Source organism: Mytilus galloprovincialis, chromosome 9 (assembly GCF_965363235.1).
Source record: "Mytilus galloprovincialis chromosome 9, xbMytGall1.hap1.1, whole genome shotgun sequence".
NCBI lineage: Eukaryota > Metazoa > Mollusca > Bivalvia > Mytilida > Mytilidae > Mytilus > Mytilus galloprovincialis.
Genome location: NC_134846.1, coordinates 10,527,519 through 10,815,876, shown reverse-complemented (window position 1 = coordinate 10,815,876; position 288,358 = coordinate 10,527,519). Strand labels below are relative to the sequence as shown.

General features: G+C 31.7%; 7 protein-coding genes and 2 long non-coding RNA genes across 16 annotated transcripts; 4 read left to right on the top strand and 5 right to left on the bottom strand.

Annotated features, from left to right (window-relative positions):
* Positions 1 to 5,339: 5,339 nt before the first annotated feature.
* LOC143044387 (dynein beta chain, ciliary-like) lies at positions 5,340 to 67,633 on the bottom strand. The gene is made up of 47 exons (XM_076216371.1): positions 67,145 to 67,633; positions 64,478 to 64,662; positions 61,496 to 61,685; positions 58,850 to 58,949; positions 58,282 to 58,493; positions 57,253 to 57,486; positions 56,615 to 56,782; positions 50,847 to 50,963; positions 50,142 to 50,407; positions 48,543 to 48,611; positions 47,394 to 47,776; positions 45,394 to 45,638; positions 44,532 to 45,119; positions 43,948 to 44,117; positions 43,320 to 43,542; positions 42,540 to 42,743; positions 41,705 to 42,106; positions 40,851 to 41,096; positions 40,115 to 40,339; positions 38,873 to 39,091; positions 38,042 to 38,194; positions 37,169 to 37,402; positions 34,599 to 34,891; positions 33,993 to 34,149; positions 33,265 to 33,527; positions 32,583 to 32,814; positions 31,431 to 31,625; positions 30,737 to 30,947; positions 28,717 to 28,993; positions 26,875 to 27,157; positions 26,381 to 26,554; positions 25,248 to 25,721; positions 24,250 to 24,489; positions 23,027 to 23,812; positions 22,114 to 22,275; positions 21,277 to 21,771; positions 20,638 to 20,784; positions 18,451 to 19,911; positions 16,205 to 16,375; positions 14,259 to 14,381; positions 13,454 to 13,647; positions 11,360 to 11,636; positions 10,897 to 11,124; positions 9,825 to 10,136; positions 8,781 to 9,023; positions 7,516 to 7,704; positions 5,340 to 6,722 (listed from the first exon to the last, which is right to left on the bottom strand). Exons 1-47 carry the CDS (start codon positions 67,502 to 67,504, stop codon positions 6,105 to 6,107), a joined length of 13,398 nt encoding a protein of 4,465 aa, XP_076072486.1. The 5' UTR covers positions 67,505 to 67,633; the 3' UTR covers positions 5,340 to 6,104.
* An 80-nt stretch (positions 67,634 to 67,713) lies between these two features.
* LOC143044386 (CDP-diacylglycerol--glycerol-3-phosphate 3-phosphatidyltransferase, mitochondrial-like) lies at positions 67,714 to 84,826 on the top strand. Its single transcript, XM_076216370.1, has 9 exons — positions 67,714 to 67,846; positions 75,194 to 75,374; positions 76,423 to 76,500; positions 77,335 to 77,624; positions 78,673 to 78,854; positions 80,851 to 81,260; positions 81,732 to 81,957; positions 82,392 to 82,474; positions 83,372 to 84,826. Exons 1-9 carry the CDS (start codon positions 67,776 to 67,778, stop codon positions 83,489 to 83,491), a joined length of 1,641 nt encoding a protein of 546 aa, XP_076072485.1. The 5' UTR covers positions 67,714 to 67,775; the 3' UTR covers positions 83,492 to 84,826.
* Positions 84,827 to 89,362: 4,536 nt separating this feature from the next.
* LOC143046628 (uncharacterized) lies at positions 89,363 to 91,110 on the bottom strand. The gene has a single exon (XM_076219761.1). It carries the CDS (start codon positions 91,097 to 91,099, stop codon positions 89,438 to 89,440), a length of 1,662 nt encoding a protein of 553 aa, XP_076075876.1. The 5' UTR covers positions 91,100 to 91,110; the 3' UTR covers positions 89,363 to 89,437.
* Positions 91,111 to 101,601: 10,491 nt separating this feature from the next.
* On the bottom strand, positions 101,602 to 103,409 carry LOC143046627 (uncharacterized). Its single transcript, XM_076219760.1, has one exon. It carries the CDS (start codon positions 103,203 to 103,205, stop codon positions 101,619 to 101,621), a length of 1,587 nt encoding a protein of 528 aa, XP_076075875.1. The 5' UTR covers positions 103,206 to 103,409; the 3' UTR covers positions 101,602 to 101,618.
* Positions 103,410 to 134,944: 31,535 nt separating this feature from the next.
* Positions 134,945 to 156,595, top strand: LOC143044382 (ethanolamine-phosphate cytidylyltransferase-like). Of its 2 annotated transcripts, XM_076216362.1 has the most exons (16): positions 134,945 to 135,109; positions 136,152 to 136,194; positions 137,962 to 138,007; positions 139,055 to 139,140; positions 139,655 to 139,730; positions 140,861 to 140,927; positions 143,567 to 143,614; positions 144,097 to 144,178; positions 145,388 to 145,405; positions 148,068 to 148,206; positions 148,455 to 148,531; positions 149,504 to 149,581; positions 152,625 to 152,690; positions 153,070 to 153,135; positions 155,650 to 155,738; positions 156,366 to 156,595. In XM_076216362.1, the coding sequence occupies exons 1-16, from the start codon at positions 135,027 to 135,029 to the stop codon at positions 156,460 to 156,462; spliced, it is 1,161 nt and encodes a 386-aa protein (XP_076072477.1). In that variant the 5' UTR covers positions 134,945 to 135,026; the 3' UTR covers positions 156,463 to 156,595. The 2 variants fall into 2 exon arrangements, with proteins under 2 accessions (XP_076072477.1, XP_076072478.1); XM_076216363.1 differs by lacking the exon at positions 145,388 to 145,405 and having other exon boundaries at positions 134,946 to 135,109; positions 156,366 to 156,594.
* Positions 156,596 to 160,338: 3,743 nt separating this feature from the next.
* On the bottom strand, positions 160,339 to 187,043 carry LOC143044381 (NADPH-dependent 3-demethoxyubiquinone 3-hydroxylase, mitochondrial-like). Of its 3 annotated transcripts, none has more exons than XM_076216358.1 (7): positions 186,913 to 187,043; positions 183,843 to 184,040; positions 179,497 to 179,611; positions 177,240 to 177,324; positions 172,753 to 172,807; positions 165,760 to 165,828; positions 160,339 to 160,679 (listed from the first exon to the last, which is right to left on the bottom strand). In XM_076216358.1, the coding sequence occupies exons 2-7, from the start codon at positions 184,026 to 184,028 to the stop codon at positions 160,602 to 160,604; spliced, it is 588 nt and encodes a 195-aa protein (XP_076072473.1). In that variant the 5' UTR covers positions 184,029 to 184,040; positions 186,913 to 187,043; the 3' UTR covers positions 160,339 to 160,601. The 3 variants fall into 3 exon arrangements, with proteins under 3 accessions (XP_076072473.1, XP_076072474.1, XP_076072476.1); XM_076216359.1 differs by having other exon boundaries at positions 186,934 to 187,043; XM_076216361.1 differs by lacking the exon at positions 186,913 to 187,043 and adding an exon at positions 186,761 to 186,825.
* Positions 187,044 to 187,239: 196 nt separating this feature from the next.
* Positions 187,240 to 258,344, top strand: LOC143044379 (uncharacterized). Of its 4 annotated transcripts, none has more exons than XM_076216354.1 (3): positions 187,240 to 187,394; positions 232,499 to 232,665; positions 252,762 to 258,344. In XM_076216354.1, the coding sequence occupies exons 2-3, from the start codon at positions 232,518 to 232,520 to the stop codon at positions 253,868 to 253,870; spliced, it is 1,257 nt and encodes a 418-aa protein (XP_076072469.1). In that variant the 5' UTR covers positions 187,240 to 187,394; positions 232,499 to 232,517; the 3' UTR covers positions 253,871 to 258,344. The 4 variants fall into 4 exon arrangements, with proteins under 4 accessions (XP_076072469.1, XP_076072471.1, XP_076072472.1 ...); XM_076216356.1 differs by lacking the exon at positions 187,240 to 187,394 and adding an exon at positions 224,953 to 225,004; XM_076216357.1 differs by lacking the exon at positions 187,240 to 187,394 and adding an exon at positions 227,094 to 227,147.
* LOC143044377 (uncharacterized) lies at positions 187,447 to 202,427 on the top strand. Of its 2 annotated transcripts, none has more exons than XR_012968667.1 (5): positions 187,447 to 187,866; positions 188,807 to 188,962; positions 194,855 to 194,929; positions 197,426 to 197,572; positions 198,172 to 202,427. It is a non-coding gene; the product is annotated as an uncharacterized LOC143044377 (long non-coding RNA). The 2 variants fall into 2 exon arrangements; XR_012968666.1 differs by having other exon boundaries at positions 187,448 to 187,871.
* On the bottom strand, positions 194,470 to 204,258 carry LOC143044378 (uncharacterized). The gene is made up of 4 exons (XR_012968668.1): positions 203,975 to 204,258; positions 198,982 to 199,087; positions 198,104 to 198,377; positions 194,470 to 197,300 (listed from the first exon to the last, which is right to left on the bottom strand). It is a non-coding gene; the product is annotated as an uncharacterized LOC143044378 (long non-coding RNA).
* Positions 258,345 to 288,358: the final 30,014 nt, after the last annotated feature.

Here is a 288,358-nt window from a genome sequence, read left to right as displayed (position 1 = left end):
AGATTAAAACTTTTTGAGTTACGGCACTTTGTAACTAAAACAGGGGTGTGTTTTTTTCACATGTCGCACCGTATCTCAAAAACAATTCTTGATTATGGCTTAAAACTTTAAACACTTCTTAGTTATATTAATCTTAATATCTGTATACTTTTTGGTGATGATTCAAAATTTTATTTTTTAGTTATTGAGTATTTTGTAAAAAAAAAGGGGGAGGGTTTTTTTACATGTCGCACCATATCTCAAAAACGATTTATGATTATTGCTTAAAACTTTACACATGTCTTTGTTATATTAATCTTAAGATCTGTATACTTTTTGGTGATGATTCAAAATTTCATTTTTGAGTTATTGAGTATTTTGTAAAAAAGGGGGAGGTTTTTTTTACATGTTGTGCCGTATCTCAAAAACAATTTATGATTATTGCTTAAAACTTTACACACTTCTTTGTTATATTAATCTAAAGATCTGTATACTTTTTGGTGATGATTCAAAACTTTATTTTGGAGTTATTGAGTATTTTGTTAAACAGGGGAGGTTTTTTTTTACATCATGTCGCGCCGTATCTCAAAAATAATTTATGATTATTGCTTAAAACTTTACACACTTCTTTGTTATATTAATCTAAAGATCTGTATACTTTTTGGTTTTGATTCAAAATTTTATTTTAGTGATATTTAGTTTTTTGTTAAAAAAAAACAGGGTTGGGGGTTTAACATGTCCCGCCGTGTCTCAAAAACAATATACGGTTATTGCTTAAAATTTTCTCAGAAACTATTTATGATTATTGCATAAAACTTCCACACAAGACGTCGGGCGTATCATGCGCTCATGGCGCAGCTGTTTATTTTAATTGCCTTGAGTGCCAGAGGTTGTGGATTCAAAACCTAGCCAGTTCAAACCACAGACTAAGCACTATTCCTTAAGGATTAAGAACAAAGACTGGTTGGCTCAGAGTCGGAATAAATTGTCCAGGTAAGAAAACATGTTTTCTTGTGGATTGCTACCTTGTTAACTTGTGCCATTCAGCTCAGAGTTTCTGTCTAGTACAAAGCAGGGTTAATAATACATGTAACATTAATACCGGCATGATGTTGTCCTGAATATGAATAATAATTTGCTGTTAGACATTAAGCAGCCATCCATCACCATCTGTTCACTTGATCTTGACACATAATGCATTATTATTTCTGAATGCCACATACTTCATCAAACTGCATTTTAAATTCTTATATACCATATTACTCCTGAATAGCAACATTTAACTGTTCCTGGATAGAAAACTTATTTTTCATATTTAATGCAAAATGTTATATTTATAAGGTTCACCCTTGAAATAATGTGTATAATCAGTGCCAACAAGGGTAAATCTTTAATTAAAAAAGATGATTATTTATGTTAGAAGAGTAATATATGTTTCTGTAGCAGGAAAACTCCCCCTCTTCATCAAACGTTATTACTTCAATTTTATTCAATATTTTCATTTAATACAAAATGAAGGTCAAGTTCATTTGATGATATTCTTATAGGCAGTTACAGAGTTATTGCCCTTGATTACTTTAACAATGACAAAGATATGACAATTGCAAATTTATGATAATTAATTCATAGTGACCATTGGATGAATCTTCCATAACTGTCGTATTATGGCTCTCTATTATCAATACATTTCTGACTTCTTTGCACAGGCACTTGTCTCAGAAAAAAATTTCCTATATACCTTATTATAACACAAGGTACTTAACTTGCATTTTAGAAAAATGTCAGGTGGTGACGGAGTTCTGTTATATGCCGCTTTATAGGCTGTCAACCCTGCTATAACTTGTTATATCGTAAATATAAATTGATTTATCTTTACAATGGTGTATAACATACCTACATTTGTTGTCGGAATCATCCGCACTGGGGTAAAGCTGATGACCGTAACTGCATTCACGGTCATCCCAAGATGTCGGATGAAAAATTAGGTCAGTTTCTGTATTGTCTGTTAAAGTGTTTCTATATCATTTTCTTTACAGATCATACATTGAAACGATGTAAATTTATAAAAGAATCACTCGGAAATCCCTTATTACTTCTGAGAAATGTGCATGAAACGGGAAATTCGATTTGAAAAAATCGCCAAGATGACCGTAAATCACAATCGAGATGACCGTAACAGAATCAGCGATTCATAACAAGGCTGACCGTAACTGCTTTTAAGATGACCGTAATTTGTAAATGATGACCGTAACTTTTAAAGGATGACCCTCAATTCTAAGAAATATCCGTATTTATATAACTGTCTTTTTGTATCAAATGATTAATCGTGTTGGTATACACATAATGATATGAAAGTTTTATCCTATAGGTAGAAGAAAATAAGACGTGCTACAAATGCAAAGATTACCATATGTATCTTTTTTACAGTAGAGGGTTCAATTTTTAAAATGAATTTTCCAAAAGACATGCGGTGCACAGCCTTCAACTGCTCGACAAAAGATTTTTTTTTGTTTCTGGGATTCCTTTTAATGACATATAATAAACACACATTTTTAAAAATGCCAAAAAATTGCATGTACACCCATTGGTATTATGTCGTCTTTCATTTTGTCGTGCAAATAAAATAACAGAAATATTTTGAAAATATCATTCGAATAAACTAGTGAAGGTGAGCTCCAGCAAAGTAGATCCTTAAAATAGTATTGTACGAAAAGCGTATCACAAGGCGGAACGTTGCCAATTTGTATATATACAGAAATGTCATTCATACAGTCAGGATTCTACTTCTTCAAAATTATCTCCCCATTACGCCAGTTCATGCTCACAGTCGTAGAAATGGAAGCCATTGTAGGGATGACGCTCTGCCAATTTTGCTCTTGAAAACTGATAAATTTATCCACATAGCACCATTACGATCGATCGTTATATGTCAGTTATATTTTAAAATACAAATGTATCTACTAGCTAATGAGCATTAGTTAATGATCTTGTCTGCATTGATTCAACTTAAAAATATTGTCTGTTTGGATGTCAGATGGAATTTTTGAAAATTCTTAAGCATTTAAAAAAATTCTAATTAAATATTTCGTGGAAGGGCAGACTAAACATTTTCAGTGGTTGAAGATTATAAACCCTAGTTATCACACACACATTTTCATCATCCAAATTAAAAGACTGTCGTCAAGTACTTTTAGAAAAAATAGCTATTCGAACACACCTACTCTGTTTTTGTGATTCATTAGATAGGTATCTCAATTGACCCATATATTTCATCTTTTCGTACTGTCATTTTTTTACGTTATAAAGTCAACCTGTAGCTTTGATATATAATAATGATAGAATCTGAAGCGAGATGCTACATATATAAAATACTCTTGCTTTGTACGTTTTAAAGACAAAATATACACCCAAACATGCCCTTACATAAAAAGGTGCACTCGATTTTTCTCTTTTCGATACAATCGTTACCTGTTTTGGGGAATTTTTTCTTGATTCACATAATGGAAGGGCAGACACGAAAATTTCTGAACTAAAAGATTGATATGTTCTCCGTCCGTGATAAAAAAAAATCGGAGGTTATGCATTTTCTACATCCAACTTATAGATACTATATATAAAAAAGAAGATGTGGTATTATTGCCAATGAGACAGCTATCCAGAAAAGACCAAAATGACACAAACATTAACAACTTTAGGTAACCGTAAGGCCTTCAACAATGAGCAAAGCCCATACCGCATAGTCAGCTATAAAAGGCCCCGATAAGAACCATGTCGTCGACTTGATATCTTATTGTTTTGCATTACTATGTAATAGATACATTGAAAACTTGCAAATGGTGTTTTTAAAATAAGAAAATTGTCGTTTTATTTGTTTCTATTAACTTTTTAAAATTTTGTAACTATATCAAACATTACAGTTAACTTTTATCGCTTCTCGATAAACACAGAGCTTCGATTCTTTTGTTCTATTTCAAAAGTGTTTCCGCCTGCATATATCAAGACAAATTAAGATTTTAATCTGCTTCCTCTGGACCCATACACATGGGCTCGATTACCAAATATTCGTATGTATTATTAATGTTTTTAATGCTCCATTTATTGGCATTATGTTTTTCTGGTCTGTGCGTACGTTCGTCCGTTCGTCTGTTTGTTTGTCCGTTTGTCCAGCTTCAAGTTAAATAAAATTGAAACTTAGTACACATTTTCCCTATGGAATGATCTTTTTAATTCTAATGCCAAATTACAGTTTTATCCCATTTTCATAGTCCACTAAACATAGAAAATGATAGTGTAGATGAGGCATCCGTGTACTAGGGACACATTCATGTTTCTTCAAATTTTCGTCGTATCGCTGTAAATTTGTGTTAAAATTTAACGTCGATATCAATAAATATTTCATTGTTTACGAGAAATATGCAATTTACTATCATTGTTATAAATCCTAAATATGGCAAATTATATTATAGTTTAAAAAAAGAAATTTATGAAACATATTTATATCCGCTAACCGAGCCCCTATTGAGATCGACAAACTCAACAAAAAAGCTTTGAATACAATACTTCTTAGAATTGATGGTCATCCTATAAAAGTTACGGTCGTCCTATATAAATTACAGTCAGTCTTTACAAATTACGGTCATCCTTTACAAGTTACGGTCATCTTTTTACCAATCACGGTCATCCTTGTTTTATGTTACGGTCATCTTGAAAATATTTTGATTATGATTTACGGTCATCTTAACGATTTTTTCAAATCGAATTTCCCGTTTCATGCACATTTCTCGGAAGTAATTAGTTATTTTCGAGTGATTCTTTTATAAATTTACATCGTTTCCATGTATGATTTGTAAAGAAAATGATATAGAAACACTTTAACAGACAATACAGAAACTGTCCTAATTTTTCATCCGACATCTTGGGATGACCGTGAATGCAGTTACGGTCATCAGCTTTACCCCAGTGATCCGTAGCAATCCTACCAAAGTATGTCAATCGTAATAATTTTGCAAACCGTGGTTGACAGCCTATAAAGCGGCATATAACAGAACTTCGTCACCACCTGACATTTTTCTAAAATCCAAGTTAAGTACCTTGTGTTATAATAAGGTATATAGGAAAAAAATTTCTGAGACAAGTGCCTGTGCTTCCTTGATATAAATGTAGAATTCTTTGAAACTATTTCTATTTATGCACCCAATTGTCATTCTTTAAACATAGCTAGGTAATTTCCAATGTGTAAGTATGAAGTAAGAGATTAGAAGTTACAAAACTTTAGAAAGTTTCTTTAAGTTTATGTAAATGTCAACGTTGAATGTTGTCAATGTGTTTTCTGACAAACAGATATATTCTTACAGAGACAATAATAAATAAAATTTTATTGTATTAATTTTTAATAGACCTAGAACATAAATAAACATAACATATCTATGATAAGTTACAGAAAACATATACAAAATTGATAACTAAAAATATATATATATGTAAATTATAGATAACAAAATAAGTTGGACGGAATGTACAGGTATAAAACTTTACCAGATCTGTTTTTGTAAAATTATATATAAATATAAAGCTTTCTAAGCTTTTATACACATACAGACTAAACACAAAACTTAACATATGCATAAAAATAATTCACCAATTAGTATTTCTAGACATGTATAGTGTCAACAATAAAAGTTTTCACATTTTAATGTTTATTTAATCCTTTGGTGTTAATTGAAAAATAAATAGGTTTTAAATTAACAAAGTTCTCTATTTTAATTGACTACAAAAAGCCAGTACTTTTATCCTTTCTCAAATGATAAAAAATAAATGTTAGAAAAAATAGTCTTAAACAATTTAATGTTAACATTCTACCAACAAAAAAAATAACATCCTATTTATTTCATATTTGTAACGTAATATGCCAATATAACTATCGCCAAAAAAAACCAGCTTTAGGTAACTGGAATTGTCATTCAAAAAATTGGTAAAAATCTATTTCACCAATATATATACCAGTATGTCTGAATGGAGTTCAATGCTCTGACTGGAATGTACATAAGTACAGTTTGTAAATGTCAAATTTGTAAGTCATTTAGAACAAAAATAATCATTGAATAAATAAATGCAGTCCTGATTTCTTAAACTTGGAGCAAAAGGGCCACTCCACCAAGGATCCATTTACTGGCCTTCTCCTTGGACTTGAGGTTAAAGGTCCAGACAAATGTTGGTCCTCTTGTCTTGGTCTTATACACTGGACACTCATAAATATTCCTGGTGTCCATGCGGTCAACAGGAATAGCCTTGATGAAAATAACAGGCATAGCTGGAGCAAGGTCTTTAAGACGGGCCTCAGAAATCAAACTGGTCTGCATATCCCAGCGGGCACCTTCCATGAAGAGACCGTGGACATAAGCTCCTTCCCTAGGAGGTCCAGCCATATCTTCTCTCGTCTTTTTAGTAACGTCACATTGTAGCGCCATACGATCCAGTGGCCACTCGTTCTTTCTAGCCATCTGCTGCATAATAGCGGTTAAGAATGACTGTGGATTGAAGAAGCCACCAAGCCAGACAGCTGCAGGGAGTTGGAAGTCTGAAACCCATGTTTCAAGTTCTTTAATTCTAATCAGTAAGTCAGCATACCATGCTGCTAGACCATACAGAGACGGGTATGCTTTCTTGGACCAACCCTCTGGAACCACATCCAAGAACAAGGAATTTCCTAAGCTCTCCATATCAGCCGTGATGGTCAACTCTCCCTGGAAAATGATGAAATAAATCATTGAAGAGTTTATATAATCCAAATAAATTATTAAAGAGTTTTTATTAAGATTATATATATCAGGTTTTTAGTCTTGCTATCAAATATAAATTCTTTTGGCATAAATATACTATTTTTCACCATTCCATTCAAATTTTTAACTTATTTTAGTGTGCATTAGTAAGATTCTAAAGTATCTTAGATGTGCAAAAGGAAATGCCTTTAGTTTTATCAGATCTTCAAGGATGAAACCAACTTATTATGTGGTAAATATCTTTCTTTGTGTAACTTCTTTTTTTAGCTTGTAGATGTACAGTAATTCAGCTATTCTTATTCACCTCAATTTTCCCATCGTAAATGTTCTTGTTATGTGTAGCAACAATTCAGCCCCACCTGTATATGGACTATTCACCAATTGTTAAGACTCTGGACAATTTAGAGCTTGACACCTATTCATTATTTGACCTCTACAATTTCATTTGTTAATTTGTTAATTTGTGTCATTGGGTCTCTTTTATTTCTACTTCCTACATGACAACTGGCTGTTCTACAATTCTGCATTCTTTACTTTTTTCAGCCATTTCTCTCTATATTTTTTAATATTTTTGGCCCATGTTTCTCTATTCTTTACATCAATTTAACATCCCATTATTCCTTGTTTTTTTGGGTCTATTTTTTTCTATTCTTAAATTGTTTGGACCATTTTTCTGTAATATTAGCCCATTATTCTCTAATCTGTTAACCCCAACCAGGTCCTTGAACATATGAGATAATAAAATTAGGTAAGCTACCTTTAATCCAAGGTCCAGTTCTTTAAGTGTACGTCTAATTTCTGAGGTCAATCCATTCATTCTCTCTGTCTCCTGGAAAGCTACAACAACATATGGCGTCCTCTCTTCCAGAGGAACTTTAGCCATCACCTCTACCATGTTAAACTCATCAGGTAGTTTCTCAACGATCTCATCTAAAATACTCTTGATCTAAAAAGTAAATAGAAAATACATTATAAAATTGATATTTCAAGTTGTGTATTACAAAAAATGTATATGATTTTGATATTGTAATATGGTGTGGCCATGTTTCTATTTTCATTTATATAGTAGTTAACTTTTTTGGGTTGTTTGATGATTTACACAATGATCTCCCTTTATTCATACAAAGACAGCTTTTTATCAGAACATATTATTTAGAATTATATCTACCACAGTAATTTGAGGATTTCTCATGGATTTTTTTTAAATAGGTGTATCTTCCTTCTGAAAATTCAGTTTTACATGGTTCAAGGGCAAAAATTTCAATTTATTTTAAATAAATCCTCCCCTCACACCATTATAAGTTAGAGAAGGGATAATTTTAATAAATTGCAGACAACATGCAAAAGTTGACCAATTACATGCGATCCTAACTGTACCTGATTTGATTGTCACTGACAAGTAGTAGAAGTATACTGTTAACTATGGATTCATTTATATTCTTTGGTAGCAATGTTGTGAATGGAAAAAGATTTAATTTTTCATAGATACTTGTTTTTGTAGTCTTGACAAATAGTGCATACATGCTTATATGAAATTTGTACTATATCAAACACTTAAATTTGTTATTTAAGGAATGAATGTAATATTTTTTTTTGTCTATGAAGAAATAACTTTAAAAAATTTGGTGCACACTGAATAATGTGCATAGCAGGTTTTTAAACAGTGTGCACCTTTTTTTATGTTATTTCGAATAGACAGAAACAACATTACAGTCATTTCTTATAATTTAATTCTAAATTTCATTTTAAACCGTAGAAAACAATCAAAAAACTTTGTTGACGTCACGGTCACATGACTACATTATGTCTATGGGCAGATACCATTAATGTCAGCCAATCAGAAGACGTTTTACATTCAAAATTAAATTATTCAGGTCTATCCACAATATTTACAAATATAAGTACCCCACAAATTATAATAAATTCACAGGAAAGTCTAGATCAATGTCTATTATCTAAAAGGAGTGTCATGAAGGGTTTAATACTAGACCAGCTTTACATATAGCTTAGATATATACTAACCTTTTCTTCCCTACTAACTCCAGTACCAGCAGAAGCTCCAGCATCTCTAGGCTGCATCTCAAATACAGTTCTGAACAGGTTTTCAGATGTTGTGGTCAAGAACTCAATCTCAGCATTAGGATGGAGACCATATAAATATGGACTTTCTTGTGGTAGGCATTCATCAATGAAAGCGTGGTAACCCTTGTAGTCAGAGTTTGGTGGAATGGGGAATCCTGGAGCAAGGTATAATTCACCATCAAGCTAGAAGAGAGAATTTATAATTAGTTTGTATGTAAAACAGTTAAACCTGTAAAACTGAACCATGCATCAAACAGGAACCTGTCTAAAATGAACTAGTTTCAATATGTACAATAAAAATTGTGCAGTAAAAATTTTTACCTGTGTAATCTGAAAATATCTTCAGTCCCTCAGGGGGTTCATTTTAGACAGTTCAAACTTCATTAGTTAAAATTTTTTCAAAAATATCATGTAATGTTAAAAATATAGTTCTTTCCACACTCTTGGATTTAGCCAAGGAACAATCAATCAGTTTTTACTTTTTCTGATGCTTTTATGTTGTGTGTACTTTCTGACAAATCTGATAACTCTGTTTAACAAACCTACTTCTTCTCTACCAGATGCCATGCACACTTTTTTCTTCCATTTTCAGACATATGATGTTATAAGATGTGTAGTGATGTTTTTGGTGGTCTGATTTTAAAATTGTACAGTATAATTGTAATCTACTAGTATTGGGAAACATGAAAAAACTGCCTTTATTACTGTGACTTATTAAAATCCCTTTTTAACCCTTACATTCAGTGCCTTTACACATATTACACATATTTTCATGCATTTAGTCAATTTAACGTTCATCCTGAGCTTTAAAAAAAAGATTATAGTGTACAAGAACTGCAATAAATTTTAAGTAACCTGAAACAAGGTTTTCAAAAAGACAATATTTAGTTTAATATATGTAACTATTGTTTAAAAGCTTTCAATAGAATGACTTTTAAACAACCAGTATCAGGAACACATGAAAGTTTTATGCTATAATCTTACCATATCAGGATGCATGTAGACTTCTAGGTAAGTCTTACACAGACGTCTGTCCCAATCATCTGTAATATGTCCACCATACATAATCTCTCCAAACAGGTACCTCAAATCTTCCCATGGAACCTTGGTGTTAGCCTCTAAGTAATTGTATAAGACCATAGCACTGATGGTCAAGTCTCCAGTATTGTATGGGTAGACTCTGTTCCAGCCCTGGGGTCCAAACTTACGTCTCTCACAGACAACGGCATGGAAGTAACATAATGAGAACAAGATGCTCTTGAACTCACTCTCTCGGGCACACATTTCCAAAGTGTCCTAGAAAAAAAGGAAAAAATTTATTTTAACTTGGAAAAGTTTAATATTGTTAATTTTAAGGTATTTGTGCATTTTTTACAAATTGTCCATTTTAAAATTAAGTGTAGGATATTGGCTTGAACATTCATTAAGCTAAGGGCATGCATTTCAGCTTCTCATTAGAAAATGTTTGCCCATAATCTATTCAATAAATATTTCCCTGCAAAATCTACTTAATTTATGTTTATTTTTTTTAAAAGATTTGACAGTGAAATTTTTTCACAAAGTATAGAAAACTCTTGTTTCTGTCCAAATTTTTTAAAATGCTAATAGTTATATGTCAAAAAGAAGAGAATGGAAATGTATGTTTCATTTAATTCATCATTATAGGCTCAAGAACATAACAAATAAAATTGTGAACCAATTTGTTGAATAAATAGGGATTAAGATACATGTAACATGTTAGTAACAATGGGGTGGGGGAAAGAAAGGGGTCTCATCCCAAAATTCCTGAAAAAATAAATGCCAAATCCTTAATTCCAGTGAAAATAATTTGTCTCTTTTTTCAAGTTTGACCTAGCGTAGGTTCAAACAATAGATGATGTGCACTTGAGGATATCATTCTAATACTCTGGTGGTTCTCTTGCAGTTTAAATAGAAGAAATAATATGTATGAGATTTTTTAAAATTTGTATTTAAAACCTTCTTTAAAGAATAAGGCACTATTGGTCTTTAGTTTTGATTACGCAGACAATTGTTCTGTTCTGGAATGAAAAATTACCTGGTTAAAGTTGTCCAAAGCTTTATGAAGATTAGCAAACATGCCAGTTGGTGGTTCGTTGGTGATTTTAATGGCTGCCTCGAGGATACCTTGTGGTATGATATGATATTCAACAGAAGCTGCTGGCTCAGCACTTATAAACACACGATAATCTGCATGGCTTTCTTCGCTGTAGGTTTCAAGTTTCTTCTCTAGTGTAGATAGCCAATTTTGCACTAAATGGACATTCTGAAATATATGATAAAACACATTAAAAAATTCACAAGTTTCAGTGAGTGGAGAAATTATGAATGAACACTGTGAGATTGTTATTGCTTAATTATACTGTAGATTTTGTGAGAAAAGCAATAAACCCAAAACACAATATTATTTTATTCTAGACAATTTTAACAAAACCTTCTGTTTTTCTTTTATTCTAAGCAGGCAGGGTTTTCTCAATATTTCTCAATATGAGCATGCATACCTGTAAAATGACCCAGTGTCCATCTTTGGCTGCAATATCTAAGGCCTGTTCAGCAACAACTTCTTGACCTTGTCCTAATGAAATGTTATGGAAGTTCTTGTTGTCGTCTGTAAATCCGATCTTTTTACCATGCATTTCAACGTCCTTCAGTGGATTGACACCAGGAGACAAGATAAAGAATATTGGTGAGGATGGACCCGATTCTTCAAATGATTTGGCAAAGTCCACACTTCTGCCTTCAGTATATTTTACACCAAGCTTTTCTGTTACAAAGTCACTAAAAAATAATGATAATGTTTTTAAGAATAAAAACCCTGTTGGAGTGGTAAAGGGTGATTTACATGAACTTGTTAGCAATTTTTATTTCACATGTTTTTGGCTTGTAGCTCATTCACTGTGTTGCATGTAAATTTATAATATTTATTCATCTCCAAAATGCATATACCCCTTTTACAATCCTAACTGTTGTCCATAAGGTTTCAAACTATCATTTCTTGTTGGTTTTTTTTTGGAAATACAGACAAAATCTTAACTCATTTTAACTTTCGGCTGAACATATTTTTAAGGATTGGCTATTCATGAGCATAACATTAGCTTTTTTCAGATTTTTATTTTGTATTTTGATGCATAAGTATTTTTTAGTCCCCTACCGACAAAGTCAAAGGGGACTTTAGGTTTGCACTTTGTCCGTCTGTCCATCCGTCAGTCCGGCAACTCAGTTTTCAATACTTTTTTTCTTCGTTCTTGGAAGATATTGATTTGATATTTGGTGTATAGTTTTATCATGACAAGTTATGGATCAAGTATGAATTTCATTCCGGTCTGATGATTTTGTCCAGAGTTATGGTCCATAAAAAAACTCCATAACTAATGTTAGAGTACTATGTTAAACCATATATCTGTACAAAGGGAGATAACTCATTTTTTAAAAGAAATTCTTTGGTAAATTGTTTGAGGAATTTTGTGGCAGGTTTATATGTTATTTTGTATAAACTAATTTTCTGAATGCTACATGTATAAATAAATATATTTTTTTTATTAAGTGAAATCCTTTAATTAGATAATAATCTATTTTATTACGGTATATATTTCATTACATTACATTGTGTAGATAAAAGTTATTGACATTTTATAGATAAGTTACAAATCTTTATTAGTTTGTGACAAATGAAAGAAAAAATATTTGGAACTATTAATTATATTTGATCGTAATTTGAAAATAGATATACATTGTATTATATCATATCTAATTTTAGAGAACTATTAATCATATCTAATGTTATAGATTTTCCACATTTTTTCATCATGCTTGAAGATATTGATTGACAATTGGTATTATAGTTTTATCGTGAAAAGGTACAGATCAAGTTCAAATTTTTTATTAGAGTTCATGTTCACAAAGTAACAGTTCCTACAAAGACTAGGCTACTTAGGTTCATTATTCCAACTAAGAGTTTAAGGTTATCAGTCTCTTTCTCTTGTTTCAGTCTGATAATTTTGTGCAGAGTTATGGTCCTTGGACTTGATAAAATTCACTCATATATTCAGTTTTCCACACTGTTTTTAGTCATGCTTGAAGATATTGACTTGATATTTTCTTTTTGTTTACACCATGACAAGTTATAGAACAAGTTGGCATTTTGTTCCAGTATAATGATTTTTTACCCGGTAGGGAACTATGTATTGCTATGCAATACTCTCAGAATGCTTGTTATAAAATATTCTCAATATTTAATGACAAATACAAGTTAAAATTAGGTCCCGTGCTTTGTTGCAGTCTGAAACGGAAATATTCCACATAAATTTCTGGAATAATTTTCCATTAGTATCACTGTTTCATTTTGACATTGGAAATGTACAGGAAAATGCCTGAATGAGAAAGACGTCTTTAAACAGAAGGAATATGTCTTTGTCTGACAGCAGAAAACTATCATCTGGTCAGTATATTTAATATTTATCAAAAGCTTTCAATAAGGTAACTTTACTGAAAAATTGTTTATCATAGAATTAAAATAAATTTGATAATTTGTATTAATTAAGTTAACACAGGAATGGTTTCTAGTGTAAACTCAACAAGTTTCCTTGCATACTTACGTGACAGCATAAGTCATTCTGTCAGGTCTCAGAGCTCTCATCATACAAAGTTTCTGCAGGGAAGACTTATTTTTCCATTCTTGTGGGAATTTTTCCTTTTCTGGTGCCTCACTTTCTACAAACTTTTTCCATCTCTTTGCAGATCCTTCAATGTCACGATCCAAATTACGGAACTCCTCCATGTTAGCCATTGCCTGAAATAAAACCAAAATTTTAACCCTTTAAAGTACAGGTATTTGAAATTTTTGGACACGAATCGTACACATATTATATCAAATGACTACTTAAATTTTGTTACTTGAACAGAACCAATAAGTAGAGATTTAAAGATTGTTTTTTGTTTTGCATTACACACCAAGAATTCATTGTTCCAAAACATTAAATCAATTCCAAAATGCTGAGTCCAGTGGACTAAAATAGTGTGCTATGATAGCCTGTAAAATATTAGAGTTCATGTTCACAAAGTAACAGTTCCTACAATGACTAGGCTACTTAGGTTCATTATTACAACTAAGAGTTTAAGGTTATCAGTCTCTTTCTCACAATGTTGCAGGCTGAGTGAAAAAAAATAGTTTACAAATTTACAGTCAGAGAGGGATTTAGATGGGGGCCTGGGAACCTCTTATGGAGCTTCAAAAATGATAAATGCATTATAGCTTTTTACAAGTATCACTCCAAACATTGGGTTTCGAAAGTGCCCTCAACTTTTTGAAAATCCTTGGTCTGTACCTGTCCATAATTGGTTCAATCTTGTCGGGGATAAAAAAAACAAAAAAAACCACTAAAATATCAATGATTTACAAACCTTAATTCCTCCCCAGCTGCTATTATTCAAGAAATCTACAGGACTGGTAATATTCTGTACGATAGGGAATCGTAGAAGGAAATCCAGTTCTGCTGGGTTTATGTCTTTAGACATCAACAAAACCTGAAAGATAAAATCATCAATTTAAATTTACTATGGGTATACATATCAGTTATGCAAACAGCTTTCAACCCCTCAGGGGTCATGTCATTGCATTATTTTACCCATCAGTAATAGATTTCTTAATTATTTTTATTAACAAAATGCTACAATTGATTCTAACAGGCAACTAAAAATTCTTGTATTCCAGGATGGTAGTTCATGCAAATAACATGTGTTATGCATGGTTATATCAATCTAAATAAATACAAACATTTCTTTCACTTAATCTTCTCTATTTTTAAGCAAGTTTCTGAGCTTACTTTTTTTTTTTTTTTCTTTTAAATCCTGTGTTTAAAAGTAAATCGTAAGGCATAGAGCCAAGTCTGACCTTCACGGTCCATACATCTCTTATGTAACATGTTTTTATCAAATAACCCTCATTAGATATGCTCAAGACTAAAAATACTCAGAAACCAAATATGTAAAAAAATTCGTAAGGGTTCCACGGAACCCAGTGTCTCGCCTACTTTTGCTGGTAATCGCAGACTCAACAAAAATGAGGAAAAACATCAATAAAAATTTCCCTCTCGATACTGTCTTTTGATTGAAAGAAGCTTCCAAGTTTGGTAAAAAATCCAGGATAGTTTATGAATCTGATAAATGTTTTATAAACTTTAACTGCAGACTGTATGTAATGTTAACTGGAAGAAAAACTAAGTCCATTTATAAGTAAAATACGGAAAAAGAGATTTTTTTTTACAAAATTTACATCTGAATAATATCTTATGATCAGAAACAACCTTTTGTCTAAGTTTGGTAGCAATCCAGGATAGTTTAAGAACATTATAAAATTTTAAAAACTTAAACCACAGAGTGAATGTTTTGTTTCTGGCAAAAAAACTAAGCCCATTTATAAGTAAAATACGGAAAAGTGGAAATTTATTTTAACAAAATTTTCTTCTTGATACTATCTTATGATTATAAACAAGCTTCTGTCCAAGTTTGGTACAAATCAAGGATAGTTTATGAAAGTTATTAAAATTTTAAAAACTTTAACCACAGAGTGAATGTAATGTTTCCTCGCAGAAAAACTAAGTCCATTTATAAGTAAAATACAGAAAAGTGGAAATTTATTTTTACAAAATTTTCTTCTTGATACTATCTTATGATCATAAACAAGCTTCTGTCCAAGTTTGGTACAAATGAAGGATAGTTTATGAAAGTTATTAAAATTTTAAAAACTTTAACCACAGAGTGAATGTAATGTTTCCTCGCAGAAAAACTAAGTCCATTTATAAGTAAAATACGGAAAAAATGGAATTTTATTTTTTCAAAATTTACTTCTGGATACTTTCTTATGATCATAAACAAGCTTCTGTTCAAGTTTGGTAGAAATTCAGTATAGTTCAAGAAAGTTATTAAAATTTAAAAAACTTTAACCACAGAGTGAATATTTGTGGACGCCGCCGACGACGACGACGACGACGGAATGTAGGATCGCTTAGTCTCGCTTTTTCGACTAAAGTCGAAGGCTCGACAATAAGGACACTATATTAATGTGATATAATTACATAGAAGAACATAGAAGTTAACATCATATCTTATAAACAATTGCAGACTTTGAAGTCAGAATAATTTAACATGTTCTTATTATTATGAAAATTGCAACAGAATAGATTTCACAACAGTATGAACTCTTGATAGCATTATTTGAATGTATAATTTAATGTATTCCAAATAATTAATCTCACATTTTTGTCCATAGTTCAACAATCGCAATTATCAAAGCACACAATAATATCTGAATAAACTAAACATTAATGTAATTATTGAACTGTGTTTACCTGGAATGTCATCTGTGCTGTGAATATAATCTTGTCTCTTGTAAACAGACCTCTAGCGGTATACATGAACACAGAATATGTAATACAGTCAATCAAGTTGTCTACCCTTATTTTCAGTTCTTCTGAGGCTTCAGCTCTATCTATAGCTTTCTCAAATACAATACTGAAGGCCTGAAAAAGAAAAAGAGTTTTAAAAAAGTTCGGAATCGGTTTCAAAACCACATATAAATGTTCCAGACCATATGAGTATTTGGACCATATGCATACAGTCTGGACCGTATGATGCATACGGTCGGACTGTACACATACAGTCTGACTAATTTTAAGAAGTTGGTCAAGTTTATTACATACAAATGTATATTACTGATAATCATAACTGGAATCTCAAATTAATATAAAAAGTTCAATTTATTGAAATAAAAACTTAATATTTAAACTATTCAAAGAGTCACGTTATTTTAATGTTTTAATCTCCTGTATTATGTCAGTAATACATGAAATAGAATTATGCTCACTGAAAATGAAGGTATCGGAAGTAAACATAATGTGAGAAAAAAAGCCATGGGCCAGAGTGCCAAAATTGGATTCAGATAGACATTAAATAAATATTTCATTTCAATTGATTGAATGCTCTCTTATTCAATTCATTTAATTAATTGTATTAATATTAATTTGTAAAACTCTATAAAATATTTTGATCTAAAATTAATCGATATGGTAATATGTATGGACCAGCACGTACTAGACCATATGAATATACATATATAGTCCGGCCTGTACGCTTACGGTCCAAATACTCATATGGTCTGGAACATAAACATTGCTTATTCTCATTGCCAGTGTGAGTGGTCTTATCGATTCTGTTATAAATTGAACTGGAAGTATCAGTAAATGATCTTTAGTTTGTACAACTTTATGTTTGAAGGAGGACTTAAAGCAAACTCAGGTATCAAAATTCCTCTACAATAATGCAAAATAACAGTAACGTAGCATTATTGTTAGTTACTGTCAGTCACAATTTTTTCTAATTGTTTTTTGTGATTTTGACTTATTTTAACACTCATGAAATGTTCTAGAAGCATTTTCAACGTGTACTTTACATGAAAGTTCCGCAAACAAACACACACGATTTGAAATTACTGGAGTTTCATTTAATAGATGTTTTCAAAAAGTGACGTTTTTTTTTTCTGTATTCACGAAACGAAAAAGGAGGTGCAGACAATTGAATCTTTATTTGAAAAGCACTTTACGCCCATATGGACCAATGGCTTAAAACATTATACATAATATACAGTTTACATAAAACAATGAAAATAAACAATGGACACACTTTGAACTATAATTTGTCTTTTTTTTTTAAATCAATATATATATATATATAAGAGATTCAAATTATATCAAGGACTCCCTGCCCTCAGTCTTAGTGACTTTTTTAAAAAGGAGCCTAATTTGCAAGTGTCCTGTTTTGTTTCAGGATTGAGAATATGTTTTAATTTATCTATATCATTTAAGTTATTATATTTATTTTCATTTAAAAATTCTTTTCTTAATTGTTCATTTATTTTACATTTAAAAAAGAAATGAAACTCATCATCTAGTACATCACAATGTGTACATAGTCTTAAATCTCTGGGAATTTTCCTGTATCTTCCAGTTTCTATTAATAAGCAGTGGTCACTTATTCGAAATTTAGAAATTAGTTGTCTATATTCAAAGTTTTGAGAAAGTAGGTATGGTTCAAAGTTATAGCTTTTCTTTATTTTTTTAAAAAGTTGGAGTTTGCTATTCTCTTGTAGATTTAATATTTTATCATTATATAAATTTTCATAGGAGTTTTCTAGATTTTGTTTGTATATTAGCCTATTATTTTTATCCTTATTTTGGTTAGCAATTTCTAAATCATTTTGACTTCTGACATGATTTACATAGGAGTACCAAGAATAAATACCTGCATTATGTAAAGTTTTTGCCAAATTTAGTGTCTCTTTTAGTAAGGGACTAGTTTCTTCCCTTAATAGTCTATCATGAAAAAGAAGAGTTTGTCTTTTTATATGTACTAGTGGATATTTTACAAGGCTGATTACGATATCTCTTTCTATACTTTGTCCTGAATATGCATGAAATAATTGCAATTGGACTATAGCAAACAATACTCAATCAATCTGCACAAATGCACAAACTAACATTTACTTTTTAGCAATACCTTTAAAATATGTATGGAAACCAGCCTTTTGACAACAACTTACCTTGAGGGAGAACTGGTACATTGGATGTATTTTGTTCAAGTCGTTCAATATGAAGTACAACAATGACGCCCTAGCTGCAGCAGGTCGGTAATTCTCTCTTGCCAAGTTAATGTCTATTTCCGTTTTCTTAGCTTGTTCAGCTTTTACTTCAATTTCTGCTGCAGTTCTCTTGGTATGTTCAAGATTCTCGACGAGAGCATAGTCACCGAGGAAATTGCCTTCAGCGGCTGACAAACGAGCCAAGAGAGAATCTTCAAGCTCTTTCAGCGTGATCTTAAACTGATTCTGTTGTCTGGTCAAATCCCCTTTGAGTTTTTCTAAATCAGGTCTTTCCTTGCTCACGACAGCTGCTAACAACTGATCTTCCAAACCATCTCTAGTGACGGTAAAGTTGATGAGAGTTGTCTGAGCTTGCATTTCTGGTTGGTAATGTGGGTTTGCCAATTTAGTTTGCAAAATCAATCTAAATTCTGGATTGTAATCTACTTCCTTGTCCCCAATCCTAATAGCACGACCTTTCTTGATAGTGTTACGACCAATCAAAGGATCTAACACAGGATCAACTGTTTCTCCAATGTTTTCAATAAGAACCACATCACCATTGGACACAGCCTTTTCAATTGCATCAAGATAACCCTTCTGCCCAAGACGAATGATTTTAAGATCATTGCCATATCGGGTTTTGATCCATTTAATACCTTGTAGCTGAGGATCTATCATCAGAGGCCATCTTTCACAGTTAGTCAAAATGGTGGCATTTTCAGATGACATTCTGTCACTTGGGAGATTTTCGTTGTTCCAGGAAGCTATCTGGGCATCATCAGTTAGCAAAAAGAGTGGATCTAAACCTTCAGTAACTGGAATTGGGAACTTCAGTCCTTTCAGGTATGGAACCCAATGTCCTTCCATAAGATCTAAACGGTACTGTTTTGTAAAGCAACCAACATATGATACAAATGCTGTGGTAAGTAATACATCACCAGGAAGAGTTTTTTCTTGTTCTTTGAAGTTACTGATTGACTCAGCCCAACGAACATTCTCTGATGCTAGCCCTCCAACTAATCTATTGGCTAGCTCAATAGTTTTGGCAGTCATATCTGCTTCTTGTTGGCATTTGATTTTTTCGTTTGTAGCTTTTTCAAATTCTGCTGTCAGTTTGGCCAAATCTGCTTCCAGCTGAGCCAATTTTGCTCTAATTACACGTAATTTTTCTGTTGCAGCTTGTAACTCAGCATTAGCTTGTGCTAAGGCAATACGTTTTGGTTCAACGGTACAATAAACTTCAAAGTAGGACATGATATTTATGACCCATGAGCAAAGACCTGAAGCAGCAAAGGACTTGCCTCTGACAAAATCTGGATTGAACTCTGGATCAGCGAGATAAGGTTGGACTGCCTTCTGACAGTTTTCGTGGATGTTGTCTTTGTCATAATTCACTAGATTGTCCAGGAAAAGATCAATCTGTAATACAAAAAATATCCTGAATCATTAATCAAAGGCTCATAATCTACTTTAATGGAAGTAAGATTTCAGATTATCAAATATAAATTTCCTTAAAAACTGTTAAAAACAAATGTAAACACATTTTGAATTCAGTTTGATTAAAAAATGAAAACACCACTTTATAAATTGGATGAGAACGAAGCGCTTTTCTGGATTTTAACCTTTATCAGGATTGTTCAAAGCCAAGGATGTTTAAGAATCAGTTGAAGAGCTACATGACTAAAAATATATTACATTGGTTCTTTTATACTATTATAATGATTGGTTCATGAATTTAGTAAGGACCAAGCACAGTTAGGTGGGTGAGACAGTTTAAAAATAATGTTGACGGTACTTTTTAACTTTGTTCATGACTGTTCCCTAGCTTTAATTGTTAATGACTTTTCTCTAGTTTCCATTGTTCATGATTGTTCTCAAGTTTCCATTGTTCATGACTGTTCTCAAGTTTACCTTGTTCATGACTGTTCTCAAGTTTATCTTGTTCATGACTGTTCTCTAGTTTACCTTGTTCATGACTGTTCTCTAGTTTACATTGTTCATGACTACTTCTACAACATTCACCACTGTATTCTTATCTTCCTCATACTTCATATCTGTTCTATTACTTATTCTTATCATATGTATGAATGTTCTCCGACAATAGCTCTAATTTTCCCCCTACCTTGTTCAAGACAACACTCTTACCTTGTTCATTACTGAACTCTTGGCAGATTTCCAACTTTTATCTTTGGGTACTTTTCCTCCTGGTGCAAGTAAACACATAACAGCACCTAATACATTTACAACAGCTGGCGGAGGGGAACCAAAAGATTTCAATTCTGTTAAATTTGTCTAAAATAAAGAAAAATCTTGCTATAATTCACATCAACTTGACAATGCATTAGCTGTTTTCCCATGCTGAGTATTCCTTACAATTTTTAGGTCCTGTCTTTTTATTGAGTTATTCATTTTCAAAATTTATAGATTTGCCTATTTCTTAAAAAATACAAGAAAAATGTGTTCCTATCATTCATTTTTTTAAAAGAAAGAGGCACAATTGTCTCCCTTACAGTCCTGCCAACTTTTTTCCATGATAGATGTTGACCTGAATCTTGACATTTTTTATACATTAGTATAATTTCAAGGCAATAACTTTTTTCGATAGAGTGCACTTAGTGTTTATAAAAGTAGGTTTAAAAAAGGAGCTGAAATATAATCAAAACAGAAATGCCTTCAAGCATGTTTGTGTCTTTTTTGTGCCAGAGTCACATTTGGCTGTGTACCCTCTCCTCCATTCAAGTGGTTTCATATGGAAAAAAACTGTCCTATAAATACTGTAACTACCTTGTTCAGGGTATTCAAAGCTTCTTCAGCAGCTGCCAAAGCTGGTTCAGCCTTTTCCAAATCTTTTTCACATTCTTTCTGTTTCTTACTGACTTCTTCGTTAATTTTCGTAACTTTCTTTTCTTCTCCGTCAGCAATAGCCTTCTCCTTCGATACTTTCTCTGTCTCAGCACCAACAACAGTAATAAGTTTGTTTGCATCCTCGTTCTTCTGTGCTAATTCAACTTCCTGTGCAGCTAATTTAGCTTTTAGATCAGATACTTGTGTTGCTGTGCTTCTCAATTTTTCTAGACCATTTTCTAGACGGACTATTTTGCCTTGTAAGTCTACGTTTTGTTTTTCCAGTAAGTTCTGGTATAGCTTGATCTGTTCTAAGAAGCTCTTAGGTGTGGTGTAATTGTATCTTCTTTCGTTTGTAAGATAAGTATGGGACATCTCATTTACAGATGTATGTACATATCCCATAAATTTAGAAATGGATTCTCTCATCTCAGGCTGCAAAATAATTTACAATGGTAAATTACAATTGTTTAATTTTTTTAAGAAACATTTTTATTACAATTTTTTCAATTAATGAAGTCCTCTACTTCCTGATATTTAGGAAAAAACGGTCAGATCCATTAAAAGAGTTATTTACAAAATGGAAATTTTCTACCAATGGCATCATAACATCACGATTCCTTGATCCAGTAATTTTTGCAATATCATTGAGCTTTTATAAAATTCATGTAAACACATATTTATTGAGATGTGAAAATAAATTGATGAGAAAAGGGTGTTTAAAAGTTTGTTGTAAAAAAAACCAACCAAATAAGTAATATATATGTAAAAACTTACATTTAACATTTCTATATCTTCTAAGAACCTTGCTGACACAGAATTGAGAGCTTCTACAGGCCATTCATGGAACCAATCAATACATGTACAGTTGGTTACAGCTGGGAACTTACGACTTCTGACTCGAAGAGTGGAACCGACAGGAGAGAAACACAAAACGACCTACAAATAAACAGATAATGAATACATGTCTATCCTTCTTTCGCTCACAATTGCCCACTAGGTATCTCCTCTATCTTTTAAATTTGATTTAAGTTTGTTTATATGTAATTGCTATTAAAATTTTCTTTTTTTATATTTTCATAAAATATTTCTGAAAACAGAATTCTAGGTGGCAGCTAACAGAATTTAAAGACAGTTATGAATGCTTGAAAGTACATCATCAAACAAATTAATGGTAAATGTTGAGCAGTATTTTTAAGGAGCCTATTTTATTTCAGGTTTTTCCATTGTATTTTTGGCCTGTTTTTTGAGCAGCTATATGATAATCCATCTTTATTTACAAAATGAGTTGATTTTGAAGACTTTTCCTGAAAAAATAAGACAACAACTACACATTGCTGTAAACCAACTTATTTTTACGATAAAAAAAATAACATGAATATAAAGTGTTGTAAATAGGTCAAATCTCGGTCTTCTTTTATATAAATACACACCAAGAAAATCGGAAACTGTGAATATAAAATCACTGAAAAGTCAGCTGAAAAGGAGTTAATGCAAAATCAAGTATCCGTGAAAATAAGTTGGTTTAGGGTATATCCAACTTGAATACGAATACAAAAAAATTATTTTGATTCAGTTCGCATATAACAATACAAACATAAGCTCTTGAGAGTTTTTTCCCGAATATAAATAACATATACATAACATTAAAACACAGAACATGCAGATAAGATAAGACAATCAAGTTTACCTTCAACATCCTTCTAACTCTATCAATGAAAAAGTTCCAGCAGTTTTCCCGGGAGTCTTCCAAACCCATGCCTTTAACTTCATTTCTTACACCATTTATAATATTTTCAACTTCGTCATCTGGGAAAAGATCAGGAATTTCACCGGAAGCTAACAGATCGTTGATCAATACCAGAAACCTTTCATCAGCTACTTGGGCATCAGTCATTAAGAACACCATGCCCATGCCCTTCAATCCAGTCTTAATGTAGAGGGCAGAAATATCAAGTTTCAAATCAGCAATGCTATAACCTTTTCTCAAAGTTATCTGGAACACATCCAAACTGCTGATGAAGGCTGCTAGACGTGATAAACTCTGCTTACCGCTACCACCTACACCAATCAATAGAGCGTTACCACGAGGTGATTCTAAAATCCTGTTGATTCTACAAATATGGCTCATAGCGTCTGCAAAAAGTACAAGATTCATAGCTGCATTTAGTTCATTGTAATTATCCAAGGATTCAACCAAGATTTTATTTAAGCTTGCATAGTCATCCACCAAAAAGTATTTAGGATCTCCTATACCCTGAGCAAAGTGACAATATATAAGAGGATTTTTAACCAAAGCTGCTTCCTCAATGTCTTCAAATGATTTTTTAATGACATCTTTGACAAGTTTGTCATAAGCTTCCAAGTCCTTTTCATCGACTAGTTTGTCCCTATACACTCTTTCAGCCTCGTGTTGCCACAATCTGACCAGGTCTACTTGGGTTTTAGCAGCATCTGGCATGGCAAACAGAATTCCCTACAAAATAAATATGTAAAAATAATTTATCCAGTTCGATGTAAATATGTCAATTTTATGGTACCATATTTATGTGGATTTGTTAATCACAGTATTTTCAAGTTTGTTCATTTTCAATTGAGGTATATCAATGATGCAGAAAATATAAACAAGTATGCACATTGATTTTCTCCCATGTGAGATAATTCCCAATTCCTTAATATAGAGAAACTGTTGGTAAATTCCTTGTTATTATGTTAAAACAAATTGGTAATGTACCCATCGTTAAGGACATTATAGCCAATCAAAAAGTTGGTGTAAACCATTAAAAGTAGTACCCAGAATACATTAGACTCTGAAACCACCCATTTATCAAAAGAAATATTACGCTACTCATTTGTGGAAAACATCTAAAAATCTGTTATATTGTCACAAATATTTGTGCCGATTTCACTCACCTGGAAAATGTTTGATAAATCTCTCAAATTGAATATATAGTGGAACTTGATAGCTGTTGGTAGGAAAGTAGTTGTCACTCTGGTATGGAGAGTTACTGCCCCCTGTATAATTGTTCCTGCATATTTCTGTACTCCACCAGCAAAACCGTTGATGGCGAGATGTTGTTGTAAGATGTTGGTATAGATAGTTGTTAAAGCATCTAAACTTGGGAAGTTGACGGAAAATACACAGAAGTGACGCTGAAATTGAACAAATGTTATTTTATCTAAAAAATTTATTCATTCAAAATCTTTTTAAAAAGTCTACATTTAATAGTTATCAAAGGTACCAGGATTATAATTTAGTATGCAAGACGCGCATTTCGTCTACATAAGACTCATCAGTGACGCTCATATCAAAATATTTATTAAGCCAAATAAGTAAAAAAGTTGAAGAGCATTGAGGATCCAAAATTCCAAAAAGTTGTGCCAAATACAGCTAAGGTAATCTATGCCTGGGATAAGAAAATCCTTAGTTTTTCGAACAATTCAAAATTTTGTAAACAGGAAATTTGTAAAAATGACTACATTATGCCAACACCAAAGTGTTAACTACTGGGCTGGTGATACCGCCGGGGACGAAACGTCCACCAGCATTGGCATCGACCCAGTGGTGTAAATAGTTATCAAAGGTACCAGGATTATAGTTTAGTACGCCAGACGCGTGTTTCGTCTACATAAGACTCATCAGTGACGCTCATATCAAAATATTTATTAAGCCAAATAAGTAAAAAGTTGAAGAGCATTGAGGATCCAAAATTCCAAAAATTTGTGCCAAATACGGCTAAGTTGATGACTAGAATTTTTTTTTAAATTGCATGTTTTCATACCAGAAATGTGCATTGCCTGAATACTGACAAGTATTTCTACATAAACATAAGCCATTTTGATTCCTATCCAATTTCTTCTGAACAGTGGATTGTCACTTTCAAAACTTAGAAATGCATTGTAATTCTTACCTGAAGTCGGGAATCAATAGTGAAACTACCAGCTGTTGGATTCATGCAGGCTACATACTGAGTATTGTGGATTTCTTTCAGTGACAATTTCTGCCTATCATACCAATGACCATGATCAATATGCTGTCGGATCAAGGTATGTGGTTGTACTGTGAAGTACTTGTCAACCTCTGGCATGTTCATATCGTCAACAAAATAGATCAGTCGTCTTGTTCCCGGAGGACCAAAGTTTCTACCAGCTTTCTTTTCTAATGGTTTCTCAAGTACACCTTGCAACATATGTGATGTGGTGTAGAAATTGAATGGTACATTAGCTACCATGAAATCTTCCGTCAAACTCCTAAGTTTGTCCTGCATGAGTACAGTTTTACCTGTACCTGCATTGCCAACTAACATTACTGGACGTTTCTTCTCAATCAACATGTCCAAAAAGAATTTGACTCTTGTTGTTTCAGCTGTGTGTACCAATGCAGCCTATTTAAAAAATAAATATCATGGTAAAAATAAATTCATTAAAAACTTAAACACTTATTTAGCTTATATCTTAAAAAGTTCACATCATAATGAACATGACTTATTTTGTGTGTACTAAGTTTCAAGTTGATGTGACCACAACTTCATGATAATCTATCTTAAACCAAAATTTTATCCTGATATTGGACGGACAAACGGATGGACCTATAGACAGTCAGACAGGAAGACATAATGCTCTCCTACTATCATAGTAGTCATAAAAGTGTTGATTAAATCAGACAACTAGCATAATTATCAATTTCATCTACCGGTACATAAGGACATGTAAAAATAAATTTTATTGAGATAAAGAAATGTTGTGGCTTGGCAGGTTTTATTGTTTTATTTTACAAACTTAATAATCACCCACAATGACAAATATTCTCCATTTCACATTTTTGACTGATCAAGTTAAGTTTCTGGGTTATCCATCATAAAACTTTACTTTGAGTGAATACTCGGAGTACAAAATTTCTACTAAAAACACAAAATCCAGTATTTTGATTGGTTAAATTCTGAGTCTGATAAGATAATCGTACTCAAAATTTTATGACCGCAAGCCCTGTACAGGTTCTTTTGATTTTACTTTAAAAAGGAACTAATTATTTTTTAAACTTTACCTGAAGTGGTATATCTGGGTCCAATTCAAATTTCTCAATTTTCTTTGTCCATGGTTCAAATTTTTTGGATTCTGAGTCTATGTAATAATCAAACACTGTACCAGCTCCTGGGAATTTAACAGTCTTAAATTCAGTAATCCACCATTTAGTGAATTCTACTCTGTAGTCAATCAGCTGTAATGAAAATAAACAATTTTCAAAAAGTTACACAGGAAATAAACAAACTGTGGGGAAAAAAATAAAGAGGAAATTAAATAAATATTTGATGAATTACATTTTTCTTCATTTTTGGGGTTTTTTTTTGGGGGGGGGGGGGGTATTATTGGCCAGTATTTAGACACCTACCCTGATGAAAAGCTGTGGCCAGAAATTCTTCCTTAATTGACAAAATGCTAAATTTTAATTTGTTCTCCGTTGGTCGCAGAAAAGTCTTGTGCTACCTTTCACATTATGTATTTTTATGGGTGCTTTAGTGTTATCATACCAGCAATTACCTGATCTTGGAACATAACAGCACCAAAAGCCCAAACACAGGCAAATACAAAGTACAACTCATACAGTTCTTTATTACAATCAGGTGGAGTGTTTTCTACTGTCAGCAGACATTCCAGTAAGAAGGTCAACATTTGAATATGGCTGACTTCGGCAACAGGTGTGATCTTCTTGAATCTAGTCCGTAGTACATCTAACAGGATAGGAACATATTTGTCAAACAGGATGGTCAAGTTAGCTCTTTCTGACTGAACTTCTCTGGTATCAATCCAACTCTGTACATATCTGATCAACAACAAAAATTAGAAATGTTACAATCATAAACTTTTAACACATATATCTGTCAAGCCTATTTGTTGTTCTGATAATGCAAATGTTGAAATTAAAATAGCTTATAAAAATAGTTATACAATTATTCAAAGTCAATTAACCATGACTGAATGAACAGGGCTAAACAATCTCCAACAATGAGATGTGCCAATACTTAAATACAACTGTATACCAAATATCACTGAAATCTCATAAGTCGTTCCCTTTAAACAAACCTAAACACAAACATTATAATGTAAACTATATGTAAAGTAGACCATGACTGAGGGGGTGGGGCCAAATAATCTCCATGGTAATGAGATGTGCCAATGATAATACAACTGCATACCAAATACCATTGACCTACCACTAGTTGTTCACCATAAACTAGACCTAATCACAAATTAATACATTGTTGACGACGCCAACGCTGGAAACAGCATACCTATGTCTCGCTTTTTGACTCCGTCAAGGGAGACAAAAACCAAACATATGTTAACCAATATTCTGGCAAAAGGTTAATTCTATCTTAATTATATTAAGAACTGTTTTAAAAATGTCAGATGCTGAAAAAATATTGCTTAGGTGTAACTTTAATTTTTATTAAAAAAACTCTTCATAAAATGTTAATTGGAATGACCACTTGCAAAATAATTGGTCAGCATGCATTTGGTTTAAGCAGAAAGTTGGAAACAATTCATATTTCAATGTTTGTTTTAATATTCTTCTTTCATAAGGCTGAGTCTAATCAAGTATATTGGAAAAGATTTTAAAAACATTATTCAAAACAAAAGAGACATTGACTAAAGAAATTTAAAAAAAGAAAGTTTCATATTCAATAGGGCTCTTCACGGTTAGTTCGGCCATATTGGATAGGGGGCAGATTTTCATAATAGAGGTACAAATAGTGTGAAAAACACGGGAACCATCATTCAAATAGAGCAGTTGCTAAGAAGCATGCATAGGATTTCCCATACTTTCACACTGTTTCCACCTCTTTCAAAAAAATCTGCCCCCTATCCAATATGGCCAAACTAACCGTGAAGAGCCCTATTCTAATGCAGGTTTTATCCACCACTTTGTATGGTTATCCGTTTATAATTTTATTATGCTTTAAATGAATGCTTCTTGGTTTAAATTGATCAGGTACAATTTATAAGTTTCTTAAAAAGTATGTATAACAAGAATGGATGCCCCACTCGCACTATCATTTTCTATGTTCAGTGGACCGTGAAATTGGGGTCAAAACTCTTATTTGGCATTAAAATTAGAAAGATCATATCATAAGGAACATGTGTACTAAGTTTCAAAATGATTGGACTTCAACTTCATCAAAAACTACCTTGACCAAAAACTTTAACCTGAAGCGGGACGAACGGACGTACTGACGAACGAACCGACGTAAAGACCAAAAAACATAATGCCCCTCTACTATCATAGGTGGGGCATAATAAAACAAAGCTATCATAGAGTATAATCAAACTTGGTCAAATAAATCTAACCTAATAGTATGGAAAATATTTATGTGTACTTACGGATTCCAACCCACATCAGTAGGGTTAATGAACAGGATACCAGCTCTAGACACAGTAGCAGGGGTAGCTGTCCTCAAGTGGCTGATCTCAAAAAGCAGTCTCATGCTATTAGTCAGTGGAATTCTCTCGTTACTGGCGAGTGTCAATACCTTGTTGTCATCCATAACAGTGTTGAGGGATTCAATCCACATGGGATCAATGTCTCCATCAAGAACAATCCACTTTGGACTGTCGGTGGTCATGTTAGCAAGATCTCTCATGATCACAGAGAACAAACCTAAACAATAAATTGGGATAATTAGTCCAGGAAAAGTTTTAGGGAAATGCTAATGATAATCAGCTGATTGACGTGATGTTCCAATCAGTTCTCCATTCATTGCATTTTTAAGTCTTTATCAATTATTTGTTATACAGTGAATCCACTGTAAATAGATTCCTGTGTTAACCAGAAATTGAACTGAACTATCAGAACAAACTTGGAATAGGATGCTGGCTAGTAAGTTTGTTCATCCCATTCACAGATATTCATTAGCAGAAATTAGAATTATTTGTATTTTCTTAACTTTATTTGTCCATTTTGTATAAATTTATAGATTATAAAGTTTTTTGGACTGAACAGCTTTAGGTTATGGTAATTGTTTAAAACTGTATGATGACCTCTAGATGTTATTTTTTTTTTGTGTTGAATGCGTACTGTCTCTGATATCTCAGCTTACTCATTTATGTTGTCCAAAACTGTATTGCTGGTCAGAAATAAGTAACCTGGTAGAATAGTTAGGACAAACGCAAAACTAAGAGGGCAAATATTATGGTCTGTGCTAAATATACCAAACCTTATTTGCTAACAACAAATTGATATATAGGTGTGGTTATAAAAAATAATAAGGAAATTAAAATCAATCATTATGATATATTATAAGTGTACAATCAAGTCGACTGAAATTTAAAACAAAGTGACTGAACGCTATCATTAAACAGAGGAAAACTATAAATCTTTCAAAAAATCTTCCCCGTATATATTTTGAATCACTTTCATTAGTAAAGATGAACACAGCAAATTATGCAAGCAAAAAAAGAAAATTATATAGCCTACCTGACTGTATGAAAGAAAAAAGAAGAAATATATGATAAATACACCATGACCCATCAATAAATAAAAGGAATAGGACTTGTATTGCCGCTCTTAATCAAGATGTGAACTAGCCTTCTAAAAGATAATACTTTAAACAATGGGTTAAAAAAAACATCTGATTTATTATCTTTCATAAATTCTATCAGAACTACTGCAACATTAAAGAAATATGTGAGGTTTTCATTTCAAAGTTTTAGACTGTCCAAAAATCAAATTTTTAAAACAATTTTGTGTGTAAAACTGTAAAGAGTACTTGTTCAAGATGTAAAGAGTGTGTGTTTTTTCTATTACATTTCACTTTATGATATTTCAATTAATATTTATCAAAATATCTTCTAACGATCTTTACATCTGGCAAACACTTCAATTTTTTGTTTTATTATACAATCTGATTTAAATACAGATCATGTGTCCTTCTTCACTTAAAAGGATTTGAAAACTATGATTTTCTTCCTGTTATAAACACATTTTTAGGATCCTCTGTTTTTTCAATACCGGTAATGCTGAATTAACACCATAAAAAATTTGGATACAGAAATTTCGTTTGTTGAGGTAGTAAATAAAAGGACTAAAACAAGAACTTTGTCAAATTCTTGTAAGTGAGGCAAGGACCTTTATATCAATCAGATTGATTAATCTATGTCTCCAAACTGGAAAAAATTATAAACTCTTAGTTTAGTATGTTTATTCTTCCCTATTCTTATGCACAAAGTTATTCTTCCCTATTCTTATGCACAAAGTTATTCTTCCCTATTCTTATGCACAAAGTTATTCTTCCCTATTCTTATGCACAAAGTTATTCAGAATTTCGTTTCAAATGAAAGAAATACATAACACACAGGAAGATATATTCTTGTCAGTGTAATTTTACAAAGAAATACTACTTACCATCTTTCCACTCTCTGGTTGCTGGGTTAATGATACCAAAAAGTTCATTGTTTGTGACAGCCTTGGGATCCAGATCAATGGCCTGTGGTTTCCGGCCAGCGTTTCTGTACGTCCTGATAAGGGAACCCCAAACTTTACTTTTACCAACACCAGCATTACCTAGACAGAAGACAGAGTGACGGACATCGAATAATTCCTGCAGTTGTACAACCTGTAGGTAAAACAAGATAGAATTACATTAATTTGAAATCAATGATATTTTTGAAACCATTACTTCAAAAAATAAAATGCGTTATTTTTCAGTAGCTATATCAAAATACGAGACTTGTGATTACTACAGAAGTTTTTTTGTTTCAAGAGAGTACGCACTTTATAACTAATATTTAACTAAGGCTCATATGAAATATATGCAACATGAAAGTATTTCTTGATGGGTTTGTTGACATCAGAGTCCTTTCTAGATCCAAATACAGATTTTAGGGCATAGGGGCGCAGCTTTTAGATGAAAGGTATAGTTTCTTGAAAAAGACAACTTGATCCTGTTTATTGATAAGAAATAATTGATTAATGTTTAATGTATTTTATTAAAAAAATTCCTAGAAAAAAAAACTAATAGGGATTTTCAGATTCCTATTAAAATTCATATGCAAGCAGAAACAAATCTCATTTATATAGTTTTAAACAGATAACCTACCTTCAGAATAAAGTTATCCTCTGGCTGAAGTTTCTGGTCAAGGACAGCTTGTCTGATTTTCTGTTCAAAATCCATGTCCCTCTTTCTTGGTACATTGAGTGCTGGGAACAGATCACCAATCAGACCCATGATAATTGGCACATCATCAGTAACAATCTTTGGAATGTTGAAATCTCTCAAGGCTCTCATCAATACCTAAAGTAGAAGACATGAAATTAGTGTTAATGTTTCAAAATATTTCATGGAATGCATAAATTGTCATGCTAAGCATACCAGCAGTAGTAATTCATAGATTCAGAAAACAGGAAGAAGGTGTTTGACTGATCTAATAAAGCGCTAACATGTTAATACTCATTACTATCTGATCAGATATATGAAGTCATTCTGTTAGGTAGTATTGGAGAAATGTGTGATTTTTTTTATAGATCATTCAAAATATTGAAAAATTCAAAGTTTCAGCAAAGTATAACATTTAAAAGAATGAAAGAAAACTTTAAGAGGTCCTCTGACATTTCTAAGCAGCATGTAGAAATAACATAATGTATTCCTTATCCATATTTAGGTAACTGTCTCTCTGGTATCAAGGGAGGTCTGAGTGGCCAAGTGATCTAAGCAGTTCTACTACTGTAACCACTTGCCAGTCAACACTGAGGTGGTGAGTTCAAACCCCGCTCCTGCGGGTGCACTCGACTCCAATCTTAATTGACTAGGATTGTCAGTTTTCCTATCCGAGGTCGGTGGTTTTCTCTGGGCACTTCGGCTTCCTCCACCTATAAAAACTGACCACCATGAAATAGCTCAAATTTGGTGCTTAAAAGTGGTGTTAAAACACCAACAATCAACAATCAATCTGGTATCAAGGTTGCATGATTGCCTCAAGTGCTGGAGGTCAATGGTTTTAATCACTACCCAGACTGCTTGGATCAGTCAGAATAATGTGTCAGAGTAGGGTGAAATGTATTCCTGCAAACTGTTACCTTTTGAACAAGTTCATAAAAAATCTGGCTCAAAGTGTCAGTCTTGTATAAAGCAGGGTGCACATTTACATTGAATTAACATGGTCGTGTCCTGAATATGCCTTTGGATGTTTAACAGACACCTATATAATCATCCATATTTAAGCTAACAAATTACAAAGTAAACACAACTCACCTGATCTTCTGGTCTGTCAGGATCACTTCTTTTCAATGAACCAGCCACTACTAGTACAGATTTGATGGCTCTTAGACCCCAATCGTAATGGTCCTGTTTAGACAAAAGTTCTCTACACAAAGTGTACAAGGTAATAAACTTTCTGGCCAAGAGACGTGCATCAAGGAAACCTTCAGCTACCAACATGATTTCACAGATTAGTTCAAAATCGGGGACAACCATAGCACATGGTCTGTAAATAAAAGATATTGTATTTATAAAAACATAATTTACATTACTTAAATATATATATATGTATGTACAGGAACTAGAATAAAATGCTTAGGTAATATAATTTTGAAACTTGGGGCTGTGAACAAAAACATAGTTTCTATCTCAACCTAATCTTTTCTTCTTTTTCAAACATAAAATATCATTAATGTTTGTTAGTTTTTGCTTTTGTTTATAATCTTATTTGTAACACACTGACTAACAATGTAAAGTAAGGGTTGTAGAATTTTTAATGTGGATTTCAAGATGTTTTGTTTGGCAATAAAATGTAGCACACTTTTTGTTTTATTGACTTTTCTTTTTCAACTAATAATAAATGATGTATGATACAAACTGCACAAAACTCACAAAATGTCAAGTACGTAAAACCCTGTAACTTTTATGTAACTTTAAAATTAATACTCAAATGTACCTGAATAAGGCCTTAAGATTTTCTGGTAACTCTGTTCTTCCTGCATAACCAGGGTTCATGGTGATGAACAGACCTACTGTCCATTTAAGTTTGATAATTCCTCCCTGGAAGTTGAATTCAGTTTTTTTTTCTCTGATGGCGTCCTGAATACATTTGACCTGTACGGCCACTACTGACAGCACTTCAACAGCTATACGGTTAAACTCATCAAAACAACCCCATGCTCCTGACTGGGCCAGACCCTTGTAGATGTTACCAATGGACTAAAAGAGTATAAGTGTAGGTAGTTATGTCAAAATAGCACAGGTTATCATATAAGAATACCTATTTGTGACAACTCAAATCTATCAATGATCTCAAAATATATTTATCAATACAATTTGTGTAATTTCTAATTATGGAAATAATTATTGTAATTGTAAGACTGTTTTTTTGTTGTTTTATCAATATAGCATATGTAAAGACTATTAAACAATGCTCATTACAATACTACCAGTAACTAATTAAGAGGTATGAACATCTCCTAAATTAAATAAACCTTTAAATGACCTTCAAGGTAAAGGTCAGCACTAAAGGCAATGGTCATTATCTTATTTATATATCATCTGAAACTGTTATGTTCATTCTAATCTGAGATAACAATTTTCGGATTTTTAAGTCTGATCACAAATAAACTTCCCACTGAAGTGACCTTACGCAGTTATCAACCAAGTAACCATGAATTTTACCTTGTAGTCCATCTGTTCTGAACAGTTAAACACATATACCATCACACCAAGAGCACGTCCCAAATCTTTGGTGGTCTCAGTTTTACCAGTTCCAGCTGGTCCAGCGGGGGCGCCACTCATGATCAAATGGAGAGACTGGGTAAGAGTGATGTAACATCTGTCAAAAAATGAAATGTGTGACTTAGGCTTTTCATTTAAAAAAAAAAAAGAAGTAAACGGCACAAAGTGTAAAAAAGTATTCTTTTGTAAACTAAGTTTTTTGGTTATTGTCTAATGGACATTTACCAACATTTGAACTTATTTGAAGATCAAAAAAATATTTCAACTATAAGCTACCAATATGCAATATCCATACACCATGTTAAATAGTATTGAACTATATTTTTAAAACAAATTCTTTAAAATGTCTTTGATAGAAGTAAACAAATAGATGTAAATACACTATATTTTCTATATCAAAACAATTACAATTACAATAAGATATCATGAGTTGCAGTACTTTAAAAAAAAAAGACAATTTATTTTGAAATGAATTTTTTAATAATAACGTCAGGAAACAAAATAAAGGGAGATAACTCTCTTTCAATAGAAGAGAAAACAACTAACCTATCAGTGAGTGGTGTGATGACAAGACGTGGTGTGTTGCCAAGATATTCATGAGAATATCGGAACTGAGCATCACAAATATTAGCAAAACAATCTCTCTCATTGTCATCCCATCTGTGACGAAGCTGACTCAGCCAGCTGAAGGCCTGGGAGTTGTCTACCTTCGTTGTGATTAATTTTGTGATGACATCACGAGCGTGTACATCGATAGTACAGATGGTCATAATCTTTTGACGATCACCAGAACTCAACTTTCCAATCAACATCTGGATAAGTGAATTCAATTGCTGGACCTAAAGTACACATATTAGAAATTTATATGAACATTTTTTTAAAATATATAAAAATAAAACCAGGTGCTCCGCAGGGCGCAGCTTTATACGACCGCAGAGGTCGAACCCTGAACAGTTGGGGCAAGTATGGACAAAACATTCAAGCGTGATACAGCTCTGAATTTGGATTGTGATCAAATTTTTGACATTACATGTTTGTTTTTTTTACACAAAACAAATGTCAAGATTTTACAAATCAATTAAAGATTTCTTCTTCAAACTTTTTAAATCTAAAATTAAATAGTTGACACAGCATAGGTTTCTGACACAGAATGAATGTGGTCTAATGAACTTAAAAGTTTTTTTTTGCCTTTGAGCAATTCACTATGCTGATGAATATTAATCCTCTCAAAAAAAATGTTTGAAGAAATTTTCTTTTTTATTTATGAAATTTCAAATGAGAAAAATTGAACCCAATTTTTTTAATCACATCCCCCTTTCCCTTATTCCAAAACTAATCTCAATTAAAATTTCTAATGGAGTTTGCAACAATAACTACTCATTTAAATACATCATAAAATATTAAGATGTAAAAAAACTGCTTGTTATCACTGAATGGTAAAGATTATTTTAATTTATCAGTTGGTAGTAAAAAGTGAATATACATTGTATATTGTATATAACAAAGATTTAAGTTGATTCCGGACAAAGAAAGATAACTCCAATTAAAAAAAAATCTTGCTATTGCACAATATTTTGCAATTAGATATTTCTTGCTTACTATTCTGGACAAAGAAAGATAACTCTAATTAAAAAAAAAATTGCTATTTCACAATATTGTGCAATTAGATATTTCTTGCCATTGCGTAATACTGTGCAATTGAAAAGACTTGCTATTGCACAATACTTAATATAATAATTTTAGATCCTGATTTGGACCAACTTGAAAACTGGGCCCATAATAAACAATCTAAGTACATTTTTGGATTCAGCATATCAAAGAACCCCAAGATTTCAATTTTTGTTAAAATCAGACTAAGTTTAATTTGGGACCCTTTGGACTTTAGTGTAGACCAATTTGAAAACAGGACCAAAAATGAAGAATCTACATACACAGTTAGATTTGGTATATCAAAGAACCCCATTTATTCAATTTTTGATGAAATCAAACAAAGTTTAATTTTGGACCCCGATTTGGACCGACTTGAAAACTGGGCCAATAATCAAGAATCTAAGTACATTTTTAGATTCAGCATATCAAAGAACCTAACTGATTCATTTTTTGTCAAAATCAAACTAAGTTTAATTTTGGACCCTTTGGACCTTAATGTAGACCAATTTGAAAACGGGACCAAAAGTTAAGAATCTACATACACAGTCATGACAGTTAGATTCGGCATATCAAAGAACCCCAATTATTCAATTTTGATGAAATCAAACAAAGTTTAATTTTGGACCCTTTGGGCCCCTTATTCTGTTGGGACCAAAACTCCCAAAATCAATACCAACCTTCCTTTTATGGTCATAAACCTTGTGTTTAAATTTCATAGATTTCTATTTACTTAAACTAAAGTTATTGTGCGAAAACCAAGAATAATGCTTATTTGGGCCCTTTTTTGGCCCCTAATTCCTAAACTGTTGAAACCAAAACTCCCAAAATCAATCCCAACCGTTCTTTTGTGGTCATAAACCTTGTGTCAAAATTTCATAGATTTCTATTAACTTAAACTAAAGTTATAGTGCGAAAACCAAGAAAATGCTTATTTGGGCCCTTTTTGGCCCCTAATTCCTAAAATGTTGGGACCAAAACTCCCAAAATCAATACCAACCTTCCTTTTGTGGTCATAAACCTTGTGTTAAAATTTCATAGATTTCCATTCACTTTTACTAAAGTTAGAGTGCGAAAACTAAAAGTATTCAGATGACGACGACGACGACGCAGACGCCAACGTGATAGCAATATACGACGAAAAATTTTTCAAATTTTGCGGTCGTATAAAAAAATAATGAAATTTTGTATGATTGCCAATGAGACAACTTTCCATAAAGACAACAAAGGACAAAGATATGAACAATTCCAGGGTTCTGTACAGCTTTCAACAATGAACAAAACCCATATATTGTATGTATAAAGCTATAATTTTCACCATTGTAACAATGAAATGTAAAATAATTTTAAAAAGAAAACATGTCCTTTTTTTTGCCTTTCTAGTATTTTTAATGTTTCTTATGTTGTATCTTTGTTAAAATGCTACATTTTAACTTTAAAGAATGATTCAATATCATGCTATATTTTACCTGTTTTTTGTTGTAATCTTTTAAAGCATTTTCATAACCTTCCTCCAGTCTAGCAAATGCAATATTAACTTCAGTTGTCCACCAGATCTGTGTGCCACACAATGCCACTTGAGCAGGGAAGTCAAACAGCCACTGGTCTCTTGGTTTTTCTTCATATGAGGAAACAGCTTCAGTCATCTGATGTCTGACAGTGCTACACTGGGCTTCAAGAAGTCTCATCAACCATACCTCTACCTGCAGAAAAGTCAAACATTTTTGTTATAATGGTATTTCTCATCCAATTAATGAGGATCTGGATGGAGTTTACATAATAGTAGGCTAATACTACACAACAAAAATGTTAAAAACTATAAAGTGAGGATCTGGATGGAGTTTACATAATAATAGGCTAATACTACACAACAAAAATGTTAAAAACTATAAAGAGTATAATGGGGTTAAAATTCAAAGATGAGAGTAATGGGCAAAACATCTCAAGATAGGACATAGAAAAATTAAATTAAAATTTAAAGAATACAGACATAAAGAATTTATCGTTGCTATTTTTGAAGAAAGTGGAAAAATCTGAAAATGTGATTTCGGGAACAGCTGCATAAAGATATACATGTATTAGATATCAGAATGTAAGTTCTATTTATTGCTATACTCACCAATGTAAGTTCTATTTATTGCTATACTCACCAATGTAAGTTCTATTTATTGCTATACTCACCAATGTAAGTTCTATTTATTGCTATACTCACCCAGAGTCATTATTCGCATTGTAAGAAAAACCTCACAATCATTTCTGAATTCACAGTAACCAATAGCTGTTTAATATGCTCTTCTAGACACCATAAAGACTACAGAACTATATTATAATAATGTACATACCTGACCATTCAAATCACATGCTTTTTCCATATCAACATATTCACCATCTTTGCTGTGCATGCCGATGGCAGATTTCAGTTTATTCCCTTTGCTATCTTCCTCAAACTTCAAGTTAGCCATGCTGTCAAAGAGTTTGGTCAAGTGACGAGCAACCTGAAAACAAAGACAACTAACTTTGAACTATTTTCTTAAGGCTATTAAAATATAAATGATTAATTGTTGGTGTTAAAAATTACTTTCAGCAAATTTGAGCAGCTTCTATTGGTAGAGAAAGCCAGGGTATCAAGAGAAAACCACAGGGTAGGAAATCTGGAAGTCAAATTAATATAACATATATATAAGCTGTAGTTAAGTTAAAAGATGAACTTGTCAACACATTAGCATGGTTTGCGTTTCTGTTGCCATGACAAAATATAGCATGGAAATGACACCAAATTTTGACTCTTTGAATTTTTTGTTATAAAATGGTGATATATATGTGCTCAGATGATACAATATTTTACAATTTCTATGCATCTTAGGACTCACAAATTTTGAAAATGATGAGTCCTCCAGACAGATTTTGATGAGTTCAGGACTCATGGACTGCCAAAGTGATGAACCTGTGCTCAATTAGTTTTAAAAGCTGTATCATCCTGATTTAAGATCATATTTTGGGTTTAAATTTTTTTGTTGGGTGGCTGACAATGACAATTTCAAAATTAACATCAATTCACAATTTTTCATTTGTAAACAACTCAGTTTGAGTGTTTAAGGTCTGATTTAAAAGTTTGAAGTTTATTTCAGCGTTGTAATTTATCTTGTGAATAGGTAAACCACTTTTATACTTACAACTGGTGGATTATTTCCATTAGACAGAATATCTAACAAATCTGCTGAAGAGCAGAAGTAAAATCTTGGGAATGCCAATCTCTTGGTCTCTAAATATTCGGCCAATGCCTTCTCACAGAGTGTAAGTTGCCCCTGAATAGCCTCTAGTCTGTCAAACAAGTTAGGCTGGTTAGTAGCATCAACAACATTCTTTGTCTTCTCCACTTCAGACACTAATTCCTGAAAAACAATAAATACAGAAAAATGTAGCAATAATTTTGGAAAAAAAATGACTGTGGATACATTATTATTTGTGGAATATCAATATTAATTTTCATAAATTTCATGTGTACAAGTGAACAACAAATAAAATGGCCAAGAAAGTAAAAGAATTCTTAAGGCTTGTATGCAGACTGGCAAATCATGAAATCAAATATCCATGAAAATTCAGTTTTTCCTTAATCGACGAAAATTGGTACCCACCAAAATAATTGAATCCATAATACACCAAGTTTTGAATATAGATTGCTTCATACATTTAAAGTTGTGAAGATGACATTAAGAATAATACAGCCATTCAAATTGTTAGTAAGTGATCTCAAGAGCTGTCATATGTGACACAAAAGAATTCAGTTGTAAGAAATCTATTTGTTTCAATATGAGAATTCAATGTGTATTTCTAGGTCTTGAATTACTGTTTCCATGCAAAATCACATTGAAAAGACTCTTAAACATGGCAATATTTCAAAATTTAATATGTAGTAATTCTAAGATGACTAGTTATGTTTGTTAGACCATGATCTGGTTGAATTATCACGGTGCAACTTTTTATCAATTTGATTATCTCCCCCTTTTTTTTGAAATGGCTTTTATTGATTGATTTTTGGTATTTAACAGCACTTGGAGCACTTTATGCTATTTTGGGGAGGGCAAGTTGATTTGGTACAGGAAGCTGCAGGCCTGGAGAAACTGCGACCTTTGGCAGGAAAATTGTCGCTTGTTGGTGTGGTTCATTAGTGTTTCTCGTTTTTTATATATATATATATAGATTAGACCGTTGGTTTTCCTGTTTTAATTGTTATACACTAGTATTTTTGGGGCCCTTTATAGCTTGCTGTTCGGTGTGAGCCAAGGCTCTGTGTTGAAGGTCGTACTTTGACCTATAATTGTTAAACTGTTTACACATGATGGCTTGGACGGATAGTTGTCTCATTGTCACTCATACATCTTCTTATTTATACTCCTAGAAAACAATCAACTTACCTTGAAATCACTGTCAATTCCATCAAATCTTTTGGAATCTTCAGGTAACTGATTTCTGATATCTTCTGAGCCAATGAAAATACTTTCTAAATGTGACCAAGTTCTCTGAACTTCCATCCATATTTGGATAACCTGATCAGCTGTGGACAGTTTCTTTTGCCAAGCTGATACTTCTTGTAGGAAATGGGCAATGAATTTGGATGATAGCATATTTTGCAGTTGTACCTGAAAGATTATTACAGAAATTAATTGAAATTTATAGACAACAAGAAAGCATCAATTGTTATGACAGGCATACCCCCACTCATAATACAAAGTAACAATAAAATTAAAATGGTGTCTGACATGTTAGAAAAGTAAACACTGTCGACAAATTATCATTGTTGAGCTGCTCACAATATATTAAGTCATTCTGTGCAGCATTATTGAAGAAATGTGAGATGAAAAATTCAAAGTTCATCAATCATTTTGAAAAAAAAAGAGCAAAGTTTAGGAAAACAGCAAATAGAGTCCTGATAGATTCACATATGTGGTCATTATGTTTTGTAGTTTCTGAGAAAATTTGTTTGATATACACCAGACAATTTATTTGTAATATAGCCTCTATTACTAGCATATAATTCATAAAAACTTACCTCTGGAAACCCCTCCCCCCCAAAAAAAAAAACCCAAATCAAATTGAAGTTAACTTTATCAATACTATCTTCATTCCAACATTTCCCCATAACTAAAGTACCTGATTATCCTCAAGTGTGTCAATCAACTCTTCACTTGTTCTAAGAGTAGTAATCTTTGTTCGTGGATGTGGATCATGTTCAAACTCCATCTGTGACCAGGTTACATCCAGCTCCTTAAGTACCTTCTCCATACTCATTTCCTTCACAGCTTTGTCTACAATAGTTCTCACTTCCTCCTCAAAATTGTGAAGATTCAAGGAGAGCAAGTCAGCAAGAGTAGTGCTTTCATCCATAACAAACCGTACCTGTTAATAAATTGGTTAAAATTCTAAAGTTATTCAAAAGTTTCACAATATGTATTTCAATTTTTTTATTCAAATATCTTCATTTTGTAACAAATTTTATGAGTAATTTTATAAAACATAAATAATCATTAATAGACATAATATTTAAATAATTTAATACAAAATTGAAGTAGGATTAATTTGTCATAAATGTGCAAATGATGCATCATTCAGGATTGGAAAGGGACTAATAGGTAAAAAAAAATGCGCTTTTTAGAGTCAAAGGTTACTTGTATTCAACACACAGCTGTAAGTGGAAAATTTTCAGAGATTTATTTTCCCTTAGTTCACAATTATGATAAAATTGCAAAAATTTAACCTTCCTCAAATTTGATCATAAAGAGGTAGTGACATAAAAAATACCAAATTAAAATTTTGCAACAGGTGTGATACGAGAAATCAGGAAAATGAACAAACTTTGCTTTGCTTAAGCATGTCTTAACAGGTTTAACATAAAATCCTGCCTACACTTACAGATACTTTATAAGAAAGTCAAAGCACAAATTCAATTACAAGAACATAGTTTTTTAGAGGAAGTTGATAATAAGAATAATAAATTAAATGCCAACCTTAGTGGCAGCCATAAGTTGTTGCCAATGGCGTTCTCTAATGGCATCATTCTGTAATTCACTGACAGCTCTGAGAGATGTCAACATGTTCTTTACGCTGTCTTCTACTCCTGTGTAAGAGTCCCAAGCTCTCATTTCTTTGTCTAACTGACGGATATCTTTGGCGAACTTCTTACAATCCATGTCCATCTGTTCTACGTTGATTTCTTTCCACGGAGTTGTCTTCCAATCCTCAAAACTGCTCCTCACCATTACGATATAATCCCATAAAGTTTTAAGTAATTTGATTTCTTTTCGACACTGTTTCAGCTGTTTGAAGTCTGGTACATTCACCTCAAATAAACCGGCTGCATCTAAAAGTTTGGCCATTTCTTTCTCCATCTCAGCAATTTCTAAGTGGTACTACAAAAAAGATAAAAATTTATTGACTGTGGTATTGATAATAGGTACATTGATCTTTTGTTCAAATGTACTTTAAGCCTAGCTTTTTTTTAATGAATTTGATCATTTTTTCTATAGCTGAACTGTAACACTGCTGTTAGGGTAAGATAATAAACCATATCAGAGGCTTCATAAAACTACATTATACCATTGTTAGGGTAAGATCATAAACCATATCACAGGCTTCATAAAACTACATTATACCATTGTTAGGGTAAGATCATAAACCATATCAGAGGCTTCATAAAACTACATTAATGGACCATAAGTAATTTAGCACAAATATCTATGAGAAAATCAATACTTAGACAAAATCCAGACAAATACAGTTTCTTTACAAACATGAAAAATAATTTGTATTCTAGAGGAAATATTTAGAGCAAAAATGACTTACAGTATCAATGCTCTCATAAGGCTCTTCACAGTTGTATTTGAATGGTGGTATGGTACGGAATGTTTCCCTGAACTTGTGTTGGTTGACATCAAATGTGGCAGTTTTACGTCTGATATTTGCCACTTCTGTAGCTTGCAGTGGTGCCACTTGTTGTTTCACAGTTATTGCAATCTTCTTTGTGTTTTTCCATTGCTCAGGTAATTCCTAAAATATAAACATTACATTCTGACAGATTTCATACTCCATACTAACTATAGATGTGATATTTCTTATCAAATTCATAATTTTGTCAATTTCTACTATTTAAAGCAAACAAAACATATGGTTTGCTCTTTTGGTTTCTATGTTGTATTTTGTATCTGTTGTTCGTCTTTTGGTCATTTTTAGTTTTTTGCCATGGTATTGTCAGTTTGTTTTTGAATTGTGAGTTTGAATGTCCGTTTGATATCTTTCACCTCTCTTTAAAATAAAAGGTTTATTTCTGTTTGTTTTTTCCTGTGTATGTACTGATTTTGTGTCATGGATGTTTTTAATATTTCACTAATGCTTGTTTATTGATGGGGTTAGACATGAGTCAAGGGAGATAACTCCATAATAAATCAATAATGTGTTTTTATAGGCAGCTTCATCAAAGCTTTTCAATCTCTAGTGAAACAGTATTAAATAATCTGTGTAACTTAGAAGCTATGAATATATCTATGAAAATTGTTTACCAAAACTTCCAAGTGATTTGTAAGAGTTAAGACCCTTACCCTTGGTGTAACATTTCCCCTGTCCTACCTGTAACTGAAGATGAACTTCTTCAGGCATTTCTTGATCATAAGTTTTCAGCAATTCTATGGTTTGTTTCAGTGGTTCAAACATCTCATCAGTTGTAGCTTGTCGATCTTTAACAGCCAGTAGATAACCCATACACTGGACCAAACCATCGTAATCACCCTCTTCAACCGGTTTCTCTAATCCTCCATCAGTTGTCTTGATAAAGTCAGTTAACTCCTTCAAACTGTAATATAAAAAAACACAGATTTTACTCAAGAAATACAGAAAAGTATATATTGTATTTGAACTATTTTTAATATTTTAAAAGTACTCATGGTTCTATGATTATCATCTTTTTAAAAACCATAACATTTCAGTTCTTTATGATATTTTATAAAATATAAATAACCATAGAAGTTCACTTATGATAAATGACTATTTACTATTCATAAAAGAAATCATTAATTTTGAAAAACTTAAATATGTATCAAATACCTTCTTAAATAATTGAAAATTAATATTAGTTTGAATATCAGAAATCTATCATAAAATTGTGAAATCGCAAATTTCATCATATTCAAAAATTTCAAATGGCAAATGAAATAAAATTTTTACTTCATAATTGACCAAAATTATGAAAATGGCAAACCTGTTTGTGACATGATCTATGAGATGTTGTTTAAACATGTAACTCCAACGTTTGATGGTGTTGAGTAAAGCTTGTTTGAATGGTTTAGAATTGACTCTAAACCAGCTCTCAAACAATCGTGTAGGCTGTATTTGTTCTGCTTCCTCATATATCTTCTCATAGGTGTCAATCTGCAAAACAAAAACACATTCTGATGTTTACAAATATCAAATAATTTCTTAGGTTTTAAATGAAAAAATGCCTGTTGATTGATTGTTGGTTGCTTAATGTAAATAATGCTGTTGAAAAAATCTCCTATTTGTATATCATAAAAGTCAATAGAATTTTTTTTATTTGATTACCAAGTTTAACATCAAAACAACAGAAAAAAAAATCAGAAGAATCTAAACTAGAAACTAATATTCATTTTTTATATTGACAATTTGTATTGAGCAAAAAATTTTGAGATTTTAAACGTTTATTTTTTTAATGAATATACATGTACAGTACTGTATTCTTATTAAACATTTGATTATCCACAAACATCACTTTTTTATATAAATTTAACTTGTCAATAGCTGAAGTACGATAGTTTATAAAATTACCTGTTCTTTAAATTGTTTGAGTGTTGGTGGATTTTCTGGTACACTGTCATCAGCATGAGCTTCTATCTCTTCCTGTGTGAGAACATGGTTATACAGTAAGAACTGTCTCATGAACTCGTTCCTATCATCTACCCACAGGTACGCATAATTATCAAAAGAGTTCCTATACTCGATAGCCTTATTCATAATATTATTAATTCTGTCCATAAGTTCACTTCTCATGTCAGACAATTCCTCCATTTCCTCCAAATCAGGTTGATAATTTTCCTGTCCGCTATGAGCAGCAAGACGTGGAATCAATGACGCTTGCTTGTAAATGTCTCCAACGAGTCCATCAACCAAATCGTAAAATCCATCAGCAACTCCATAATCGAGAGAGGGAATGAAGACCATTTCTGGTACCTGCAGTTCTAGCTGTGCTTCAAACAATGGATCAACCTCAACCTTAGGATCTGTGTTGTCTAAGACAAATTTTATACTGCAATGTATGGTGTTAAAGAATCCATCAACTACCATCTCATCTATATAATCAACATAGGCTTTCCAAATGTCTGTGTTAGCATCAGCATTGAAAAATACACAGTTGTTCTGAAAACAGATTTAAAATGTAACACAAATAAAATTGATATAAAAAATGCTATAAAAATCTATTTAATTTTAGTATAAACTGAAGTCAACGTTTTTTGTGATTTCATGTCCTATTTTTCATTTTTCTTTAGTCCTTTTGTTCTGGCATGTTTTTTTCAAAATGTTAAAATATAAACAAATCTTAATCAATTCATGTCTATTTTTTACTAGAACTCTAAACGTATAAAATAAAAATACACATCCACTTTTTTTCTGCCACCACTATAAGTCATACCTGTAAAAGTTCATGTATCTTTTTGCCAATATCTTTAATATTAGAGTAACGTTTATCAAGTCTTTCTTTTCTGTCATCCAAGTTGAGGAGTGTTTCATGTTTATCTTCCTTTCTTTCAAACAATGGTGTCTTGCTCCAGGTTGACATAAGTTTCTTAATTTCTTCCACATTATCTTTAGCCTTCTGTACACGTGATTCTAGATCGATCACTTGATCTCTCGTCTTTTGAATATATTCCCATACACCTACAAATTTTATCAGAAAAATTTTAATAAATTGAGTGACTAGAAAATTGATCATGCAAACTCATTTTATACTTGAAAATAAACAAGACTTAAGGTGGTACCTACCACTACAGGGAGATAACTCCGTAAAATCAGCTAAATGTTTTAATTACGTTGTGTTGTTAAGGGAATATTAAGCTTCTCAATGATCAAAATTGGTGTTTGTCAAACTGCTATATAACCAGTGTAATTTTTCTGATAAATTGGTTGGTTCAAATTTTTTGAAATTTTTATATATTTGTCAAAGGGTCATAGTAAATATTTTGTCAAAATTTTATGAAAATTAAATCAGCCAAATCAATTATAGTCAAGGTGTTTAGTACCACCTTAAACTGAATTAAGAGAAAAATTGTATAATTTTACAAATTTTACTGAAAGAAAGAATTTGGACAAAAAGAATTCCAAGCACTGAACTTTAGGTTGACAAATGAGGAAACAGTCATAGTCCATTATACTTTAAATGCAGGAAAAATCATTATTTGACAAATGAATGAAAAATATTACCATTTGAAAAACTCTTAGCGTTTTCATATGTAATAAAGTAACAAGAGTGCACACACTGAAATGTCTCGCCTTCTATACTAATCATTGATATTATGTTGATAGTCCAAAGTATAAAGCTAAGCTTTATTACCACTGTCACATAAACTTAACATTAACCAAGATAACTAAACAAAGACCAATGAACCTTGAAAATTAGGTCAAGGTCAGATAAACCATGCCAGGCAGACATGTACAGCTAACAATGCTTCTTTACAACATATATAGTTGACACATTACTTATAGTTTAAGAAAAATAGACCAAAACACAAAAACTTAACACTGTGCAATGAACCGTGAAAATGAGGTCACGGTCAAATAAAACCTGCGCAACTGACATTAAGATCATAAAATATTTCCATACACCAAATATAGTTGACCTATGGCATATAGTATTAGATAAAAAGACCAAAACTCAAAAACTTAACTTTGACCACTGAACCATGAATATGAGGTCAAGGTCACATGACATCTGCCCGCTAGACATGTACACCTTACAATCATTCCAAACAACAAATATAGTAGACCTATTGCATATAGTATGAGAAAAACAGACCAAAACACAAAAATTTAACTAAAACCACTGAACCATGAAAATGAGGTCAAGGTCAGATGACACCTTCATACACTGAATATACTAGCCCTATTGCTTATAGTATCTGAGATATGGACTTGACCACCAAAACTTAACCTTGTTCACTGATCCATGAAATGAGGTCGAGGTCAAGTGAAAACTGTCTGACAGACATGAGGACCTTGCAAGGTACGCACATATCAAATATAGTTATCCTATTACTTATAATAAGAGAGAATTCAACATTACAAAAAATTTGAACTTTTTTTTCAAGTGGTCACTGAACCATGAAAATGAGGTCAAGGACATTGGACATGTGACTGACGGAAACATCGTAACATGAAACATCTATATACAAAGTATGAAGCATCCAGGTCTTCCACCTTCTAAAATATAAAGCTTTTAAGAAGTGAGCTAACACCGCCGCCGCCGCCGTAGCCGCCGCCGCCGGATCACTATCCCTATGTCGAGCTTTCTGCAACAAAAGTTGCAGGCTCGACAAAAATGAAAACATGCCAAATAAAAGTTTGACAAATATTACCATTCTACAAATTATAACACTTCATTATGTGAAATAAAGTCAAACTTTAGGATACACTTACCATGACTTTCCCAGTTCAGAGATTTCTCAGCCTGTTCAAGTTGGACATCAATGTCTTGTAGTTGTCCTTCAACCAGTGGAAATTCAACTTCCAGGATAGTATTTCTTACTTTATTATACAAATGGACTGTCAAATCTAAGTTGGTAACAAAACGCCACAATGTATCATTCTTAGCAAACATTTCTTTGGCAGATTCTGGAATTTCTTGCTCTCTGTTTTCATCTAAGTACTTGACCTCACGTAACACAGCAGTAAGTTGAGGGTCAAAGTTTACAGTGATGAGTTTGGTCTCCTCGTTCCTGACAACCAATGGCTGACTCATGTTAAACGAACATGCTTCAGTTACGCCAGCAGTCCATTCACTGTACACCTCACCATTCCAACTAAAATCATATTAAAAAGAAACAAAATTAATCAACTTTATCAATTTGAAAAAATTGTTTCATTAGTTGTATTAGGTTAAATAATATCCGGTCCTCACTAAAATGTAACTTCCATTCTTGTGACAATATCTAAAATACTAAACATGCCACCTAAATTTACATTTTCGTTGTTTCTTAAGCATATTTTTTTAATGTTCTGTGTTCAAATTTTGTGAGGCATTTAATTTTGCACAACTAAATTTTAGGCAAATTTGATTACAGTTTACAGAAAAATCAATCTGTCATTGCTATTCCAAGTTTTCAGTTTCAGATTCTAAAGACATGTCTTTTGGTTAAAACACTTTGGTTTCTTTTCCTCTTTTGGCTTTATTCCTCTTTATCGCTATTTTGTGCATTTTTCCTTTGATCTTTTTTCTGTGATAATTTTTCATATCATTCTACTGCTTGAGATGGAAAATTATCGCCAGAAACTAAGCGGGCACGTGGTGTTGCTAACGAAATTGACATGAAATTGACACGTCGTCATAGGTAAAATAGCAATGAATAGATTATCATTGGTCATCTCATCTCGATTGTCTTTCTTGCTTTCGCCGTCCCGGCTCAAGCGAGAAAATCAATCTCGTTGAGATGATCAACGATAATCTATAAATATATTCCAAAACTTCATATCTACATCAATATCAAATAACAGCTGTTTTTTTAGTTCTAAAAATACAATTTGAAATGAATTTAAATAAGCTGAAACTGACCAACAAAATGAACCTACCCATTCAGAAGTTCCAACATTTCTTCGTACTTTGTATAAACTAATTTAGCTTCTTCTCCTTGCATACATCTGAAAGTAAAAAATACAGTATTTTTAAACTTGTATTGTATGAATAAAAAGAAATGAAATTTATAGGATACGACACAGCCGAAATTCTGATTTTCATAAATGTTTATTAAATTGAACTGAAGGGACATTTTGTAATAACTCATTTTGGAAATGATTTTAAACCCATTAAAAGGTCTAAAACATTCATTTCATGTTGAATCTACAATTAAGGCAGAAATTTTCATTTGAGTTACTAATTTCTTTTATTTCATGAAAAGATATTATTCATAAAGTACAGTGTTCTCCCCAGAAATTTTGGATAGCATCACATTTGGCATAAAAAAATAAATTGTATTTTTTTCAATGTAATTTGTCACGTCGTGGTAACGCTCTATTTCCTTTATGTTATATACATTATTGTTTATTACAAAATGTATTATATTGTTTGTATGCTATAGGCCCTTATTTGGTGAATAAAATATCCTATTCCACCCTATTCTTTGTGTCTATATTGTTGAATTCATAACTGAGAATACAATTAAACTATAACCTTGATAACAGTATTTTCAGTTTATGTTTTCTATATTCATTTATAGTTCCAGAATTTTTTTTTTCTCTTGGGCCAAATAAAAATATATGTGTGGTTCAAGTCATCCTACCTACCCAGCTAAATGAATGCATGGTTTAGTGTAGTGCAACCTGTATAGATACATTTGCACTAAATATGTAGAAAAAAACACTGGTTCTTATAAAAAAAATAGGGAAGAGAAAGTATCACATAGCAATAAAATTTAAATTAAAAAACTTTCTTTATCATGTCTATGAAATATATTGGTTCATGGTCCCAGTTGTTTCTTTTTTATCAAAATGATATATATATTTTTAACAAAGTTATCTAATAAATAGTCTGTTAATGCTTAGTTTTCTCTTTAGGTATCATTGCTTTTTGTCTACTGTGCCATTTGTGCATATGTAGTTATTATCGTAACATGCGGATTTTTGTCATGTCTGGTCTGATTCCGATCAGTAGTTTACACAAGAACATTAAATGGACGCCGACTCAATCTCTTTTTAAAAGAGAAAAATTGTTTGTTTCTTTGAATTTTCATCTTGCAAACATATATTTAGATTTTTTTTTATAATTTTCTGATTGCATTTTCTCCTTGTCGAAATTTGCGATTGCAGACCACGTGGTATTAATCATGTCACAAGTGACATCACCCATAGGGCAATTAACACCTATTCAATCACTCTAAATTGCCACTATTGTCTGACTTGAAGGGATTACAATTAACGGTGATATATTTTTTTATGATCATAAGCGGTAATTAGATGAAAGTTCACAATTTAGGACATGGCTTTGCCATAAAGAAACGAGAAAAATAACATCCTGAAAATAATTATAGCATCGCGGAAATCATTATAGGGTCACAGGAAGAAAATATAGCGCCGCGGCACCGCAACGCTAAAACAACCTGGGGAGAACACTGATAAAGTAAAAAGCAAAATTAAACCTATAAACATTGAGCTACTTTATAATTATATTCTTACGAGTGTTCAATATGCTTGAAGTCTCTCATCGGAACAGAGATTCTTTCCCTCAGTTCGTGTGCCCATCTTAAGCCACCAGCAACTTTTGGCATGTTTTTATGCATTCTAGCTTTTCCTCTTTCTTTCTTTAAAGCCACTTGTTCATCATAAATAGCCTTAGCAATATCTAGTTCATTACTCATCATCTGAATAATAGTAGGGTATTTGCACTCGAAGTCGTTCTTGATCAGCTCTCTGTCCAATAAAGATCCCATAATATCTAACAACTGAAATAAATTCAGATTATTATACAATTAATTCCTGTAAAAGCAGTATTTTTTTGTTATTTTGTTTTTTTTTACAGAAAGGATTGATTTTGCAACAAAGAAAACTCACATTTAAAATTTTGATAGTTTTCTGGGGCAATACCAATAAATCAAAGCCTATTCTGATAAACATAAGTGTAATAAATGTATATAAACAATAACACAGAAATCTTTAAGTGGAGGTAATCATTTTTTTTCATTTTTTTTTTTTTAGCTAAAAACACTTTTTCCATTTTGCTATTATTGATAAGCATATGTCAATAATCTCCAATTAATACAACTTTTACAAGAATCCGGAGAAAAATATAATAATATCAAAAGTAAACTTAGTCTTGACATCTTATGAAATGACAAATAAATAATTTATAAATGTTATCAATTGCATTATAATTTAGCCTACCTTGAACACAGACTCGGTAGTAGCGCAGTCATCAAATCCTTGACAAATAATTGTAGCAAGACGTCTATCAAAGTCACCAATCTTCTCCTGAAATCTGGCATAGTCATCCAAAAATTCCTAGAATTATAGGTATAGTTACGTAATTCATGTATGAGAGCAAATTTAAACAATAAAGTTTAGAGAGAATAACAACAAAAAGTAAGGTTCCAAAAAAAGGTTTCAAATCTGCTGAATAAACTAAGACTCATTTATTACTAGTATGACCTATGAGTATTTTTTTAACAGCCGAGAATCTGAAAATTAAATTGTTTTCCTCTTAAACCGTTGGAGAACAATCCATTGCAGGAGGGTCTGAACCCATTTTTCTTATTATATATTAAATTTAATTGACAAAAAAATAAATTTTCATTAGAATTCTTGTGGGATTAAATTCCTTGCAAGTGAATTTCAGTATAAATGAAAAAGATGGGAAACTGATGGAAAAATACATACAAAATTTAAACAAGAAAAAACTCCAAATTTAAATATTATCTTAACCTGCCACATATCAGACTTGATAACATTGTATTTACAGTTTTCTTTAAATAACTCATGATAAGTTAAAAAAAAAAGTGTAGTTGCACAAAATAAGCTAACATATACAAGTCTGCTTATAACATTATATGCTTGAATTCTAGCTCAATTTAATTGATTGATTGATTGTTGGTTGCTTAACGCTGCATTATTTAATTTAAAGATAACTTGCTCTACTTATATTTCAATTGAGATCAAGTCCTTACTACTCTGAGTAAGATTTTTGAAAACCATTTAAATGAAAATGCAATAATTTTACCAATGTTGCAAAATTTTCATTTGTAAAAAGACTGGCAGCTGTGACTCTATAGTACAATTCTCACACCATTTATTTACAAAATAAAAAAGGAAGAACTATGAAAGTATTTCAATTTATTTCTTTACTATATGAATGATTATACAAGCAGCTGCTACAGTACGCCCAAGGAGTTTGTAATCCCAAACTCCATACTCCGATATTTTTCCTGGTGTAACACCAGGAAACTCCGACATCCCTCCCAAAATTCTCGGAGAAATTTGGGAGTATTCCCTCCGACTTCCGCGTAAATCCGCTACCTTTTGTTTATTGTATTAGCGACATCTCTCCCAGTCTGGTGTGACGCGGTGTGACACCAGGTAATTAATTGCCCTAATCCGTCTGATCTATGCCGGCACGCGACAGTCAAGGTATGTGAGATTTCTAATGTAATTAAACAATTGTATTTCCTGTCTATTGATTATCAGGTTATATCTGATTGCTTGAAACAAATGAAAGATTAAAATAAAAAGCAAAACGTTGTTGTTAATTCTTTCAATTACTCTGTACATTTTAATCAAGTTTTTAAACAACTATATTTGATTTTGACTTCCGTTTTTTTATCAGTAAATAAATATTTAATTTACTGAAAGAGATATAATTGTGCAACAATAAACGGAGACTAACGCTGAATAAATGAGGGCAGTTTAAAGAAAAATTACACGTCTCAAAGTTTTTTATACTACAAGTAAAAAAGAAAATATTATTCCTTATCTGTTATGCTAATAATTCTACGCCATTTCCATTTTACGATTACAAAATAAAAGTTTTAAAATCCAAAACGTTGTTGTTAATGCTTTCAATTGCATTAAAGTTTTATAAAAAAAATCTATACTTGATTATGACCTCGTTTTTTATTTATCGGTAATTGATATAACTTACGAAAAGAGACATACTTGCGTGAAAATAAACGGAAACTAACGCTGAAGGTATAAAATGTGAGTAGTGAGAAAATTACGTGTCTTAAAACTTGTATATGCAAGTAAAAAAGAAAATACTATTCACCATTCGTTATGCTCAATAAGTCTACGGCATTTTCTCTTCACGATTAGCATTACTTTAGGATATAATACATTTCGGCTACAACAGGAATACTTCTATAGCTGCATCAACTCGTCGTTGCATAATATTCATTTACGCACAATGAATGTAAACCTTTGTGTTTTATTTAGAACAGTTATCTTTAAATATTTTTAAAACAATTAATTGCCGTGGGAAGACGACACGCATCTCAGTGATCAACAGTGCGTGGTTGAACTTGAACTTGACTTACATCCCAGCTCCTTTGTTCTAACAGGGATGATCTGAGCCGGATCACCCCAACCAGATCACCCCAGTTTAAGTTTCTTTGTTATGCATGCTTTCCTTTGTTCTGTAACATTTTGGCGGGAATGTCAAATCCAGTATAAAACTTATAATTAATTATACAGAGAAGACTATCTATCAAAATTCACGTAGAAAAAATCCAGTGTATGTGCTGGGATTCGAACTCAAGACCTTTAGCATATCAAGCCACGACATATACCACTTCACCAGGACGACTGGATACGAACTATCAGACATTTAACATACTTAAAGGAAGCAAGATATTTTTATAACTGGGGCGAGTTGGCAGACCTTTACTCAGTGGGGTTTAAACCCTTTTCGTTAAATAAATGAGTTGTCAGACTGATTGTTCAATTTGATTTTACACTTTTTTAAAGTTGGGCGAGTCGGTTACAAGAGTGGGGCGATTTTTTTATAAAGTGGCGATATAGTGTGGGCCGATTGGCCAGTGGGGCGAGTTGACATTGTTTGATATCTACTCATCGTGTTAGGGGGTCATAAAGGGTATACATCATATAGTAATATATAAAATATATTATAATGGTTGTGTGGCGTTCTAAACTAGATTTTATGAATTGTAAATGGTTTTTCGTCTAATCTAAAACAGCTGGGATGTAAAATAGTTATCCCATTCGGACTTGGTGTGTCAGTGTAAGATCACCCTCTGGCCTCCGGCCATCGGGATGATCTTACACTGACACACCGCGTCCTTATGGGATAACTATTAATTCGCTCACAATATTGAATGCTAAAAATAGTGACATCAATTTTGTCCACGAGATTTTTATTTGGCGGGAAATAGTATCATGTAACAGTAAACTCAGGTGACCTTTCTAGATAACCGTGGGAAAATTCATGTAATGATTGACATTTGTGTGCGTTAAGATTGAGGCTCTAGAAGGTCCTTTTACAATTGATTAACCGGATTCTAAATTTTATTCCTTTTCTGAATAAACGAACATCAGCCTTTTATTTATACGTTTCTCAGTCAACAGAGGACATAAACCTGGACATTATTTATACTTCCATAGTCAACACTATACATTAATGGTAGATGAAAACAGGATGCATGTCGTTTAGTTCCTGATGGGCGTTGGTAGAGATCCTCTGTGAAAATGTGTCGATCGTAAAAATCCGATCCACATTTTTTTTTACATATTTCTTTCTTGTACGATATAATTTCATCATGTTCATTTTAATATTCTATAGTATAAATTGTTGAAATACTTCTTTTTATATTTCGCCGAGGACTTTTAACAGCAGTTAAATACGGATTGCGCCAATCCAATTTTATTTTAAATAATAAAAGATCAATAACAGATCATAACAGATAAAAAACACATGATTTTATTTCTTCATATAATTAAATAAGGTTGTGATTATTGTGTTGTGTCTGGGCGGGGAATTATCTCAGTATTTATGAATATAGGGCTGCCACATTGCATACAAAACTATTTGTCACTTTACAGTTTCTTTTCTAAATTCAAATATTTCAAGTCGGTAATCTACCGAGGTAGTGAAACATAATATTTTACATTTCAAAATAAATTGAAAGTAACAGAGTTCACTTGTTGGTCCGATAAATTAACTCTAGGGTTTGATTTAGATTGGACAAATTACCGTAAAAACAACATTTTGTTTTAAGCCAGTTGATATTAATTATATAATATTGAACTATTAATGAACCGGATATTCACTGAGTAGGTCATAAAAGGTTCTAATTGTGGTAAAATCATCTTTGTTGAAACTTTGTTGAAAAAACAAAAATTATGACCTGATCGGACTATAATGAAAATACTAAATAAGTGTTTTATTCGTATTTTTATACGTTTTTACGTTTTATTTAATATGACAATGACATGGGCATATACATACAAGAATAATTATCTTATTTTAAATAAAAATGTCACACTTTTATCTGACAATGAATGGACATTTAAATAACGTATTTTAAAGCACACAGGTGCAATCAAGATCGATTAAATGTACAAAGGTAATAAATCTGGCTAATCCGATTATGTTGTCACGCGTCATTAATTTTCAGTTCATCCGATGGGCAATAAACCAATTAACAGCCACGCGGTGTTGGGAGAGAATCTTTGGAGGAAATTGGGAGTAGAATCCGTGATTCGCGGTGTCACACCGCTACACTCGGAAATCGGTGATAAAAGTTCGCGATTACAAACTCTCTGGGCGTACTGTACTAAAGATACAACAAAAATTGCATTAATACCTTACATTGGATCATTAAAAATTGTACATTTATACAAAAATAGTGAAATACATGTGTCTAGTAATAGCCAAACCTGAAATAAAGAAATATTTACAGCAGAATAAATTCATCTGTTAAGGCCATTGAAATAAACAGAAAATTTTAAAACCAATCTCATGAGAAGGGGTTAACAGATGAATAGATTCAATTGTAATGAATGATATTTTTTTCATCGCTGCATTTATCTATTAGCTAGCAATGGCATTAAACTGGCATCAAAAATTTCTTGTTCATGGACAAACAGAACCTTTTTCAGTTTTTTCTGTTTAAGTTTTTATTTTCATTTACATTGATTTCAGTTTTTTTCAAATTATGAATTTCATTTGAAAAATTTCTAATTTTCGTTCAAAAAAGCAAATTAATTTAATAATATAAAAGATGAGTTTATCAGCCTGTGTAATCGGAAATAAACAAAAAATGTTTTCAAGTGTTACAAGTGGCTTTTCAATACAACAAGAAACAAAGAGTGGAATCATGTTTATTTATTGTTACATGAATGTACAAGTACTTTGTGTCCATAAACAATATATTTCACCTCATTAGTTTTTTTTACACAAAACATAAGGTCTCTTTAAAACATTATTATGAGCCAGCATAATCAGTGTCAAGCTTACCTTATCTACTTCCTAAAGAAATTCATTTAAATAAATAAGTGTAATAAAAATATATCTTCACAAAAACATAGCTACGAAGGCCAAATAGAATGACATTTATCAAATTCTTAAAAGGTCATTTTTCGGCTTCTACTGCCGGTACTGGTGCCAATTTGAATTTTATCATCATGCATGAAAAATTAACTTTAAAGTTATTTGGCAAGATTATCTATAATTTAATTGTATTCATCATGAAAGTACACCCTTTACAAACCTCCAGAAATGGTTTCTGTATAAATATAAATTTTAAATGCAACTATCTAATATGATTTGAATACATCCGCTGTTACTGGAGCTATGATTATCTTAGGAAAGCCATCTATAAGGATTTATTAAAAAAGATCTTATTGGGCCCTGTAGATTGTTAATAAAAGATAAGACTAAACATGCAAAATTACGAATATAAAATAAATTTAGTATTATTAGATCAATAAACAGGGCTCTTTAAACATAACCATAAATAATTATGACAGAGCCATTCTTTCAGGGGATAATATAATGTTTTCTTATATAGTTTTTAATTTCATCAATTATTTGCGAAAAATGATTATTTTACTATTCCATTTATAAAAAGATGAAATAAGTCAATATAAGATAGAGAAAAAATGTCTAAACGGATAAAAGCAAAGTATGATTAAAAAAAACCTACTGGATTACTTGGGTCCAGTGGATCATAAGTCCTTGTTGTAAATGTATTATACACTGCATTGAATTCTTCAAACAACTGTATAACTTGTGCACTGAGTTGCTTCCCCTTAATTCCACCAAGTTCTATCTTCTCAAGCTTGAGGAACTCCATGGCAGTTTCCATCAATTCCTATATAATATACATACATTTTGCATTATTATTTTAATCTGTAAAGCTACTTTGATTGTACAAAAGGTAGATTTAACTAAAATTAAATTTATATATGTGTGTACCATTTAGTGTTAGTTGTTTGTATGTAAGTGCTGCCCTAGAAGTGTTTCAATTCTTCAAACAACTGCATAACTTTTGCACTGAGTTATTTCCCCTTTATTCCAAATCTGATTGTATGGCCTTCAGTAGTCAGAAGGTACTTGGAATATATAAATGGTGGGTCATAGTTTTCCAAAACAATCATCACACAGAAGACAACATTTGATATTATGATTTGCAGGTATTAAAAAAGTGCATCCCTCATATATTAATGGAGATATCCTATATTTTTCGTAATCAATTTGTTTAAATGTAAGTTTGATATTAGAACAAATAAATACTTAGCAGTGAACATAAAACATTTATAAGATGTAAATGAAACTACTAACCAAAATAGTTTCAACCCTTTCTGTGAACTTGTCGTAACGAGCGAAGACAAGCTTAGGAGCAAACTCCCATTCTCTAGCATCTTCTCCATCTCCAAAGTAGGACTTCATTTTGTCTTTGTGGTCTTCATATGTCTCTCTGTAAACATGGAGTACATTAACAGACTTTCTGACCTTCTCTATGGTTTCTTCCAATTCACCTTTAAACAGCTCTGTGGGATCCAAGAAAGTTCTGGCCTGAAAGAAAAGATTGGATTTCTAAGATTGCTATAAGGATTATCTGTGATATATTTGTTTATCTTTTAAAGCTTAATTATGTTTATGATAGAACAGTTTTTAAGTTGTCAATTATAATATATCGGCACTAATTCTGGATATTATAAGACCATATTTCCAAAAAGATTAAAGATGTTTGGGCATATACACTGTAAACCAACTTATTTTCAAATACTTTATTTTGTGTTAACGAAGCCCTGTCCAGCCAACCTAACGGTGATTTTATTGAGCTATTTTTAAATTCACTCGATGTAGTTAGATATGGAAAGATTGAAGCTTTAAATTTTTGTGACAATTCTTGTTCACGTTATTTCTCTAAATACAAAAGTTGCGAAAATAAATCTCTTGCAAAAAGTAGTTTGTTAAAAGTGTTTAAATTCTTTCATTGATTTTTGGTCTTTAAATTTTCATAATGTGTGAGTTAAATAATACACTATAAGTACCTGATAATAAGGTCACATGCAACCAGGCCAATATTGTTTAGAAACTTTGAACAATTTTATTTTCCCTTGAAATACATTTGATGATTAACAATAAAAACAACTTGTTCATTCTTATGAAAGGGATAGAATTTTTTCATTCAGAACCAATTTACTAATGAGGAATTTCACTCCAACTGAGATTTTACAATTTTACAATTCAAAGTCATTTCTACAGTTGGACATAATTCTGAAATACTTATAATATCATAATCTATAGATTGGATTAATGTTGGGATGTTTTTAACAAAGGGCAGATAATCCAAAATCTATTTACGTGATTGATAATCATGTTGCACATTTCCTGAAGCAGTACAATAATTCTAGCTGGTGTATTGTAGTATTGAGAGTGGACCCATATCAAAGCAATAGTATGCATCATAGGGGCCATCAATGGACCACTTTCATCAAATTCAGACTGTTCATAATCCTCAAAGTGATGTCTGGCTGGTCTAAGGTACATATTTATGTCCTTGGCTTCCTCAAGTGCTGAAAAACAAAATAGTTAAATATCAAATCTATCACCTGCATAATAATGATATCTTGCTTACATGTCTCATTTCACAGAGTCATGGTAGGGTGAAATTTCAATATATTCATTTTAAAAGTGACACATTGGTATTTGATTTTGTCTCCATTTCAAATCATATTCTGTTTAAAAAGTTTGTTTTTTTGCTATTTCCATAAAAAGGCAGCTTTACTACAAGAATGGGTCTTGTTGCAATGTTGAATTAAGCTATATTTCTGGTGCCCGTGGAAAAATATTCTTAAATTTGACATGAAAAATTTGGTTATTGCCTGTCAGCAACATTTCTGTCTTAGTCGATATTTTAAATGAAACAAACCTGCTACTACATCCCTGAAAATATCTTTGAAAACTGGGAAATAGCTGCTTTGTGTTCTCTCTAACAGTTCAGCCATCTTTCTTACTTTTGGGTCTCTCAGCTATAACATTATATAGAAAAAGGTGAAAGGTATATTTTAGGCAACATTATATAGAAAAGGTGAAAGGTATATTTTAGGCTTGATTAACAATCCTAATAGAATAACAAAATCCTTACTTATTATGTGTGTTGAGTTTTTAGAGATTAATAAATGAACAAAAAATTTGTAAGGGTTCCGCGGAACCCAGTGTCTCGCCTATTTTTGCTGTAAATCGCAGGCTCAACAACAATGAGGAAAAAAATCAATACAAATATTCCTCTTGTTACTATTTTATGATTGTAAGAAAATCTAAGTCCATTTGAAAGTAAATTACAGAAAAAACGGAGTAATCTTTTTACAAACTTTACTTCTGGATACAATCTTATGATCATAAATAAGCTTCTGTTCAAGTTTGGTACAAACCCAGGATAGTTTAAGAAAGTTATTAAAATTTTAAAAACTTTAACCACAGAGTGAATGTTATGGTTCCCCGCAGAAAAACTAAGTCCATTTAAAAGTAAAATATGGAAAAAATGAATTTATTTATTTACAAAATTTACTTCTGGATACTATCTTATGATCATAAACAAGCTTCTGTCCAAGTTTGGTACAAACCCAGGATAGTTTAAGAAAGTTATTAAAATTCTAAAAACTTTAACCACAGAGTGAATGTAATGTTTCCCCGCAGAAAAAAATAAGTCCATTTATAAGTAAAATATGGAAAAAATGGAATTTTATTTTTACAACATTTACTTCTGGATATTATCTTATGATCATAAACAAGCTTCTGTCCAAGTTTGGTACAAACCCAGGATAGTTTGAGAAAGTTATTAAAATTCTAAAAACTTTAACCACAGAGTGAATGTTTTGTTTCCCCGCAGAAAAAACTAAGTCCATTTATAGTAAAATAGGGAAAAAATTTGTAAGGGTTCCACGGAACCCAGTGTCTCGCCTATTTTTGCTGTAAATCGGAGGCTCAACAACAATGAGGAAAAAAATCAATAAAAATATTCCTTTTGTTACTATTTTATGATTGTAAAAAAATCTAAGTCCATTTAAAAGTAAATTACAGAAAAAACGGAGTAATCTTTTTACAAAGTTTACTTCTGGATACAATCTTATGATAATAAATAAGCTTCTGTCCAAGTTTGGTACAAACCCAGGATAGTTTAAGAAAGTTATTAAAATTTTAAAAACTTTAAGCACAGAGTGAATGTAATGGTTCCACGCAGAAAAACTAAGTCTATTTAAAAGTAAAATATGGAAAAAATGGATTTATTTATTTACAAATATACTTCTGGATACTATCTTATGATCATAAACAAGCTTCTGTCCAAGTTTGGTACAAACCCAGGATAGTTTAAGAAAGTTATTAAAATTCTAAAAACTTTAACCACAGAGTGAATGTAATGTCTCCCCGAAGAAAAAACTAAGTCCATTTATAAGTAAAATATGGAAAAAATGGAATTTTATTTTTACAAAATTTACTTCTGGATATTATCTGATGATCATTAACAAGCTTATGTCCTTGTTTGGTACAAACCCAGGATAGTTTGAGAAAGTTATTAAAATTCTAAAAACTTTAACCACAGAGTGAATGTTTTGTTTCCCCGCAGAAAAAACTAAGTCCATTTATAGTAAAATACGGAAAAAATGGAATTTTATTTTTACAAAATTTACTTCTGGATACTATCTTATGATCATAAACAAGCTTCTGTCCAAGTTTGGTAAGAATCCAGTATAGTTTGAGAAAGTTATTAAAATTTCAAAAACTTTAACCACAGAGTGAATATTTGTTGACGCCGCCGACGACGCCGACGACGACGGAATGTAGGATCGCTTAGTCTCACTTTTTCGACTAAAGTCGAAGGCTCGACAAAAATGGAATTTTATTTTTACAAAATTTACTTCTGGATACTATCTTATGATCATAAACAAGCTTCTGTCCAAGTTTGGTACAAACCCAGGATAGTTGGAGAAAGTTATTAAAATTTCAAAAACTTTAACCACAGAGTGAATATTTGTTGACGCCGCCGACGACGCCGACGACGACGGAATGTAGGATCGCTTAGTCTCGCTTTTTCGACTAAAGTCGAAGGCTCGACAAAAATCAACCATTTAAACAAGGTGTGTTTGTACAACAATAAGCCCAGCTCACACAATTCTGTGTCCATGTTTAGTGAGCAGTAATATTTTGATAAAATCCATAATTTGGCAAAAGTATTTTTTTGTTTTCCTCACATTGTGTACAAATTATCAAATGATAAGCTTAATTTAAAACAGCCTTTAACCTACTAGAATTTTTATTATTCTATTTGTATACTCCAAGATTCTGTGTTGAGATTTAAGGATCACCTATATCAAAACGGAAAACCATTATATTTTATAGTCCTACTTAAACTGGAGGTTGCCTAATTCAAACTCCATATCAGAAAAAATTGTCGTTTAAATTTCTCTCATTTGATTTATGATCAATTCTATGTATAATTATTCTACTAAAATCTCGGCATCAACAAACTAATCGCCCAAAAAAATACTGACACATGTTATACAGGGTAGCCACTTACCTGCTCATAAATACATTCAAGATTAGTTGACTTGTTTTTCCAGAACTCAATTTCTACAAAAGGCGTAGGATTAAGACCCTCTAACAAAGGCTGAGCTGAATCTTTCTTCAGTACATCTCTGATCTGATGAGTCCACTCGATCACTACTGATTCAATAGCATGGATCAGTTGTCTATCCATGGTGTCAGTTCTGAAAAGACATATTATTATTAGAGTTATATAATAAACAATCATATTTCAATTGACTTATTCAAAAATCTGTGTATTGTTTACTAATTAAATATATAAACTTGGATAAGCAAAACATTTAAGGTCATTCTGATGCATGGCTTTTAGCAGAATCACTTTGTCACGAAGTTGTGTGTACTGCATAATAGGTTGGATAATTAACAAGTTTCAAACTTGAATCATGTTCACTTCACACTAGAGAGTGTGTTTTTTAATTGAATTGCTTTGTGTGTTCTGTATGATAGTGTTGTATATCAAAATCCCCAAATCAGAAAGTTTAAGATTTTTAAGAAACTTTTATCGAAACAACAAAAGAAACAATAGATATACGTAGTGATCCAGTGATTTTATTGTAAAGATGTATAATAATAAACTTTATCATATGTTTAGTACAAAATACAGCAATTTTGTATATTTAATAAAGGTTCTTTTTTCCAGTCTGTATCATCTACCCTGTATCGCATTACCCCGTATTGCATGGCTAAACCCGTATCGCATACTTGGCATGACGTCACGATTCGAATGACTTCAACGTTTGCAATATGACAGTTGCTGTATTTCCTGGCATAGGAAAAAATTAGTTCCGATTAAAAAAAAATGTCCTATCATTTCCAAAAATTATTACCCAGTAACTTTAAGAACGATTTTTACATATAAAAAAGACACAATAAGATAATAAGATATAGAAATATCTGAAGTTTTATTGTTTATTTGGTCATAATTTTGGTGGTTTGTTTTCATTACCTGATGGATTAAACACAAATCCAAATTTTTACGGTTTAAATTTTGGTTAGAATACATGTAGATAGCAATTTTTTCAAGAAATATTTGTCTTGCTGTTCAACTCTTCAGCAAATTAAAATGATCATGAATGATATCAATGCCAAATAAACAATAAAACTTTTAACATTTCTACATCTTATATTTATTTGATAAATGTAAATTTTAGTTGAAATAATAGGACAGTATCGTCAGTGGATGCATTTTAATACATGGTCTTCAACATATATTGAGAATGTAATAAGATTATAGGGGGCATTACGATGTGGATATTAAGCAAATAAGGATGTCTATAAAAAAAACCAAGTAAGCTGGAAAAATACAGGAAAATCATAATAGAATTGAGAATGGTAATGAGGAATGTGTCAAAGAGACAACAACTCGACCATAGATCAGACAACAGCTGAGGTCCACTACTGGGTCTTTGCTAACTTATAATTTCAGACGATTTAAAACAAAAAAATGGATATCCCATAAATCAGACTTGGGGTAGTGTAATTGTAATCGTTAATCAGCTGTAATTGATTACAATTTTTCAAGTAATCATTGTAATCATTAATCAGCCAAAAATCTGATTACATGTAATTTAATTTAATCAATTACTTTTCAAAATACCCTGTAATCCTGATTACTTTTTGATTACAATCTGATTACAATGAAAAAATATCTTAAACTGTGTTTATGGTCAATAAATGAACAATTTTGTTATTCTCATTTAATAAATATTTACATGTTAAGATAGTTTGGTTTACTTTATAAAACATGTTAATTGATTTGTATACTTCAGAAAAAAATATACTGATACAGTATTGAAAAGTCATCATTTATAGCCTAAGAAGAGACATATAATACAATTAGTAAAATATATTGTACTGGCCTTAGTTAAAGATATTGTACATATATTCACAATTTAAAGATGTACATATAGTATATATTTGATAATAACTGTTATATTCAAGTAATATTATACTTTTCTTTAATCCTGAATTGTGATCTTTTGTTAATATTGTGATTTTTGTCAACTTTGAATAGGAAACCAATTAAGGTTTGTTTTTATTGCAATTTCCAATTGAGTATAGCTGTAGGAAATTGTATATGATAAAAGATTAATCATACATGTGAAAATTTATCTAATTAGCACAAACTAAATTAAAAGTTGGACAAATATCTTGTTCAAGATTAGCAAATTTTTTGTATTTTCTTAAACTGGACATGTAAAATGCAATGATTTATAGGACCTGTATTTTGTTTACATTTCGATTAAACAATTCTATTAAAATTTTACATAGTTTTTAACTGGTAACTTTATTTCATCCATATTTTAACTTCCATAAACTGCACCTTGAAATACATATATAAAGTCTCAAAGAGGTCAGAAGACAAACAGCAAACTCTTTATAATGCCATTCAATTGAAGTCAAAATAATTCAGAGATCAATGCTGATAAAGTGTAATGGGTCATAACCAGTGACACAATGTTCATGTTTGTATGTTGTGAACTTTTGTGGGTTATTAAATAGATGAAATTTGAAGTTATCATTTTCTAATATATAAAACAAAATACTTTCTAAAACGTGCTTTAGTTGTATCAAATGTTAATTCATTCATATCATTCAAAATGTTTTTTTTTTAATTCATTGTAATCAGATGTAATCATGATTACTTTGCTAATGTAATCATTAATTTAATCAGACACTTTCAGAAATGATGTAATCATTAATTTAATTTAATCAATTACATTGAAAGTAATCGGACCCATCTCTGCCATAAATCTAATTCTATGAAAATATATGATAAACAGAATAATACATGGCAAAATCCGTATCGCATGCTGTATCACCACTCGACCAATATCAGCCCTCGGGACCTTCGGCCCTCGGGACTGATATTGGTTTCTCGTGGTGATACAGCATGCGATACGGATTTTGTCATGTATTATTCTATATGTAACACTATAAGTGTAAAGGATTATACCTGTCATCTTCATCATCCACTTGATCAGCGCCAACAGGAAGTGGCAGTAAGGTTTTCCCTTTGGCTTGTCCTGAGACAACATATACATCACTTTTAAGTCTGTGGGAGTGTGTTGTGACATCAGCAGAAACAACTTGTGGCCAGTGATCATGGTTTCTATCATTGGACAATAATGGAACCAAGACCTAGGGAAAAATATAATATAATAATTATGTTAGGTTCTATGAACAGAATATTTACAATGAAACTAAATAAAGAAAACCTTTTGCCTAAGATTAAAAAGGCAGAAAAACTATAGTTGAAACGTTGCTAAAATCACATGGCTGGAAAACAGCAACTTTAGAAAAAATATGTTTTCACCAAATCAATTTTAAAGTGATAAAACATATGGAATGTATATTTATTTATAGAGAGACTTTTTCTTGAACAGGGAAATTCAGAATTTATTGAAGTACAATTTACAAAATGAAATGAAAATGTATCTAAGTTTACATGTATATGTCATGTATGTATGTATCATGAAATATCATTCAATATGGCGACACAAATCTTTAAATGTAAACTGATTGGGAACTTTTTAAACTTCATACATGTACAGTTCATTTTAATAATAAAAAAACCAACTTTTAATATGATTGATTCAATGATTTATTAATGCAATAAAAATATGATGTTTTTGTGTGATTTGTTGTTTTCATTAGGTATGTTTTTGATTTTTACAGTCTGTCAGATACAAATTGTTTGATGCTCTGTCCGACATACATGCACATTTCAGATTTTTCTGCTTTATCAAAATGCTTTTATGAGAGTATGTAAAGGTTGGTTAACATTTATTTGGTCATTTAATAAAATCAATTTATAAATACAACCCAATGAAAAGTTCATAAACTAAATCAATTATTTACAAAAGCTCTTTTCTGTTTTAGCCAATGAGAAAAAAACATTTATAATTATACCATATTTCCACAAAGTTAAAACCACAGAAAAATTACAGCTTTTTTGCAAGAAAACCCTATTAAATTTCTATAACTGATTTCTGGAATTATTTTTTAATTCGGATAATATCAATGATAAGAAAAATATGATAAAAATTAACTAACCAAACTTAAAAAGGGTGAGTCATGCAAGCATTGCTAAGGTTAATCTTACTTTCACTTGTAAATCAGTATGAACTAACTAACCTTCTTAGCCATGCATGCCTAACCCTCCATAATTGGATTAAATTCCATAATACATTTCGTATTAATTTTCCAGATTTCAAAATTATTTAACAGTCAAATAATTCCTTGTTTTAGATTAAAAGTATTTTTAATAGTTTTAAAATGGTTAAGAAAGTGTCTTCATCATATCTTTTCCTAAAGCTGCTACCCAAATGGTTTTAGCTGAATGTAAATAAATATATTTGCTAATATTAGACTATAATTAGGTGCTGATAATTTTACTTCAGACACATGTACAAAAATGTATCATCCTGACTGTTGTAAAATAATTTTCCCACCAGTTTGATTATTTTTTAAATGCACAATTGCAATTTAACATGATATAGTACAGTATGTCTTGAATACATTTACATTCAATTTATTTTTGCTAAATTTTGTCTAGCAATCCACTACATGCAACCCTAGCTAGAAAATAATTCAAGGTATACAGTCTAAAACTAAAAAGTCCCAAAAAATGTGAAAGAACCTTGAAACAAAAACTACTTAATGTGGTTTGAGGAACGAACTTTTAATGATGTATACATGTTCTTTGAAATTTTTTACTGTTTTACATGCCTGAACTATTTTGCACTGGATGTTAAGCAACTTTTAGTATTAACAATCAACCTTTTTGTAGTCTGCAGTGCTAACTTAATCTCTCAATATCACATGCACCATTCCATTAATTTATTTCAGACTAAGAAGCCCAAAAAGTTTCCTTAAATTCATATGGCTTGTTAATTTTCTTATTTTTCGGTAAAATTTTACGCGGTACCTCGAACGACCGAATAACACTGTTAATATCCGAATAACACTTGTAATGATCAAATAACACTTGGAATTTCAATATTAGCACATATTGGTGACTTTTAAACATTGATTATTAATAAATAGTATATCATCGATGTATTTTATAACTTATAAATGATTTACAGAACATGCAGAAGGCAGATAAGTTCATAAAAAACTTTTAAAATTTAGTGTGTACATCGAATATGGCGACCACAGAAATCACAATGGCCGCCATGTTCGATGTACACACTAAATTCAAAAGTATCTTTATCAACTTATCTGCTTTTTGTAAATAATTTTTAAGTTTAAAAATACATCGATAACTAGATTATTATTTAATAATCAATATTCAAAAGTCACCAAGATGTGATAATATTAAAATTTCAAGTGTTATTCGGATAATAACAGTGTTATTCGGTCATTCGTGTTACCCAATTTTACGTCCTGTAAGGCTTCTGATAATAAAGTGATGTGAAGGCTCATTGAATATATTATATATAATATTTACTGAACTAAAACAAGCCACTAAAAGAAAGAAATAAAGATAGGGTTAAGAGTCTAAGTTCACTAATGAAAAGAACCCGCACTAAATTAAAGACAGAGGATCTACTAAAGGTATGATAGAACATCATGCAGTCACTAAACTATGAGGATTATAGCATGCTTGAATTACTACCTCGTCCACGAAAGCTGACAATTGGTCAAGTGGAGCATATGAAAGATCTCCATATATCAAAGCTGTTCTCAAATTTGCGTCTTTGCTGATGGCTTCACGAGCAGTCTTGACAAAATAGCAAGCCTTTGCTTTTGGTTTATTTGGCCATGTAAATGAGGTGATCAGAGTTCCTGCAGGTTGACCAACAACAAGAGACATGCATTCAGGTTTTTCAAAGAAATCCATGTACATTTGTCTAGTATCTTCAACTCCATACATCTTCCCGAATCTGTCAGGTTTGATCTTCAGAGTTTTGATGACATAATCTGCCATGAAATCCACACGGGAATCATTCAGCTCTAATTCTTCCACCCCCGACATTGTGGAAATTTAAGATGCCTTCAAAAGCGCTATAAATTTTCTGATATAACTTAGGAACTGTCCATGAAACGCTCAATTCATCGATATTTCAACAAGTGCTTGTGTTTGCTATTTGTTACCAGGAGCGTTGTCATGTAAATAGATGTCACTGCGATCGTCATTTCCGGTAGGTGCTCTCTTGACTTTACCTATATAATTTGAATCGGGAGTTTTCTTATCATTCTGTAAACAAAGTTTCATCATGTGCTACATTTGAGCAGACAGTTGAGGGATGGTTTTACAAAGAATCTATCGTTTTGGTCAGCGCTTTGTTGGATTTATGGGAGTTTTCACAGGTGTCAGGTAATATATAGATATATTAATGTCAATGAGAATAATGTCTTAGGCAAGTTAGAACTTTAATATAGGCCAACAGATCACTAGCTTGAAAAAAGACAACATTTTTTGTCTTCAAAATTTGATTGATATTTTGAATAATACTAATACATTGTAATACAGAGCGCTATAGCATATAGACTATTTTTCGCATTCATGCATTTCCTAATTTACAATGTCACAATTCTTATCATGATTATCGATTAATTTTAATAAAATTTAAGATGTCCACATTATAGACATATAAATTTACACTTTGGGTATACTGCTGATTTTGTCTCTTGATTAAACTTTTTAATCATGGCATCAAAACTTTGTTTATTGGATGAAAAATTTGCAGGAACACATGTGTGTAATTTTAACAAACGTTGGACAAATTTGCACACAAGTAGAAATATGTCTTAAGTTGTCTTGTATATGTAAGCTAGGCTATTTTAATATTTCACTGTCACAGTGATGCCTTTCCTATGGCGAAATGGCCTTACATGGTGTTGTATAATTATTTGTACTGAGTCAAAAGTTTATAAATATGGCAATGATGTGGGTAGTATGCTCATACATGTATGTTTGGAATGTACCTTCAAAATATACCTTCTCTTAATTTTTTTTTTTATACAGTATTTTCAGTTTATGTGATACATATTTCTTGAATATTAAATCCAAAATCAAAAACAAATGTCAAAAAGTATTTATTGATACGTAAATAACAATTTCACCATGTTCTTGCTGGCAATTCCATATTAAACATGGTTAAATTGAATTTACACACAACTTAGTTTAAAATATGCTAAAATCAAACAACATGAAAATATTGTCATTTTTCAAAACTGCGGTTCATCTTTTTTCACATAAAATTCTTTTTACTGTCACACAAAATATTGATTGATTGATTATTTCTTGCTTTACATCCATTGGCAAATATTACATGCATGTTGCGGAATAGAAAAAAATATGATTTGGACATTATGAATGATTGTCTTATTGTTATAAATTCACAAGCTATTGTTTATATGTAATGTATAAACAGTATGCTGATAATTACATGTAAATGTATGTAAACAAATGATTGGTCACTTATGAAATGATGTACAACATATCAGTCAGGGGACTTACTGAAATAAGTGATTTTTAAATCACTTATTTGAGTAGCAAATTCGAGGTTTTGTCACAAATTGGGATTTTGTAGTTTTTTCAAAATTTTAAACACATAGGTTTAAATAACATCTTTTAATTAATAAAATTAAAAAATATGAACTTTTTGCTTCTTTTAAGTAGCAAGGTTTATGCCTTTGATGCTATCATTTACCTGAAAATTCTATTTTAGTTGAAAAAATGCTATAATAATGGCTTTACATAATGAACTGATACTTTCTTAAAAGATTTTTCACAGCAGTGGGAGTATTTTTCCTGTGAAGTTCAAGGTTTCATCTTTCAGATTATGTAATAAAATTCTACTGTTCGCGATAAAAATTTCACTGTTCGGGGGTGTTGAAATTAGTGGGGGTTATTAAAAGAATGATACTTAAAGAAGTGATTTTTGGGAAGGAAATTGAGGTCTGATACTTGAACAAGTGATTTTTATATGATTATCCTAGATTCAGTACAAGGTCATCACCTGAAATGACCTGGTCATCCTAGACAACACAGATGTTGGTTCTGATAAGTTTAGAAACATAATTAGTCCCTGGATCATTAGTATTCTATATTTAAAGCTACACTAATATTAAATCACTTCTTCTAGTGATTAATTTGTACTACATATGTACTTAAATAGGTGATTATTAAATAAAGACAACTCTAACTTCCAACCTTTATGGAAATAATGTTACTTGAATCAGTGATTTAGAAAATCACTTGTTTAAGTAAGTCCCCTGACTATACAAATGCACAAGAAAATTTGCATAAATTTTGTTATTGATTTTCACAGAATGACGATAATTAAAGATTTTTTTTAAAGTTTGGACCATTTCTAAGATATCTCAACTTATCTAAAAGAAACATTTGGAATCTCTAATATGTTACAAGATTAATTATAATAATTATACATGATTACTAATTTTTGAAAATGTTAACTTGATTTTTTTAATCCTTTCGTACATAAATGTTCACATATCTGGAGGGGATTATATTCTTCTTCCTAAACGTGTGGTTTGACTGATTACATGAGGTAGTTATACGGAAGGAAGTTTTTTATAATCTATAATCAATCATATCTGTTATAGAATTTAATGTTCAAAAATATAGTCAGGTCAAATTTTATCCATAGGACATAAAATCCAATAAGGATTTAATAAGGGATTTAGGCTTAGGATCATGTACATGTATATATCATGTATATTGGCCTAATTTTTCATTTGAATTTGCACTGTATTTTTAAGTTTTTGATTTATCTTGTTTATATCTCATCTAAAGCTGAGATAGTAAATCTCTAGAAACAATAAATATAGAGACTTGTACACATATATTTTATATCTATAATCAGGGTTCTTGCTAAGATGAGATCATGAGTCCTGGACTCATGAAAATCTGTCATGACTCACCATTTTCAAAACTGGTGTCCAAAGATTGAAATATTTTGTAAAAACTAAACACAAATATCATTATTTTATAGCAAAAGTTTAAAGGTAATCTAAATTTAATGTCAGCTAGTTCATTACTCTATTCATATATGTCATTGAGACCAAAATAACAAATTATATTAAAATAAAATATCTTCTTCTTACTGTTGGACTCACCATGGCCAAAAATGACGAGTCCCAGGACTCGCCTTCAAAAATCCTTAGTGAGAACCCTGTATAATTTATACTTAACATGCTTAATGTTATGTTGTATGCTATATTATTGAAAAATGAGACTTAAATAAAATATTGAAATATAACAGCACATTATAGATTACAGACATTTAATAACATAAACATATTTAAGAGCCTTGGGCATTGTCATCAAAATCACCAAAGAAGGAAGTGGTAATAACTTAAACGGAGTCATTCTTCACACATAACCTACAGTATTGCAATATGGCTTGTAAAATTGCTTTCAGGCCTGTAAAATTCTTCTCTACAAGCCAACAGAATCCAACTATAAAATAAAAAAAAGCTTCTGGTTAAACGTTGACTCAAAAGTTAAGCGCGAAGACTGCAGGTTACCATAGTTTGGGCGTAGTAAAACAATTGTTAAATAAAATTTGTTTGCCATGAAAACTCAAATGTTATAAATAAAGAAAAATATGTGAATGTTTATTGTCTATTAAATTTTAAAAATTTATCCTTCAAATGAATACTTTATCCAAGTTGAAAATCTTTCTGAATTTGCATGAAATATTTAAAAGTCATTGTTTAGGGGCCATCTGAAGTCCACCTCTGTGTGCAAAATTTTCTTGCTGTTGAAGACCCATTGGTTTTCTGCTTTTTGGTTTGGTTGTTGTCTATTTGTAAAGTCAAAAGAGGGACATGTTATAACCAACGAGAAGGAACAGTTAGAGAGATGGAAAGAACACTTTGAAGAGATTTTAAATGCGAAAGATCCACCAGTACTAGCCGATATTCATCCTTCAGATGTTGTCGATATGAATATTGAACCACCAACCATAGAAGAGATAATAAAGAGCATAAAGGCACTCAGTAATGGTAAGGCTCCAGGTATTGACAACATACAAGCTGAACTATTGAAAACTGATGTAGGCACAATAGCAAAAGTCTTTTGCCATTTATTTACCAAAATTTGGAACAGGGAAGAAATACCAACAGACTGGCAAAAGGGAATTATAATCAAACTCTCAAAAAAAGGAAATTTAGAAGAGTGTGAAAACTGGAGAGGAATTACCTTACTATCTGTACCTGGGAAGGTCCTCTGCAGAATCATCATCAACAGAATTAAAGATGCTATTGACAACATACTACGTAAAGAACAAGCTGGGTTCCGAAGAGGTCGAGGCTGTATCAACCAAATATTCATCCTTAGAAATATTATAGAACAATGCATTGAATGGAACAGCCCCCTATTTATCAACTTCATCGACTTCAGAAGAGCATTTGACACTATCCATCGAGAAACCTTAAAAAAGATCATGGCAAACTATGGAATCCCAGGTAAAATAATCAGGATGGTACAAGCATTTTATGATAACTTCAGTTGTGTAGTAGAACATGAGGGTAAACATTCGGAATGGTTCCACATTAAATCAGGAGTCAGACAAGGTTGTGTAATGTCTGGATTCCTTTTCTTACTGGTTATAGATTGGACAATGAAGAAAACAACACAGAAAAAGCGTGGTATCAACTGGGGAAGACTACAGGTATTAGAAGATCTTGATTTTGCAGATGATATTGCTCTCCTATCAGCAACAAGAACGCAGCTGCAAGCTAAAACAGATGATATACAAAAGATAGCTAAAACAACTGGCTTAGAAATAAACAAGAAAAAGAGTAAAATAATGTGTGTAAAGGCAAACAACATCCAGCCTATTACATTGAACAACGAAGAAATAGAGATAGTAGACAGCTTCACATACCTTGGATCGGTCATAGATACCAACGACAATGCAACAGCCGACATAAGGAATAGAATTAAAAAAGCAAGAGCAGCATACTATAAGCTAAGAAAAATATGGACATCAAACCAATACAGTAGAAACACCAAAATGAAAATTTATAAAAGCAATGTTATATCAGTGTTGCTATATGGGGCAGAATGTTGGAAGATAAGCAAGAGAGATGGAGATAGACTTAACACCTTCAACACCAGGAACTTGCGTAGAATCTTTAAGATATTTTGGCCAACTACGATATCCAACGCTGAACTGCTACAAAAAGCCAATATGTGCAGCATAACCAACACCATTAAGATCAGGACATGGAGTTGGATAGGTCACATCCTGAGGATGGACCCATGGAATGATTGTAGAATCGCCTTGACATGGACACCACCAGGAAAGAGAAATGTAGGAAGACCAAAAGAAACTTGGAGACGAATGGTAGATAAGGAAAGAACAGAGTTTGGATGGAGAACATGGGGAGAAGCACAACAAGCAGCAGCAGACAGACTCAGATGGAAGGCTTCCATTCGCGCCCTATGCGACACATGGCGCTAACGGGAGTTGTAAGTTGTAAGTTGTAAGTTGTCTATTTGACTCATTCCCTGTTTCTTTTCTGTAATCTCTTACCTCATCTGCTGCAGTCTACAGATAGATATATTGGCCTGGAGATAAACTGTTTTTGAGAAAAATAAATATATAAAATTCATCAAATTTAGTGTTGCCATTAGAAATAACAGTTAGTATAAATTTTAAATGTTTAACAAAATGTATGTTAACGATACTGGTCCATTGAATACAGGCTACCTTATATTATTTTGAGTATATATATATAAAATTCACCAGTAGTGGTATTAATGCAGTCATTATAAACAATCATCAGGATTGCTGAAATACACTGTACATGGAAGGAAAGGTCGGGGAGTGTTGAAGCGAGTAAACCTATCCAAGGCAACAGCACAATGGTTGTTGGACCAATGAGTAGGAATGGGTAAAAGTAGGGGAGAAATATATACTGTTTTACCTGAAGGCTTTAAATAAAAAATATCCCTTACCAAAAAGTGCTAACATGTTGCACATAAGTTGCACATAAGATGCTCACGTTAGAAACTAACATGATTGCACACAAGTTTTTTAACATGCAAATTAGGTGAGCATTTTGTGAGCAAAAAAATTGCACATATGAAACTAACCTAATTTGCATGTTAAAAACCTCACGTGCAACTGCTCATATGAGCTTTTGTTTCACATGTGCATTTTATTAGATTGCTCATATGAGCAGTTGGTCACATGTTGCACATGTGAATATTATAGTTGACCAAAACAAAATGGCTGCTTTAAAAAAGGAATATTTTTCAAATTTAAATGAAAATCTTAAATAATTCAGTTGAAAATAAAATAACTGTGATACATCATGTTAAAAGAGCTATTCTTTAATTATTGTCAGTTAATTATGATTTTCATATGATTTTTTTTTTTTATTTAAACAATAATCATGATCATGACTAAAAACATAACATTACATTATAAAACTAATAGAGGGACTTGCAAGTTTAGTACACAATGTCTTTGATTAATAAGTACTGTATTTCAAAAAGTTTAAAAAGGAAAAATCTTTATACATGTAGTACTTATTTTGAAGCAAGTTACCTGTATATATATTCCCATAAAGGACTTAAATTTGTAATATATTTCAAAATCTGACACAAAAATGAAAATAATGAAATAGAAATGATAACTTACAAATAATTAACCACAGCCACACTGGTTTTATCAGATTTCAACAATGCCTTTCTTCAAATAGCACAATATAGGACTTAACATTTTCCATATCCATCTACCTCCATTTATTGCATGCTTTTCATGAATTTGAATTTACAGGAAGTACATGACTGGGCATGTCATTTTGAAAAAGCTCATATGAGCAATGATGTAGGTTAGTTTTGAATGGTTAGAAGAATGGAAAAACTTTTCAAAGTACAAAACTAACATAAAACTAACATGGATGATAAAAGCTCACCTGAGGTTTGAATTGCACATGTGAGCATTATGTTAGATTTTTGTGGGCACATATGAACTACCAAACTGCACATATGAGCAACCTGATTTGCATACAATTCTTACTTGCATCTCATGTGCTTCACATGTGAAACTTATGTGCTTTTGTTAGCAATTTCTGTACGGGCTCAGATTGAATTATGAATGACTGTTTATACTCACAGCATGCAAGTCTATTTAATTTGTAGATAAACTTGTAAGTTCAGCATGCTAATTTTTACATGTTCACACAGATTTTGATATCTGTTAATATGACTAATAGATAGTTTATATGTCTCAATGGAATCAATATTCACTATAATATTTGATCTGTGAAATTTGTTCAGAGTTATCTCCCATTTGGCTTGATTTTGAAAAAGTTATTAAAAATAGATTAAAGTTTATAATACTCAAGATGAAGATGTATTTTATTATTGCATTTTTTTAATACTATCTTCATGTAAACAACAACAACATATGTAAGTTTTTAACGACCTTGTCTGGCTTTACAGCCCTTGCACAGTCCGTTATTTCATATAAAGGACTAACATGATTTTATACTCTGTGACTACTTGTCAAAAAAAGATGCATATGGCTCCAAAATTAAATGGGAGACAACTCATGTTTGGTAAAGTTAATTACCATATCTATCTGTGACACATTACAAAAATTGGTGGGTCAGTTAATATTGATGAAAATATGAAACCTTTAAGAAACAATTGTTATGATATAATTTCTTTCTTCAGATTAGTATCAAGTCACAAGCCAAAGAATGAATTCCTCCGAAGTAAAGATTTATCATCTCATGGTTCTGTATCAGCACCTCATGCTTTCTCATGGTTGGGAGATATAGCACCATGTTTTGGTGTAAATGGTAACAATCTTCAGATCATTGATGAACCAAAACACTTTCATGAGATCTTAAAGGTATATATTATCATTATCTATTGAATAAAACTCTATGAATCATTGTAATTACTTTAGTCAAAATGATTGTAAACTCTGTTTTTGTGGCTACAGTGTTTCTCAGATATAAGAAGATGTGGTATGAGTGCCAATGTGAAAAAACTGTCCAATCCAACCAAGGCACAATTTGTAAAAGTAAACCATTATAGGTCAAATATAAAAAAGAAGATGTGGTATGATTGCCAATGAGACAAAATGAGACAACTGTTCACCAAAATGACACAGACATCAACAACTATTGGTCACTGTACAGCCTTCAACAATAAGCAAAGCCCATACTGCATAGTCAGCTATAAAAGGCCTCGATAAGACAATGTAAAACAATTCAAACGAGAAAACTAACAGCCTTATTTATATAAACAAATGAAAGAAAAACAAATATCTAACACATAAACAAACGACAACCACTGAATTACAGGCTCCTGAGTACAGTCTTTCATTTGCAGCCGAGCAGCAAGCTATAAAGGGTCCCAAAAATAAAAAGTGTGAAACCATTCAAACAGGAAAACCAACGGTCTAATCTATATAAAAAATCAGAAACAAGCCTGATCTCTCTATTATTTTTGAAGAACTAACATATTATACATGTACTACAAAATGACTATAAATTTATGGTAATTTTTTATGGTATAAAATGTTAGATCTTCAAAAACAGTAGCAAACATGTGAAATCTACATTTCAATATTGTTGATTTTTACTAAATTATGATCTTTCTTGGCACAAACTTTTTGCCAACCTTCATCATCCTTTACGATCTTATTTTTGTTCTCAGTTTTCTGCAGCTTTTATTTTAGACATCTGGTGATTTTAAAGCACACACACATATGTTGTATTACAAAAAATATATTGATAACATTTTTTAGAAGATGCATGTATTTATTTTTTAATGAATTACTATTCCAAGGATTAATCATAGTAGCAGTTTTTATTACTATAATACTATTTAAGGAACAATAAGAGCAACATATAAGCTAGACTTAGGCTTATAATCTTCTATTTCTTTTCCAGTCAAATGCTAGAAAAGCCACCCAAAGGATTGTATTTACGTCTCTATACTTGGGTACAGGTGAACTAGAGCAAGAACTAGTAAGTTAGTTTTTAAGTCAAAAGGTTTAATTTAAAGTCCAGCATTTAATCTTTTAATCATATTCAGGACTGGGAAAACATAGACTCATTAATAATTTGGTACACCAGATGCATGTTTAAACTTCATAACATGCATAAGACTCATCAGTGGCTCTCAAATCAAATATGAAATTATAAAAAAGCATTGAAAACAAAACCAAAAAAATCTGGAAAAGTTGTGCAATACAGGTGATATTAATGTACATTGTATCTCCTGTTATGTTTATTTCAAAATTTGAAATGCAAGTATTGCTTATAAGAGCATAATTTGACTCCATTTTTAATTGACAAGTATTGACGGACATATGTATTTAAAGAATAAAACGCTCCATTGTACATAAAAAGGAACCTTTTTTATAGTTAAAAAAAAATCACTACAGAAGGTTAACTTTCCCCTATACATCCGTGTTACTTGCCTTATTTAAAGTTTATCAGCCCCTTATCAACTTAAAAATATGAAAAACTGCTTCTAACATACAAATTGATATCTACACTATCATGAAAAGCATTGAAAAGTTTTTTTTTGTGTAGACCATAGCATTTCAGCTTTACCACCATTGAACTTGGGCATAACTATCAACAAGATAGCGTCACAATGCCACTGTCACACTTCAGCATGATAAAAAAAACAACACTTCAAACCACCTTAACATGACCATCTTCGTTCAGCATCCTACATATTGGAACTTTATCACTTGATCAATACTTACTCTGCATAACTTTATCTGTAGCATCGGGTATACTTTTTATAGTTCTGCATACAGAACTTCAATTCTTTACCTTTTTGTATTTTAGGTAGATGCCATTAGAGAAGCATGCCATACAGCAAAAACAAATGGCAACAATAATTTAGAAGTACATATCTTGCTGGACTACAATCGTGGGTCTCGTGGTGTGGAGAAAAGTTCTCGGACTATGTTGACACCACTGTTAAAGGAGTATAAAGATATAATCTCAGTCCATCTATACCATACCCCTGATTTAAGAGGGATATGTAAGAGACTTCTCACAGGAAAAATGAGTGAAGTCATTGGACTAAATCATATGAAGATTTATTTGTTTGATGACAGTTTTGTTATTAGTGGGTAAGGGCAATATTATTAAGAATTACACAAATTGTTGTCTCATGCAAATAATGTAAACCAATTTATTTTCACAAGCAATTTATTTCAGTGACTTTCATGAGTAGGAAATAAATGCAAAAATAAATCATTGTGAATATTTGTAAATTTCATACCTGCCAACTTTTCAAAATGCCCATGGGGGTTTTACCTGAAAGATGGTTCTTATAGTCCTACAAAACCTTCAAGGGGGCCTTCATATATATTATAATGAGGTTTTTTGGTTTCTTTGTGCTTTAACAAGCTCATAGCCATTGTTAAATTAATTGCTTTCTTTAAAATAGTGGACAAAATTGCTCTTACAAAATTTCCACTTGGGAGCCTCCATGGGGGAAATCCCTGCAAATAGTGACAGTTGGCAGGTATGAAATTTTACCTTTGTGAAATCTACTCTTATAAGAATACATCATAAAAACTAGAAAATCATGAAAATGAATCACAGCAGACAGATGGACATAAAATAAACATAAAAGTATGGCTGAATGGGAGGGGTTCAAATCACTAATTGATTATATTCCAAAACTGCTAAGTGCTACATGTGCTAAGGTTTTCATCTTCTGAAGTTAATTATTATTTGCTCCATAAAATATGAGCTATTTTTTGAAAGACCCAATGTTAATTTAAGACTTTTTATTGGTTTGAAATCAGCAGATATTTCAAAGTCTTCATTAAATTTGAATAGTAATATTTAATAGAATAAACACATCTAATATGTACTACTTTCTGTCAAAGATATTTTTAAAACTGCATTTTCTTGCAGATATATCATGCATATTCAGGGTGTTAATTATACAATTATTGACATATCTAGACTGTTTATTATTATGTTGATCTTACAGACCAAAAACAATACAAAATGAACAATACTTAAAATACTTTATCAAAGGAAGAATTGCAGAGAAGATATTGTATTTGTGATTTTTCAATTCATTCATGCACATCTATTTTAAAGTTAGAAATTATTATTCCCTTAATTAATGTTATTAAGCATTTCTTATGTTTTCTTTTTCAGCGCTAATCTAAGTACTGATTACTTCACAAACAGACAAGACAGATATATCCTGTTTAATAACTGTTCAGAGTTGTCTAACTTCTTTACAGACTTAGTGAAAACAGTTGGTTCATTTTCATTCCAACTAAAGGAAGATAACTCTGTTGAACTTCATCCTCAGTGCAATATTCATCCATTTGAAGGTAATATTGGTTTTATGAATTGGTACCATATCATTAATATTAGACTAAATTATAAATAACTCTGTGACAGTTGAAATTCAGGTACTAAGTGAAAGTTCTATTTCAAAATCAACATATTTTTTTAATCCAATTAATTTCAGGAACTTACAGTTGCCAATGTGGACTCTGCCATAGCTATACAAAAGGGGAATTGGGACTTTATGAAGCAGCAACAGTAAATATCAATCAATGTGCAGTCTGCCTCTGTGTTCCTTGTTATAGAAATAACCTTAACTAAAGGTGGATGTTTATGAAAGTCTTTTTATGCAGGGGCATCATCTGTGTCCAAATGAAACATTTTCAATTTATTTGCTTTTGTAATACTATGCCTTACCTGGTCTTTGTCTCTGCTACAGTGAGTTGACTGTTAGTGTTGCTCTCCACCAATTGCAACTCATTCAAAATTTTGACCAAATTGCAATTTGTTTTATAAAATCAAATTGTTCAACTGGTCATAAATTTGAACCAACTGCTGTAGAAAACCACAGCCAAGTCATGAAAGTGCAAGGTGATAAAATAAAACATACTTACAATCCTATAAGACTTTAACTCCACTTTAATGATGTTGTGACAAAATTAGTTTATCAGTTTGTATAGTTATATTATATTCATTGCCATGCTGAAGGGGAACTGTTTATTTAGAATTGCTATTAAATTGTCCAAACTAAGCGTTCATATAGTTTTTCTTTCTAAAAGTATTCTATATTTATAAGAATCAGACATTATGTGAATTAAAACATTTCATATTCAGTAAAATATGTGTAAAATTGCAATATATGTTTGTAGGAAGTTTCCATGGGGGAGATAATAACTTTTCTTTCAAAAAGTCTTTATTCAAAAGAATAATATTTTAGGTTATCTCCCCTGAAAACTTATCAATAGCATATTGTTATTTCACACATATTTTACTGAATATATGATGTTTTATTTAAAATGATATCTGATTCTTATAAATATAGAATACTTTTAGAAAGACAAAAACTATATGAAAGCTTAGTTTGGACAATTTTATAGCAATTCAAAATAAACAGTTCCTCTTCAGCATGGAAATGAATATAATATAACTGTACAAACTGATAAACTAATTTTGTCTCATTTCAAAACACAGTCACGTCTCAGTCATTACAGCTGAACGGACGTGCTGGGCCAGCTCTCCTTTACCCGCTATCTTCGATGAGGGTTTACAGTTAGATATCAACGACTTACTACTTAAGATGACAGAAACCGATCCATGCCGTACAGATAGACGTAGCGGTTGGCGTACCCGCGTTAACATGCACTCCAAAACCATTGTATTATGGGGAGTGTTATGCCGATAAACGTCCGAGGGCTGTATCCTAGGCTGTTGGGTGATACGACCTTCATTTCACTGCCTCACGGCTTTGGTCCTGATAATGCTTCCTGTCATCTTTCGAACTACGTCCGAGATCATCTACCAGTACTCCATCATCGAGGCTAGCGGGCTGCCAAGCTGACCAAACTGGCCCTGAAAGCAGCCGTTAGTGAAGAATAAACAACAAAATAGTCAAAAACCAAAAAACAACTCACCAAAACCAAGATGGCGGCCTCCATATTGCGACCTCCACTACTTGTTCCTGACCCATGGCTCCAGATTATTTAAAGCTCACCAAACGCCTTCGGGCACCGAGCCGACCGTGCGAGGGCTGAAAGGCCAGTCAAGGTCGTTAAACACCACCACATATATAATTTTGTCTCGACATCATTAAAGTGGAGTTAAAGTCTTATAGGATTGTAAGTATATTTTATTTTATCACCTTGCACTTTCACATTTTGACTGAACAATTTGTTCAGTATTCTGACCAGTTGAACAATTTGGTTTAATAAAACAAATTGCAATTTGGTCAAAATTTTGAATGAGTTGCAATTGGTGGAGAGCAACACTAACAGTCAACTCACTGTAACAGCTTTTATAATTTCATACTTATCTTCTTTACAGGTTCAGATTATGAATTCAAAATGGAAGCCAAGAAAAGAATTTTGAACCTTTTGAAGAAAAGAAATGACAATGAAAGTGTTCAAATACCTGAGATATTAAATCCAGACAGTTTAGGAAATTTAAAATCTTTTGACCAATCAAATGTGACTATAAATATTGATAATCATGTGACAGGAAGTGATTCAAATTCAGAACAATGTGAAATAGATACTTGGATTTACCCCTTGATACAAATGGGACCATTTGGTATTGCAGACGATGAAGTGGCTATGAAATCTATTTTTAGAACTGCTGAAAAAGGAGAGGAGATATTTTTAGCATCTGGTTATTTCAATTTAACGGATCATTATCTACAAGTCATTTTACAAGAGTCACAATCAAAATATAATATACTCATGGCATCACCAGAGGTAGGTTTCATGCAATGGACTTCAATCAGTATAAACCAATTTTGAGTTGTTTTGAATGAATGTGAGACATCGGTTCACAAGGTCAATCGTCGTAAATGAAGTCATTAAACAATTGGTTCTTATTGTGCTTTACAAAGTATTGTGACATAGGAAATTTACGGGAAAACGCACACATTAGGAAGATGTCGTCTGACCATACACTGATAATCAAATTGATACATTTTGGATATTTTCAAATTTGTTTAAACAAAACTAGATCTGATAATTGCACAATCAAAAACCCATTAACGTGACATATTGATTAATACCTGGCACCAGGAATTTTACTGGACTAAGAAATCAACCAATCAATATGCTGGATTTTGTGATTCAAGAATAAATGTTGTACGCCGAGTGATGAGTAAAGATTATCAGGCCAGATCATTTTTAAACCTATTTTGTAGTTATAAAATAGCATCTAATTCTTTACAGGTAAATGGATTTTTTGGTGCTAAAGGTTTTGTTGGTGCTGTCCCAGCAGCCTACATACATATAGCGAAGAGGTTTTTCAGACTTACGGGTAAATACGAACAACATGACAGGATCAAATTACGAGAATACTTCCGAGATAAATGGACATTTCATGTGAAAGGATTATGGTATTACCTAAAGAAAGATTCACTACCCTCAATGTCTATTGTTGGATCTGCTAATTTTGGTAAGAAATTTTTACATCAAGGATTTCTCCTCATATTAAAAGTTGTTATCTATAGAAAGGCTTAAAATGGTATTGAAATTGCTTTATAGATATAAGAAGATGTGGTATGAGTGTCAATGAGAAAACTCTCCATCCATATCAATATTTAATTAGTAAAAAGTAAACCATTATAGGCAAAAGTACAGCCTTCAACACAGAGCCTTGGCTAAGGTTAGTTTCATTATATTTTGGCTATGACCCTACCTTGACTTGTAGGATAATTGTCATATAAACCTCTTTATTTAATTTTATTTCCAATTTTTTCTTCTTTACTGTGTATTTTGTATTATTCTTTATGTTTCTTTTATTTGAATCCATGTTTTTTGGGGGGGTGTAATATGTGAATGAATGGGATTTTGCAGATGATATTTTAACTTCTTGACTCTCTATTTTAGGATATAGATCTGTATACAGAGACTTAGAATGTCAGTGTGCAATAGTAACTAATAACAATCAACTACAGCAACAGTTAAAGGAGGTAAATATTGGGTTTTAAAACTTTAAAGTATTCATTTCTTTACTGTTAGCATGGTTAGAGTGGTGAAACAGTTTCTAGGATATATCTAGTATAAAGTCAAATATCTGAATATTAGTCAACAATCTTTTCCACAAGAGCGCTGGATCGTAACGATACATGTACACAAAAAATAAATTATATAAACACTTAAAGAGTGTACAAAACAATACCAATAAAAAAGGAAACATTTATTGTAATTATCTTTAAATATTTCAGATAACAGAAAGTCTTCATCAGTATGATTATGATGTAAAATGAATCATATCAATCTCTTCTGATTCAACTATAACAATCTTGATATTGATACAATAAACCAGTCAAGAATAAAGTATATATAGGTGAACCTAGTAATCAAAACTACAGAAATAATGGCTAATAATAATACATAAGGGTATGTCAATTATCATGCTTATTATGCTGCTTTTCAATAAGATTTAATTTTGATTCTGTAGTTGCATGTACTCTTAACTTGATTGAAAATTACCCTTTTTTCTCCAATGAAAAAATGACTGCATTACTTTTGAACAGTAATTTGTCTAGAATAATGAAATGCAAACTAAACTAGGAAATTCTGGTATGTTTTCAGATAGCTGAATGAATGATTGTTTGTTAAATGTGCTACTATAACCCTGTAGGAATTTTTTGTTTCATCTTAGAAATTCAATGTTAGAATAAATATTCTCTGTGCATATAATTGCTGAAATAGATTTGTTTGAATATTGTGTTAATAGCACATGTTGATTCATAATTTTATTATACATAATTAAGTTGAATGACATTAAATCCTCGGGTATATGTCAATTTTATTAAGGTATTCCTGTAAAGGAGCTTAACTACATTGTACATCATCTTTTACAGGAACATATCAGACTTTACCAGGGTTCAACTCTTGTTTCCAGGGAGACATTCTTACAGCAGGATAGACATGTGCCATTATGGATTAGAATAGTGACACCACTGATCAGACATTTCTTTTGACGGCCTTTGAATACTACAATGCTGTGGATCAGAACAGAGCCACCACTGATAAGACATTTCTTTTGAGGCAGAAAACAGTCCTCTGGATGTTATGAAAGAGTGTTGATACCTCATTACCATTGATATTACTGCTGTAATTTACCTTGTGTGTAATTTGACAACAGATTACTTTTCACAGTATGACCAAGGGAAAATGAATGTAAGGAGGGATTCCAAAGCCAAAATTGGTGTGTGCTGAATTTTCAACAAGAATTAAATTGAATTGAAACATAAAAATTGATCAAACATATTTTAACTGATGAGGATTTTGAAGCTGTATTTTAACATTTGTTACCTCCCCTTTATAAGACTTATGTAGTTACTACTGTGATACAAAATGAATTAAACAGAAATGCTAATCGAACATATATGCTGTGAACTGCTGAGGTTTTTAAAGCAGTCTTATAACATTTCTTACCTCAACTTTATAAGACAGATGTATTTGCCATTGTGAACAAAATTTGAATGTAAATGCTGATCAAACATATTTTTTTGAACTGCTGATGATTTTAAAGCAGCATATGACATTTTTACCTCCCCTGCATACGACTGATGTAGTTTCTATTTTGATTCATATGTGAACATATCTTTGATAGGTTAATATTCTCATAATTGCCAAGGGACAGTTTACTGGAGGATGGCAGTGAAAATGTCTTAAAAAAAATCAAATTAGATTGAAACTTCAATAAGAAACCGTTCCTCAAAAGATAAAAATCAATATAATAAAAATATGAACTTTCTTTTAATGCATAAATGTAGAATTATGCATGAAATGATATACATCTACAGAAAAACTGCATGCAAACAAATGATTTTTGTTAACATATCCTCAAATTGTACTGTTATAAGGTGACAAATGATTAAGAATTAAAAAAGAAAATTCATAATTTTTGGGTCACCCCTGAAAGTGTATTTATATCAAAAACATATTTTTGTGAAATGATAACATTTCAATGTACTCCAATTAGATTGACAATGATTGATGGTTAGATTTACATATATTCCATTAAGAAAGACACAAAAAAAAATTCTCATAAATCCTATGGTGTTCTGTGTCAAATTGGCATGAAAAGGGATTTTGTTTTGAGAGAAAAAAATATCTGTGAGGTAGATGCAATTCAGATACTTTGTTTTAATCATTATGAATTTATCTGCTGGTCAGATCATTTGTACAAGAAGTTATTGGCACCTGACTTTACTGACAATACTTCACACAGAGAGATTTGTAATACTGGGACTATTTCCCAGAGTTTTAGTCTTGATGTTTTATTAAAAAAATTCTGAAAAAGAAACAAATATTGGTGTTGCATTTGAATATTTGTTTCTGCTGATATTAAGAAAAGTCATGTCAAAGTAAAAAAAAACATATACAACAGGCAACATCTAATGACAACCCCTGATTTACTGATTTCTGACTTGAGACAGGCACAGACAGAATGTGGTTTATCAACTAATTGCAAGTCAATGATATTGTTTGTTTTCTCTCAATGGATTAATGACTTTTGAACAGCAGTATACTACAGTTACAGTGTTCTCTTCATTGATTTGCGGTTGTATCACAATTTGCTAGTGTCATTTTCATGGAGATTTTATGACCCTGCCCCTCATCATGGCTCATTGACTTTCAAACTTTTGTAAACTTTGTACTTGGGTCAGGTCTGTTTTCCCTTCTGTAGCACCTGAAATCATCCCTAGTTTTTGGTGGGGTCCATGTTGTTTTTGTACCCCTATTTGTGACATTTTGTTCATGCATCATTGTAATTTGATGAGACTGTTGTACAAGTGAGAGGTTTAGTGCTATAAAACCATGTTCAATCCACCATTTTCTACATTTGAAAATGCATGTACCAAGTTAGGAATATGACAGTTGTTGTCCATTTGTTTGATGTGATTTGTCATTTGATTTTGCCATGTGATTAGGATTTTTCGATTGAATTTTCCTCGGAGTTCAAAATTTTTGTGATTTTACTTATTTTTTATAAGGAATGATTTGTGGTAAGTCTAGGGTAAATGATATGCTGTTTAATCAGCATTGACATTAATCATTCCCAAAGAGATTGTTTAGCCCTGCATCTTTGGTAATGGTTCATTTATCTTGCTTGAATGCTTGGAATAGTTTACATGTTTTAAAGTATTTCCATTTTGATTTTACTATTTGCTTTATACTATCAAATAACAATAAAGTGTCTCTTTGTCAACAAAAAATGTATTGTGTGTTTTGCCTTTTTACAAAATATGGAATAGATCAGCAAAACCAACTGGGATGAAAGTAAAATTGAGAAAGGAAATGGGGAATGTGTCAAAGCGACAACAACCCGACCATAGAGCAGACAGCAGCCGAAGGCCACCAATGGGTTTTCAATGTAGCGAGAATTCCCGCACCCGTAGGTGTCCTTCAGCTGGCCACTAAAAATATGTATACTAGTACAGTGATAATGGACGTCATACTGAACTCCGAACACAAGAAACTAAAATTAAAAATCATGCAAGACTAACAAAGACCAGAGGCTCCTGACTTGGAACAAGCGCAAAATTGCGGGGGGGTTAAACATGTTTATGAGATCTCAACCCTCCTCCTATACCTCTAGCCAATGTAGAAAAGTAAACGCATAACAATACGCACATTAAAATTCAGTTCAAGAAAAGTTCGAGTCCGATGTCAAAAGATGTAACAAAAGAAAATAAATAAAATGACAATAATACATAAATAACAACAGACTACTAGCAGTTAACTGACATGCCAGTTCCAGACCTCAATTAAACTGATTGAAAGATTATGTCTTCATCATATGATTATCAGGTTTGCATGAAAATTGGTTGAACTCAACCAGATTTTGACACTATCAGGTGATGTGGACCATGCATTGTTTGTTGTTATTTATCTATATGTGTGTTTCTATTTTCCAGAGAAATGGGATAAATGATCTGAAGGGACAAAAACAGTATCAAACCTTTTCATTTTCTAAAACATGAAATGCATTTGAATTAGTTTGTCTAAAACATGCTATGGCTTAAAAAAATCCAGATACACAGGTGTGTCTGTACTTAAATTAAATTTTGAGGTTAAAAGGTATCTATTATAGCCATAGGGTTATAGTTGCCAATTGATATGATATTCACGTGTTATATACGCTATTTCAACTCTACAATCATAAATTGATAGATACAAACCTAACGTTTTATGTGAAAAAAGACTTATGCTTCTAGGTTCGGTATTATTGGATTATTTGAAATTATTAACAACAACCAAATAATGTTTATATTTCAGAAACACACGAATATGGGGTTGCTATATTGACGAAACGAAGTCAGTGACCCCCAATGTTTTTCATCATATTTTATGTCATATTTTAAGAAAAAATCACTGGTAAAAATTAATAGGCTGCATGATCTTTATTAAGCCTGCGGTTTGCACATTTTTATAAACAGTTATGAAAAATTTATTTGGATAAAGGTACTAGTTACTGCAATGCCCTATGGTAGCAATGATAACATCAAAGGTAAAGAATTTTTGTAAAGTCCAGCCTTCAGTGATGTAAATGTAATGAGCATACTTAATACTACCTCAGGACCGCAGTTTAGTCTTGGGCAAAAACATTTTTCCATCGTGTCAATTTAAAAAATAATCTTACAAATTTAGATCACAATCTGAGAGATTTGATTACCCACTTTAACATCTTCATCATCAGCTGGGGTTACATTACATTAAAGCTATTTTTTTGCTATCCTCTATTTTCTAAAATGTTTGAGATATTATGTACTCGACAAGGAAATGCATAAATACATTTTCTCCAATATACAAACTAATCAGTATAATTTGTGATGTAGCTATTTTCCGTCTTTTTAAACCAGCTAAATCGGAACCATTACATAATTAAAAGAGGAAATTCTTTCCAATTCAGTTTTGAAAGGGGGTCTTCAGAAATACTGTCAAACTGTTCACTAGCATAGTGGTATAAACCATATAAGGATTCTAAAAAACCTTAACGAACTTCTGGATAATTGTGAATTTCGATCATTCTCTGAAATTAATTCTATCAGAACTTTTGATTATTCAACACTGTAATTACCCACCATTCCCCATATGAATACGAAAAATTGTAAAAAAGAAATAATCAACAATCTACAATGCTTTTTGATGTAAAACTTGAAATTAAAGGAACAACATACACAGCCACCGCCTCATTTTTAGATTTATACCTTGAATTTGATATAATCGGCCATCTTAGTACCAGAATCTATGGCAGACGAGACGATTTAAATTTTGAAATTTAAATTTTCCACCACTGTAGCAGCAACTTCAATTGCATATTGGATATACATTTTTCCAAATGATTCGGTTTTTAAGTGCTTAAAGTTGCAACTCGGACTTTATAAAACGTCACCAGTGTCTACGCAGAATGTTGATGAACATGGGTCATAGATTCTAAGTACTGACGTTGTTTCTTTTTTTGTTCTGTTTACTTGTTTTGGCTGTTGTTCGTGTGATTCTTTGTCAATTGTGTTCTCCAATTTATTTATATTGTAGTCCTGTGTTGTCATTTTGATGTTATATTTCACATGGCCATAAAAGTGCGAGGTTTGGCATGCCACAAAACCAGGTTCAACCCACCATTTTTTCCTTTAAAAATGCCCTGTACCAAGTCAGGAATATGGTCATTGTTATATTATAGTTCGTTTCTGTGTGTATTACATTATAACGTTGTGTCGTTTGTTTTCTCTTATTTTTTTAGTGTAAATTCACATTGCGATAAGACGTGTCACGGTACTTGTCTATCCCAAATTCATGTATTTGGTTTTGATGTTATATATATATGTTATATTTGTTATTCTCGTGGGATTTTGTCTATATGTGTTACATTTTAGTGTTATGTCGTTGTTCTCCTCTTATATTTAATGCGTTTCCCTCGGTTTTAGTTTGTTATCCCGATTTTGTTTTTTGTCCATGGATTTATGAGTTTTGAACAGCGGTATACTACTGTTGCCTTTATTTGTATGTTTCTATACTGTACTGTTTAGTCCATTTTTGGAAATATACGTTTGGCGTGGCGGCTCTATCCATAGGCTCTGCCATTTTATTATTGTTCTATGGTAATTTTTTTTCTTATATATATACTTTGTCTATAGAGTGTCTATATACTATATTTTTTTCTTTGTTGGAATAATTATTTATGTTTATAGTGATTAAGATTATAAAACAATGTTTAGCAATTCTACTTATATGTCGGTTTGATTTGCTCACACATTGTTTTCACTATAATGGAATTCTATGTGACTGTCATACAAGTGAGAGGTTTTGCTAGCTATTCAACCAGATTTAGTCCACCATTTTCTATATTTACCAAGTCAGAAATATGGCAGTTGAAACTAAATCGTGCTTTTGACGCATGCACTTTATAACGTGTTGTTTTGCTCTTTGCTTTTCTTTCTTATTGCATTGAATTTGCAGTTTTCGGGAGATATTTTCTATCACAAAACTGCATCTATTTGTTGTCAATTATAAGATAAATCTGACATAAATGATGATCCTTCTGAATCAATTTTTTGTATACATGGAAATGCAAACACTTCAAATATGAAGTCTTCATAAAAGTTGCATTTTGAATGGAAAAATTAAATAGGTGACTAATCTATTTCATTTTTATTGTATGTTTGTGAAAGTCTATTTTCAATTTATCAATAAGGTGAAAATTACTTTTTTTTACGTACATGTAACTTCTTCATTCCTTTCACTTGATTTGATACACTATTCATGGAAATCCTATCTGATAGTTAAGGGGTGAGATTAAACAACACAGCTTCTTCGAAAAGTTTATTGATTTCTACAGTCTGTATACATAATTATAATACATGTAGCTTGAATCTACATCTGCTGATGCATGCTGAAAACGTTTGCGATAATAGGTTTCAGAAACCTGAATATTCAATCTCATAAAGTTTAGCATTTGTGACACTATTCACTGGTTGTGAACATCCAAGGTAAAATGTTGTTGCACTAGTAAAAGCAACACAGTATGGATACTCTATACCTATATCTCTAGTTTGATAGTAGGATATAAGGTTACAAGAGTTGTCAAGAATATGAAATGCATGGCAGTTTACATCTGCTATAATAATGTTATTTAAAAGTGTACTTGCTATAATAACAGGTTCAAATGGCTGATTTTTATTGTTTAAATCTGGATGCCCATTGTATGTATTCATTGTACTTCCATCTTTCTTTAGTGCCAATATTCTGCTGTTACTTTTATCAGCCTGAGTAAAATCTGCGATAAAGATACTACCGTCGTTAGTGCTGGTTATGCTGTTTGGAAATGTCAATAATCTCTGTCTGTTTTTATCATACTCATACACAGCTTCATGGACCCCGTCTTTATCCATTACAATCACCACTCTTCTTCCTGTGACCGGTATAACTTCACCAGGACTCTTTGCCCCTACAATAATTTTATGGTCTCTTGTAACATGGACTGATATTATCGATAACGCGTCTACGCTGTACTTTGACTCCTTGACTTTTCCACTGGTTCTTTTGATACGTTTAATTCTCGGTGTTGCATTAGCGAGTAGAATATCACCATTAGGAGTTATTGATATCCCTCTGATTCCCGTCTTTATGGTAGAAACTGTAGTAGGGTTATTTCCATCAATATTTATTCTTTGTAAAACTTTGGTAGTACCATCACCTAACCAACAGGATCCATCAAAACAAACAGATAGATAGTGGCAAGACGTTAACCCAGTGACGATCTGCTTATTCACTTTCATTTCTATAATATCAATTTTATCACCGCAAACGACATCAGTCAAGGAACCGAAAATTGACGGCGATAACTTTCTTGGCATGAATTGTAGTGTACAAATTTGGCTTAAATCAATTTGTTGTACGGCAGTGTCCAACGATATCTTTACTTTATCAATATTTTCAAAAAACTCTACAGGATCTATGGACCCAATAAGCTCATCAATTTTCAAAAACTGTTCCCGCAATTTTTCTGTAGAATCCATGGTCTTTTTCTGTTCCACATATATTGAATCTTCATTGGACTTCATTTGTTGATGTACCTTTTTCGAAAATTCATCTGCATGTCCTATTAATTCTTCTTTCTGAGCTTGAATATCTTTTAAAACTCTCTCACCTTTACAAAACTCTGATATTTTTAACTGATTAAGCTTTCTTTCGTCGTTAGCAAGTCTCTTTTCTTCTATTTCAATTTTCAGTTTTCTATTCTTTAGTTTGTCTAGTTCCATGTCATATACTTCCTTTATTTCAGAGAAACTATGACCAGTGTGAATTTTTGCGATGCATATTGGACAAACAAGATGGTCACAAGTACTACAGAAAAGGCAGCATGTTTGGACTTTGTGTACTTTGCATTTGATGGTTGTAAAGTTAAGATTGATATTACCCAAACTCCGTCCCACTTCTTTTATGTCTAAAATGGTGTGGTCATCTGCATTTTTAAACTTTGGATGAATTTTCTCGCGGCATTTATTACACATTAGAATGTCACAATCGACACATTTCCATTTCAATTTTGTCTCGGATTCACAAACGTCACATGACATAATATCCTGAGCTTTAATGAGAGATTTTGAAAACGCCATCTTGTTTTAAAAAAATGTCTGCCAATTCTCATCCTCTGAAATACTGATATTAAAATAGCTTTGATTTTTTTAAGGAAACATTTTGAATCAATTCTTGATTAACTGTATCGATATGTTTTTATCCATATATAAAAAGAATGAGGAAGAATTGATGGCGACAAATAATGGAAACACTTTCATTCCAATTTCCGATAGCAAAGTCAATATCCGGAGCTTTGTTGGAATGTTTAAAAAAAACCATGTTAAACAAGTGTAATACTTCCTTGCATGTTACTACTGGTCATTGTCAGCGAAGAGTTCAGATATGTTTTTTTTTAATAATTCTCATATTATATGTGTATGATATGATATTGATTAAGATTGTCAATCTAAAGTTTTTTGGAGTATTTAAGTAAATCAATACGAATCTGGTAGAAGTAATTAGTTTGTATTTGTTTCTATGATATCTGCCACATGACACATACTGGTGACTGATCTAATTACCCTTTCTCCTTCCATCACCCGTTGTTATAGACTAGAGGATAATGGTAGATTATAATATACTAACAAGAAAAACAAAGACGAAGTTACGAAATGCTACACGATATGCTTATCCGTCTTGCGCACTTTCTTTTGCTTCATTTTTTTATGGGAGGGGGAGGGGAAGGGGAGGGGGATTCTTTAGCTTGATTTAGTTTCTGTGTGCGTTTTAAATGTTATAGTCTCGTCTTTTCTAGCGATATAGCCTTTTTGTGCTAATGCGGCGTAAAGCAACCAACAATCAATCAATCTATCGATGTTAGTTATCAAAAGTACCAGGATTATAAATTTATACGCCAGACGCGCGTTTCGTCTACATAAGACTCATCAGTGACGCTCAGATCAAAATAGTTAAAAAGCCAAATAAATAAGATAAGGTAACAACAGAAACTAAGCAACACGATAATGATACATAAATTTTCATGAGTGCCGCGAGTTGAACAGGATCTGCTTACCCTTCGGGGGCACCAGAGATCACCCCTAGTTTATTTGGAACTTGATGCGACTGTCATATAAGTGAGAGGTTTAGCGCTTCCAAACGAGGTTTAATCCAACATTTTCTGCATTTGAAAATACCTGTACCAAGTCAGGAATATGACAGTTGTTGTCCATTCGTTTGATGTGTTTTATCATTTGATTTGCCATTTGATGAGGGACTTTCCGTTTTGATGACTCGAACATAACTCGTATCATACCAACAATGGTTTTAGAATAAATGTGTTTATTTCCAATGCAAAGACCCTATAAGTGAATCAATATTAAAGCCAAAACATATCATCTTTAATTGCCTAAAACAGTATATCCCTTCTTAATTAGCCTGTTCAAAGGTTTTGTGAGCCTTTGGGGTGAATGCCGACATTTGTGTGCTTTGTAAAGAATACTACCATAAAAGATTGGATGTGAAATGCCTGAACGTATAAGATGTCTGAATGTTGATTTATATTTACGAAATGTTATCCCTTGTATACTGATGATAAAATTTGTGACTAGTTTGTAATATCGAAAAACCCTGGTGTAATAATTTGTCAGTAATACAAAGATTTCTTTCTTTAAAATCTACTAGTAATACGTTGTTAAATACACGAGCATATATTTTGTATGTCATTGACTTTGATTTTCAATAGCTCCATGGAATGCTTTTTTTTTTTTAATTCTAACGATACGATGACACTCACATTGAAACAGTGCATCTTCATGCTAAACAATTAAGATTCCAATAAGTTTTAAATTTGATACCCTTCCTGAGATCATTCCATTTATAACTGGGGTTCGTGTTACTCAGATTATTTTTGTCTATTTTATGTTTGTATATCGATATTTGTCTTTAATCGTTTTTCGTTTTTTGCCATGGCACTGTCAGTTTGAATGCCCATTTTGTATCTTTCGCCTTTATTTTGCATTGGCAATTAAAGAAAGCCATCCACATAAATAACAAAGCGCTTTTATAATTGTTTGAATATTACCTCTCTTAAAGTTAACCATCTCATCTTTACTAAATTCTATATTTGTATTCCTTGCGATTAATTGTCAATATAATATGTGGGTTGTTAAAAAGAAACATTTTTTGTTGTCCATTTTAAACTATATTTTTGATATCATCAGGCTATTAGTGTACTTTGAACAGTTTTTTTAGTATTGATTTCTTTAAGTATAAATAAAGGCAACAGTAGTATACCGCTGTTCAAAATTCATAAATCGACAGAGAAAAAACAAAACCGGGTTACAGACTAAAACTGAGGGAAACGTATCAAATATAAGAAAACTACGACACAACAGAGACACAACACCGAAATGTAACACAGAGAAAAGAACTATAATGTAACAATGGCCATTTTCCTGACTTGGTTCAGGGCATTTTTATAAAAAAATAGTGGGTTGAACATGGTTTTGTGGTAAACATTTTTTTATAATAGACATTAACAAATACATTCACACTCTATATAGATATAGGAAGATGAAAAAACGCCATGAAACTTTGGAATTCGAAAATGTTTTATGGAAGGATGTTCAAAAATTCATTGTTCAGAATAGGTGCAATGTTTCATTTTTCTAAACTATGTTTTGATATCAATCAACAGAAAATTAAAATACATATAAAGTAAAATCACAAAAATACTGAACTCCGAGGAAAATTCAAAACGGAAATTCCCTAAGCCAATGGTAAAATCAAAATCAAAAGCTCGAACTAATCAAGCAAATGGATAACAACTGTCATATTCCTGAATTGGTACAGGCATTTTCTAATGTAGAAAATGGTGGTTTGAACCTGATTTTATAGCTAGCTAAACTTCTCACTTGTATGGCAGTCGCATCAAATTTCATTATATTGACAACGGTGCGCGAACAACACAAACAGACATAGTAGATAAAAATGTCATATATACAGCAATCTACAATGTTTAATAATCTTAATCACTAAAAAAAACCCAAAAAACAAATACGTAACAAAGAAGCACAAAATTGCATAAATTTGCCATAGTAAAATAACGCAATGACAGGATGTTTAAGTACAGAGCTACGTCATATATGTCACGAAGAAACATAAAAAGGCATATAGACAAAGCACATAGCAAAAAAATGAAAGACTACCAACAAACTAGTTTACAATAGCACAATAACTTTTCCTATCAAAAAATCTGTCCTTCACATTTTTAAAATTATGAGACTGTAACCGTCAAATTTAGAGCTATAAGTATGATAAAATAGTCCTGAAGTTAATTGCTTTTAATATATGCTATCTCTACATATTATTATATAAATTTGTTTTCAGGTAATTCTTTTTAATATTACATAATTTGTACACAATTGCGATCATTCCTTTTACAGCTACTAACTTTCTGATAAGACATAAAAGTATATAAGATTTTACTGTTGATAGGTTAACAATAGTACTAAAATCAATATATCTGTTGGTATAAATATTTTTCAATATATTATAATTATCAGGTCCGTTGTCGTCATTTTTGCTATAACTGCAAGATTATTCCAATGATTTTAAATAGTGTTTTTTTTTTAATTTGTTTCAATGAATGTGACATTTCTTATAAATAAAGAGACTAACATTCGAAACATGAGAAGTGTCACATGTGAGGGTTGTTCTGCCTACCCTTTCGGAGTACCTAAGATCGACCCCAGTTTTTGGTGGGGTTTATGTTGCTTAGTCGTTAGTGTTCTATGTTGTATTTTGTATTCTGTTGATAGTCTTTCAATTTTGTCTCATCATAGTTTTTTGCCATGGCGTTGTCTTTTTAGCTCACCTGGCCCGAAGGGCCAAGTGAGCTTTTCCCATCACTTTGCGTCCGGCGTCCGGCGTCGTCGTCCGTCGTCTTCGTCCGTCGTCCGTCGTCTTCGTCCGTCGTCCGTCGTCGTCCGTCGTCGTTAACTTTTACAAAAATCTTCTCCTCTGAAACTGCTGGGCCAAATTAAACCAAACTTGGCCACAACCATCATTGGAAAATCTAGTTTAAAAAATGTGTGGCGTGAGCAAATCTGACATGGGTGAAAAATTTTATCAGGTGAAGATCTATCTTCCCTGAAATTTTCAAATGAATCAGACAACCTGTTGTTGGGTTGCTGCCCCTGAAATGGTAATTTTAAGGAAATTTTGCTGTTTTTGGTTATTATCTTGAATATTATTATAGATAGAGATAAACTGTAAACAGCAATAATGTACAGCAAAGTAAGACCTAAAAAGAAGTCAACATGACCAAAATGGTCAATTGATTCCTAAGGAGTTATTGCCCTTTATATAGTCTTTTTTTTTAACAATTTTCACAAAATTTGTAAAATTTTACTAACATTTTCCACTGTAACTACTGGGTCAAGTTCATTATAGATAGAGATAATTGTAAGCAGCAAGAATGTTCAGTAAAGTAAGATCTACAAACACATCACCATCACCAAACCACAATTTTGTCTTGAATCCATCTGTGTCCTTTGTTTAGTATTCACATAGACCAAGGTGAGCGACACAGGCTCTTTAGAGCCTCTAGTTATTTTGACTGATGAGTTTGAATTTTCGACTTTCTTTTTCAAATATTAGGTTATTTTGAAATCATGTACATAGAAAAACGAACATCAAATGTTATTAGCAGTTTAAAATCTATAGAAAAAGCCAGATGAATCTAAACCACCATAGAAGACCTAATATGATTTTGAAACGAAGACAGTGTGTGGTGTTTTTGCGTATTTTCTCAAACATTTATGTGTTTCTATATGACATTTAAGATGCGAATTGATAGTAATCTTTTCCTGTTAGACTCAATAGAATTGACATGTCATCATAACTGAAGATTGAAACATATACCTGGATAATTATAATACCACATTATATTTTTCTGTTTTCTCTTTGTTTTAGTGTCTTATATACTGGTATTTCATGATTAATTGCTTTAACATTACTATGTTCTGTTTTTATTTTTTTTACTCCATTGATAGATATTAACAGTGAGGAACATTATAATCAAAGGTACCAGGCTTATAATTTAATACGCCAGACGAGAGTTTCAAATAATAAATACCTATATGGCATGGGTATGATAAGGTGTAGGGTTAACCTTTGCTTCACAAAGTCTTTTTTTCATTAAGTTGACATGCTTCAAATATTCATTAGAACATTTAATTAAGAGAAGCAATGATAATGTATGGGGTCTATTCTAATTATTTTTGTTAGTACCAATTCGATCCCTAACCCAGAAACAAATTTCTGAACTGCTACTTCAATTACCTTACTTCGTTTTCGATTCTCATATAATGGAGAACATCGTATTACCATTTTGAGTATGCATTACATTATTCCGGCACCAACAGCCCTTGTTTTAAGTATCACTTGACTAATTTTTTGACTTTCTTTAATCTAGGACGATATGTACACAGTGATTGACATTTTTCAGGTCGGGAACACTACCTTATATGGCGATGCATATATAAGCATATTTATGTTCTCGCACATGTAATTGTTTATTTACGTGTGACGGAATTTATTTTCAACTGGGTTTTTGACCAATCCACTAAATGAGTAATAATGCATGATGGACTACTACGTGATGACATTTTGTACAATCAAACAAGAACACGCGTTATTTACTGAAATACAACACATCTTTTTCGAACAATGCGGGATTAACAATTTTGCTTAGTTTTTCATTTTTTGTATTCACATTTATAGTTCGTTATATAAAGTACTCGTTCCATGCTCAGATTAACGAAGATTTGTTTCTATGCGAAGAAACAAGTGTTTGAATTACCCGATATATAGCCATAAATATGTTTGGTGATGAGACGGAGATTTCATGTATTCGTCCACTAGACAGCAACAAAACAACAGTGATAAACACAATTACCCATTAGACAAACTTAGTTTTGTAGATTGCGTCTTGGATGGAGAGAGATCTCATTTGGCACTCATACAGTATCTCCTTTATTCTATATATAAACAATTATATCATACAAAGCACGTTTTTAGAAAACTTGAAAGGTAATATAGCATCCAATATGATCCACAGGGTTTAGATAATTTGAGATATTGCACATATGTCAACAGGACAGCAGTCGCGAACGATAAAAATACCTCTGAGGTATATTTTGAGATAAAATACGCAACCGACGGACTTTGTCAATAGATGACACTATACAAAAAAATGTTGAAGCTATTTACCGTACAAAATTGAGAATGGAAATGGAGAATGAGTCAAAGAGACAACAACTCAACCATAGAGCAGACAACATCCGAAGGCCACCAATGGGTCTACAGTACAGAGAGAACCTCCTCACCCGGAGGAGTCCTTTAGCTGGCACAAATATGTATACTAGTTCAATTACAATGGACGTCATACAAAACTCCGAATTATACACAAGAAACTAAGATTAAAATCAGTCAAGACTATCAAAGGCCAGAGGCTCCTTACTTGGGACAGGCGCAAACATGCAGCGAGGTTGAACATGTTTTTGAGATCTCAATCCTCCCCTGTACAGACTATACATCTATCCAATGTAGTAAAAACAAACACACAGCAATATGCACAGTAAAACTGTAAAAAAAGAGAAGTCCGAGTCAGAATAGGTAACAAAAGAAACTAAACAAAATGACAATAATACATAAATTAACAAAGGACTACTAGCAGTTACTTACATGCCAGCTCTAGACCTCAATTACAGCCGATTTCATTGAGTGTGTAATGAAAAGGTAATCCTTGGTTTGCTTGCTTGTTAGCTGAACCGTTATGTCGTTATTATGTAAGGTATACTACCCTCCTTTCGAATAAGTCTAGACTTACAGACATGTAAATTGGCTATAATCGGACTTGTCTACTCTTAAAGGATGGCAGTTTATCTAACCTGCTTATACATCCAGTACAGATAGACGTGTTTCTGTGCCAGTTTTTCTTGTTTTTCGAGGCAGAAATGTTTTCAAATGACATTATACATGTTCGAAGAGCTCAAAACATTTACGTTCTGAAGAGTGGTCACTTCAACTGGAATTTCACTGTTTCACGGCGTGAAGTTAGTACATAGGTACAATGATTAACTATGGAACAAACCTATTCAACTACTATTACAAAGCGAAAAAGAAAGTCGAATAGACCACTTTCGAGTTCATCCGTCACCGGCAAAAACTCGTCAATTATGTACGCCTTTATGACGTCATTTACCAGATAGAGGGGGTCGCCTGTATCCCTGCACTATTTACGTTCATCAAGCGTCTGAGTGATCGTCTTTGTGCAGGATAAACTAGAAATAATGGTTGCTCTGTAGGTACTTACTGACAATTCCCTAATGACAGCAGTGTTGATTGTTAATTTTGAGAATTCAATTTGCCGAATAATTCGTATAATATAGAATTATAGTTTTCCAACCACTCGCTCAACATTGGAAGGGAAGTGACGACGCCCCAAAACGCACAAATGACGGTGATAAAAGCGCGTATAATTGACGAGTTTTTTCCGGTGACGGATGAACTCGAAAGTGGTCTATTGTGAAGCCCGTAAACAATACATTTTTAATCTGAGCATGCAAGTTGAAGATTATGTTAAATATATTTCAATTAACACATTCGCAGAACAAAAACATTTATTTTGAGAATCCCACACGCTACATTAGTTTTCACTTTTTCCACTAATTCCACGTGTTTTCAAGTGATAGTGAACTCGTAGTAGCCCACAATGCATTGTCAATGAGTCGGTTGGTCAGTTGTTCAAGGCCATCATTGGCCTTGTGTTTAGGAAATTACTATGCAAATATATTCTGACGTCAGGAAATCTAGAGTTCCCGACCTGTGGCAATGCTGTCATTCCTACCTATTACGCACCAACAAGTCGCATTCAATGAATTTTCATTTTTGTTTTGTCTTTAATCCGTGATAATGATATTATTGAACTTTGTCAACTGGTTTCATTTCAAAGCTACTTATGTACTGATAAGACGTATACGTAGATGAAATGTTAGTGTTGTTAGTAAAACGTTAACCGCTTGTACTTAAATCAACACATCGTTTGATATTGAACTATTCATACGTGTCTTTATATCATTACTAATCATGAACTTTGTCGTTATATTCGATAAAACTGTCAAAAACTTTTTCATCGATTTGCAACTTGATGTTTATCGTATACACTGTAAAGAAAACTATTTGGTCATAATGTCGATAATGCTCTTCCTCTGCGCTTTCTCTCTGTCTCTCTTTCTGATTTCCATTAATATATTCTCCAGACCTAGAAATCAAAGAAACAACAGACACGGCTTCCTTTGCCTAGTTTTTAAACTTTAACCTCGAATTTGACACACTAGGTCATCTCAGATATAGAATCTATGACATACGAGACGTTTTAATTTTGAAATTATCGATTTCCCCCACCTTAGTGCCTTAGTTACTTTTTTGCCTTCATCCAGTTCTACTCTCGTCTGTTTCATTGATGTTGGTATCGGATGCTCTTTTATCCATACCTTTGTGTTTAACAATTCATATGAACCTGTCACTTTAACTGCTTGTACTAAAACAAATGGTGGGGATAGAACTATTTGTACAAAAAGTAAGAAGATAAGGAGATTAAGTATGAGTGTCATTAATAAAAAAAATCCCAATTCATGTCGAATGATGAAAACTATATAATTATAAAAAAAACTAAAAAAAAACGTTATGCGTTCAAAGATAGTTAATGTAAACGTCTCTTACATGACGACACGACAAAATGTAAAATGATTTAAAGAGAAACAACCAGGTATTGCGCTTAAAAGAAGTAAATGAAAAACAAACAAAGCAGACACCATCTAATGGGACTCACTGAATTAAACAATTCTGGTTTTGGACAGACAAATAGAAGATATTGTGTTAGAGTGCTCAACCCTCCACTCACCAGCACACATAAGAACAAGTTCTAAATCAGTTGGAAAGGGCTCGAGTCTTAAGCACGCAGCCTTGTTTTAACCAGGTTTGCAATAACATGAGCAACACTACGGATGCCACATATAGAGAAGAATCTGCTTACACTCCCGGAAGACCTAAATTAACACGGGGTTTGTGTTGCTGAGGCTTTTCATGCACTTGTGTTTGTTAACTTTGTTTGTCTTATTTTAGCCATGGCGTTGTCAGTTTATTTTCCACTCATGAGTTGAAAATCATTGATTGCATATATAGAAGGATGCGCATGTTTCCAATATTTTTTTCATTAGCAGAATTAATATCAAAGAGTTGCTGAAAGGTACTGCAATATGTATCTTAAATAGTGATAAGTTTTGGTTGAATTATTTCAAACATATCTCATAAATTCATAGTTATCGAAGGTACCAGGCTTATAATTTGATACGCCAGACGCGTTTTTCGTCTTTATATGACTCATCAGTGACGCTCAGATCAAAAAAGTTATAAAGCCAAACATGCCTGGGTTAAGAAAATTCTGAGTATTTCGAATATTTCATACTTTTACAGACAGAAAACTCATAAAAACTACCATACAATTGATATTCATTTCAACACCGATATGCTATCTACTGGGCTGGTGATATCGTCGGGGACGAAACGTTCACTAGCAGTAAAAGTGAAATCGAAAAAATACTGAACTTAAAGGAAAATCAATTCGGAAGGTCCATAATCACATGGCAAAATCAAATAACAAAACGCATCAAAAACGAATGGACAAGAACTGTCATATTCCTGACTCGGTACAGGCATTTTCAAATGTAGAAAATGGTGGATTAAACCTGGTTTTATAGAGCTAACCTTCTCACTTTGATGCAGTGGCATTGACCCAGTTGTGTAAATAATTATGAAAGGTACCAGCTTTATAATTTGACACGTCAAATTGCTTAATTATTTTCCATTATTCTGATTATGTTAAACTGAAATAGAATCCCAAAAGACAATAGCATTTAATTTTGATTCATGCAGTTTTCATCACAACAGACATAATTGGGGGAATAAAAACAATATTATTATAGCTGGATATTTCATCCTTACATCATAGCATCTTAAACAGATATATCATGTTAAGGAGGGGTATTTGCGAAAAATACCAGTCGAGAGAATGTTAAATTTCGCGAGCCGCTATGCGAGGGAAATTCATTCTCAAGACTGGTATTTTTCTCAAATACCCCTCAAGAGCATGCTATATCTGTTTAATTACACCGAATGTTAATGTGCAAAAACACATTGATGATCGTGACGTTACAAGAGTGCAGTCGGATAGTGTATTTTTTGGATCATACCACCGCAGAGAGGGTAAAAAAGGCATATTATTTTGGCAAATACGCCGGGGGCGTTAAAAAATGAACGATATTCATTTGATAACACTTTTGGTGGAAAATATACTTGCTATCGAACAATCAAAATTCAGGATTCTTATATAAGGTGTAATTAAAGTAAAAATCTCTATAGTAATCCGAAAGCAATGACATCATCTATATAAAAAAAGGATTATTATGAAATTCGTAAATTTAAACTTACTGGCAATTTTTGTAAAAAAGGTACCTATAAACCAGAATATTCAATCTCATAAATTTTGGCATTAGTAGTGGTACTTGTACATCGACCGCATCCGATATAGAAGATTTTTGTGTTTTTAAAAGTTGTTGAATGTGGATAGTCTATTCCTATTTCTGTTGTTTTAAAGTATGACAACAAGTTACATAAGTTGTCAAGTATGTGAATTATACCAAGATTAAAATCCGATATTATAACTTTGTCGGATGGCGATCTTGTTAAGCAAATAGGTTGAAACGGATCTTTTACTGTATTGATATCTGGTAGCCCATTGTACGTTCCTATTACACTTTCCTCTTCATCAATAGCCAGTATTCTGCTGTTAATTTTATCTCCAACAGCATAATCTGCAACAAAGATAATCCCATTATTAGTGCTTGTAACACTTTGTGGGTACGTTAGTAATCTCTGTTTGTTCTTTTCATACTCATGCACAGTTCTATGCTTCCCATCTTGATCGATTACAATCACAACTCTTCTTCCCTTAACAGGTATCACTTCGCCAGGGCTCATTGCACCGACAATAACTTTGTGATCTTTGGTTACATGAAGTGACATTATCAATAATGGATCCACGCTATATCTTGAATCATGGATTCTTCCAGTGGTTCCATTTATAAGTTTCAGTGTTGATGTTGAATCAGCTAACAGGATATTACCATCGAGAGTCATTCCTATACCTCTTATTATTGTCTTCGTGGTAAATATTGTTGTAAGATTTTCTCCATCAGGCTTAATTTTCTGGAATATGTCCGTATTACTATCACCCAACCAGAGTGAACCATCAGAACAACAAGATAAAAAGTGGCAATGCTCTAATTTAGTGATAAATTGCTTATTCACTTTCATTTCAACTTCATCTATTCTGGTCTCTTCAACCAGTGAACCAACAACTGATTCGCTAATAATTCGCGGTATAAACCTTGGAATAAAGGTACAACTAAGGCTAATGGGTTGTTTGAGAGTTTCTAACGATTTCTCTGCGCTTTCAATATGTTCAACAACCTGTATTATGTCGATTGAATTAAGGAGATCCTGAACTTTATTGGATTCCTTTTGCACTTTTGTTTTAGATTTTTTTGCTTTTTTCTGTTGTTTGGATATGAAATCTTTACTGACCTTTATTTTTTCTTGTACTCTTTCAGAAAGCTTGTCTGTGTATTTGTTGTATGCCTCTTTCTGAGATTGAATATCTTGCAAAACTTTCATACCCTTGGAAATTTCTGTTCTTTTCAATACATCAAGCTTTCTTTCATCACTATTCAGTCCTTTTTCTTTATTTTGTAATTTCATTTTTCTAGTTTTTAGTTTTTCAACCTTCAAGTCATATGCCTCCTTTATTTCTACGAATAAGTGTCCGGCATGAGGTTTGGCAATACAGACAGGGCAAACAAGTACATCACAAGTACTACAGAAGAGGCAGCATGATTGTATTGAGTGAACTTTACATTTGGCGGCTGTAAAATCTGGGTTCGTCTTACTTGTACTAAACCCAACTTCTTTTATATCAACTATTGTGTGGTCTTTAGCATTTCTAAACTTTGGATGAATTCTATCACGACACTTCGTACACATAAGCAAGTTACAGTCTACACACTTCCATTGTAATTTAGTATTTAGTTCACAGAAGTTACAAGAAATAATATCCTGGGCTTTAATAACGCCATATCATAAATAAGTGTTTTACTTTTTTGCCTGTAATTCTTCTGCGTAATATGTATGATTGATAAACATTTGAATAAGATATTTCAAATGGCCATATGCAGATCGATATTGTATAATATAATTAAATAACCTCATTATAGATACCAGGAATGTATACATTGTTATATCAATACATGGAAATTCCTAAAATGTCAGACCTACTTATTCACCTTTTCATAAGAACATGAGTTCATTTCAATTTATCGAAAAATCAAGGAAGACACTATGTTATTATGTAACTTTTTGACCCCATAATTCGAAAATTCAAAATAATTTGTAATATATCTGTAGTATCCAGTATTGGCATTTTGAATTTACATATATTCTTTCTGGCTTTACATATAGGCAACAGTAGTATATGGGTCTTTAAAAGTCATAATAAATCGATTGAGGGAAATAAACTCATCATAGATACCAGGACTAAATCTAGTATATACGCCAGACGTGCGTTTCGTCTACAAAAGACTCATCAGTGACGCTCGAATCCAAATAATTTAAAAAGAGAAAACATATCCGGGTTACAAACTTTATGAGGAAAATAAAGAAACAACAGAACACTAAAGTGCAACAAAAAAAAAACGACAATGCAACATACATAGAAACGAACTATTAGATAACAACTGCCATATTCCTGGCATGGTACAGGACATTTGAAGAAAAATGTTGGTTTGAAACTGGTGTTGTGGCTAGCCAAACTTCTCGCATTACATATTTATATATAAAAAAAAAAACCTGCCTTGATACTCATTTTGACTTCTTGATATTTAAATGATATTTCATATTTTATAGTGTGTCTTTCCTCGAAAGTATCAGCAGCTCAGTAGTCAACACTTTTATGTTGACATGATTGTTAAGTTTATGGTCATTATAATAAATCTATGTTCTTCAACTTTATACTTGTTTGGCTTTCGAACTTTTTTATTCTGTGCGTCACTGGTGGCTCTTATGTAGACGAAACGCGCCTATAGCGTATCAAGGTATAAATAAAGGCAACAGTAGTATACCGCTGTTCAAAATTCATAAATCGATAGAGAAAAAAGAAATCCGGGGTACAAACTAAAACTGTGAGGAAACGTATCAAATATAAGAGAACTACGACATAACATAGACACAACTCCGAAACGTAACACACACAGAAACGAACTATAATGTAACAATGGCCATTTTCCTGACTTGGTACAGGGCATTTTATGAAAAAATGGTGGGTTGAACCTGGTTTTGTGATAAATATTCTTTTATAGTAGACATTAACAAAAAAGTCACACTCTATATAGATATAGGAAAATGTGGTATGAGTGCCAATGAGACAACTCTCCATCCATGTAACAATTTAATCGTAAACCATAATAGGTAAAGTACGGCATTCAACACGGAGTCTTGGCTCACACCGAACAGCAAGCTATAAAGGGTCACAAAAAGTACTAGCGTAAAACCATTCAAACGGGAAAACCAACGGTCTAATCTATATAAAATTTTTTCAACTGTAGCTTTCCTATCATTCACAAACATTATTAGAAATAATCTCTCGAGCTTTACTAATTGATTTTGATATCAACATTTTGTGAAAAAAACGCCATGAAACTTTGAAATTTGAAAATGTTTTATGGAAGGATGTTCAAAAATTCAATGTTCAGAATAGGTGCAATGTTTTATTTTTCTAAACTATGTTTTGATATCAATAAAAAAGAAAATTAAAATACTTATCAAGAAGTAAAATCACAAAAATACTGAACTCCGAAGAAAAATTCAAAACGGAAATTCCCTAAGCAAATGGTAAAATCAAAATCAAAAGCTCGAACTAATCAAGCAAATGGATAACAACTGTCATATTCCTGAATTGGTACAGGCATTTTCTAATGTAGAAAATGGTGGTTTGAACCTGATTTTATAGCTAGCTAAACTTCTCACTTGTATGGCAGTCGCATCAAATTTCATTATATTGACAACGGTGCGCGAACAACACAAACAGACATAGTAGATAAAAATGTCATATATACAGCAATCTACAATGTTTAATAATCTTAATCACAAAAAAAACCCCAAAAAACAAATACGTAACAAAGAAGCACAAAATTGCATAAATTTGCCATAGTAAAATAACGCAATGACAGGATGTGTAAGTACAGAGCTACGTCATATATGTCACGTAGAAACATAAAAAGGCATATAGACAAAGCACAAAGCAAAACAAGAGTGCACACGCTGAAATGTCTCGCCTTCTTTACTAATCATTGATATTATGTTGATAGTCCTAAGTATAAAGCTTTATTACAACTGTCTTATAAACTTAACATTAACCAAGATAACTAAACATTGACCAATGAACCATGAAAATGAGGTCAAGGTTAGATGAACCATGCCAGGCACACATGTACAGCTAACAATGCTTCCATACAACAAATATAGTTGACCTATTACTTATAGTTTAAGAAAAATAGACCAAAACACAAAAACTTAACACTGAGCAATGAACTGTGAAAATGAGGTCGAGGTCAAATAAAACCTACGCGACTGACATATAGATCATAAAATATTTCCATACACCAAATATAGTTGACCTATGGCATATAGTATTAGATAAAAAGACCAAAACTCAAAAACTTAACTTTGACCACTCAACCATGTAAATGAGGTCAAGGTCAGATGACATCTGCCCGCTAGACATGTACACCTTACAATTATTCCATACAAGAAATATAGTAGATCTATTGCATAAAGTATGAGAAAAACCGACCAAAACACAAAAACTTAACTATAACCACTGAACCATGAAAATGAGGTCAAGGTCAGATGACACCTGCCAGTTAGACATGTACACCTTACAGTCCTTCCATACACCGAATATACTAGCCCTATTGCTTATAGTATCTGAGATATGGACTTGACCACCAAAACTTAACCTTGTTCACTGATGCATGAAATGAGGTCGAGGTCAAGTGAAAACTGTCTGACAGGCATGAGGACCTTGCAAGGTACGCACATACCAAATATAATTATCCTATTACTTATAATAAGAGAGATTTCAACATTACAAAAAATCTGAACTTTTTTTTCAAGTGGTCATTGAACCATGAAAATGAGGTCAAGGACATTTGACATGTGACTGACGGAAACTTCGTAACATGAGGCATCTATATACAAAGTATGAAGCATCCAGGTCTTCCACCTTCTAAAATATAAAGCTTTAAAAAAGTTAGCTAACACCGCCGCCGCCGCCGCCGCCGCCGCCGCCGGATCACTATCCCTATGTCGAGCTTTCTGCAACAAAAGTTGCAGGCTCGACAAAAATGAAAGACTACCAACAAACTAGTTTACAATAGCACAATAACTTTTCCTATCAAAAAATCTGTCCCTCACATTTTTAAAATTATGAGACTGTAACCGTCAAATTTAGAGCTTTAAATATGATAAAATAGTCCTGAAGTTAATTGCTTTTAATATATGCTATCTCTACATATTATTATATAAATTTGTTTTCAGGTAATTCTTTTTAATATTACATAATTTGTACACAATTGCGATCATTCCTTTTACAGCTACTAACTTTCTGATAAGACATAAAAGTATATAAGATTTTACTGTTAACAATAGTACTAAATCAATATATCTGTTGGTATTACTATTTTTCAATATATTATAATTATCAGGACCGTTGTCGTCATTTTTGCTATAACTGCAAGATTATTCAAATGATTTTAAATAGTGTGGTTTTTTTAATTTGTTTCAATGAATGTGACATTTTTTATAAATAAAGAGACTAACATTCGAAACATGACGAGTGTCACATGTGAAGGTTATTCTGCCTACCCTTTCGGAGTACCTAAGATCGACCCAGTTTTTGGTGGGTTTCTTGTTGCTTAGTCTTTAGTTTTTCTATGTTGTATTTTGTATTCTGTTGATAGTCTTTGAATTTTTTCTCATCATATTTTTTTGCCATGGCGTTGTCTTTTTATTTTGACTGTCGAGTTTGAATTTTCGACTTCCTTTTTCAAATATTAGGTTATTTTGAAATCATGTACATAGAAAAACGAACATCAAATGTTATTAGCAGTTTAAAATCTATAGAAAAAACCAGATGGATCTAAACCACCATAGAAGACCTAATATGATTTTGAAACGAAGACAGTGTGTGGTGTTTTTACGTATTTTCTCAAACATTTATGTGTTTCTATATGACATTTAAGATGCGAATTGACAGTAATCTTTTCCTATTGTTTATTTGCCTTACATAAAACTATTGTCGAAAGTATATGATAAATCAATTCATACATGGCCTTTTCCATATCAGCCTGGGTATCATCCCATTGACTCCGTCTCGGGCTGATATGGGGGTCTCGGGATGATACCCAGGCTGATATGAAAAAGGCCATGTATTAATCTCTATGTAATTTACGTTTGCATTCAGATTTGCCAAACGGCCATTTAATTAAATGACAAATCTTTGTTAGATTTAATTATGAGGAAGTGTAGTGTAAAGAGTAGAAAAGTCAAAATTCAATAGGACCACCAAAAGAACGTAATTTATCTGTAACATCCAAAGATTTATTCACACTGCATATTTTTTTTCATATATCTTATTTCAAAATTTAATGACAAGTTCTTTGATTGTCAAGGAACTAGTTAAAAGCACTGAAATATTAATTGTAGAACACTTACTAGAGGCTGAGATTGAACAATATTTAACTTACTATACAGCCCGTTATTGTTTTATTGTGCTATGGTATATTATCATCTCAATAATGTGTTATAGCATTCGTTTGTTTGTCATTATGAGATACTTTTACTGTTTAGTCTATTTTTGGTGATATCCATTTGACATAGCTCTGTATTTATACAAATGTACATACCGTCATTGTGTTATTGTGCTATGGTAAATCCATGTATTCTCATCTTTTGTTTTTACTTATGTGCTTTGTCTATATGTCTTTTTGTTGTTTTTTTTTTATTTACATATGTGTTTGTCTTATAGTGATTATGATTATAACACAATTTTGGCTACTGTATCCCTATTTTGACATCTTTACCTATTATGTAGATATTATAAGACGTGGTATGAGTGCCAATAAGACAACTCTTCATCCAAGAGATAATTTGTAATAGCAAACCTTTATAGGTGTACATTCTGTCTTCACACCGAACAGCCGGCTATAAAGGGCCCCCAAAACATGACTTATATAAAACCATTCAAACGGGAAAACCAACGTTCTAACTTTGCCTGTCGTTCATGTGAGAGGATAAGCTAGCTTTAAAACTAGGTTTAATCCAGCATTTTCTACTAAAAAAAATGCCTGAACCAAGTTATGACAGTTGTTATCAATACATAGTAGGTACCTGCCAATGTTCAGAAGAGGCCTAAATATGTGATGTGGTTATGATGTGTATTTATATGACTCTCTGTGAAGTTCGTTTATTTTACTGAACTCCTTTTGCAGTTGCTCTCTCAATTGTATTACATTTCTGTGTGCGTTATAACAAAAATAAATTGGACTTCGATTGTAGTTGACAAGTAAGTATACGAAAAAGATCGATTTGCAAAAAAAAAATACCGTTCTTGCTATTACTATTATATATATTAAGAACTGTCAAATTACGAAAGAAATAAGCAATATCAAATCAATGATAAGGAGGGAAAAAAACCACTTTTAAGATTAGATAAATTGAATTTCCGTTGGAATCATCTATGAAAAGCATTTTCTTTGCACATTTGAATTTTTTTTGATTATAAACAAGTTTTGGTTGCCCGAGGCATAAATGTTGTAGTCCCGGGCGTCGGGCTAGTGGATTTTTTAACCCCTGTTTTTGTTCTTGAATAATGCTTGTGAGGCCATGACCACACAAGCATTTTCAGCTGTCAAAAATGGAAGAGCCTGTAAACACAAGTTCTCATGTAAAAATACACTCAAATCTTGAAAGATAAAATAACAGTAGCCTCATCATGAATAAAAATGTATGTGGGATATGATGCAAAAAGGAAAGCCTTCATACATCTTAAATTCTATGGTATAAACAATTAAAGAAAAGTAGTCTAAATAGAATTGGGACATTTTTTCAGCATTTAACTGAACACTCAAATAAAAAACTCTTAATATCCAGAAACAATCTATACAATACTCAAATTGCTAGCAACGAATTTTCTATTTCTTTTTAAATAATAATATAAATACCGTTGTCTTCAAACATATATCGAATTGATAAAAGCTGACTGTCAATGAGTCATTGACCAGATAAAAAAAATCAATTAAAAACTACTGAGCGTTGCTATCCATTCTCTTATTAAAATATTTATTATCATATCATGTCGATTCTCAAATGAAAATTGAATGATACAGCTTAAACAGCAAATATTTGGATTGTTTATTTACAAATATAAAATAAAAGTTTGACAGCACATGAAACTAAATCTGCATTTGCCTGTATTATGACGGTCTTGCCGTATCCTGTTGGCAAAACTACTAGCACATCATTCCTCTTTTGACATTCTGTAATTGCTGCTGTTTGTTTATTTTTTAAAGATGAATACTGTGTAGTCATCACAGAGTTCATACGCTGCAAAACTCCAGAAACGTCGTCTATAGACGCTGACGACATTTTCAACTGGTACCGTATGTGGACGTCGTCAAACCGGGAACCGAAACGTTCAAGTTCAAGGCCATCATTAGCTCATACCGACCGTTAATATTTGTATATTCCGAAGGCATACTGAATGTTTTACGGAGGGGACCAACCTAGGCTGTAATACACTTTATCGCTATTTGTCCGCCATTACTGGATATCACACAGGTTCCCGTAAAATGTTGACGTCATAAAACAAAATATCTGACGCCACAATGGAAAAGTGATTGTTGTCAAAAGTTCAAGCGGCCGGGTCAGCCGGGATTAGCGATAAGGTGTATGTAGGTCATTTAGACACACTAAAGTGTAAATAAACTGTGTGTCATGTTTCTGTATAATAAAGTATCATAAAATTGAGCTGTTTTCATTAAGAAACACATACAAACATACGTTTATCATACAACTCAAAATGTAAACAACCCCTAAAATACAATGTTATATGGAATCGTCCAACATACATTTATCATACGACTCGAAATGTAAACAACCCCTAAAATACAATGTTTTAAATTGTTCATGTTGTTATAGAGAATCGTCCATAGCAGGTGAAAGACATAGAATTCGCGAATACACGGTTTCCGCTGATTTTGTCAGTTGGTATGACTGACATTAGATGAAATAAAAATATATATGTCAACTGATAAAATATTCAATAGTTTTTTTGTTGGTTGAAATGTGATGGGATTATGCAGCACATGTATCCCTTCACCAGTTAACTGGCTTCAGTTTTGATTATAGACTAGAATAGAGACTAAATGTGTACAAACCTGACATCTAACTATGTTGTAGAAAATGTGATCATCAATTCATCAAAAATATATACACAGAGAACAATATATTTCACATTACAGATGCATTAATCCAAATTTACATCCATTCATTACGGTCTCAATAGAAGAATTTCCCGCGGAAATGTCATGTGATATAAACATGGAATTGTCCACACTGATACAGGTGAAATACGTAGAATAATAATTGTGGACACAGCAATAAGATCAGATATAAGACCCTCATGAGCTAGCATTGTAGGTGTTAAGTAAAAAAAAAAAAATCAATTATTTAATAAATTTGCTCGATTAAACTTGAAGTTAAAACTAATAAAAATGTGCGTGTATCGAGTGAACCCCCTACATAAAATAATACTGCGTTCTTGACGACTTCCCACCGCGATGATCGATGGAAATAATATTTTACTATATAGTATGTTAATAATATTTAATGTAAATAGCTGGAATATAATTGGCTGTGGGATAAGGTTTGATTTTCATTGAAATTCTTTCATAAAACCATCTTAAACTATCACTTGAGTCTTAATCACGTAACAATTAATATTCTAAGTTTGTAAAAGACTGATAATCATCATGATAAGCATATGTAGAAAATGAAAATGGTCTTTTCAAACCTCTTTGTCATTTTTTCCTATGGAATGCAACATTTCTCTTAAGTTAAATTAATTGTTTTCCCAAACAATGAAAATAAAGACAGACCTGTCAATTGCTTGCTGGTTTCCTTAAAAGAACAAACATTCCTGTATTTTTGATAACTGGTATAAGAATACGACTTTCTTGATTAAAAAAAATTAACCACGTATATCTATAAAAAGAATAGTGTGTGTTTCTTTTTTATATCCCAGCGGCAACAAATCACATTTTTATAAATTGATATGCATTTTCGCAATGTTTCTAATCGTTGATATCTCAGTAAAAACCAGAATACTCAATTTCATAAAGTTTTGCATTCGTAGAACTATCTGTGGTTGGAGCACATCCGAGATAGAACGATGCTGTGCTGAAATGAAGTGCAGTATGGAGACTCTATTCCTATGTCTCTCATGTTATATAAATAGTATGATATCAGGTTACAAGAATTGTCAAGAATGTGAATGATATGGAAATCTAAATCAGGAATGATGATATTATCTAATGGCGTACTTGTGATATCCTCTGGTTGAAATGGTTTGTTCACAGTATTTATTTCCAGATGACCTTTGCACGTATTTAAGATGTTTCCATCTTTATCCAATGCCGAAATTCTGCTGCTATTTGCACAATCATGAGTAAAGTCTGCAACAACTACAGTCCCATTAGCAGAACTTGTAATACTCTTTGGGTATGTCAGTAATCTCTGTTTGTTCTTAGTATGTTCATACACAGTTTCATGGATCCCGTCTTTATCCACTACAATTACTACCCTTCTACCTGTGACTGGTATTATTTGACCAGGACTTTTTGCCCTGAATAACTTTATTGTCTCTTGTTAAAGGACGGACATTATTGATAATGGGAACACGCTATATTTTGAATCCTGCACCTTCCCACTATACTAAGTTTATAAGTTTATGTATTGATGTTGTATCAGCCACCAAAGTTTCACCGTCGGTGGTAACTATTTTTACTCTTAGTCTTGCCTTTATTGGGGCCACTGTTACTAGGCTTTCTTCATTTAAATTGGAATGGAATTGAAAAAAATGTGTCAAAAAAGATTCAACAGCCCAATTAAAGAGTAGAAAACAGACGACGGACACCAATTGGCTTGATTTCAAGTTAAACATCTCACCACTTATTTTATTTATTTTGTACTGTGTCATAGATCAAATTTATACGTTCAACGTATGTTCACATGTTTTGTTACTTTTAATTATTGTTTGATTGAGCTAAGCCGTTTCAGTTGATTTTTTATAGTGTGTCTTATTTAATGAATGGTTATTTTTTTATTTTGAATTTATTGAACCATAAAATTAATTTTGGACTCTTCACATTGAATAATCTGCGAAGCGGACTATGTAAAATGTGAAGAGTCAAAAATTAATTTTATGGGTCAATAAATTCAAAATAAATTATTGCCATTCATTATAAATAAATTTCTATCAAAAATAAGGCTCAAAGAACTTTTTATATTATTTATATTAACAATAAAAACAAGTATGGACACAGACGCAAATTGTCAGTGGGGTTAAAGGTCGTTACAAATGTATTGAAAGCTAGACTGGAAATGTGTATTAACAAATTGAGTTGATGTGTACATGTCTTCATTCAAATGCATTGACTGATAAAAAAAGGAGGCTTCAACTTCCACCCCTCTCTATGAATTAGTTGTTTGAGTGTTTGAATATGGAGTTTGTTAATAAATAGCTGCACTGTAAGCGCATGATATGTCTTGATTCCTTTTAAGCTTGCTTAAAGGTTGAACTATTTTGTTTTGTACAATTATTAGTCTATTTGTTTTCTCATTTCATTTGTTTTATATTTGTCATTTTAAGGTCTTTTATAGCTGACTGTGCTGTATGAGCTTTTGTCATTGTTGAAGGCTATTTGGGGACCTGTAGTTGTTAATCTTGTTTTAAATTTTGGAATGCAGCTGAAGTCAACAAACAGACATAGACAATTCACCCAAGTTTTATAAAATGATGTGGAAGTGTTTATGTGAATAATTGAGATGGGAAATGAGGAAAGTGTCAAAGTGACAACAACCCAACCATAGAGTAGACAACAGCTGAAGGCCTCCAATGGGTTTTCAATGTAGCCAGAAACTCCTGCAATTATAGGTGTCCAAAAACTATAAAATCCCTTCTTTTTTTTAGCATATATAAAAATTCATAACACAGAAATCTTTATGTATAATCTGAAATTTATTACAATCAAAAGGGACCTTAGGTCAATAGTGTAAACAATTCACCAAAGTTTAATTAAAGGTGATGGATGCATTTTTGTGTTATTGTTCAAAATTGGAAAATTCTCTCTTTTTTAAGGATAAAATCTCTCTTCATAACATGGAAATGAAAATTCTAAAATATATAAAATCGATGTGGAGCTAATGTCAATAGATATAAACATTTCAACAAAGTTTCTTGAAAGTAGGGGGAAGTGTTTTCTAGTTATTGTCTGAAGTGTGGATGATGGACTGATAGACAACAGTATACTATAATATGTTGTGTGAGACATTGGTATAATAAAATGGTTTTGAATGAATAATGATTAGAAACTGTTTAATGCAGTTATTGAGGGAACGACAGTGAAGAAATTGCTGAGATCAATGCGTTTGAATCCTAAGAATTCAATTTTTGTTGAAATGAAACAAAGTTCAATTTTTGACCCTTTGGATCTTAATGTAGACCAATTTGAAAACGGGACAATCCTGTGCAATTGAATATTTCTGGCTATTGGCAATAATGTGCAATTGAAAATTTCTTGCTATTGCGCAATATTGTGCAATTAGATATTTCTTGCTATTGTGCAATACTGTGCAATTAAATATCTTGCTATTGCACAATACTGTGCAATTGGAGATTTCTTGCTAGTGTGCAATACTGTGCAATTGAACATTTCTTGCTATTGAACAATACTGTGCATTGCAGAATACTGCGCAATTGAAAATTTCTTGCTATTGCACAATACTTAGTATTATAATTTTTTACCCCGATTTGGACCAACTTGAAAACTGGGCCCATAATCAAAAATCTAAGTACATGTTAAGACTCACCATATCAAAGAACCCCAAGAATTCAATTTTTATTAAAATCAAGCTTATTTTTATTTTGGACCCTTTGGACTTTAATGTAGACCAATTAGAAAACAGGACCTAAAATTAAGAATTTGGACATGGTTAGATTTGGCACATCAAAGAAGCACAATACCGTAATTAATTTTTTTGATGAAATCAAACAAAGTTTAATTTTGGCCCCTTATTCCTTGGGACCAAAACTCCAAAATTAATCCAAACCTTCCTTTTGTGGTCATAAACCTTTATAGATTTCTATTAACTTATACTAAAGTTATTGTTCAAAAACCAAGAAAAATGCTTATTTGGGGCCTGTTTTTGACCCCTAAATCCTACACTGTTGGAACTAAAATTACCAAAATCTATCCAAACCCTCCTTATGTGGCCATAGACCTTATGTTAAAATATCATAGATTTCTGTTTACTAATACTTAAGTTATCTTGTGTCTAAATTTCATATATTTCTATTTTACTTTTACTGAAGTTAGAGTGCGAAAACCGAATGTCTTTGGATGAAGACGATGATGCCAACGTGATACCAATGTACAACCAAAAAGTTTTCAATTTTTGCGGTTGTATAAAAATGATCTCAAATCAAATTTTTAATAGTTTGCAACAGTAATTATTCAACTACTCATTTCAATACATCATAAAGTATTAAAGTGTAAATGTCATACAGTCATGGTAATGATGCCTCCGCTAGCATATAACATTATAAAGGTACATAAATCAAGAACTGTAAAAGTGAAGCTGCTAAAAATTGAACTTAAACCAAGTTTAGAGGTACCGTTAATATATGTAAGCATTTTATACACATTTCACTAAATTTAGTTGAGACAAACTTGAGAAATTTTTCCATTTGTGAAAGGGGATAACCCTAGAATGATAATCAAAGTGCTTGTAATCACTAAATGGCTATTAAAGGGAAATTCCGCGATTTTTTACTTATCATCTAATTATGTTCATCTTAACATAAAAAACACATTTGCAAAGTTTTAAATTTATATTCCTTCTAAAAACGGAGAAAATCAAGTATTTGTAACTTTTTTGGTTGAATTCTCGAGTGGGTCGTGACGTATTAGCCCGATTTATTGAATTCTGGGAAAAAATAAAATCTGTTTAACTCTTATAGCTTATCGACAATATACGTAATTAAAAGCGCACAGCTGACGAATGGTCGTAGTTATTAACCACAATATAATAATGAACGAAAATGAATATGCATATACCGTTTTGTATTCATTGAATTAAACTCCTATAAAATTATATGTCTCTGTCTCTAGTAAATGTTTTTGAATAAATTTAATTAATTATTGTTGAGATTTTATTCATAAAATATTTATTGAACATTTTTACTATTTACTTGTCTATTTACCGTTATTGTTTTGATAATCATTTCAATGCAACTAATGTGTGAGCAGAGTGTGTATATTATTTTGTAAAGGTCACTGTATATTTCTCGGCTTGAGGTCAATTCGTTTACCTTGTAGCTATTTAGCCGCAGGTGTGAGTTCAAGCGTACACAGGTATAAATGTTGTTATTTGGAAAGGATATACAGAAAGGATTAGAAAGAGTATGATGTCACGATGTTAATACACTAAGATTTAATACACGATGAGAATAAAGATTCAATAATTAAATTGTGTAAATTAATTGAAAATAAAATTCAGATTCGTAAATCCGAAAATGTATAAAAATAAAAGGAAACAATTTTTGATTACTTTCTTAGCGGCAATTGGCGTAAAGATTCAAATTTGAAGTAAAAAATAGTAGTTTTAATCTTTAATAAAAACTAAATGCAATATTACCCAATTTGATATACCATTGTACATCTGTTTGATATCATTGACTTTACCGGAATTTCTTAACTTGCATTCAAATCTGGCTGTGTTTAAATGCTAATGAAACTATTGCAATTTTAAAGTTTTTAATTGACAAAAAAATACAACATACATGGGTTTTTTTTTTAGTTTCTTTTTAACATTTTATTCTTACATAATCAAATTCATTTGACAATCATTTACACGAACTTTTTGTGAAAAAATACCAATTATCTAAGCTAAGGCATTATTTTTTTTTAAAGATTTTTGAGGATTTTTTTTTTAATTCTATGATAATAGTTGTGCAATGTTGAACATGATAGCCGTCATTAATCCAAATAAGTAATACAGTAGTTGTAATAAAAGTTATATTTTAGTCATGCATAACTGATATTGACGAATTTAGAATAGTTCATCCATACATCGTTGTTTTTAAAACAATCATTATTAGTATACATGTAAGTTTCCTGACGTATAAGAGCCATTGAGGATGAGCTCCAGAGAAAGCAGACTAGTAGCGTTTCGTTCGTTTGTTTGTTGGGAAAGGAGAGGAAATGCAACCGCTTGTACAGATAAACAACAGAATTACCATACAAGCATTTATAGTCAACACAATCAGAAACAGTTCCCATCGTTAGACGGGGAATATGAAGGCTTTCAAGAATGAACAAGTGACATGTCTAACTCGAACAGTTAGAAAACGGACTATCGACATCGACCGCTTGTTCTTGATAGTTGAAATTGTATGCATATATACGTATACGTTTATGATAGTGATGAGTTCTTGGGTCTGACAAAAACTAAATTCCTTCATGGTTATATCTTGCCATACGTTTATATTGGTTTGTAAGGTGATTACTCAAAATCGTTATTTGAAAATCCTGTTTGTGAGATGTATATTCATTTCAATACAGAAATTTCGTCTATATATTTCACAAGTGTATAACACGGAGAAGCTCTGAAGGTCCATTACTCCCATTTTGTTTGGGTGTGAACCATCGATGTTGACAGCAATATCAAAGAATAAGATGATGATGGTAGAAAGAACTATGGGCGTCATGTGGCAAATATTACATGCATATCGGACAATGAGTTGTCAATCTGTATGAAAAGATTTCCAATACAACCATATTATTGAGAAGGAATGTTTACATGCTATACTCTCGTACTAGTATTACAGGGTTCTTGTGGCGTTCACCTTAGACACACATCTTTTTAACGATGTTTAAAAAAAAGACAGAACCAATTTAATGTCATATTTCCCTATTTTTTTTAAATATAACTAAAAGTCTTTCATCTGACAAGAATACCCCTATTTAGCGGACAAGTAATTTTTTCTTTTTTCTGTTATTGAATACCAAGAAAAAAAATAAATCCCGAAATTAATTTGAAACTTTGATACTCAAAAGTTTCCCAGCAAAATATTCACATCCCTTCGGGATAATTAGTGTTCGTCCAGTGGCATATATAACAATTGGGATGACGAATTCCTTCCTTTGTTCGAGAACAATCTTATTGAAATATAAATCTGTGATTTTACTATGTCCACAACTTCAATGTACCAAAGCAAAAGTTATACATCGACCTGTATTTAAATCAAATTGGTTCTCTTCTTGTTCTTCTGGTATACAATAGTCTATCGACATTCGATGATTACATATGTGTAATCAACCAGTCCACACTAATAAACAGCTTTTCTATAAAATCATAACAGTTAAGTTTTATAAAACTTATATCCATAGACTAGACAGGTAAATACTATTCCGAAAAAAGTACAAATTATTTTATCATATTTTACTTTAGTCTAAAATAAGGACAACATATTGACAAAACGTCAAAAATATGCGTGTCAGACGTAACAGACTATACGTATAATCATTTTAGCAGGGGTGTTTGTGTTCTTCAAAATAGTGTTATATCCACGAAAATTCGAATCAATGATATGCTTTATATATAAAGTATAACAATATTACTGGATATGTGTTTCTGGTACGACCAACGCTATTTTTTGGCAAAAACAAATAGTGTTCATATTGGTCAGATTTTGGAAGATGTTAAGTTATCAAAATTTATAGGTTTTAAAATATAAGATTATATGATATTTCGTTTGTGTAAATTCGGCTCGCATATGTGCATACATAGACCATATTAAAATCGAATTTTTGGAGCACTCACACTACATATAAAAATGCAACGGCTTCTGGCAAATGTCTTGCAAGATGTCCAATGTCGGATTTCGCCGTTTTTTTACAAATAAATTGTCATTTGCGACGTTATTTATTAAAAATTTAGATTAGTTGCATGCTAAATAGTCCTTTTCCGTAATTGTGCTTTAACTTTACAAAACAGCTACATACTTTTTGATAACTTGCGTAGTTAAAACGACTTCGTTTTCAAAGAAATGAAATGTCTTGCAAGTTTGTCCACTGGACGATTTTCGTACGTTTTCAACGTTGTCGATTCGGGGTACGCTATTTATGGTGGATCATCTGTATATAGTTCCTTAGATAGAATTTTCTTGATAGTCAGATACTATCAACAAGACCACAAAGCATCATAAAAAAATTCACATGACTGGGTTTGTTCGTTTAGATGAGGTTCTCAAGTTGTGAAAAAGTTATGTATCACAAGAGGATAACAAATCATCTTAATCAAATTTTCAAATTCGGGAAGCGTAAACTGACTGCAATTTTTTTTTATTTCTCTGCAATAAGATTCATGTGTATAGAATTAAAAGTGAAAATAAAATTAGGCCTAAAGCGTGTCTATATACCTCTCCACATCATACAAAGCTTGTAAACATATGAGATGAATTATAATTAACCTTTTTTTTCTGACAATCGTTTCATTTCATAATCTAATTGTACCGCTATTAAAGAAAGTATAGTGAATTTTATAAGCAAGACCCGTTTAACTTGTTATTCTCGACAAACTTTTTATATTAAAGCAAAATAAATATCCTCCTCCTTTTCGGATCTAAATGGGAAAACATTGCACTTTAATACGTTTTATGTCAATTGATCTCTGGTAGAGAGTCTCATTGGCATGCACTCATCATACCGTATATATCTTCTCATTTCATAAAGATATGCATTACCCAAACACGATATATTTTGTTGTTTGTTGCTTACGTTACATTCATTTGGAAATATTCATTGCATATTCAGTACAACAAAACATTATAAAACGTATCCACATTGATATGCAAAACAAAAAATGCAAGTTAAATACAAAACTTATCCCAAATAATCGGTAATCACCGTAAAACGTAAAAATTTGACGTTACCATTTGAGACGCAATATCGTGCTTAACGTCTCACTGTTGGCATACGTGGACTAGTCTATTTACAACACTTTTACCCCTATTTATTCAAAATATATGTTTTTTTCTTATGTTCAATGTATACATGTATATATTTTAAATTGCGCTATAGTTCCGTAACTTTCTATCCAGTCGTATAAACGAATCGTCGGCAAGTGCGTACATATTTTTAAATCAATATTTCTGGTATCATGTTCCAATCTGTCCTTCACTTTTGACAATGAGTATATATTACAATTTCCCAAATTCACCCTGGGAAAAAATATTTAAATAGATTTTAATTTCATCAAATCTTATTTTTTGGGTATTATTTATATTTTTATGAATAATATTCTTTACACCAGAAATGTTATTTATAAACAAGCGTATGAGTTTGGTAATGACAAGTAAGACAGAGTTGTATATTATACATCTAATAGTTCAAAATGGAAAGTTAAATGTTATCAGCCGTGTACACTGATCAATACCTGCAGAAGTGAAACGATGCGTGAACTTGCAAGCCCGACAGGAAATCGCTTGAATACCTGGACGTGTCACCTCACACCCCTCACAATACCTTTGGAAGTAATACCTTTAGCCATGCTGGTAATCAGAAGAGGGAAGATAAAAATTTATTTGAAAACGGTTTATTACTTTAAAGAATTATGAACAAATTAGATTTTCGAAAACAATTTTCACGGAACACTTATTTATGATTTCAACTTTGACTTTTCACCTAATTCCAATATCAAGTTTAAAAACAACAGACCATGGTTAGTTAGTCGGATAAAACAACCGTACGATTGACAAGATATCGACACGCAATTACGACTACATCGGTTACTGTAGTTTTGTTTCTTTGTGGTTTATAGACATATCGTTTCATTAATCGGGAAAGAAGGACAAAATGGCGGAACTCAGAGAATTAATACTCTAAATTTAAAATCGATGGTGATCGCTTATCTAGCGGAATAAAACTTTAATATCTATGAATTTGAGCATTTTTATACAGAATGAACATAATATCAATTTTTGATTTTTTTGCGAAGTTTCCCTTTAAAGACTGCTTAAATTTATCAGTTGGTAGTAAAGTGAATTTTGCATTGTATATTGTATATATAGCATTATTTTAAGTCGATTCAACTACTATTCTGGACAGAGAAAGATAACTCCAATTTTCAAAGAAGATTTCATAAAGCAATGGTTTTAGGTAATATTAATAAAACAACCATTCTGGACAAAGAAAGATAACTCCAATTTATTGTCTTGAATCTACAAAAATGTTTGTTTTTGGCCCTAAATTCCTCAACTGTTTGCCCCATAACCCACAAAATTATATTAAAATTTCAAATATGTACAATGAAATATAGTTTTAGAAATTGATAAGCCTAGATAGGCCTTATATTTTTCCCCCCACATAGTTGAAGGACCATATACACTCAGGACAGAGTCATAAGTAGGCAGTAGTCTACAGATGTATTAAAACAACCTAGCATCATATTACTAGTACGAATATAGTGGGAGTAGCATTCTCTGGTTAATTTGTTCTTTTTTTTAATAATATGTTTGGTTCAAATCAAAATAGAATGCTTTTATCTCCCTAATACTTACATTGTAAATAGAGGTGGTACTACTTTGACAAATCCTTGTACATGAAAGTTTTCTGTCAAATCTTTATTTCACAAAGAATGAATTGCATAACAATGAACTGAGCTCAAAGCAAAGTACTTTAATAATACACTTAGACAAAGAGCTAAATCCAGTGATATACTTTGTACTACAGGTCCTTCATTAACATCCATTGACCAAAACCATATCTCAACAACATTCCATACTACATGGTTGGATTCGGAAGTCCTGAAAAAGACATGATTTTTTTTAACATATTTTAAGTATATATACACAGGTTAAAACTTTCTTGTTGTATAATCATTCCGTATCTAGCAACTATCAATTTGCTTAATGCACATATTGATATATGTTGAGTGTACCTCTGTTGGAAATAAGAACACACAAACCTCCACCTAGTTTTAGTCAATGGACAAAACATTCAAAACTATAAAATATTATAGATCTAAGACTTGTCAGTGTCTATTTACCATTGCCACTGAATCAGTGATATATGTATTGTACACATAATTATATACATGCAAGACTAAAATTATAAAGTACATACATGTTTGTATATAAGACTAAAACTGACATTCAGTCTTTACAACATCTTCATGCCCAGAGTCATTTTCAAATCTGACTTCATGGTAAAATAAGATTCCATATCTACAACCAATTAAAAGGAAAAATCCTTCTGATAGACTAGCATTTAAATCCAATTTCTAAAATGGAAGCTAGGTCACCTTGGAACTTAGAACTAAAAAAATCGAACAATATATCTGATATATTTCAAATGCATGTACATGAAATAATATAAATCTCTAAAATTCACCATATTGTTCCCTTTTTCATCTTGTGTTAGATACTGTATATCCAGTGGCGGATCCAGAAATTTTCTTTAAGTGGGGGGCCCACTGACTGACCTAAGAAGGGGCTCGTCATGATTCAGTGATTCCCTATATAAGCAACCGAATTTTTTCTCAAAAAGCAGGACCCCCCCCTAAATCTGCCTCTGATATCATCCTCTAGATGTCTTTCAATTACATTCAGTTTAGTGTGGGTTGATCTTTGATTGTTGTACATGTTACAACCAGATTCCCGGCAGGGGGCAACTTTATAAGACCGCAGAGGTTCAAGCTTAGATTTTGAAATAAGGGGGAAAATGTAACCTTTTCAATTTATAAAACAGGCTCAACATCATTTCTATACATATATAAACATATTCTAAATTGTGGCCACACCTTCATTAAATATTCTACTTCAATTAGTGGAGGAGATCAAATTAAAAAGTTGCAATGGGTAAATTATCCAATCACAGTCTTTCCTGCTAAAATCTCATGTGTTAAGAATGTGATAGACGGTTTTTGGGTCTATATATTGTCCTTGATATTGAGCTTATTTTGACACAGCAAAATATAAAGAAAATGTAAACTATGATCTGGAAATTGACTTCGTTTTCACAAAATAAGCCCACTTAAACTGAACTTTAAATGCAAAAGACCTCTAAATGGCTAACAGATATTGCTATATAAAAGAAGAGTCCATGATTATACATGTACATGATATTAAAGAATTCATGAAATTTACACTGATTCTGTCAGTTGAATGGACTAGAATAAGATAAGTTATATACATGATAGACATAAAGGTTTTTTCCAACAGTTGTGGTGTAAATCAAATTAGTTGTATTTTATGGTTGATATATTTATGTACATGTATGTAAATCATTGGCTCTTCAACCAATGATATTTTACAATATCGATTATTTGTTTATTTTTCTATTGTTGGTATTCTTCAGCATACTAAAAATGTTTTAACACAACACGAGCGCAAGCTTGATAGGGTGTCCTCACACAGGGTTTCCGCTGGCGGTCGCCATTTTCCCAATTTGCGAAAAAATAATACTTGTGGCGGTAAAAATTCGTCATTTGCTAAAGAATTTGGCGAAAGAAATATATAGAAAGATTTATTTTCCTCCTTGTTTATTTACTTTTTTCGAGTTTCTCCGACTTTAACTTATCAGACAATACTCTGAATTCACCTTGACCTCATTAAGATTTTGACAGAAAATCAATTATCAGCTATCGAATGGAGGGGGGGGGGGGAATGCTTTCTGGCGTCACAATTTCAAATGACATAGGATAACATATGATCTGTCCATATACATGTATGAGGGTAGAAATGGGGGTATCTTAGGCCACGGTTTTTTAATTTTTGGTTTACGGATTTTCCCCATGAAAAAGTCGGGTCGGTCGGTCGGGAAAAAAAAAAAGAAAAAAAATCATCTTTGAAGACAGAAAAATATGCAAAATCAATATATATTTCACCTTTCTAACAATATGTTTGTTGTGCTATTTTATCATCAATTCTTCAATTTTAGTTCGATGAAATAATATTGCTCAACTGTTATAAACATCGCATGACATTGTCTAATAATTTACAGTAAAAAAGGGGGTGCACGGACAAAGACGAAATTAAATCGTCATTTCAGAAACAAGAAAAATAAATTCGCGTAGCTCTTTGTCAATTCCAGAAAACTTGGTGAATAATGATCTTCAAGTACGAAAACTGATAAAGAAAAAAATGTAAAAACGTCGTACGAAAATAAGTTTCAACACACGTGTCAAAAACCTAAAAGACTCGTCCACTGGAAAACGAGATTATCGGGTTAATCTGTTGTCTCGCATTCCCGTTTTTTATCCAAATGGACGATAATTTTTTTATTATCTATGAAACAAGAAAATTCCAAATGATTTGTTAATATTCAGTACTTCAACTTGATGCCTTTACCCTGTCCACATTTGGACAAGTCTATTTCTATGAGATGATGCATCTTACGGACTGATGACAAATAAGGGAAACGAACTTATTGTGTAATTGGTTTTAAACACAAGTTTCGTTCTGCAATATTATTTGCGCAAACGACATTTCAAGGTCAGTTATAATTGATTTGTCTATTTTTAGAAACGTAAACTGGAAGTTTTATTTTTTCACAACAGAAAGTGTTATCAATTTTGTTAGTCAGATTAATGCATTTCATTTCATAAAAAAAAAATATTTAAGTATTTTTCAGGGATAATGCATTTGTTAGGGTCGGCGGGAATATAAAAGCATGAAAAGTCAATTTTATTTTTATTCTGGAAATCGGAAAAATCGGGTCGGCGGATCCGTAAACCAACAAATTAAAAAATCCTGGCCTTATTGAAGTATTCTTGCCAAATGAAGATTAAACAGTAATTCTTAGACATGACCATAAAAGAGGGGGGATAGGACCTTTATCGGGACTCCGGGATCGGGTGTTTTTAAGCTCGGGATTATCCCCCCTCATAAAATGAACACTTTTTTCCAGACGATTAAAAAATCAGCTGAATTTGACAAATCACACTATTTGTTTTCCAAAAATAACCGTAATTGGATGGGGGTTTTGTGTATTCACATTATATATAATAGACTACTGACATATAGATACGTAGTTGACTACGTATTGACGACAAACAATATTCCTACGACTTTTGCAATTTGGGAAATCTCAACTACTTGTCTTTAGAGATTTTCGGCGATTAAATATTTCATATATTTGTTCTTTGACATCTTAGCCAAAAGCTCAGGGGAGAATAAACTACATAAGGATTTCTAATGTGCTCTACTTCCTATGTGCAACTTCAAAACTTTTGGGAAAATCGATGATCATTTAAGGTTTTTCTGGTCATATTTTTTGTAATCCGAATGAAAAGTATGAAAAAACTGTCCAATAAGTTATAAATAATATAGTAGCCAGCTAGATGATAACAATGGCATATATTTCAGCATTTATTGGGTAGCACACAAATCCAGGGTGCTCGCATAAGGCAGCTTAACTGCCTAAAAAAATTATCAACCGACCCTGTTTTTGACACAGGCTTCTGATAAATGACATAATATTTTTTCTCTCTCGCTTCCTCTTGCATAGGAAGCCAGTAAAACATTTTATTAATGTCAAAGGGTATTCCAAATAGGTTAAAATCCAAGAAATTTGCACAGCAGGTGCTTCAAAAACATTGCAAATGGCCCAAGACCACAATTAATGACCCCGCTTTTCGTTGTTCCTTTTAATTAGAGTGTATTTTTCCTTAATTTTTTTTCTTTCCCTTCCCCACTCATTTCTTAGATTTTGTTGGGTGGAAATGAAAGATGAGAGGTGAAATAATTTTTTGGATGTTGTATTTAAACTGATTTTGATATGGAATGAGTGATTAGGCCAAGTGCAAAAAGGTCATATTTACAGTTTTCGGAACATCTCTTGACTTGTCCATAGGGGTATGGATGTATATTGGCTAAATTTGTAAAAGTGATTGCTTCAATCTTTCTGAAATTTGGATATATTTTGGGACTAGTGCTATACATAAACACACAAAAAATTTGACAAAAGTGCATGGTGCCATTTTTTTTATGATACAAAATGTTCTAAAGAAATGATAGAGAAATTAATTGTGGTCTGAGGCCAAATGGCACACTTCCGGTTTTTGAAACTAATTATGGATCTGGACTTGGAAAAAACATGATAAATACTCAATAACTCAAATATGAAATTTTGAATCATCATCAAAAAGTATACAGATATTAAGATTAATGTAACTAAGAAGTGTTTAAAGTTTTAAGCCATAATCAAGAATTGTTTTTGAGATACGGTGTGACATGTGAAAAAAACACACCCCTGTTTAAGTTACAATGTGCCGTAACTCAAAAAATTTAATCTTATTTTCACCAAAAAGTATACAGATCATGTGACCATCATAAGAAACAGCTATATAAGTTTCATGAAATTTTGATAAGTCGTTCTCAAGTTACGGTGCCACATGTTTACGCTGGACAGACAGACGGACACCGGACATTTGTATACCATAATACGTCCCGTCTTTGACGGACGTATAAAAAGCAGTACTAAGCGTGCATGTTACGCTAGAAACATATTCAAAGAATAAAGTTTTATAACTTCTTAATGTCATATCCAATATTTATCAAAACCTAAAGGGGAGTTACATGTATCTTTACTTCCTATATTTTTTCGTCGATGTCAATACACCTAATCGCTATTTCTTCCATACCGGATAAATTCTAAAATTACACAACTTTTTCATCCAGTTGAAGCTATCTGGGGGCCGTTGAAACAATTCACCATGCACAATACTTTTTAATGAGACCCGTTTTAACTTTATTAATATTGGAAATACTTTAAACAAAATAATTTTTTACTTCAATTTTAATTTCGAAAAAAAGTGGATCATACTCTATTGATCGCTTTCTTAAGTTTTTCCTCCCTCAGCTCTCTACTAAAAAACCTTTATTTTCGGCCGCATGACCCAAACAGGAAGTTGTACATACAGTGTATGACTGTTTTTCCCAGATTGGACTAAATAGTGATAATTAAATAAGGTGTATAATTTCTGGGATTTTGAAAACTTGCATATTCATCACTATCTGATTTTGTGGTTTTAACATTTCCAGACAGACAAATAGCAATAAGGTGTTTAGGAAAACATGACCTAAAACCTCCTTCATATCAGACATACAACATGGGCACTCAGTCATACTGAATGGTCAAATGTGTTCAATATGAAAATTTCAGTTAAGATGGTAAAATCACAAATCAGCCGTTAATGTAAATGGACTATAAGTATGACTTTTGAGCAAATTTAAAGGGAAATGACGGGGAAGGGGCAAATTAGCGTTCAAGGGGAGCAAATGCTGTTTAAATTGGTAAGCGGGTTTTAAAATATAGAGGGAAAGTGGAGTCATCTTTTTAGACTTTAGTTACATGTAGATATAACTTATGTAGACTTCCCTTCTAATTCTATAGGCTATCCAAAAAAAAAAAACCACCACAACTCGGAACTATTTCTATAATTCACTTGGACTACTGATATGCATACCTAAAAACAAAAATATCATAAAATAGTGATTGAAAGATTCATAACACTTTGAAAGGATAATTCAGACACGTGTTACACGGGGAGCATGTTTGTTTACAAATAATAATGTCACGTGATCGCGCACTGACCTCGCATGCTGCATCGCCCTTACAATTCACTAATACATTTACATAACCATTTTCATGCAAACATGCAACGTGAATGTGATTGGTTATCAAATAAGGGAGCTACCATTTGATTTTTATGGGGGGGCTAGGATGAAATTTGAAAAAAATAGGCAGGACAGGAGCTTTGAGTAAAAAAAAAAGGCAGGATGAGACACTTGCAAAAAAAAAAAAGTCAGGACGACAATTTAGGTAAAAAAAAGTCAGGATAAACTAAAAAAAAAAAGGCAGGACCGAACAGAGTGAAAAATAAAAAGGCAGGACAGAGATTACAGCTAAAAAAAAGGCAGGACAAAATTTTTCATCCTAGCCCCCCCATAAAAATCAAATGGTAACTCCCTAATACAAAAATAATGCATGAACCGTTGAAGAAGAAATTATTTCATCAAATAGATTGGATTTTTCATTTCGACACGAATAGGTCGGGTTGACATTCCTGTCATCGGAGATAGTATTGAGATAAATGGGATAAAACGGACCGTCAAAAAGGTCTAGAGAAGCACATCAGTAGAACCTTAACATAAATAAGTATACTTACCAAAATTTCTCTAATTGATAACCTATCGAACTGAAATTTCACAAAAATACCGGTAAATAATTTTGTTGATTGTGATGCTGGTTAAATTGGCGCAAAATAAATATTCTTACTCCTATTGCTTCATGTAAAAAAATGTATAGAATTGAATTCGACTACAGTTCAGCATAAAAAAACGTGAATATGTAAAAGCCAGGTAATATGTTAATTATAAAGTGTGTATAAATTTCCGTAAACGAAGTTACCCGTATACTTCACCAAGAATTACATTTGAGCGCAAAGTTCTGTATATGTGTGATTTGGTTGGTTTATGTAACATTAATTTAGACTGGGATCCTGGCTAATCTTGACCTTACGACGCGCAGCTAGATTGGGCCGGATCCCAGGCTAATGTAACATCGTAGAACTCAGGGTAACGGATTTTTTTGCGTTGCTATTAGATCATTGAGGCCATCTATTTTTATTGCGGGTTCCACATATTTAAATCGGAATTATAGAAAAAATGGAATGTTACGAGCAGAATCAAAACAGAAATGATGAAAACTGCAACATTTCCAGCAAAATATAAATAGGATGGAGGATCTGTGTATTCACATTATTTGTAAAACTCTCCTTATTCATGTGAAGCGTGTGCTTTACATCGAGGCTTATTATGCTAATCATCGACGCCACAGTACTTCAACCAATCAGACAATGTTTATTTGGGGCATTCGATCGATTTTAACTCAGATTTTGGAATATTTCAATCGAAATTATAGAAAAATGGAATGTTGTTAGTACATATAAAATAGAAAATGATGAATACTTTTAGCTAAAGATAATTTGGATGGGGGTTCTGTGTATTCTCATTATTTGCACAACTCTCCTTACTGATGCCATATTTTGGAATTTCCGTGACCTAAATGGTTCGCGAAAATTAATATTTTTATATATAGTATAGTAACGAACACACATGTTGGCGTATGACTACACAACGTCAGAGTGGGCGTGTCGCCATAAAAATTGACAACATTGAAAATAAAACTAATACTTTTAACCAATCAGAAAACAGTAAATACACCAAATTTATTTATTATGTTGTGATGTTACACTATTGTTTCATGTAAGGGTGAATGTTGGTACCTATTTAAAAACGTTTACACCTGTTGCATATATTTGCACCGTTCCTGAGTCGGGAAACAGTTTTTCAGTAGTTGTCGTTTGTTGATGTGGTTCATAAGTGTTTCTCGTTTCTCGTTTTTTATATAGATTAGACCGTTGGTTTTCCTGTTTGAATGGTTTTATACTAGTAAATATTTGGGCCCTTTATAGCTTTCTGTTCGGTGTGAGCTAAGGCTCCGTATTAAAAAGACCGTACTTTACCCTATAATGATTTACTGATACAAAATGTAACTTAAATGGAGGACATTGAGAGGTGACTCATTTGCACTCATACCACATCTTCTTATGTTCTTATATCTATTTAACTATGATTTCCATATGATTAAATATCAAAAGTAATGTCTAGTAACATCTGAAAGAGTAACTGGTCGACTACGTACATAGTATTAATTACCCGGACATAAGTTTACTCTATACACATAGGAGGGGCCATAACCAATCGTGGAGGGTCCCAAGACGCATATGCTCCGGGAAACATATTTCGTCCTTCATTATCGTAATGATACATTAAGCTTTCTTGAAAGTCTGTATATATACAAGACAGCTATATGGCAAACCGTTTTTGAATTTATTCTCTAGTTATTAGTATAAATAAATTATTTAATTATTTATTGATATAAATAAATCATTTAATCATTTATTAATTTTAATAAACCTCTTATTAGTAATTAATAAATATTTTTTTATTATTAAAAATTCAATTTTTAATATCATAGATTTAATTAATTAATATTCATAATCAATATTGAATATTAGAAAATAGATCCTATTTATCAATATTAAAAAACAATATTCAGTATTAAAAAATAGATCTTATTTATTAATTTGAAAACATTATTTTTTTAATACTAATAATTTTTTTCTTAATATTCAAAAATAATTTTCTAATATGAATAAATTGTTTTGATTTTTTTTATAATTTAAAATAAAAACTAATATCTGTCGAGCTTTAAAACCCGACTAATCCATATAAGAAAAATGTGCCAACAATTGTCGTTTTTGAAAAAATTATAAGAAATACAGCCCTTCTAAATGTTAGTATTGTCTATCCTGTGACATACGGACAGTGATCCGGCTGCGGCGGCGGCGTTTGCTAACCTTTCAAAAGCTTTAAATTTTAGAAAGTGGAAGACCTGGATGCTTTTTACTTTGTATATAGATACCTCATGTTACTAAGTTTTCGTCAGTCACATGTTTAATATTCTTGACCTCGTTTTCATGGTTCAGTGACTACTTGAAAAAAGTTCAGATTTTTTGTAATTTTAAATTCTGTCTAATGCTGAGTTCACACGTAATTCGAATTCGATTCGCATTAAGGATGTACTTAGGTGAGGTTTTGGAATTTGTGTCAAATGTTCGTACTCCTTGGTGTTTTTCCATAAAATACAATGTAAAATATTTTGCCCCATAACACCCATTTATTTTTTCATATAAGATTTAATAGCTCATGAAAGATCATTTACAAAAATTCTAGAAGATTCTTAACTTTCTTTTTTTTGTTTTGGAACCTAATAATACCAATACAAATATAAGGTAAAAGTCCGAGTCAGCCTTTTCCCGCCATATTTTAAATCTCAAATATCTCGAAAAGGAGGTCCATGACCTATCAATAATTTTAGCTTATTTTTATCCTTAATTGATGCTCTACCAGCTTACAGTATCAATTTTAACTTCTTAATTTATTAATTTTCACCTAACCTCACCTAAGTACATCCCTAACTAATTCGCATTCGAAACGTTTTACTTCCTAACGTCAATTCTAATTCGAATTATAATGCGCGTCAAATTCGCTTTAACTGTTCAAACGACGTTAACTTTTAATTCGTATTAACAAAAACGTTTTTCTAATTCGAATTGGGTAATTCGAATTAGCCAATTCGAATTAAAAAAGAAGAGTGTGAACACAATTAGCGAATTCGATTCGCATTCGGTTCGAATTCAATTCGAATTAAATGTCCGTGTGAACGAGGCATTATTATATGTAATAGGATATCTATATTTAGAATGTGCATACAACCGCAAGATCCTCATGCCCGTCAGACAGTTTTCCATGACTTGTCCTCGACCTCATTTCATGGATCAGTGAACAAAGTTTAGTTTTGGTGGTCATGTCTCAGATACTATAAGCAATACTTATAGGTCTAGTATATTCGGTGTATGGAAGGACTGAGAGGTGTACATGTCCAACTGGTAGGTGTCATTTGACCTTGAGCTCATTTTCATGGTGCAGTGGTTATGGTAAAGTTTTTGTGTTTAGTCTGTTTTTCTTATACTGTATGCAATCAAGGCCGTAACTAGGCATCTTCTTTTAGTGAGGCAAAAGAATTGAGCCGAGCGAAGCGAGGCGATTTTTTTTTGGAGGGTATGAAATGAATGGTGCAAAATCCTGCATTCTAGGCATTTTTAGAGAGTTTGATAATGTTTTGAATTTGGACACTTTTTATATAAATTTTTCATATTTTAAGATTTTTACTAACACCAAATTTTTAACAACTTTATTTAAATTTATATGCAAGACAATCATTCAAATATCACTGATTTGAGTCTGTTGCCAGAACATAGAACAAACATCGATTCAGAAGAGTTTGCCAAATTTTTATATGGCCGGTTCAGTCAAATCGTTTCAGAATCATAATTTGGTCTGCTGATATCCTTATCGCGATGAACATGGGGCATGGCAAGACCTCACAATCTCTCGCCACTCATGCATGCTCTTTTCCAAGTTTTCAGTCGTTTCAGGGCAGTCTGTGTTTCTAAAGGTAGCACATTATCATCAACACAATGATCAATGTCTTCTTCCATTCCTTCTCCATCAGCAATTCGGTAGCAGCTTTTGTTTGAAAAGGGAATTAAGCTTTCCTGTAAGCACCATCATACAGTCGCTGTTACAAAATATTAAACTCGCTTTTATGCTGACAAAGAGTAGACAAGCTAGGGATAGAATGAGATAACATACATGTGATATGATTCTATCTATAGAGTAAGTATATATGATATGGGTACAGGAAAATTGGAATGGAGTTTTGGACGTTTACATGTAGTACCGTAATTTCAAATTATTTCTGGAAATAGTTGGTGCTATTTTAGTTTCAGGGGTTAGGGGATTGGGGTGTCCGATTCCGAAACCCCAAATATAAAGAAACGAAATTCAGTAGTCCCGAATAAGTAGACATTTCGCAATAATATCAAATATTCTTTCAACTTTTAAGATTAAAGAAACATAGATAAAAACTAATCCATGCATTCATGTTTCATATTATTTATATTTTATTTATCTGTAAAGAGAAAGATTAAAGTTCGTGAAATGAATACGCAGATAGGACTGCCCCTTGTGAAGCCCAGTACTTGATTTGTCAAAAGTTGGTGAAACGGAGAAATGAATACGCAGACAGGACTGTCCCTTCCGAAGACCAGTACTTGATTTGTCAGTCTACTTATCGTTTTTGGATTGTTCTAATGAAGTTATATGCAATACTCAGACTCTGTTTAAAAAAAAAAACTAGTTTAATACTAGAACTATTCCTTCTTTACCTTCAGTGTCGCTTTTCCTTTTTCTGCAAGAGCCTGTTTTTAACTAAAGATCCATGATGATTATCGTTACTAGGTTAATGTAATCGAGAAACATCACCCACTGAGATGCTGAGTTATATCCAGGAAGAATAGTTTAAAAGGAATGATGACAAGTTATAGCAATCAAGGTTGAGACAGAACAACAAATGACTATTAAATTTATATATATGTTTAAAAAAAAAATAATCAGTGTCTAAATTTTAGTGAGGCAATTGCCTCACTTGCCTCAAGGGTAGTTACGGCCTTGGCAATAAGTCTACTATATTTGGTGTATGGAATGATTGTAAGGTGTACATAAAATTGAATATGGAAATGGGGAATGTGTCAAAGAACAACTCGACCATAGAATAAACAACAGCAGAAGGTCACCAACAGGTCTTCAATGTAGCGAGAAATTCCCGCAGCTGGAGACGTCCTTCAGCTGGCCCATAAACAAATATATACTAGTTCAGTGATAATGAACGCCATACTAATTTCCAAATTGTACACAAGAAACTAAAATTAAAATGTCTAGCTGTCAGGTATCATCTGACCTTGTCCTCATTTTCATAGTTCAGTTGTCAAAGTTAATTTTTTGAGTTTTGGTCTTTTTTTCTGATACTATATGCAATAGATCAACTATATTTGGTGTACGGAAATATTTTATGATCAATATGTTAGTCGAGCAGGTTTTATTTGACCTTGACCTCATTTTCACTGTTCATTGTTCAGTGTTATATATAAAGTTTTTGTGTTTTGGTCTGATTTCTTAACTATAAGCAAAAGGTCAATTATGTTTGTTGTATTGAAGAATTGTTAGCTGTACATGCCTGTCTGTCATTGTTCATCTGACCTTGACCTCATTTTCATGGTTCCGATTTGTTAATGTTTGGTTTTCTTGGTTAATGTTAAGTTTATGTGTGACAGTTGTAATAAAGCTTTATATTTAGGACTATCATTGTATCAACATAATATCAATGATTAGTAAAGAAGGCGAGACAATTTAGCGTGCGCACTCTTGAAGTTGTATTAGAATTTATCAAGGACGTATATGTTAGTTATACGTCCTTGGAATTTATATATACAGTGGCGGATCCAGAAATTTTCATAAGTGGGGGCCCACTGACTGACCTAAGAGGGGGCCCGCTCCAGTCACGCTTCAGTGATTCCCTATATAAGCAACCAAATTTGTTCCCAAAAAGGGGACCCGGGCCCACTGTCCCCCCCTAAATCCGACTCTGATATATCTTTGGACAATTTTTCAAAGTTTTTATGGCTATTTACACAAGAAAATTTAAACGCCTGTCCCAAGTCAGGAGCCTCTGGCCTTTGTTAGTCTTGTATGATTTTAATTTTTAGTTTCTTGTGTATAATTGAGGGTTTGGATGGGGTTAAATGATTAAAGAATAATGCCCTTAAAAAATGAAGATTAGAGAATAATGAGCCAAAAAATAGAAGATTAGAGAATAAAAGGGTTAATTTTTGGAAGATTAGAGAAAAAAGGGGTTAATTTTTTAAAGATTAGAGAAAAATGGGGTGAAAATTAAATGTTTACAGAATAACAGACCCCCCCCCATCCATACCCTCATAATTCGGAGTTTAGTATGACGTCCATTATCACTGTACTATTATGCATATTTTAGGGGCCAGCTGAAGGACACCTACGGGTGCGGGAATTCTCGCTACATTGAAGACCCATTGGTTGCCTTCGGCTGTTGTTTGCTCTATGGTCGGGTGGTTGTCGCTTTGACATATTCACCATTTCCTTTCTCAATTTTATAAATGTTTAGGAAAGTATTTATCTCAAAATCTAGAGATAAGGAGAAGTTCAAAAATAATAAATGCAAATTAGCCACAAATATACATATTTTGAGTGGTATATAATTTTAAATGGTATAATTTAAAGATGTAAATTGTATTGTCTGGTTCTGTCCTGGCCTTTTATACACAGGCACTTGTTTCTATCCATAGGAAGGTCGACTATCCATATAAATAGAAGAAGGTGGCTAACGAATTTTTTTTTAGGTCACGACAGTCTCCGCTTCGGACGCTTTTTCTACCCATCAACTTAATGCTAAAAATCCCTTCCTTATATGAATCGATTATATTTATATGGATAGTCGACCTTCCTATGGATAGAAACAAGTCGACCTTCCTTTGGATAGAAACAAGTGGCCTGTGCTTTTATAGCATCTTTAATAGTATTAAACAATGTTGTTTTCCTATATTATATGTCTCTAATTTATGTCTAATCTTACGTACTTGTATGTAATGTCATGAAAGCTCTTTATAGGGCCCTTTAATTGGAAATAAAATATTCTTATTCTTATTCTTATTCTTATAGATAAATTATCGAACACATCCATGATCACCGAAAACCGGAACCTATCAAATCCGTGTACGATTCAAGATTAAAAGTATACTGGTTTCCAGTCGATGGTCTTCCTTTGCTCTCCGACATACACGGTCCAGTCTATGCTTGTTTAGACTTCGCAACCAAATTCCACGTTCATATTCATATTTCAGTTTGCAATGTCATCAAAACGAACTCAAAGTGAAGCGGGAGATGCAGGTAGAAAGAAGAAAAAACAAGTTCGAGTTTGGGTTGATGGATGGTAAATTTAATTGGTTATTAGCTATACGCGATAACGTCTTCTGTCGAACGTGTTATTTTTTTACATTTTTTACTACGATGTTTAGACGCACCAACCTTTTTATTTTCAGCCACTACTTTGGCATAATCACACATGATACGAAAAGTTACCAAATAGAGATTATAATCTTATATACAAACTATGTCATTGTATGCAGACCACTCTAAAGAGCATATTAACAAAAAATGTGAACTGTCATCTGATGAATTTGATTTGTGTGTTCTTAGACAATTGGTTAAGACTGATCGCTACAGTGGTGAAGGTTTCAGGTTTGATTTATGACTCAAGGTGCTCAGCTAAAATTTCAGAGATTTGCATCCTTCCTCAACATGCTCAAGGGCAGATCCAATTGTTTTCAAACGGGAGTTTCCAACCCATAAGATTGCTTCCCACATTAGTATTCCTCAATAGGACTCTTCACAGTTAGTTCAGCCATATTGGATAGGGGTCAGATTTTTTTGAAAGAGGTGGAAATAGTATGAAAGTTAGGGAAATCCTATGCATGTTTCCTAGCAACTGCTCTGTTTAAATGATGTTTTCTCGTATTTTTCATTTTCAAACCATTTTTACCATTATGAAAATCTGCCTCCTATCCAATATGACTAAACTAACGTTGAAAAGCCCTATTACCTATAAACATACAGTTTAACAGACCAAAGCAACATAGACAATAGTAAAACTTCCTAGAAAATAGACAAAGTCAATTACAATACATTTTCTTATTTCTTCAGTTTTTGTAGAATGGCAGAAAAATATGATTCATTTCACTTCTTGTCTTAACTGTCTGAGCAGACCATTCATCAATTCGCCTTTAAAGGACTATTGGTAATCTCATTGTTCGTACATCTAAATGAAAATATCATTATGTCATTGGTTGAATTTCTTATGTCTAGAAAGTTTTGGTACACACTTCTCAAGTTCTGGAAATATTATCCGGGATGTGTTAGATTCTAAAACAGCAAATTGGAGTGACACATTATTAAATTTGTAATTTTTCTTTCAGTTTTGACATGGCACATTTTGGACATGCAAATGCCATTAGACAGGTAATGTAGTTTTAACTTACTTGTCCACACAAAATGTATGTGTGTGTCCATACATGTACATGCACATGTTCAAATGTATCTTGTCTAGCTAATTGCACAGAGTACCCAAATTGCACATATTGAGCAAAAATAGCAGCGGAAATCTTACAAGATCTCCTTGAGGCTAAACAATTTTTTTTATTATGATTTGATACTACATGTACTATGCACGTCTTTCAAAATAGGTAAAAAAAATTATATATTAACAAAACGTTCTCAGTATTTATCAACAGATAAGTGTTTACTGAAAAAACAAAATCAAAACGTCAACTTTTCAAAATTAGCAAATACAATATGCTACAAGTATCCATTTTTTTTTCAAAAAGTAAGAGTAAGCATGGACAATTTGGGTACCGTCACGTTAGCTTTAAAACAAAGTTTAATCCACCATTTTCTACATATGAAAATGCCTGTACCAATTCAGGAAAATAACTGTTGTTTTCCATTTGTTTAATGTGTTTGAGCTTTTGATTTTACCATTTGAGATTATGAGATTTGAACAGAACTTGAATATTCTGGATATAAGCAATGTGACAGTGTTCACAGAGAAGTTATGAGTAAAATCAGAGGAGATTTTATGATATTTTCTTTCATCATAAGTAAAACTGTTTTTAAGGAAGTAGAAATGACAAATTATCTTACTTCTGTGTAAAGATATTGATGCAATATGAATATTTTTGTTGTTTGCTAAAGACACTGTGGCTTGCGACTGATATAATTGTGTAGAAAACCAGAAAACCTATGTATATATGTACATGTATATATAAATAAAGTACTTTGGAAAGAAGGGAGATATATTTTCATTTATATTTGTAACTTTTGTAATCATAAACAAACATATATTTTATAGGCCTCATGTACTTTTGAATTTATCTTATCTGACATGCAGTAAAATTTATTTTATCATTTCAGATTATGACAATTCCTTGTTTAGATTTGTGTAATTCAAACAAAATTATCAGATGTGACAAGTTGATCAAATACTAGATAGTAAATCTATGGAGCATTGTCCTTACATAGTTATCTGTAACATTACATCTTGAACTCTTGAAATATACATGTACAATGTATTGAATAAGGCCCCTAAGAATATAAAAGAGGAATGAAAGATACCAAAGGGACAGTCAAACTCATAAATCTAAAATAAACTGACAACGCCACGACTAAAAATGAAAAGACAAACAGACAAACAATAGTACACATGACACAACATAGAAAACTAAAGAATAATTACTTATGTGATAACAAATCCTGTAAATAGTCTAATTCGGTAGGTTACATTCATGAAATTGAAGGGGATTGTAGTTACGACGTAAGGAACATATCCAATATCATTTGTGAAACGGTTATTCCATAACGGTCAACCAATTCATGATGGTGTCCGTAAAATTTACGACGGAATGATTTCAACTTCACCCTTTGGAACTCTTGGTTTAATAGCTTCCTTATAAGTGTCTTGACTATAAATCCAACTGATATTATTTTAGTGCTTACAGTCATTGCTATGCGGATTTGAGACTATTGATATATTGAACATGTTAGTCAGGATGTTTTAGACTGTCATATTACTATTTTGTTTTATGATTACATTCTAACAATGTCGAACAGAAAAATTTATATGAGTTATCATTCTATGTTAAATATGAAAATCTTTCAAAGAAATGGCATTTGCTCTTTTATGACAATTTTTTATCATGCAATAAAGATTTTTTGTTTCTGTCATAACAGGCCAAAGAAATGGGTGATTATTTAATTGTTGGAGTACATTCTGATGGTACGTATAGTCATATGCTTAGAGTGTATAGATATAGGAAGATGTGGTGTGAGTGCCAATGAGACAACTCTCCATCCAAATAACAATTTAAAAAAGTAAAGCATTATAGGTCAATGTACGGCCTTCAACACGGAGCCTTGGCTCACATGGAACAACAAGCTATAAAGGGCCCCAAAATTACTAGTGTAAAACCATTCAAACGGGAAAACCAACGGTCTAATCTATATAAAAAACAAGAAACAAGAAACACGTATAAATTACATAAACAAATGACAACTACTGTACATCAGATTCCCGACTTAGGACAGGTGCAAACATTTGCAGCGGGATTAAATGTTTTAATGGTATCAAACCTTATCCCTTTTTCTGAAAAAAATAACATAACATCACAACAAAGAAAAACATACAATAAAATATCAATTGGCAGGCTTAACATGTATTTCAGTAAATTGGTTACTTTTTACATAATTGATTGTTAATTTGTATACATGTATTTTCATTCTATGTAGTTAGGCAGGATTCAACATTAACTTATTAAGTGAAGTTGTTGGAACATGATTGGCCCTGAAGTCATGAAATTTGAACTCAGAAAATATCTTAGCTTATTGTTGATGATAAAAACATTGGCAACATTTATAAATTTACAGTTAATTAACTTCTATCATGAAAATTGTTACTGCATTAATGGTTAAAAGTATGTATCATCTTGGCAAAAACATGATTTTTATTGCAATATATATATTTGCAATTAAAATATACAAGTCTAAATTGAAAACAATATTAACGGTCAAATCTATGATTGCGTTGGATAAAAACTGCAATTTTTATACGTGTGCATGTAAAACAAATTTTGTTGTAGAGGGGTCTAAATACAGCACAAACAATATTTTCCTAAAGACCGAAAAGGTGAAAAAGTATATTTTAACAAAATGCATTTGACTAACAGGTCGAACAACTGTTGTTCTCAACCCTGCTGTCTGCCTTTGGCGATTGCCAAATAAATTGATCACAAGATGTAACAAAATATATACATATATTATATTATAGCTGAAATAACCAAAAATAAAGGACCACCAGTATACAGTGAGGAAGAAAGATACAAGATGGTTAGAGCTATTAAATGGGTTGACCAGGTAATATAATCCCTTACATTATTGTTCTAGGTTTATTAGATATTTAGACAAAATATGTGAGACGATCAATGAAAATCAGATATACCGAATTTACCTAATTTGCCCTAATTAGCTTATGCTTTATCCAGATCTCTGATATAGGTAAATACCAGTCTAAAAAACTGAATACTGAACAATGCAAACCCCACCTAAAAAATTGGTATGATTAATTGCCAATAAGACAACTGTCCACAAGAGACCAAACCACTAAAATTAACAACCAAGGTCACCTTACAGTCTTTAACAATTAGCAAGGCCCATATACCACATAGTCAGCTATAAAAGGCTCTGAAATAAAACAATTTATCCCAGAAAACTAACGGCCTAATTTATGTACAAATTAATGAATGAAATACAATATGTTACACAGCAATACACGTTCCTTTTATATATAATAACACTACAGGGAGTAAACATCTGTTCTAGTTGATGTAGAAATCCATTATGTTTAATGATCTATGATTATTTTTTGCAGGTTGTAGAGGATGCACCATATGTAACAACCCTAGAAACATTGGAAGAATATGACTGTGACTTCTGTGTACATGGAGGTACAAGTCTTTGTTATCTCTTGAGCCTTTTATTAATGAATTATCAACTATTAATTTTTTAGTCATATGCTTCTCTTTACACCAATCAGATTGCCAATATTCAGTGAAAGATTTTTTTTTATCTCATTTATGGGCATTATATTTTCTGGTCTGAGCGTCTGTTTGTTCGTTGTTCTGTTTGTTCGTCTGTCCCGCTTCATCTTAAAGATTTTTGTCAAGGTAGTTTTTGATGAAGAAGTTGAAGTCCAATCAACTTGAAATTTAGTACACATGTTCACCTTGATTTGATCTTTCTAATTTAATGCCAAATTAGAGTTTTGACCCAAATTTCACGGTCCACTGAACATAGAAAATGATAGTGCGATGGGGCATCAATGTACTATGGACACATTCTTGTTTCATTTACTTTTTATATTAAATTTTCTATATCATATACTGTACCAACATTTATATAATTTGTTTATGTATAATGAAGCATATTCCTCTTTTTATAGCTAATTATTCAGTTTTTCTTATTTTCAAGGATGTACGTTTACATCCACAACCCAATGGTCACTACTGGCAAATTTCCTTATTTTTATATCAATAACTGAAAATTATAAGTTTAAATCAATCATTTTTTGTAAAAAAAATAATCTTGCAGAATAATGAATCAATGATCATTTAATTGTTTCAAAATTGATTAATGAACAGATGTGATTTATAAGTAGATCCGCCCACACTCAAGATATAAAATGAGTATGTAGGTAAACTAGGAACCCATATTGTAATATATTGTAAAAAATGATAGGAAATCTATATAAAAAAACAAATTTAAGAGCAAATAGAAATATACTAAAAAAATACAAATAGATAAAGGGACAACTATTGGACCTGTTGTAAAGAAAAAGATTATTTTTTCTTTACTGACTTCAACATGCTGAGGATGCTGTTACTGATTTCTGTATTTTTATATTACTACAAATTATCTATTTTTACAATAAATGCTACCCGCGTTATTCAGTGTGCACCACATTGTTTATGTTATTTCTTCATAGACAGAAAACATATTACAGTCATTCCTTAAATAATACAAAAGTCCTTACTCATAATTCAGTATTCATATTTGAATGTTTCTTTCATTTTTTCAGATGATATCACAACAACTGCTGATGGTACAGATACATACTACCTTGTCAAAGCTAATGGAAAATACAAGTAAGATACTTATTTTCCTTACTCCCTCTCCAGCCACATTTAACTCAGTCAGTAACTACATGACATAGTTTTTTGATTGATGCACCAAGCACTTTCTTGTGTGACAGCTCTTTTGTTGATCCGCTTCCTCTTTCCCAAAAACTTTCATCTTTGAAATCTTTGTCACATTTTGCTCAGCACATAAGTTTTCTTTATATATTTGGTAAAATAAGAAAGTAATATCTCTCACTACATCTAAATAACCCTAAATGTTTTGCATAGTTTACATGAAAATAAAAATAATAAAACTGTTTGTCACGAAATAGCCCAAAAGTGGTGCTTAAAAGTGGTGTTTGTTAAATCGCCAAAAAAACAACCCCAAATCAAATCCATTACCATTTCAACATTTGCATTATGCTATAAGCAAGACAGATATTTGTGTCAATAGATTATTTTCAGATTCAAAGAATGATTATTAAGCCACAGCATATGAAGGTTAACAATTTGTAATTTCTGTCTGTAACTTGTTTGACATTCTAAAGTAAGCTATCTTCACCGTAGATTTTTTATATTTTGGGTATACATCAATGAATTGGCTTCGTCAAATCTATAATACTAAAATTACGAGGTCCAATTTGTCAGCTGTCATCACGTAAAAACGACGAATCAAAGAATACAACTTCTATTATAACTAATATAGTACAAAGGTGTAGATTAAAAATTACACCACAGTCAGGAGTCTACTTCGTCAAAATTATCTCCCCATTACGCCAGTTCATTTTCACAATCGTAGAAATGGAAACCATTGTAGGGATGACGCGCTACCAATATTGCTCTTGGAAACCGATAAATTTATCCACATTGCACCATTACGATCCTTATATGTCAGTTGTATTTTAAAAGACAAATGTATCAACTAGCTAATGAGCATCAGTTAATAATCTTGTCTGCATTGATTCAACTTAAAACTATTGTCTGATCGGTTGTCAGGTGGAATTTTCGAAAATTCATAAACATTTAAAAAAAATTCTAATTAAATATTTCGTGGAAGGGCAGACTAGATTTTTTTAGTGTATGAAGACTATAAACCCTAGTAATCACACACAAAAAATTAGAATTTTTCGAAGATATGCATTTTCATCATCCAACTTGAAAGACTGTCGTCAAGTACTTTCAGTAAAAAAATAGCTATTCGAACACACCTTCTCTGTTTTCGTGACTCATCAGATAGGTATTTCACTTGACCCATATATTTCATCTTTTAGTACTGTGATTTTTTTTGTGTTATAAAGTCAACCTGTAGCTTTAATATATAAAAATGATAGAATCTGAAGCGAGACGATGTATGAAATATTCTTACTTTGTACGATATCAAGACAAAATACTCAACTCAAACACGCCCTAACATAAAAAGGTGCACTCGATTTTCTCTTTTCGATACAATTGTTACCCATTTTTTGGAATTTTTTCTTCAGTCACATAATGGAAGGGCAGACACGAAAATTACTGAACTAATAGATTGATATGTTTTCCGTCCGTGGTAATTTTTTCATAAAAATCGGAGGTTATGCATTTTCGTCATCCAACTTGAAAGATACCCATGTCTTCGACTTGATATCTAATTGTTCTGCTTAACTATGTACTAGATAAATTGAAAACTTATGCAAATGGTGTTTTTAAAATAAAACACCTCGTAATTGAGAAGAAAATTGCAATTTTGTTTGTTTCTATTAACTTTTAAAATTTTTATCACTATAGTAAACAATACAGTAAACATTTATCGCCTTCTCTAACAAAGAGCTTCGATTCTTTTGTTCTATTTCAACCTGGTTTCCGACTGACCACTCCAGGCCCTTTTGTTTTCCATGTAATTAATATTGCCAATAATTAAGAAGTTCCGGGTCGAGTCCGATACCGATACCAATAGTATATTCACCTGTTATCTATTACCTTATATGCACGTTCCGCATCTGACAAGCGCACCACCAAACGGTGTATTTAGGATTATGCTATAAACGACCGCTATAAACACGGGTCATAGTCACAGGGTTGACACTACTAAATTCAATTATTGTCAAATTGTTACCTATTGTAGTATTTTAATCAGTAAGACTTTCTAAGATAACAATACGAATACTAAAAATCTGGACTAAAAATAAGGCGTATAGGTATAGTTATCAATTTGTTAGCGGGTATGATGTAAAACAGATAATCAAAGAATTCAACTTTATTTATAACTAATATAGGACAATGCTGTTGATTAAAAAATAATCCATTTCAGGAACTTTTGTTTTCCAAATAATTAATATTACCAATAATTGATAAGTTCCAGTTCGACGGGTTCAAACAGAAAGATTTGAAAGCAGAGAAAACTTTATCAGATGAAAATACTAATACTAAAATAAGGCTTGCGCATATTTATATACTTTAATTCAGTCACAGACCTGCGATATCACGGGTGTGTTCTAGTTCATTTTAAAAATCAATTGTTGTAGATAATTATGAAAACAGAACAAAAGGGGAGCAACTCCATATTGCAATTACCATTGTTGCATTTAGCATATAAAAGCTTTATTATTTTACAAATAATATACACCAGTAAAATTGACTTTTTATTAAGAAATGATACAAACTTATTGGTTATCTTTTTTCTTCTTCAGAGAATGTAAAAGAACAGCTGGAGTATCAACAACTGATTTAGTAGGAAGGTATACAAATTGTATTTCTTAAGTTTTTTTACAATGCTATTTGTTAGAACATATAAAAATGGGTCAGGTAAAAAATTTAATTTAAAAAAAAAAGAAAGAATAAACATGATAAATGAAATAAAATTTTGAATATGGAAAATAAGTAAAACTTTTTACAATACAAAATAATTTAAAAAAAATTTAAAGTTTTCTCTTAATTTAGGAATATATTGAAACAAGAATGTTTGACTGACTATTAAGTTATGTGCTATGCACATTCTTGAAGAAATATCTTCTTTGAAAATTTATATATTTTATAGATAATTATTCACAATTGTTTTAGACTCTTGATTATTTGGAGCTTAAAAATAGTAAAATAAGTCAGACCATGAATTGACATCTGCGTAATTTGGCGTAGGTGGGTTTGTGTATACTTTTTGTCTAATTAATGTATACTGCACATTTCCTCTAGGTTTTTTTTAATAATTTCAAATTCTTTTTAGAATGTTGTTGGTTACAAAACAGCATCATGAAAGGGACGAAGAGAAAGTAATGGACAAAGAAAAAGTAGCAGATATTGGAAAGGTATTGAAATTTACTAGTATGCTAATAGCTTACTTTGTTATGTATGGTGTTTTATATTCCTGTAATTGTGCTTAATTGTTGTATATAATATGTGAAGAATATTTGTGAACTCTGCCTACTTAATCAATTTTACATGTGAAGTAACTCCGTTTAAATTTTCCTAATTGATTTGTTCAACATGTAAAATATCAGTGTTTTATTTCTGAAAAATATACGTGTTTATAACATCTGAATTATCTCTGTTTGTTTCAAAAACAGTTGTTTTACACATGTGAACCAGCTCTGTCCAATTTCCCAAATATATTTAATATGTGAAATAGTTCTGTTCAGTTTTCCATATTGTTATGTTTAACATGTGAAGTATGCCGGTTTAATCCAACAGTATTGTTATTCTAAATATGAGAAGTAAATCCCGTTTACATTGTCAAAATTTAAGTCAAATTAAGCATGCATTTAATTCTATCCTCACTCACTGGATTGGTGGTACAATGCACTTGCCTGATATAAAACAAAATATATTGGTTCTGGAACTTCTTATTATGATGTGTACCATGTAAGCCATTTAAGATCTGCCAGGCAGTTGCTGTCTGTTTGAAGATACATTGATTTCTTTATACACATTAAGGATGTTTGCTTGTCATGTTTTGGAATTTTTGTCAGATTTTCGAGATTTTCTGGTTTCATCTATTGGAATGCCTTAAAAAATTTGCCCATGGACCCCCATTTTTCTTTCTTATAAATCTTTTACATGTATAATGAAATGTTGAATTAACTCTGGATTGACATACAAGTCAGAATACAGAGAATAGGAACATTTAGATTGCACAAGAAATTAAAAAAAAGCAAAAACAAAACAGTCCACAAGGCTGATGATTGTCAAGCAAACCAAGTTGATGGATGAAGGGTGCTTTTTTCTCAGAGGTTTTTTTCTGGAAGCAATACAAAAAAGTTTAAATCCTGACTATCTTAGGTTGTTTTATTTGACTGTCAAATATCACATATGATTAAGATTCTTATAATTTTAAATAGAAATAGGCTACCATGTATACTGTTCACTATCCTAATTCAATTTGTATGAAACCACCATTGCAATTGTCTTATATTTACCTTTGAGGGATGATACAAAAAAGGATAAAACATTTCCCTCTGTACTTTTGAATTAGTTTTGAATATCTATACATTTTTAAATAAAAAATCAATTTTGTACAGATGTCTGCTGCTAACAAGGTGAGAGAACCCCACACACTTTAACCTTCATGAATTACTCCTGAATTTATTTTCTTATTTAGGATTTTTTCTTTTGTTAATGCAAAGACTGTCATAAATGTTCTTGTTATTCTATTTACCTGATTTTACTAGAGATAGTTGAAAGTAGAAATAAAAATTACTTAGCAGAATTCAAATTTAAAAATATAAGTAAGTGAAAGTCTGCTTGAGTAATTTTTAATACAGAAAAAGTTTAATTTTACAAATAGCTCCAAAAATAATGAATTTATTATTTGAAATAAAGTTTACCTATAAATTGGTGGTCTTTGCAATATTATACAGAATTTTTTGTGGAATTATCTATATATTTTAGTTAATGTATTAATAGTATTCTAAATATATATGTGTTAAATATAGTGGTAATAAAATCAATTTTATCAAAAGGTAGAGCTAGTTTTATAAGAGGATACATAACACTACAGGGAGATAACTCTTTACAAATCGGCTGAACGTTTTAATCACATTAGAATTGTTATGGAAATGTTAAGCTTCTCAATGATCAAAATAAGTGTTTGTCAAACTGCTTTATATCCAGTAAGATTTATTTTTACAAAGCATGTGCTACAAGTTTTTCGAAATTTTTGTTAAAGGGTCAAAGTAAATATTTTGTCATAATTTTATGAAAATTAAATGAGCCAAATTGATTTTAGTCAAAATGTTTGGTACCGCCTTTAGGGCGATTACTGTATAAATCAGTGAAATGTTTGTAATCAGCAGTTTTATTGAAGCTATATAAGCATTCATGTAACATAGAGTTAGAATTCTCTATGTTATGTACCTGCTTAGAATATTTTTATGAATATTCTTCACACAAAAGTGATAGTTCTATTTATGAGTTATCTCCCTTAACTAGTTCTACCTTCTAGAATGATTGGTAGATTATTGTTCAATTTATCAGGTCTAGAATTAGAAACTGATAATTTTCAGCACAGAGTATTTCTACCCAATCATATTCTTTCCACCAGCCTTCCTCTCAAGCATTTTGTGGAATTTAACAGTACACTATTTCATTTATCAATTTCGCTCTGACATTTAAAATCACAAAGTCACCATGTGACCCTTTAAATCTATTTTTCTAGGTTTGAGATTCATTTTTTTGGCATTTCACTTTGACTTATCTAATCTTCTCCTGAAATTTTATTGCATTGACTGAAGCCCCTTTTCAAATCAACATCTTCAGTGTTTTGAAGACTATACATTTGTATGGAAAATATCTGTTAACTAACCATATACCTCAGATTGATATCTCTGATAATAAATTAGTAATATTTAATCAATTGTTTTCTGGAAATTGCTATTAAACTAAAAAAGAACTTGGCTCCTGAAGCTAACTTAGTAAAATAAATCATCTTTTATCCAAGTGTGAATTTAGTGTTCTACTCAGCACTTTCAAACAGCAATTTCCCCCTTAAATTATAGCACCACATTTATAAAACATACTTTTATAAAATATATTCTGATTCAGACAGCATCATGGAACCAGTCTAATTACTACCATATAAAGACATGAGGAGTACACTGTTTAAACGATTAAAAGATCAGCTAAATTTATATAACTTTGTTTTCAGAGTTATTGTGTATAGAGCAAGAATGATTCAGAAGTAAATGATGCACATATATCTGATGACAATGATTCAATGTTTTTAATATTAATATTAATTCTCTCATTACTCCGAAGTTCTTATTTGTCGTCTTTCCTGCAGCACATGTAGATATCTGTTATAGTTTTCTGGTATATTGAACATTTGTAATAGCAGATGGACATAGTTGGATTTTATTTCATGCTTATAAATAGAATAAAATTGAGAATGGAAATGGGGAATGTGCCAAAGAGACAACAACCCGACCATAGAGCAGACAACAGCAGAAGGTCACCAACAGAGTTTATATGTGTGAATGAGTATGATCAAGTATACCATATAAATATTGATAGATAGTACTGAATTTATACACTTTACTTTAAAGTACTATGAATTGGACTGTTGTGGACACTTTCATTCAAAATATATGCATTAAGGTCATTTCAAATTCATAGTGCCATTTAAATGCATTATAAAAATTTTGCCATATTATACAGCACTGCAACTATGCAAACATTTTACAGTCAGAAAGTAATATAAAAAATATCATAAATATACAAAAATGATATTGAAGCATGTCAAGAACTTCAGACTTTTCTGATTAATTCAGCTTCCCTTATTGTATAGACCCTCGTCTTTTGTTGACCTATGATGACCTCCAAATTTGTTTTCCATGTTATTTGATTAATTACATAGGTAAATATAAGTCAGAGTGTGTATATGTTATTAAAAAAAAAAATAAGTTATATAGACTAAACTGTTACCATGGTTACCAGCCAGGTAAAAGATACTGAATTTCAGTGTTTTTAAATATTATTTATATTTTTTAAAAGCTGACTGGTGCATTTTTATAAAACATAATATTCACTGCAGAATATTTGTATGAAGGGAGTTAATTTAAGCATGAAAGCAGTAATAGATGCATTGTATTTGTCACAGATTATTAAAAAAATTTAAAGTAGGTTTCATTTTACTGGTACAGTTAGATTTTACCAAAACAATCTAAAGTGAATGCATTTGTAGAAATATTTTCTCTTTTTCAGTGTAGTACAGCAAAAAGTCCATATACTGGAGTTTCACAATTTCTACCTACATCAAATAAGATTATACAGTTTGCTGATGGGAAGTCACCTAATCCTGGAGACAAGATTGTTTATGTTGCAGGAGCATTTGATCTTTTCCGTATCCTTTATAATCAACATATTTGCAGATTGCAGATTGCAAATTTAGAAAATCAATATTGCTATATTGAAAACAGCATTTATCCAAGATTATCATAAATTTCACATGAGAAAAATTTGTTTTAGTCTTCTATATATTTGAACTTAAAATTATTTTCTAACTAGGCAAACAAGTGCTAAATTAACCATTTTCAATGATTTTAAAAATGAGTATGACAATATTAAAGATTTCTTCTTAACTTTACCTAGATGTTGGTTTTGTAGATTTTCTAGAGAAAGTATCCAAGGAAGGAGATTTTATAATTGTAGGTCTGCACACTGATCCTGTAAGTATTTAAAGTCATGACACCATTCTTAATCTTGTACATGAGAAAAATAACATCAAAGATACCAGGCCTTGAATTTTTAAAATTGAGAATGGAAATGGGGAATGTGTCAAAGAGACATCATCACGACCAAAAGCAACTGAAGGCCACCAATGGTTCTTCAACAGAACAAGAAAATCCTACACCAGAATTAATTTTCATCTTTAAAAAACTTGTCAATGACACTCAAAACAAAAAATAGTACCAAGTTTAAGGTTGTACCTAACACTACAGGGAGATAACTCTGTAAAATCAGCTAAACGTTTTAATTACATTGTGGTGTTAAGGGAATGTTAAGCTTCTCAATGATCAAAATAAGTGTTTGTCAAACTGCTTTATAACCAGTATGATTTTTCTGATAAAACAGTTGGTTCAAATTTTCTAAAATTTTTACATTATTGTCAAAGTAAATACTTTGTCAAAATTTTAAGAAAATTAAACGAGCCAAATTAATTTTAGTTAAAGTGTTGGGTACCACCTTAAAGACCAACAATTCTGAAAGACACCTAGAGGATTTTAGCTATACTTTATTTTTTTGTTGGTACTTTTCAGTTAAAACTTGTACACACTTTTAAGAAACACATTACTGACTACTATTAAATAATCAATTTAACTTTTGTTGCAACCCTTTTCTGTTTGAGTAGAGTTCCCAATTTGATAACGTTGGATGGAAATGAAATCAGGGTCTAGGGTGTAACTATTGGTGCAGGATCTGCTTATCCTAAACTGAGCACATAAGATTACCAATGGGCTTTTTTGAAGAATAAAAAACAGTGAAAAAAAGATGATTTCATATGTGAAATGAAATCCAAATTAATTTCACCGATAAGCTAACCTCATACAACAATCATGTTGTAGTTTGAGTTAGAAATAAAAATAAATATTTCTGTATTACTTACAAGAAAGTTTTATGTTTAATGCTTTATTTCAAAGGTTGTGAACAGATATAAAGGTTCTAATTTTCCTATAATGAATCTTCACGAGCGAGTTCTCAGTGTTTTAGCATGCAGAGTAAGTAGAATTAATATAAATATTTCCATTCCATTGCATATAAACTTATTTTGTGTAAAGGCAATTTTTAATCATTATTAATTTATTATGTACCCACATGCAATAGTTTAATTTTGCATTTAAAATCATTATAAAAATGATAAGATTTGGTATAATTGCTATTGAGATTAACTATCTACTAGAGATAAATAAAATGAATTATTCAACTACAGGTCACTGTAACGCCTTTAACAGTGATAAAAAATCTGTAGTGTAAGTCAGCTATTAAAGGCCATGACATGACAAAATGTGAACAATTTAAACGAGGAAAACCAGACAAAAAAATATACTGGTAACAAAGAAAAGAAATGACAGACTGTAACCAACAATAACAGAATTACAGGTTCCTGACTTGGGACAGACATGTGGCAGTTCAACATGTCTATGAGTGATCAACAATCTCATTACCTTGGACATTGGTGGAACAGTAAAACATATGAACAAACTGTAAAATTCAGTTGTAAATAGCTTAACTCATCATCATCATCCTACTTTATTTCCTCCTATAGGAGATTGACATAAGACAAAATGCAAATAGTATGTACAATTATAAAGTTGTGTCTTTTGAATGTGTGTAAATTTTGAATTTACGATGCAAACTTCCAAAACACTATATATTGGTAATTAGTGTAGTTAAATGGTTTGCCTTTTTATGCATTTTACCTGTTTCTCTAAAAGGATTTTTATACGACCGCAAATTTTGAAAAAATTTTCGTCGTATATTGCTATCACGTTGGCGTCGGCGTCGTCGTCGTCGTCGTCGTCGTCGTCCGGCGTCCGAATACTTTTAGTTTTCGCACTTTAACTGTAGTAAAAGTGAATAGAAATCTATGAAATTTTAACACAAGGTTTATGACCATAAAAGGAAGGTTGGTATTGATTTTGGGAGTTTTGGTCACAACATTTTAGGAATTAGGGGCCAAAAAGGGCCCAAATAAGCATTTTCTTGGTTTTCGCACCATAACTTTAGTTTAAGTTAATAGAAATCTATGAAATTTTGACACAAGGTTTATGACCACAAAAGAAAGATTGGGATTGATTTTGGGAGTTTTGGTTTCAATAGTTTAGGAATAAGGGGCCAATAAAGGGCCCAAATAAGCATTTTTCTTGGTTTTTGCACAATAACCTTAGGTTAAGTAAATAGAAATCTATGAAATTTAAACACAATGTTTATGACCACAAAAGGAAGGTTGGTATTGATTTTGGGAGTTTAGGACCCAACAGTTTAGGAATTAGGGGCCAAAAAGGGACCCAAATAAGCATTTTTCTTGGTTTTCGCACCATAACGTTAGTATAAGTAAATACAAATCTATGAAATTTAAACACAAGGCTTATGACCATAAAAGGAAGGTTGGTATTGATTTTGGGAGTTTTGGTCCCAACAGTTTAGGAAAAAGGGGCCCAAAGGGTCCAAAATTAAACTTTGTTTGATTTCATCAAAATTGAATAATTGGGGTTCTTTGATATGCCGAATCTAACTGTATATGTAGATTCTCAACTTTTGGTCCCGTTTTCAAATTGGTCTACATTAAGGTCCAAAGGGTCCAAAATTAAACTTTGTTTGATTTCATCAAAAATTGAATCCTTGGGGTTCTTTGATATGCCAAATCTAACTGTGTATGTAGATTCTTCATTTTTGGTCCTGTTTTCAAATTTCAAATTCTACATTAAAGTCCAAAGGGTCCAAAATTAAACTAAGTTTGATTTTAACAAAAATTGAATTCTTGGGCCTCTTTGATATGCTGAATCTAAACATGTACTTAGATTTTTGATTATGGGCACAGTTTTCAAGTTGGTCCAAATCAGGATCTAAAATTATTATATTAAGTATTGTGCAATAGCAAGTCTTTTCAATTGCACAGTATTGTGCAATGGCAAGAAATATCTAATTGCACAATATTGTGAAATAGCAAATTTTTTTTTAATTAGAGTTATCTTTCTTTGTCCAGAATAGTAAGCAAGAAATATCTTATTGCACAATATTGTGCAATAGCAAGAATTTTTTTTAATTGGAGTTATCTTTCTTTGTCCAGAATCAACTTAAATCTTTGTTATATACAATATACAATGTATATACACTTTTTACTACCAACTGATAAATTTAAATAATCTTTACCATTCAGTGATAACACATCTTAATATTTTATGATGTATTTAAATGAGTAGTTATTGTTGCAAACTCCATTAGAAATTTGAATTGATATCAGTTTTGAAAAAGGGAAACGGGGATGTGAAAAAAAAGGGGGGGGGGGGTTAAATTTTTCTCATTTCAGATTTCATAAATAAAAAGAAAATTTCTTCAAACATTTTTTTGAGAGGATTAATATTCAACAGCATAGTGAATTGCTCAAAGGCAAAAAAAAACCTTTTAAGTTCATTAGACCACATTCATTCTGTGTCAGAAACCTATGCTGTGTCAACTATTTAATTTTAGATTTAAAAAGTTTGAAGAAGAAATCTTTAATTGATTTGTAAAATCTTGGCATTTGTTTTGTGTAAAAAAAAAACCATGTAATGTCAAAAATTTGATCACAATCCAAATTCAGAGCTGTATCATGCTTGAATGTTTTGTCCATACTTGCCCCAACTGTTCAGGGTTCGACCTCTGCGGTCGTATAAAGCTGCGCCCTGCGGAGCACCTGGTTATTATTATCATTTTGTATATTTTCTAAAATTGCTGTACTTATACTATTGTACTCATACCTTCAAGCTCAGATTTTATTTATTTTAGTAATATTCAACAACTTTTTAAACAGACATCCTATTAATTTATCTTGCATTATTGTCATTTGTCAAGGATTCACAAAAAATAATGAAGGTTTTGAATTTTGTATTTACAGTATTGTTTCAATGCATTGGAGGATCCAGGGGGGGTTCTGGGGGTTGGAACTCCCCTTTTTTTTGCCGATTAATGCATTTGAATGGGAGCATATCTAGGTTGGGAACCCCCCTTTTTCAAAGGGCTGGATCCACCCCTGCAATGTATTTGACCTTTTAATTTTAGTATGTAAATGAAGTGGTAATTGGTGCTCCTTATGCTGTTACTGCAGACCTTTTGGATCACTTTAAGGTGAGATAGTTAATTTTGTAAAGGCAAATATGAAGGAGGATTAACTTTTCCTTTAATATGTAATGATTGTCAAGTTTCTGCATATTGATGTATATTGAACCAATTGCCAAAAAAATCACTTCATGATATAAAGTAAATCTGATATTGGATTCATTTGATTTCACAATTTTGTGGTTTTCTTAATATGTGAAACTTATAAATTGTATTGGCCATTAAGGATTACCTCAGATTTAATATAAAAAAAAAAAAAAACCATGATCTGAAAATAAACAAATTAACAAAACAATGCTTGAAAAAACTTGCAAGTTTTCAAGGACAAAAAAAAAACCACTAATTTAAGATATACTTGAGAATAAACTGATTTTGTTTCTTTTTACAGGTAGATTTAGTTTGTCATGGAGCCACACCTATTATGGATGATGTAGATGGGTCTGATCCCTTTGCTGTAAGTTAATCTTGTTACTGTATACCTGTTTATGGTTAATGCAACCAGTCTTATTACACACATGCAACAATTAAGTGTGGATTATACTTTTTGCTGTTATTAATTTTACATCACATCAATCAGGCCTTGTTTGAAGAGTTAAACAAATCACCTTCTATTGGAAAATGTAAAAAGAAAATTTTTAGAAGACTATACATGTTATAATTGGAAAATCTGAGACTATCAAACAAAATATGACTTCTTATTAAGTATGGATAAGTGAAGAGTCAAGGACAATCAAATCATTTGCTGTTTGTTAAACTATCAAATACTGCGGATTAATGAACATGTTGTTTTTGTGGACATTTGATTTTGTATTTTTGCAGAAAAAGATGATAGAAAATTTTGCTTTGTTGAACATTTACATTAGTGGTTAAGTGTTGACCACAAATTCACAGAAATGTGTATACCATGATAATAGTAAATCATCACAATTAAAGTACATGTTGGAAATTAATGAGGAATTCCTGAAATCTTATCACCATACATTATTAAGACGAAAGCAAATAAAGTTTTTGACTGTAAAATTGGGATTACTTTATTGTGGTCAAATTACTGGTAACTAAAACTAGAGGCTCTCAAGAGCCTGTGTCGCTCACCTTGGTCTATGTGCATATTAAACAATGGACACAGATAAATTCATGACATAATTGTGTTTTGGTGATGTGTTTGTAGATCTTACTTTACTGAAAATTCTTGTTGCTACAATTATCTCTATCTATAATGAACTTGGCCCAGTAATTACAGTGGAAAATATTTTCTAAAAATTTACAAAAATTTATGAAAAATGTAAAAAATTAATTATAAAGGGCAATAACTCCTTAAGGGGTCAATTGACTATTTTGGTTATGTTAAACTTATTTGTAGATCTTATTTTGCTGAACGCTATTGCTGTTTACAGTTTATCTCTATCTATAATAATATTCAAGATAATAACAGAAAATGGCAAAATTTCCTTAAAATTTCCAATTCAGGGCAGTAACCTAACAACGGGTTGTCCGATCCATGTGTAAATATCAGGGCAGATAGATCTTGACCTGATAAACAATTTAACCCTGTCAGATTTTCTTTAAATGCTTCGGTTTTTGAGTTATAAGCCAAAAACGGCATTTTACCCCTATGTTCTATTTTTAGCCATGGCAGCCATTTTGGTTGGATGGTCAGGTCACCGGACATATTTTCTAAATGAGATACCTCAATGATGATTGTGGCCAAGTTTGGAATAATTTTGCCCAGTAGTTTCAGAGAAGATTTTGGTAAAAGATTACTAAAATTTACGAAAATGGTTAAATATTGACTATAAAGGGCAATAACTCCTAAAGGTGTCCACTGACCATTTCAGTTGTGCTGACTTATTTGTAAATCTTATTTTGCTGAATATAATTGCTGTTTACAGTTTATCTCTATCTATAATAATATTCAAGATAATAACCAAAAACAGCAAAATTTCCTTAAAATTACCAATTCAGGGGCAGCAACCCAAACAACAGGTTGTCTGATTCATCTAAAAATTTCAGGACAGATAGATCTTGACCTGATAAACACTTTTACCCATGTCAGATTTGCTCTAAATGCTTTGGTTTTTGAGTTATAAGCCAAAAACTGCATTTTACCCCTATGTTCTATTTTTAGCCATGCCGGCCATCTTGGTTTGGTTGGCCGGGTCACGCCACACATTTTTAAAATTAGATACCCCAAAGATGATTGTGGCCAAGTTTGGAATAATTTGGCCCAGTAGTTTCAGAGGAGAAGATTTTTGTAAAAGATAACTAAGATTTACTAAAAATGGTTAAAAATTGACTATAAAGGTCAATAACTCCTAAAGGGGTCACGTGATCATTTTGGTCATGTTGACTTATTTGTAAATCTTACTTTGCTGAACATTATTGCTGTTTACAGTTAATCTCTCTCTATAATAATATTCAAGATAATAACCAAAAACAGCAAAAATTCCCTAAAATTAACAGTTCAGGGGCAGCAACCCAATAACAGGTTGTCAGATTTATCTGAAAATTTGAGGGCAGATAGATCTTGACCTGATAAACATTTTTACCCTGTCAGATTTGCTCTAAATGCTTTGGTTTTTGAGCTATAAGCCAAAAACTGCATTTTACCCCTATGTTCTATTTTTAGCCATGGTGGCCATCTTGGTTGGTTGGCTGGGTCATGCCACACATTTTTTAAACTAGATACCCCAATGATGATTGTGGCAAAGTTTGGTTCAGTTTGGCCCAGTAGTTTCAGAGGAGAAGATTTTTGTAAAAGTTAACGACAACGGACGACAACGGACGACGACGACGACGGACGCAAAGTGATGGAAACTTTTGCACATATTACAAAGTAACGAGTCCTTAAACATTTTTAGTTGTCTCTTTCATTTGAGACACAAAATAACTTTGAACAATTAAAATGTGTGATTTAGTTGACATGAATGAACTGTGACTGATATCTTGATAGTTATAACCTTTATTTCAGGAGCCTAAAAGAAGAGGACAATTTAAAACTATAGCTAGTAACAATGATATGACAACTCAGAAGATTATAGAGAGAATCATTTCTCATAGGTAAGTTTGGCGTCATTAGTCAGTTTCTTTAAATGGGGTGGGGGTGGTGAGGGTCAAACCTTTATCTGGACTACGGAATCAGGTGTTTTTAAGCTCGGGATTTCTGGATTAATTCTTTCGAGTTCCGGGAATTTTTTTTTTCTAATTTTGGGATGTCAGGATTTAAATTTCCTTAAATTAGGTATCGCTCGATTTCATGTTTTTAATCCCAGGATTTTGGAATCAGGACCACTCCCACCCCCTCTTATATTGTGCTAGGTTTAAAAAAAATCTCTATTTTGTTTGCAATATCAGAGACATAGAAATACTGGATGTGCATATGTTTGAAAATCAGTGTCAATCAACTATTTTTTTTAAATTATGCTCTTAGGAAATATAGATTATATTAAAAATTACATTGTAAATGATTTCATGCATTTCTTGAAAGATATTTGTAAAAAAAAGTTTTAAAGAAACAAAATATATATTTTTGAAGTTGAAAAAAATCAAAAACATTGGAACACTGTTCTATTATTTTGCCTTACTGTGTAGGCAAATGTTATAAATTTCTGCCTATATCTTGCTGGTATTATTTAGATAGCAGTAGTACCAGTATTAGTAAACATACATCTATCACAATTTCTTCAGGTTACACTATGAAGCAAGAAATAAGAAGAAGGAAGAAAAGGAACTAAAAATAATGCAGGCGCATATGGAAAGGATTGGAAAAGAAAACAAATCTTAACTCAAACTTCTAAAAATCATTTTTAATTTATTCAAACTTTTATTGTAAATAAGTGGATCTAAATATTAATATATATATGTGTATGTGACATTTTTTTTATGATTGCAAATATTTGGTTCCTTATATATTTTTGTTACATTTAATTTATCAAAACCATTAGATCTATTTAAAAAATCATCTAAAACGAACAAAAAAGATTTTATATCATAGAAATACAGTTTAGTTAATGTTTAATGTGTTTTATGATTTAAAGATGAAAAAACTTGTCAAAACCTATCTTAATATATTTATATGAAAGCATGTTATAGAATAATCATTTCTTTGTTAAATTATGATTAGATACTGTTGTTAGTTTCTTTGTATCCATGTTGTAAAAAAGGGATGCCATATAGTTGTCATTTAAAAAAATAAACCAATTTATTAATCAAAATTCTTTTTTATCGCTTGATATACCTGGTTTACCAGAAATGTTTTCATTTTGTTTTTTGTTACTGTGTTCTAGAAATCCATAAATTGTCTGCTGATTGTAAGTGAAAATTTTTAATTTGTTTGGGAATTTGTAAATCATTTCACTTGTATCAAGTGTATAATGGAACTATTACTTAAGATATTTTTTTAATATGTTTAAGTGTTATTTATGGCTGTTCCATTAGAAAAAAGATAATACAAGAGTTGTTCATGTTGACCATGCTCTGTTGGAGTAAAAGCAATATCTGCTTTATTACTGTAGATATCTTCAAATTTTCAATACCCTATAAAAAATATTAATTGGAATTTGGAACTTCTCATCCTTTTACAATTACGAGGCACAATACCAGAGGTTATTGTGTATGAAACCAACCTTTAAGTATAGAAAAGTTGTTAAGCGCTTTGAACAATATATAAAATTATTTGATGATTTTTGATGAAATATGTACAAGGAGATTGAAAAATAAAGAGAACTTTCATTTAAGTTTTGCAAAACAGGAATTCTGTTTAGAGAGATTTTATACTCAGAATTTAGAATCAATTGTTTTCACTGTTTGCATTTTTTTTTTTTAAATTATTATCATTACATGTAATTTAAGTGCAATGTTTTCTTATTGTGATATCAAGCATGAATCATCACATCTGCCAAAAATCTGTCACCTTATAAAAAAAGTTTGAAAATTCATCCTAAATTATGACCAATAATGTTATATTTAGTGGGCACTGTTGATGTTTATAACTGGTGTTATTTTGTCTAAAGGGTTTGACTTATCTTATGAGAGGGGTTTAGTTAAGAGGGAGGGTTTGACTTATCTTATGAGAGGGTTGAGTTAAGAGGGAGGGTTTGACTTATCTTATGAGAGGGTTGAGTTAAGAGGGAGGGTTTGACTTATCTTATGAGAGGGGTTTAGTTAAGAGGGAGGGTTTGACTTATCTTATGAGAGGGTTGAGTTAAGAGGGAGGGTTTGACTTATCTTATGAGAGGGTTGAGTTAAGAGGGAGGGTTTGACTTATCTTATGAGAGGGGTTTAGTTAAGAGGGAGGGTTTGACTTATCTTATGAGAGGGTTGAGTTAAGAGGGAGGGTTTGACTTATCTTATGAGAGGGGTTTAGTTAAGAGGGAGGGTTTGACTTATCTTATGAGAGGGGTTTAGTTAAGAGGGAGGGTTTGACTTATCTTATGAGAGGGTTTAGTTAAGAGGGAGGGTTTGACTTATCTTATGAGAGGGTTTAGTTAAGAGGGAGGGTTTGACTTATCTTTATGAGAGGGTTGAGTTAAGAGGGAGGGTTTGACTTATCTAATGAGAGGGGTTTAGTTAAGAGGGAGGGTTTGATTTATCTTATGAGAGGGTTTAGTTAAGAGGGAGGGTTTGACTTATCTTATGAGAGGGTTTAGTTAAGAGGGAATAGTTTACATTAGTTTTAGTACCTGTTTAAAGCGAGTTCAATGGTTGTTTTCATTGTTTGTTTTTTGTTGTAAATGACTGTCATTATACATACTGGTATGTTTAATAAGAAATCCATGTATTGAATTCTACCCACCAATCATGACCTTTTATAACATTCAAGAAAGGAGGTGAGGGTTTAGAATTCTTAAATTTTTGAAAGGACTTTCCTTTTGTCCAACAGTCCATTTCTGAAAATATTTGACTTGCATTGATTCCAAGTAGTACTGAATTGTTCAAGACATAAAAGAGTTTTTATAAGATTCAAGTTTGGAAATTAAGGAGTGATTGTCCAAATCTTTTTTTTAGACTAGACAGAATACCATGTGTAGTTAATGTGCGAATGTTTGATGTAGTAATATGATTATTTGTTATGTGAACCAGCAATAAAAGATTGTTTATGCAAAATTCTGTGAAAACCATTTTATTTCTTTGGGAAAGTACAAATTATATAATATATTTAACATCAAAAATTGAAATATACTTCTACCATTAGATGAATGCCATTAACATGCATGGTCATATTTATACATTTGGGAATTAACTTGTCATAACATTAACTTTGTAATAAAAATCTTTTAATTGTACAAAATGTTTTTTATTATGCGTCATATAATAGATAATTTCAACACTTGTAACCATATATGGCACCACCAAAAATGTCTCGAAGGGTTTTGATCTATAATTTGTTTTTGAAAAATGAGTAACTTGAAGTAAGAATCAGACTACTGTCAAAATCAAATATCCTTTGTTTCTGCTCTCTGGTTGTGATGTTGTGTCCGACACATTCTCTATTTTATTGTCCACTTTTGTCTACAATCTATTACATGTATCACTAAACAAAAGAACATGATAGTATTCAAGAATTATAATGTTTGAATAAAAACAGATTGGCATATACATCTATGAGATTGCAACCTCAATACCACAAAAAAATCATAAGGTTTACGCGGAACCCAGTGGCTTGCCTACTTTAGCTGTAAGTCGCAGGCTCAACAAAAATGGGTAAAAAATTATTAAAAATTAATAAGATACTATCTTTTGATTGTAAGAAGCTTCTGTCCATGTTAAGTAAAAATCCAGGATGGTTTATGAATAAAAAAAAAATTACTGCAGACTATGTTATGTTAACTGGAAGTCCATTTATAAGTAATATACAGAAAAACAGGAAATAGATTTTTACAAATACAAATAACTTTCTTAAATATCCATGATTTCTACCTAACTTGGACAGAAGACAGTATCCAGAAGGCACCATGTTGAAGTCCTTTAATGGTTTACTTTTACAAATGGTGACTTGGATGGAGAGCTGTTTCATTTGCACTCATACCACATCTTCTATATAACTATTGCCTCCAGTATGGAGGTCCAAACCCTGGACAGATCAAACTTTAAAATTGGTTTTAGCTGCTTCTCCATTAAACAATGGACATTATGGAAAGAGTTAAAAGACTGATTGGCTCCGAGTCCAAATAATGTGGCCGGGTAGGTTGACAACTTGACATTTTTTTCTGTGGACTGGTACACAAAATGTACCTTTTGAACTAGCACTTAAAAATCCAGTTGAGTGTGTCAGTCTTGTACAAATGAAGGTACATATTCACATTGCATAAACATGTTCTCGTCCTGAATATGCATTTAATCTTGACATTAATAATCCATCATCTTCATCTTAAAATCAGTAGCTCTATGTCTTTTGTACTTATTATTTGTGCCTTCAATAACATTAAGAAAATAATTTTCATTAATAGTAAGCTGAACTCTTACCTTAAGAGGCTGATATACATATTTAGTTTGATGGTTTATATATGCTAGACTTCTTTATTTACAGAAAATAATACAACTAACATGAGGCTTCTATATATAGCTGTTATCAAGGGGAGATAATCAAGATACACTTTTCCTTCCCATATTCTTACAAACTAAAAACAACTCAAAAACACAGAATTTAAATAAAAAACAATTCAATAAATCATTTAATAGCAAAATATTATGCATACATACATGTATATAATTGACCTTTTTCATTCAAAAATCTAACATCTATTCAGGTGCTCAGTAGTTCATGATCTTGCATACCGGTATATAAAAAATAGCTTAAAATATACAAAAAAAAGTATGTTCTTCATAGACTTCAATGAAGCCACATGATCATATATATTATCTAGTTAGATGATCAAATATCTAAAATCACATGATCATATATGTAAATCTTAAATCACACGATCATATCTTCTCTGAGATCCATACAGCTCCTTTACATCCAACTTTAATAACTTGTGTTAGTGCTTTATAAAATGGTGCCTGTCAATTAGAAAATAGATCAATATTAAATAAAGAAAAAGAATCTAGGCTATACCCTGTGAAAGATAGAAAGGACAAACATTTAAGGACTAACTAAAATGTATTTTTTAAACTGTCAAAAATTATTTTTTGTGCAAAAGACATCAGTAGAGTTAACGTTGAAAACAAGATATTTGCAAATTGCAACTGTAAAATATAAATCACATTGGTAAGTATAAAATACTGTTAAATACACTACATTTATCCCTGTCTTAAATGCAAAATTTTGCAATATAGTGCATTAAATGGGGTTATACACAGAATAACATATATCGTACTCAATCAAGATAAATGATGTGAAGAAGCTTACAATAACATGATGGCTTAGTGTTTTTTTTACTTGAAGAAAAGATCTCACAAAAAATGTTAACCCAGCAACATTTTTTGTGCCTGTCCCAAGTCAGGAGCCTCTGGCCAATGTTAGTCTTGTATGGTTTTTTTTATTTTAAAATTGAGAATGGAAATGGGGAATGTGTCAAAGAGACAACAACCCGACCAAATAAAAAACAACAGCAGAGGGTCACCAACAGGTCTTCAATGTAGCGAGAAATTCCCGCACCCGGAGGTGTCCTTCAGCTGGCCCCTTAGTTCATTTATATATTTTGGAGTTTAGGCTTAAATTAAAATATTGTTTGTTTGCAGTTTACCGACCGACCCTTGAAAATCCTTCCGACTGTGAAAATTTTATTGCTTTAAATTTGAAGAAATTTTTTTTAATACTTCTATTGACGCGATCCGGAACTTTGGGTTCTTTCCGGAAATGATTTAAAGTCTGGGTCAATTACGCATTTCAAGTTCGGTTTTTCTTAGCTTCCCGTCAAGCTTTCATGTGACCATTATGATAAAGCACATGGAAATTGTTTACCAGTATCCATGAAGTCACTGGGAAGTACTTTACGCTGTCGTCTCGTGTCAATTTTAAGACAAATAACAAACAAAAAAGTTTATTAGTAAACTGTTTATACAGATTCAGGCACATGTAATGATGTGTGATGATATCATTGACGATGATGCAGCGGATATTCATAACTGACACGATAACCATAATTTCTGTCTCAAACAAATCGGGTACAGAATCTGTGGAGCCTGACTTTATGGAACCAATTTCAGTGGTTAAATAATTCGACAGCAGCTTGAAGTATGGCATATTTTCTACAAATCGTTGTGAAGACGACAAAGATGAAACCACTCCTCCGTGACTTATATCTTCATGGATATCTGTAAACACGCCTGTACGGATGAAGGGCTCATTTAGTTTAAACATATTTATTTATTGTGGATTGGGAAACAAGTTATTACAACTTATATTAATCCCTGTCCACTTTGCGGGTGCGAGTGCTGCCCTTGTAGCGGCATTAGCCTACTCTTTTTCGAAATCTACAAGGGTGTCTTTTACGTGCAAGAGATATTGCTCTCTCTCACACGGGTCAGCCATTTATCGTTCCCATCCGACGGACTAGCATCGTTTCTCAAGACCATACTCGCAAATGGTGTCGAGGGAGGGCCGAAAATTCAGTCCCTGAAATTTTCTCCCCGGAACGAGGATCGAACCAGGAACCTTTGTGTTAGTAGTCCGATGCGCTAACCACTACACCACGGCTCTCTCAAGGGCTCATTTGAAATGTTAATGGATATAGATCATGCCAAATCAATAAGAAGCAACCCTAACTACACAAAGATGTAGAGAAAATGAATGGTTAGCTTGAAAAATAAATATACTCTCTCTAGTATATTAAATCTATCTTCGATTGCAATGAGTATGCTCCTTTAGGATAAGGGGGCTGCCCCACTCATTGCAATTATTCTCTTTCTTACAATATTAAATATACCCAAACTGTGTGGCCTGTGTGAATTCAATTAAAACATGTCCTTAGGAGCTATGCTGCCAATTTTTTCATTTCAGTACAGACCATTTACTTTTAATGGGGTGCTATGGATTTCACCCCAAACTTGAGATTTCTTTGGTTTTCATTAAAGCCTGGCAAAAATATAACCTTATCACATATAATTAAATATTGTTAGAAATATGAAAACAGTCGAATGTCTTAATACTTTTTTTTCAAGTTGCCTTTTTTTCAATTGAGGAAGATTCAATGGTTATTTTTTTTTTATTAAAAATACACACTTTAATACATTGTCTTATAAATCTTTAATATCTATATTTTTCTGATGAAAATACTCTACTCATGAAAACATTCTAGTCAAAAAGCATACATGCTGAATATATTTCTTTAAAACAGTTCTAGTCATAATGACATTCCTTGTTTATAAGTGTTCCAATATTTAATAATTATACCATATTTTATGTCATAAATTGGATAATGACACTATGTTAAAGTTTCAGTTTTGGTTAAAAAGTTTTTTATCTGAAAATGCCTGTTCATTTGATGTTGGTTTTCAGCATGTCCAGCGTTTGTTGTTTTAAAATGGTTTTTTTTCTTCACAAGAAACTTGGTTTAGTGTAACTGCTTGTTTAAACTGTATTTTGGCTGATAAATAAAATATTTTTCCTACCTACCGACCCTTCAGTCTGAAGGTACAGTCGGAAAACTGCAAACAAACATATTTTTAAGGTTGGCCTTAGTATGACTTCCATTTTCACTGAACTAGTACACATCTTTATGTAGGGGCCAGCTGAGGCCCACCTTCAGATGCAGTTATTTTCTGGCTGCGTTGAAGATCCATTGGTGGCCTTCGGCTGTTATCCACTCTTAGATCGGGTTGTTTGTCTGTTTGACATATTCCCCCATTTCCATTCTCAAATTTATGATGGTTTTCAGTAATGAGTTCTGACAGAAACAAATCTAGTTTCAGTTCCAATGACCGTGTTTTAAAAATCATAATGCTTCTTTCTCTCACTATAAGTGTTACATTGTAATGTAACATTGTTTGTAACGTTCATTTTGATTGGATAACGTCAACAATTTTCATGGCATCAGTTCACATAAGCGCAAACAATGTATGACAGATTTTAAATGTATGATTTAAAGTTGTTTTCTGTCAGTTTCATTAGAATGGAGATATCAATATTGTATTTTAAGCTCATATGTAGTATTTGACTTAGCTTCAAGAAATTTCTTTCCTACAGAATTTCAGTCTATTTTTAGTAATTATGACCTTGGAATGTGTGACCTAAAAATCAAACTCATTATATATGGCCATATTTATATAAGCAAGTACTGTTGAATTGGCATATCTTTAGTACATATGGCCTTGACCTTTGACACATTGACCTCAAATTCAATAAGGATCACCATCTCATTATATGTGACCATTTTAAACAATGGTTGTCATTCGATTTAAGTTTTAGTGGTAAATCAATTCAAGCTAATTTGAAACAAGTTTTTAGGTTCATATTGTGTTTATATATTTTTTAACTAGAGACATTAAAATAAAGAGATCTATGCAAATTATAACAATTAATAATTACTGAATTTTATTTGTAAATAAACAATTTGATTTAGACTTGAATTGAAGTTTATTGAAAGACCTTTGTCTGATTTTAAAAATATACTTTAAATTTTAAAATTATTTGAATTACTGTGAAAGTACTTTTATTCGTGGGGAACCAATTTTCGTGGTTTTAGTGGATGACGTTATCCACGAATTTAAGTGTTCAACGAAATAAAACAACCATTGTCCAAATAAAGACTGGAAAGATCCCATGTAGGTTTGACTACTGATATGATCTAGAGAATATATTGAATAACGCCAAATCTGAAAATGCTATATAGTTGTCATAGGGCAAACGCGCTATGAACTACAACTCCATGCAGGAGTATACCCATTTAATCTTTCAGAACATTAACTGTACAACTTTTGATCTTTTTATTCTCATAAAAAATATTTTTGATCGATGAAAGTCAGATTTCCGGTATTGGTATTCTTGTATAATAAAGTGTTCATTTTATATCCTCAAAATTCTCGTACATATGGGAAATAATAATTTTATGCTGGGCTTAATTTTGATAAGAATTATTTCACATTAAGATACGTTTATAGCATTTGTTTTTGTTACTGTTTTCTTTAGGTGACATGTTTATGGCCTAATTAACACCTTTGATGGTCTTAAATCTGTTGATCACTTTATCTTGGGTTAATTAGTGTTGTCAATACGATTTACCATTTTACCGGGTCAATGTTTACTTTGCAATTTTCTTCAATCAAGACAATTTGTAACCTTCGTTTCTAAAGCTTCAATTTTCCAAATGTTTTTTTTTAGAAAACTAAAATCCACGAATTTGAAAACCCACGAACATGTAAATATTTCTCAAACCACGAAAATTGATACCCTTGAATTAAAGTAGTTTCACAGTAGCTCTCGCTGCAATATAGCCTTTTTGCACCCATGCGGCGTAAAACAAACGCCAATCAATCAATCAATAACAATTAATTCTTTTCTGTGAACAATAGAATTGATTGCAATAAATCTAAAACATGACAAATATAAAGTAGTTGTAGCTTTGAAACAAAGCAGAATGAGTTAAAAACAAGAAAATCAATTACAAATTCAATTGATTTAAATTTATTCAAATGAGAAGAAAGGAATGACTTGGAATTGATAGCAGTATTTCTATACACTTTGTCATATTATTGTTAAAACACTAGCTGGGATTAAAAGTCTTGTTTCCCAAACTTTAAATTTTTGAAAAAAACTAAGGATTTTCTTATTCCAGGCATAGATTACCTTAGCCGTATTTGGCACAACTTTTTGGAATTTTGGATCCTCAATGCTCTTCAACTTTGTACTTGTTTGGCTTTATAAATATTTTGATATGAGCGTCACTGATGAGTCTTATGTAGACGAAACGCGCGTCTGGCGTAAAAAATTATAATCCTGGTACCTTTGATAACTATTGACTTAAATCTATCTCATATGACAATGTAATTTCTCAAATGACAATGTAACTTCTCAAATGACAATGTAACTTCTCAAATGACAATGTAACATCTCAAATGACAATGTAACTTCACAAATGACAATGTAACTTCACAAATGACAAAGGGAGACAACAATCCACTTAAGTTTTAATAAATGTACCTTTTCAGCATCATGTTCTAGTCCTGTATCATGGTGATGGAGTTCATCATCACGGAACTTCTTTATTATCTGAAACAAATAAAAAAAAAAATAGTAATGCCTGTTGCAGGTACCGGTAACTTTAAATGCATGATTAACATTGAAGAAATCTGCATCAAAATTGACCATTTTATTGATAATAAAACAAGAATGTGTCTGACATATAGACGAGTGAGATAAACTATAAAATTCTATTTTTAATGCACCCACCTAACATACGACTAAATCATATACCATTCGAAAGCACATCATCTATACTAAAATTGAGAAAGGAAATGGTGAATATGTCAAAGCGACAACCACCCGACCATAGAGCAAACAACAGCCGAAGGCAACCAATGGGTCTTCAATGTAGCGAGAATTCCCGCACCCGTAGGTGTCCTTCAACTGGCCCCTAAAATATGCATAATAGTACAGTGATAATGGACGTCATACTAAACTCCGAATTATACACAAGAAACTAAAATTTAAAATCATACAAGACTAACAAAGGCCAGAGGCTCCTGACTTGGGACAGGCGCAAAATTGCGGCGGGGTTAAACATGTTTATGAGATCTCAACCCTCCCCCTATACCTCTAGCCAATGTAGAAAAGTAAAAGAATAACAATACGCACATTAAAATTCAGTTCAAAAATTTGTATGGTGCAGTTTCCGTCAAATCACAACAAAAGGTCAAGGACAGACAACTTCGAATTTTACAAGAAGTCAGCATTTTTGCATATATTCTGTCTTCTAAATAATGATATTTTGTATGGACATATTGAAAGCTGTAAAAACAATGTTAATAGTAACTTATCAAAAGCACTTTAAAATATAAATGTAGGATTTTTCCGACGTAGTCGGTATAGTTTCGGTTTGTGCCCTTTGAACTTAAGGACGCTTAACTATGGCAACAGAATACGCATGCTCGAAAATCCTTTCTGTGATTGGACAAAATGCTGTCATGGTGGGTGATTTGGTTGTGTTTGAAAAAACGTATCGTTAATTATATTGTGATGGAAAGCAAGTGAAAAACTATAAATATTTGAACTAGATCTTACAAAGATTTATATTTTTATTAAAATAATTGTTTCACCAATCGCTCTTTGCATCCGTGACAGCTGTTTATTCGGGACAATTATATAATTTTTAATGTAAACTTTGTTGTATGAACATACATGACTTTTAGAACGCACCTACGCATGTGAGATTTCCGCGGGGTTTTGGTGAATGTAAACAGAAAGATATGAGGACCGAGAATACTGAACACAAACAGAGAAAACGTTATTTAAATGATATCTTTGTGCTTCTGAAGGTTATCGAAATGATAATTTTAAACATATACTCAAATTTAAATACGTCGGATATCTTTTTTAAAGATAGTTCTAGTTAATAAATAGCGCTGTTTTCCAGAATTTACATTGAAAATGACAAAAAATGCATGAAAATCAAATTTTATGTCTGTCATTCAACTGTTATTCACCATAAAACCAAATAACATATTTTATATAGTGCTAAAGATGTTTTTGACATCATTAAAATACTGCAATTACGCTTCTGGTCAATAAAACAGCCAATTATAACAAACATGCAGTTGCCCAAAATACCGCCATCTGCGAAAAAAATAGCCTGATCTTTGTTCAAACAATTTGTATGTAGTCGATATTATATTGAAAAACACTTATTGTAAAGTGGAAAAATGGTAAAGGATAGATAGAATACACTGGAAATTCATGAATTTATGGAAAAGTTTGGGAGCAAAACTTTGATATTTCAGTATTTCAATATTTGTATGTTTTCTTGGTTGCTTATACTGCATCTTACATTGACTAAGGAAGTAAAAACTATTATGTTCTAGCCACTGAAATATTCTTCATACCTGGCCAAGATATTTCATCGTATCAAACTACGTAATATCTTGTAAATAAATTGAGACTCTCGCAATTATGTTTACTTACATTAGATTTTGAATTGGGTAATCTAGCTATTCGCAATAACAATAAATACATTTCCATTAATTAATTTTACTCCCTGAATATTTTACATATAAACATGAATATAAAGATGATTGACTGATTGTTGGTGTTAAAGTTTGATGCAATTTTCGGTTTAGCATGTTTGTCTACTAAAATATCTTGCGACGATCAGTTTTAAATGGTTTAGGCCCATGGAGTTCCAAAGGAACCACCAACCTTAGGCAATCTCCATCAACAATACATTACTTATAGCTACTAGTATCCAAGGACGAAGTTACTGCGTAGGTGTCACAACACAAATCACCTTTTGTAAAAGTAGGCAGCCTCTAACCAAACACAGCAGTTTTGATGCTTATGTTTACTTCAGCTAAATTTTTTACAAGTCAAGTTGCTTAATAGAAACAGAATAATTAAATGCATTTGAACCACTTTTATTTCAAATTTAATTGGCTATGATTTTGCATTAAAATTTCAATTTAGATGTGACACATAATATTTTCATTTAAGACATTTAAAGAAAGCCCCGCTATTTTAGTAGATTATCTATTAAGCATTGGTTGAACATTCATGGATTTTTATAATATTGGATAGTCATGTGTATTAAGAATACATATGGTTAAAATGAAGTCATTTTATTCTTAAAAATCTATACAATTGTGAGAAATGAAAAACATGGGTTGAATATATCCAGGTTTTTAAATGGTTTTATGTCATCTGATCTTAAATTATGTTCGTGGATATTTATTGTGCACTGAGTCTTCTGTTGTTGATATGACAGCAACTTTTGCCGATTTCATCTCTTTGTTTTCATATTTTTCGGTTCAAGTTTCTAATGGTTTGAAGATCTCTTAACAATAATAAGTGATATAAATTGACATAAACAAATTAACCGTACAAAATGTTATGTATAAATGTTAAAAACATGGGTTAAAACAATGTGATTAAAATTCAGATCAACCACGACTCTTCTGCTCATATACGCATAAGAATAACGCAATCAGAGAACTACATTCTAATAAGATGAGGGTTAAAAGCATGTATGTTTTGGTAAATTCAAAGCGATTACTATTTTTAGCCCTATTTGAAAATGACCTTTATGAAACAAATCCCTTCTGACACGTATAACCTCCATATGTGCACTTTGAACTTCCATAATTCTTCCAAGCAATGTATGAGGAATATTGCTCATTACAATTTTGACACTTACATATGGATATATATGTGAATGGACAGAACAAAAGAAAAAAGAACAAAGGAACAAGATGATTCTGACAATTCTGCTATGTCATATAAGATAGATAGAGATGGAGAGGACAACGAGGTCTATCACAACTGTTTTCCAATCGTTTGATGTGTTTCAGCTTTTGGGTTTGTCATTTGATAAGAGGCTTTCCGTTTTGTTATTTCACTTGGAGTCTGTAATTTATGTTGTTTTACTATTTTTATTTTTTGCATCAATATCTGAGTTTTAATTTCTGTTGTCTTTTTTCGCTCAGCTTTGAAATTTATGGTTTTCTTTTCCTTGATTTAAAGAAGGGATAAAATAATGAGGAAGAAGTCTCAAACTATAGTCGAATAAAAACAGAGGACAGCATGACCATTGTGAAAAAGTAGAACAGACAAACCAATCTTCTTAAAACACTAAACAGAATTGTGTGAACACTACAACAAATCATTAAGTTTCAGTCATATTAAATAAAACAACTAACAAAGTATATAATAATGGGCTAACATTAAAAGGAATTCACCGGATTAGACATTGAATAGCGTATGGTACAGACAGTTTTCATTCGAACATTGAACGAGAAATTTCTTCGTAACATGTCTTTCAACATCGGAAAACTATTTTTTTTCCAAATAAACTTCTTTTGTTCCTTAAAGTTCTTCCATTACTCTTTTTTTAAATTATGGTTGATCATTATCTGCCGAAATAAGCAATATTATCTAGCAAAAAGAAATCAAAATGATCCCCATTTGTAGATGTACAAAAGTTTTATTAGAAGGTTGTATCTGAACCTACATCATATTAATTGTAGTTTAAAATGATTAAAAAATTCCCTCGGTCTATAAACATAAATCTATTATATTTTTGACATACAAATACTCAAAATTCAGAAAACATTTAGATTTTATTGCAATTTTATCATTTTTGAAAGTTTTTTCAAGAAATTCAATTTTCTGTTAATAAAACGCAATCAACATTTAACTTTGCACTTGATTTGCAATCATGGTAATTTGTTTAATTTTTTGAATGTTCAGTTTTGTCCTTTGACCTTGATTTCATGAAAATTGCACAGACGAAATATTGACAACCAGGCAAAAAAGAAAGTACAGGTAATAATCTTTCGAATGATATACATGTATAATATAGCCGTATGTTAGGTGGGTGCATTAAAGTCGTTAACTAAGTGCTTTTTGAAAATTATCACTCGCCTAATATGTTCAAGATCAAGCTTTAAAATGCGACCAAAGTTCAGATGGAAAGACAGAAAGACAGTGGTCAAGGGTAACATGTAACCCCCCCTGTCGCCTTAAGCATGGGCATAAAAAGATGAGGAAGTAATTAAGGAAAACTTAACTCAATTTTTGATAAATTTTCAATTTCCTAAAGAAACTCAGGAACATCATAAAATTATTTTGGTAAATCTTAAATAAACTAATATCCGACACTATATATATTATTATAGAATGACTATAATTTTCTAACAAAACCTGATGAAGGATGTTTCAGAAAGGTGTTGTTCACATAGATTTCATTTCTATCATGTATCTTTCAGTATTGAAATAAACTACTGTAAATAATTCTTATATCATTTGCATATCTATAAATACTTGAATTGGATTGGTCAATTAGAATATTTATCTTGGTTTACACTTCGATAAACCATGTTTCCGAAACTACTTTCGTAATCTATTCATGCGCGATACACATTCTTGCTAGGATACTGGGATTTTCAGCAAATTGAGATTGTAAAACAATTGCATTCAGTCTGCACCAAAAACTTTTTCAACTACTAGTCCGAAGACCAATATTCTGACATTTTTCTTATTGGTCCAAACAAAGTTTTGAAAATACTTACTAGCCCGAATGAAATTTAACTAGTCTGGGGCATCGGACTAGTGGCTAACCGTGCAGAATGCATATAACAAAAAAAAAAAAAAATGAAATAAATGCCCTAAAGCTTAGAAAATGTATGAAAATAAAATTTTGATAAAATTCCGCGAAATTTCATGAAGGATTTGTTGAATTTACGTCATGGCAAAACACGACGTCACACGAATGAAAGTTTTCAAGGGAAAGATTATTTCGTAACGTGTACGCTTCAAATTCGGATAATATCTAATTAAAATGAAGTTTTTGAGGTAGGTGCTATTTCATTTTAGATTCTGTTGCATTTATCGGACATTTATGGTTTTTAGAAAGTCAAGATGGTGGCGTACTCTTTAGTTACGACATGACATTGTGCTTTTGATGGTAAATATAGTAGCCGTCAACCAAATAATGTAAATTAATAATGGCGTATCTTTGGCTGAAGAATTATAAGAATTAAACACATTTTTTCTAAAGGTTATTGATGTGTAAACCGGGTCTCTTACTCACAAACTTTACATAAAAGTCCTTTGGACCAGGGCTTCCAAAATTTTTTTGAGCCAGCCGGACATCTTATATCTGATCCCGATTTTAATCCCTAAGACTAAGTCACAAAAGGCAATTATGGTAATCAGATGGCCATCCCAATGATTGACATTAGATTAAAAAAAAAAAAACGATATTAAACTTTACTTTGATATGAATTTGATGTTCTGACGTAAACTGTTAAAATTGGCAGTGCATCATTCAAAGTGTGCACATCAGCGTGCTCTTATTTTCCTTAGACTCTTTATTTGTGCAAAATGACGTTGTCAAAAACTTTACTTTCGTTTTTAAGTCACATTTCCCAAACCGGATGTTGACTTGACAATGGTAAAACATGGACCATAAACGGATACGTAAAATCTGTGTACGTTTACAAAACACGACTGAGTGTAGAAGCTCTTTCCACGTTATTTCTTCAACAAAATACTTGAGATGAACGTTAGATACAGGTATCAATGATAATTTTAGCATTTTTGGAGAAATGTAGGATGCATAATTAAATTTCCCATCTGTGCACATGCGCACACGTGTTCTTGTTCATACAACGTAGTTTTGACGATTTTTCATTTAAAACCTTTTTAAATGTTTCATCAAATCATGTATTTATTATAATTGTAATCTTTTGGACTAAATCAATTAGATACAAACGGCTGAAATGTACGAAAATAATTTTGAATAGACAGATTAATTTATACGATGTCCGGTACTGTAAATAGTTTACCTGTCACCTGAACAGGTAGTTTTCAGCTGTCCAACAACTTATTAGCCTTGATTAAAATTAGAAAGTATTGAAGTAGGAGTTGTTTTGATAGTAATTTTAAATCATCATGTCACTTTTATGACTGGAAATGTATGGCTGTTAAAGGCAAAAGTTTGGGTCAAAAAGATCGTGAATTATCTTAAAATGACAGAAAAAGCCTTGGAAACTAAAAAGGGAGATGACCGTTTCATGCTTTGCCCAGCCGGACTTTTACTGGAAATTATACAATTGACCGGAATATATGACTGTTTTGGAAGCCTTGCTTTGGACTTTTATTCAGTTTGTGAGTTAATCGCCCCGGTTTACACATCAATAACTTCTAGGAAAAAATGTGTTTAATCCTATACCAACTTATTTTTACGGATAATTTCATTTTGTGTTCAGCTCTTTTATCCCTTTCCATGGCAATTTAATTTCACGATTTTCAAATTTACTAGAAGTAGTTGAATGAGGAACAATCTTATTTGTATATATTTGCGACGATTTATTTTCACCTTATTTGTCTACATGTGAAAGTGGCGAAAATAAGTTAGTTTACAGTATATTGATGTCTGTATATATCTCTGATCCCAAAGATGGACAAAGAACCGACAATCACTACCTTTAATAATTCTTCATGTTTTTCAGGGTCATCTTCCATCAAGTCTCTGATCTGACTGTGAATAGATGAATAAAAATAAACAAAAAATATTAATATGAAATTTCTATATTTATAATATAAAATCCAGCACCAATTCAGTAAAGCTCAATATATAATATATACTGGGTATACAATTGAGCTTTACTGAATTGGCGCTAGATTTTAATACTGTCATTAAATTTTCATCCTTAATTCCTCCTAATATATAATTATGAACAAAAGTATCTACAGAGAGGAAATAGGTTTCAGAAAAGTGCTCACGAGTTACAACTCAATACTGTCAACCTGCTGATTAAATATGCAGTCATTCTGCTTAGAATTTTTGGTTTAATTTAAGATTTAAATTATTTAATTAGCAAAACAGTGAAATTTATATTTTTACACCTCAGTAATCACACTGGTTCAAACTAGATTTTCGTTAGTATAAACTCTTGCATTAAATTTACTCACTATATTATTTCGCCCTTTTTATTGGATATAAACTTTTCCTTTGTTGTTAATTGTTTATTTATACTATTACAAAGAGTTTTCTTTACATTTTTGAATTTGATATTACGTTGAAATTTGAGATAAATGTAAGGAAAGTATCCATGGTATACATGTACTTACAGAAATAGATGATAAACAAGAAAGGTCAGTGATATTATTGGCTTTTTTCAAAACTAACTCTACCCTTTTTTATTGGGAAAATATGCGTCATTTTCATCAAATTGGGAAATTTAAAATAATTAAACCATGAATTTGACTGAAACTTTAATTTACAGACCCATTTTCAAGAGTCAAACCTTGCTTTAAAATACAACCCCATTTTGTCAGTGATGATACATGTACATAAACAGACCCTCAAATGTGCACATATAGTTATTTTTAGGAATAAAAAATGTTTAAATGAGTGATTTTCAGTTTGTATTCATGCACAATTACTACTGAGACTGCACTGTTTGGGAAAAAAGTTGTCTTTTTGGGAATAATTTTAAGCCATTTTTTTTTTCAAATTGGGATTTTTCTCCACTAATTTAAGGCAAACAATATCACTGAAGGTTGTCCATAGGTCACACCATGTCTCACTCACACTATTGCATTTACATGTTCAATGAACCATGCTCAAAACTGTTTTATGACATTTAATTGTATTAAATGGTTTACATACTAAAGAACATGTTCCAAGTTTCAAGTATAAGTATATAAAAAATTTCCAAGACTCTTTAATTGAGTTTTGAGACCACAAATATTACGCAAAGTTATCCTGTTCACGAGAAGTTGCCGTTCCTGCAAACTTCTTGATAGTCATCACAAATAACCTTAGCTTTTTTTTCAGTATGTTGACCTATTACTGCTTTCATCTATGACATTTGATTTCTGGTGGATAGTTGTTGCATTGGCAATCATTCCACACCTTCTAATTTTTATGTTAACTAAAACCATAATTTATCAAATTTGTAGTAAATGGTAAAATCTGTATCAAAATACTTGTTTGGTACAGTGCATATATATAGATGTATTTTAAAACATATATACAAATAAAATTGAGAATGGAAAAGTTGATGTGACCACAAATTACCAGTTACCCTGATATGGAATAGGTGGATGGACAGACCATACCACATAATGCACAGGGCTTAATAAACAACCATAAGTTACTGTAACCATCTGAGAATGATCAAACTAACCTATTATAATGATCTCCTATTACAGCTTCTACAGCTACAGTACATGCCATGGCTCCCTCTTTCCCTAACAATGATCAAACTAACCTATTATAATGATCTCCTATTACAGCTTCTACAGCTACAGTACATGCCATGGCTCCCTCTTTCCCTAACAATGATCAAACTAACCTATTATAATGATCTCCTATTACAGCTTCTACAGCTACAGTACATGCCATGGCTCCCTCTTTCCCTAACAATGATCAAACTAACCTATTATAATGATCCCCTATTACAGCTTCTACTGCTACAGTACATGCCATGGCTCCCTCTTTCCCTAACAATGATCAAACTAACCTATTATAATGATCCCCTATTACAGCTTCTACAGCTACAGTACATGCCATGGCTCCCTCTTTCCCTAACAATGATCAAACTAACCTATTATAATGATCCCCTATTACAGCTTCTACAGCTACAGTACATGCCATGGCTCCTGTAACCATCAGAGAATGATCAAACTAACCTATTATAATGATCTCCTATTACAGCTTCTACAGCTACAGTACATGCCATGGCTCCCTCTTTCCCTAACAATGATCAAACTAACCTATTATAATGATCTCCTATTACAGCTTCTACAGCTACAGTACATGCCATGGCTCCCTCTGTCCCTAACAATGATCAAACTAACCTATTATAATGATCTCCTATTACAGCTTCTACAGCTACAGTACATGCCATTGCTCCCTCTTTCCCTAACAATAATCAAACTAACCTATTATAATGATCTCCTATTACAGCTTCTACAGCTACAGTACATGCCATGGCTCCCTCTTTCCCTAACAATGATCAAACTAACCTATTATAATGATCCCCTATTACAGCTTCTACAGCTACAGTACATGCCATGGCTCCCTCTGTCCCTAACAATGATCAAACTAACCTATTATAATGATCTCCTATTACAGCTTCTACTGCTACAGTACATGCCATGGCTCCTGTAACCATCAGAGAATGATCAAACTAACCTATTATAATGATCTCCTATTACAGCTTCTACAGCTACAGTACATGCCATGGCTCCCTCTTTCCCTAACAATGATCAAACTAACCTATTATAATGATCCCCTATTAAAGCTTCTACAGCTACAGTACATGCCATGGCTCCCTCTTTCCCTAACAATAATCAAACTAACCTATTATAATGATCTCCTATTACAGCTTCTACAGCTACAGTACATGCCATTGCTCCCTCTTTCCCTAACAATGATCAAACTAACCTATTATAATGATCCCCTATTACAGCTTCTACAGCTACAGTACATGCCATGGCTCCCTCTTTCCCTAACAATGATCAAACTAACCTATTATAATGATCCCCTATTACAGCTTCTACAGCTACAGTACATGCCATGGCTCCCTCTTTCCCTAACAATAATCAAACTAACCTATTATAATGATCTCCTATTACAGCTTCTACAGCTACAGTACATGCCATTGCTCCCTCTTTCCCTAACAATGATCAAACTAACCTATTATAATGATCCCCTATTACAGCTTCTACTGCTACAGTACATGCCATGGCTCCCTCTTTCCCTAACAATGATCAAACTAACCTATTATAATGATCTCCTATTACAGCTTCTACAGCTACAGTACATGCCATGGCTCCCTCTGTCCCTAACAATGATCAAACTAACCTATTATAATGATCTCCTATTACAGCTTCTACAGCTACAGTACATGCCATGGCTCCCTCTGTCCCTAACAATAATCAAACTAACCTATTACAATGATCTCCTATTACAGCTTCTACAGCTACAGTACATGCCATTGCTCCCTCTTTCCCTAACAATGATCAAACTAACCTATTATAATGATCTCCTATTACAGCTTCTACTGCTACAGTACATGCCATGGCTCCTGTAACCATCAGAGAATGATCAAACTAACCTATTATAATGATCCCCTATTACAGCTTCTACAGCTACAGTACATGCCATTGCTCCCTCTTTCCCTAACAATGATCAAACTAACCTATTATAATGATCTCCTATTACAGCTTCTACTGCTACAGTACATGCCATGGCTCCTGTAACCATCAGAGAATGATCAAACTAACCTATTATAATGATCTCCTATTACAGCTTCTACAGCTACAGTACATGCCATTGCTCCCTCTTTCCCTAACAATAATCAAACTAACCTATTATAATGATCTCCTATTACAGCTTCTACAGCTACAGTACATGCCATGGCTCCCTCTGTCCCTAACAATGATCAAACTAACCTATTATAATGATCTCCTATTACAGCTTCTACTGCTACAGTACATGCCATGGCTCCCTCTTTCCCTAACAATGATCAAACTAACCTATTATAATGATCTCCTATTACAGCTTCTACAGCTACAGTACATGCCATGGCTCCCTCTTTCCCTAACAATAATCAAACTAACCTATTATAATGATCTCCTATTACAGCTTCTACAGCTACAGTACATGCCATGGCTCCTGTAACCATCAGAGAATGATCAAACTAACCTATTATAATGATCTCCTATTACAGCTTCTACAGCTACAGTACATGCCATGGCTCCCTCTTTCCCTAACAATAATCAAACTAACCTATTATAATGATCTCCTATTACAGCTTCTACAGCTACAGTACATGCCATGGCTCCTGTAACCATCAGAGAATGATCAAACTAACCTATTATAATGATCTCCTATTACAGCTTCTACAGCTACAGTACATGCCATGGCTCCCTCTTTCCCTAACAATAATCAAACTAACCTATTATAATGATCTCCTATTACAGCTTCTACAGCTACAGTACATGCCATGGCTCCCTCTTTCCCTAACAATGCAGTTCCTGCTCCTGTAAAGTCAAATTAGTACACATTTAATAAATTACAAACGAAAGTGAACCAACGCCTGGTGAGTCTGTAGTACGGTAGAGTCCATAAAGTGGATACCCGAGGGTATGCAGGGTCGTTATGATAAAAACATAAAATGTAGAGAGTCTTATAACAACAACACTTTAGGGACTGCTGCAGAAAATTTATTGATCGACATGTTTCGGTGCCTAGGGCACCGTCATCAGGATAAAATCAATACATAAAAACATGTTGAAGTAAAAAATCGGGTTGTTAAAATTTAAACGTCACAATGTTACAATGGTAAGTAACGTTATTAATAGCAACGTACTGAAAGTGAAAGTGAAAGTTCATTGGAAGTATGTAAATAAACTATAAAAAGAAATTAAAAAATAAAATGTTTTTGTTGTGAAAATGTTTGTTAAAATTATTCTGCCAACATGTGTTTGTCCTCTTGCATCGTGGAAAGAATAATACAATAAGTTGTCAGGCTGTGTATATACTGTATAGGTTGTGTGGTCTGAATGTTCTGTTAACTTTCTTCCCCAAAATAGACGACATTTTATCAGCAATTCCGTACCATTTCGACTAATAAATGTAGAAAAATGTCTTATATTTTACAACCATTGTGCCAAGGTCAACCATTTTGTAAACATATAGTGCTTTTGTGTTTCAAATTTTAAAAAAAGTCACATTCTTTTTGCATTTCCTTTAATGTATCTTTTGGTTTTATTTAGTTCTTTAGTTCAGTTGTTCATTTTCTTTTGTTGCTTTTTTTATTCCCTCTTTGGCTATTGCCAAACATAAATTTGTTATATCTTTAGGGAATTTGCTAGTTACTTTATTACAATTGATAATTTCTTTTATACACATTTTATTTTCTTAACTGGATAAGTTATTTTAAATAGTGTTGTCAAATTGAACAGTTTTGCCTAACAGGTTTTTCAGATAATCTCTTGATTGATTAACTGGCTAACCAATGTTTAAGTTCGTGCTTAAAGGCGTCATATAAAAAAGAAGATGTGGCATGATTGTCAATGAGACAACTCTCCACCAGAGACCAATGACACAGAAATTAACAACTATAGCTCACTGTACGGCCTTCAACAATGAGCAAAGCCTATACCACATAGTCAGCAGTCTACAGTGCGCCAAAAATGCACAGTTTTATAATATAAGGCTTGGCATTCCTGGAAAAGTTCGACTTTCAATAATCCTTATCTATAGTAATGTTTGAAATAACTTCAAATTGAGAAGTTGGAAATCTTCTTAATCTTTGCAAATTGACCAAGTATGAAAATTCTGTACATTGTTTCAATTTGAGATCCTGGAAATGTTAATTCCCTTCACATGATTTGCATTTCACCATTTTTGAGTCAGCATTTTGTTTAAAGTATGACTAAGCCTTTGACAATGAAGTGAAATAATGAAATAAATTGTAAAATACAATCCCCTTACAACTGTTCATCATACATGTATGCAAATAATATTTACTTTTGCCCCCATCTGATAGACAAGGTGTCTTTGTGCTAATTAATTTTGTATAATCAGAATCTGTTCAAGGTTACGATATTAGATAGTAATCAATAAACTGATAAATTCATCTGTCAAATAAAATGCTTTGCTAAGCACAGCCTGATACGACCGCAGACAAATGGCAGAGGTTGAACCCTGAACAGTTGGGCCAAATTTGGACACAATATTCAAGCTTGATACTGTCTGAATTTGGATTGTTTTCAAATTTTTGACATAATATAGGTTTCTGACACAGAAAAAAAATCAAGATCTTACAAATCTATTGCGCAATACTGTGCAATTAAAGATTTCTTCTTGAACTTTATAAAAATTTGAAAAAAAAATTGAACCCATTTAAAAAATTGGAACCGCCCAAAACTTTTTGAACCCCCCTTGGTGCAATTACCCCACACTCGATCCCTGCCTTTCCTTTGTATTATGGAACCTTGAAGTACAATTTCAGGGAGATCTACACTTAAACACAAGTTATTATCTGGAAACTAGATATATGCTTGTTTATGGCCCTTTTTTGGCCCCTAATTCCTGCATGAATGGGGCAATAATCCCCAAACTCATTCCCAGCCGACATGATACCATTATACAATCCCAAATTATTTTTTTGGTCGTATAAAAACTTAGTGACTTTAAATGCATGATACCTAAAGCAAATCCAGCTATATTCCAGAGTGGTAATAGTACAGTAGGTCTAGCTCTGTGTTGAACAATCAGTTTGTTGAACGTTTCTAAATGTATCTTTTCATCTTCCCACATTTCCTGTAATATAAAAATTAATATTCTTACAAAAATTTTACAAGGTGATAGGATCATAGGATGTGCCGCTGGAATAGGTTACATTTTCCAGTTAGAAAATAGATGGAGAAATCTATCAGAAATATATGATAAACTCAAATATTCCATTTTTCCAACATACCACATGAAAACCCAACCAATATAGTATTTAAAAAGGTTACTTTATTACCTATGCAATATAAGAAAAGATACATTTTGAAGATCTAAATTATACGAAAAAGGTGGGGTAGCAAAACCTCAGGAGCACTCCTACCAACTATGTATAGTAAATTATCTTTGTTGACATTGTAAAGAAGTAAATATTGATGAAAATGTATTTGATCTTCATATTCTAATCATTTTATTATAACGTAATTATCAACTCATACCTCAGGTCATTTTGATAAAAGTAAATCACTAATTAAATTGGATCACATCCTCAAGAAAAATTAATCTAAACAATTACAAAGACTGATGAGTTTTTGTGTTACACAAAATAAATTTATCTTCGGTAATTAAATTTTAACAAAATGATTATTGATTGCTGAAGTTCCAGTGGCAAATATTTCATGTACATTCTGAACAAGAACTTTTAAGGTTATCAAATTCTGAAAGCTAAAAAGTAGATGTAGTATGATTACTAATGAGAACAAGAGTTAAAATGATATAGACATGAGTAATTAAAGGTCACCTAGCTCTTTTGGATTGGCTTTTCTCTGAGTCAAAAAATTTTTTTTAAAAAAGAATGCCATAACATTGCCAAGGTAATTTTTTTTGGTCTTTCAAACATGAATAAATTTTTCTGCTACCTCTCTCCTAAAGCCCTTTACAAAGATTGTAACTGAGGACACTCCCTCTCATTTTCAGAACCAACAATAACATCTAACTATTACATGGAATTTTCTGGCAGGTAAATTGAATCTGCTGAGAATGCCAGCCAAGGACTCTCATTTTTATGAAGCTCAAAGATCCCTACTCCTAAGATCAACTTACAACCTACTGGACAATAATAAACAACAATCAATCAATTAGTTTTAAATCTCATTATAACCATAATAACCATTAATATAAACAATGGTATAATGTCTAAGTACATGTATAACAATTGTTAATATTGCATATCATCCCTAGTAACATATATCAATTGATGTGGATTAATTTTCACTTATCATGTGATCACTTTGAACAAACTCCACATTAAGCAAACAAATCAATACTCATTAAATATTGTATTTAAAATCAGAATATTTTAGAAGATAAATATGGCATATGCATTTATTCTGATACTTATAAAGACATGTCACGCAAATATTTGACATGAACCTCTTTCCTTGTAGAAATTTATAAAGCACTTTCTGACAAGCTGTGACGCAGTACGCCTTACTGTATTCTTGCAATAATCACAAATTATCTCACATTTTAGATTAAATGACACAATTGCAATTACAGCATCTCTAAAAGATAACATGTTTTAATATCAAAACAATATTAATGTATTAAACCTTTCAGAATGAAACATCATATCTAATGCAGTAACGTCTACAATGCATCTAAACATACCATTGAAAAAGCAATATCTGATTAGGCCAGGATTTTTTAATTTATTGGTTTACGGATCCGCCGACCCGATTTTGCTGATTTCCAGAATAAAAATAAAATTCACTTTTCACGCTTTTTTATTCCCGCCGACCTTAACAAATGCATTATCCCTGAAAAATAATTAAAATATTTTTTTTTCCTGAAATGAAATGCGTTAATCACTAACAAAATTGACAACACTTTCTGGTGTGAAAAAAACACCTTCCAGTTTACGTTTCTAAATATAGACAAATCAATTATACCTGACCTTGAAATGTCGTTTGCGCAAATAATTTTGCGGAACGAAACTTGTGTTTAAAACCAATTACACAATAAGTTCGTTTACCTTATTTGTCATCAGTCCGTAAGATGCATCATCTCATAGAAATAGACTTGTCCAAATGTGGACAGGGTGAAGGCATCAAATTAAAGAACTGAATATTAACAAATCATTAGGAATTTTCTTGTTTTTATAGGTAATAAAAAAATGTCGTTCATTTGGATAAAAAAAAACGGGAATGCAAGACAACAGATTAACCCGATATCATTTTTCCAGTGGACGATTCTATTAGGTTTTTGACACGTGTGTTGAAACTTATTTTCGTACGACGTTTATGCATTTTTTCTTTATCAGTTTTCGTGCTTGAAGATCATTATTTACCAAGTTTTCTGGAATTGATTAAGAGCTACGCGAATCTATTTTTCTTGTTTCTGAAATGATGATTTAATTTCGTCTTTCTTTTTTTTACTGTAAATTACTAGACAATGTCATGCGTAGTTTATAACAGCTGAGCAATAATATTTCATCGAACTAAAGTTTTAGAAATGATGATAAAATAGCATAACAAACATATTGCTAGAAAGGTGAAATATATATTGATTTTGCATATTTTTTTGTCGTCAAAGATGATTTTTTTTCTTTTTTTTTTCCCGACCGACCGACCCGACTTTTTCATGGGGAAAATCCGTAAACCAACAAATTAAAAAACCGTGGCCTTATGTTTATCTATAATAGTTTTTTTTTAAACAAAACTAATTTGCATTATAAAGAAAAATTTACGTTTAAAAAAATAATCTTAAAAGTGTCAGAAAATTTCACAAAACTTCAAACATTTTAAATTTTTGAGTCTTAGATTATTTTCTAAAGAACAAACAGGGAGCTATGTTTAATCTCATACAAAGAACTTATCTCCATCAGCAACACATTTGTATCACAAATATGACAATACAGTGTGAAACTGTATCGACTCTCCATAATATATTAATTATCTTTCAGTTATATTTGAATTGTTATCTAAACAAATACCATAAATTGAAATTATTACCAAGTCTCATTTGCGTTAATATGCACATGTATATCATGTATATAATCATATAATCAACACAATAATACATTGTAATAATTTTGTGTGGGCCTACTAATATCCAATTACTACACCTAAAGCTTTAGGTTTTATGCTTTTATAACAATTCAATGCAATGCCACAATATTACTGAATGTCTGTGATGAATCTGTTTATTAAGACAAAATTGAGTCTGATAAATAGAAGAAGGCATTGATTTTCGCTTGAAACCTTGAAAGAAGACCATGTAAATCTGATTAGTTTTCTTAATTAAATACAAAATTTTCTTTATGTGAGTTTTGCCTTGTTTAACAGTTTTTCTGACAGACTGAAATATGTGCAGTTGAGGTGCATAAAAGCAGAACAAGTGCACAGAAAACTATGAGTTAAATGTTGATGTTCCATTGTTACAATTTAGCTTTTAACAAACATTTAACAGCTTTTTTATGTCCTATAGTTTTACAATTTTGAAATTAGCAAAAAATGCAAATACATACATTCATACAGTAACTTAATTCTCTAGTCCATTAGATTGAAGCTATAGTAATTTTTTGCAAGGCTACTTAACAAAAATACATTTTAAAAAGAATCATGATGTATTCTCTTAAACTGATCATGAGGATTTGCATATTTCTAAATTTTAGAAACTATTGTAAACAAATTTAAAATTCTGAAATGATATGTTGTATTTAGATATGCAGTCTTTCATGCTAAGTGGCAGCCCAGACAGCCAAGGCTTGTAAAATTGCTCTGGGGCCTGTAAAAATCATATCTACAGGCCAACAGAATCTAACTAAAAAATTTCAAAAATTGAGCTCTGGGCCTGTAGATTTAACAGTTCATCGTAATGCTCTTACTATAAAAAGACAATAATTTTAATTAAGTTGACCAATCAAACAAGTGATGCAAAATACATTCTATTTCCAATTTAAAATCCTTAAATAAAAATACAAATATGCACAATTCATTGTCATTGAATATACATATGTGTTTCAATAAAATCAAAAGAATTTAATGTTTGAGTTTGAATCATTTGAACACACAAAGTTCAAAAACCTAACTTTGAACTTTGCCTGGTCTAAACTTTATTGCTTTAATCACATTTATCTATGAAAATTTTTGATATGATTTATTTCCAAACTTATAAAAAAGTTTTACTTCATATTATCACAAAACTTAAGATTCATGCATAGAAGATCAAGTGCTTGAAATCAAAAGGTTGCAATAAAAAGACATTAGGGTTGGAGGATCACGGTCACTGTTCCAAAGTCTGTGTTGGACACATCAATAATTACCTTTATAACTGGTCCTACGGAAGTATTCCCCAATATAGCCAGCTGTCCTTGGTAAATTCTGTCAGCCCCAAGCTCTCCTGCATGATCCACACGGATTATTTTGTCCACAAGTTCTCTACTGCGTTTCTGTCTAGCCATCTTGCTCATACAACGACATGGTATTCGTACAAGTGAACTTGAAGCCATTTTACAAATTATCTGTTTTAGTTAAATAAAATGGTAAAAGTAAATCAGAAAATAATTAGAGATATGTCTGTGGGTCACAGATGATAACCCCACAGTCCACTTGCATAAACAATGTTATAAAGGGAAGTAAGAACGATAAAAGTGATACCAATTAAAATTGAGAATGGAAATGGGGAATGTGTCAAAGAGACAACAACCCATCAAAGAGCTGAAAACAGCTGAAAACAGCTTTATATGTTACCATATTAAAATTAGTTGAGAAAGACACATTTACAATATAAAAATTTGATTTATTGAATTAAAAAAAAACAAAAAAACTGTTGAACTGTTGTTTTCCTTTTTTACAGCACTGGCCATGGGTTAATACTATCAATCCCAAATGATATCATCAGTACTGACATGATTTATAACAAACCTTGGCTTACTAAAATTGTATATTTATAAATTTTGAAATTATAAAGAAATGAGGGTTTTAACTCCCTCAGGCAATTCTGTATGTGCCTGTAATTCAAGGAAACTTGGTTGTCATTTGTTGCTGTGTAACATATTTGTTTTTCCTTTATCAAAGTGTTCATTATTTTGTGCATAAATTAGGCCGTAAATTAAATTGTTTTACATTTGTCATTTCCATGCCTTTTAAGCATGTACATGTAGCTAACTTAAACTATGCAGTATGGTCATTGTTGAAGGCCGCTTGGTGACCTATAGTTGCTAATTTCCTTGTTATATGGTCTCTTGTTACATGTATGTTCCTCTACATGTATCTCTTGAATCTAAAGTACTCACTACATACATTGGAGCTCTGTCTGCAAGTTTTGATTCTTACCATCGTGTATGGGTTTCAGAAAATTTAAATGAGACAAACTTAAGTCAGAGTGGGGAAACAAAAAAAGGGGCAGATGGATGGACAGTCAAGGGTAGCACTTGATACCCTGTTGCCTATGATGGGGGCATAAAAAAGGATGATAGTGGTTTAGTAATTGAAGGTTGTATCAAATTTTCACACTCCATGGGCATCATGCAAGAAGTCCCTCCAGTTTGGTTACGGTCATCTAGTAAGTCTTTCATTTTCGTTTACTAATGATACTTACCAGACAAAAGAAGTTAACGAGCATACATGTAGCATATACAGGTACAGGATTTTTTAAGGCAGAAGGGTAAGAATGCCATTTTATGTTACTGTTAGCCATACCAGTCAACTCACCCATATTTTTGTGGTCACACGATCACCTGAGAATTTCACCCCTGGCATATTCACAATTTTTATACAACTTGCCAAGTTGTTAAATAACTAGGACAATTTGGCAAGATTAGGCCAAATAAAAATATATGTGTGGTTCCAGTTACAGTTTGTTGATGCCTTATGTGTTCAAGAACATGAAGAGGATTAAGTAAGTAAAGGTAGGTAGGGATTTTTTTTTATTTTAAGTTTTTTTTTACATTGAGTCTATGGGAGCAACATTCTGACTTTAACAGTGCTTGATGAAAAATGACAATTAAATCTTTAGAGTAGGCTATTTTAAAGACAAAAAAGTAGGGACGGTTAGGTAACTGGAACCACACATATATTTTTATTTGGCCTTAATAGTTACTGTTTTTTTGCCATGTAAGTATCCCTGTTAGGACCCCCAAGCAGGGATTCAAGTTGTGCAAACAGACATTAAAGCTAAGAAAATTTGATTGATTGATTTAATGTCCAGTGGCAAATATTTCATGCATGTTCAGTACGATTAAAGTTAAGAATAAACAAAGTAAATTTAAAGTCTGTTGATGTAGTGTCGTCAACTTCAGGACAATGACATTATGAGGAGGCAGGACCTTTTCGGGTCGTCAAGATCGGGTGTTTTTAAACTCGGGATTTCGGAATTGATCCTTTCGGGAACTCTTTTTTTCAAATTTCAGGATGTTGGGATTTAAAATTTCTTTAAATTTGGGACCTCAGGACTTCATGTTTTTAAGCCCGGGATTTCGGGATTAGGACCCCTCCAGTCCAACCCCCACTCAATGGGGCTGCTTCATTTGTTCTAGGTCGGGCTATGCCCGGTTCGCCCTATCATGTGACCGGGTTAAATATGGCTGAAAATAAAACGAGTGGAACCGGCTGATTTAAAGATGGCAACAGAAGGTCAAATTTATACTTTTTTGTTTCTAAGCTAAGGAAAATAAAAAATGAACCTGTTAACAATAAATATATATTTTTAAAATGCAATCTTATTTTCTTAGGCCTAATTCATCATAAAAACCTTTCTCCGAGATAATTTTATAAATTTGAAAATAAAATATAGCATGGCAATTTATTATCGTCATGATAGACCAATGCAGTATCCTATAATATAGTCTGATTGAAAAAAAAAATCAATCTTCACCTTTCAAATTCCGACAATTTATCTAAAATTACGCTTCCCGCCATACTTTTATGACCGGCTGATTGCTTGCCGGTGAGTGAAGACCGGCGAGGGCGACGTATGCCTATTTGCGCCGGCGGCTGATTTTACAGCAAATGAAGCGACTGTGCCTATACCGGAAGCGTCGACCGGGCTAACCCGGTTTAAGCCACTGTAGCAAATGAAGTACTACCAATTATGCATGCAGTGTTTGAAATTAAATCAAAACATTACATCAGAAATTTATTACAAAAATCAAGATTAACATATCAAGGATGATGTGACTTTCATCAAAACTTTAAATCTCGTGACACAAAGATATGCTAACTAACAGGTATAGGTACAAACCAATTCTACTGCACAGGTCAGTTTTATAATTTGTACGTGAGAAAAACCATGTTATCATATTTGAATTTTTTCTCATATATGATATTCTATTCTATTCTATTCTATAACAACTAAAAATTTAAAATATAAATTAATTAAATATGTCCTTTAACCTGTCATAGAAAATAAATTACAGTCGTATTATCGATATTTCTGTCCTATGTGACCACAGACATCAAAACTTGAAGAAAGTTACGTAAATCGTCTGCTATAAATATGGGCGCCGACATATTGAAGTCTCGGAGAAAATATTATAAAGATTTTTTTTTTAAATCACTCAATAAATTTAGTACATGTCCTTGGTTAGAAAGTATTTATTTAATTCATCAACAATGTAAAATATTTGTTATGAAAACGTCTTATTTTTTTACCCATTGATAAAAATTGTAAGATTATTTTTTTAACCAATCAAATATCAGTAAATTGTAATATTTTGATGAAACAGCTGAGAGCAAGAGCTCTCAGAATTTGTGAATGGAATTGTCAGATTTTTGTGTATTGGGAAATTTCATCAGATGTAGAACTCACATAATACACAGAAAACGATTGAGAAAGAGTAAATAAAAACGATTTAGAAGTTGACATGACAAATTAGGTAAGGAATTTTTATTAAATTTATAATTATTTATGTTTCAATCAAAGATACTATCCTCGCCGTCAGCTGATTTTCGTAGCGGTTATCGGTAAAAATAATCTAAACTATCAATCGCGTTTACTCGAGATATAGTTTTTTACATTCCATTCAAAAATCGCATTTAGAAAAACCACTACTGACCTACCTTTTAAGTGATCGCACTGTAATAATCCTGACCTTCACATTTCCTAGAATGTTTTCCATTGTAATTACGCCATCTTTGTTTCTATGAGGATCCTTTATTTACACAAGCAGCTGACAAGCATTCGTCACTTCCGGAGGCGGAGCATAATGATGTGATCAACTTTCCCGCGTTTTTTTCATGTAAACAATAACACATGTAATGTAATCGACAAGACAACTTCAATGTGCCCTTCAATGTGACCCGCAATTCAACAGAATGACGTTTTACACGGAGTATCAATGAAAAAATGTACGGTAAGTAGAATTATAACTTCTGTAGGTTAATGAAAAAAAAAATAATTAAAAGAATGATATCATCACGAGTATTAAAACATACAAACGATGCAATGTTTTAATTACCCAAAGGCTATAATTAATTGGTTCAAGTTCTGTATCTGTAGTGTGGTACGTGTAGAATCCTGTTTAGGCTTTTATACACAGTTTAATATAAAGGTGAAAATTCATTTAATTTATTATTTTCTGTATGTGTGTGTGTGTGTGTGTGTGTGTTTTATACGGTTGATTATTGTGTGCAAAATCTTGAGAGAAAAAAATCATCTTATAAAGATATGAAAAACAAACTTTGTATCATGTAAGCTGTTCAGCAGTATCACAACTTGATGCAAGCTTTAGGGGAGTATTAAAACTTGTTAACAAGTTGGGAACAACCACTCAATGTAATATAATGACTATCCCTTTTTATGCCCTTAACATGACATTTCTTGTGATTATTTTTGTTTATGAAAACCACTTTGGTAGATATGAGCAAATATTTATATAATTTGAAGAAACTTTTCCCTAAGAACTAAATCCATATACATCTACCTGGTATATTTTTTATCAAAAACATGTCATAGAATTTTGCAATATTCATGGACTTGTATATCTTTTTATATACATGTACTATTTAAAAAAATTGGACCCTCTATTAGAAAGATTGTTCCAAATATAATGAATTTTCCCGTTTTTAAGTAAAAAAATCTAGATCAAGTTATTCATTTTTTTTTAAATTTACAACAGCAAATTGGTCGCCTGTCTGAGACAGTCCCTCTGTAAAGGGATATCCCTAATTTAGAGGGTTGCTCTTAACATCTTTCAGGATTTTTATTAAATTTTGGCAGGTCTAGACAATTTGCCACTAGCCCTATGCCAGAGACTAGTGATAATTACTTTATTTTCCATTCATGCAGAAGATGCCAAACTAAATTGGGGGAGAGATGCTAAAAAAGCTCCATCTGCTGATTATAAGAGTACCGTAGAGATCTGTTGGTTGAATAGATTGACATGTAAAATAGAGAGACAAGAGGAATTTGTACATCAATGATGAGGCCATTGGAAAATTGAATGTAGGTTTATGTTTCACCAAAAACTCAAAAACTTTTATAAATAGGTTGATAGGCAGACATGTCTGTCTAACTACATGAAGTTCATCTTACCTTGTATATCTATCATTATAAGGGTGTGAATGGGGCAAAACGGGCACAATTTATTAGAAATAAAGAACAATGACCCCAATAATAAAGAATATTGAATAAAGAATAATGAGGTGCTTAAATTAAAAGAATAGAGAATATTGGGCAAAAAGTATTAAAAAAAAGAAAAAAATCACCTTCATAAGATATTGTTTTAAAAAATTCTTCACTGTAGCCTGTGTTAATGTGCATACTTTATTTGCTTTGTATATTATTAAATATATATATATAATAAATTAAAAAAAAAAATTATTAATACAATGGACAACACTGAATGATAATTTTATTATTTTTAATGGAATTAGAATACTTAGAAAGCCAAAACAATTCTTGTTCACAACTAAATGCCCACATAGATTTCCTCATTCACAAGGTCATTGTTCAATTTATATAAATTTTGTTGTATTATTGAAGATTCTATGTCAAGGGTGGATCCATTACCCTTATCGGCCCAAGACCACAATTAATGACCCTGGTTTTTGTTGTTCACGAATATAGTTCCCTTTAATTATAGTGTATTTTTTCTTTATTTTTTTCTTTCCCTTTCTCATACATTTCTTAGCTTTTCTGGGATGGAAATGAAAGAAGAGAGCGGAAATAAACTTTTGGATGTTTTATTTTAACTGATTTTGATCAGGAAAGAGTGATTAGGCCAGGTGCAAAAAGGTAATATTTACACGTTTCGGAACATCTCTTGACTTGCCTATAGGGGTATGGATGTGAATTGGCAAAATTTGAATGATTCTGAAAATTGCATATACTTTTGGACTTGTACAGTAACTGTACATTACACAAACAAAAAATTAGACAAAAAGAATAGGCAAAATTTTTTTAATGCGACAAAACTTTATAAAGAAATGATAGAGGAATTAATTGTGGTCTCGGGGCCTATTATACATGTAGATCACTATGCAGTATGGGTTTGCTAATTGTTGAAGGCTCTTATGTGACCCAATAGTTTCTTTATATCTATGTCATTTGGTCCGGTGGATAATTGTTTCATTGAACTCATGTTTTCTCTGCTTCTATGTACAAAATATTGAGAATGGAAATGGTGAATATGACTATATGTCAAAGAGACAAAAACCCGACCAAAGAGCAGAAAACAGATGACAGCTACCAATGAGTCTCAACGTATGGAGAAAATCCTGCATCTGCAGGTGGTCCTCAGCTGGCCCTTAAATAAAATTGTGTACTAGTTCAATGAAAATGGAGGTCACACAAAATTCCAAATCATATAAATGAACTTAAATTCAAAAACATACAAGACTAACAAAGGCCAGAGACTTGGGACAGGCATTAAAATGAGGCGGAGTTAAATATGTTTTGTGAGATCTCAACTTTCCCTCTATATCTGTAGCCAATGAAGAACAAAGGAATACATAGTTCCCAGGTTAGGGGAGGGTTGGGATCGCGCTAACATGTTTAACCCGCCACCTTTTTTTATGTATATGCCTGTCCCAAGTCAGGAGCCTGTAATTCAGTGGTTGTCGTTTGTTTAAATGTTACATATTTGTTTTTCGTTCATTTTTTAGCTCACCTGGCCCGAAGGGCCAAGTGAGCTTTTCCCATCACTTTGCGTCCGGTGTCCGTCGTCCTGCGTCCGTCGTCGTCCTGCGTCCGTCGTCGTCCTGCGTCCGTCGTCGTTAACTTTTACAAAAATCTTCTCCTCTGAAACTACTAAGCCAAATTTAATCAAACTTGGCCACAATCATCATTGGGGTATCTAGTTTGAAAAATGTGTCCGGTGACCCCGCCAACCAACCAAGATGGCCGCCATGGCTAAAAATAGAACATAGGGGTAAAATGCAGTTTTTGGCTTATAACTCAAAAACCAAAGCATTTAGAGCAAATCTGACATGGGTTAAAATTGTTTATCAGGTCAAGATCTATCTTCCCAGAAATTTTCAGATGAATCGGACAACCCGTTGATGGGTTGCTGCCCCTGAATTGGTAATTTTATGGAAATTTTGCTGTTTTTGGTTATTATCTTGAATATTATTATAGATAGAGATAAACTGTAAACAGCAATAATGTTCAGCAAAGTAAGATTTACAAATAAGTCAACATGACCGAAATGGTCAGTTGACCCCTTAAGGAGTTATTGCCCTTTATAGTCAATTTTTAACCATTTTTCGTAAATCTTAGTAATCTTTTACAAAATTCTTCTCCTCTGAAACTACTGGGCTAAATTAATCCAAACTTGGACACAATCATCTTTGGGGTATGTAGTTTAAAAAATGTGTCCGGTGACCCGGCCATTCAACCAAGATGGCTGCCACGGCTAAATATAGGACATAGGGGTAAAATGCAGTTTTTGGCTTATAACTCAAAAATCAAAGCATTTAGAGCAAATCTGACACGGGGGGTAAAATTGTTTATCAGGTCAAGATCTATCTGCCCAGAAATTTTCAGATGAATCGGACAACCCGTTGATGGGTTGCTGCCCCTGAATTGGTAATTTTATGGAAATTTTGCTGTTTTTGGTTATTATCTTGAATATTATTATAGATAGAGATAAACTGTAAACAGCAATAATGTTCAGCAAAGTAAGATTTACAAATAAGTCAACATGACCGAAATGGTCAGTTGACCCCTTAAGGAGTTATTGCCCTTTATAGTCAATTTTTAACCATTTTTCGTAAATCTTAGTAATATTTTACAAAAATCTTCTCCTCTGAAACTACTGGGCCAAATTAATCCAAACTTGGCCACAATCATCTTTTGGGTTAGTATTTTGAAAAATGTGTCTGGTGACCCGGCCATCAAACCAAGATGGCCGCCATGGCTAAAAATAGAACATGGGGTAAAATGCAGTTTTTGGCTTATAACTCAAAACCCAAAGCATTTAGAACAAATCTGACGGGGTAAAATTGTTTATCAGTTCAAGATCTATCTGCCCTGAAATTTTCAGATGAATCGGACAACCCGTTGTTGGGTTGCTGGCCCTGAATTAGTAATTTTAAGGAAATTTTTCTTTTTTTGGTTATTATCATGAATATTATTATAGACAGAGATAAACTGTAAACAGCAATAATGTTCACCAAAGTAAGATTTACAAATAAGTCAACATGACTGAAATGGTCAGTTGACCCCTTTAGGAGTTATTGCCCTTTATAGTCAATTTTTAACCATTTTTCGTAAATCTTAGTAATCTTTTACAAAAATCTTCTCCTCTGAAACTACTGGGCCAAATTAATCCAAACTTGGCCACAATCATCTTTTGGGTTAGTAGTTTGAAAAATGTGTCCGGTGACCCGGCCATCCAACCAAGATGGCCGCTATGGCTAAAAATAGAACATGGGGTAAAATGCAGTTTTTGGCTTATAACTCAAAACCCAAAGCATTTAGAGCAAATCTGACATGGGGTAAAATTGTTTATCAGGTCAACATTTATCTGCTCTGAAATTTTTAGATGAATCAGACAACCCGTTGTTGGGTTGCTGACCCTGAATTGTTAGTTTTAAGGAAATTTTGCTGTTTTTGGTCATTATCTTGAATATTATTATTGATAGAGATAAACTGTAAACAACAATAATGTTCAGCAAAGTAAGATTTACAAATTAGTCAACATGACCGAAATGGTCAATTGACCCCCTTAGGAGTTATTGTTCTTTATAGTCAATTTTTAACAATTTTCATAAAATTTGTAAATTTTTACTAACATTTTCCACTGAAACTAATGGGCCAAGTTCATTATAGATAGAGATAATTTTAAGCAGCAAGAATGTTTAGTAAAGTAAGATGTACAAACACATCACCATCACCAAAACACAATTTTGTCATGAATCCATCTGCTTCCTTTAATATTCACATAGACCAAGGTGAGCGACACAGGCTCTTTAGAGCCTCTAGTTTTTAGATAAAAAAGGCCGTACTTTAATTGAATTGTTTTACATTGTCTTATCGGGGCCTTTTATAGCTGACTATGCGGTATGAGCTTTGCTCATTGTTGAAGGCCGTACACTACTGTGACCTACAGTTGTTAATGTCTGTGTCATTTTTGTCTCTTGTGGACAGTTGTCTCATTGGCAATCATATCACATCTTCTTTTTTATATAGCAATACACACAGTAAAATAAATGCAAACTTACTTACCATGCTTACTTGCAATATATATAATATACTTTCTTTATTTTATGCACTGATTTCTTACCATGCTTACTCTTAAAAAACAACTTGTGGTCATGATAGCAACACTACCCAGGCATTTATTTAGGTATCACAAAAATATTAATCACATTCTGGTATAAAATGACAAAATCGCAACAATAAATGCACTTCCCTGAATTTGCAGTTGGTGTGAGACAAGACTCTGTGTTGAAGGCTGTTCATTGACCTATAATGGTTTACTTTTATAAATTGTTATTTGGATGGAGAGTTGTCTCATCAGCTCTCACACCACATCTTCCTATACATTGTAACTATGACAGTATACTGTTTTCAAATATTTATTTGGATTTTGGGCTCCATTTTAATTTGGTCCATATTGAGGACCAAAATTATTAAATTTAGATAAACTTACTTTGATTTCTTATTTAATTGAAATCTTGAGGTTATTTGATATTCTAAATCTATGTATTTTGGACCATAAACATGATAAATCAAGGCTGTTATTTTTCTCGTGTGAATTGTTTTACAATTGTGATTCCATTGACTGAGCTGTATGGGTTTAACTCATTGTTGAAGGCTGTATGGTTACCTACAGTTGTTGATTCTGAGTCATTTGTCTTTTTGATGAATTGTTTCATTTGCTATCTTTGTACATCTTATATTTTTGCATTAAAGTCCAAATTTTGGAGCTTCTTCATTAATACCACGTCACATGCCTGAAACTCATGCTGTCTCAATATTTAATCACAATCTAAATTCAGAGCTGTATCAAGCTTGAATATGGGGGTTGTATCAAGCCGCCCCCTGTATTTTATTTGTCTTTCAATGTTGATGACAAATGTATCCATATTAAATGAAAATTATAAATAATGCACAGATCATAATTGAAGGAAGAACATTTTTGTTGCTGTTCTTTATCTTAATTTCAAATTTTTCACCTTCTACAGATTTATATGTTCTTATTCAACTATATACATCTTGATATGTTTCAATGGCTGTTTTTCAAAGCAGGTTTGATGAAATGATAATTGAGATGGAGTATTTTAACAACAATTATGATTTAATATCTAAATATACATGCATGATTATAATAACAACAATTATGATTTAATATCTAAATATACATGCATGATTATAATAACAACAATTTATGATTCAAAACTTAACCAACATGATAAAAATAACCATTAACATTCAATTTATTACTTTTCATATCATTAAATTTAAATATATCAATAATCTTAATAAGAAATAAATATCTTCAGCTGAAGTCAATTATGTACAACCAGTATAAATATATCACAGATATTTGACTTGTACTTCATGTTCATATCACAGATAGCAGTTATGTCGTTTATATCACAAATAGCAGTAGTAATCTTTCAATGCTTACATCACAAATAGCAGTAGTAATCTTTCAATGCTTACATCACAAATAGCAGTAGTAATCTTTCAATGCTTACATCACAAATAGCAGTAGTAATCTTTCAATGCTTATATCACAAATAGCAGTAGTAATCTTTCAATGCTTATATCACAGATATTTGAAGTATATATATATATATATATGTATCACAGATGGTGGAAATATTTCACAGTTTATCAGGTGTTGATTAATTATATATTTTAATGATTTATTATTGATGTATGCAGGATGGGAAAGCAAATCACTCAAATTATTGTCCAGAAATTGTCATCAATGAATCAGTAACTGAAGATTAAACAAAGGTATGTTGAGAAAGTCCTCCAGAGCTGTAAAGAAACTGAGACGGTATCCATGTAAGCTGTTTCAGATCTGAAACTGCCATTAAAGCAGATACATGTACATGTACTTAAAAACAAATCATGAGAAATATTTGGCATGAGTAGTGACCACATCTGTGTTATTGAAAATAATGTTCCACACCAAAAAGAATTGAATCTTAATTAAACAATATTTTGGGTTAATAAATACTCCAGAAACTCAGCCAAATGCGACATAAAGAATATCCTCAAACCAAAAATATGATGTCAGAAGAAGGAAATTGATATAAAATTAAAGATCCAAATTTTACATTTTATCTTTTTGCTTATCTTAGAATGAAATATGTATTTCATAATACCAGTCAGATGGGAATTATATTCATGTTAAAAAAATATATAATTTACTTATTTTTTGGAGGTAAAATTATTTCCGTTAATAGACAGTCAGATTATAATTTCATTTGTATAAAGATACAATTTCCATTCTCAATTATTTTCTTTCCATAAATGTAATGCTTTATTTGCGTAAACTATCAACAATGAAATAATCAAAAGCTGCTCATTTACAAGTCTCCAGGAGGCAGTTTTATAGGCCGTGCACAGCTATGCTATACAGAGGCGGATTTAGGAGGGGGGGCCCCTTTTTGGGAAAAAATTTGGTTGCTTATATAGGGAATCATTGAAGCGTGACTGGAGCGGGCCCCCTCTTAGGTCAGTCAGTGGGCCCCCACTTATGAAAATTTCTGGATCTGCCACTGCTATATATGTGTTAGTTTCTGAAATAATAGGTTGAACTGTCCTAAAAATATTGGCAATCAAAATAACAATTTTATGTTTTGAACACCCAAAATTTAGGATAAGGGTTTGTATTAAAAAATCTTTAGTATCAAAATTTTCAAAAGAATAAGTGAAGAAATTTAAAAATATTTAAATCTGACATATTACATCTTCAAGTAAATAAGCATAATTTGAATAGTATTGCCCCTTACATGCCTTACTGACTTTAAAATGTTTTATTGCTTATAAGATTAAAAATATTCTTTAATTAACTGACTTTAGGGTATGTACATGTAACTATTTTAATGGCATTAAAGAAAGACATCACTGTTCCATATCTTCAATTGGCGAAATCAGTGGTTCACTGAGGTTCCGGTGGTTAAGAATGGAAAAGCATCGAAGACAGACATTCCTCGCAAGAGCAGGTTTTGTGCAACACCTGTTGTGTACCCACTGATCACAAGTATCACACTGAAACCAGGATATATACTTGTCCTTTTGAATGGATTTGGGTGGTTCAGTGCTACCACAGGTATTGCACAAAATCTCATCAGCATCATTGATGGTATCAGGGACACTGTCCTCAAAGTCAACGTCATTTTCATTAGTCCCCTCCCCCTCCCCCTCAGAAAACATGTAAGGAATAGTCTTTTGACTGTCATCACTGTCATCGTCTGTCATGTCAATCACCACTGGATTGACGTCTTCATCCCTGATACCATCAAGTTTCCTGAGCTTTTCCTCAAACTCCCTTACCACGCGAGTCTCAAATTTAGCCCAGCGCTCCGCATCGACATGGGACTTGGCCTCCAAAAAAAGCTGAGTAATACCTTTTTTATTGCAACTAGAATTGTTTCTAGCTACATAGCCTTTTAAGTAAGACCAAACCAGTTCGATGGGATTGAGCTCACAATGATAAGGAGGTGTGCGTAAAATCTCATGGCCATTAGCTGATGCAAGGTCATCTATTATATACCTAGGTTGAGGCTTTTTTTGCTTCACCAAATCAAGCAGCTCGGTCTTTTTCATTTTCTTATCATACTGAACATTGCTCTTCTCCAGCCATGCCGAGATCTCTGACTTGTTGCTGTTTGTGTTTGGTACCTTTGAGTCAGGATCTAAGTGACTGTGATACGGAGCATTGTCCATTACAATTACAGACCGAGGAGGCAGTTTAGGGAGAAGTGTATCTCTGAACCACTCTGTAAAGTGCTCCTTATTCATCTCGTCATGATAATCAGAGCTGTTGGTTTTCGACTCAAATATAAGACCACATCCGGGGATTAGGCCTTGTTGAGAGGAGCCAACATCTAAGATTATCAATCTAGTACCTTTGCCAGAAGGTACTTTCCGATGGGTACCTTTACAGTGTGGCTCAAAGACAGACATGGACGTGCTGGGAACATCCAGCCAGTCACCCTTTACCACATGATTGGTGTTCAACCAAGTCTCATCCAGATATACAATATGACGCCCTTGCTGCCTAAACTTATGTATCTTACGAAGATATGTCATTCTCATGAGAACGATGTCCTCCCTCTCCGACACAAATCTTCTGCTTGTCGCATTCTTGTAGAACCTGAAAAACAAAATCATACATGTACATATTTCTATATGATGTATTTTAATAATCATGATAATAGATAATACGTTTGTTTGTATATTTTTTAATATTAGATAAGAATGTATTGTTTTTATTTTCAGGCTGTTAGCTATATATACATGTAGTGTCAATCATTAAGTTACTGCCTGCTAAGCAATACCTGGAGTATGTGTAAAGTTGAATCTAGATGACTCTGATGTATTCTGGTAGCTTGATCATTAATAGCAGAAAAGAAATTCATTAGTCTTGTAAGTATGATTCGCAATGGGGAACTTAAATCTAAATCTTTAAACTTGTATGCAACATTGTTTAAATATTTTCAGATGTATTCTTTGTTTTCCTGGACCTCTATGAGTACAAGTAACATTTTCATTATATGCATTGAAATTAAAAATTATACATGTTCACCTGTCCCATGATTTTGACAAAAAAGATGAAATACCCAATATATATACACTTTCAGCATGTTTTATATCTGTTCCATTACAAATTATAAAAAAAAAAAAGAAAATAAAGGATATAGTTCAGAGTTTTGTATAACGTCTATTAACACTGAACTAGTATACATTTTGTTAAGTGGCTAGCTGTAGCACGCCTCCGGGTGCGGGATTTTCTCACTGTATTGAAGATACATTGGTGGCTTTTGGCTGTTTTCTACTCTTTGGTCGGGTTTTCTTTTTGACACATTCCCTATTTCATGTATTTACATTCTCACTTTAATGAAATTTTTGGCTTAGAGATTGGATGACCAGTAAGTCAAAATATTTTGAAATAATTACCGAAACCCCAGTAAATGCACTGTTCTCGACACTGTAGATATGGAAATGTCAATGTCTTTCTTTTTCAGAGCTTCCTGCAGCTTTGGCATGGTCACCGACTGGGATTTCTTGTGCAGATCATAGATGGTCCTCCTCACCACACCTTTGTCGAAATCATCCACCTTCTGAGTCTTGGTGACAGTTTTCTGGACATAATCCTTGTGAATTGACTTGACCACATCCTGCACAGGATCATTTCCATTGATGTACCCTCTCAGGGTGGACTGTTTAATGCCTGTAATTTTCATTGAGAATTATTTAAACAAATGTTTACCATTTTGTTTTTATCAATGCAATACATGCAATGTTATTATATATAATTGTAAATTATGTTGAACAAAACATCAATATTGAAGACTTTCACCATATTTTTCATCACCTTTTGTTTTTGCTGAATTTTGATGGTAGAACATAAAAAATGTAATATCTTGTCTAGACTTAAGGCCAAAAAAAATTAATAGGTGTGTTTTGTATTTCTTCTTTGAAAAGAAAAGGGTAATTAAGTAAAGGGATTTATTTTTATTCTAACATTTTTTTAGATTGAGTCTATGTTTCATTTTGACTTTAGCCGTGCTTATATGGTAATAGGAAACACATCTTTTTTTGTTTAGACTTAAAGAATGGATTTTTAGAAGGACTTTATTGTTAGAATTATACTTTATGTAATTAATACTGAAATCCTTCTATTTCTTCTTTTGAATGGAATAGAATACAAATGTATATGCTAGTATACACAATTTGATTTTTTTAATTGACATTGAAAATGTTCAAGTGTGCTATAATGAAATGTCCAATTGTTTTTTTTTTTCAAATCAAATAAAAAAAATGATTAATTTTACCTGTTGCTTTCACTAGTCTTCTCATTGGGTTTTGAAGCATCCATGGGCGCTTCAAACCCTTTTCCATCAGAAAAAACTGGTAAAGTTTTCTCAACAAGTCCTTTGTCTGAAAAGTACATAAAAAATTAGGAAAATTATAATAATGTTCATAGAATGTTACACTTCAATTTTTTGATAAAACAAGTGTGGTAAATTTTATAATGTTTCAACGAATGTTAAATTTTATTTTTTTAATAAAACAAGTACTTGCCAAGCATGCCAAGTGAAAGTGATAGCTTTAACAGTGATCAAGGGGACATAATCCAAACTCAAATTAGATTCAAATTTATGTAAAAACCCAAATGTTTTAAAATTTAAAGAATTGATGAATACATCAGATTTATTTACACTTACTGGAATAGCAAAATTTTGCAAAAGTGTTATTAAAACCTTTTAATACATGTGCTTAATCATGTTCCTATAATTTGTACTTCTTGTCAAATATTTGTATTAATTATATATATACTATTAATTTATTCCACCTTTGTTAACCATGTTGTTCTAATGTAAATATGTTCACACTTTTATTGTTTGTTAAAAAATGTTGTACTAACATACCCCATGTGGGGGCTTTAGTGAAATAAAATGTCTTATGTCTTATGTGTGAAGATAGAAAAATTCCATTGAGCATAAATATGGAATAGGATTGATAATAGTTAAATATATATAGTTTATATTGATGTTAAGAATAGTACATACTAAAAAGAAAAATTTTATTGAGCATAAATATGGAATAAGACTGATACTAGTTGAATATATATAGTTTATATTGACGTTAAGAATAGTGCATACTAAAAATTCAGGCATTTATTTATATCATAGATATCATGCTAGGGCTTAATTAATATATTGTTTGTTTCCCCAATCCCTACCCTGCAAAGCCAGGTGTGGGTCAGAAGGTAGGGAAATAATTTTATTTTTTCCAAAAAGCTTGAACAGCATTTGACGATCCTGCTAGCCTGACAATCGGAAATGAATAAAATAATATTTGACTTAAATTTGACAATAAAATTTTAAGAGTAGCACTGTTTTTGCAGGGTCGGTCGGGATTGGGGAAACAAACAATATTTTATTTTAGGCCCTATGTATTTAAATGGACTGGACATTTATCTGTTGTAAGACTAAAAGACTGTATTTTGAGGTTATCTCCTATATTATAGTTTATAGTTATATTTTTTTCCTTCTACGTATTTGTTATTATGTTAACAAGTGTGGCAATAATCAAAATTTGCATACTTTTTGTTCAAAATATGAAGATGTGCATTTAAATTGATAGTTAATTGTAAAATAAAAAATGTTCTAGAAACCAGTTAGATGGGGGTCTAAATTGAAATCAAAAGAATTTATAATTTTATTGCTTAAATGAAGTTTTAATTATGAACTTCTGAAATATATACCCTTAATAATAATTTAGGTCATTTGGGTTTTTTTTTTATAACCATGAAGTTTTAGCATTTGATAATGTTATAGCTTTGCCTTTGTCAGCATTGTCTGCACCATAAAATTTAAAAATCAGGTTGGGATTAAATTTGAGGGTTATCGTCCTAACTTTTAAGGAATAGAAGGTCCCAAACAGCAAGGTTCCAGAACTGAACAGAAAGGTTGGGAGTGATTTTTTTTTTAGTCAAGGAGGGGTGGGGAGATATGGTTTCTTTCCATTTTTAACATTAATAAAGGGACCAGCGAATAATATTTTTTTATACTTTGTATAAATTGCTTATTTCTTGACCGATTTCAATGGGTTTTTATTCTTGATTTCTTAGAAATGCTGAATCTAACTGTGTATTATGTTTTTGGAATTTGGTCCACATTTAGGTAAAAAGGGTCCAAAATTAAACTTTGTTTGATTTCATCAAAAATTGAATTTATGAGGTTCTTTGATATGCCGAATCTAAACATGTATTTAAATTTTTTAAATTTTGGGTCCTGTTTTCAAATTGGTCTACATTAAGATCTAAAGGGTCCATGATTAAACTTATTTCGATTGTAACAAAAAAATAAATTTTTGGTGTTCATTGATATGCTGAATCAACAAGATGGTCGCCATGGCTAAAAATAGAACATAGGGGTAAAATGTAGATTTTGTCTTATAACTCTGAAACCAAAGCATTTAGAGAAAATCTTACATAGGTGTTAAATTGTTTATTAGGTCAAGATCTATCTGCCCTGAAATTTTCAGACAAATCGGAAAACCCGTTGTTGGGTTGCTGCCCCCAAATTAGTAATTTTAAGGAAATTTTGCAGTTTTTGGTTATTATCTTGAATATTATTATATTGATAGAGATAAACTGTTAACAGCAATATGTTCAGCAAAGTAAGATCTACAATTAAGTCAACATGACCAAAATTGTCAAGTGACCAATTAACGAGTTATTGCCCTTTATAATCAATTTTCGAAAATTTTTGTAAATTTTTAAAAAATCTTCTTCTCTGAAACTACTTGGCAAAATTTAACCAAACTTGGCCACAATCATCATTGGGGTATCTTGTTTAAAAGTGTGTGGCGTGACCCTGCCAACCAACCAAGATGACCGCCATGGCTAATTATAGAAGGTAGGGGTAAAATGTAGATTTTGACTTATAACTCGGAAATTATTATTATGAATATTATTATAGATAGTATAGAGATCAACTGTAAACAGCAATAATGTTCAGCAAAGTAAGATCTACAAATAAGTTAATGTTTTCCTGCTTTGTAATGGGTCTCATGTGTTAAGCAGTTTTCCACTTATATTTTATACTCTAGTTTGTTAATGTTATAATGTTCAGCTGTTACACGACTGTCTTAGGTCAATAAGCCACATTTTCTAAGTACCTGTCCCAGTTAAGAGCCTACACTTTTATATTTGTCTTTCATAAATTTTTATGCCCCACCTACGATAAAAGAGGGGCATTATGTTTTCTGGTCTGTGGCTCCGTTCGTATGTCTGCGTCCGTTCAGGGTAAAGTTTTTGGTCAAGGTAGTTTTTGATGAAGCTGAAGTCAAATCAACTTGAAACGTAGTACACTTGTTGCTTATGATATGATCTTTCTAATTTAAAAGCCAAATTAGACTTTTTACCCCAATTTCACGGTTCACTAAACATAGAAAATGAAAGTGGGAGTTTCAGGTTAAAGTTTTTGGTCAAGGTAGTTTTTAATGAAATTGAAGTCCAATCAACTTGAAACTTAGTACCTATGTTCCCTATAGTATAATCTTTCTAATTTTAATGCGAAATTAGATTATTCGGCCACAATTAAAAAAAAATTAACCCTACCCAAAGGTTGAGATAGTGGGTAGGTAGGTAGGCATTTCCCTTTTTTTTCAAAAAGAGAAATTGAAGTATCGGGTGTTTATTAGTCTTCATGCCTATCTGATTGAAAAAAAACTTCCTCAAATCAGGACAATAAAAGAATTTGATTACAGATTAGGCAGCTTTTTTCTGGATAGGTAGTGTTAGGGCAAACAAACCTATTCTTTTTTATGGCCCTACCCAATTTCACAGTCTATGGAACATGGAAAAGGATAGTTCGAGTGGGGCTTCCGTCTACTTTGGACAATTTCTTGTTTTTACTTTTCATGTTGGGGTATTTTATAGCTAACTACAAATGAATACGGTATGAGTTTTGTCTTGCTTGATGGAGTAAAAAAGCAAGACAGGTTTGCTGTTTCTGGCATCGACGTCAATGGTGTCAACAATGTATTACCGGTAGTTTGTGATTAGGTCTAGTTTATGGTGAACCACTAATGGTAAGTCAAAGATATTTGGTTTACATTTGTATGAGCATTGGCACACCTAATTACCGTGTAGATTATTTGACCATGTCCCCTCAGTTATGCTTTATTGACTTTGAAATTTTGGTTAGTTTACATGTAATAGTTTGTGTTTATGTCTGTTTAAAGGGAACAACTTATGATAAGGCAATGGTATTTTGTATACAGTTGTATTAGCATTGGCATGTCTCATTTCAATGGACTTAGTTTATCCATGTACTTTCAGGCGTGACGTATCTCTGTGATAACAGTTTATTGTATTGTTGAAGGCTGTAACGGTATGGTTACTTATACATTTGTAAATGCTTACATCCATTTCATTTGAAATTTAATGGATATTTATCTCATTCAGAAATCATGTACCACATCTCCTTATTTCTTAATAGGAAAAAATTTATACATGTATTTAAAAGTTAAACAAAAGAACAGAGTTCCTATATCCCGTGTTGCACAGAGATTATATTTCCAAGGAGAATAACTCCTTTAAAACACTTGTCTGAGATATTGCTGATATTAACCTATTATATTTTTGTAAGTTTCATAAAATCTGGTAAGAATTGAATCGGAGACCGGCCGATTGCTGGAAAACAAGGATAGACCGACAGAAGCTTTGTATTTCCATTCTCCAGGCAATGCATTATGTTGGGCCAGTGGGGTTAATTTCAAGTTATAGAGTAAGGCAAAAGTAGTCTTAACTTCTTAAGGTTGGTTGCAGCAAGTTAGTTTAGAAGCAGATTAAGGTGTGAAATATTCATGTATGGGTAACACATACACTTATGTTGCCTTTCTTATCCCCCACCCACCCATCCATTTTACATATATATATTATGCTTCTGAATCTTTATTTATAAATGGGATTGATTGAGTTGAATAGAGTTTTGCCATTCTTTACTTATGCCTTGAAAGTCCAGGTATTGTGAAAATAGTCATAATATATGTGACACAATAACACTTCTTTCCAAATTCCAGTTGGCAGTTCATTTGTTTTTGTCATTTTCATAATTATTGTGCTTCTTTTGTTGGTTTTTTTGCCAATTTTGGTTCATCAGTTATATACCTGATTGGTTTTTACCAAATTCTTTAACTTTGGTGGCATATTTCTGGTTTTGTATATTCTTAATTAACAATAAAACAACAAAGTTAAAAATTGTACTGTCTGTATTATTATCGTCTGCAATTATAGATTACTTTGGGTCTTACCTTGCAATTGTAGAAAAAATCCGAGACGTCCGAAATTTATGTAAATTTCCTGAACTTGAACTCCACGGAAACACTTCCGGTAAAAACAATGGCTGATTCCACCATTCAAAATCGTCTATGAAAATGTGAAGGTCAGGATTATGACAGTGCGATCACTTAAAAGGTAGGTCAGTAGTGGTTTTTCTAAATGCGATTTTTGAATGGAATGTTAAAAACTATATCTCGAGTAAACGCGATTGATAGTTTAGATTATTTTTACCGATAACCGCTACGAAAATCAGCTGACGGCGACTATACTTAAGACTTTTTGTGATTGACAGATATATACAATGTCAATGTCAAGTATGAATGAAATGTCTGTTAATTACTACAAATCATTAGAACATTGAATGAATAAATAATGCATTTTCATTTTTAGATGCTTTCAAAATTCAGGTATGCAAATATTGATTTTGCATTTATAATTTTATACATGTTAAAAATTGATGCATTTAAAAGATTTTATTGAGCTATTTAATTATTGAGAATTTCAAACAAAAATTTCTGATATTGGACTATTTAAAATGCATGTAAATAGTAGCACATTTACAGGTCTATTAGTTGAACCAAACAATTTTGTTGCTCAGCTCGGTTATAAATTTTTTTCATTATATTTTTTTTGTACATTAAAAATATAATTAGGCCATTTAAGTTTTCTGGTTTGAATTGTTCTACATTTGTCAATTTCGGGGCCTTGTATAGCTGACTATAAGGTATGGGCCTTTGCTCATTGTTGAAGGTTGTTTAGTGACCTATAATTGTTAATATCCGTGTCATTTAGTCTCATGTGAAGAGTTGTCTTATTGACAATAATCATACCACATCTCCTTTTTTATAAGTATTATTGTTATTTCCAGCCTGTGGCATCAGAATTGTGTGTACACACAGTGTCACACACATTTTTATTTTTAAGACATCTCTCAAGAGACAACTAGCCAATTTAGTTTTACATTTTTCAATGACCATTCACTTTATATTTTTTTTTAGACTCGAGAGGTTCTAACCACTACATAAGTTTTTTTTGTTTTGGCCTTAGAGTGACCACTCACATAAAATTGATTAACACTTCAATGTGCTGATTTCTGCTGTTAAAATTAGGAAATATTGATCTTGATAGTGCTTCATATTGTATTCTCATAGACATACCACCTGTCAAAGACAGAATTGTGTCATTGTACACAGTAGATTTGTGTCAATAGTGCCATCACAACTAGCCAATTGCAAAATCAAACCAAAAGTTGTTAAGGACTTCATGTACATTATACCTCAGACCTTATTTGTTTTAGGGATAATTAATGGTTGTTAACATGATCAACTGTTACAGTACAATGTTTATGTACAAAAATGTAAAGATCATTGAAATGAGACTAAAGGTTTCTACAGGGTCAGTATATTAAAGAATAAGTTTGTTCCTGTGGGTCAGGATTTTAACCCTCTTCAAAACTTTCAGTCCTGCGGAAGACATGTAGTCTTAAAATTGTTTCAACCCTGAAGATTTTTTTTTATGATTTGCTGGCGCATTGGAATGTCCCACATTAATTCACCAAAGCATCTGGGACTTAACATGCTAAAAGAAAATTGGAAACCTTATATCATTTTAAACCAGTTAATCAGATTGGATCAAATAAGATTGATTGATTGAGTTTTTGGTGTTTAATTCCTCTTTTTGTACCATCAGACTATATGGGCTGTTTAGTGGCAGCCAGTTTCTATGGAAGATCAGATAAGAACATTTCATCTCATAACACCAAGATTAAGTTATAATCAAATTGACCCCAGGCAATTAGAAACAAAAGTAAAACAAACTGGATAGCTGAGCTGTTAATATGGAAACCTTGTTAATGGCTTATTAATACTTGCTTTTAACTTAGTAATGCCGATTTTCATGTTGAATCGAACTATGATAGAATATCTGAATGTGATAAAAATCAGAAAGGCGAATCACATCCTCTTTGTTACTATGTATAACGCCTTGAAATTATTGACATATTTGGTAGTGAAGTTTGATATAATATGACTTCCTATCTTGATTTTTAAAGGTTTAATTGCTTCAAGCATAAGACTAGTCTAACCGTTTTGACAATGATTTTATTATTCTCGTAAAAAATGTGTATGAAATTAATGGACTGATCATAATTGTGCATCAGTGCAGAAGTTTCAAATCATCGGATTTTATTATAATGTAAGATAAATGTCTTATATAAGTCTTTTGAATTTACTGGGAACGTCAGGTAAATGCTATTTTTGTAGACAAATATTACAACAATAAAAAGGTTTTAAATTTTCAGTATGACAATATAGCATATATATTTTTATTTATTATTTTTATAATTGATACGACCTTGATACTCATGATGGCCAATTACAGTCAATATTTGTTATGTTTTAAATTCAAATAAGTAATTATGATATTTAAAAAACATTATTTTAACTTTTTAAAGTCATAAAGGGGTGCAAGAGTTAAAAACTTAATAAGTCTATAAAATAATTTTTGTTGTTGTAGATTATATTGATGTTCAAGAATTGCAGTAAATATTTTTATGGCCCATTTATGGGCATTATGTTTTTTGGTCTATGCATCTGTTCGTCTGTCCTGCTCCTGGTTAAAATTTTTGGTCGAGATAGTTTTTGATGAAGTTGAAGTCCAATTAACTTGAAACTAAGTACACATGTTCCCTATGATATGATCTTTCTTATTTTAATGCCAAATTAGAGATTTTACCCCATTTTCACGGTCCATAGAAAGTGATAGTGTGGATGGGGCATCCTTTCGGGGTTATGGACACATTCTTGTTGGTATTTTGATTAATCTCACAATACAGAAAAAGGGGAACAATCAAAGAAATATAATTTTCATGTTTTCTTGGCTTAAAAAAAGAAGAGAACAATTAAAAACCAATTGTTCAGAGAACAATTGAAGGTCTTTCCACCAGTTAATATCTATTTTGATATTAAAATATTAAAAATCTGTCTAAAATGTCAGTTCATATGGCTTTATGATGTATAGATATGAATTAAAAGCAAAGGTCAAAAACTAGAATGTCAAATTAACCTATGACCTTGACCTCAATTTCAAGGTCACAAACTGAGGATCTCAAATCAAAAGACCCTAGGTCTCTAATATGTATGGTTAATAAGTTATATCACTTTACACATAATTTTAGATATGATAAGGACAAAAACTCCCATTCATTGTCTACGCACCTTTTCAACTAAAATTATTAAGTTACGACATGTTGCAACTAACAATTTAGTCAAAATAATTTGTCGATATCTTATACAGTTTCTGGAAATTAATGGAAATAAGCCTAATTCAAAAATTAAAATATGACCTTGACCTTTGACCTTGACCTAATTTTCATTTAATTTTCACTTAATTTTCATTTTTTTGGACCAAGGACCTCAAATCAAAAGATCCTAGGTCTCTATCACTTATGGTGTTCCAGTTTAAAATACATTTCAAAATTTCTAATACAAAAGGGGAAATAACTCTCATATGGAACGTTCATATTGCTTCGGTCGAAATTGGACAAATCATGCGAAGGATATAACGAGCAATTTCATAAAATAAATTTGTCGTAATCTTTTACGGTTGCGAAGGAGTCGTGGACACAAGGAAAACAGTGTTTGGGGAGATAACTCCTACAAAGAAAAGTATTCGGTTACGCAGGGTAAATTTCAAAAGCGCATAAACTGTTTGATATCATATACCAAATATCTAAGCGACATATTGCGAAACAAATATTTATCGCAAGAACAAAATTAGGCGGAAGAAAAAAAAAAATAATCAGAAGAAAAACAGTAGGTCTTTCCACAAAAAAGTGGAAAGACCTAATAATCCTATTCAGAATCCTTTCCAGACCCATTCCCCCATCTCCCCTTTCCCCCTGTTTCTGTCTATGTCTTAGATACAGGAGGCAATCATGCTAGTCATGTGCAACAAGCTATTTTTTAAGGCACATCTTTCCTCTGGGACTAATACATTTTGTAATATCTATCATTTTTATCGAAATAAAAATTTCCATATTTTAAAGTCCTCAACAGTGGTCTTTGCTTGAAGAAATTATATTGTTTATTGGCCTCTAGATGTTTTTTTCTTTATTGATGTGAGGTTGCTGTCTTGTAGAGCTGATACCCCATATCACATTTTGATCATTTTTGATGTGTCTGGTAGGGTTAAAGATTCATAGCCGGGCATGCAAGATTAGCATAAATCAATTAAAACTGTCATTAACAGTTTGAAGTAGCTTAGCCTGCTAATCATTATGGCTATTGACACTTAATATAAGTCCATTTAATTAACAATTACTTATTATGTGTTAGCCATTTAAATATACACAAGAGATTGTTGAACTTTTTTGAATTGGGGTGAATATTTACTTAACCTTTTAAATCTAAACCAAATATTATCATTGAATACACATCAACCTTTAGGGTATATTGATATCTTCCATTCATTAAAGTTAAAAATGGCCTTTTGACTGGACCATAAATTTTTTAATGTACTGATAGTGGTCAAAAGTACCAGTGATTGACTTTTACACAATATAAACTTACTAGTATTATAAAATCATACTTTCCAAAATGTTTTTGTGAGGCCAGTTTTAAAGAGCTTTTATTCATTTTGGTACTTTTGTAGTTAATTTGGTAATGTAGATTTCCAGTTCATTGTATTACATAATTGCACTTAAACTTGAGGTTGTAAATTAATAACAATCTTTGTCTTAGATTTTGACTTTCCTGTTTGGTTCCTTGTCAGTCTTTGGTGAAAGTAAATCTCAGTGGCAATCATACAAACTATCCTTGTTTTTAAACTATATTTTATTGGGCCTTCAAAATTTTCCAAAGACATTTGGATTCTATACAACAACTTAAATATATATGTATGGATCTGTATGAAATTGTACCACAAGGTTCTATACCACGAAAGGAAGGGATTTTGTTCCAACTGCGTATGAATAAGGGCCTAAAACAAGCATTTCCTTTGTCTCAGGACAATATTTAAGAGCTGCTTCAAAGCTTGAATGTTGTGTCAATACTTGCGGACGTATCAAGCTGCGAAGCATTTTATTTCAATTAGGCCATATAAAAATGTATGTGTGCACGTGGTTCCAGTACCCTACCACCCTACTTTTTAGTCTCTGTAATAGCCTACCCTAAAGACTTTTGCCATTTTGCATTAAGCACTGTTAAAGTCAGAATGTTTTTCCCATAGACTCAATGTAAGAATAAAACAAAAAATTTTTAAAAATCCCTACCGACCTACCCTAATATTTGTTAGATGTAACTGTAACCACACATATTATTTTATTTGGCCTTATTTAAAAATTGTCTGGTAGCTTAGAACAATGCATCTTTAAGTTAATTTTTGAGATTTCAAATATTTTTTTTACTTATCTGTTGGTATTTTTTTCATGCCTTGATAAAATAAACATTTAAATAAACAATTTTTTTCCCATATCATATATTTATTTTTGGTATTTTATACAATAGAGTTGTAAACATCTGGTTCATACCTTATGTATTTATGCAATTTACCTACGGCAAAACTAATACCATTTCTTGATTTTTGTTGTAAATCATGATCAAGGACTATATTTTTTGTTGATTTGACATAAAATATACATATTATAATAATATTTACAGTAAACGCCTAATATAAAATGTCAATAGATGTAAATATGCTGTTTTAGACAGTTTCAAGGGAGATAAATTACAAATTGGAATGAATGTAAGGATGTAACATAATGAGCAGGTATTTAAAGTAAACATATTTATTCTAAAACATAAAAACGGGAGGAAAATTGAGTAAAACTGTTGAAACTTTAAAAAAATTGCAAAAATTTGGAATAATATAGTGGAAAGGAATATATCAAAGAATTGATGTTTTTTTTTTTTTTTTTGACAAATGTGACTATTAGAATTGAGACTTAATTAAAGTGGGTCTCATTGGGGAGGTTCTGATCCCGGATCCCCCTTACTGTTTTGTCAGATTCCCGTAACCCAGTTGCACTATGTACGCAATTCTCATTTTTTTGTAATTTCCTGTTTCCCGCTAGACTTCATTTCCTGTTTTCACGACACAATAATGTGACTTTCACGTGTCACGCTTACAAAAAATCGGCAATCCCGCATCACGCTTAGACCCCAATGAGACCCACATTAAATGATTCCCATTTTGCAACATATTAAACCCTTTTGGTAGGTGCACATATCTGGCAAGGTCATATATCACTATTTAACCTTATCATGATTCTTATAATGTTTTTATAAAGTTGGATAGGATATCTGTGTAAAACCTTAATATTTTAGACTTTCAACATAAAAGTTCAATCCTGATCTATTAAAGCAGGTGAGACAACTCAGTAATGTGCACTCTTGTGGATGATTTTTTTTAGGAATTTTGTAAAAGCAATCCTGCTCTCAGTTCAGAAAAATAGACTGAAGTTTTCTTTTAAAAGTAGCAATTTGCATTAACTAGGACAGGTGCAAATAATAAACACCTATTGTGATTGACATTTCAACAACCCTCCCCCTTTTAGGAGCTCTCAATCAGTGAATTCTAAACAACAATTTAGGAAAAGTACAGGAAAAGCACTTACATTATATGTATGATAGTGAGCATACTGAATACTACATTTGTTTAATATATAAAGTGGCCAGGAAATAACCTTATTTCCTAACCCAAAGCTGAAAAAGAAAAAAAAAATTATTTCCCAGCCAAATGTTATATGTTTTACTACATGTAGTATACTAGTACTAGTATTCAACACTTATTGAAAAGGTGAGCTGATGTATCAAAAATTTGCTTGTAAAAAATGTATTTTACTTCAAATTCATTGATAAATATATATTTGGTATTCACAAAATAAGATATGATCGGCTTTTGTATGTATTTACTGCCCTTCCACTTTAGCTCCATCAATAATATTATAAAATGAATACCACCACAGAATATAAAATTAATGAATATTTGAAACCATTATTTTTAATGTAAAATTCATTAGGTTAAATGATATGTACATGTATGTTATTGTTTTGGATAGAATTACTGCTATTTGCCCCATTTAACAAAGGATTTGTTTTGCCTCAGTGGGATGCAGATTATTTCCATTCCAATTAGTCTGAAGTATTATTCTCAGACCTATGTTATTATGGAATATGCAGAAATTTAGTGTTGAAATATAAATAAGATCTCTGAAATTACACATTACATACAGATAGACGTGAGAATATGATAATTTACATGTAAAATATAAAAGATAGATTCAAAAATAAAATTCTTAATAATGGTTTGATTTTATATCCATTGAATATTTTTGATACTATAAAAAATGCATTAGAGATCACTTGATTTATTTAAAGAAATATTTTATTTTATAGTAAAGTCATTCTTAAATGAATTAAACCAAACGTTATAAAGAAAAAATCTTAATTCCGTTAATGCTGAAAAAATTATTACATTCATGAGATAACAGAAAATGGAAGGGTACACCTTTTAATTTTTTAATACCCTATAAATTAGAGAAGAAAATCGGGTCAGTTTGCAGTGGTGTTCAGTTCTATGATCTCCTCCTGAATGGAATCCAGTTAAATTATCTCCGCTTGACTTGAATCCAGTTTAATTATCTCCTCATGAATAGAATCCAGTTTAATTATCTCCCCTTGAATTGAATCAAGTTGAATTATCTCCCCTCCTGAAGAATTGAATCAGTTTAGTGATACCCTGATATCCAGTTTATTCTTTATTCTGTTAATTTGTTTAAATGCTTATTATCAGTATAACATTTCCATAAAGATAACCAATGTTTTAGATTCACATCATGACAAGTTTGATGGAAGGTCATTATTTATAGTTACAAATGTGCATCTTGGGGCCCTTGTCCCAAACTTGAACAAACAAATAATGATTAAACTATAATAGATAATGGAGAAAATGGGAGGGTGGGAAACAGATATGCAATTTGGTTGAAAAGAACCTATGACAGTTCTGATTATACATTTCTAAAAGTAGAATCAATGCTTTGGCAAGAAAATATTATTTGGTCCGAGGGAAAAAAACATTGCCACCGTAAATAAGTGATTATGCACTTTTATATTATTCTGTGGGTGAAAAGAAGATGGTCAATAAAAAGCAGAAAACATCTTCCACATTGTTTACAAGATGTAGTTTATTTTAGAACCTCCCCTAATGACCAATTATTTTGCTTGCTGACAGTTGATCATTATGGAGCCATTACGACAGGAAGTTCATTTTTAGAAGTTCTGGAATTAGCTTTTAGTAAGACATAAAAAATAATTGTCTGTAAGAAAAGAACTACTGATAAAGATTCTTTGATTTGCTAGCCAGTTTATTAAAAGCTTTATGGTTAACTCAATTTCAGAAAACAAATGCTAAATTGATCTGCTCCGGGTTAATAGTTTAAAGTTCTGTAATAAAATGGAATGGAACATTCAAATATCATTATTTTCAATATTGGAATAAATGTAACCATTGTAAGGACTGACTTTATTTATATATAGAAGCTTTTTATTTGAAGGCAATTAACATCTTGTAGTATATTCAGATGGAACATTTGTAGCACATTTTTTTGGAGTACATTTAGGTGGAACATCTTGTAGTACATTTAGGTGGAACTTCTTATAGTACATCTTGTAGTACATTTAGGTGGAACATCTTATAGTACATCTTGTAGTACATTTAGGTGGAACATCTTGTAGTACATTTAGGTGGAACTTCTTATAGTACATCTTGTAGTACATTTAGGTGGAACATCTTATAGTACATCTTGTAGTACATTTAGGTGGAACATCTTGTAGTACATTTAGGTGGAACTTCTTATAGTACATCTTGTAGTACATTTAGGTGGAACATCTTATAGTACATCTTGTAGTACATTTAGGTGGAACATCTTGTAGTACATTTAGGTGGAACTTCTTGTAGTACATCTTGTGGTACATGAAGGAGGAACATCTTGAAGTTTCTTTAAGGTGGAACATCTTGTAGTACATTAAGGTGGAACATCTTGAAGTAGATTCAGGTGGAATATTTGTAGTGCATTTAGGTGGAACATCTTGTATTTCATTCAGGTGGAACATCTTGTAGTACATTTAGGTGGAACATCTTGTTGTACATTTAGGTGGTACATCTTATAGTACATTAAGGTGGAACATCTTGTAGTACATCTAGGAATGTTCTAGTATCTGTTTTTATTGTCTGTCATTCACTCATAGAAGCTCTAGTAATGATCGTATGAAAGGAAATCTTTATTGAAAAAATGGCATGGACCCTAAGCTAGCTATAAACTGACCATTCCCACTTTTATGTGTTTCTATAAGATAACATTTTTTTCCTGATTTTAGATTTGATTTGATTTCTTTATATATTTACTTTACCCTAACATTTAAGTGATTTTAACCTTGACCTTTTACATAAGAAGTTGGTACTGTGACCTGAGATAGTTCACAAATTGTCACAACTGGATAGTTGTCTTATTGGCAATCATACCAAATCTCATTATATGTATAGTGATTATCCTTTAGGGATTTTGGTGTTGATAATAAATCTTTGATGGATGCTGATAAATTTATTCCATACTTTCTTACACATATTGTGTTGGCATTTTAATTTGCTGTTGAAGAAGGTATATTGATCTCAGTAGAATGATGCCTTTTTTTCCATTGGTGCTTTTAAGAATGATGTCTTCAATTCCATTGGTACTTTTGGGTTGCTGTCCAGTTAATGTTTAGTTATTAGTCCCCACCTGATGAAATCAAAGGGGACTTAAGGTTTGCACTCAGTCACTCCGTCTGTCTGTGTGTCCATCCATCAGTCTGACAAATCATTTTACCACATTTTTTTTTTCTTTATGCTTGATTTCGAAGATATTGATTTAATATTTGGTGTATTGTTTTATCATGCCAAATTACAGATCAAATTGTTGAATATTGATTGGTCTGATGATTTTGTGCAGAGTTATGGTCCTTTGACTTAGAAAATTCACTAAAATAATCAGTTTCCTCATTTTTTTTTATCATTCTTGAAGATTTAATAATTGGTATATAGCTATAGTTTATTATTAGAAGTTATAGGTCAAGTTTGAAATTTGTTCAGGTCTTATGATTTTGTGGAGAGTTATGGTCCTTGGACTTTGAAAAAAGCATCGTGCTATAATGGTCTCTGTATGCATTTTGCAGACAATGGAATAACAACGATTTTGATCTGATATAAATTTTAAGCACTCCATAATTAAAATAAAATGAAAATTAAGGTATTCTTAAATAACTTGCTACAACTCTGCTGTAAGTTATCATATCTATCTTAGACTCTTTCCACAAAAAAAAACTTAGAATTAAAATTCATTTTTTATATTTAAACAAGTAATTTAACCACCGATTTGTTTTCGGGAAAAAGAGCCACATTTTGAAAACAAAATTTTAACGGTAAGTTGTGAGAAGTACAGCACATGTGACAGAGCTTACTTAGAGACTGAATCACAATATCAGTATATTTTAATGTTTGCAAAGTTTGTTAAAAGAAATACAAATAAGACTACCGACACATTGCATGTTTATTTTAAGATTATTTCATTTATTAGAGAATAATTGTAATTATGGTCATTACAGTAAACATTTCTATATTTGTCTATCTCTTTAGATGATTTAATTGCTACATGTACCATCACCATTAACTTTTACCGTGACTTGATCAAAACTTCAATTACGATTCTAAATTACGGAACTCCTCATCATCGAGTAAAATATTTTTCATTACCAATTCCCTATTTCCAATCGTGTAAATGACAGTGATGACTAATGAACTATTTTTGCATGTCAAGTTACTAAAAATAAAATGTTTTCACCAAATCAAATTCAGCAATAAATGAATAAGATTAGTGGTTAACCAAGGTTTTGTTTTGTCTTTAAATTGATAATACTATTGTGTAATAAGGCTTCGCTACAACAGGAGCTTGGATATCAGAAAAACTCTGAAGTTTAGTGTCGTGGAAAAGTAATAACTGAGACATTATGTAATATTGAATAAAATCAGAACTTTTTTTGAAAATATGATGTGGATATTGTTTTTGGATGAGAAAGTACAGGAATAATTGATTTGTAAGATGTAGATAACATTTCTGATCTAATTAACATTCAGATACCATATGTAGTGTTTAAACCATGAATTTTTAAATGGAAAACCTATAAGATTTACTGTGGATTTATTAATATTCGTTGGATACCAATTTTCGTGGATTTTGTGGGGACAGGGGAACACGAATTTAAATGTTCAGCAAAATACAGATTTTCTAACGAAATTAATGTATGCAGTATTTGCCAAAACAACGAATTTACATATCCACATATATGCAAGTTTTCATCAATCCACAAAAATTGGTACCCAAGAAAATAAATGAATCCACAGTACTCTGAAACCCAAAACTACAGAAATCTATCCTTCAATACTGTACCCTTGAAAATTCAACACCAAAGGCAAATGACTCGACAAGGAAACAATGGCTGACAATTTTAACCATTTTTTGCTACATTATCACATTCCACAGAGAAGATGGACACCAGTGATGTCAATAAGTAGCACTACCATTAAACATGTACTTTGATATCATTAAGATATGGAAATTGGAGGGAGGGGACTTACATTTTTTACTAATTTCAAGAATTAAATAAATTCATGAAAAATAATACCTCACACAACAATATCAAAGTCAGAAATGTGAAAAAAGTATAAGGTTTGGCCCTAAAAAACATAATATTTAAACTATGTGGTGTTCAGTTTGTTCACATTGGAACGGAGATTTTTGTTTTTGGGATACGATTGCTTTCAAGCAATCTGTAGACTTATACGATTGGCTCAGGGTGTCATGCCCTCACGTCAACCGTTTTATTCTAAACATTAAGGAACATCTCAGATTCTTATGATTGTCTTGGTTTAAAAGGTAATTAAAAACAAACAAATGGATTGAACTTAAACAACTTTCCTATAATGTTCTTTTCATAATCTTCATGTTTGATATTTCCCTTGACTCATATGCATGTTTTTAACAACACGGAAAATCAGAATTAAGCTATATTTATATTTAGTGTTTTTATAAATTTAGAAACAGGTCAGAGGGAATTCCCCAGTTGTGATAAAAATGCGAGAGTTCTCTGAATTCCGATAAATCTATTTCTGTCATATAAGAACTGAAGTGAAGTTTTTCTTATATGTCACTGTTATGAAACTGATATTTGATAATGTACTTCCATAAAGAAATAGAGAACCATCTAGGTCGTTTAATTAATGTATGTTCTTGCTCAGGGTTTGTTTAGGTAATTATGTGCATGCGTATAGTTTTCTTGACTTCAAGGGGTATTAGATTGAATGGTTGCTCTGGATTCCCCACTCAATTGATTAATTTATAACTCCTGGGATCCTTTCTATGTATGTCTGCTATTGAGGGTTATTGTTGTTGCATAATTTTAAATCATATGCATCATTTAAATTAAAATAAATGTAGTCCACATCGTAAAAGTAACTACAACACCCCTTCAGGCGAAATGGAATCTTCCATATTATCGTTTCGAGTTGTCTCCCTTCTGGAAGTAACTTCCGTGAATTCTGAATCAAAACGTTGAGAAAAATAAACTTGTTCTGTTGATAAAGGTCGTGTTATATTAAAAAACGATCGCAATTTAAACCGAGGAATGTGTACGGAAAGAAGTCATGATCACTGACCCAAAGGAAATTAAATATTTAAAGAGTTAGGAATGGGGTTCCTCCTAGAATTAATGTAGGAAAATAGATACATGTAAGATACGAAGTGAAATACCTTCTTTCCCTTTGAGTCTCAGTGACTGCTGAGGAAAGTAAACTTAAAATTGATAGTACAAAACTAAAACACAATAGGCCGAAGTATATTGTTCACATACTTTTATCCGGGATTGGCCGTATATTTTACATTTTTCATGTGCAGTTGAATTAGTTTTGAAAATAATATTATCCAGCTACATGTATATACACGTGTCAATAAAAACAATGGCAATCGTATCCCTCAGAGCTCTTTGATTTATTACCTCTTTGAAAAATATGTCTGTTTAATCTTATATTATGGACAGATAATCAAAATTATCATTGTTTTCGGTGTTAAAAATCAGTGCACTGTATGTATCATACCAAATTTGACTTTGCAATGTGCATTTTAGTAATAACTTTATAATAAATAATATACAATAATGCAGTAGAAGAGTGCTTCTATAACAAATATAATCAACCATTTATAGGTACTTGAATGACACTAAACAACTATTTATATCAGTTTCCATACATGGTACATTTGTATATTAAATCATGACACAAAGTCACTTAACATGCTCTAAATTGACAAATTTGATAGAACAGAAACAGCATTTGTATTTCTATTCATCTCAAAAGTTTTAATGTGGAATTCAAATTTGTTCAATATCTCAGGCCTTACTGAAAGAACAAAATGGCCCCTTATAGTAATCATGATTTTAGTAGAATTTTTTGCAAGATATAGATCCCATATCATTAAAGAACACAGCTGCAGTGTTATAATGATAGATTTTAAGCAATATCTTGCAAAGAAGTTTAACAAATGCTGTCTCAAATTGCCTGACACCTTCACCTCAAATTACAGAAACAATACCAACATATCAGACAACCACATGGCGCATCAGAATATTTTCAGTTACAGTGCTTATCCAGTGACCTTTGGGGTATCACATTTGCAAAGACCAAAACAGTTTACCAAATTGCAGTCAGATTTCTACTCCAACTAACTGATCAACTGGTAAAATATTTTAGCAGATTGCTCAAGTGAAATGTTGTTAGTTTGAAGTGAGTGCTGCAAAATAAAAAAGTTATACCTACCATCCAGATCCAGTCAGTTGTTACCTTTGTCAATCATTTCTAACACAAATAATATCTTACTATAGTATGAGTCACTGAATAAAATGGTCTAATTTTAACATGGAAACTTCTATCATAAATAAATATTATAAATGAATAGTTCAAAACATTGTTTTGTAGGTGTATATTCTATAGCTTTGTCTTCTAAGATGAAGTTATTGTGCAATTGTGATTCGAATAACATTTTCTATGCAAATTACTGATCTGCTGTCATTAAAGGGAAATAATTTATATTGAGTTCAAATGTACACATAAAATTTAATCAATGATACGAGGCTTATGATTTTGCCTACAAAAGATTCATAAAAAAAAATGAAATGCAAAATTAGTATGAAATTGAAGGGCATGTAAAACACAAATTAGAAAGGTTTTGCAAAATACTGCTTATAAGATATCTTGTACTCCTTGGTAGACAATCCTTTACTTTGAACAATTCAACATTTTGCAAAACAGCTGTTAATCGTCTTTCATCATTAAATAAGTTTCATTGTTCGTTTTAGAACAGAGGATAAAAGTTAAATAATAACAGAAATAATGTTACAACAAATTAAATGGGGAAATTTGATATTTTTCAGACAGAACAAAATTTTGCTGATTATTTGTAATGTAAATTATTTCCCTTTATTGCCAGCAGATCAGTAATTTGTATACAAAATGTTATTCGAATCACAATTGCACAATAACTTCATCTTAGAAGACAAAGCTATAGAATATACACCTACAAAACAATGTTTTGAACTATTCATTTATAATATTTATTTATGATAGAAGTTTCCATGTTAAAATTAGACCATTTTATTCAGTGACTCATACTATAGTAAGATATTATTTGTGTTAGAAATGATTGACAAAGGTAACATCTGACTGGATCTGGATGGTAAGTATAACTTTTTATTTTACAGCACTCACTTCATACTAACAACATTTCACTTGAGCAATCTGCTAAAATATTTTACCAGTTGATCAGTTAGTTGGAGTAGAAATCTGACTGCAATTTGGTAAACTGTTTTGGTCTTTGCTGATGTGATACCCCAAAGGTCACTGGATAAGCACAGTAACATTGTCAGAAATCAACTATTTCTCGCTTCGTTTTAGTGACGTTTCAATTCATTATTTTTTAATTGTTTGCTTTTGTCAAAGTTTCAAGTATCTTTACCTATATAGAAAATATTGATAATATCATTGATTTAAGGAAATGTCTATACAATTAATAGATAGTTGGCTGCACTTGAAATTACGCAATCTTTCAATGTTTGCATTTTTATGCAAGTAATTCTGTGTATACAAAGATTGTCTTTGATTAAACTCTTTGGTCCACAGCAATAAAAGGCATTCTATTTTGATAATGTAAAAGCAGAGGGGGCCCATTGTAATTAGTAATTGCATTACAGCTAAGACGGATTTTCTTTTTTTCATGACTCCATTATCAGTCTATTATAGTGAAATTGGCCTTATAAGGTTAGTGAAACTTCAAGCTTTTTAACATTTCTAAGCTAACATAAAAGATAACATGATTTTTTCTCATGTTTTATCACAAGACTTGAAAGACCAATTTAGTGATCTAAGCATATACAGTACAAACAAGATGATTCAGTGAATATGATGTACATTATTATAGAGTTTAGTGATTCAGTGAAAATGACTGTACACATAGATATATCATCTTTTTGCTTAAAAATAAAAAGATTTATACCTGAATTTTTATTCAATTCATGCATGCATATAAGACAATGTCACTTGTGTCAAATCGTGGAACATTTTCTTGGTCTAGTTGAGATTTAAGAGCTTTTTGCATAAAGGTACTGTATATTGCTGTAAGCAGTTAAAGCTAGATATCAGATGTTATAATTTACATGTAATGCCCCATTTACCTTATTTTGTGTATAAATCTGTTGCCTCAGTTTTTATATGACCGCCAAAAAATTTTGCGGTCATATATTGGTATGACATTGGCGTCATCGTCGTCTTCCTTGTCGTCTTCCTCGTCGTCCTCATCCGAAGACACATTGGTTTTCGCACTATAACTTTAGTTTAAGTAAATAGAAATCTATGAAATTTAAGCACAAGGTTTATGTCCACAAAAGGTTGGTTAGGACTGATTTTGGGAGTTTTGGTCCAAACGGTTTAGGAATAAGGGGCCAAAAAAGGGCCCGAATAGGCATTTTTCTTGGTTTTCGCACAAATTTTTATAACTTTAGTATAAGTAAATAGAAATCTATGAAGTTTAAACACAAGGTTTATGAACACAGAAGGAAGGTTGGGAGTGATTTTGGGAGTTTTGGTTCCAACAGTTTAGGAATTAGGGGCCAAAAAGGGGCCCAAATAAGCATTATTCTTGGTTTTCGCCAATAACTTTAGTATAAGTAAATAGAAATCAGTGAAATTTAAAGACAAGGTTTATGTCATTTCTATGTTATATTTAACATTGCCATTAAAGTGCGAGGTTTGGCATGCCACAAAACCAGGTTCAACCCACCATTTTTTCCTTTAAAAATGTCCTGTACCAAGTCAGGAATATGACCATTGTTATATTATAGTTCGTTTCTGTGTGTGTTACAATTTAACGTTGCGTCGTTTGTTTTCTCTTGTTTTTGAGTGTAAATTGACATTGCGATAAGACGTGTCACGGTACTTGTCTATCCCAAATTCATGTATTTGGTTTTGATGTTATATTTGTTATTCTCGTGGGATTTTGTCTGATGCTTGGTCCGTTTCTGTGTGTGTTAGTTACATTGTAGTGTTGTGTCGTTGTTCTCCTCTTATATTTATGCGTTTCCGTCAGTTTTAGTTTGTTACCCCGATTTTGTTTTTTGTCCATGGATTTATGAGTTTGAACAGCGGTATACTACTGTTGCCTTTATTTATGACCATAAAAGGAAGGTTGGGATTGATTTTGGGAGTTGAGGTCCCAACAGTTTAGGAATTAGGGGCCAAAAAGGGGCCCAAATAAGCATTATTCTTGGTTTTCGCACCATAACTTAAGTATAAGTAAATAGAAATCTATGAAATTTAAACACAAGGTTTATGACCATAAAAGGAAGGTTGGGTTTGATTTTGGGAGTTTTGGTCCCAACAGTTTAGGAATAAGGGGCCCAAAGGGTCCAAAATTGAACTTTGTTTGATTTCATCAAAAATTGAATAATTGGGGTTCTTTGATATGCTAAATCTAACTGTGTATGTAGATTCTTAATTTTTGGTCCGTTTTCAAATTGGTCTACATTAAGGTCCAAAGGGTCCAAAATTAAACTTAGTTTGATTTTAACAAAAATTGAATCCTTGGGGTTCTTTAATATGTTGAATCTAAAAATGTACTTAAATTTTTGATTATTGGCCCAGTTTTCAAGTTGGTCCAAATCGGGGTCCAAAATTAAACTTTGTTTGATTTCATCAAAAATTGAATAATTGGGGTTCTTTGATATGCCAAATCTAACTGTGTATGTAGATTCTTAATTTTTGGTCCCGTTTTCAAATTGGTCTACATTAAAGTCCAAAGGGCCCAAAATTAAACTGTTTGATTTTAACAAAAATTAAATTCTTGGGCTTTTTTGATATGCATATACTTAGATTTTTGATAATGGGCCCAGTTTTCAAGTTGGTTCAAATCAGGATCCAAAATTATTATATTAAGTATTCAGCAATACCAAGAAATCTTCAATTGCACAGTATTGTGCAATAGCAAGCAATTTTCAATTGCACAGTATTGCGCAATACCAAGAAATCTTCAATTGCACAGTATTGCGCAATAGCAAGAAATCTTCAATTGCACAGTATTGCGCAATAGCAAGAAATATCTAATTGCACAATATTGTGCAATAGCAAGAAATTTTCAATTGGAGTTATCTTTCTTTGTCCAGAATAGTAGTTGAATCAACTTAAATCATTGTTTTATACAATATACAATGTATATTCACTTTTACTACCAACTGATAAATTAAAACAATCTTTACCATTCAGTGATAACAAGCACTTTATTTTACATTTTAATATTTTATGATGTATTTAAATGAGTAGTTATTGTTGCAAACTCCATTAGGAATTTGAATTGAGATCAGTTTTGGAAAAAGGGAAAGGGGGATGTGAAAAAAAAATGGGGGGGGGGTTAAATTTTTCTCATTTCAGATTTCATAAATAAAAAGAAAATTTCTTCAAACATTTTTTTGAGAGGATTAATATCCAACAGCATAGTGAATTGCTCAAAGGCAAAAAAAATTTAAGTTCATTAGACCACATTCATTCTGTGTCAGAAACCTATGCTGTGTCAACTATTTAATCACAATCCAAATTTAGAGCTGAATCCAGCTTAAATGTTGTGTCCATACTTGCCCCAACTGTTCAGGGTTCAACCTCTGCGGTCGTATCTAGCTGCGCCCTGCGGAGCATCTGGTTGATTATTGGCCCAGTTTTCAAGTTGGTCAAAATCGGTGTCCAAAATTAAACTTTGTTTGATTTCAACAAAAATTGAATCCTTGTGGTTCTTTGATATGCTGAATCTAAACTTGTATTAAGATTTTTGCTTATGGGGCCTGAGTTTTCAAGTTGGTCCAAATCGTGGTCCAAAATTAAACTTTGTTGGATATCAACAAAAATTGAATCCATGAGATTCTTTGATATGCTGAATCTAAACATGTATTTAGATTTTTTACTATAGGCCCAGTTTTCAAGTTGGTTCAAATTGGGGTCCAAAATTAAACTTTGTTTGATTTCATCAAAAATTGAATAATTGGGGTTCTTTGATATGCCAAATCTAACTGTGTATGTAGATTCTTAATTTTTGGTCCCGTTTTCAAATTGGTCTACATTAAAGTCCAAAGGGCCCAAAATTAAACTGTTTGATTTTAACAAAAATTGAATTCTTGGGCTTTTTTGATATGCATATACTTAGATTTTTGATTATGGGCCCAGTTTTCAAGTTGGTTCAAATCAGGATCCAAAATTATTATATTAAGTATTCAGCAATACCAAGAAATCTTCAATTGCACAGTATTGTGCAATAGCAAGCAATTTTCAATTGCACAGTATTGCGCAATAGCAAGAAATCTTCAATTGCACAGTATTGCGCAATAGCAAGAAATATCTAATTGCACAATATTGTGCAATAGCAAGAAATCTTCAATTGGAGTTATCTTTCTTTGTCCAGAATAGTAGTTGAATCAACTTAAATCATTGTTTTATACAATATACAATGTATATTCACTTTTACTACCAACTGATAAATTAAAACAATCTTTACCATTCAGTGATAACAAGCACTTTATTTTACATTTTAATATTTTATGATGTATTTAAATGAGTAGTTATTGTTGCAAACTCCATTAGGAATTTGAATTGAGATCAGTTTTGGAAAAAGGGAAAGGGGGATGTGAAAAAAAAATGGGGGGGGGGTTAAATTTTTCTCATTTCAGATTTCATAAATAAAAAGAAAATTTCTTCAAACATTTTTTTGAGAGGATTAATATCCAACAGCATAGTGAATTGCTCAAAGGCAAAAAAAAATTTAAGTTCATTAGACCACATTCATTCTGTGTCAGAAACCTATGCTGTGTCAACTATTTAATCACAATCCAAATTTAGAGCTGAATCCAGCTTAAATGTTGTGTCCATACTTGCCCCAACTGTTCAGGGTTCAACCTCTGCGGTCGTATATAGCTTCGCCCTGCGGAGCATCTGGTTGATTATTGGCCCAGTTTTCAAGTTGGTCAAAATCGGTGTCCAAAATTAAACTTTGTTTGATTTCAACAAAAATTGAATCCTTGTGGTTCTTTGATATGCTGAATCTAAACTTGTATTAAGATTTTTGCTTATGGGGCCTGAGTTTTCAAGTTGGTCCAAATCGTGGTCCAAAATTAAACTTTGTTGGATATCAACAAAAATTGAATCCATGAGATTCTTTGATATGCTGAATCTAAACATGTATTTAGATTTTTTACTATAGGCCCAGTTTTCAAGTTGGTTCAAATTGGGGTCCAAAATTAAACTTTGTTTGATTTCAACAAAAATTGAATATATATGCTGGATCTAACCATGTATTTAGATTTTTGATATTGGACCATAATAGGTAAATGTCCAATTTAAAAATTTTAAGTTTTTAAGTTTAAGTTCTTAGACCACATTCATTCTGTGTCAGAAACCTATGTTGTGTCAACTACTTAATCACAATCCAAATTCAGAGCTGTATCAAGCTTGAATGTTGTGTCCATACTTGCCCCAACTGTTCAGGGTTCAAATTCTGTGGTGGTATAAAGCTGTGCCCTGCGGAGCATCTGGTTAGGGACTTGAAATTCAAAAATTGAAGGGAATAAAAGGGTTATCAAACAGTATTTTAGTAAATCGTTTTTATTCTTATAATCATGTCGTTTTCAATGAAGATCTACATAGGTGGCCTTTCTGAAGGGACGACATCAAAAGTTCAATGTAGGATAAAAAACTTAATTCACATAGTTTTTTCACTGACACCCCCACCCCCTCTTAACTTAATTTGGGAAAAATTGATTTACCAATAGGGATACATGTAAAAATCGATTTTAGATATACAAAACTTGTAGAATTTTAACCCCCCACCCCCAAACTATTTGATTTAAGTTTTTTATCCTACATGGATCTTTTGATGTCTTCCGTAATTCTGTATTAGTTTTTGATGATTCACATTAATAAATCATTGTTACAGTAATTAAAGACCAAACCTTTTAAGATGTTGGACATAATAATTTAATCTTTTCAAGATATTTATAAAGAATAATTTCTATATATGATCAAAAGGTTTCTATAAATATTAAAAAGATGACCTTATATAGTTGAAAAGTATCTGATAGGCTTAAGGATATGAATAACATTGTATAATGAATATACAAATAAATAAACATAAATCTATTTAAATATCTATTTAATCCATTAAAGCCCATCTTATGTCATCAGAGGACAATATTGACAGGTCAAATCAAGGTCAAATGTTTATAAAGATCCTTTATTTATATGAAGATGAGGTCAGTTATTCAATTTTGACCACATTGTCAAAACCCCAGAAATTAAACCTTTTGACTTAGTTAGAGAGAGGTATATTTTTGAAGGTATGTATCGTTATCGGAAAACTAAAGAAAACAAAAAAGAAATATGCATCTTAAATTTATATTATATTTTCATCTAATTTCCTCTAAATTTTGATACTGAAAATAAGAATTATTTTTAATTGGATAATTTTTTTAAAGACCATCCCTATTTTAAATATTTCAAATATTATCATCAAAATAATACTTAATTTGGTAAAGAAAAGCATTCAATTTTACATAACAAATAAATATTTGTAAATTGGCCTAGAACATCAACTTTGGAATAGTTGAAAACCTTATCTTATTTCTGTGAAAAATAGGCCAAATAATGCCCTTGGCACCCTTTATATGTTTTTTAGCTCACCTGGCCCGAAGGGCCAAGTGAGCTTTTCCCATCACTTGGCGTCCGGCGTCCGTCGTCGTCCTGCGTTAACTTTTACAAAAATCTTCTCCTCTGAAACTACTGGGCCAAATTGACCCAAACTTGGCCACAATCATCATTGGGGTATCTTGTTTAAAAAATGTGTCCGGTGACCCGGCCAACCAACCAAAATGGCCGCCATGGCTAAAAATAAAACATAGGGGTAAAATGCAGTTTTTGGCTTATAACTCAAAAACCAAAGCATTTAGAGCAAATCTGACATAGGGTAAAATTATTTATCAGGTCAAGATCTATCTGCCCTGAAATTTTCAGATGAATCGGATAACTCGTTGTTGGGTTCCTGCCCCTGAATTGGTAATTTTAAGGAAATTTTACTGTTTTTGGTTATTATCTTGGAAAATTATTATAGATAGAAATAAACTGTAAACAGCAATAATGTTCAGCAAAGTAAGATTTACAAATACCCATATAGGAGTTATTGCCCTTTATAGTCAATTTTTAACCATTTTTCGTAAATCTTAGTAATCTTTTACAAAAATCTTCTCTGAAACTACTGGGCCAAATTTATCCAAACTTGGCCACAATTATCTTTGGGGTATCTAGTTTAAAAAATGTGTCCGGTAACCCGGCCAACCAACCAAGATGGCCACCATGGCTAAAAATAGAACATAGCGGTAAAATGGGGTTTTTGGCTTATAACTCAAAAACCAAAGCATTTAGAGCAAATTTAACGGGGTAAAATTGTTTATCAGGTCAAGATCTATCTGCCCTGAAATTTTCAGATGAATCGAACAACCCGTTGTTGGGTTGCTGCCCCTGAATTGATAATTTTAAGGAAATTTTGCTGTTTTTGGTTATTATCTTGAATATTATTATAGATAGAGATAAACTGTAAACAGCAATAATGTTCAGCAAAGTAAGATTTACAAATAAGTCAACGTGACCGAAATGGTCAGTTGACCCCCTAAGGAGTTATTGTCCTTTATAGTCAATTTTCAACAATTTTTATAAAATTTGTAAATTTTTACTTACATTTTCCGCTGAAACTACTGGGCCAAGTTCATTATAGATAGAGATAATTGTAAGCAGCAAGGATGTTCAGTAAAGTAAGATGTACAAACACATCACCATCACCAAAATACAATTTTGTCATGAATCCATCTGCTTGCTTTGTTTAACAGTCACATAGACCAAGGTGAGCGACACAGGCTCTTTAGAGCCTCTAGTTATTGTATAAATCAGGCTGCTGGCCTTCTTTTTTGAATTGTTTCATATTTTTCCATGCAGGGGCCTTAAATACATAATATATATCTTTAATACTGTATGGCTTTTGCTTATCGTGTTTATAGTGTACAATGTATATTTTAGTCTCTGGATAATAGTTGTTTTATCGGCAACCATACCACATCTACTTTCTCTGTTTAACTGTAAACTGTCCTATTAAGATAATTTCAGTTTAGTAATTTTAATTTTAATTTAAAAATGGTTGAAATTTCATTCATAAAATTTAGCTGATTCACACTTAATTATTTATTGAGCAAATTAGATTTAAAAATTGCACTGGTATATCGAATTTAGGTAGGTATATTATTGGACAAATATTGTTTGCTACACAGGAATTTGAAGGTTATAATTGTTATCAACAATTATGTGTGTATAGATAGAGAGTCTATTATTGGCAAAGATTTTATTCAAATTACTTAATTTATATGAAAGGTTTACATATTTAAGATAAAGACTTCGTTGTGGTAGTTAATATACAATATACCATAATACACTTTGGTAAGTTTATTTTATGTACATTAGTAGAATACCCAATGGGTAGTTACATCTATGGTAGAAGTATTTTATATTAAAAAGGGATACTGAGTACTCACTCATTTTGTTATCTACTATTCGAGAAGTCAAAACATTTTAGTAAAATTTCAGACGTAAAATTATGCAGAATTTCAATGCCTACTGAAGAAATTGTATCAAAATTCATTAAATAAAGATGAACATCAAAATCTTTCCATATTAGCTTACACACAGTGACCAGAGATTCAAAATGTCTACTTTTAAATTTGTTGCATTTCCGTCAAAATTTTTGGTTCACATGTAATTAGTGAACATCATTCTTCTTTCACATGTTGATCTAGTCAGGGAGGTTGAAAAAAAATAATGTTCTAAATATTGGAAGAATTATTTGGCAAATTAATTTCTTATAATAAATAAATTAAATAGTGCAGGGATACAGCCGGTCCCGGGCCTCTATTTGGTAAATGACGTCATTAAGGTCTCAGTGCTTTTTAAAATTTACAAACTTTTCCGGTGGAGGACATAACTTGAAAGTGGACTATTGTTCTTTATGCATTTGACATGGTATTAAGGAGGGGGAATATTAATATATCCACAGAATGGATCATTTTTGACTATAAAAATGTCTTTATTTTAGGAGGTGGGTGCAGCATTGATGGGTGTTAGGATTGGGAAAATACATATAAAAATTGTTGTAAAAATTTTGAATGAAATTAAAAGTTTTATCTAAAACCTATATGGTCATAATTCAGAGATTGCTGAAAACTTTAGTATAATGCTGCAGATCTTATAGGGTCTTGAATAACCTTGAACAACGAGTAAGTCCACAATATACAGTAAAGCTATTCAAGGCCCCTGTATGACAAATATTTGTCCTTGGATATTATTGTAGATAACATATGTTGTAACGGTTATTAAACATGTTTAAAACTGGAAGGAAGTACAAACGTATAAGGAATTTGTGGGGTGAAAATTAAGTGTAAATAAAAATCTCAAACACATCGTAATTACTATTTTTTTAGACAATTTTTTTCCCATTTTGGTTGACATAAAATTATGTTTTTGAAATTTTATTTTTCTTTTCTATACTTAAAAAAATGATGAAATGTATACTGTATATTTCCTCAGTATATTTCATCCACTATAAAATTTTAAATCAGCAGTTATAAAAGTGTACTTGATATGTGATGAATATCACCCCTTAAAAGTTGAAATGGTATAGATCCAGACATACTGGTGCACCTGTACTTAGTTTAGAGATGTAAGAAAAATGACACCGGAAGGATGAATTCAGGAATTTCTGTGAAATAGAGAGCTTAAATCAAAACTTTGGATATATTTTATAATTTTTTTATTGAAAGGTAAAATATATTTCTCATTTATGCACAAATTAACAAAAAAAAATAAGTAGAAATAATTTTGTCCTTTTGAAGTTATTGAATGTGTACATGATATCTACATGTAAGCATTTGTAAAAAATAAATAATTCATTGTGATATGTGAAAAATTAAAAGTCACATAATCAAAGCTATCTGAGGTATATGCTATTTTTTATTGGTATATTGGAGAATATTCAATACTGTAGAGAATAATTAAGTTATATATACAATTTGTGAGTAGCATATTTTTATCTTTTGATAAAGGTTTGACGTTTTAATGGTATTCTTGATAATTTTATTTGAAACATTTTTCCTAGAAAGTATGAAATGTATACTGTGCATGTAGTTTGATAATTGTCAAAATTTTAATTCATCCATCAAGTTAAGGCTTGAATGTTCAGTGGCGGATCCAGCCATTTGAAAAAGGGGGGGTTCCCAACCCAGGACAAAGGGGGGGGGGGGGGGGGTTCCAACTATATGTCCCCATTCAAATGCATTGATCGTCCAAAAAAGGGGGAGGTTCCAACCCCGGAACCCTCCCCCTGGATCTGCCTCTGATGTATGTGAAAAGTAAATGTCACCCATCAGAGACAAAAAAATGATAACTCTATATATATATAGAATTGAATTAAAAATACATCTGCCTTTTATCTGGTACAAAGATCAATCTTCTTCCTGCATTGGTTTATATCTCCATGGAAAAAATGGCTAATTATGTGATAAATTGTTACGTAATAATGAGTTGTCATGTTACAGCTGTTTATTACATAACTCCACAAGACATGATAACAACGCGAATTTATAGCAAAATACAAATGAAAATATATAGTTTTACCAGAATTTTGATACGAAACATGACTGAACTGAAATACAGACTTTGGCATTTTTGGAAGCAGTGTTTAATTATCAAAATGACATTTAGGCAGAGAAAACACAAGTCAAATGTTGCCAAAAACAAGAAAGTTTTTATCTGAATTCTTAAGAATTTCATGTTGCTTAGTCTTTAGTTTCTATGTTGTGTCTTGTGTACTATTATTTGTCTGTCTGTCTTTTTCTTTTTTAGCCATGGCGATGTCAGTTTTTTTTTCGACTTCAATAATGAGTTTGAACAGTCCCTCTGATATCTTTGGCCCCTCTTTCAAATGAGCACTATCCATTTCATCAGCTGTCTAAATTCACCCAACCTAATAATTGCCATCATTTGTATATTTACAAATAGTATATATGTTACCTATGTGGGAGTATCAGGTATTTATTTTGTACTTGATAAATATATATTTCATTTTATTGGGTGGTATTACATTTTCTTCAAAGATATATCTAACAAGTTAAACATATGGAATTGATTAAAATTGAACATGTTAAAAGGTATTTCAGAAGTGCATCGAAAAATCTTTGTTAGTAGATGTTAAAGGTGACATAACTTTCAATAAACATTATTTTGATGCAATTGAAGTTTAAAAACAGGAACGTGACTGATCTGAGGAAAATATTTATTATGGAAGGAAAGTTAAAATCATTAGATATAAATAGAAATATTTAACCAACAATTACATGTATATTTCAATCAACAACCCTGATATGCCTTTGTCAATTTTAAATGTCACATGTAAACTTTTGAACTTAGATATATAGGTACTAATACATGTAGCATTGTTGATAATGCCAAATGAGTTTTGTTTTTTGGTCCAGGTAGTTTATGATGAAGTTGAAGTACAATCAACTTGAAACTTAGTACACATGTTCCCTAAGAGATGATCTTTTTAATTTTAATGCAAAATTAGACTTTTGACCCCAATTTCATGGTCAACTGAACAGAGAAGTAAGTGGGAGTTGGTGATCCTGTACTATTAAATCATTAACATGGTCAATTATAACTTTAATGTAGATTCACCTGGTTTCTTTACTTATCTTGGTCACTGATGAACCAGTTTACATGATCCTGGCAAAAAGAAAAGTCATATATATATTTATATATAATAAAAACTAAAACAAAAATTCCCATAAGTCTCGGCCATTACGGTCTTCTTCATTGGAATAAATTACAACATTGAACCAACAATTACATAGCTTGGATACATAACGTTATAACTGCTGTGACTTATAATTGATGCAAACTTAGGAAATCATGTTAAAAGTCAATTACCGGAAGTTGGCGTCCTGTCCCTGTTTATGGCGGAAGAGATTCTTTATATCAATTTCATGAATTGTTAATTGTTTCTTGAATGGAACTCTAATAATTCTGAAATGAATCAAATTTTAGTGATTGATAGAAAAATTAGGGGATGAGGTATGAATTTGGCAATGAGAAAACTGTACTATAATTAAGTCTTCCATAAAAGGCCTTGACATGAAATGTGAAATAATTCAAATAAGAAAAACTAACTGCCTTATTTATGAAATAATTATTAATGAAAAACAAAAGGGACACATGCACAGTATGAATAAAAAGCCTTATTTTTGTACATTTTGTTGAAAAGGAACTGACATTAATGACATTGATGCAAGACAGAGCTAGTCACCACTTAAATTGCATTGCAGCATTTTTTTTTTCCTTCTTGCTCTCATTAATGGATTTGACCTGGATCTGCTTTGGGGACTCATTGGCTTTAGGGATGCCTCAAGACTAATTGTATATTTATAGATTGACCTGGATCTGCTTTGGAGACTCATTGGCTTTAGGGATGCCTCAAGACTAATTGTATATTTATAGATTGACCTGGATCTGCTTTGGGGACTCATTGGCTTTAGGGATGCCTCAAGACTAATTGTATATTTATAGATTGACCTGGATCTGCTTTGGGGACTCATTGGCTTTAGGGATGCCTCAAGATTAATTGTATATTTATAGTTTGACCTGGCTTTGAGGGATGCATTAATGGCTTTTGGGGATGCATGGAGGCTGATTGTACATCTGTAGATTGAAAGGAAGCTTGATGTAAAATCTGTTACAATTACAACTCAAGTATGATATCAGACGAATCATGATTGACAGGTTTCGTGCAGTTGCATAATATTAGATTGCAGTTGTTAGGCTTGATTAAATTTTCAATGAAAGGTGGTTTTTTGGTAAGGGAAATTTGCAGTTTGAAATTGTTAATTGCACATTTCACAGAAATTTTCTATGCAAAAATGTCTGTTAATTGGGTAAATCAATTGCCTATGGCATTGTGTTGAAAATTAGATCATTTAATTTTCACTGATGCTTTAAAAAATGTAGCATTCATGCGTATGTACTTTTGGGCTGCTTTCCAAGTTCAGTGAACGTAGATGCAACAGAAATTGAGTATTTGCAGTATTTATAGAAGAAAAAAATACAAGGAAGTACTCTGGTAATTTTAAAAAGAGCTACTGTATTTTAAAATTATCTCTAAAAAAATCAAGTTCTAAACAACTTGAGATACTACATGAGGCTGCAATCAGAGCTACTGTAAAATTTTGAATACAAAATATTTCAAACATTAATAAAGGGAGGAATGTAGTAAAGGCTGTGCATATTATACACAACTGGGTACTATACAAGCTAAATAGGGTACAATGGAGAATCACTTTGGAAGATTTGACATTGTTTGTCTCCCTTGGAGTTAGTAGTAGACTCACCCTTAGCTTAAAGTTGCTGTTAATGTGTTATTACAATGCATCTATATATAGCTACATTTCTAAAGATTACAATGGGAAAAATATCAAACAGTCGTGAGCCATTGGCTGCTATAAATTAGTCCATTATGAAAAGTCTTAGATTGACATCCCCATCCTCATCAATAAACAAATAAAAAAATTATAATTTGAAATATGGCTATTTTATTTTTATTTTGATAGAAGTTTAAAATAATAATTTGCAAAAATATAAAGAATTAAATGACAGTGAAATATGGTCTTTGGACTATGACAGTGCTAGCCTCTTTTTGATATTGGAAAGGCAATGCAATTTTGTATCAATGTTTTTTCTTATTTCAGGTGGATATTCTAGTCAGCCATGGGGGCAGAAGAAAGTAAAGGAATAAATTATGGCTTGATGGGGCCTACTACAGTGGTGGCCAACATGAACCGTCAAGCCCAAGCTGCCAGACCATGGTCTCTTTTACATATGTGTTCAGTGGACCAGTGGAAATCAGGGCATGCAGGTTAGTGTGCAAATTAACAACAGATTTCTGAAACTGCTGAGGTTTTGACTTACCTGGTTATTCCAAGAAACAGTTCTGAAATAGTATGAATTATTATTTAATATTGGTCTGAGTTGTCTTGGTCCGATTTGTTTTTGGTCATAGTTACCCTGATTTTCTATTAAGGGGATGATCCCAATCAGATTTCACATAAAAAAGAATACAAATGTATAGGTAGTGGTTGTAGTATCTGGCAGCCACTCTGGCTCAATTTTATATACTGGCCATTCTAAATTACAAGCTACCTAGTATTTATTTTAGCTGAACATGAATGCTTATTGTATTGCCGCTATTTTTTTTATTACAGGAAAAATGCTGTAGTCATTATTCTCATTAACATGCATGAACTAGCAAAATTAAAATTTTATACATTATATCTATGAAACGGATTATTTTGGCATGAAATTGTAAAATGCAGATTTGTAATCTATAATGCTCATCTGATCTAGAACAGGGATATAACAGCAAAACAATGCAACAAATAGCAAAAAATCAGTGGAAATAAAGTTTAACGCTTAAAACCATGACATTATAAAAATAACTAGGGACATGACGTACTGACATACAAGAACATATGTGATCCCCGATGCCTTGTACTACTGATAAATAGATGCTCATTACAATGTACTGTTCTTGTAAAACTATGGATTTCAGTCCAATTGGGAGTTGCCTGTTGGACTTTGGCAAACAATCATTCTGTCTCAATTATTCTATTTTTATCATGTGACTAAAAAATCAGGAGATAGATTTGATTTATTTCAATTACGACTAACATTTAACTCTGTTGAGAATTTGATTTTCTCTTCAAATGGATTTTACTGATGTCTTCAGTTTTGATGGTTTGTTTCCAAGGCATTTAACCGGTTTAACAGTTGAATATGATTCAGCCTTATGACTGGTTTACTGCCGACAGGAATCAGACATGCATTCAAAAAAATTAAATTATCTTGGCGAAATCAGACAAAGGAAGAATTTCATAACAGTTTTATTATGTAATTGTTGTATAATGATAGAGCATGGTACAATTTGATGATCATTTGCACTTTAAAATGTAAAATTTTATTTACAAATAATCCTTGTTAAAGAATTTATTTACAATGTTATGTTTACTTTTACTGAGAATTACACCTGTTGTGAGCATGTATAAAGTTTCTTTTTATGTGAAAATGTATGTTCTGCTCATTAATAACTTGTCTTTTATAGCATCAAAACAGATGTTTAATGGTACTCTTTTCTGACCTAACATGTTTGATAAATGTTTATGACTGCTTTAGGTCAATATTGGGTAAAAGGAACTAAATACTTAAAATTGGAAGAATTTCTTTCATAGTTTGTTTAAGAGTTATTTTGAGGCATTATAATTCATGGCCATTGTGGAAGACATTTCAATGTTTATTTTTATACGACTGCAAAATTTTTTTTGGATCATTGAATGGAATGATGTCTTCATGGTCGTCGTCGTCGTTGCCATCTGCGTCGTCCGAAGACACATTTGGTTTCTGGACAATAACTTTAGTTTAAGTCTATGGATCTCTATGAAATTTTATAAGATGGTCCAATACCCCAAAGGGAAGGTTTGGAATGATTTTGGGGATTATGATTTTAACCGTTTAGGAATTATGGACCCAAAGAAGCGTTTTTCTACTTTCAGGATAATAACTTTTGTATAAGTATTTCAATTGCTCTAAAAAATACACCACAATGTTTAATACCACAAGTAGAAGGTTTGGATTCATTTTAGGGGTTATGGTGCCAACAGTTTAGGAATTTTAAAAGGTCTAAAAAAAAAAAAGGCCAAAAACAAGCAATTTTGTAGTTTCTGGCCAATATTTTGTGTGTGAGTTTTTCGATCTCTCTGACATTGTACCACAAGGTTCCATATCACAAAAGGAAGTCTGGGATTGAGTTTGGGGGGTAATTGCACAATTCATGCAGGAATTAAGGACCAGAAAGGGCCAAAAACAAGCATTTTTCTATTTTCCAGACAATAATTTAATTATATGGATCTCTCTGAAATTGTACTACAAGGTTCCATTCTACAAAGGAAAGGCTGGGATTGAGTGTGTTGGTAATTTCTCAAAGGGGGGGTTCCAATTTTTTTAAGGGGTTCAAACTTTTATTCAAAATTTTACAAATTTCATATTTTTGAAAATTTCAAAAAGATTTAGCTTTAATTTCACAGTATTGCGCAATAGATTTGTAATATCTTGACATATATTTTGTGTCAGAAACCTATATTATGTCAAAAATTTGACTACAATCCAAATTCAGACAGTATCAAGCTTGCATATTGTGTCAAAATTTGCCCCAGCTGTGCAGGGTCCGTTACCACTGTGGTCGTATCAGGGTCACTCAGCAAAGCAATTTATTTATTTATATTTAGAGAGCAGGAGCTATAAGAAGAAGTTGTTAGACTTAAATGTGCTCAGTGTCATTGTGGTCAGATTAAGGGGAACCCCTAACGTTAAGTTAACATCGCATATCCCTTGATATTATTTGGCTCTGCATGCCTACTTGGTCTATTGACTTAGAAACTTGCATTCTGTTAGTTTGCACCATTAATATTTTATTAAGGTGGTACCTAACATTACAGGGAGATAACTCTGTAAAGTCAGCTAAACGTTTTGATTACGTTGTGTTGTAAATGGAATATTAAGCTTCTCAATGATCAAAATTGGCGTTTGTCAAACTGCTATATAACCAGTGTAATTTTTCTGACAAAACGGTTGGTTCAAAATTTTTGAAATTTTTATATTTTTGTTTAAGGGTCAAAGTAAATACTTTGTCAAAATTTTATGAAAATTAAACGAGCAAAAATTAATTTTAGTGAAAGTATTGGGTACCACCTTAAATCATTTGAAGGGGAGAACTGAAAGTAAATGATATTTGGAATGCAGTTACCTTTTTAATATCTCTTTTCAATAGAGATTAGAGATGGCCCCACCCCTAAGTCCATGACTTTGAAAGTTGTATAGATTTCATTTTAAAGTTTTGCAATTTAAAGTTAAACATTTGCATTTTACATTGTACTATCAAAATAACATTTAGGTGCGACATATATCAGTGTCAATAGTATATTTGTATTGTAAGGTTACTGTGTTACCGTTAATCTCCTTTTCATTTACTGAAAATCCAGAAATTTTTGCATCACTGAGGTTTGTAAGTCTCATTAAATAAAACAAAAAATGCATAATTTAAGGAAATTGCAATAATTTATCTCACATCTTCGTCCAATGTTCAAGAACTGCTGGTATCCCCTGTGAGATGATAATGAATAATTCATGAATATGCATGAACATTTCATGAACTGTTCATGAACAGATTTCATGAACAGTTCATCATATCTTCATGAACATTTGATGAACAATTCATGAACTGAAAATCGACAGTAATGTTCATGAACTTTAATGTTCATGAACAATTCATGAACAAGAAAGGGTTCATGATCATTGTTGTTCATGAACATTTAAATGTTCATGAACCTTTCTTGTTCATGAATTGTTCATGAACATTAAAGTTCATGAACATTACTGTCGATTTTCAGTTCATGAATTGCTCATCAAATGTTCATGAAGATATGATGAACTGTTCATGAAATCTGTTCATGAACAGTTCATGAAATGTTCATGCATATTCATGAATTATTCATTATCATCTCACAGGGGTAAATTACTGTCAAGGAGAGGATTCTGGGGGGGATTGGAACCCACCCTTTTTTAGCAAGATCAATGCATATGAAAGGGTTTATAGTACATAGTTTGAACCCCACACCTTTTTTAAAATGGCTGGATCTGCACCTGTACCCACCCAATATTAAAACTAAAGTAACTATGCGTCAGATATAATAATATAAAAGGATACATGTAAAGTTTCTGCTTCTTTCTGTAATATTTTGTTGTCTCTGTTCTTCCAAGTAGAATCGCTGAATAAATGTAACTAAAATCTCCACGGAATCTGTTTTACTATCAAAACTGGCAGCTCCAGTTTGATATTTAATCATTCAATCCCCTAAAAGTATAAAAAAAATCCACAAAGAATCAATTGTTCTAGATGTTTTAAAGCAATAAAATTCAATTGAAATGTTGTTGCCTGTTTATACACTACATCTGAAGCTGTTAATGAATCAAATTCATTTCAAAACCCTCCCCCTTTTTATCCCCTGAAGATTAAAAAAACTGGCTACTTATTATTTTCACAAAAGAACAATTCAAACAATTCAAAAACTATAAATTTTAGGTAACTACCAATAATCATATGTGGAAACAATTATTCATTTTGTTTATATAATTAAAAATAAATTTTCAAATATGCTTTCAGACTTTCTGATGTTGCTTTGCTCAAAGAAACCATAAAAAAATTATATTTCCTCAACAAATTATATTTCATAATAAATATACACATGTCTGTCATGTTAAATTAAATTTGTAATGCACTTATCTGAAATCTTTCTGACTGGAAATGTCTTTTCCGTGTTTCCATCAGCGTAATCTCCATTTTGGTGACGTATTACCCAAGAGTGCACTTACGCTGACGTTGAGACTGTGACAATCTCGCCCCAGATAATATCGGCCAGAAGTTGATCTGTGCCGTAACGGAAGTATGAAAATAAATCAAGGGTGTCGCAAACAAATATTTATTAATATGCAGTTTTATTAAGTATAATAAAATAAAAATCTTTAGTTTAAACGGCACATGGTGCATGTGAATAAACAAGTGGACTCACTTGGAAGGTATTTTTAGGGCCGAACTGTTCAGTACGATTAAAACCACGAGGTCAAGGTTTGTTTACATTGTACATACGTTGAGAAACGTCTGTCGTTGGGCCTATCTATCATTGATCTGATATTTTTCTAAGTTATTTATATGCCGGACGACAATTAATAGAAAGGCACATATGTGAACTTGGAGAAAATCAGAATTTACATCTTTAGCAGTTTAGGGAAAGGAAGAGTAAAAAAAACCTTCTTGCAGCAAACCAGTAACAGCAGTGACAGTCCCACACGCAGTGTTACCAGTTACTAAATCATCTATTATTCATAACACATGCATATGACAGATGAACATTTCAAGAATTTCAATGATCAGCTCGTGATTCATCAAAACTTCATGAACATTCATAAAATACTTTTAATGAACATTTCATGAATTTTTATGAGCAGCTACTGATTCATCAAAACTTCATGAACATTCATAAAATACTTTTAATGAACATTTCATGAATTTTTATGAACATCTAGTGATTCATCAAAACTTCATGAACATTCATAAATACTTTTAATGAACATTTCATGAATTTTTATGAGCAGCTAGTGATTCATCAAAACTTCATGAACATTCATAAAATACTTTTAATGAACAGTTCATGAATTAAATTCATGAACCTTCATTTATGAATTATTTATGAATTTTCATGTACCATTCATGAACATTCACGAACCATTCATGATAGTTCATGAAGTCATGAATTTCTTCTCGCCGGGGATAGAAATGCGCAAAAACTGTGAATATACAGTATATTTATCTATGTTTTCTAGGTTAGAGGTTAATTCCTCACTATCAATGAAATCTAAAAATACTTTGAAATAATTGACTAATTTCATTGTTTAAAGTGGTTTCTTCAGTATAATGTAAACATTTTAAGATGGTTATAAGAATGGATAACAGATTGATTTTTACTGTATATATAAACTTTAAAGAGGAACCGTTGTAATTGTTTTTAAACATATCTGGAACAGTTTTTTTTATGGAACTAACTGTTCACTTCTATTGAAAACAATGAACTCAAAAGAATTTCCTCAGTTTTAAATGTTAGATTCCAATAACATGGATTCTTCTTGGTGGCATGCTGTGCATACCTGAAAAAAAAGAGTCATTAATGTCAGTGAAAATACAAAAAATGAAAAAAATTATTAGTTAACTCATTTATGACACTTGTATATATAAATGAAGGTCTCTTGATGCGAGTACCAAATCAAAACAGAATATCATGATAATAGAAGGAATTTTCTGAGCTACTAGCCCTACCCAATTTTACATTTTTTATGAAAACACCACATGTTTTCCTGCTTTAAAAATAAAAAAAATAAGATTGACTGCATGGTTGTTAGTAATGTCGTCCAGTGGCAAATATGTCATGCATGTTCTGAGGATCAAATGAGACAGTTACCATAAATAGAGCTTGGAAATGAATTTACTCCTCTTCAGTTTGATTTTCTATAGTCTATGAAAAAGGTACAGTACATCAATTGAATTAAACATAAGAATAAATCGTTTCTCTAATGATAATTGTCAGGTACTTTGTGACATATTTGTACATTTTTGCGCAGTCAAGGTGCACCACTGTCAATAAGCAGGTGAGAAACCAAACAAGATGTTTATTGATATATAAGTAATTATACAAAATGTGCCTGGTATTTATTGGCATTCAGTCAAAGTAAGGTTTATATATAAAATGTGGTAGGTATTTATTGGCATTCAGTCAAAGTAAGGTTTATATATAAAATGTGGTAGGTATTTATTGGCATTCAGTCAAAGTAAGGTTTATATATAAAATGTGGTAGGTATTTATTGGCATTCAGTCAAAGTAAGGTTTATATATATAATGTCAATTAATTACATTTTGTCTAGTCCCAGGTGTGTTTATAGATATTCTTTATATATCACATAATTTGTTCTTATTCCGTACTTACCTTTTACCTCTCAATTCGTCTACCCCAATTTATGACCAGTTTGTATTCTCAAAGTTTTTATCTCAATTTCACTCTCTCAATTCATTCTTCACTTTTTTTTTGCAACAAAGACAACTTAATTTGTTAAACAGTTTCCTAGCAACTCTGGTCTTATAAATAAAATTAGAAATAACTAAAGTTCTATCAGCATGGTATGCATCTAGTAATGTCAGAGACATATAATACATTGTATTATATGTCTCTGGTAATGTGAGGCTAGGTAAATTGTTATTTAATTGTTCAATTGTTTTGATCTGTATATTTATGTAATACATAAAAGGATTATAAAATTCTGGGAAACACAAATCTATTTCATTTTCCACAAATTTCTCCTGTGGTCTTTTTCATACTTAGAATCTAATAAAATTAATTTATATAAAATGCAAATGTTATGTTGAACTCACATGAAGTTGTTTATATACATGTATATATACCTTACCCTTTGGTCTTCCATACATTAATAAGCAAACCATATTTCCTTGTTTTAATGTGTCTAAATGTTTTAAAGAATCTGAAATCTGTAGATATACAATAAAATATATATTTAAATGTGATAGGTAACTGAATATTTAAATTGCAAATAAGAGTAATTTGAACTTTTATTTTACAAGAAAACTTTTTGATGGAAAAATGATACTGTTAATTAAACGATGTATACAGAAATGTAAAACACCCATTGAGATGTTCTTAAATGCCTCAGATTGCATATAGATGTTCTTTGTTGCCTCAAATTGCCAATAGATGCTAGAAGTTAATATTTAGACAGTTTTATAGCTGAGTTGGTTAAAACTGATTAACTTTTAAGCCTTGTTTTGTCAGGTAATTTCTTTGCTATTTATTGCAGACAGAAACACATACTAATTCAGAATGTAAAATTTATTGCTGAGTCAGCAGAATGTTGTATACTAAAGCAATTAACATTTTAGCCTTTATGGTTGGATATCATTAGTTTCAGGTGATATAATAAGATGTTAATTTCTATCTTCCCATATAATCTAATCAATTTCTGGGTAATTTTCATTTATTATTCATTATGTTCATTTCTGATAACTGCATGGTTATCATGGTTATAGAGATTGATTGACAAAGGTTAAGCTTACAGCATCAAGTATATTCCTTCAGTGAAATCGAACATAAAGCTGTTTAGTTCAGTGCATGGTTGTTGTCAAGCTTAGCTAGATATAGAGATAAAGTGATCCCCTCAGTGGTGGGGTTTACTCACTTCTTAAAAGCTTGATATTTTAGAAGGTGGAAGACTTAGATGCTCCATACTTTGTATATACATGCTTTATGTTACGAAATTTCCATCCGTCACATGTCCATTGTCCTTGACCTCATTTTCATGGTTCAGTGACTACTTGAAAAAAAAGTTGTAATTTTTTGTAATGTTAATTTCTCTCTAATTATGAGTTATAGGATAACTATATTTGATATTTGGTATGTGTGTACCTTGCAAGGTCCTCATGCCCGTCAGTCAGTTTTCACATGACTAAGACCTCATTTCATGGATCAGTGAACAAGGTTATGTTTTGATTGTCAAGTCTGTATCTCAGATACTATAAGCAATAGGTCTAGCATATTTGGTGTATGGAATGATTGTAAGGTGTACATGTCCAACTGGCAATTGTCATCTGACCTAGACCCCATTTTCATCAGTGGTTCAGTGGTCAAAGCTAAGTTTTTGATATTTGGTCTTTTTTTTCTAATACTATATATGCAATAGGTCAACTATATTTGGTGTTTGGAAATATTTTATGATGTGCATGTTAGTCTCACAGGTTTTATTTGAACTTGACCTCATTTTCACAGTTCACAGGTTTTATTTGAACTTGACCTCATTTTCAAGGTTCATTGCTCAGTGTTAAGTTTTTGTGTTTTTGACTGTTTTTCTTAAACTATATAAGCAAAAGGTCAACTATATTTGTTGTATGGAAGAATTGTAAGCTGTACATGTCGTCGTGGTTCATCTGACCTTGACCTTATTTTCATGGTTCATTGGTCAATGCTTAGTTTTCTTGGTTAAGTCTGTTTCTTAGAAACTTAATAAGCAATAGGTCAACTATATTTAGTGTATTGGATGATTGTAAGGTGTACATCTATTTCTTGTTCGGTTTATATGACCTTAACCTCATTTTCTTAGATCATTTTTGTCGAGCCTTCGACTTTAGTGGAAAAAGAGACTAAGCGATCCTACATACCGTCGTCGTCGACGTCGTAGGCTGCGTCCACAAATATTCACTCTGTGGTTAAAGTTTTTGAAATTTTAATAACTTTCTTAAAATATCCTGGATTTCTACCAAACTTGGACAGAAGCTTTTTAATGATCATGAGATAGCATCCAGAAGTAAATTTTGTAAAGAATAAAATTCCATTTTTTCCGTATTTTACTTATAAATGGACTTAGTTTTTCTGTCGGAAAAATGGCATTCACTCTGTGGTTAAAGTTTTTGAAATTTTAATAACTTTCTTAAACTATCCTGGATTTGTACCAAACTTGGACAGAAGCTTGTTTATGATCATAAGAAAGTATCCAGAAGTAAATTTTGTAAAAATAAAATTCTATTTTTTCCGTATTTTACTTATAAATGGACTTAGTTTTTCTGTCGGAAAAATGGCATTCACTCTGTGGTTAAAGTTTTTGAAATTTTAATAACTTTCTTAAACTATCCTGGATTTGTACCAAACCTGGACAGAAGCTTTTTAATGATCATGAGATAGTATCCAGAAGTAAATTTTGTAAATTCTGTTTTTTACTTTTAAATGGACTTAGATTTTCTGCCAGGAAACAACACATTCACTCTAGATCTGTGGTTATAAACTTTTAAAAATTTTAATAACTTTCTTATACTATTTTTGATTTGTACCAAACTTGTACAGCGGAAACTTGTTTATGATCAAAAGTTAATATCTAGAAGGAAATTTTGTAAAAAAAATAAATCCATTGTCTTTGTATTTAACTTTTAAATTGACTTAGATTTTTTGCGAAATAACACATAACTCTGTGGTTAAACTTTTTATTTAAAATTTTAATAACTTTCTTATACATTTTGTACTATTTTGGATTTGTACCAAACTTGGACAGAAGCTTGTTTATGATCAAAAGTTAATATCTAAAAGGAAATTTTGTTTTCTTCCAGTTAACATTACATTCAGTCTGCAGTTAAAGTTTTTAAACATTTATTAGATTCATAAACTAACCTGGATTTTTACCAAACTTGGACAGAAGCTTCTTACAATGATTTATTTCCTCATTTTTGTTGAGTCTGCAATTAACAGAAAGAGTAGGCGAGACACTGGGTTCCGTGGAACCCTTAAGATATTTTTAGTTTATGTGATAGTTGTAGTATATAGCTTTATATTAACATGATTAAGGACTATCAATATAATATCAATGATAAGTAAAGAAGGCAAGACATTTCATTGTGTGCACTCTTGTCTTACTGTAAATTCAGAAATGGTGTGAGTTTTTTTTAAATGCAAATATGCATCTTTTTGAGTAATAAGAACTTATTATTTTATGTCCAATTACATGTATCTGTAAGTAAATTTCTCTGAAATCTCACATTTTTTTTCCATTTTTCAAAAATTTTGACAATAAATGCAGCAATTATTTGTGAATTTACAGTACATCATATCTATATATTTTTATGCCCCACCTACGATAGTAGAGGGGCATTATGTTTTCTGGTCTGTGCGTCTGTTCGTCTGTCTGTTCGTTCGTCCGTCCGTCCGTCTGTTCGTTCGTCCGTCTGTCCCGCTTTTGGTTAAAGTTTTTGGTCAAGGTAGTTTTTGATGAAGTTGAAGTCCAATCAACTTGAAACTTAGTACACATGTTCCCTATGATATTATCTTTCTAATTTTAATGCCTAATTATATTTTTTATCCAATTTCACGGTCCATTGAACATGGAAAATGATAGTGCGAGTGGGGCATCCGTGTACTTTGGACACATTCTTGTTGGGTTTTGTTTTATGGAGAATTTTGTGTTAATTCTGGGAATAAACGGATGCATGTCTTTTGTTGAAGATTGTGGTTTGAACCAAATTACAGTTTTTTTTGTTTTGTTTTGGGTAGGTCTTTTTGGATTGTTGTCATATCAAAATTATATATCTCCTGTTGTGCCATTAAAAATTATATTTTATTATTCATAGGAAATACATCTAGAGTTGTACATTATAAACACAAATGATAACAAATGGGATTTAGAAACTAGCATCTTACGTGCTTTTATATAGTTTTGTATCATTGAAACTGTTTATTAAATCTTTAATAAAGCAAGTCATGATGGTCTCATTTGATTTTATCTCTCAATTTAGAAATGGGACTGTTGAGCATTTGTTCTATTTACACACAAATCTCCACTGTGCAATTAGATTATGCATTATTAACTATAAATAACTACCTTAATTGTTTCTTAATGCAATATACTGAATGTAAAAAAATGTTTATGGCAAAAAAAATTGACCGATTTTAATTCAAAATGAAACATTAGTCGTTGAAGGCTGAAGTTTGTGACCGATTTTTATAATAATAATTATGTCATGCACTTAAAAAAGAAATTCAGAAAGAACATGTGCACTTAATAAGCAATTTCCTGTAATTAAACGTTGTAAAACAGAGATAAAACAATAATACTTCCTAATGCCCATAAGTATTGATCAAAATAATATTTACTTATCAATAGAAGAAACAAGAAAAGGTTTGATCTTACAATAGTCTTTATCGACTTTTACTAATTCTTTACATCCGCCCACTAATTACAACCTATTATGGGATATAAAGGAAGCTGATGTAGGCTAATGTTTTGTCTTGTTTATGTATAATGGAAGTCAGATTGGAGTTTTTATGGTGTTAGCTTTGCTAAAACTTCAGATAATGAATAAGAAAAGATATGGGGTATCCATTGATGACAAACGGACAGCAAAAGAAACAGCACAAAAAGCAAAGGAATGAAACTTTTATAATAAATACTGTTTACTGCTGTTCTATCTCAATCTTCATCTCAAAGTCACAATGATCAAGGTCTTCAACACAGGGCAAAAACTCTCACTTCACTGGAAGTTCAAAGGCTTTAAAACAATCTACTAAACAATCTACTAATCTACACCAAATATAATTTAATGTATCAATATATAAAAATTGTCAGAAAACGTTTCTTTTAATTATTAGCTAAAAGCTATTCCTTTAAAGGGGCACTAGCTACGAGATATATAAAAAAATCTAAAGTTTGATTTTTTCTGTTCAATTAAGAATTGAATGCTTCTTTTTGTAAATTTATTGGGTGTAAAAGCGTTGACCGAAGTACATTTTGTATAAAGCGCAGAAGCGCTTCATTCTAAAAATGTGCGCACGGTCAACGCTTTTACAACCCTATAAAGTTGCAAAAAGAAGCATTCAATACTTCTAATTACATTTTTTAGCTATGATTATGAAAACACAAATTTTATATATTTTTTTATTTAATTCACCTGTGCACTTTATTGTTGGACCACGTGTTATCATGAATGAAAAGTTGTATTGAGCAATGCAACTGCTTACGGAATAACACATGAATTGCAGTTAGCCAATCAGAATAAAGTATTATAATGAAACATACATCTAATGTAATTATTCAATTTATATAATGAAAGTGAAATAGTGAAATGAAAATTCGCTTTTTGCAGCCAAAAAGGTTCAGTTTTGTCAAATTACGCTAAGAAACATTGATAATTAGTAATTCACTTGCAAGTGAATGAGTCGACCTCTTTAAATCCGTATTCATGTGAACTTCAATTTAACCCCTAGCTAGAGATTGACAACGCATGCATTGTACTTGTACTAGTTATTTAAAGAAAAAGAATGCCAACAATCGGCCTAGCCACAATCAGATGTGCATTTTGTGTTTCACATGAAGTCAAAAATGAGTATCACCTCAGGGAAAAACTCTTTTGATATTTTGGTTCAAAAATGGTTTAAATTATGAAAAATTGCCATCGTTAGGCTAACACTGGAAGCATTTATATAATTAGATCCAGTTTTGGAAGAAATATTTAATATTTTTATTAAATAAATGGTGTTTAAAAACTGTATAATTTTCTTTAATGGTTGCCTTCAAGACATTGTCACCAGTGTCAGATTTTTGGTCAATGACAAAGACAACAAAATATGTTTTGAATTATTGAATATCAAACATTTTAACTGAAAAAAAATTGACAAGAACATGTTTAACTCACAGTTATTTCAAACAACAGTAGCTTACTTTGATCATTAATCTTATCTGATAAAACTGTATCTAAACTTATCTATAGATAACAAAACTTCCAAAAAAAACCTTTCTTTTGGTGTATAGAACATTAAAATAACTTGATGCATATTCGTACAATAAACAATCAAACTTAGCAATACAATTTATATGTTTTGTCTACGGACAAGACATTGTATTCATATTTAATGAAATGAATTATTAAAACCTAATTTTGATATTTCTGAAAGTGTTCTCTTGAAGAAAAAAAACATACATTTTATCAGGTTTATCTATCAAATGATGCTTAACTTCGAGGAAAATGGAAACAAATACATTTTGATAATGTCTACGGACAAGACATTTTATTGATATTCAATTAAATGCTTTCAAAGATGATTGTTAAAGTTAAGATTAAAAGTTACTAATTATTTTTTAAGTTGTGTTTTTTAAATTTTGGAAAATATAAAAATGTATCCACAATTCTTTACATATCTCAATAATTTATTGATTAAGCCAAAATGAAGACACATTCTTTTAACTGAAATCCATATTTCTGACTGTTTAAAACAATCAAACTATTATTAAAACTCAATTTTGACATAGTTGAATGTGTTCTCTTGAAAAAATAACATACATTTTACCTATCAAATTATGCTGAACTCAAGGAAATTGGATACAAATATATTGTGGTGATGTCTACGGACAAGACAATTTCAGTTAAAAAAAAAATCTGTTAGAATTAAATGTGACTATATTTATGTTGAAAATACTGAGTTTTAATTTGAATGGATAACTTTCATCACCTATAAATAAGATTTAAATTCCATAGCAGACATATAATTGAATTTAATACTTGTTATGTACAAGTGTCTTGTCCGTAGACACTTCCTCATCTGCTGTTAATACTGAAATGCAAAAGATAAAGTTAAAGAGAGAGAAATACTTTTTCTTCATTTGATTTAGTTAATCTTTTAAGGTATGCAGCAACTGGAATAAACAATATTGGAGTTAAATAAGGTATGCTTTTTATGACTGATAATCTGACACTTTTTAAAATCCACTCCTGTAAAGTAATTTTACAAAAATTGAGAGCACTTAAATTACCATTTATTTATTAAAAATAAGATATTTCTAAGTTTAAACAACACATAGGACTTATTAAGACCCATGAAGCCAAGCAATATTGATAAAAAGACATGTCTACGGACAAGACATGTGTCTACGGACAAGACATTCTCACATATTTTTGAATTTTTTCCTCTATTAATAGATGGTAGAAAAAAATGTTAGTAGTGTTTTCATATCTACAAAAGAACAGGAACTTAGCAATGTAACATTAATGTAATTATGCTTCCAGTTTACTAGGGAATGCATGTCTACGGACAAGACATTTTTTTCACTTTATTTGTATATCCAACTTTGATGGCATATATCTCCAGCTAGGGTACTGCAATTTTGATAAATGAGGTATTTTTTTATAATGTATATACTAAAAGAGAAAACAAAACACATAATAGCATAAATTTGATTTATTTTACTCTTTTATCACTACACTGAGCAAGCTAAAATCAAAAGTACAAAATTGCATAACAAGCGCATAGTATTCAACTTTTTATCATAACTTTGTAACCACTGAAGATTTTTTGTTGCAACAACCAGTAAAAGAAAGATGAATAAATTGTCTGTAACAGTGAACCAATAATGTAGTTCAAATTAAGTTCACTTATTAACTATCAAATGATAAAAACAGCGAAATTTTAAATGAAACAACATAACGTGAAATTTTGCCCATTTTCAGCGTGTATTTTAGTGTTTTTTTTCAAAACGGTAACACCTATACATAATATTTGATATTCATTGTGAAGCCCTACATTCTCTTCTTCAGTTCAAAGATGTATTACTTATGTAAAGTTTATCTTCTTGTCTTTACAAGCCTATAACATAGACCCAATATGAAATGCACATCTGATCTTGGCTAGGCCGAATGAAAGTGAAACTACTGTAAATCATTTGATTACTAATTCGATGCACATAAAATCATTCTTATATGGTTAAAAACAATAAAATTAAACAGACCTATAAAAATCCAATTGCAGGTGTTGGTTTAATCTATTCATATCTTTATTTATGTTTACATCGCTTATATGGTCATCTGAGGTCAAATCGATAGGTAATTAGATGGCGTCTGGACTAAAATACACACAAACAAACCTATATATTATTTACCCCATGCTCTGTAAACTGTTTATTTTAGACTTTTGATAGTTTGGATAAATGTTTTACATTGTTATAAATCAAATGAGAATTTGAGTCAAATCGCTGACCTTGAATTTGACAGCTAGTGCCCCTTTAAACCATCACAAGAATTAAAATAATCTAAAAAAATACAAGGAAATTTTGACTATTGTTCTCTGAAATATTGTCATCAAAATCAGTTTGAAAACAAAACAAAATATTGTTTTGATAGTGACATCATTAGTGATTATAGATCAATGCTAACTGAATTTAGTTGTTGGGAGACTTCCATCAAACATACTTAACAAATTTGAAGTGTTTTGAGATGAATGATTGAAGTACAAACTATACATCTTGATATCTATATCATAAACGGGAAGCTTAATACAAAAATTTATGATAAAAGAGATGATTTTTCATTTCCTATTGTTAATTATCCATTTTTAGATGGTGACGTTCCCTTGTCACCATCTTATGGTGTTTATATATCTCAACTTGTACGATTCGCTCGTGTATGTAACAATGTATTAGATTTTAGCGAGAGAAATTTATGTATTACTGAAAAATTATTACACCAGGGTTTTCGATATCACAAACTGGTCAAAACATTTACTAAATTTTATCACCGGTATAAGGAAATAATTCGTAAATATAACTCAACATGCAGACATCTTATACGTTCAGGTATTTCACATCCAAAATTTTATGGAAATATTCTTTATAAAGCACAAAAATGTCAGTATTCTCCTCAGAAACTAACAAAACCTTTAAATAGACTTATTAAAAGGGGATATAGTTACGATACTGTTGTCAGGTCATTAAAGATTGCATATTTTGGCTTTAACATTGATTCACTGATAGGGTCTTTGCATCGGAACTAAACACATTTATTTCTTTAAAAAAACAGTTGTTGGCATGACACGGGTTATGTTCTTCTCATATATTTTATGATAGTATGATACTAAACCCCTAACGGGAGGGATTGTACCTGATATTCATATGATGAAGACATAATCTTTCAATCAGTTTAATTGAGGTCTGGAGCTGGCATGTCAGTTAACTGCTAGTAGTCTGTTGTTATTTATGTATTATTGTCATTTTATTTATTTTCTTTTGTTACATCTTTTGACATCGGACTCGGACTTCTCTTGAACTGAATTTTAATGTGCGTATTGTTATTCTTTTACTTTTCTACATTGGCTAGAGGTATAGGGGGAGGGTTGAGATCTCATAAACATGTTTAACCCCGCCGCAATTTTGCGCCTGTCCCAAGTCAGGAGCCTCTGGCCTTTGTTAGTCTTGTATGATTTTAAATTTTAGTTTCTTGTGTATAATTCGAAGTTTAGTATGACGTCCATTATCACTGTACTATTATGCATATTTTAGGGGCCAGCTGAAGGACACCTACGGGTGCGGGAATTCTCGCTACATTGAAGACCCATTGGTTGCCTTCGGCTGTTGTTTGCTCTATGGTCGGGTGGTTGTCGCTTTGACATATTCACCATTTCCTTTCTCAATGTTATGATCACATACAATCCATACTTTTTGAAACACTTTCAATTTAAACTCAAAATTATAATCAATGGAGATTTACTTTAATTGGAAATTATGGCAGATGTAATCCATTGGCGGATCCAGGTGGGGGGGGGGGGGGGGGGTTCCGGGGGTTGGAACCCCCCTTTTTTTTGGACGATCAATGCATTTTAATGGAGACATATAGTTGGACATATAGTTTGTCCTGGGTTGGGAACCCCCCTTTTTAAAATGGCTGGATCCGCCCCTGGAACTTATGGGAGATGTAATCAGTTGTATTAAACATTTAAAGCAGAAATTTTGCACACATGTATAAATTAAGTTACTGAAAGTTGGTGTAACACACATGTGTAAAGATACTGAAAGTTGGTTTTGTACACATGTATAGATTAAGTTACTGAATTTGGTTTTGTACTCATTTATAAATTAAGTTACTGAAAGCTGGTTTTGCTATCATGTATACATTAAGTTACTGGAAGTTGGGTTTACACACATTTATAAAGTTACTGAAAGTTGTTTTTTGTACACTTGTATAAATTAAGTTACCGAAAGATGATTTTACACACTTGTATATATAGTTACTGAAAGTTGGTTTTACACACATGTATAAGTTTAGTTACTGAAAGTTGGTTTTGCTATCATGTATACATTAAGTTACTGAAAGTTGGGTTTACACACTTGTACATATAGTTACTGAAACTTGGTTTTACACACATGTATAAAGTTACTGAAAGTTGGTTTTACACATGTGTATAAAGTTATTGAAAGTAGGTTTTACACATGTATAAAAAGTTACTGAAAGTTGGTAAATTACACATGTGTATACAGTTACTGAAAGTTGGTTTTACACACATTGCATGAAGTTTCTGAAGGTTCAGCTAAGTAAATTGGACACATTAAGGATAGTATATTTATGAGACCTTAGTTTTCATTAAAATGTCTATAAATTTTAATTTTCAAGGAAGCTTATAATTCTCTCAAATTGTCATCAAAATCAATGAGAAAACAATGGAACTATAAATTTGACAATGACATCGGTCTGTGTGATATTAGATCAATGATAATTGTATTTTGTTGTCAAGAGTCTATCATTCATACTTCAAATATGTGAAGTGATTTGTGATGAGACGTGAAGTACAAATCTATCATGATAAAATACATTCACATCTCTTCAAACAATTTTTATTTTGAGCTGAACTTTATAATCGTGAGAGGTAAATGTGTTCAACAAATCTGAAGGATGATATGATGGTCATATAAAGTTATACTGTTTAATTTAGGATCATGTTATTAGAAATTGAAAAGAAGAAAAAAACTTATGCAAAACTGTATTAGGGACAGCCAAAATTTCAAAAAGAAAAGACAAAAACAAAACTTTAAAAAGGCTTATGGTAAGCGTGAATAGTTAATCTTCAACAGGACCAAAACGAACTTCTGAAGTTTCAAATTAGAGTGATGGTAGGATCAAAACTGGTTATTAAAACTGAGCAAGGCCATGCACAAGGGGACACAACCGAACATGAAAACTGTCAAAGAATTGGCATAATTGCATAAAAGTCGAAAAAAGAAAAGAAAAGAAAGAAATAATGAAAGGATAAGAAAAGTGTCCAATTATGAAATACCAGAAATGACAGGAATACAGTAAGATCATCATCAGTCAACAAGACAACTTTTGATAACAATTCTTTTGGTGATCTATTTGTGTTATCTTGAGTTACATTTCTGTATTAATTCCATATAATTTAATTTTGGATGTAACGCGTCTTCTGATTGGCTAACGTTATTTTGTTATGAGCCCATAGACATAATTTAGTCATGTGACCGTGACGTCATCAATGTTTTTTTCGTGGTTTTCTGCGGTTTAAAATGGATTTTAGAATTAAATTATAAGAAATGACTGTAATATTTTTTCTGTCTATTCGAAATAACATAAAAAATGTGGTGCACACTGTTAAATAACCCGCTACACGCAAATTTTTAATGTTATTTCTTCATAGACAGAAAAAATATTACAGTCATTCCTTAAATAAAATTATTAATAAATTAAGACTGCTTGTATGATTATAACATAATATATAGTTTTGAAGAAACTAAACTAATACACAAGTGTCAAGTTAACTAGGTTTTTCTGATTAATTGGTTGACCTTCTATTAATAAATTGTGTTTCTAGAAAAAGTTAAAATTACTTTACAACTATATAACCTTTTTTGTCATACTTGTCATACAAAAGACAATTACCAGGAGGCATTTGCATATGGATTGTGTCATTTGCATAAATATGTTTTATTTTCATTTTGAAATTAAATAAAGATAACAGATTGTTGCCTTGACCTACTTGCTTTAAAATCATTTATCTTTATGAAATTTTCACATTTTACAGGAAATACTTTATATGTTTAACTAAAAATCTAAAGGCTATATACTGAACATGTTCAACTGTTAAAAATAAAAATTTCCTACAAGTTTAAAGTAAATAAAACTGTTTTGTTTTCTAAAAAAAAGAGATTTGGTTGGTTGATTGCTGGTTAGCTTAGACAATAAAAATACACAAGTGAGGTCTGTCAAAACTTCAAGAATCTGAATTTCAACATTTCTTGGGTTTTATCTGACTGGAATAGGAACAATAGTCTGTCTTCCAAACAGTATTTAGTTCGCAGGATTGGTTTGACACATCAAATTGTTAATAAAATTTTGTAAATACATGTATGAGGGTCTGTATTGGGGGTGGGGGTGGGGGGGTCTGCTATTCTGTAAACATTTAATTTTCATCCCTTTTTTCTCTAATCTTCAAAAAATTAACCCTTTTTTTCTCTAATCTTTATTTTTTTTGCCCGCTATTCTCTAATCTTCATTTTTTAAGGGCATTTTTCTTTAATCATTTAAGCCCGTCCAAACCCTCATGTTTATATATATATATATAGGAAGAAACTACTGATTAAACTAAGCTTAAATAGTCAACAGTTGCATATAGAAGCAGGGCAATTCAGAGGCATTATTATATATGTTTCAGAAGCTGTTTGCTATTGGAGACTTATAGTTAAATTGTACTTCACTTTACATTGCTATGTGTCCTCACTTGTTTTGCATTTAAACTATGTGTTGTCTGCAGATATTATTGTTCTATTTCAGAAGGTATTTAGCTAATAAAAGTATCTTTTTTCAGCCAATAACACTTTGCACATTTCTATGTGTACACACATGTTTTCCAATTTAAACAGTATACATTTTTCTGTTCCACAGTTTGTTGTATTTAACCAGACATTATAACAGATTGTACATTTTAGTGTGTGCACATTTTTTTTTTCAATTTAATTCAGTGAATATCCTTCTGTTTCAGAGGCTGCTGGATTTTCAGAGACCACGATGTCATGCAATGGAGTTGTGTTCAAAGACTGTAGTCCAACATTTTGTATTAGCCGCCAGGGTATCATCAATCTTAACAAATCTCATTCACTGTTTAGTTTCCGTAGACGCAACAAGTTCACCAAGATGGCGGAACATTTTGAGTACAATCATATTCCTGCCCAACTCTCATCCATTCAAAACTTTCATGTCAAAAGTGTTTTATGCTATCATGAGTCAACAGTCGTTCTTCATCTAGTCAGAAACATGATGACACAATTTGGTGTTATTGACTTGGAAACAAACAAATTCCTAGGTGTCTTTGGTAAAAAGAATGTTGAATTTGTGAATGAGGCCTTGCGTGGAGAGATAAGTCCTGATGGAACTGTGTGCCTGATTAAAATTCCAAGCATAAAATCAGACAATAACAGTGCATTTGTCTTCCAGTTATTTTGTCTCAAGAAGAGAGAGTTGATAAGAGAGGTCACTCTGCCATTTCATCATAGTTTATTTGCATTTGATCCAAGATTCAGTTCATCTAGAATAGCTGCCACAAGTTTTCTACGAGGAGAGGATAACAGTTTAAGTTTGGTGCAGTTGGATTCGTGGTCGGTGCTCCGTACAAATCCACGAGTTGACGATATGCATTCTAGTCTAAATCCACATTTAAAAGATATATTCTTTGCCAAAGATGGCTACCTAATCTTTGCCATTATGGTTTCCAGTGGAGCAGGTTGTTGTTGTCGTGAAAAAAGGGCACGTCGCATGCAGCCAGTTGATGTTTGTGTTTATATATTTAATGCTGACACAACACAAACACTTCATTGTATCCAATACAATCGCTTCATCTGTGCAATACATTCTTGTCCTGTCAATTACCTGCCAATATTTTCAAACTGTGGAAGTCGAATGGCAATAGTTTTAAATGACAAAGAAACACAGTACGACCATTTACAGATTTACAAACTACCGACTGCTGGCAGTCTACAGAACCGATGTCGTATCCGGATATTACAACAATTCCAGTACCCTGATATTATACAGAGGTTACCCCTACCAACCAGACTGATTCAGTACCTTCAGTTTCAGCCAGAATTTGCATAGACTAATTTAGATTGTTTTTTAGAAATTGGGGCATTTATATAATCATGGCTATGGCCAGTATAAATTCATATGAGGTCACTTTGGCCAGTATAAATTCATTTGAGGTCACCGTGGCCAGCATAAACTCATTTGAGGTCACTTTGGCCAGTAGCTAGTAAGAAAAAAAAAGTAATCACTGGGCACAGTACTGGTTAGAAATTATACAAAATATACTGTGTCTGCATATTTTAAAACATTTCTATCACCCAAAAGTACAAATCAACAAATTATTTTGTGAAATATGTTAGTTGGTTTGAATAATTATAAAATTTTACTGACACACAATTATTTAGTGAAATGTCATAATAGGTTTGTATTTGAAATTTAACCAACCAGTAATATTAAACAGGAAGATTTGACAATCAAAAGATATAGTTGTTTATACTAATAAGGAAAGATTTACTTTATAACATTTATTAATGTTCATATCATTGATTCATGACCTGTTTTTTTTTCCCTGTTATTAGTTTATTCCGGATAAAACAGATAACGGGAAAAAATATTCAGTAAAAAGGCAAAATATATTGCTATTGTAATTAAAATATGTTAAATATTGCAAGTTGAAAATGAAATAACTTGATCATAATTTTCACAAAAAAAGAAGAAAAGATCGAAAAAATTAATTGTTTAATTTAAAATATTTTAGTAATTTACTTTTCATTGAAAACTTTGGCTATTTTTACTAGAAAAAGCTGTTAAATTTTTTCTGATACTTTATACCATAAGGATTTACATTCCTGTTTAGTTTTGAGTAGAAAAAGCTCTGGTGGTCAGACTAAAATTTTTGGATTAGGTTTTATTCTTAGTGTGACCACACCATACATGGGGCCAGGTTATTTTAGCCCCTTTTTAAAGTTTTCAATCTGACTAGTCATGTAAGCTGTGATCCTTATTGTAGTAGATTACATGTGTGAAATGTGATAAGCAAAAGTGTGACTGCTATGTACATGGTATCTATGTGATGTCACTTATATGTATACAGCAAAAACTATTGATGTGATAACAAGTTCTCTTGAAAATGTTTCAATTCTAATTCAATTTTATGATCAGTTACGATAAATGATCTAAATTACAAACATATTTTCTCATATCAAACATATTTTCTATATGAGAAAATTGGTTTCAATACATGAAAGATTTAACATGTAGGAACATAGCCATGGATAAATAAAAAATGGAAATGACTAAGCACCATTTGCAAGGATTTGTCTTACTATACAAATCCCTGCGATTTGCAAGAAAATAATTTATACATACTTTAGACTCGGCTGATAATATAAAAGAATATTGTGTAAGGCATGTATTGATTGTTTGTTAAGTATAATGTGTATTTATATGTATGATATTCATATTTATTGTGTGTGAATGGTATATGCTAAAAGTAATGTTTTATGCTATTTGTGCTACCTGCAGGTGCTGTCTCTGTTGTGTAATAGTGTGCTAGACCTACAGTGCTGTTAGTGCTTTGATCAAAATTTGGGAAACTGAAATATGTTTCTTTGTGTTTGTTCTATTGTTAAATATGTTAAATGATTGTAAATTTTAGAATGAAAGCCAAACTGATGTGATATAAGCTGTTTGAATGTTGTTTTGTTGTCTAATTTTTAAGGATAAAATGTAAAAGTTAACAGTAATTTTAAATTTATTTGATTTTACAGTTTACCTACATTTTCATTTTTGACAAATGACAAGTTTTTTTAAAAGGACATGTTGAAGAGAAAGATGAAATTTTAAACAAATATTGTTAATTTTTGTTCATCTTAAAAAGTGCAGAACTGGTAATCTAAATGATCTTTATTTGACTATTAAAGTTGATTTTATAGTTTTAAATCTTACAATTTCATCATTCTCTTTATCGTTATCCTAGCATTAGCACATTCAATATCAGATTTAATTTTCTTTTGTTGGGACTTGTAAGTTATTGTTAAACATTTATGAATTTGACTGATAAGTGATGCAATATTGTTTGGTGCATAACTTAACAATTTTCTTGCAATATTGAAAGTATTCATTTTATATAAACAAGAATTTTGTATGACTGTTCAGATAAAATATTGAAACGGTCTAGATTTAAGGATTCTGAATTTGCAAATGACTTGTAATTAATTTTGCATTTTGATTGCAATTCACCTGAATTTAACTTTCTGATCATTTTGTGCATAAATCAACATACTTATATATATATATATATATATATATATATTACTGTAGATTCATTTATTGCTTTTGGTTCTCATTAATGATTTTCATGAATTTCCAGAGGATAAATAAGGTTATTGAGTTGAAAAAATACAGAATTCTGACTGGAAACAAAGTTCATTAAAATACAGAATTCTGATTGGTTATAAGTTTAACAAAATAAAGAGCTCTGGTTTATTAAGTTCAACAAAATATAGAATTCTGATTGGTTAAGTTCAACAAGATACAGAACTCTGATAGGATAATTTCCAAAAAATACAGAATTCTGATTGGTTAATTTCAACAAAATACAGAATTCTGATTGATTAAGTTTAACAAAATACAGAATTCTGATTGGTTTTATTTCATGCAGAAGTTGTCAAGACCATGAAATAATGTATCTATAAAAATTATGTTTTATCAATCAATGAAACCCATTCAAATTAATGAATCCACAGTATATATATAAGATGTACCTGTATTGTTGAAAGAGAAATCACTTGTACAGAATCATATCAAAACACAAAGTGCTATATACATTTTTGTTCAAAATATATAATGGGTTAAATTCATAAATTATGGAATAAGCTCCTGTCTTATTCAAGTTTACAACTGCATGTACATCTACTTTTTAATAAGTGATAATTTTTAAACACCTTCCCTTTTCAAAGCGAAATATTTGAAAAAAGTGTGTTGATCTTTTAAGAATTATCTCCCATGTGACAGATTTTCAAGGTTTTACAATTACAATTAATTTTAATAATAAAAAACCAAATGCATAAGTATGCATGCTAAGATCTTAGTGGTCATGGTGGTTCAAAATAAAATTCATTAATTACAAAAAGTCTCAGCCATTGCAGTCTTTTTTGAATTCCCATATTTAGCAGATTCTTATGACATTGGTGCAGTAAAAAAACATGTATATTATCAAAAATGTAATACTATAAAAAAAAATATAAACTTTATGTTGTCAGCTTACTAATCAGTATACATTTATATGTGTCTTGTAATTAGCTTTTGATATATGACAAATGTCATCTGACAGCTAAAAATCTATAAATAGCACAAGGAAATCTGTATAAAATAGCACTGCAAAATGTATTTGATATGTTTTTCATGCAACAAATGTATTACAACCAAATTGTAGAAGCTTATAAATATATACATCACATTCAATAATTATTATTTCTATGTAGGATTTGGGAACATAATTTCTTTTTATGTTTTTATTATAATAACTATGATAAGTGTGTATAAACACTATCTGCTATAGGGTTTTTAATAGATTTTTTTACACAGTTGGGGACAGGTTGAGGTTGTGAAAATCTAGACTTTAATTTATTCAATATTCGTCTGAAGTCTAACAGTCTTTTTTTTTAGTCTTTTTCATCCAAGGGACATCCATAACTCACTCAGAGTCAACAAATTTGTGTTATCCCAAAAAAATCCAAATTGATGAACCACAAAATAAGCAAAGTAACTTGTCAAATATGTTACAGTAAAAATTATATTACATTATAGAAAGTACTAGTTAACCATTTTTAACATCAAGGATTTGTGCATTTATTCTTCAAATAATGTAAGATAAATAGCATATCGTAAAAGCTTTTACTATTGCTTGCTCATCATTATCAACAATAATATATCAAATACAATAAAAAGTAAAATGATGATATTAGATATAAACGTTTTTTGCATCTATAAGGAAATTTTGTACAATCTATTCTTCAAATTATAAGAAAAAAGAAAATGGTAAAAGCTTTTACTATTTTTTTATCATCACTATTAACAATACTATTTCAAATATGATAAATAATAAAATGATGATATTAGATATAAAAAGAACATTTTTTGCATTTATCCTCCAAATAATGGGTAAAAAAAGAATGCAGTGTCAGCTTTGTGTTTTTATTGTTTATTACTTGAGTATGGTTGTACAATCCCTTGTGTGTCATTCTATGGCAGATTATACTATTGATTTCTGTAACAGAATCTTTGTAGTAATTTGTAACTGTGATTTTATTTGTACATAATGACACCTTTATATGTCATAATTGTATTTATGAAATATTCTAGTCAATTCTCGATACATTCATGCATCATGTTTCATATAATTTTAACCGTCTGGTGGCTTTTTTCGCAGGCGGATAGCTTTAGTGATGGTATTTTTATAGAATATTTTGATACATAGTCTTTTTCTTAGGGATTGTCATCTGTAGTATTGTTTCCATTACAAACCAACTTAAAAGTCCCAGAAATTTCTACTTTTCATTGATAAGGCCAAATTAAAAAATATGTTTCCTGTTACCATTTGTTAATAATTAAATGTGACCTTCAACTTTTTGGTTAATCTTTCACTGTTTCACTTCAGGAAAAATTCAGAATTTTATGGTTATTTTTTTATAAAAAAAATATTTTTCTTTTAAAAAAATGCAAATGAAAATTTTATTAGCAGTAGTCTTTAATGTTCATCCTATCATAACAGGAAACATATATATGTCATATTTTTAGCCCATCCTTGACACACACATAAACCTCCAAACCTCATCTTGATATTAAAGTCCCCTTATGACTAAAGTAGCTTTTTTGCATAAGGATTACTCTTCTATTTGATATTACTAAAACATTCTTAGCACTTGCGTACTCAACAAATATCATTCATCTGCTAGCAAACTTTACTTTTCAAAGAAAATTGTAATTGCCTTCTGGCGTTTACATGTGTATAAGTGTATTAAACTAAGCGTAACTGTTAGTTTCAACTAATTCTTGTGACATTTCCGATGAACCTCACTTTATTGATATGACCATTGTTCATTTAAATGATTTTGCAATTGATAAACACTATCATTTTTGTTCTGGTCATTCACATCTCCTATATATATATATATGTCTACTATTTGAACAAGAGACTGTTCATTTTTACTTTCTCTTTTGGAGACCTTTTCGGAAACATTGTTAAAGACAGAACATGCATACTAAAGCCAATGGAATCATTATGCGAAATGTTTTTTTCAAAATTACACTTTTTCATTAAATTTAACATTTTAACATGATGCTTTTACAAAAAATTGTCAAAATTGTCATTTCTGTTGAAGACAAATAACATAAAAATAGATAAACAAAAATTGAACTTTCAATTTGCTTCTGGTTGGAATATCCAATTGCTTAAGTGAAATCAAATTTCAGGTATTTTTATTTGTATTAATTCATAAACATTTAATATTTTAAAACATTTTTCATTAGAAATTCTGTTTTCAGATATTGAAATTCAGAAATAAGTGGAAAATATAAGTTTACTTATTTAGTTTAATTCCCAGGTAAATAATTAATATGAAAATGGGACCAGTTTTAAAATCAAGATTTTATTAATGCACAATATAATTAGTGTAAACAATATTTTATTATAAATTATACAATTACAACATATATTCACATTTACAAATAGGATTCAGAAACAAGCAACAAGTGCATATGCTAATCTGTCTCCTTGTAGTCTCTTTTAATGAAGAAAGTGTTGATACAATAACATTTGAAAATGAGTCTATATGAAATATTGTGACCATGGGATATAAATTAGCAATAACTTTTAATAGTTAGGACATGAAAATTGCAACTGTATGACCTGAGGTATATTTTGTGTATATGCTTTGGTGTTATGTAATATGCAGTATATATTATATTGTTTTTAAAATTTAAAAGCAAAAACATTGTTTAAAACATAATAAAGAAACAGGACAAAATGTGAGGCTCAGAACACTTTTCTCATTTTATTATTTTTTCTAAATTGTAAAGCATTTTAACTTGACATGGAAATGAAATTTTAAAGAAATTGTATATTTAAGGATAGATTTGCATATGACTTAATTAATAATGTCTAATTGAATTTCTATACCATTCTTATTTTATCATTTGTTCCTCAAATCATAAATCAAGCATTATTTTCAAATTGTGCAATTTTGCAATTGTTTTCCTCATTGTTATTATTTATTTATTTGTTAATTATATAACTATAGTGATTTTGCCTGCCAAAATGATGAGCTCAGTGCTAAGCAGTGTGTTTATACTCTACATGAGATCACTGTGGACAAATAAAAGTTAAAAAATCTGTTTGTTTTTGTTATGATAGTTAAATTAGAGAAAGGGACATAACTCTGATATTTAAACATAGGAAAAGGGACATAACTCTATATTAGTTAAACATAGGGAAAGGGACATAACTCTAAGATAGTTAAAACTAGGAAAAGGGACATAACTCTATTACAGTTAAAACTAGAGAAAGGGACATAACACTATGACAGTCAAAACTAGAGAAAGGGACATAACTCTATATTAGTTAAAACTTGAGGAAGGGACATAACTCTTTGTTAGTTAAATCTAGAGAAAGGGATATAACTCTGATAGATAAAACCTAGGAAAAGGGACATAACTCTATATTAGTTACAACTAGAAGTAGGGACATAACTCTTTAATACCACTGGTGTGTAGAAATAAGGAGATGTGTGGTATGATTGCCAACGAGAAAACCCGCCACTAGAATATCAGTAAGTTGATGTATGCAATTTAGGTCACCATTCTGATTTCAACAATGAGAAAAAAACAATGTTGCAAAGCAAGCTTAAAAAAAGCACCCTCTTTTAAACATTTAAAAGAATATAAATGAGAGAAATATCAGTCTGACAGTCTGATCTATGTACAAGAGGAAAATAATAAACAGATATGATATACAGTAACAAATGACAACCACTGATCTATAGGCTCCTGGCTTGGGATATTCCCACACAAAATGTGGCAGAGTTAATCATGTTTGCTGGTTCCAAATCCCCTCATTTTGGACAGTGGAATAACAGAACAGCAGAATAACAAATAAAGGCAACAGTAGTATACCGCTGTTCAAAACTCGTAAATCTATGGACAAAAAACAAAATCGGGTTAACAAACCAAAACTGAGGGAAACGCAATAAATATAAGAGAACAACGACACAACATTAAAATGTAACACACACAGAAACGGAGTAAGCATTAGACAAAATCCGATGAGAATAACAAATTTAACATGAATTTGGGATAGAAAAGTACTGTGACACGTCTCATAGTAATGTGGATTCACACTAAAATATAAGAGAAAACAAACGACACAACGGAAACACAACGTGAAAATGTTACGAACTATGATATAACAATGGCCATTTTCCTGACTTGGTACAGGACATTTTTAAAGAACAAAATGGTGGGTTGAACCTGGTTTTGTGGTATGCCAAACCTCGCACTTTAATGGCAATGTTAAATATAACATTAAAATGACAACATAATATTACAGGACTACAATACAAATAAATAGAAGAACGTATTAGTCAAAGAAACACATGAATAATAGATAACAAAAGGCATCAGGTTTAAAATTCAATATGCCAAAAAACGCGCCTCGTCCACACAAGACTTACCAGTGACGCCCAGATATAAAAGTTCGAAAGTAAAAAAAAGTACAAAAATGTACAGCACTGAGGATCAAAAGTTGAAAAAGGTTGTGCCAAATACGGCTAGGGTTTTCTGCTTGTCATAAGAACATCCTTATTATTTAGACAAATTTATGCAATTGCAAACAGTAAATTTTATCAAATAAATATAAAAGATATACATGATACAACTGAAGTCTTAACTAATTACAGAAAACAAAACCCGAATACATAATACAAAGACCAAAAACACAGAAAATAGACACACCCGACTTAGTCCAGTCCTCAACGCAAAAAGTCATAAAAATGAAGTCACATACGAAGTGATGAAAAGGCACAAAAATTTGAATTTCTGAAAGAGCACAAAAATGATGTCACAATTGAAAAACTATATCTCAAAAATAAGATAGAATTAGGATTGATTTAAGATTATAATAGAACTAAATACTGATATTACATTTAAATACAATGCAACAAACTATAGCAATCAGACGAAAAGGACTTAACTAATCAGATTGATACTAAGAAGTTACCACTCAAAACTAATGAAAAAAAAACCAATAGTACATATCTGAGAGAACTGGCAGATACTGAAAGCTTGTTCAAAGACCAAAGCAAAAAAATCATGCATCCAAGACTAAAATGTTTGAGTCAACCATTTTCATAAACATATGTATATCTTGTATGTAATACAGATTTATATAAAGGGATGAACAAGTATGGTCTTTCCCAGATTTTTCCCACTTGGCAGTAAAACGGTTGGTCTGATTGGAGAGGTATAATTTAATGTCTCCCTTAGAGGGAATGACATGGTATCTGCACTTGAAGAGTTCTTGCAACAACTCTGATAGGTCAATCAATAGGATGTTCCAAAGCAAAATTTCGTCCTTTATCTTACATATTTTTAATATGCAGTGGAATTCAAATATAATTTTTTATATTTTTTACATATTGTTTGACATTTACTACATACTGGCAGTTGAGCCATGTGGTTAAATACATTATAATGTATCTTATTCTGTTATTTTGGCAATAGCTTTTGTCCCAACCAGACAGATGAGCTAGTGTTAGAGGACCCATGTTGCATTGGTATGGCTAATTTGTTTTATGTTTATAACCTATAAGGGTTTTTATGCATATTTGAACTCTGGAGAAAGTAGGGGTAAACCTTTTGTTTCTGGAACCCCGACTTGAAGACTTCCTGGAGCGTATAGCCATTGCTTAGATGTAAAAGAGAGACAAAAGATATCAAAGGGACAGTCAAACTCATAAATCTAAAATAAACTGACAACGCAAAGGCTAACAATGAAAAAAGACAAACAGACAAACAATTGTGACACAACATAGAAAACTAAAGAATAAACAACACGAACCCCACCAAAAACTAGGGGTGATCTCAGGTGCTCCGGAAGGGTAAGCAGATCCTGTAAAGTGGATTGTCCCAGTATGAATTAAGACAACTGAAAAAACAAACAGGTACATGTTTTATTTGTCCTTCCGAGCATATTATTATTTCTCTCAATTAAAAAACCCTTTTGGGGAGCATCAGTTGGTAATGCGAGATTTTCACTTGATGTTAGTTAATCTCTTCCAAAAACACACATGTAATTTTTGCAATAGGACGTTAATGATACAACAATTAAGAAATCCTATGCTTTAACTTATCCTTTACAACTGCATTGTAGATAGAAATGTTTTAAAAATCAACTGATGTGCTACAGACCTACAGCAAGATAAAGATCCACCTAATTTTAATTGACATTTCTCTCGTTGTTTGTTGTTTTAAGACAAAGCACAGTTAGGTAGTTTTGTTACCCCCCAAAAAAAAAAACATATGATCAGTAGTACCACAGAAAGTAAAATCACAAAAATACTGAACTCAGAGGAGAATCCAATCGGAAAGTCCATAATGACTTTGCAAAAACAAATGACAAAACACATAAAAAACGAATGGTCAAGAACTGTCATATTCCTGACTTGGTACAGGCATTTTCAAATGTAGAAAACGGTGGATAAAAACCTGGTTTCAAAGCGCTTAACCTCTCGCTTTGATGCCAGTCTTATCCAATTCCGTTATATTTACAATGATGCGTGAACTAAACTAACATGATAAATAAAATATTCAAAATATGGGTACAGCAGTCATCATCGTGTAACAATTGTAAAAGGAACAATTTAACAGAACACAAAAAACATCTACAAACACATTCATTGATTCGCGTGTCTGACGTCAGAAAATTTTATACGTCACATAAATTTGTCGTTAAACGTATAAACAAACAACCATTATAATGCTTGCTTGCTCTTCGCAGAGAACATTAACATTATCTAAATAACAATAAAGCCTATTCAGTCCAGTTGATTTGTGCAGATTTTTAACAAAATTGTCCAGATTCTGGTAAATAATCTCACCATAGATACCAGGATTAAAATTTTATATATTACGCAGACGCGCGTTTCGTCTACAAAAGACTCATAAAGACAACAGTAGTATACCGCTGTTTATTTGAGCGTCATCAGTGACGCTTGAATAAAAAAATGTGTAAAAGGCCAAATGAAGTACGAAGTTAAAAGCATAATTTGGCATAATAGAAGTTTAAGTCCTTGAAAATATTTCTAGCTATGGACCCACTCTGAAAGTCGAAATTGGCTGGAAATGGTGGCTATTTTGAAAACAAGAATTTCCAATATATCATTATTCGCTATTTCCATTAATTTTCTATTTGCAGTCATACTATCTTTTTAATGCATTTACAACTAGTTTAGTAAAATCATTGTTATATGACTGTTTCTATTTATTGGATATTCCCCAAGTGGACAAACAAGACATATGTTTACGAAATAGAGGTATCTGATTCATTTTTTTTTATACTTACAGATTTGTCTAAGTAACCTTTCACCACATAATTTACGTATACATATAATATATAATTTATGACCACAATGCTGAAAAGCATCAAAATTGAAGATATAGGAAACACTAGAGCTGAATAAACAAATGAAGAAATGTACTGGAGGGAATGTGTGCAACTCTAAGAAAGGACTTGTGTGGATTGAAAATTCCAAGTAGATACAAAAAGAACATAAATATTTGAAGTGGTTGTCGTTTTCCTTTGATGCCAACATAAAAAGATATAGCGCGTTGAATTGGTTAATCCTATAGCTCACTTTGGAACAGTTGAATGAAGGCTATGGAACATCAGAAACACTGCAGAGGGCAACACTGCACAGATCCTGTCCAAACATATTTGCAGATTTTAAAATATTACATCAGGAAAAACGGAAACATACTTCTGTTGTTTAAGATGAGTCGCCGATTGAGAAAAAAAAACAAAAAAACAGTAAAATATCCAGTCACATTAAAGATGTGCGGGATTAAAACAAAACATCGACTGCAGTTTATTTTTTTCTGTGGTGTTGTATCTGACTTCATGTATCTCCAATATACATCGTCATTTATGATCGACAAAAGAGATCGTTTGTAAGTGATAAATTTGTCCTGGTAAAATATGTCTGGGCGGACAAATATTACTAGTATAAAAAGTCCATGGTTACAGAATTTACTAGTATATTTAGTCCGATGTTAGCAATATATGTCCCCAGACCAATTTTCCTAGGTAATCATGTCCTATAAAATCCTATAATAAATTCAATTACATTTAAACCATGGATATGTTTTAGTAATGTTTAAGAGTTGCATAGTTATATTTTTGATAAAATTTATGTCCCCAGACTAATTTTCCTATGAAATCATGTCCATGTCATTAATAGTCTTAGGTTAAAATGTCCATGCCCTTAATTTTAAAAGGTGAATATGAATGTAATATGTTTTAATATTGTTAAAGAAAAAACGAAAGATTGTGTATCAGTCTGTTTAAGAAAATTTGTCCCAGACTAATTTTCCTAGGAAATCATGTCCATGTCATTAATAATTCTAGGTTAAAATGTCCAAGCCCTTAGTTTTAAAAGGTAACTATAAATGTAATATGTTTTAATATTGTAAAAGAGTTGTGTATCATTTTTTAAAATAAATTTTTTGTCCCCAGACTAATTTTCCTAGGAAATCATGTCCATGTCATTAGTATTCCTTTGTAAAAATGTCCATGTCTTTTATAATAAAACGAAAATGTTATAAGCAATGGAAACTCAATAATTATGTTTTAATTAGGTTATAAAGGAAATGTCTTTCATTTTAATTGGAAAAAAATAAGGAAATTTTCCAATCTTATCTAACATTTTTTCTTCTTCTATTTTGAATATATTTTATGATATAATAAAACTATAAGAAAAATCAAGTCTTGGGACAATTATGCCACTGCTGGTGGACGTTTCGTCCCCGAGGGTATCACCAGCCCAGTAGTCGACACTTCGGTGTTGACATGAATATCAATAATGTGGTCATTTTTATAAATTTCCTGTTTCCCAAACTTAAAATTTTTGAAAAAACTAAGGATTTTCTTATTCCAGGCACAGATTACCTTAGCCGTATTTGGCACAACTTTTTGGAATTTTGGATCCTCAATGCTCTTCAACTTTCTACTTGTTTGGCTTTATAAATATTTTGATATGAGCGTCACTGATGAGTCTTATGTAGACGAAACGCGCGTCTGGCGTACAAAATTATAATCCTGGTACTTATATTCCTAGTAAAATCATGGGCATGGACTTGATAAACTAGGAAAAAACGTCTGGCGGACAAATTGTACTACCGGACCAAATTTACTGTTACACAACAAGACACTGTTCGCTTATCCAAACTTAAGTACTGCAGATGTAAAATCCATGAATTAAAGGAGGCCAAGTACATGTATCATGGTTATTTGTTGATAAAACTTGGCAGTAAGCAGAATCCAAAGACACACAAAGAAAGCAAGAAATCTGTTCTAAACCGAACTGTGCTTACGGAAATAATGCAAAGCATCGACGACAGACGGTCTATAACAGATATTTTGCAAATCTTCAAGCTTTCTGATCGCACTAAATTGTAAAGTAAATGCCTTGACCAACTTGAGTTGTCATGGAAGAGAGGATTGATATTACCTTTTAAAAATTAGAAACTACATTTCATAGCAGATATGCAAGCACACAAGCAAGGTAGATTCGTTATCTTGATTTATAACGGTGGTGTTTGTGAAGCAGGCCACATACCAAAAAGCGTGAAAATGAAGATATCATCATAGCCAACTTAGAAGTCAAAATAATTTGAAGGGATATGCTTGATACTGAGAAAAGCTTTACGTGGACATTCAATAACAGATGTTTTCATGAATCTGCTCCACACATATTAGTTTCCTAGTTAAGTATGATATTGTAAAGTAATATTGTTGAATCGCAGACAAACACTAAACATTTCACAGCTATAACACGTCAATTGTGCAATTCGTCATCGAAAGGATACAACTACAACTTATCAAGCCTCGTATCTGGGTGTTTGTGGAACTGATTCATGTCGAAAGCCGTCATCTTGTATCCCTGCAAACAGATTCTTAGTATCAAGCTAATATTTAAAAGAATTGTTTTAGATGCTTTTGCTAAATCGAGGCATTCCCGACTATTAGTAATGACCTGTTTCACAACATTCAAATATTGGAGAACGACGCTACCTTTCATGTGTGCTGGCAAATCTTCTTTGGCATCTTGAATCCAATTCAGCAGACTTGGGGTCAATTACATTGGAATGTAATTAATTAAATTACACATTACATTGCAAAAATGGTCAATTACACTAATTACACATTACACAGTTTTTGAAATGTAATTAATTAAATTACAATTACTTTACTAAAGTAATTAATTAAATTACACATTACATTTCATCATGATATTTTTTAACAATATTTTACATGTTTATATAATGCATGTGTAAAATATTCATGTTAGCATAGTTTAAGCGTTGCATTTGATAATCATATAATATAGTTATTTTAATGTTTTGTCAATTAATCTGAATCTTCTGGTCTGAAAACAGCAATTGTGAATAGTCTTTCACAGGAGCTAATGTTGTGCAAGATATTGCTTGATCAGGACATGGAACTTTAATGATTAGAAGATAATTATATTGATAGGAGAGGGAATTTGTTTCTGTTAGCTTGCCAATACATCAAGGGGTATTTTGACATCTCAGAAATGAACTCATTTGAATTAAACATAATATGAATAAAGAAATTATAAATGAATTTAAAATATTTTTTTATTTTACTTTAAATAAAAATATTAAAAAGTGTGCTTGTCACAATATTGGAAATAATTTTTAGTACAAACAATGTACATGATGTATATAATGTCTAAATATTAGCAATATTTTGCTAATTAGATAAAATATCTGTAATAGTGGCATTGCCCCTGGACATTTTAATCTGATTAATTGCTGTTTGTTTTTACAGCTGTTAATTTTTATTTTTATAATCCTTTTGTGTATACTAATTTGACAAAATGATTGTATGCAGTGATTTTATACTCTAAATGAACTGTCTCAGAAAGATGTTTCACACTGACACATTTAATTGTTTTAGTTTAACAAGGTGTTTATTACTTATCAATCTATTTAGTTAAAGATCTTTCTTAAAAACTGAACAACCCTTATATATGATTATCACATTTTTTAAATTATAAGACTATTAAAAAAAAATCTGTAGGTCAAATAAATGATATAAAAACTTCAGAATAAATTACAGACTTCATATATTAAAAAAGCATAGATATTAATACTTGAAAAATATATATATAATTTTACAATTTATATAATTAAACGCAAATCCTTAACTGTAACACCATAAAAGTACATGTAATTCAAATGTAATTCAAAAGTAATTGAGCATTACATGCTTTTTTCAATGTAATTAATTAAATTACCATTACATGTAATTAAAAAAATGCTCAATTACACATTACATTCAATTACATGGAAAATTGTAATGCATTACACTTAATTACCATTACATTTTTAATTACCCCATCCCTGCAATTCAGAACCATTGTAATAATCATTCCTTCCATGAAAACTCCAAGTTGATCAATGTGTTTACTGTACAATTTGGCGATTTCAGCAAGCTCTACGATTGACACAATATCTGTTACAGACTATGAGCCGTCGTTGTATTCTTCTAATTCGGCAAGCACAATTCAATGATTAAAAGATTCCTGAATTTCTTTCTGTGTCTTTTGATTTTGTCTTGTTTCCTTGTTTTGCAGTTTTAACAGTTTTAATCATGATTCTATGTCTACCATCTCCAGCACTGAGTTTAGCTAAGAGAACAATGGTTTGTGGTTCAAGTGCACGGTCATGCACATACTCTTTTTTAAATCATTAAATGTCGTTGCTTGTTGAAGATCGTCAGATACATCATCACAAAACAACTTCCTGCAGTCATTGTTCTTGTTGATTCATCACCACTGTGCCTGCTTGTTTTTCAAATGGTGACTCAGAAATATGATTTCGTTTTTCCCGACGAAATATGAGATCTGAAAATTTATCTTGACAGGATCAGTATCATTTTTCCATGTGATACTTGAGTGTTTCTGCAGTACCATGGCCTGCATTTAACTGGTCCAAGTGGAGTGATGAGAGAAAACAATTCAGTGCGCAACATCTTTGTTTGCTAGCATCAAAGGACTGACATCCAGTTCCAATGTCTATGTCTGTTCATTTTTTTTTTATCTGTTTTGAATTTGAATGTTTTATTCACGTGTCCACTTTTTGCGTTTCACAATTCTTTCCAGTCTATTTATTTATTAGATTTTCATCTCCAGTCATTTAAATATCTACAATTTTTATTTTTTTCAATATAGTGTGATCATGAAATCATAGTATAAACATAAAAAGTAAAAAGTAACTTAAGCAAACTTGTAAGTAAAAGAAATCAAAAGGAAAATACTCCAATATAAGATACATTGATTATGTCAAAATGTGCATGCCTGATTTGAACACTTTGTGAATATCCAATATGAAAAGCAACAGTCATATAAAAATGATATGTAAAACGAGTTGTAAAGGGATCAAACATGAATTTTGTCATAAGTATAAATGCAAATAGCAAATTATCAAAATATGTTGAAAAACTCTTGTTTTCAAACTGGCCACCATTCATTATAGCCACCAGCACTACAATATATGAAGTCCTCATATGCTAGTCTTTGTCATAAGGGATTTATGTACCAAAGTTAATCTAAATTGGTAAAGCCATTTTTTATATATGCTTTCTGTTGGTTTTATGGCCGTCAAGAGCAGCCATTTTGATTTTCTGAATTGGGTTCATAGCTATGAATGTTAAATATGACATTAACTAACATTCTGCAAAGTTTGATGCTTTTACCGCAATCTAAACAATTGTTTCACAAATCGACTGGAGTAATTATTCAACACACATGTGAATAATTTTAATAAAACAGAACCGTAATACCCCTGTAATTATCAGGACTTGCAGAGTATATATTGGTACAATAATACCGTCAGACCAAGAGTCCGGTATACACTCCGATTCAAAAACAGTATTAAACAAAGCAAAAAAACAGGTAACATTTTATCAGCAGAATGCTTCGAAAATTCATTAATTTTCTGAGATAGCTCTATTCTTTTCAGTATTTAAACTAGTAATATTATTAAAATCAATACTTTCAAAGGTATCATCATTTTCATCTTGAGCAGAGTTCAATTTCTTAAAATTTTCATAAAACAATCAAGATACACTTCATTGATAATATTCTGTTTAGTCTGAGAGCTATATGCTCTATTCAGTAAGTTCTAGTATGATTTACAATCATGTTGTCTTAGATTTCTTAACTTCTTAATGATATATATATATTGATTACATATACATAAAAAAATGTACTCTTTACTGAACATTTTTATTTTTTTTTACTTTCAGCAGTGTTGACTTTCCAGTTATAACGTTTTGCTCTATGATACAATTTGAGTTTCTCAGCACATTCTCTATTGAACCATGGTTTCCTAACCTTTCCTTTCTTTTTTTGTTTTTTAAAGAATTATCTCCCTTTCTAATGATTTTTTTCCCCAATACCAAATCACATTTTGAGGCAGCTTGCAAAATTAAAGAATTACATTCATCAACTATTGAATTAACAATAATATTATCTATCAGATCAGTATCTATTTCTTCAAGTTTAACAACAATTGAATGGATTACAGCTTCATCAATGTCATCATTAAATTTATGATATTTGTCATTGTCCCATTTACATTTAGTAATCATAGTGGAATCGTTAATTTCAACATATATATTTTATATTTGATTTATGCACATCACTAAGCATTAAATCATAGAGAAGAATTTCAAAATCTAAAATATTTGTAAACAATTCAGGAGACATAACACAATAGTCAACAACAGTGGATTCTTTAGGGACGACATCAAAAGTTCAATGTAGGATAAAAAACTTAATTCACATAGTTTTTTCACTGACCCACCCCACCCCCCTCTTAACTTAATTTGGGAAAAATTTACCAATAGGGATATATGTAACAATCGATTTTAGATATACAAAACTTGCAGAATTGTACCCCCAAACATTGATTTAAGTTTTTTTTTATCCTACATCGATCTTTTGATGTCGTCCCTTACAAGTAAGTGCGCCAATATTTTTGTCTTTGAACAATCTGCAATTTACAATCAATAAATTTAAGTCTTTGCATAACAATAATAATCTATTTTCCATAATTATCCAGACTAGAACGTTTTGTACAAATGACTGATGCATCTAAGTTTTCAAAGTCAAAATTCTGCTGAATCTCCTTGTCAAGTTGAACTGATTCACTAACATAGTGATTCATTTCAACAAAGCCATCTTTCTTTCTGGTATGTGCGTTAAAGTCGCCAAGAAGGCAGATGTTGTAGTTTTTGTCGACTACATACTTTAAAATTTCAGTTTCTATAACATCGAAAATGTCAATAGAGATAAATTCACTGTCTTCAGGTGGTATGTAACATGCACCAAATAAAACATGTTCATATAAAATATTATTAACAATAAACCACAATGCATTTTCACTAGAACATTCAAGAACTTCAATATTTGAATATAAAAAATCTTTAACAAAGACCACTATGCCACCAGATTTATGCTTTGCACCTTTTCTATCTAAAGGTGGCAATTTAACACTATGAATTAAAGTCCACGTCATCCACACCAAGATTAAACAGATCATCGCGGTTCTCCTAAATGAATTTCCCCCATCTTTCATCATGCACTGAACTTTGCCATCTCTCGTGAAGGCTGCTTTTAAGATATCTAATTTCCTAACATATTGCAGTCGTTTCATTTTTAGCACAGTCAGATCTTCATTTATGTACACCTTACCCAAACTAATGTCATCTTTGAGTTTCTTTTTGTTTGTAAAAAAATTAAATTTTAGGTCCCTTGTAACGCATCTGATTAGCATTGGACGCGGTTTCTTTTTCGGGTCACCAACTCGATGACATGCAACAATATCCTCTTTCTTTAAATCTACATCCATTTTTCACATATTAAATTGTTTGAATATAGTGAAGTGATCAGTTCCTTCTACTTCCTGTAATCCCGATATACGTATATTTGTTTACGGCTATATTGGTTTAGTTTATTTATTGTTATTTATACTATCGTCATGCATACGTACATATTTTCAAACTATGTTATTAGATGATGTTACATTTACGGCCGGTAATAATAGGTTTACAACATTTATTGTCGTTTAGTCAGATTCGTTTAAACCACTTACATTTTGTGCAGAGGTTCTCAAAATTTCAATAAATCCCTTGACCGGATCACCATGTCCTTCTTCAATATCTGAACATGCACTGCGCACAATTCAAGTCTTTAAAAGTTTTCATTTTGGCTTCTCGTTTTTTGCCGGTAGGTTGAGACTTTTTGACACTTAAAGTCCACATAAACCACTTTTGATATTGAATTGAATTGTATTGAATTGATAATTGTTTTATCACTGAAAAAGTTTTCATTAGTCTGTTAATATCCATGTCGTCTAATTTTGACATAAATTAACTCGAGTACTCTTAAATTGGTACCCCTAGTGTCAGTTGTCTTTTCGTTTATGTCTATAATACCAGTCTGATGAGTCCAACCATTTTCTATTGCTTTTTATTATAGTTTATTCTTTTTTATTGTTTATGTTGTGCTGTTCCACCACTGTTCCAAGATGGGGAAAGATGAGTGCCAACAAACATGTTTAATTCCGTCATTTAGAGTTAGGAACACCGATGAAAATGAATTATCGAATACTATATCATAATATCGAACAGTAGATGATGATATCCTATTTGTTACATTTAAAACATGATATATCCAAACTAATTTGTCCGTTTATATTCTCGTTGTAGAATTATGTAGTTGATCTTGTCCTTTGGTCTCAGGTTGATAGTTGCCTGGTGAATACATAACCTACCTTTTTTTATTTTAGATTTGACAGTACAAATTAAACTTTTAAACTGTCAGCAGTAGTAGCAGATAAGACACGGTGTTCCTCAGAACCCTTTACAATTAGTTTTAATTGCAATTGAATATTGCTTGGACGCGGACCGCAAAGTTGACACCAACAAGAACTGGGACAACAATATTTTTTACTCAGTTCCCTATATGAAGAATAGCCGATGGTGATATTTGTATACCTTACCAGATACCTTTCATTTGTTTTGCATATCGCGAACTAGATGTATAAATCAAACAGTAGAAAAATGGTAGATTGCAGAATAAAAGGTTTTGTTACACCGAACATTTTTTTCTCGTTTTGAGCCCCGATCGTCATTATCCCTGTACAGTTTTAGAAACCAGATATAATCAGATTTAGTCTCTATTGACGTCAGTAAAAGGAGACAACAAATAAAACCAAAGTGGCACTTGACAAATATTTTTAAAGTTATTTTTAGTTAAACCATAGAAGCTAATGAAAAATTGTCAATAAATTGTAAGGCTGCAAAGTATGTTATGCTAAAAAATATTGTAATTGCTTTTAGTATGGCTTGATAATTTTCTACAAGCAACGATAGCTGTGAAACTGCATTAGGCCGTGTTCCGAAGTTAATAAATCTATGACAGGGTTATTAAATATTGTTTTAAACACATAATAATTATGCTCGTTTTATGTCATTTGGAATATCACTAAACAGTTACGTGTAAAAACAATGAAAAAGAAAGATTGGTGAATAAATAATTCAATGAACATTTTTTTCTATAACTCTGCAACGTGCGGATTCCTCAAGCCAAGAACCACTTCATTGGTCGCTTAGTAGATAAGTGTAATAAATAATAATTCAAATCAACTTATGTTAAGTGGTTGTCGTCCGTTGATGTGGTCCATAAGTGTTTCTCGTTTCTTGTTTTTGTTATATAGATAAGACTGTTATTTTCCTTTAGAATGGCGTTACACTAGTCATTTTGTTGGCCCTTTATACTTTTCTGTTTGGTGTGAGCCAATGCTCCTTGTTGATGGCCGCACTTTGACCTATTATGGTTTTCGTTTACAAATCGAATGGAGAGATGACCTACCGAATTAGACTATTTACCGTATTTGTAATAACATAAGCAACACGACGGGTGCCACATGTGGAGCAGGATCTGCTTACCCTTCCGGAGCACCTGAGATCATCCCAAGTTTTTGGTGGGGTTCGTGTTGCTTAGTCTTTAGTTTTCTATGTTGTGTCTTCTGTACTGTTTTGTTAAACGAAAATCCCCTTCGAGGGCCTTTCACATTCCACGAAGTTGTCAATTTCATTTATACCAGTTGCAGCAATTATATTTGCGTTATGATTTTTCAAATGACCTCCTGATTATATGAGAAAACTTCTGTTTGATAATATCGTGTGGAAGTGTAGTGTAGAGTCTGAGAATTGAAAAGTAATAACTGTCAACCAAATTGAAATAACCATCAATAGCACGTAAATGAACTCATCATAGATACCTGTCGACCCAACTTGGATTAAATTATGAACAACAGACAAGCGTTTCGTCTTCAAAGGACTCAACAGTGACATTCGAATAAAAAAAGTAAAAAAGACGATTGACATGAAATTACCACTTATTTTACACTTTTTGAGTGTGGAAATTAGAGTTTGATAATTCCAGGACCGAGTTGTAATATCAATAGCCCTTCCCAACACGATGTTTTATTTGCATTATGTTCTAAATACCAAACATAATATAGCAAAATAAACGGTTGCATTAGGCTGTTACTGAAGTCTGAGTATTAACGAAACTAATATTTTTAAAGATAGGACTACTCACAGTATAATCGACATTCTTCGGAAAACCTAAAAATGTAGGGATATGTTTTGAATATCAATGATCTGGTCATTTTTATAAATTTCCTGTTTACAAAACTTTGAAGTTTTCGAAAAACTAAGGATTTTCTTATCCCAGGCATAGATTATCTTAGCCGTATTTGGCACAACATTTTGGAATTTTAAATCCTCAATGCTCTTCAACTTTGTACTTGTTTGGCTATATAGATATTTTGATAAAAGAGTCACTGATGAATCTTATGTAGACGAAATGCGCTCTGGCGTACTAAATTATAATCCTGGTACCTTTGATAACTATTAGGGTACTGAAAACTGTCGAAGTTTTCCAAAAGGAATATGCTTGACAATTTCTGCAGTGTTCTCCTTATTTACAAGAGGTATGAAGGCCTAAGTAAATACATATATTCTTAGAAAAAATTAAAGAAATATAAGTACTGATGTTTAACATATTTCTGTAGAGTCTAATATACATTGGTTAAATTATATTTTGCGCGCAGATTGTGCTGAGTCAGAGACATACAATATACTTAGTATATGTCTCTTGCTGAGTATTCTTAAATTTGAACTTTGTGTTTTTGTTGAGTACTCATGTGTTCATTTCGATCTGGTGAGCCAAGTCCTTGTCAAAACTTCTAAATCAATTAATACACCTTATTCTTTCTTTGACGCATCTTAAGGACTTTTGAAATAAAAAGACCGACCAATCTTACTGAAATTTCCATCACAAAAGCTTCACATATGTGTACTTTAAATTGCAAGAACATTGTGAATTTATAGCTTCATTAAAATGCATACCGAAATATGACCATACACTTAAAGTTTCAGATTTGAACCAATTTAGTATATTAGTTGGAACAATGAACACGAGAGAAATTCTGAGATCAAACCAAAATTCGATAATTTCGGTTGCTTAAATCAGTTTTCAAATTTTTGCTCCGTGAATTAGATTTTCAAATTGTGCTTATTCATTTTTAGAGTAAAACGTACTAGTATTGTGCAAGTCTTTTTTGAGGAGAACATCTTAGTAAGTCTTTTGTGAAGTCTTTGTATAGCAAAAATTAAAAAGATATGAGATTGGACACTCAACATGCAAATGAACAAAAAGATATGGAGTATCTGTTAATGATATAGCATTCCTCTACAATCTATAAATCACCTTACCATCAACTAAAGTTTGAAACTGATCTAACATCAAATTTATTAGAATAGAAAGCCCATTTAGGTGAAATAGTTTCTGGGGTATTAGGCTGCGATAAATTCAAGATTAGCATAAAAATTGAAAATACATCCAAGGTGTAAATTCATTTTTTTGCGTCTTCAATTAAATCTTTTGTCTGACAAGTTAAACTTGTGTATTTGTTTTTAGTTTACCCTGTCATTTAACATGATAAGAAATTCGTTAAACACTACGTGCTGTGACAGAATAGACAAAATACCATTTTTTTTCTAGATTCTAAACTGAGTTATCTTTCTTTCCCTGTTAACGATCGTCCGTAAAAATTGGGCCAATTATATTCGAAAATTGTTTTTACATAGATATAAATGATATATTGATATTTTCTTTTATACACGACATCAGTTAATATCCCATACTCATGATAGGCTATGTATGGGGATAACTAGTCTACGGGTACCAAATCTGATCAAAACAGTTAGATATTTTACTATGAAATTTAAAACTAACTCAGTAAGGACCCGAAATTACAAATGTAAAACAATTGAAACGAGAAACAAACCACTCAATCTATGAACAAAATAACAAACAAAAAATAAACTTTGAACACAGAAATAAGCAACAAACCACTTAATTACAGCCGGACTCCTTGCTTGTGACGGACACACACAGAAAGTCGCGGGGTGAAAAATGGAAAGTGGTCTGCATGAATTGTGGTGAAGAGAGAATCACAGGAATAAGACTTCTTCAAATCGGACACAATAAAGATAACTACGATATCCCAGAGAATATATGAATCATCGAGATACTGTAACCAGAAAACAAATTTACCTAAATAAAATGTTAACTTCTATCCGAGAAAATTTTCCCAAAAATAACATTAAGAAAGATTCACATGTTTAAAAACACTTCATATTTTTGTTTTTATTTGTAAATGTTGGAATGTGGAGTAATTTCTTTAGGATATCATGCCTTTGGTAAATTTCGCCTCCCTTTACAGTGAGTTGACTGTTAGTGTTGCTCTCCACCAATTGCAATTCATTCAAAATTTTGACCAAATTGCAATTTGTTTTATAAAATCAAATTGTTCAACTGGTCAGAAATTTGAACCAACTGCTGTAGAAAACCACAGCCAAGTCATGAAAGTGCAAGGTGATAAAATAAAACATACTTACAATCCTATAAGACTTTTACTCCACTTTAATCATGTTGTGACAAAATTAGTTTATCAGTTTGTATAGTTATATTATATTCATTTCCATGCTGAAGGGGAACTGTTTATTTTGAATTGCTATTAAATTGTCCAAACTAAGCTTTCATATAGTTTTTCTTTCTAAAAGTATTCTATATTTATAAGAATCAGACATTATGTGAATTAAAACATTTCATATTCAGTAAAATATGTGTAAAATTGCAATATATGTTTGTAGGAAGTTTCCATGGGGGAGATAATAACTTTTCTTTCAAAAAGTCTTTATTCAAAAGAATAATATTTTAGGTTATCTCCCCTGAAAACTTATCAATAGCATATTGTTATTTCACACATATTTTACTGAATATATGATGTTTTATTTAAAATGATATCTGATTCTTATAAATATAGAATACTTTTAGAAAGAAAAACTATATGAAAGCTTAGTTTGGACAATTTTATAGCAATTCAAAATAAACAGTTCCTCTCCAGCATAGAAATGACTATAATATAACTATACAAACTGATAAACTAATTTTGTCACAACATCATTAAAGTGGAGTTAAAGTCTTATAGGATTGTAAGTATGTTTTATTTTATCACCTTGCACTTTCACATTTTGACTGAACAATTTGTTCAATATTCTGACCAGTCGAACAATTTGGTTTAATAAAACAAATTGCAATTTGGTCAAAATTTTGAATGAGTTGCAATTGGTGGAGAGCAACACTAACAGTCAACTCACTGTAAGATGGAGTTGAGTATTTGCATTATTATTTCTACTAAGTGAATGAAACGAATACATAGGAATTTGATATCATCTTTAACCATTTTCCAAAGATTTCAAAACGTGATGAATAGATGTAGTTGAACTTATAGCTATAGTTAAACAACACAATAATTAGATTCTAGTTTTTCAAGCAATTCATTGATTACTTTTTCAAGTTTAACGAAGAAAAGTGTGGAGAACCTTCTCTTGGGATAACGGCAACTAATGGGGCTTAACGTTGAGACACGAGTTAAACACCTAAAAATCATAACTGAAATATTAGAATAGATCAAATCTGTCATTATAAAAAAAAATCCATCATTGAAATTCACACATCTTGAAATTAAAATCTATGCAGGAAAGCGAAATTTGTATACCGCCGTATTTAGAAGAAGGCTAGCACGTCTAACATACCAAATTGCTAGCCTGATATTTTTGTTGAGTGTTTTTGATTATATTCAACCTAATCTACTATTAAGTGTACATATAACCGATCCGATATTGAGTTAATTTTCAATTATACGTCATTTATATATAACGTCTTTATAGAAAATAATTCTTTTTTCGAATGTGAAACAAGCAACTTAAAGAAAATGTATATTAGATATGACTTATATGTCCATATTATTTCAAGGTCCTTGTTGTTCAATACCGAGAGATTTCAATTTTCAGAAAAAAATTAAAAGACCAAACAACGAAAAAGTGTAACCAGCCAAAGAAATATTTTATGTTATCTTATAATTAAAATTGATGTAAACTTGAAAAATCATGCAATTCTTAATCAATAATCGTATGAAAACTAAGGTTTATAAGGTCATACAAATGGGTGGTTAAGTAAGCTATACAATCAGGTTTGTTTAGCTTGCTATAAAACCAGGTTCAACTCACTGTTTTGTTCGGGAAATGACTGTGCTAACAGGTTCAACTCACTGTTTTGTTCGGGAAATGACTGTGCTAAGTCGGGAGTATGACAATTGTTTTCTATTTACTATGCATGTTTTTGTCAGTATATATTTGACTTCCCCCGTTTTGAATTTACCTTGAAGCTTGGTAATTTTGTTTTACTTTTTGCTATATTTCAGCGTTTGTCTTATGTCAGGTTTTACGGACATCCACCTTTTTAAAGTTATAGCGGTATTAGAGTTCGTTATTTTAATTAAAGTCCGTCCACACAATTGTCATTTTATAAAATGTTGCTTCCACAAGCTTTCAATCAAAACTGATTAGTTGATCAAAGCTGCCAATTTCGCCTCAACTATATGTATGTAAGAGTTTCGCCAAGAAATATAACTGACGGGTTTTAGTACGGTTAGATAAGTAGAAACCCATCTAAAGTCACTTAAATAAAAAAAAACTTTGATAATATATTCAGATAACTTGATGATTTTTTTGCGTTACATAATTCAGGGTTTTCTAATAATACGACGGATATTATCACAAAGATCAAATTCTACTTAATTTAACAATAACAGTGAGAATGATTTTGATATAACCGTTTCACAATGGAAACTATGAAAATAGATGATTTTATGATAGATGCTAAACGTGTTATGTCTATTGTCCTTAGATCCTCAATGTATTATGTTTATTATGCTTAGGATTTGTACCCATGATTCATCTACCTTAAACAATTGTCGCTGCTAATAAATAATAGTTGAAATCAAAATTAAAAAAAAAAAGGTGTTTCTGTTGCAAAATATTTACGCTGATTTTAATGTAATTGAAACAGTTTTACCTCAATAGTAAATTGACAGTTGGCAAGCAGGTTCACATGCGATAAATCCCATTTATTTCCTTTGTTTAAAAATGGGCTTATCCAAAGTCTTTTAAGACATTTCTATGGGGCAATGTTAATATTTTAACATTAAATATTTGTAAGGCACACACTTATACTCCAAATACACGACTAAAAGAGACACCTGGCCTTGCGGTCATAAAACTTTCGAGCACGAGTTTTGTACTCAGACTCAAGAAACAACCAATCAAAATGCTGGATTTCATGTTTCGAGCATGATTTTTGTGCTCCAAGCACTGAGCAAAGTTTTATGACTTCAACCCCAAAATTCAAAACAATATGTACCTTAACGCATAGATTTCCTAAATACTAAAAACACACTAAGAAACTACGTCTTTCACTTCCTAATTTTGCAGTTTATATATAAAGAGGAGACAACACACTAGTTGCAAGTTTAATACCGGACTGAGGTCACTAAGAATCTACACACTTCAATTCCTAATTTGTCGTTGAACCAACAATATATTGCAACCAAATGCACTCTAAATAAGCTGTTTTCATGTTTTGTTTGATAAAGGCGACAGTGGTTAACCTATGTTCGAATCTCTGAAATCGATTAGTAAAAGACCCGTTTGCTCTTGTTGTAGAAAATGCTGCGTATTATAAGATCTTTCAATTGAGCATGGGGAATAGTGGTGTAAAGAGTAGTAAAAACAATGGTTTTGATATCACTGCAAAATTTTTTTCAATCACTTAAAAAGTTATATGATGAATATCGATTTACACTTAACCCCACAGAAAGCAAAATTAAAGCCTATAGAAGAACCTTACAAGATAGCCTCAAATGTATTTCAAAGCTTGTAATAATCTTGTCTCCAGTTTCAGATAACCGATTCAAGTTCATAGTGAATAATGTTGTAAGCTTTATTTTTGACAAATTAAACATTATATATAAAATTGAGAAAGGAAATGGTGAATATGTCAAAGCGACAACCACCCTACCATAGAGCAAACAACAGCCGAAGGCAACCAATGGGTCTTCAATGTAGCGAGAATTCCCGCACCCGTAGATGTCCTTCAGCTGGCCCCTAAAATATGCATAATAGTACAGTGATAATGGACGTCATACTAAACTCCGAATTATACACAAGAAACTAAAAATTAAAATCATACAAGACTAACAAAGGCCAGAGGCTCCTGACTTGGGACAGGCGCAAAATTGCGGCGGGGTTAAACATGTTTATGAGATCTCAACCCTCCCCCTATACCTCTAGCCAATGTAGAAAAGTAAAAGAATAACAATACGCACATTAAAATTCAGTTCAAGAGAAGTCCGAGTCTGATGTCAAAAGATGTAACAAAAGAAAATAAATAAAATGACAATAATACATAAATAACAACAGACTACTAGCAGTTAACTGACATGCCAGCTCCAGACCTCAATTAAACTGATTGAAAGATTATGTCTTCATCATATGAATATCAGGTACAATCCCTCCCGTTAGGGGTTTAGTATCATACTATCATAAAATATACGAGAAGAACATAACCCGTGTCATGCCAACAACTGTTTTTTTTTAGAAATAAATGTGTTTAGTTCCGATGCAAAGACCCTATCAGTGAATCAATGTTAAAGCCAAAATATGCAATCTTTAATGACCTGACAACAGTATCGTAACTATATGGTTATATTTACAAATTAACTGTTTACAACATTTCGAATTTTTGGAAAAAAATAAGGCTTTTCTACCTCAGGCATAAATTGCCCTTAGCTGTATTTGGCAAAACTTTTAGGAATTTTGGTCCTCAATGCTCTTCAACTTCGTATTTTATTTGGTATTTCACATTCCAATCTAAGAGACAAATTGAAAGAGTTGGTATTGCTTTGCTTCATAAAAAAGAATGGCCAACGTAGATACAAGTATCTTGTCTTAGGGAGGGATAAATCCTACTTTGTAAAGGATCACTCTGATTCAAACAAAAAATTCTCTGAAACTGATATTATCAAGATGCTTGATTTCTTGATTAACAACATATTTGTTAAGTTCGGAGGACGTGTTTTTCAACAGACTGTCGGCATTCCAATGGACACATATTGTGCCCCTCTACTTGCCGACTTGTTTCTTTATTATCATGAGGCTGACTTGATGCAGGAACTTCTTAGGAAGAAAGATAAGAAGTTAGCAACAGGAACTTCTTAGGAAGAAAGATAAGAAGTTAGCAATATCCTTTAACTCTACTTTCCGCTATATAGATGATGTTCTTTCACTAAATAATTCAAAATTTGGTGACTATGTGGAACGCATCTATCCCATCGAGCTAGAGATAAAGGATACTACAAATACATAGTTACATAGATACATCTAGAAATTGACAATGAGGGTCGGTTGAAAACAAAACTTTACGACAAAAGAGATGATTTCAGCTTTCCAATTGTGAACTTTCCATTTCTAAGTAGCAACATTCCAGCAGCACCTGCATACGGGGTATATATCTCCCAATTGATACGATATTCGCGTGCTTGCACTTCCAATCATGATTTTTTTGATAGAGGGTTGCTGCTCACAAGGAAGCTATTAAACTAAGAGTTCCAAATGGTGAAGTTAAAATCATCCCTTCGTAAATCTTATGGACGCCATCACGAGTATGGAATAACCGTTTCACAATTGATATCGGATATGTTCAATACGTCGTAACTACAATCCCCTTCCCTTTCATGAATGTGAACTACCGAATTAGACTATTTACCGGATTTGTTATCACTTAAGCAACACGACGGGTGCCACATGTGGAGCAGGATCTGCTTACCCTTCCGGAGCACCTGAGATCACCCCTAGTTTTTTGGTGGGGTTCGTGTTGTTTATTCTTTAGTTTTCTATGTTGTGTCATGTGTGTTGTTTTTTGTTTGTCTTTTTCATTTTTAGCCATGGCGTTGTCAGTTTGTTTTCGATTTATGAGTTTGACTGTCCCTTTGGTATCTTTCGTCCCTCTTTTATTTGGCCTTTTTAACTTTTTTGGATTCGAGCGTCACTGATGAGTCTTTTGTATATACAAAATTTAGTCCTGGTATCTATGATGAGTTTATTGATACGATACCAGTTTTAATATCAGATAAAGTAGATCTGCCCTTTTGTGTACGTTCTGTAATCCCTTATCAGGCATGGAATGCTGACTGGAATAACCCCCGTCTTGCTCTTAGAAAATGTGAACTTTCAGGTGAAGTCAAAACAAGTTTAGAACTATATTGCCAGGCATTTGGAAAAGTTTTCCATCTTAAACAAATTGAAATGGCAGATAAATTGCAACAAAATAACACAGAGTCTTGGCTCTCATCGCAATGCAAGCTATAAAGGGCACCAAAATCACATGAAGTGCTTAGCTGTAAAGCAGTATGCAATTAAATGATCATTTTGATTATTTGGCTCCAGAAAGTGTGTTTATTTTGATAAATATCATTAGACCAAAAAAAGTGTACCTAAGATCTTATTATTATCAAGAATATGAAAGACCTTGATGAACTAATAAAATGAATATATTTTTTTTAATATTAAAACCTACGCTATTTGATGTCTGATTTATATGAAGTTGAAAGCGACATTAGTGACCTCTAGTTGTATATCGAACCCACGCATTTTCTTCTTATTTAAAGTGATACATTTGCACTATGTTTTTGTCCTTTGTAACCTTGGAAACGCTGAATTTTACTGAAAAGGTGTAATTGAGCATTATTAATGCTAAGACTCGAACTGCAAGTAATGATTGAATACTTATGGGATTTACGAAAATAACCTTAATCTTGGACATTGAAGTAAATAAGACTACACAGACTTGAATCATGGTGCGAGGTCATTACACTGAAAGTTCATAACAGAATCCTTTGAAAGGTCAACTGTCTGTACCTCGTTTAGGTTTGGTGCTTCATTTAAGGATTTGAAAAGGTCCTAAATAAGAAAGTGATAAAAACAATAAGGCTAATAAAAGGGACCCAGATAAAAGGTTGAAAGGACAAACAACACCAAAAACACTATAAATTGGGTTTGAAGAATTTAAATTGAAACAGGTTTAACCTGGTATCTACTAGTATATGATGATATAAAAAAGATGTGGTATTATTGCTAATGAGACAATTCTCCACACGAAACCAAAATGACATGGAAATTAACATAGGTCACCGTACGGCCTTCAACAATGAGCAAAGCCCATACCGCATAGTCAGCTATAAAAGGCCCCGAAATGACAATGTAAAATGATTTAAGCGAGAAAACTAACTGCTATATTTATTTTAAAAAATGATGAGTTTATTAACGTTTTTTTGTTTAATAACTGTTTTTGGGGGGTACATTTTGTATTTTAATGCATTTAATTTTGTTTGTGTACCGTTTGAATATCGAAATCTGAATTCTAGACTATACTGATAAGGAAGAACGTTTTAAAAAGACGAGCATCAAGTTGCATCAAATAATGTGATTTAACAATTGTTCTTACTATGCTATTCAGCCAAAGCAACTGCTTGTGATATACCCATCCCGATTGATTTAGCTTCATAGGCGGATCCAGGGGGGGGGGTGGGGGCCGGCCCCCTTTCGTGGGAAAAATTTGGTTGATTATATAGGGAATCACTGAAGAATGATTGGAGCCCCCCCCCCCCCCCCCCCCCCTAGGCAAAGTTCTGGATCCGCCACTGAGCTTTAGTGTTTGCGTGATCAGATACTGCAAAGTTGTTTATTTGGTAACATTATTTTTAGATGTACTAACATATACATGGTAAATGTATTGAACAAATAAAATTCTGAAAGTCGCTTTAAAAGAGAACGTATAGACAGTATTAAGAATAATTAAGTTTATTGTTTAAACTTTTCATGATTTTCATACAAATATAGAATTATAAGTCGATGTGGTACATGTATGATTGCCAAGGAGATAACTAGCCACAAAAGTTTAAATGAAGTTATATAAACAATTATAGGTAACTGTACGGCCTTCAACAATAAGAACAACCCATATAACACAATTTATATATTGTATCTAATTTTCAATATATGTGCTCTTGGTGTACCTTACAATGTTGGAGTATATATGATATGTATACATGGTATAATTATTCATTGCTACTGTAATGTAGTTGACCTTCAATCAATATTTCTGTTCTAGGTGAACCATGAAATGTTTGTTTGGAACAGTTATAATTCACTACTATAAGGTGGTAGGTACCAGTTTTGGTGTACCAGAACATGTGTCCCACGCGAGATATTTTGTTATAGTTAAGCATTGAGGTATATAATTGCATCATGTGGACTAAAAAAATAAATGAATGAAAATTCTAGGCTAGTGTACTACACAAGTAAGTAGTTGCATACACAAGTTGGGGACTTCCTTCACACATGGGTCCAATCAGATGTCAAATTTGTGGTCTCCTCACTTGACGGCATCCAATCAAAGTGGGGAAATTATTCCATTTTTTTGTAAAAAAATATCTTGAGATTTTGATGGTAAGGATAGGTTCGGACAAGGCTCTAATTCACTAAATATCCTTTATCTCTTGAATTTTGCCTAAAATTCTTGTCGGCTTTTAGCAAGATTCTGCAGTTGAGCATTAGATTGGTATCAGAGCATCACATTTTTTGCCTTATTTGCAATGCATTTATAAATTTTTAAATCTCCATGCTGGACAGACACCAACATTTAAAGGTTTTCTATATATTTACATAAGCACGCACACATCTTAGTTCCGTGAAACCATACATTTTATTTGTATATAAGCTTGACTGAATTTTCAAGAAAATAAAATCTTAAATCCATGAAATTCTAAAGATTTATTGTAAAATAACTGGTTTCGGCCACCTAACGTAGATGAGTAAACATACAAATAAATACCGTACCTTTTATAGCTTATACCTAACGGTATAGGTTTGCTCATTTTTGAAGGCCGTTAGGTGACTTGTCGTAGTTCTCTTATATTTGATACGTTTCCCTCATTTTTAGTTTGTAACCCGGATTGTTTTTTTTTTTCTATCGATTTATGAATTTCAACAGCGGTTTACTACTGTTGCCTTTATCTATAGTTGTTTACATCCCTGATGGATAGTTGTCTTATTGCAAATAATCATGCTATTTTTATTAAAAAAAAAAGTTTATCTTCTTAATCCGACTACCTACAGTTCGATAATTTCTACAGGATATTAATTATTTACTTGAAAAATCATTGTCACATTAGCTAATCATAATCTACAGGTTTGACAATTTCTGCACGACCTTGACATGTTCTGGCTCTATAATTGTTTTCTAACCTTAAAATGAACCCAGTACCAACAGCTTTGAGTGCTATTTGCGTAATGAATTTTGATTAACTAAAACTGTTATTGTATCTTATTATTGATTTTTATGTCATAAAGTGAAAATATATTTTCAAGAGCCCCCAAGGAATATACTTGATGGAAAAAAAACTTGATTCTGTTGCAGAAAAACATTCCATCACTTTACAGTTTCTTTGTTGTCTTTTTAATTTTTTTTCAAAACCAAGGTCGTTTAAAAAAAGGGGAGGGTTGTTGCAATTGTACTCGCATCAAATGTAATATCGGTTGACAAATAGCAATCCATCTGACTTTATTCATTGTCAATTAGGAAGCCAATATGTTTTAACATAATCGTGTGGCATATTTGATATATCTTTTTTTTTATTATTTAAACATTACTTATATAAATCAGATTTCGTTTTCCTTTTATGCTCCAGTACTCATTGTAGAGTATAGCCTCTGGTCTTTTTTAGTCTTGTATGATTTTAAATTTTAGTTTCTTGTGTATAATTCGGAGTTTAGTATGGCATCCATTATCATTGTACTAGTATAGATATTTGTTTAGGGGCCAGCTGAAGGACGCCTCCGGGTGCGGGAGTTTCTCGCTACATTGAAGATCTATTGGTGACCTGCTGTTGTCTGTTGTCTATGGTCGGGTTGTTGTTTCTTTGACACATTCCCCATTTCCATCCTCAATTTTATACCAATGTTTTGTTTTTTTTAAATAAACGAAGTATACAACCGGGTATGATACAAAAATATATATGCAGCAGTTGAATTTTCCTCGGAGTACAATATTTTTTGATTTTACTTTTCTAAAGGACTTTTTTTAAATAGGTTAGACTGTTGGTTTTCCCGTTTAAATGGTTTTACACTAGTAATTTTTGGGGCCCTTTGTAACTTGCTGTTCAATGTGAGCCAAGGCTCAGTGTTGAAGACCATACCTTGACTTATAATGGATTTTAAAATTTATAATTGTGACTTGGATGGAAAGTTGTCTCATTGGTACTCATACCACATCTTCCTATATCTATTGTAACTATGTGTAATCGTTACACACTGTACTTTTTTTGCTGGTTGAATTATTTCAATGTTGTCATCTGTATTGCCATTCAGCATGATTCATGTACATTGATTAATATTTTACATTCGGTGGTATCAAAATAGTTTTGGTAGAAAAAGCTTGGATAATTTAATGGCGAAAAAGACAGATTTGCAACCATGTTTCTCACGCTGTTCCGCAACTTAGATAATTTGTTTTGATACTTCCTGAAATTCCCAAAACTAAAATTCTTCTTCACTTACAAAAAAATAACATATATGAATAATATTTCGGTATTATACAAAGACTTTCCCCAACAATAGAAAAATACTTTGCGACCAATGTTTACAATGAAATGCTGATTGGAACTATTCAGTTGATATAAATAAAAAATGTGGTATGATTGCCAATGATTAAACTCTCCACAAGAGAACAACTACATATTACCGTACGGCCTTCAACAATGAGCTAAACCCATACCGCATAGTCAGCTATAAAAGGACCCTGTTATAACCTTTTATAAAAGTGACCTGTGACAGCAATATGGTTTTGCATTCATGTGAAAAAAAGAAAAAAAAGAACACAAACTAATTTGTAAAAATAAGATTATATGAATAAAACGGTTAACCCGCAAAAATAAAAAGAAATATTCATCAAAAATAATTTTAAAATAAAGAGAAATTAAAAAAAAAATTAAAATAAAATCAACTGAAGAGCTTCAATTTCAAGGAATTAAAATGCAATAAAAAATAATTAAGTATGAGAAATGACTAAAAATAAAAAGAGTAAAGGAAATGAAAATGCAATAAAAAGTGAGTATGATACATTAAAATAATTTGTGATTCATTAGGTTGGTATTTCACTTGACCCATATATTTTGTCTTTTCGTACTGTGATTTTTTTAAGTTATAAAGTCAACCTGTAGCTTTGATACATAAAAATGATAGAAAATGAAGCGAGATGATATATCAAATACTCTTGCTTTGTACGTTTTGAAGACAAAATATACACCTCAAACACGCCCTAACATAAAAAGGTGCACTCGATTTTCTCCTTTCGATAGAATTGTTACCCATTTTTTTCGATTTTTTTCTTGAGTCACATAATGGAAGGGCAGACACGAAATTTACTGAACTTATAGATTGATATGTTCTCTGTCTGTGGTAAATATTTTTTTTTAAATCGTTCTGCATTACTATGTAATAGATAAATTGAAAACTTGTGCAAATAGTGTTTTTAAAATAAAACGCGTCGTAATTGAGAAGAAAATGGGTCGTTTTATTTGTTTCTATTAACTTTTAAAAATGTTGTTACTATAGTAAACATTACAGTAAGCATTTATCGCCTTCTATAACAAAGAGCTTTG

Bases quoted from the DNA above. Each gene is read 5' to 3' on its own strand.
- LOC143044387 (XM_076216371.1), bottom strand. From the start codon at position 67,504: ATGTCGGGGGTGGAAGAATTAGAGCTGAATGATTCCCGTGTGGATTTC. The intron at 58,494-58,849 runs GTTTGTTTCATT...TTTGTTTTTCAG, and splicing joins TTTCAGGGATGTAGTAGCAG to CACTTGAGGAAGCCAAGGAC. The intron at 32,815-33,264 runs GTACATTTGAGT...TTTTATTTACAG, and splicing joins AATCTTAAGGCCTTATTCAG to ACCATGTGCTATGGTTGTCC.
- LOC143044386 (XM_076216370.1), top strand. From the start codon at position 67,776: ATGGTTTTACAAAGAATCTATCGTTTTGGTCAGCGCTTTGTTGGATTT. The intron at 81,261-81,731 runs GTAGGTTTCATG...AATTCTTTACAG, and splicing joins TACTCATGGCATCACCAGAG to GTAAATGGATTTTTTGGTGC. The intron at 82,475-83,371 runs GTAAATATTGGG...CATCTTTTACAG, and splicing joins TACAGCAACAGTTAAAGGAG to GAACATATCAGACTTTACCA.
- LOC143046628 (XM_076219761.1), bottom strand. From the start codon at position 91,099: ATGTCATGTGACGTTTGTGAATCCGAGACAAAATTGAAATGGAAATGT.
- LOC143046627 (XM_076219760.1), bottom strand. From the start codon at position 103,205: ATGTGTACGAAGTGTCGTGATAGAATTCATCCAAAGTTTAGAAATGCT.
- LOC143044382 (XM_076216362.1), top strand. From the start codon at position 135,027: ATGTCATCAAAACGAACTCAAAGTGAAGCGGGAGATGCAGGTAGAAAG. The intron at 135,110-136,151 runs GTAAATTTAATT...TTTTTCTTTCAG, and splicing joins CGAGTTTGGGTTGATGGATG to TTTTGACATGGCACATTTTG. The intron at 140,928-143,566 runs GTAAGATACTTA...TTTCTTCTTCAG, and splicing joins AAAGCTAATGGAAAATACAA to AGAATGTAAAAGAACAGCTG.
- LOC143044381 (XM_076216358.1), bottom strand. From the start codon at position 184,028: ATGGCTTCAAGTTCACTTGTACGAATACCATGTCGTTGTATGAGCAAG. The intron at 177,325-179,496 runs GTATCATGCATT...TTGACTTTACAG, and splicing joins TATAGCTGGATTTGCTTTAG to GAGCAGGAACTGCATTGTTA. The intron at 165,829-172,752 runs GTAGTGATTGTC...TATTTGTTTCAG, and splicing joins AACATGAAGAATTATTAAAG to ATAATAAAGAAGTTCCGTGA.
- LOC143044379 (XM_076216354.1), top strand. From the start codon at position 232,518: ATGGGGGCAGAAGAAAGTAAAGGAATAAATTATGGCTTGATGGGGCCT. The intron at 232,666-252,761 runs GTTAGTGTGCAA...CTTCTGTTTCAG, and splicing joins GTGGAAATCAGGGCATGCAG to AGGCTGCTGGATTTTCAGAG.